The following is a 273,604-nucleotide window of genomic DNA, read 5'->3' on the forward strand; positions in this document are numbered from 1 at the left end:
TTCACTAGTTTTTGGAGCCCGGCTCCTTCACCTGAGGAAGGAGCAGTGCTCCAGAACTAGTGATTTGAAACAAACTTGTTGGACTTTAACCTGGCCCTCTTATGGGCTGACCTCATTAACACTACACCCCTGTATGCTTCACCCGATGCCGGTGTTATATAGATACATTGTGTACCTTGTGTTGCCCTATTATGTATTTTCTTTAATTTCCTTTTCTTTTCACGTACTTAATGATCTGCTGAACAGAAAAATACTTTTCACTGTACCTCGGTACACGTGACATGAAATAAAATCCAATCCAATGTTCAGGGTAAGGAGGGCTCTGTTACAGTGGAAGAGACAGAAAGAGGGGGTTGGCAAACCTGCTGCACTATTACTGGGCGGCGAATGTGGAGACGTTGAGGTGATGGTGGGGGAGATGGCGGAGGGGGTGGACTGGGGCAGGATGGAGGAGGAGTCCTGTAGGGATCCAGACTGAGGGCTCGGGTGACGGCTCCACTGCCACTCGTTCCATGGAAGAATACGGAGAGCCTGGTGGTACAGTCGATGGTCAGGGTGTGGAATCAGCTGAGGAGACACTTTAAATTGGAGGGGATGTCAGTGTTGACGCCACTGTGCAGAAACCACAGGTTTAAGGGGGGGAGATGGATGGGATGGATGGGAAGTGGAAGGAGGCAGGACTGGGGAGGGTGAGGGATTTGTATCTGGAAGGGCAGTTTGTGTGTCTGGATGAGCTGCAGGAGAGGTTTGAATTGCCGAGGGGCAGTGAAGTAAGGTACATGTAGGTGAGGGACTTTGTAAGAAAAGGGTGGGGGACGTTTCCCAGGTTGCCGGGGTATACCCTACTGGAGAAACTGCTGCTCCTGGACGATGCGGGAGGGGGTAGGATTAGGGATATATATGGGTGGTTGGAAAGCGGGGGCAGGGGGCACATTTGGTGAGGATCAAGAACAAATGGGGGGAGGAGTTGGTGGTTAAAAAGGCTGGACTCTGTGGTGTGAGGTGATGCGTAGGGTAAACCCAACCTCCTCCTGTGCGAGGATGAGCTTGATTCAGTTCAAGGTAGTGCACAAGGTATATATGACCCGGGCGAGGATGAATAGGTTCTTTCAAGGGATGGCCGATGATTGCGAGAAGTGTAGGTGAGGGCCAGAACGTGTTCTGGGGTTTCTGAGATGTTGGAGAGTTACTAGGAAGCTGTGTTTGGGACGTTGTGGGACTGGAGGTCAGGCTGGACCCAATGGTGCTGATCTTTGGGGTATCGGATAGGCCAGAGCTGCTGGAGGGGAAGGTGGTCAATGTCGTGGCCTTCACCTCTCTAATTTCCCGGCAACGGATCTTGCTGAATTGGAGGTTGGATATGCCGCCAGGGTGCTGTACTGGCTGGGGGACCTGTCTGACTTTCTCTGGATGGAAAAGATGAAGATTTAGTTGAGGGGGTCAGCGGACAGCTTTGAGCTGCGGTGGAGGTTATTCGTGACGATGTTTGAGAAACTGATCGTCGCCAGAGGGGAGGGGGAAGGGGGAATTGGTAAAAAGGGGCAAAATTGTACAAACTGTGTCATGGGAATGTCCCTTTAAGGAATGTTTTTGTCTTATCACATGGCTTCAGTGATGTCATTGTCTGGGTGGAGCTGGGCTGTGGCTCTTTGAGTTTTACTTTTGCTTTGAGTTTTGGAGCTGGTTTGAACTGCACAGGTTGAAAGACGTGTTTTTCTCTATCTTCATTTTAAAAGCTGTCCCAGACAACTTGGTAACTTAAAAGGGATAACTGCTTTCTGGAAGGAATTCAAATCTGGGGCGAAATTCTCCCCTACCCGGCGGGGTTGGGGGTCCCGGCGTAGCAGAGTGGCGCCAACCACTCCGGCGTCGGGCTTCCCCAAGGGTGCGGAATTCTCTGCACCTTTAGGGGTTAGGCCCGAGCCGGAGTGACTCACGCTCCGCCGATGGCGCCAAAACTGGCGCCAACAGCCTTTGGCGCCCCACCGCCCGCGTCGGGGCTGGTTGAAAGGCCTTCGCCAGTCCGCGCATGCGCCGGAGCGTCAGCAGCCACTGACGTCACCACCGGCGCATGCACGGTGGAGTGGGTCTCTTCCGCCTCCGCCATGGTGGAGGCTGTGGCAGCGGTGGAAGAAAAAGAGTGCCTCAACGGCACTGGCCCGCCCGCCGATCGGTGGGCCTTGATCGCGGGCCAGGCCACTGTGGGGGCACCCCCTGGGGTCCAATCACCCCGCGCCCCCTCCAGGACCCCGGGGGCCCACTCGCGCCGCCAATCCCGCCGGCACAGAGGTGGTTTAAACCACATCGGCGGGATTGGCCTGTCAGCGGCGGGACTCCGGCCCATCGCGGGCCGGAGAATCGCCGCAGGGGGCACGCCGATCGGTGGGGCGTGATCCCCGCTCCCGCCGATTCCCGGGTGGTGGAGAATTCCGGCCACGGCGGGGGCGAGATTTACGCCGGCCCCGGGCGATTCCCCGACCCTGCGGGGGGTCGGAGAATTCTGTCCCTGCTGTTTGAAAAGGGGAACAGAGTATCAATAACAAGTCTTATACCAGTGCGAATGTTGTGTGCTGGGCCATGCCTTTGAAAAGGGGTTTCTGGTTTTACTTGGATTTTGTTATTGTATTGGAACAGTTAAGGGGGAATTCATTAAGGGTTATACATAGATTACTGTAGCTGTGTGGGGTCTTTATGTTTGTAGTTGATAAAAATTCTTGCTGTGTGTGTTTACACAAATAAGAACTAAGTTCTTAGAATAAAGCTTGGTTTTTTGACTGAAAGCACCTGAAAAGTCTGTGGAATAACACCTTAAAGGCAGCCTCTTCTGCTCATCCTAATATACTTTGGAGTTTTCTAGGGGCAGCAGGGTAGCATGGTGGTTAGCATAAATGCTTCACAGCTCCAGGGTCCCAGGTTCGATTCCCGGCTGGGTCACTGTCTGTGTGGAGTCTGCACATCCTCCCCCTGTGTGCGTGGGTTTCCTCCGGGTGCTCCGGTTTCCTCCCACAGTCCAAAGATGTGCGGGTTAGGTGGATTGGCCATGATAAATTGCCCGTAGTGTCCTAATAAAAGTAAGGTTAAGGGGGGGGTTGTTGGGTTACGGGTATAGGGTGGATACGTGGGTTTGAGTAGGGTGATCATGGCTCGGCACAACATTGAGGGCAGAAGGGCCTGTTCTGTGCTGTACTGTTCTATGTTCTATGTTCTAAACACTGGCCCATATCACTTGCGAGTATGTGGAGTGTGTTTTTTTTATTTGTTGCTGTCTTTTACACACGTTTGGAATAACGTACATTTTTTAAAAAAGATTCATGACCAAGGGTCTACACCTAATGATCCTAATCCCAGATGTTGATAAACTCCGTTATGTAAATCAAAAAACTTGAAGGTTTCCAGCATTTATAATGTTGCTTTCGGTACAAACTGGACATGATTGACCCAATAGCAGATGATTGTAAAAAAACAACGGCAACCTAAAGTTACTGTCACCCAATACAGAGAATTCTGATCTTTTTCAAATTGTTAATGGAACGATTCATGAGGGATCCAAATTTCTAAATAAATTGCTCTCATAGACAGCAAAGGCTGTGAATACTGATAATATTCCTGCAATAGTACTTGTGCTCTAGGAGTGGCTGGTCCTCGTGCCAAGCTGTTCCAGGTGTGTCTGTACACAAAAAGCAGGACAAACCTAATGCAGCCAATTACTGCACCGTCAGCCCCATCTCGATCATCAGTAAAGTGATGAAAGGCGGTCATCAACAGTGCAATAAGCTACATTTGCTCAGCAATAACCTGCTCACTGATGCCCAGTATGGGTTCTGCAATGGCCACTCAGCTCCTGACCTCATTACAATCTTGGTTCAAACGTGAACAAAATAGTTGAATGCCAGAGATGAGGTGAGAGTCACTGCCCTTGACATCAAGGCAGCATTTGACCGAATACGGCATCAAGGAGCCCGGTAAAACTGGAGTCAATGGGAATTAGCAGGAAAACTCTCCCCAGGTTGAAGGCAGAGCTGGCAAAAAGGGAAATGGTTGCATTTGTGGGAGGTCAGTCATCTCAGCTCCAGGACATCACTGCAGGAGTTCCTCAGGATAGTGTCCCAGGCCCAGCCATCTTCAGCTGCTTCATCAATGATCTTCGTTCCATCAGGAGTGGGGTGTTCACTAAATATTGCACAATGTTTAGCGTCATTCGCAACTCCTCAGGTACTGAAGCAGTCCATGTCCAAATGCAGCAAGGCCCTGGAAATATCAAGGCTTGGTCTAATAAGTGGCAAATAACATTCACATCACACAAGTGGCATGCAATGACCGTCTCCAACAAGAGATGGGCAGCATGGTAGCACAGGGACTCAGGTTCAATTCCAGCCTTGTATGACAGTCTGTGTGCAGTTTGTACATTCTCCCCGTGTCTGCATGGGTTTCCTCTGCATGCTCCGGTTTCCTCCCACAGTGCAAAGATATATGATTGAGGCAGATTGGCCATGCTAAACTGCCCTTAGTGTCCAAAGGTGTGTCGGTTCGGTTATTGGATGGACAGGGAATGGACAGGGTAGACTGCTCTTTCAAAGAGTCGGTGCAGACTTGATGGGCCTCCTTCTGTACTGTAGCGATTCTATGATTCAAAGAGATAACCTAACCATCACCACTTGACATTCAATGGTATTACCAATGCCAAAACCCCCACAATAAACATCCCGGGGCTAGTATTGGTCGAAAACTGAACTGGACTAGCCATATAAATACTGTAACTACATGAGCAGATCAAAGGCTAGGAAACCTGTAGCGAGTAACTCACCCCCAGACTCTCCATAGCCTGTACACCATCTACAAGGCGCAAGTCAGGAATGTGATGGAATACTCTCCACTTGCCTGGATAAGTGCAGCTCCAACAACACTCAAGAACCTTGATATCCTCCAGGACAAAGTAGCCTACTTTATTGGCAGCCCACATTCAACATTCACTCCCTCCATCACTGACGCACACCGACAGCAGTGTGTACCATTTACATGATGCTCTGCAGGAACTCACCAAGGTTCCTTATGCAGCACCTTCCAAGCCCAGGAACATTAGCAGCTAGAGGGACAAGGGCAGTAGATGCATGAAAACACAATCAGATCAAAGTTCTCCTCCAAGTCACTCACCATCCTAATTTGGAACTATATTGCGTTTCTTCACTGGAAGTTCCTCCCTAATAGCATTGTGGGTGGACCTACATCACGTGGACTGCAGCATTCAAGAAAGCAGCTAATCATCACATTTGCAAGGGTGATTATGAATATGCGTAATGCATGTTGGACAGGCCAGCGGAGCCCACATCCCTTGAATTAAAAATAATAGACGAAAACCAGAAAGTAAAATAGAAGAGTTTTTTTGTTCCAGCAAGCAATCCAATTCTCAGAAATCAAAATCAGACTGATTTCAAACAGGGGATAACACCCAGATCAGAGTCTAACACACAGACCAGTGTGTAACGCACAAACCAGTGTGTAACGCACAGACCAGTGTGTAATGCACAGACCAGTGTGTAATGCACAGACCAGTGTGTAAATCACAGACCATAGTGTAACACACAGACCAGTGTGTAACACACAGACCAGTGTGTAACACACAGACCAGTGTGTAACACACAGACCAGTGTGTAACGCACAAACCAGTGTGTAACGCACACACCAGTGTGTAATGCACAGACCAGTGTGTAATGCACAGACCAGTGTGTAAATCACAGACCATAGTATAACACACAGACCTGTGTGTAACACACAGACCAGTGTGTAACACACAGACCAGTGTGTAACACACAGACCAGTGTGTAATGCACAAACCAGTGTGTAACGCACACACCAGTGTGTAATGCACAGACCAGTGTGTAACGCACAGACCAGTGTGTAACGCACAGACCAGTGTGTAACGCACAAACCAGTGTGTAACGCACAGACCAGTGTGTAACGCACAGACCAGTGTGTAACGCACAAACCAGTGTGTAACGCACAGACCAGTGTGTAACGCACAAACCAGTGTGTAACGCACAGACCAGTGTGTAACGCACAGACCAGTGTGTAATTCACAGACCAGTGTGTAAATCACAGACCATAGTGTAACGCACAGACCAGTGTGTAACACACAGACCAGTGTGTAACGCACAAACCAGTGTGTAACGCACAGACCAGTGTGTAACGCATAGACCAGTGTGTAACGCACAGACCAGTGTGTAACGCACAGACCAGTGTGTAACGCACAGACCAGTGTGTAACGCACAGACCAGTGTGTAAATCACAGACCATAGTGTAATGCACAGACCAGTGTGTAAATCACAGACCATAGTGTAACGCACAGACCAGTGTGTAACGCACAGACCAGTGTATAACATACAGACCATAGTGTAACATACAGATCATAGTGTAGTACACAGCCATAGTGTAACATACAGACCAGAGTATAACACACAGACCAAAGTGTAATGCACAGACAAGAGTGTAACATACAGACCAGAGTGTAACATACAGACCAGAGTGTAACGCACAGACAAGAGTGTAACACACAGACCATAGTGTAATGCACAGACCAGTGTGTAACACACAGACCAGTGTATAACATACAGACCATAGTGTAACATACAGACCATAGTGTAACATACAGATCATAGTGTAACACACAGATCATAGTGTAGCATACAGACCAGAGTATAACACACAGACCAGAGTGTAACACACAGACCAGAGTGTAACACACAGACCAGAGAGTAACACACAGACCAGAGTGTAACACACAGACCAGAGTGTAACACACAGACCAGAGAGTAACACACAGACCAGAGTGTAACACACAGACCAGAGTGTAACACACAGACCAGAGAGTAACACACAGACCAGAGTGTAACACACAGACCAGAGTGTAACACACAGACCAGAGTATAACGCACAGACCAGAGTGTAACACACAGACCAGAGTGTAACACACAGACCAGAGTGTAACACACAGACCAGAGTGTAACAGACAGACCAGAGTGTAACACAGGGCTGGATTCTCCCCTACCCGGCGGGGCGGGGGATCCCGGCGTGTCGGAGTGTCGTGAACCACTCCGGCGCGGGCCGCCCCAAAGGTGCGGATTTCTCCACACCTTTAGGGGCCAAGCCCTCACCTTGAGGGGCTAGGCCCACGCCGGAGTGGTTCCCGTCCCGCCGGCTGGCGTGGAAGGCCTTTGGCGCCACGCCAGCCGGGGCCGAAGGGACTTCGCCGGCCGGCGGATGTCTGCGCATGTGCCGGAGCGTCAGCGGCTGCTGACATCATCCCTGCGCATGCGCTGGAGAAGGTGTCACTTCCGCGTCGGCCATCGCGGAAGGAAAACAGTGCCCCCACGGCACAGGCCCGCCCGCCGATCGGTGGGCTCCAATCGCGGGCCAGGCCACCGTGGGGCCACCCCCTAGGGCCAGATCGGCCCGTGCCCCCCCCAGGACCCTGGAGCCTGCCCGCGCCGCCTGGTCCCGCCGGTAAGGGAGGTGGTTTGATTCACGCCGGCGGGACAGGCATTAGAGCAGCGGGACTTCGGCCCATCACGGGCCGGAGAATCCCCAGGGGGGGGGTCCGCCAACTGGCGCGGCGCGATTCCCGCCCCCGCCGAATCTCCGGTAGAATTCGGCAACCAGCGGGGGCGGGATTCACGCCGCCACCTGGCGATTCTCCGACCCAGCGGGGGATTGGAGAATCCAGCGCACACAGACTATAGTGTAACATACAGACTAGAGTGTAACATACAGACTATAGTGTAACATACAGACTAGAGTGTAACATACAGACTATAGTGTAACATACAGACTAGAGTGTAACATACAGACTAGAGTGTAACATACAGACTATAGTGTAACATACAGACTAGAGTGTAACATACAGACTATAGTGTAACATACAGACTAGAGTGTAACATACAGACTATAGTGTAACACACATATCAGAGTGTAACACACAGATCAGAGTGTAACACACAGATCATAGTGTAACATACAGATCATAGTGTAACATACAGATCATAGTGTAACACACAGATCAGAGTGTAACACACAGATCAGAGTGTAACACACAGATCATAGTGTAACATACAGATCATAGTGTAACATACAGATCATAGTGTAACACACAGATCAGAGTGTAACACACAGATCATAGTGTAACATACAGATCATAGTGTAACATACAGACCATAGTGTAACACACAGATCAGAGTGTAACACACAGATCATAGTGTAACATACAGATCATAGTGTAACGCACAGATCAGAGTGTAACATACAGATCATAGTGTAACATACAGACCATAGTGTAACACACAGATCAGAGTGTAACACACAGATCATAGTGTAACATACAGATCATAGTGTAACATACAGACCAGAGTGTAACACACAGACCAGAGTGTAACACACAGACCAGAGTGTAACAGACAGACCAGAGTGTAACACAGGGCTGGATTCTCCCCTACCCGGCGGGGCGGGGGATCCCGGCGTGTCGGAGTGTCGTGAACCACTCCGGCGCGGGCCGCCCCAAAGGTGCGGATTTCTCCACACCTTTAGGGGCCAAGCCCTCACCTTGAGGGGCTAGGCCCACGCCGGAGTGGTTCCCGTCCCGCCGGCTGGCGTGGAAGGCCTTTGGCGCCACGCCAGCCGGGGCCGAAGGGACTTCGCCGGCCGGCGGATGTCTGCGCATGTGCCGGAGCGTCAGCGGCTGCTGACATCATCCCTGCGCATGCGCTGGAGAAGGTGTCACTTCCGCGTCGGCCATCGCGGAAGGAAAACAGTGCCCCCACGGCACAGGCCCGCCCGCCGATCGGTGGGCTCCAATCGCGGGCCAGGCCACCGTGGGGCCACCCCCTAGGGCCAGATCGGCCCGTGCCCCCCCCAGGACCCTGGAGCCTGCCCGCGCCGCCTGGTCCCGCCGGTAAGGGAGGTGGTTTGATTCACGCCGGCGGGACAGGCATTAGAGCAGCGGGACTTCGGCCCATCACGGGCCGGAGAATCCCCAGGGGGGGGTCCGCCAACTGGCGCGGCGCGATTCCCGCCCCCGCCGAATCTCCGGTAGAATTCGGCGGCCAGCGGGGGCGGGATTCACGCCGCCACCTGGCGATTCTCCGACCCAGCGGGGGATTGGAGAATCCAGCGCACACAGACTATAGTGTAACATACAGACTAGAGTGTAACATACAGACTATAGTGTAACATACAGACTAGAGTGTAACATACAGACTATAGTGTAACATACAGACTAGAGTGTAACATACAGACTAGAGTGTAACATACAGACTATAGTGTAACATACAGACTAGAGTGTAACATACAGACTATAGTGTAACATACAGACTAGAGTGTAACATACAGACTATAGTGTAACACACATATCAGAGTGTAACACACAGATCAGAGTGTAACACACAGATCATAGTGTAACATACAGATCATAGTGTAACATACAGATCATAGTGTAACACACAGATCAGAGTGTAACACACAGATCAGAGTGTAACACACAGATCATAGTGTAACATACAGATCATAGTGTAACATACAGATCATAGTGTAACACACAGATCATAGTGTAACATACAGATCATAGTGTAACATACAGACCATAGTGTAACACACAGATCAGAGTGTAACACACAGATCATAGTGTAACATACAGATCATAGTGTAACATACAGATCATAGTGTAACGCACAGATCAGAGTGTAACATACAGATCATAGTGTAACATACAGACCATAGTGTAACACACAGATCAGAGTGTAACACACAGATCATAGTGTAACATACAGATCATAGTGTAACATACAGACCAGAGTGTAACACACAGACCAGAGTGTAACACACAGACCAGAGTGTAACAGACAGACCAGAGTGTAACACAGGGCTGGATTCTCCCCTACCCGGCGGGGCGGGGGATCCCGGCGTGTCGGAGTGTCGTGAACCACTCCGGCGCGGGCCGCCCCAAAGGTGCGGATTTCTCCACACCTTTAGGGGCCAAGCCCTCACCTTGAGGGGCTAGGCCCACGCCGGAGTGGTTCCCGTCCCGCCGGCTGGCGTGGAAGGCCTTTGGCGCCACGCCAGCCGGGGCCGAAGGGACTTCGCCGGCCGGCGGATGTCTGCGCATGTGCCGGAGCGTCAGCGGCTGCTGACATCATCCCTGCGCATGCGCTGGAGAAGGTGTCACTTCCGCGTCGGCCATCGCGGAAGGAAAACAGTGCCCCCACGGCACAGGCCCGCCCGCCGATCGGTGGGCTCCAATCGCGGGCCAGGCCACCGTGGGGCCACCCCCTAGGGCCAGATCGGCCCGTGCCCCCCCCAGGACCCTGGAGCCTGCCCGCGCCGCCTGGTCCCGCCGGTAAGGGAGGTGGTTTGATTCACGCCGGCGGGACAGGCATTAGAGCAGCGGGACTTCGGCCCATCACGGGCCGGAGAATCCCCAGGGGGGGGTCCGCCAACTGGCGCGGCGCGATTCCCGCCCCCGCCGAATCTCCGGTAGAATTCGGCGGCCAGCGGGGGCGGGATTCACGCCGCCACCTGGCGATTCTCCGACCCAGCGGGGGATTGGAGAATCCAGCGCACACAGACTATAGTGTAACATACAGACTAGAGTGTAACATACAGACTATAGTGTAACATACAGACTAGAGTGTAACATACAGACTATAGTGTAACATACAGACTAGAGTGTAACATACAGACTAGAGTGTAACATACAGACTATAGTGTAACATACAGACTAGAGTGTAACATACAGACTATAGTGTAACATACAGACTAGAGTGTAACATACAGACTATAGTGTAACACACAGATCATAGTGTAACATACAGATCATAGTGTAACATACAGATCATAGTGTAACACACAGATCAGAGTGTAACACACAGATCAGAGTGTAACACACAGATCATAGTGTAACATACAGATCATAGTGTAACATACAGATCATAGTGTAACACACAGATCAGAGTGTAACACACAGATCATAGTGTAACATACAGATCATAGTGTAACATACAGACCATAGTGTAACACACAGATCAGAGTGTAACACACAGATCATAGTGTAACATACAGATCATAGTGTAACATACAGATCATAGTGTAACGCACAGATCAGAGTGTAACATACAGATCATAGTGTAACATACAGACCATAGTGTAACACACAGATCAGAGTGTAACACACAGATCATAGTGTAACATACAGATCATAGTGTAACATACAGACCAGAGTGTAACACACAGACCATAGTGTAACATACAGACCAGAGTGTAACATACAGACTAGAGTGTAACATACAGACCAGAGTGTAACATACAGACCAGAGTGTAACATACAGATCATAGTGTAACACACAGATCATAGTGTAACATACAGACCATAGTGTAACATACAGACCAGAGTGTAACATACAGATCATAGTGTAACACACAGATCATAGTGTAACATACAGACCATAGTGTAACATACAGACCAGAGTGTAACATACAGATCATAGTGTAACATACAGACTAGAGTGTAACATACAGACCAGAGTGTAACATACAGACCAGAGTGTAACATACAGACCAGAGTGTAACACACAGATCATAGTGTAACATACAGACCAGAGTGTAACACACAGATCATAGTGTAACATACAGACCAGAGTGTAACATACAGATCAGAGTGTAACACACAGATCATAGTGTAACATACAGACCATAGTGTAACATACAGACAATAGTGTAACATACAGACCAGAGTGTAACATACAGATCAGAGTGTAACATACAGATCAGAGTGTAACGCACAGACCAGAGTGTAACACACAGATCATAGTGTAACATACAGACCAGAGTGTAACACACAGATCATAGTGTAACATACAGACCAGAGTGTAACATACAGATCAGAGTGTAACACACAGATCATAGTGTAACATACAGACCATAGTGTAACATACAGACCAGAGTGTAACACACAGATCATAGTGTAACATACAGACCATAGTGTAACACACAGATCATAGTGTAACATACAGACCAGAGTGTAACACACAGATCATAGTTCAACATACAGACTAGAGTGTAACATACAGATCAGAGTGTAACGCACAGACCAGAGTGTAACATACAGATCATAGTGTAACATACAGACCATAGTGTAACATACAGACCAGAGTGTAACACACAGATCATAGTGTAACACACAGATCATAGTGTAACATACAGACCAGAGTGTAACATACAGATCAGAGTGTAACATACAGACCAGAGTGTAACATACAGATCAGAGTGTAACACACAGATTATAGTGTAATATACAGACCAGAGTGTAACACACAGATCATAATGTAACACACAGATCATAGTGTAACATACAGACCATAGTGTAACATACAGACTAGAGTGTAACATACAGACCAGAGTGTAACACACAGATCATAGTGTAACATACAGACTAGAGTGTAACATACAGATCAGAGTGTAACACACAGACCAGAGTGTAACATACAGACTAGAGTGTAACGTACAGATCAGAGTGTAATGCACAGACCAGAGTGTAACATACAGATCATAGTGTAACATACAGACCATAGTGTAACATACAGACCAGAGTGTAACATACAGATTAGAGTGTAACATACAGATCAGAGTGTAACGCACAGACCAGAGTGTAACATACAGATCATAGTGTAACATACAGACCATAGTGTAACATACAGACCAGAGTGTAACATACAGATCAGAGTGTAACATACAGATCAGAGTGTAATGCAGAGACCAGAGTGTAACATACAGACCATAGTGTAACACACAGATCATAGTGTAACATACAGACTAGAGTGTAACATACAGATCAGAGTGTAACGCACAGACCAGAGTGTAACATACAGATCATAGTGTAACATACAGACCATAGTGTAACATACAGACCAGAGTGTAACATACAGATCAGAGTGCAACATACAGATCAGAGTGTAACGCACAGACCAGAGTGTAACACACAGATCATAGTGTAACATACAGACCAGAGTGTAACATACAGACCAGAGTGTAACATACAGATCATAGTGTAACATACAGACCAGAGTGTAACATACAGATCAGAGTGTAACATACAGACCAGAGTGTAACACACAGACCATAGTGTAACACCCAGACCTGAGTGTAACACACAGACCAGAGTGTAACACACAGACCAGAGTGTAACACCCCGACCAGAGTGTAACACACAGACCAGAGTGTAACACACAGACCAGAGTGTAACACACAGGGGATAAGACCCAGACCTGAGTGCAACACACAGACCAGAGTGTATCACACAGACCAGAGTGTAACATACAGACCATAGCGTAACACACAGATCATAGTGTAACATACAGACTAGAGTGTAACATACAGATCAGAGTGTAACGCACAGACCAGAGTGTAACATACAGATCATAGTGTAACATACAGACCATAGTGTAACATACAGACCAGAGTGTAACATACAGATCAGAGTGTAACATACAGATCAGAGTGTAACGCACAGACCAGAGTGTAACACACAGATCATAGTGTAACATACAGACCAGAGTGTAACATACAGACCAGAGTGTAACATACAGATCATAGTGCAACATACAGACCAGAGTGTAACATACAGATCAGAGTGTAACATACAGACCAGAGTGTAACATACAGATCAGAGTGTAACACACAGACCATAGTGTAACACCCAGACCTGAGTGTAACACACAGACCAGAGTGTAACACACAGACCAGAGTGTAACACACAGACCAGAGTGTAACACACAGGGGATAACACCCCGACCAGAGTGTAACACACAGACTAGAGTGTAACACACAGACCAGAGTGTAACACACAGACCAGAGTGTAACACACAGGGGATAAGACCCAGACCTGAGTGTAACACACAGACCAGAGTGTAACACACAGACCAGAGTGTAACACACAGACCAGAGTGTAACACACAGGGGATAACACCCCGACCAGAGTGTAACACACAGACCAGAGTGTAACACACAGGGGATAAGACCCAGACCTGAGTGTAACACACAGACCAGAGAGTAACACTCAGACCAGATTGTAATAAACAGACCAAAGTCTAACACACAGGGCACAACACACAGACCAGACCAGAGTGTAACATACAGGAGATAATACACACAGACAAGATTATAACTCACAGGGGATAACACACAAATTAGCGTGTAACAGATTACAGATAAAACACAGACCAGGATAGTCAAGGGGCACCATGCAGTACTGGAGCCTGCCGCAGAGGTCAAGGGGCACCCTGCAGTACTGGAGCCTGCCCCAGAGGTCAAGGGGCACCCTGCAGCACTGGAGCCTGCCCCCAGAGGTCAAGGGGCACCCTACAGTAGTGGAGACTGCCCCAGAGGTCAAGGAGCACCCTGCATTAGTGGAGCCTGCCCCAGAGAAACAGGAGGCAGCTAGTGAGGATGATGGGGCGGCCATCCAACAGGCCAAAGGGGAGGTGGGAAGGAGGCACCGCATTGGGCCGGCCCGGGAATGCCGTCAAAGACTCTGGTTGAGCAGGGGGACTGTGCGACATATCTGCCAGATCATGGAGCACCTGGCACCGCATGGGTATGGGGGAGGACACCCGCTCCCGGTGGCCATCAAGATGATGATTGTTGTTCTTGCGGTTTTGGCACCCGATCATGCAGTCCCTGGCTCTGTGACTACATCTCCACTATCAATGGGAACCTGTCTGGGTGGCAGCTAGTCCCTGGAGTCGGGCCGCCCGAATGCCCCTCCCTCAGGGGTTCCTACCTCCATCTGATGTACTGCAGCACATGTGTAGTGCCCCAGGAGCCTCTTCACTAACATGCCCAACCAAGGTGAGTGTCTCTAGGATGGTGGTGGGTGTTGGAGACATATGGTGGTTCGGTCGCCCCCCCCCCCCCCCGGGTGGTTATGGGTGTGTGGGACAGGGGTTGGTGCCAGAGGCACAGTGCTGTCCACTCACCCTGGCTGCCCTGAGGAGGTCGTGTATTGTTTTTGCAGCATTGCTGGCCAGTCCTGGTGGCGCTAACAGCATCTGCCACCTGCGCCCAGGAGTGGTGTACAGCAGCGGCTGGCAACCTCCTTCCCACCCCGGGGTACAGGGTGGCCTCAGGCAGGGTCTCCAGCTCCACGTCGGCAAACCACTCTCCGTGCTGGCTGGTTGGCTGGGATCAGTGAGGGATATAGAGTGCTAGTATGTGACTGCAGCTTGTCAGCCTGATGAGTGTCAATCCTGACTCCGGCGCATCCAACACCGTTTCCCATTGGAATCGCTCGTGTTCCATGTGGTGAAAGTGCTAGCCTATTAACGGTTTTGGAATTGCTCTGGAAGTGGCACCGATTTTGCTGTCGTAGAAATCTGTGGTGATCTTTATGAGGGGTGTCCAGGATGGAAGGCGTAGCGATAACAAAGATACACAAAGCTTTTTTGAAGAACTAGTGCAATTTATAGTACTGTCCCTTAGCTCCCTCTAGTGGCTAGGCTTAACATAACATTAACTCTTCACTGCTGTACATTTGTATAATGTCACATCCCCCTTTGTTTAAGAAAAATGTTGGCTATACATTTTCTTGTTTACAGTATTATACAGCATGTCAACAATGATAGAACTAATGTTGGATGTACAGATTTAAACAATTTGGAGGTTTCCTACGCCTTGTAGACCTTCTTAATGTTACAACAGTGTTATTTTAATTATCTGGTACATTTGATAATCTAGCTTTTGGAAAGTAATTTGTAAGAAATATGAGTTGTTGACTCACTTTAGCTGATTCTGTGAATGTAACAGGTTGTTTAAGTTTCAAGAGGTCTCTTCTGTTTCCACGAAAAATCTTTCCAGAGTCTGTTCTACTGACTTATGATCTTGGTGTGAGTTCAGTGAGTACTTTTGCAATGTCCATCCATCCACCATTACGATGCGTACAATATCACCTTATTTGAGTGTAGATAGTATTCTTCATCCCATCAATAGTGGGCTGTAAGTTACATGTGTTAAGTTATAGCCATTGGCAAATTGTAACCACTCCAGGCTGCTAAAACACGGTCCATTGTCTGTCACAACAGTAACTGGTATGCCATGTCTGGCAAATCCATTTTCATTGCCCTGACAACTGAATGCGTTGTTGAGTCAGATAATTTGATAACCTCCGGAAAATTTGAGTAATAGTAAATGATTATCAAATAATCACAGCCTTGAAAGTAAAATATGTCCATGGTGACTTTTGTCCAGGGTTGAGTAAGTAGTTCGCTTCCCACCGAGGTCTGCTTACATTGTGCCAGTTTGTGCATTTGGCTTATCCGACACTATTGACTGTAATTGTCTATATCCTTGTTGATTCCCGGCCAGTACTCCGACGGCCGTGCTCTTCTGCTACATTTCTCAATGCCTTGATGTTCTTTGTGGATTTCTGCGAGAATGTCTTGTCTAAGACATGATGGAATTACAATGCGGTCCCCCTTTCAATAGAAAGTCATCTATTGTTGTCAGGTCTCTGATTTGCAAAAATTTGCACATTTCCTTTCAGTATGTAGATATTGTATCATTTGCACATTTCCAGTCAGTACGTAGATATTGTATCATTTGCTGAAGTGTCGTATCTCGTAGCGTTTCTGCCTTGATTATTTGTAATTTAGCATCTGTGACAGGTAGCATTGCTGTGATGAAGGGGCTGGTTTAGCTCACCAGGCTAAATCGCTGGCTTTTCAAGCAGGCCAGCAGCACGGTTCAATTCCCGTACCAGCCTCCCCGGACAGGCGCCGGAATGTGGCGACTAGGGGCTTTTCACAGTAACTTCATTGAAGCCTACTTGTGACAATAAGCGATTTTCATTTCATTTTCATTTTCATGAAGTTGGCTTGTGGTTCAATACTGGTACGACGCCAACAACAATCCTCGTGCATTGCCGCTCTGGATAACGTATCCACAAGTACTAAATCTTTTGAACCAGGGAAAGATGTGGCAGTGTGAATCATCTGCATCAGGTTTAGCTGGATACATGCATCCTCTCCAATAAGTGAGGATATTGTGTCATCCACAATTTCAAAATCAAGTGGAATTTTAATGTCACCACTTTGAACTATCAGGTAGAAAGAACCTTTTGTTGCTATTTAATTTCCATTGTAGTCTGTTAATCTACAATGTGTCTTTTTATATTTTGGACGGGTTGCTACTTTGCCCAAATCTGATTCTGTTATCAGATTAACGTGTGCGCCTGTGTCCAATTTGAATTGTACCTCTGACCCATTTATGATCAATGTTTCTGTCCAATCTTTCTTTCTATCGGATAGTTGCCTGATTGGTTTACCAGCAGTATTATTTCCATTTGTTTAGTGATTGCTTCTATTATGAAGTTGTCCAGTGAAGTAGGCACAGTGAGATCAATCTTTGATTTTAAATTGTTTTTCTTGTTCTTCCTTGTTTTTTATAGTGTATCCTGCACATGCGCAGAATGTCAAAAATCAGTTTCGCGTTTTTTTCTTACCCGTGTCTGTGCAAAACGGTTACCTGCTGCAGCGCGATTTGTTTTAAACTGCGCCACAGAAGCAATGGCGCTGACCACGTTGCTGAAATTTGCGCCTTTTTCACGGGATCTGAAAGCGTGGGGTTAGAGAGGACAAAGGTGTTGTTGGTGAACCTGGTCCAATGGCCTTTTCTTGTTGTAAACTTGTTTTATTAGAAAGTTTGGATCGTGTCAATCTGAAAGCAGGGATCTAAATTTTACATTTTTTTGAAGTTTATGGCAATTGAGTAGATTCTTTTTTTTAAGTATGGGCCACAAATCCGTGAGTTCCTGTCCCATAACCAAACGCCTCATCCAGAGGCCGGGTCGGAACCACACGGCCCAGTCAGCCAGGGAGAAAGAGGAACAGTGAAGCAAGGTTTCAGCTTTGGTGTGAGGTGCTCCAGCAGAGCAGCTCTCATGGCCGCCCTCTCATTTTCAGCTGCACTGTATCGCCAACAACCTCTTTCTCACTCTCTGAATTTCACAGCAATTCCATCCTTCAACCATCTGCTGGGGTGTGAAATTCAGGTCTGAGAGCTTTCTAGCTCCACCCCTCCCTCTCTCCGGTCCTGACTGATCACCACCCCCCCCCCCCCCCCCACCCCCCGCCACATTCCCATCCATACTCGCTGGGTCAGGGAGCAGTTGAGACATGTTTGCAGCAGAACCTACCCTGGTGCACAGCCCCAGACAGCAGGGGCTATGGCACAATATCCACCGATAACTGGGAGTCCTTTTTCACCATTCTCTTAAGGTTAACGTGCAGATTCAGTCGGCAGTTAAGAAGGAAAATGCAATGTTAGCATTCATGTCGAGACGGCTAGAATACAAGACCATGGATGTGCTTCTGAGGCTATATAGAGCTCTGGTCAGACCCCATTGTGAATATTGTGAGCAGCTTTGGTCCCCGTATCTAAGGAAGGATGTGATGGCCTTGGAAAGGGTACAGAAGAGGTTCATAAGAATGATCCCTGGAATTAAGAACTTGTCATAAGAACATAAGAACTAGGAGCAGGAGTAGGCCATCTGGCCCCTCGAGCCTGCTCCACCATTCAATGAGATCATGGCTGATCTTTTGTGGACTCAGCTCCACTTTCCAGTCCGAACACCATAACCCTTAATCCCTTTATTCTTCAAAAAACTATCTATCTTTATTTTAAAAACATTTAATGAAGGAGCCTCAACTGCTTCACTGGGCAAGGAATTCCATAAATTCACAACCCTTTGGGTGAATAAGTTCCTCCTAAACTCAGTCCTAAATCTACTTCTCCTTATTTTGAGCCTATGCCCCCTAGCTCTGCTTTCACCCACCAGTGGAAACAACCTGCCCGCATCTATCCTATCTATTCCCTTCATAATTTTATATGTTTCTATAAGATCCCCCCTCATCCTTCTAAATTCCGAGTACAGTCCCAGTCTACTCAACCTCTCCTCATAATCCAACCCCTTCAGCTCTGGGATTAACCTAGTGAATCTCCTCTGCACACCCTCCAGTGCCAGTACATCCTTTCTCAAGTAAGGAGATCAAAACTGAACACAATACTTCAGATGTGGCCTCACTAACACCTTATACAATTGCAGCATAACCTCCCTCATCTTAAACTCTATCCCTCTAACAATGAAGGACAAAATTCCATTTGCCTTCTTAATCACCTGTTGCACCTGTAAACCAACTTTCTGTGACTCATGCACTAGCACATCCAGGTCTCCCTGCACAGCAGCATGCTTTAATATTTTATCATTTAAATAATAATCCCGTTTACTGTTATTCCTACCAAAATGGATAACCTCACATTTGTCAACATTGTATTCCATCTGCCAGACCCTAGCCCATTCACTTAACCTATCAAAATCCCTCTGCAGACTTCCAGTATCCTCTGCACTTTTCACTTTACCACTCATCTTAGTGTCATCTGCAAACTTGGACACATTGCCCTTGGTCCCCAACTCCAAATCATCTATTTAAATTGTAAACAATAGTGGGCCCAACACGGATCCCTGAGGGACACCACTAGCTACTGATTGCCAACCAGAGAAACACCCATTAATCCCCACTCTTTGCTTTCTATTAATTAAACAATCCTCTATCCATGCTATGACTTTACCCTTAATGCCATGCATCTTTATCTTATGCAGCAACCTTTTGTGTGGCACCTTGTCAAAGGCTTTCTGGAAATCCAGATATACAACATCCATTGGCTCCCAATTATCTACTGCACTGGTAATGTTCTCAAAAAATTCCACTAAATTAGTTAGACACGACCTGCCCTTTATGAACCCATGCTGCGTCTGCCCAATGGGACAATTTCTATCCAGATGCCTTGCTATTTCTTCCTTGATGATAGATTCCAGCATCTTCCCTACTACCGAAGTTAAGCTCACTGGCCTATAATTTCCCACTCTCTGCCTACCTCCTTTTTTAAACAGTGGTGTCATGTTTGCTAATTTCCAATCCACCGGGACCACCCCAGAACATAGAACATAGAACAGTACAGCACAGAACAGGCCCTTCGGCCCTCAATGTTGTGCCGAGCCATGATCACCCTACTCAAACCCACGTATCCACCTGTAACCCAACAACCCCCCCCTTAACCTTACTTTTATTAGGACACTATGGGCAATTTAGCATGGCCAATCCACCTAACCCGCACATCTTTGGACTGTGGGAGGAAACCGGAGCACCCGGAGGAAACCCACGCACACAGGAGGAGGACGTGCAGACTCCACACAGACAGTGACCCAGCCGGGAATTGAACCTGGGACCCTGGAGCTGTGAAGCATTTATGCTAACCACCATGCTACCCTGCTGCCCCTAAAGTCTAGTGAATTTTGGTAAATCATCACTAGTGCATCTGCAATTTCCCTGGCCATCTCTTTCAGCACTCTGGGATGCATTCCATCAGGGCCAGGAGACTTGTCTACCTTTAGCCCCATTAGCTTGCCCATCACTACCTCCTTAGTGATAACAATCCTCTCAAGGTCCTCACCTGTCATAGCCTCATTTCTATCAGTCACTGGCATGTTATTTGTGTCTTCCACTGTGAAGACCGACCCAAAAAACCTGTTCAGTTCCTCAGCCATTTCCTCATCTCCCATTATTAAAACTCCCTTCTCATCCTCTAAAGGACCAATATTTACCTTAGCCACCCTTTTTTGTTTTATATATTTGTAAAAACTTTTACTGTCTGTTTTTATATTCTGAGCAAGTTTACTCTCATACTCTATCTTACTCTTCTTTATCGCTTTTTTAGTAGCTTTCTGTTGCCCCCTAAAGATTTCCCATTCCTCTAGTCTCCCACAAATCTTTGTCGTATGAGTAACGGTTGAGGACTCTGGGTCTGTGATCGTTGGAGTTTAGAAGGATGAGGCGGGATCTTATTGAAAAATACAGGATACTGCGAGGCCTGGATAGAGTGGACGTGGAGAGGATGTTTCCACTAGTAGGAAAAACTAGAAGCAGAGGACACCATCTCAGACTAAAGTGACGATCTTTTAAAACAGAGATGAGGAGGAATTTCTTCAGCCAGAGGGTGGTGAATCTGTGGAAGTCATTGCCGTAGAAGGCTGTGGAGGCCAAATCACTGAGTGTCTTTAAGACAGCGATAGATAGGTTCGTGATTAATAAGGGGACCAGGGAAGGCAGGAGAATGGGGATGAGAAAATATTAGCCATGATTAAATGGCGGAGCAGACTCGATGGGCCGAGTGGCCTAATTCTGCTCCTATGTCTTATGGTCTTATGGTCTTAACTATTTGACCACCCAGCGGGGTCTTATGGCAGTTTGAGACCAACTCCTCCAACTTATTACAGTGCAACATGTTAATTTAGTAAATCAACTTAACATCGCAGTCAGTTATTAATTGAGCAGATGAATAGTGATTGGCTCTCTGGAGGGAAATAATGGTAAGTCACTTACACTGCTTGGAGTCATGTGATACTTCGGAATCAGAAACAAAGAAAGACAATGAACTTCTTGTAGTCGGTAAATTACAACTGGGAATCCTTCGAAACCTTTAATTAGCCCGGCTCTTTTCTAACATTGATTAAATTGCAGCACATGAATTATTAAGTATAAGAGTTTTTTCTCTCTAGTTGCTGAGATGGGTTAAAAAGCACACTTAATACTGTGACAACAAACAGCTTGCACTAAATGATTTGAATGGATCGTAATTTCCTGAGAAAAACACTAATTAGCAAAGCCATAATAATTCCTGTAATTGCTCTAAATTGCCCTTCTAACACTGAGTGCAATGACATTGAAACACAGACATTAACTGGAGCAACAACCGGTTCAGACGTCCCTTCTTTGCTGTCACCTAGTGGAAGACAGTTTTTTAAAAATCACACTTTCATTCCAGGAAGGAGCAACAATGTCGTGGAAGAAAATAAAAAGGCATTATCTTTTTTCCACTCCCTCTGTTCGGCTTTCCTGTTCTTTACTCATTATGGTGTCTGTGACTATGTTTTTTAAATTGCTTCTAATAATCCCCGTCTCTGTGTAATTCATCCTTATATGTTTCACTTTTCAGACAGTGTAAAACACAAAGTCATGTCTGACTACTTGTGACAATAAGCGATTTTCATTTAATATCATTTCATTTCCTCCAAAGGGAACAGAAGAGATCATGGAAATATTTAAAAGCAGTGCGGAGGAATTTTGCCCAGTGCTCTAGAGGGCCAATATGTATCCATTGACAAACATCACGAGAACAAGATTATCTGCTCATTAGCTCATTGCTTCTTGTGTGTGCATGGTGTTCCTACAGGCCAACTGTGACGGCACTTCAAAGCACTTCGAGATGTCAGGTCTATAATGGTGCTATGGAAATGCAACTTCTTCTGACTCTTGTTCCTTTACTGGTGTGGTCAATTTGTCCTTGTTAAAAGCACAGAGCGTGAAGGAAGGTGCCTGTCAGCAAGCATAGGCCAGACTGAGCCATGTGTAGCCAGCTTTCCTAAGACTGTGGCACAGTCAGGGAATTACAGAAAAATTGCGGGGAATAAAAATACACAGAAAATATAGGAGCAGGAGAAGTCCAATAGGCCCATAGGGCCTGCTCCACCATTCAATACAATCATTCACCTGAGGAAGGAGCAGTGTTCTGAAAGTTAGTGTTTGAAACAAACCTGTTGGACTTTAACCTGGTGTTGTAAGACTTCTTACTGTGCTCACCCCAGTCCAACGCCGGCATCTCCACATCATCAATACAATCATGGCAGATCTTCGACATCAACTGGGAACCCACACTAGTATCAAAAGGGAAGTAAAGGGTCAGGCATTGGTGTTGGGAAGGTGAGTATGGGGGGGTTAGGGCATTCACATTGACATGGGCAAGAATGGAATGGGAGAAGTGAAGGACTTGTTATTGGGAGAGCCAGTGTGGTAGAAATCCATACTGACTAAGATGTTTACCAGAATTAATGATGTGGAGATGCCAGCGTTGGCCTCAACCGGGATCTTGGATTCATGTCGCATTACATCCACCCCCCACCATCTGGCCTGGACTTGCAAAATCCTACCAACTGTCCTGGCTTGAGACAATTCACACCTCTTTAACCTGGGATCACCCCCTATCTCTGGATCTGTAATGATTTGATTACCTGCAAATGCTCGCATTCCAAGCATTGTCCAGCATCTCTGACTTTGTCTATATAAAAGTTTCTGGAACATACCTCTTCATTCACCTGAGGAAGGAGCAGTGCTCCGAAAGCTCGTGTTTGAAACAAACCTGTTGGACTTTAATCTGGTGTTGTAAGACTTCTTACTGTACCAGAATTAAGAGGCAGGTAAACCAGTTCAGGGCCACATTGCAGGGAGATTGCATGAAGTCCAGACGTTAAGGTTTATTTTACAGTGGAGATTAAGATTTGGGCAACAGGTGTGAATTTAGGTCAAACCTTCTTTAGCCCCTGGAAATATTGACCAAAATATTCAGGCTACTGTAAAATCACACTGTGTTGTATACTCCAGGGTATCATTTTATTTTGCTGTATCATTCGATTTTTGGAAACATGCTATTTACATTTCTTTTTTTTTAATAAACAATTTTATTGAGGTAGTTTTTGGCTTTATAAACAGTTACAGACATCATCAGAAAGGAAGCAAAAAAGGCAAAAATGTGCAAACATCCACGTACTTTCAATACTTCCACCGTAACATATTGCACAAGCCCGCTCCCCTCCCACCGGTACTACCCGCCATATTTTCCCTCCTACTCTACTCTACCCCCCCCCCCCCCCCCCCCCCCCCCCCCCCCGCTGACGCTCACTCTCCCGCAAAGAAGTCAATAAATGGTTGCCACCTCCGGGTGAACCCCTGCACAGAACCCCTCAAGGCAAACTTAATTTTTTCCATCCCCAGGAAACTCGACATGTCCGCAAGCCACCACTCAGTCTTCGGGGGCTTTGAGTCCCTCCACGCCAATAATATTCGTCGCCGGGCTATCAGGGAAGCAAAGGCCAACACATCGGCCTCTTTCTCCCCCTGGACGCCCGGGTCTTCCGAAACCCCAAAAATTGCCACCCCTGGGCTCATCACCACCCTTGTTTTTAGCACCTGGGACATGACCCCCGCAAATCCCTCCCAGTACCCCCTCAGCTCAGGGCATGCCCAGAACATGTGAACATGGTTCGCTGGTCCTCCCGCGCACCTAGCGCATTTGTCCTCTATCCCGAAAAATTTGCTCATCCGAGCCACCGTCATATGGGCCCGGTGAACGACCTTAAATTGGATCAGCCCGAGCCTAGCACATGTCGCGGTCGAGTTTACCCTACTCAGGGCCTCTGCCCACAGCCCATCCTCCATTTCCCCCCCTATCTCCTCCTCCCATTTAAGTTTCAGTTCCTCTGTCTGGGACCCTTCCTCCCTCATGAGCACCTTATAAATACCCGAGACTCTACCCTCCCCTTCATCCCTCCCAGAGACTATTCTGTCTAGGATCCCCATTGGCGGGAGGCGCGGGAAAGATGGGACCTGTCTACGAACAAAGTCCCGCAACTGTAGGTATCTAAAATCATTTCCCCTTACCAACCCAAATTTCTCCTCCAAGCTCCTCAAACTCGCGAAGCTCCCTTCCAGGAACATATCACCCACCCTTCCCGCCCCTGCTCGCCGCCATACTCGGAACCCCCCATCCATTCTGCCGGGGGCAAACCGATGGTTGTCGCAGATTGGCGCCCAGACAGACGCCCCCATCTCCCCCACATGCCTCCTCCACTGGCCCCATATCCGCAGGGTCGCCACCACTACCGGGCTGGTGGTGTACTTGGCCGGCGGCAGCGGTAGAGGAGCCGTGACCAGGGCTTCCAAACTGGAGCCCCTGCACGAAGCCACCTCCACCCGCTCCCAAATAGACCCCGTACCCACCATCCACTTCCTTATCATAGCGATGTTGGCCGCCCAGTAATAATTGACCACACTCGGCAAAGCCAGCCCTCCCTCGCTGCGGTTCCTCTCCAACATCGCCTTCTTCACCCGCGGAGACTTTCCCGCCCAGACAAGGCTCATGATCAGCCCGTTAACTCTTTTGAAGAAGGACTGTGGGATAAAGATCGGGAGGCACTGAAAAATAAACAAAAATCGAGGGAGGATTGTCATCTTTACAGTCTGCACCCTCCCTGCCAGCGACAGTGCGTCCCATCTCCGAAACTCTCCCTTCATTTGCTCCACCACCCTGGCCAAATTTAACTTATGCAGCCTGCCCCAGTCTCGTGCCACCTGGATTCCCAAATACCGCTATTTACATTTCTGATGTCCAGCGAGACCATTCTCTCCACACATTTTCTCATCAACGTGTTAATGGGTGAATTTCAAACTGCCACCACCCTTTACAGAAAAAGTGCTTCTTGACACACCCCTGAATGGCCAAGCTATAATCTTACAGTTTTGCTCCCTTTTTCTGGACTCTGGGGAGGCAGTGGCATAATGGTATCGTCGCTAGCCAGAGACAAAGACAGAGTCATGCTCTGGGGACCTGGGTTCGAATCCCACCATGGCAGATGGCAATATTTAAATTCAATAAAAATCTGTAATTAAAAGTCTAATTATGATTGTGAAACCATTGTCGATTGTCATTAAAAAATCCGGTAGCAGGGTATCACAGTGGTTAGCACAGTTGTTTCACAGCTCCAGGGTCCCAGGTTCGATTCCTGGCTTGGGTCACTGTCTGTGCAGAGTCTGCACATTTTCCCCGTGTCTGCGTGGGTTTCTTCCGGGTGCTCCAGTTTCCTCCCACAGTCCAAAGATATGTAGGTTAGGTGGATTGGCCATGCTAAATTGCCCTTAGGTTTAGCGGGGTTACTGGGTTACGGGGATAGGGTGGAGGTGTGGGCCTAAGTAGGGTGTTCAAGGGCAGCACGGTGGCACAGTGGGTTAGACGTGCTGCCTCACGGCGCCGAGGTCCCAGGTTTGATCCCGGATCTGGATTACTGTCCGTGTGGAGTTTGCACATTCGCCCCGTGTTTGCATGAGTTTCGCCCCAACAACCCAAAGATGTGCAGGCTAGGTGGAATGGCCATGCTAAATTGCCCCTTAATTGGAAAAAATGAATTGGGTACTCCAAATTTATTAAAAAGAAAGTAGGGCGTTCTTTCCGAGATCAGGTGCAGACTCGATGGGCCAAATGGCCTCCTTCTGCACTGCAAATTCTATGATTCTATGATCGTGTTCACTAATGCCCTTTAGGGAAGGAAAGCTGTCGTCCTTACCTGGCCTGGCCTACATGTGACTTCAGATCTACAGCAATGTGGTTGACTCTTAAATGCCTTCAGGGATGGGTAATAAATGCTGGTCCAGCCAGCGACGCCCACCTCCCATGAATGATTTTTAAAAATTGATCCACCCAGCTGCCTCTCGGACTCTCAGCCCTGGCCTCTGAAAATCTGAGATCTGAGCACAGATCCCTGAGGGAACACCATAAGTCACATTCTGCCAAATGTGCACATACCCATTATCCCTATTCTGTGTCACTTACCTCCTAACAAATTCCCTATCTCTGGCAATTGCCTATCTATGGCAATTCCCTATCTATGTCAATTCCCTATCTATGTCAATTCCCTATCTATGTCAATTCCCTATCTATGTCAATTCTCTATCTATGTCAATTCCCTATCTATGTCAATTCCCTATCTATGTCAATTCTCTATCTATGTCAATTCCCTATCTATGTCAATTCTCTATCTATGGCAATTCTCTATCTATATCGATTATTTATCTATGTCAATTCCCTATCTATGTCAATTCCCTATCTATGGCAATTCCCTATCTATGGCAATTCCCTATCTATGGCAATTCCCTATCTATGGCAATTCCCTATCTATGTCAATCATAGAATTTACGGTGCAGAAGGAGGCCGTTCAGCCCATTGAGTCTGCACCGGCCCTTGGAAAGAGCACCCTACCCAAGGTCAACACCTCCACCCTATCCCAATAACTAATAACCCCACCCAACACTAAGGGCAATTTTGGACTCTAAGGGCAATTTATCATGGCCAATCCACCTAACCTGCACATCTTTGGACTGTGGGAGGAAACCGGAGCACCCGTAGGAAACCCACGCACACACGGGGAGGATGTGCAGACTCCGCACAGACAGTGACCCAAGCCGGAATCGAATCTGGGACCCTGGAGCTGTGAAGCAATTATGCTAACCACTGTGCTACCGTGCTGCCCCTAATGTCAATTCCCTATCTATGTCAATTCTCTGTCTATGTCAATTCCCTATCTATGGCAATTCCCTATCTATGGCAATTCCCTATCTATGTCAATTCCCTATCTATGTCAATTCTCTATCTATGGCAATTCTCTATCTATGTCAATTCCCTATCTATGGCAATTCCAGATCTATGGCAATTCCCTATCTATGTCAATTCCCTATCTATGGCAATTCCCTATCTATGTCAATTCCCTATCTATGGCAATTCCCTATCTATGTCAATTCCCTATCTATGTCAATTCCCTATCTATGTCAATTCTCTATCTATGGCAATTCCAGATCTATGTCAATTCCAGATCTATGTCAATTCCCTATCTATGGCAATTCCAGATCTATGTCAATTCCCTATGTATGGCAATTCCCTATCTATGTCAATTCCCTATCTATGGCAATTCCCTATCTATGTCAATTCCCTATCTATGTCAATTCTCTATCTATGTCAATAGCTTGCCCCAATTCCATGCACTTTCATTATTCCAACAGTTGCTTTTGTAGGATCTTATTGAATACCTTCTGAAAGTTCATTTAAATATAATCTATAGATACTCCCTTGTCTACCATGTTAGTGACATCATCAAGACATTCAACTAGGTGGGTTTAACATGACTTATTGGTTCCAAATTCTGGCTGACTCCTTCTAATTGGTTAATATTGATCCAAGTTTAGTCAATCTGTCTCTAAGAGATTGTAATAATAAACATTAGACTACTGGTTTTAGGATTTCCTGTTTCCTCTCTCCCACCCCTCTTAAATGATGGAGTGATGTTGGGAATTTCTCAATCCAAGGGCAGATAAGAATAGTGGAGCGCTGGAAAGGATAACCAGGATGCCAGAGTCAGAAGATTGAGGACATAGGCTGGGACAATAAGAGTAACACAGAGGTAGAGTATGACCATGTTGTCAATGGCATTTATAAATGGAACAGGATAGTGAAGTCCAGGCTGATGGGCAGGTACATTTGTTCCTTTGTCGAGAAGTGAGGGCAAAATCCATAAATCTAGAGAGGAGTTAGGTTCAATCGAGGCATTCAAAGGAAATGAGACTACTATCTGAAAAGGAAGAATATGAAGGGTTACAAGAGGAAGGCAGGAGAATGGCACAAAGTAAATTGTTCATTCAAAGAGCCGCTAGAGACATGATGGATCAAATGGCCTCCTTCTGCACTGTAACAATTTTGTGATTCTGTGATTCATTGGCTCAGTCCATTTTTGACTTTTTACCCTCCCATGGAACAATTTGGGAAAGTTTACTACATCAGAAACATGATGTTGGGCTGGTTACAGAAGATGTGTTGGCCAAGACTCATACCCGTTCATCACCATTCATTTTCAAATATTACCATATGACCTACAATATGATCTTTAATGCCGACCTAAAAGGAAGATTAGCCTCTCATCTGATGCAGTGAACCTCTCACAATGCGTCTCCTCTATAAATCGCTGGCCGGATTTTCATGAAGGAGACGGGAAACGGGAGCAGGCAAGTGTCCGGTTCAGCAAACCAGTCTTCATTAAGGAGGCACGTTTGCATCATGCTTTCATTCTGTGGAGGTTGGGGTGGTAAGGACACCACTTGGCAACTGTATCAACCAAAATAGGTTGAAATGATAACCTTATTAGGAATGCCCACGTCAGCTCCAGGAATGGCTAATGCCCTTAGTTCTGTCAGCAATGTTTATAGAACTGCTGAGGGGAGGGAAAGCTTTGTTTCATTAATATCTTTATTACCTTCTAATAACCTGCTGTTTCTTTGAAGACCTTTCTTCACTGCCTGTGTGTTTATTTACACAAGATTAAGCAGTCTGAAGTGGATTTAAGCTTCTGACATTGACACAATGAATGGCCGTGATTGACTGACAGCTTTCTTTATAAGGGAAGAGGGTCAATGTATTTTAAAAGCTGTTTTTCTTTGTGTGGGTGGGGGTTAAGGACTCAAGATTCAATTTCCTCCATGGATCTAACTCCTCTGACAGGCCATGAACCACATCTACTTACCGAAGGAGCGTGTCTCGACCAGAATGGGGATTGTGAACTCTGGAAAATGAGTCAGCAATGGTGGGAATGTTGCTTGTGGGTTTATAACCCATACCTTTACCCTGCACCATCACAAATTACCAGAAGGTTATGGACGGAGGCAAAGGTTCCACGAGAGGTCAGGCTGACAGGTACAACTCTCTTTACTCTACACTTGTCACAACAATCGCTCCTCTCCACTCCCTGCAGGATTGCCTTCCCCAAACCGCTTCCAGGTTGGGGTTTGTATCCCGTGGGAAGCTGCTCCAATTAGGAGGAAGCTTCACCCCCTAGTCACCTGAGCAGCTCATACTCTGAGGTGTAGGAGGGGAATCAGATGCTGCACAAGTTTCGTCCCTGTAGAGGGTCGTAATACAGAAAAAGGAATCCCAGAACCAGGTCTCGTTCATCATTTTTAAATGGCTCCTAAGTCAGCCCGATTTAACAAAAATCCAGGCCCACATCTTGGAATACGAAAGTATGGCATGAATCCATAACCTCATTCGCATGTGAACAGAAGGGTGTCAGGGGTTATGGGGTGAAGGCAGGAGAATGGGGATGAGAAAATATCAGACATGATTGAATGGCGGAGCAGACTCGATGGAACGAGTGGCCTAATTCTGCTCCTTTGTCTTATGGTCTAACATGATCTAAGTGGGACAAGTCGACTGATGGGAAGATCCGTGTAACTGAAATTGGGATAATATATAACAAGATTGTTCCTAATTATTCTATTGCTGAGTCATTGAGGCAGAACATGAAACACTGCTTCCCGTTGCCATATCGACCCAGTGACAGAGTGAGGCCAGACAATCCCATGAAGTGGCCATCCCAGAGTGGGCGGCACACTGCGTTTCCCCTGCTCATTCTCCTTAAAGGGCAACGTCCAGTAAAGTGGAGCTGAATTTTCCTTCCTGAAAATTGTTGCTTTTGTAGCTGCTCATGTCAACTGGAACACATTCTCCAAACTAATTAAATTCAGGTGTAGTCCTGTCATCAGGTTACACGGTTTCACCTTTGCCAAAGGGCACTGGAACATAACGCAACTGTATCCAACAACCGACACTGCACAAAAGTGGGGAAATTCAATCAAGGAACCCACAAAAGCCTATTGTCTACTCCCTGGGTCAATTATAGTTTAACAATCAGTCTATAGTTGGCAGCAAGCAGCTGGAGCCTTCATATGCACACACAATAAATTGAAACCAAATTACTTGCATATGTTATTTGAGCCATTTAAATCTCCTCCTTTCTCTTTCCCCCTTTCCATCTTTTTTCCCTCTCATTTAAGGCAATGCCTTTCTCCCACTACTTCTCATCCCAGCCTATGTTAAGGAGAATGGGACTTCCTTCCAGGCATTCAGCAACCAACCTATTCAAAATGTTTGAGTTTAGCCCGGCTAACTGTACCTCCATCCAGGTCCTCCATTCCCCTTTACAACTTCATCACTGGATTCGCATAGAAAGGTTCCTCAAGCTTCTGCTCAGTTTCATGCAGTTTTACAGCAATTCTTTGGATTACTTCCCTTTCAGTGCCTCCGCCCCTCATTTTGCACTGATCTTGGTCCTGGTGTTTGCTCTTCGCTGGTTAATCAGATCCACACTTGTGCACTGGTAGCACTTGAGGACATTATGCAATGTGCTGGACCTCAGGACTGACCTGCGCTGGACCTCAAGACGGACCTGCGCTGGACCTCAAGACGGACCTGCACATGACCTCAAGACGGACCTGCTCTGGACCTCAGGACGGACCTGCTCTGGACCTCAAGACGGACCTGCGCTGGACCTCAGGACTGACCTGCTCTGGATCTCAGGACTGACCTGCGCTGGACCTCAGGACTGACCTGTGCTGGACCTCAAGACTGACCTGTGCTGGACCTCATAACTGACCTGCGCTGGATCTCGGGACTGACCTGTGCTGCACCTCGGGTCTGACCTGCACTGGACCTCAGGACTCATCTGCGCTGGACCTCTAGACTGACCTGCGCTGGACCTCAGGACAGACCTGCGCTGGACCTCAGGACAGACCTGCGCTGGACCTCAGGACTGACCTGCGCTGGACCTCAGGACTGACCTGTGCTGGGCCTCAGGACTGACCTGTGCTGGACCTCAAGACTGACCTGCGCTGGACCTCAAGACTGACCTGCGCTGGACCTCAGGACTGACCTGCCCTGGAGTTCAGGACTGGCCTGCCCTGGACCTCAGGACTGACCTGCGCTGGACCTCAGGACTGACCTGCGCTGGACCTCAGGACTGACCTGTGCTGGACCTCAGGACTGACCTGCGCTGGGCCTCAGGACTGACCTGCCCTGGACCTCAGGACTGACCTGCCCTGGACCTCAGGACTGACCTGTGCTGGACCTCAGGACTCATGTGCGCTGGACCTCAGGACTGACCTGCGCTGGACCTCAGGACTGACCTGCGCTGGACCTCAGGACTGACCTGCGCTGGACCTCAGGACTGACCTGTGCTGGATCTCAGGACTGACCTGCGCTGGACCTCAGGACTGACCTGCGCTGGACCTCAGGACTGACCTGCGCTGGACCTCAGGACTGACATGCGCTGGACCTCAGGACTGACCTGCTCTGGACCTCAGGACTCACGTGCGCTGGACCTCAAGACTGACCTGCACTGGGCCACAGGACTGACCTGCGCTGGACCTCAGGACTGACTTGCGCTGGACCTCAGGACAGACCTGCGCTGGACCTCAGGACTGACCTGCGCTGGACCTCAGGACTGAACTGCCCTGGACCTCAGGACTGACCTGCTCTGGACCTCAGGACTGAACTGCCCTGGACCTCAGGACTGACCTGTGCTGGACCTCAGGACTGACCTGCGCTGGACCTCAGGACTGACCTGCGCTGGACCTCAGGACTGACCTGCGCTGGACCTCAGGACTGACCTGCGCTGGACCTCAGGACTGACCTGTGCTGCACCTCAGGACTGACCTGCGCTGGACCTCAGGACTGACCTGCGCTGGACCTCAGGACTGACATGCGCTGGACCTCAGGACTGACCTGCTCTGGACCTCAGGACTCACGTGCGCTGGACCTCAAGACTGACCTGCACTGGGCCACAGGACTGACTTGCGCTGGACCTCAGGACTGACTTGCGCTGGACCTCAGGACAGACCTGCGTTGGACCTCAGGACTGACCTGCGCTGGACCTCAGGACTGACCTGCGCTGGACCTCAGGACTGACCTGCGCTGGACCTCAGGACTGACCTGCGCTGGACCTCAGGACTGACCTGTGCTGGACCTCAGGACTGACCTGCGCTGGACCTCAGGACTGACCTGTGCTGGACCTCAGGACTGACCTGCGCTGGACCTCAGGACTGACCTGCGTTGGACCTCAGGACTGACCTGTGCTGGACCTCAGGACTGACCTGCGCTGGGCCTCAGGACTGACCTGTGCTGGACCTCAGGACTGACCTGCGCTGGACCTCAAGACTGACCTGCCCTGGACCTCAGGACTGACCTGCGCTGGACCTCAGGACTGACCTGTGCTGGACCTCAGGACTGACCTGCGCTGGACCTCAGGACTGACCTGTGCTGGACCTCAGGACTGACCTGTGCTGGACTTCAGGACTGACCTGCGCTGGGCCTCAGGACTGACCTGCGCTGGACCTCAGGACTGACCTGCGCTGAACCTCAGGACTGACCTGCGCTGGACCTCAGGACTGACCTGTGCTGGCTCCTGGTTGACTCTCCATTTTATCCGAGCTGCCTGAATCAGTGAGATAATCGCTGCTGTTACTATACTCTGCCTTTTAAAAAATGAAACAGTAAATGCCGGAAATATTCCATAAGTCAGACAGTGTCTGTAAAAGGAATGTACAAGTTAATGTTTCCTCAGGTCTGAACAATTCATCAGATCTCATTTTGGGAAAGGATCACCACCTGAAATGTTACTGCATCTATTCTCTGTACAGATACTCCCTGACCAATCTGCTGAGTGTTTCCAGTATTTTCACATGAGAATTTTAAATTCCAGGCTTGAGGCTAAACAGAATTCCAATGTTATTAAAGTCTGATTCAGACTGAGATCTTGGCCAGTAATGGAATTGGTGGCAAGTTTATGACAGGAACTAAAGACAACGACTTCAATATTGAGAGGAAATTGCAGCTGAGCAAGCAGCCCCGCACCATGTGGAGAGTTTTCCATCACGTCCCTGACCTGTGCTACGTAAATGTAGGAAAGGCTTTGGGGAGTCGAGAGGTGAGTCACATCACAGAACTCAGCCCCTGACCTACCTTTGTAGCCACAGTATTTATATGGCTAGCCCAATTCAGTTTCTGTCTAATAGTAACACTAGCCCCCCCCCCCCCCCCCCCCCACCCTCATCCCACCAACCAGAAAGTTGACCCAACGCAGGATGTTGATCGTGGAGGATTCACCAATGGTAATGCTGTCGAACATCGAGGAGGGATCCTTAGATTCTCTCTTGTCGTAAATGGTCATTGCCCAGCACTTCTGTCAGGCAAATGTTACTTGCCACTTTATAAGTCCAAGCCTGAATGTTGTCCAGGTTTTCCTGCCTATGGACATGGACTACTTCAATACCGAGGAGTCACAAATAGTATTGAGCACCGTGCAATCATCGGTGAACATTCCCACTTCTGATCACGTGATGGAGAGAAAGTCATTGATGAAGCAGTATCCAGTGTCTTCAGCCGTTTCTCGATATCACGCGGAGTGAATCGTATTGGCTGAAGACTGACATCTGTGATGCTGGGGACCTCCGGAGGAAACCGAGATGGATCATCCACTCGGCACTTCTGGCTGAAGGTTTTTGCGAATACTTCAGCCTTGTTTTTTGCACAGATGTGCTGGGCACCCCCATGATTAAGGATGGGAATATTTATGGAGCCTTTTCCTAGGATAGTTGTTTAATTGCCCATCCTCATTCACAAGCAGCTGTAGCAGGACTATAGAGCTTTGATCTGCTATGCTGCGTGTGGCATTACCATGCTCTGTCCATTGTTTGTCCTGTGCTGTAGCTTCACCAAGCTGACACCTCATTTTTAAGTGTGCCCCGGTGCTGCGCCTGGTATGCTCTCCTTAACGTCTCATTGAACAGGGTCGATGCCCTGATTTGATGGTAATGGTCAAGGGAGGGGTATGCCAGGCCATGAAGTTATAGCTAATAAAAATTGACAAGGAAGGCAAAGTGTTTATTCCAAAACCACCAGCGTGCATTTTAATCCAATAATAATGAATAATGTTCAGCCTCTTCTGTTGACCATTTTGCACCTTGAAGGGAAATAAATTAAAAATAATAGAAAATTGTTGAAATATTCAGCAGACCAGGCAGCATCTGTGGAGACAAAAATAGAGTTAACATTTCAGGTCAGTGACTTTTCATCAGAAGCACTACATTGATCCAAAATGATATGTTGGCAAGCATGTAAAATGAAGAGGGTGTATTGGTGTCACCCTACTTTCTCGGTTCCAGACACTGGGGGGTGGAAAGTTGTGTTGGTGTCATGTCACCATGAAATTGGGTGGGAGTGTAACATTTTGGGGGAGGTTGTGGTTTGAGAGGACATTTTATATCTTGTTTAAAGTCATTGAAGAATCAACAGTAGCAGAACAAGCAAAACATCCACATGTTGCTCTGCTGCCACCTGGTGTCCAGGCAGATGCTGACAGTCAGCGTACTCTGAAGATAGATGAAATATTGATGATGACACTATGAAATAGTACAGTGTATGTGCCATAGTACAGTGTATATGCCATTATACATTCAAAGGCTTTATTGTGAACCCCCCTTCCATCAAGCCCATCTCTCAGGTTTATGTTGAATTAGCTGAACTCAAAGGTTGTTTTTCACTGTATCTGTTTTAGTGATGTGGGTAACGCCACATTTATTCCACCCATTGTTAGTTGCCGATAAGGAAATAAGAGTTAACCATGTGGTGTCAGGAAGGAGTAACCTGGCCAGGCCAGGAAAGGGTGTCCTGAAGGACATTAGTGAATCAGTTGTGTGTTTACAATAATTTTCATTGTTATTTTTTCTTATAAATTGTCTGATTTGACTGAGTTCAATTTTTCAAGCTTGTCACGGTAGGATTTGAAATGCAACCTATTGATTGCTAGTACTGTAGCATAACCACAAAGTTACAATATCAATAAATGACAGTGCCCAGCAAGTGGGGGAAAGGGGAAAAGACAAGGGGCTAGATTCTCTGTCAGCTCAGGAACTCCGCTACCAGTGGCTGGTGACGGAGAATCCAGTGTCAGGCAGAAAATGGGATGAGCATTGGGTTTTGAAGTAGTCAGCTGTGAAACTAACCGCAATGTTTATAAACATCAAGTTTTGATTCAGAGCTCCGAGACTACATCAAAGAGAGTTAAATGCTTTCTGTTAGTTTCACAGTTGACTACTTCAAAGTCACTCTGGCATGAAGGGAGATGAATGGAACAATGCAGACAGCTGGATGTGTGTGAAAGCTGTCAAAGAGAGCCTCTTAAAATCAATGCCACTGAGAAACAAATCAATAGCTTACAGGGACCCTGAGAGGGTTTAAACCCAGCTGACTGGTTTTCTCTTTCCAGGAATTGACAAGTGCTGCTTCCTATGTCTGCCCAGGTGAGTGATAAAGCAATAATGTTTTTCACTGCTCTCTAGCTTCCCGACAGGGATCCGACACTACCACCAAGAAAGCACAACAGCGCCTATATTCCTCAGGAAATTAAGGAAATTCGGCATGTCCACACTGACTCTTACCAACTTTTACAGATGTACCATAGAAAGCATCCTATCGGGCTGCATTACACTTTGGCATGGCAACTGCTCAGCCCAAGGCCGCAAGAAACTTCAGAGAGTTGTGAATACCGCCCAGTCCATCACACAAACCTGCCTCCCATCCATTGACTCGATCTACACCTCCCGCTGCCTGGGGAAAGCGGGCAGCATAATCAAAGACCCCTCCCACCCGGCTTACTCATTCTTCCAACTTCTTCCATTGGGCAGGAGATACAAACATCTGAGAACACGCACGAACAGACTCAAAAACAGCTTCTTCCCCACTGTTACCAGACTCCTAAACGACCCTCTTATGGACTGAACTGATTAATACTACACCCCTGTATGCTTCACTTGATGCTGGTGTCTTTGTGTACCGTGTGTTGCTCTATTATGTATTTTCTTTTTATTTTATTTTCTTTACATGTACAAATGATCTGTTTGAGCGGCTCGCAGAAATAATAATTTTCGAGGTACACGTGACAATAATCAAACCCAATCCAATTCAATCTCTTCTGGGGAGCTTCCTGACAGGGATATCTCTTCGATGGGGGGGTGGGGTCCCTGTAAGTAGGGGATCTCTGGGGGTCTCTCTGGGGGATCTCTGGGGGGTGGGGGGGAGCTGTGGTGGGGGGGGGGGGGGAGGGAAGGTTGGGTCACCCCCATACTAGGTGGGGGGGGGTGACCCAGAGAATTCAGTGGGGGGGAGGCGGCGGGCTGAATTGAGTTGTGGCGGGTGGGGCCCCCACCTTACTATCGGGCCGCCTGCTCAAAATAGCAGCCCATAAGACCATAAGACCATAAGACCATAAGACATAGGAGCGGAAGTAAGGCCATTCGGCCCATCGAGTCCACTCCACCATTCAGTCATGGTTGATTTCAACTCCATTTACCCGCTCTCTCCCCATAGCCCTTAATTCCTCGAGAAATCAAGAATTTATCAATTTCTGTCTTAAAGACACTCAACGTCCCGGCCTCCACCGCCCTCTGTGGCAATGAATTCCACAGACCTACCACTCTCTGGCTGAAGAAATTTCTCCTCATCTCTGTTCTAAAGTGACTCCCTTTTATTCTAAGGCTGTGCCCCCGCGTCCTAGTCTCCCCTGCTAATGGAAACAACTTCCCTACGTCCATCCTATCCAAGCCATTCATTATCTTGTAAGTTTCTATTAGATCTCCCCTCAACCTCCTAAACTCCAATGAATATAATCCCATGATCCTCAGACGTTCATCGTATGTTAGGCCTACCATTCCTGGGATCATCCGTGTGAATCTCCGCTGGACCCGCTCCAGTGCCAGTATGTCCTTCCTGAGGTGTGGGGCCCAAAATTGCTCACAGTATTCTAAATGGGGCCTAACTAGTGCTTTATAAAGCCTCAGAAGTACATCCCTGCTTTTATATTCCAAGCCTCTTGAGATAAATGACAACATTACATTTGCTTTCTTAATTACGGACTCAACCTGCAAGTTTACCTTTAGAGAATCCTGGACTAGGACTCCCAAGTCCCTTTGCACTTTAGCATTATGAATTTTGTCACCGTTTAGAAAATAGTCCATGCCTCTATTCTTTTTTCCAAAGTGCAAGACCTCGCACTTGCCCACGTTGAATTTCATCAGCCACATTCTCCTAAACTGTCTAAATCTTTCTGCAGCCTCCCCACCTCCTCAATACTACCTGCCCCTCCACCTATCTTTGTATCATCGGCAAACTTGGCCAGAATGCTCCCAGTCCCGTCATCTAGATCGTTAATATATAAAGAGAACAGCTGTGGCCCCAACACTGAACCCTGCGGGACACCACTTGTCACCGGTTGCCATTCCGAAAAAGAACCTTTTATCCCAACTCTCTGCCTTCTGTCTGACAGCCAATCGTCAATCAATGTTAGTACCTTGCCTCGAATACCATGGGCCCTTATTTTTCTCAGCAGTCTCCCGTGAGGCACCTTGTCAAAGGCCTTTTGGAAGTCAAGATAGATAACATCCATTGGCTCTCCTTGGTCTAACCTATTTGTTATCTCTTCAAAGAACTCTAACAGGTTTGTCAGGCACGACCTCCCCTTACTAAATCCATGCTGACTTGTCCTAATCCGACCCTGCACTTCCAAGAATTTAGAAATCTCATCCTTAACGATGGATTCTAGAATTTTGCCAACAACCGAGGTTAGGCTAATTGGCCTATAATTTTCCATCTTTTTTCTTGTTCCCTTCTTGAACAGGGGGGTTACAACAGCGATTTTCCAATCCTCTGGGACTTTCCCTGATTCCAGTGACTTTTGAAAGATCATAACTAACGCCTCCACTATTTCTTCAGCTATCTCCTTTAGAACTCTAGGATGTAGCCCATCTGGGCCCGGAGGTTTATCAATTTTCAGACCTTTTAGTTTCTCTAGCAATTTCTCCTTTGTGATGGCAACCATATTCAACTCTGCCCCCTGACTTTCCTGAATTGTTGGGATATTACTCATGTCTTCTACTGTGAAGACTGACGCAAAGTACTTATTAAGTTCCTCAGCTATTTCCTTGTCTCCCATCACTAGATTACCAGCGTCATTTTGGAGCGGCCCAATGTCTACTTTTGCCTCCCGTTTGTTTTTAATGTATTTAAAGAAACTTTTACTATCATTCCTAATGTTACTGGCTAGCCTACCTTCATATTTGATCCTCTCCTTCCTTATTTCTCTCTTTGTTATCCTCTGTTTGTTTTTGTAGCCTTCCCAATCTTCTGACTTCCCACTACTCTTTGCCACATTATAGACTCTCTCTTTTGCCTTGATGCATTCCCTGACTTCCTTTGTCAGCCATGGCTGCCTAATCCTCCCTCTGATAACCTTTCTTTTCTTTGGGATGAACCTCTGCACTGTGTCCTCAATTACTCCCAGAAACTCCTGCCATTGCTGTTCTACTGTCTTTCCCACTAGGCTCTGCTTCCAGTCGATTTTCGTCAGTTCCTCCCTCATGCGCCTGTAATTACCTTTATTTAACTGTAAAACCTTTACATCTGATTCTACCTTCCTTCTTTCAAATTGCAGACTGAATTCTACCATATTATGATCACTGCTTCCTAAGTGTTCCCTTACTTTAAGATCTTTTATCAATTCTGGCTCATTACATAACACTAAGTCCAGAATAGCCTGTTCCCTCGTGGGCTCCATCACAAGCTGTTCCAAAAAGCCATCCTGTAAACATTCAATGAATTCCCTTTCTTTGGGTCCACTGGCAACATTATTTACCCAGTCCACCTGCATATTGAAGTCCCCCATGATCACTGTGACTTTGCCTTTCTGACATGCCCTTTCTATTTCGTGGTGCATTTTGTGCCCCTGGTCCTGACCACTGTCAGGAGGCCTGTACATAACTCCCATTATGGTTTTTTTGCCTTTGTGGTTCCTCAACTCTACCCACACAGACTCCACATCGTCTGACTCTATGTCGTTTAGTGCTATTGATTTAATTTCATTTCTAATTAACAAGGCAACCCCGCCCCCTCTACCCACCTCTCTGTCTTTTCGATAGGTTGTAAATCCCTGGATGTTTAACTGCCAGTCCTGCACCCCCTGCAACCACGTCTCTGTGATGCCTACCACATCATACCTGCCAGTCACAATCTGGGCCACAAGCTCATCTACCTTGTTCCGTACACTGCGGGCATTTAAATATAGCACCTTTAATTCCCTATTGACTGTCCCTTTTTGTTTTCTTAGTGTGGTGGACCTTGGTTTACTGAGCCTTTCCATACACTGTGTCATATTTTGTGAGATGGGGACTATCGTAACCTCTCCTGAGCTCTGTCTTTTCGTGATTTTTTGTAATCCTAAGCAGCTACGCTTCCCACTGATTCCTTCACCTCTTGGTTCCCTGACTTTCCCTTCCCCCCCAATCTCTAGTTTAAAGTCCTATTGACCACCCTATTTACTCTTTTCGCCAGAACACTGGTCCCAGCTCAGTTCAGGTGGAGACCATCCCAACGGTATAGTCCCAAAACTGTCCCAAAACTGATGCCAGTGTCCCATGAAAAGGAACCCCTCTTTCCCACACCACTCTTTCAGCCACGTGTTAACTTCCCTTATTCTTGCCTCCCTATGCCAATTTGCACGTGGCTCGGGCAGTAATCCGGAGATTATGACCCTTGAGGACCTGTTTTTTAATTTGAATCCTAGCTCTTTATAATCTCTAAACGGGTCCTCTTTCCTAGACTTGCCTATGTTGTTGGTACCGACATGGACCACAACAACTGGATCCTCCCCCTCCCTCTCCAATATCCTTTCAAGCCGGTCAGAGATGTCCCGCACCCTAGCACCGGGCAGGCAACATACCATGCGGGACCCTCTATCCTGCTCACAAAGGATACTATCTATCCCTCTGATAATAGAATCCCCTACAACTACAACTTGCCTATTTACTTCCTCCCCTTGAATGGCCTGCTGAACCATGGTGCCTTGGTCAGCTGACTCATCCTTCCTGCAGCCCTGTTCGCCATCCACACAGGGAGCAAGTGCCTCGTACCTGTTGGACAGGGTCAAGGGCTGAGGCTCCTGAGTTCCTGACTGCTGGTTCCCTTTACCTGCCTGACTTGCAGTCACACCCTGCTGTCCCTGGCCACTGGCAGGATTTAAACTATTTACTCTGACAGGTGTGACTGCCTCCTGAAACAAAGTGTCCAGGTAAACCTCCCCCTCCCGGATGTGCCTCAGTGTGTGAAGCTCAGACTCCAGCTCATCAACTCTGAGCCGGAGTTCTTCGAGCAGCCAACACTTACTGCAGATGTGGTCGCTGCAGCTCGCAACGGGATCTGCCAGCTCCCACATCAAGCAGCTTAAGCACATCACCTGACCAGCCATCTCTAATTAATTAATTTGTTTAATTTAAGTTTACGAGTTTTAAATTTGGGGCAGATTGGTTATCAACCAATCAGATCACAGCTCCCCTCTGACGTCACTTTTGAAAAAAAAGTGGAAAACAGGAAGTTACCGTTAGGTCTGTGTACTCACCCAGACACTGCTCCTCCTCCTCTGAACGGCTCCCGAAACTAGGCCTCGATCCCCGGGTTAAAGTGAGTTTTTATACTCACTCAGAGACTGCTCCTCCTCCTCTGAACGGCTCCCGAAACTAGGCCTCGATCCCCGGGTTAAAGTGAGTTTTTATACTCACCCAGAGACTGCTCCTCCTCCTCGGAATGGCTCCCGAAACTAGGCCTCGATCCCCGGGTTAAAGTGAGTTTTGATACTCACCCAGAGACTGCTCCTCCTCCTCTGAACGGCTCCCGAAACTAGGCCTCGATCCCCGGGTTAAAGTGAGTTTTTATACTCACCCAGAGACTGCTCCTCCTCCTCTGAACGGCTCCCGAAACTAGCCCGATAGCAGGATTCCCGACAGAACCTCTCGCAATCCTCGCCATGCAAATATTTGCATGGCTAAAGATTGGGAATCGCTTCCTGATTTGTGCTCCCGGTGTGAGTGCAAATCAGGCACAATTCAGCTCCGGCGGGAGAACATATTCTCCCAAACGGTGAATCCTGCCCAAGGTTTCTCTTGACAGTTATCCATTGATCTATCAGGAAAGACATGTGAGAATGTTTCCAGGGTTAACAATCGGACAAATATCACATCCCACACACTTGTCTGAATAAGTTGCTCACACTGACCAGAGATTCCCATGTGAGGAGGAGAAGAGTGACGAGAATAAATGTGAACTAGCTGTAGTTTTGGAGAGAGTTACTCTTAGTCATTGGGAACAGTCGACTTGAAAAACAGAAACTATGACCAGGAGGAGGCCATTCGGCCCTTCGAGCCTGCGCCACCATTCAACATGATGATGGCTGATCCACTATCTCAGTGCCATACGCCTGCGCTCTCCCATACCCCCTGACACCTTTCTTAAATACATTCAGCGACTTGGCCTCCACGGCCTTCTGCAGTCGAGAATTCCACAGGTTCATCACCATTTTGAGAGACGAGGTTTCTCCTCACCTCAGTCCTAAATGGCTTAACCAGTATGAGACTGTGACCCCTTGTTCTAGAGCCCCATCCAGAGGAAACAACATAGAACATAGGACAGTACAGCACAGTACAGGCCCTCCGGCCCATGATGTTATGCCGACCATTTATCCTAATCTAAGATCAACTTAATCTACACCCCTTCAATTTACTGCTGTCCACGTGCCTGTCCAAGAGGCGCTTAAATGTCCCTGATGACTCTGACTCCACCACCTCTGCTGGCAGTGCATTCCACACACCCACCACTCACTGTGTAAAAAACCGACCTCTGACATCTCCCCTATACCTTCCTCCATTCACCTTAAAATTATGGCCCCTCGTGACAGCCATTTCCACCCTGGGAAAAAGTCTCTGCCTAACAACTCTATCCATGCCTCTCATCACCTTGTACACCTCTATCAAGTCACCTCCCTTCCTTCTTCCCTCCAATGAGAAAAGCCTTAGCTCCCGCATCCTTTCTTCATAAGACATGCCCTCCAGTCCAGGCAGCATCCTGGTAAATCTCCTCTTCACCCTCTCCAAAGCATCCACATCCTTCCTATAATGAGGCTACCAGAACTGGACACAATATTCCAAGTGTGGCCTAACCAGGGTTTTATAAAGCTGCAGCAAAACCTCGTGGCTCTTAAACTCAATCCCTCTGTTAATGAAAGCCAACACACCATACGCCTTCTTAAGAACCCTATCAACCTGGGTGGCAACTTTGAGGGATCTATTTATATGGACCCCAAGATCCCTCTCTTCCTCCACACTTCCAAGAATCCTCCTTTTAACCATGTATTCAGCATTAAAATTCAACCTTCCAAAATGAATCACTTCACACTTATCTAGAACTCCATCTGCCACTTCTCAGCCCAGCTCTGCATCCTGCCAATGTCTTGTCGTAACCTGCAAAAGCCCTCAACACTATCTACAACTCCACCAACCTACGTGTCATCAGCAAACGTACTAACCCACCCTTCCACTTCCTCATCCAAGTCATTTATAAAAACCACAAAGAGCAGAGGTCCCAGAACAGATCCTTGCGGGATACCACTGGTCACCGACCTCCAGGCGGAATACTTTCCATCCACTACCACTCGCTGTCTTCTTTCGGCCAGCCAATTCTGTATCCAAATTACCCTGTATCTCATGCCTCCTAAATTTCTGATGATGTGGAGATGCCGGCGTTGGACTGGGGTGAGCACAGTAAGAAGTCTTACAACACCAGGTTAAAGTCCAACAGGTTTGTTTCAAACACTAGCTCTCGGAGCGCAGCTCCTTCTTTAGGTGAATGGAGAGGTATGTTCCAGAAAATATATAGACAAAGTCAAAGATGCCAGACAATGCTTAGAGTGCAAGCATTTGCAGGTAATCATGTCTTTACAGATTCAGAGATAGGGGTAACCCCAGGTTAAAGAGGTGTGAAGTGTCTCAAACCAGGGCAGTTGGTAGGATTTCGCAAGCCCAGGCCAGATGGTGGGGGATGAATGTAATGCGACATGAATCCCAGGTCCCGGTTGAGGCCACACTCATGTGTGCGGAACTTGGCGATAGGTTTCTGCTTGACGATTCTGCGTTGTCGCGCTTCCTGAAGGCCGCCTTGGAGAACGCTTACCCGGAGATCAGAGGCTGAATGCCCTTGACTGCTGAAGTGTTCCCCGACTGGAAGGGAACATTCCTGCCTGGCGATTGTCACACGATGTCCGTTCATTCGTTGTTGCATCGTCTGCATGGTCTCGCCAATGTACCACGTTTCGGGACATACTTTCCTGCAGCATATGAGGTAGACAAGGTTGGCTGAGTCCCCACGAGTATGTACCACAGTCCTCAGGCAAGGTGGGGATTAGTGCCGTTATTCCCTACCTGGGTGACCTAAACGAGCGGAAAGAATTTGTAACACATGTGAGATCCAACAATTGTTCCTCTAACGGCCATTAGTCAGTAAATGGCGTCGGAAGAGTAACTATGACTGTATCAAGAAATTGGGTGTCAGGCCAACATTAATTAAAACCATGTAACAAGAAGAAAGAAAGAAGGAAAATAAAAAAGGCAGGCAGGCTCCATCAGAAAGTAGGACACCGTAATTCTTATGCGGCATCTTTTTCTCATCATCTCGACACCTCAGGGTTCTGTACCAAACAGCGTTATAAAAGGATTACAGAAACGAGAGTCAGTATCTGAATCTTCACCATCTCCCAGTTGCCAGACTCGTGTCTGTCGTTTCTGTGCTATGGCCGTGTGGGCCGTCGTAGAATCCGAATCGTCATGTATTACCAGTCTACAAGAGTTGTCGCGGTGCCAAAGAGGGGTTAGTTTGTCGTGAGGCGTAGGGGCGGTCGGAGTGGAGGGCAAGTTACTGTTGCTGAATTCTCCGCGCCAGGGTTTTGGCAGGGACGGGAATCGCTCTGCGCCGGGCGGCGGCCGTTGGCAGCTGAATCAAACAAGGTCCGTACCGACGGGACCTGGCTCTACGGGCGGCCTGCAGAGACCTCGTTGAGGGGGATCATGGGGGGATCTAGCCCCAGGGTGTGTCCCCACGGTGGCCTGGCACGCGATCGGGGCCCACCGGGGCCTGTGTCATGGGGGCACTCTTTCCCTTCACACCACCTGCTGTCAACCTCCGCCATGGCCGGCACAGAGAAGAACCCCCCTGTGCATGCGCTGGGATGACGCCACACACACTGGCGCTCCCGCGCATGTGCCAACCCCGCCGGTGCCAGCCTAGCCCCTGAAGGTGCGGAGGAGTCCACACCTTCCGGACGGCCCGACGCCGGAGTGGTTCACGCCACTCCTCGGCCCCGGCACGGCCCACCCCGCCAGGTAGGGGAGAATCCCACCCAATATCTCTTTTCCTACCGTTAATCTCTATTTCCTATTGTTAATTTGGGACAGGAGGATAAGGCAGTGATTTGAACTGTGGGTATGGCCTCAGCTATTTTCCGGTTCACAATTCCCTCGATAGTGTTGACACAATCTAACGAGTTTACCTTATATCCCTGTTAGTACACATGCAGGTTAGTACACACTTCTGAAATCTGGTGATTTGGTCAATATGGGGCTTGCACTTGTGGTTCTTTCTCTTTCACGCAATTGGATTAAAAGTTTGTGAGTTCTCTTGGAGTGACAAAGTCACTTTTTAATTCAAATCTCGTCAGATGTCGTCAATAATGTTGCCAATTGCCACCAGAGTGACCAATAATGTTGCCAATTAATAATGATGCTCTTTATAGTCGGCAGGTATAAAATGATACCACCACAAGGCTTTACCGGATATCGATCAAAGGACCACACAACCAGTTAGTTAATTCAAGTTCAAAGATGGTTTATTTACACACCAGGATTACTTCGACATGCAACACAAAACACTACAAGTTAAACTACACCTAACAACTACAATAAACTGTACTTAACTTCAGGGTAACCGGTTCTATGCAGATGGCAAGGCCTTTGTCCGGATCCTGCGTGGCTGGGTGGAAGATGTGGCTCTGTTTCTGCTGGGCACTTCCGTCTGGTAGCGATCGTTGGTCTTGAACTTGTCTGTCTGGTCGTTATGCTGCACTTGGGTTGGCATAGGCCGGATCCAAGGGAGACCGAGCACATGGCTGTGTCTTTTGTTATCCCTCTGGGATTTTGCGCTCTTTGGGGCGGTACTTAACTTGGACCCAATAATTCGACAGGCTTCGATCACTGCCTTCGACTTTGGCCAATAAAGGGGTGGGTGCCTTGATGACTGGGCGTGTCCTTAGCGGTCCTTCAGCTTGGCTGTCTGGGCTCCCTAAGTAAAGGGAGTGGCGCCGATTAGTCTGTATCTGTATCGGTTACCTGAGCACAGTTCTTTTGGGGAAATGGGCCATTAGAATGCAAACGAGTGGAGGTTTCGATCGCATCTAGCTATCTGGGTTGCAAATACACACACAAGCTCTGAGTCTGTCTGAGTCCTGGGTTGACCATAATTCCCTTGGTCCTTTGCAGGTGGCCATCTGAGATGGCTACACCTTATGTAAGCTTCCTTCTTCCCCTTGACTAGAAGCTCCACTTCTCTCGTCATCCAAGGCACCTACACCTTACCATTCCTTCCTTGTCTCAGTGGGACAAAACTATCCAGTACTCACAGCAAGTGCTCCTTAAACAACTCCCACATTACTGTTGTGCATTTCCCTGAGAACATCTGTTCCCAATTAATGCTCCTCAGCTCCAGTCTAACAGCAGTGATGCACTATCAATTACGACAAGACCAGAGTAGAGAGTAATCGAGGCTTTATTACGCAGAGATGTGGAGCCTCCCGCAGCTGCTGCTGAAATGGCTGCACTCGGAGAGCCCACACATTTATACTCCACCTACTGGGCGGAGCCAGCAGGCAGGGATCTACCCCCGTACCTGTAGTACAGGAGCCTTACCGTATTACATCTCATATGTGATATATATACAACAGTGGTGACTATTCACATTCACCCCCTGTTAAAAAGGAGTCCAGCGGGGTGGTGGAAAGACTATTTACATGCATTGGATAACATTTTAGGGAAAGTTCACAAATTCAGCCGATCGGGTGCCTTGATCCTCCGTTGTGAGCGCTGCAGTCCCGGTGGCGACGCAGGCATCGGCTTGGCCACCGGTGACGCTGGGAGCATGTAGACCTCATCTTCATCCCCGGGTGGGACCAAGGGGAGGACGGATTGTCCTGGAGCGGGGGCTGAGGTGGGGTGTGCTGGGGGAGGGAGGGTGGCGCCGGGGCGGGGGGGAGGGGGGAAACCAGCTGGTGCCAGGTCCCGGAGGGAGACTGTGTCTTGGCGGCCGTCGGGGTCGGGTTTGCATGGAGTAGCTGTACCCTCTCGACCAACGGGTCCACCTTGTGGAGCCGCACGTGCTTGCGGAGGAGAACGGGTTCTGGAGTTGCCAGCCACGTTGGGAGTGAAACCCCGGAGGTGGACGTCCTGGGGAAGGCAAGGAGACGTTCATGGGGGGTTGCGTTAGTCGCAGTGCAAAGTAGCGACCGAATGGAGTGAAGGGCGTCGGGGAGGACCTCCTGCCAGCGGGAGACCAGGAGATTTTTAGACCGCAGGGCCAGCTGGACGGCCTTCCAGACCGTCCCATTCTCCCGCTCCACCTGGCCGTTTCCCTGGGGGTTGTAGCTGGTCGTCCTGCTCGAGGCGATGCCCCTGCTGAGCAGGTACTGGCGCAGCTTATCGCTCATAAATGAGGATCCCCGGTCGCTGTAGACGTAAGCGGGGAAACAAACAGAACGAAGATGGTGTTGAGGGCTTTGATGACGGTGGCAGACGTGATATCGGGGCATGGGACGGAATCTGGAGTATTCATCGACCACGTTAAGGAAATACGTGTTTCGGTCGGTGGAGGGGAGGGGCCCTTTGAAGTCCATGCTGAGGTGTTCAAAGGGGCGGGAGGCCTTCACCAGGTGCACTCTATCTGGCCGGTAGAAGTGTGGTTTACACTCCGGGCAGACCTGGCAGTCTCTGGTGATAGCCCTGACCTCTTCAATGGAGTAGGGCAGATTGCGGGCCTTTATGAAGTGAAAGAACCAGGTGACCCCTGGGTGACAGAGAGCGTTGTGTAGGGTTCGGAGTCAGTCCACTTGTGCGCTGGCACATGTACCTCGGGATAGGGCATCGGGGGGCTCGTTGAGCTTACCGGGGCGCTACAAAATCTCGTAATTGTAGGTGGAGAGCTCCACCTCAAGATTTTATCATTTTTGATCTTGCCCCGCTGTGTGTTGTTGAACATGAAGGCAACCGACCATTGGTCAGTGAGGAAAGTGAATCTCCTGGCGGCCAGGTAATGCCCCCAATGTCGCACAGCTTCTACGGGCCTCCTTTTTGATGGAGGAGTGCCGAATTTCAGAGGCATGGAGGGTGCGTGAAAAGAATGCCACGGGCCTGCCTGCCTGGTTGAGGGTGGCGGCCAGAGCGACGTCTGATGCATCGACCTGGAAGGGGAGCGTCTTGTCGACCGCGTGCATTGCGGCCTTGGCGATGTCAGCCTTGATACGGTTGAAGGCCTGGTGAGCCTCGGCCGTCAGTGGGAAAACAATGGAGTGAATGAGTGGGTGGGCCTTGTCCAATAGTTAGGGACCCACTGGGCGTAGTACGATAAGAACCCCAGGCATCGTTTGAGGGCCTTGGGACAGTGGGGAAGGGGGAGTTCCATGAGGGGGCGCATACGATCGGGGTTGGGCCCTAAAACTCCATTTTGCCGAGGATGGCTAATCAGTTCGTGCTGAACATGCATTTCTCCTTGTTGTACGTTAGGTTGAGGAGTTTGGCGGTGTGGAGGAATTTGGAAAGGTTAGCGTCGTGGTCCTGCTGGTCGTGGTCGCAGATGGTGACGTTATCCAGGTACGGGAAGGTGGCCCGCAGTCCGTACTGGTCAACCATTCAGTCCATCTCCTATTGGAAGACCGAGACCCCATTAGTGATGCCTAAGGAAGTGGTAAAGGCGGCCGTCCGCTTCAAACACGGTGTACGTGCGGTCCGCCTTGTGAATGGGGAGCTGGTGGTAGGCAGATGTCAGGTCCACTGTCGAGAAGACCCGGTACTGTGCAATCTGATTGACCATATCAGATATGCGTGGGAGGGGGTATGCGTCGAGCTGTGTGTACCAATTGATGGTCTGACTGTAGTCAACGACCATCCTGTTTTTCTCCCCAGTTTTCATAACTACCACTTGGGCTCTCCAGGGGCTGTTGCTGGCCTCGATAATACCTTCCCGTAGCAGCAGCTGGACCTCAGACCTGATGAAGGTCCTGTCCTGGGCACTGTACCGTCTGCTCCTGGTGGCGACGGGTTTGCAATCCGGGGTGAGGTTTGCAAACAGAGAAGGCGGGTCGACCTTCAGGGTCGTGAGACCGCAGACAGTAAGAGGTGGTAGGGACCCGCCGAATTTCAGGGTTAGGCTCTGGAGATTGCACTGGAAGTCCAGGCTGAGTAGCAAGGCAGTGCAGAGGTTGGGGAGGAGGTAGAGCCGGAAGTCGCTGAACTCTACGTCCTGGATGGTGAGGCTGGCGGTGCAGTAGCCCTGGATCGCCACAGAGTGGGATCCGGAGGCCAGGGGGATTCTCTGGTTAATGGGGTGTACCGTGAGGGAGCAGCACCTTACCGTATCGGGGTGGATGAAGCTCTCAGTGCTCCCGGGGTCAAGAAGGCATGATGTCTCGTGCCCATCGACCTTTACTGTCATTGACGCGGTCGCGAGGTTGTGCGGTCGGGACTGGTCGATCGTGATGGAGACGAGGCGTGGCTGGTGTTGGAAGGCCCCTGGCTGGTCGGCGGCGGTTGCAGGCGATGAGCGGCCCGATGAGGTGCCTGTCGAGCAGGGGTCCTGAGGCGGGGAAGATGGTGGCGCACGTGGCGGGCGGTGTTAAAGATGGTGGTGCCCACGGGCCGCATGTGTCCTGAGGCAAGCAAGATGGTGGCGCCCATGGGCCACACGTGGTCTGAGGCGAGGAAGATGGCGGCGCACACGGGCCGCATGTGGATTGCGGGGGCAAAAATGGCGGCGCCCACGGGTCGCACGTGGGGGGTGTAGGAACAATGGGCCTGGTTACAGCGGTGATTGAGCGGGCCTGGCACACAGCAGCGAAATGTCCTTTCTTCCCGCAGGCCTTGCAGAGCGCGCTCTGAGCCGGGCAACGCTGCCGGGGGTGCTTTGTCTGTCCGCAGAAGTAGCACTTGGGTCCCCTGCGGTTGGTTGGCTGCCACGCGGCGCAGGCTTGGGGTTGGCTGGGGGCGGTCGCTGGAGGGGTCCATGATGGGGTGTTAGCTGGTGGGGTCCATGATGTCCAGGAGGGTGTGCCGTGCAGTCGGGGGCATACGCTTGTACATTACTGGAGGCCAGTAAGAAGTCTTACAACACCAGGTTAAAGTCCAACAGGTTTGTTTCAAACACGAGCTTTCGGAGCACTGCTCCTTCCTCAGGCCCATTCACCTGAGGAAGGAGCTGCGCTCTGAAAGCTCGTGTTTGAAACAAACCTGTTGGACTTTAAGCTGATGTTGTATGACCTCCTACTGTGCTCACCCCAGTCCAACGCCGGCATCTCCACATCATTACTGGAGGCGACCGTTAGTGAGATTGCGAGTTTCTTGGTCACCACGAGGTCGAAGGTAGCCCCTTGTAAGCGGTGTGGGCAGATGTACGCCGACCCAATGCCCGTAACGAACGCGTCTCTAATTAGGAGTTCAGAATGTTCGCCGGCCGAAACGGCCTGGCAATCGCAGTCCCTCGCCAGGGCGTGCAGGGCAAGTAGGTATTCTTAGTGGCGTGGGTATGTGGTGAGACAATCCCACCACAAGTCAATGCTCCGGGTCATGGGTTAGTTAAGAAATTGTTAGACTCAGCAAAAGATAGCAGGTACGTTTTGAACCTTTTGTCAAGGCTGGCTGTGACCTTGCTGACAATGAGTCTCAGAAATTACCAGATAAGGTACTGTTGAACTGTTACTGGTGCAATGGTTCAAAATTGGAGTTGATTGTTGAGCAGTTTATTCCTCAGCCGATCAAAAACCCTACCAACTGATAGAAAACATTTACAGTAATTTGCTTCAACAAATATTCCATCTCATGTTCCAACAATTGTAAGGTTGCACAGCTCTTTTACTTCATTCCTACCTTGATCATATCCACGTGTCCTGAAAATTAAAACTAACCCCTTGATTTTTTTTTAATACTAAGCATACAATTTGGAACGTTACCATACAGGTGGCACAATTAATTTTCTAAAAGAGCACCTTTCACCCAATTACCAATTGGGGTGTATTTCTGCACAGGGTGTGGGAGGATGTATTTCTGTTGAATCATAATTGATGCTCCCTCAATCAGCTAGCAAGGTTACATGGAGACTTGGGAATGCATCTCTTCGATTAATTTTTCATATAGTTTTCAGCCTTCTGAAATATTGCATTTTTATATACTGGATAGGACAGAGCAATAATTTGTCCTTTCACTTTCACAAATACTGTATTTGAACCATCGACAGACAAATTAGCCACTTCAGAAAACCTCCATTCAGCCATTTTTATGGAGTACATTTTAGAAGTGGGTGAGATTTGTGTCTGCATTTCCACTACTTACCACAAAGGGGCACTATTGTTCAAACATCTCAACAGTACAACTCACCAGGACATTCATCAACCAATCTTATTGCATAAACCCTCCGATATAGTCGCAATGCTAAGTCCGCCACAAATACAGTTTCAGTTGTTTCCTGTTGATTGTCAAAATTCCATCACATTTGTGACTGTCTGTGTGGAGTTTGCACGTTCTTCCCGTGTCTGCGTGAGTTTCCTTCCACAGTCCAAAGATGTGAAGGTTAGATGGACTGGCCATGCCAAATTTCCCCTTAGAGTCCAAAAGGTTAGGTGGGGTTACAAGGATAGGGTGGAGTCTTGGACCTAGGTGGGATGCTGTTCAGAGGGCTGGTGCAGACTTGATGGGCCAAATGGCCTCCTTCTGCACTGTAGGGATTATTTTATTTTATTTACAGGACATGGGCGTCGCTGGTTAGGCCAGCATTTATTGCCCATCCCTAGTTACCCTTCAGAAGGTGGTGGTGAGTTGTCTTCTTAAACCTCTGCAGTCCTTGGGGTGTAGGTACACCCGCTGTGCTATTAGGGAGGGAGTTCCAGGATGTTGTCCCAGCGACAGTGAAGGAGCGGCGATATGTTTCCAAGTCAGAGTGGTGAGTGACTTGGAGGGGAATCTCCAGGTGGTGGGATTCCCATGTATCTGCTGCTCTTGTCCTTCTAGATGGTAGTGGTCATTGTTTTGTTATGCTCTTGACTTAGCATAAAATGCTTCCTTGCTGTGCACTCTGACAAAGTAAGGTTCAGACTTGGAGAAAGCTTTAACACATTTATTAAACTGTTAATGATTCTCCTACTTGGATTCGACTCTCCTGTTGATCCTGCTATAGCTACTCAGACTGACGAACCAGTCTGCTACAATCCAGGTGGTGGTTTGATGTTTTTCAAATCAACCGTGTGTACTCACTAAGAGTCTCCGCTGGAAAGAGGAAGATCATGTGTGCTGTGTCCTTTTTATATGGGTTGGTGTAATGCCCCTCCTGTGGTGGTGTCACCTCTGTGTGTATCGTGAATGCCCATTGGTCGTGTCCTATCTGACTGACCTATTGGTTGAATGTCTGTGTGTCATGTCTCTGGTGCTCCCTCTAGTGTCTATCTAGTCTACGTGTATTTACATTAACACCTTGTGTATTTACAGTGATGTATATCACCACAGTCGTGGCTTGGAAGATGCTGTCTAAGGAACCTTGGTGAGTTCCTGCAGTGCATCTTGTAGATGGTACACACTGCTGCTACTGTCCGTCAGTGGTGGAGGGTTTGAATGTTTGTGGAAGGAGAACCAATCAAGCGAGCTTCTTTGCCCTGGATGGTGTCGAGCTTCTTGAGTGTTGTTGGAGCTGCACTCATCCAGGCAAGTGGAGAGTATTCCATTACACTCCTGACTTGTGCCTTGTAAATGGCGGACAGGTTTTGGGGGGTTAGGAGAGTGAGTTACTCACCGTAGGATTCTTGCCTTTGACCTGCCCTGGTAGCCACAGTATTAATATGGCTAGTCCAGTTCAGTTTCTGATCAATGGTAACTCCCAGGATGTTGATTGTGGGGGATTTAGCAATGGTAATGCCATTGAATGTCAAAGGGCAATGGTTAGATCTTCTCTTGTAGGAGATGGTCATTGCCTGGCACTTGTGTGGCGCGAATGTAACTTCTATGTATATATCAAGCAAATACATAATCAATGTTGTCCATATCGCCTGTTCATCTTTTTAAAAATCCTTAGCCACTGAAAATATAGGAATATGCTAGTCACAGGGATATAAAGGCAAAATAAAAAGGAACAGAAAATACTTGGAAAGATTCAGCAGGTCAGGCAGTAACTGTAGAGAGAGAAACAGAATTAACGTTTCAGGTCAATAACTTTCAATCAAAATTGATTCATCCATGAGTTTCCAAAAAGCAGATGGATTAACACAATGCAGGAAAAATATTCTGGGTTATAGAGATATGGATAGATTGGTCTGATTTCTCAGGGTTAGGAAGATAACATGGAGTTAGAAAGAGAACAAGGATGTCTGTGATTGTAACACTTCTGGCTGTGGTTGGGAGGAATGGCCTGACTGGGCCCACCAGCCTTTACTACCTCTGACTTTATGCTCCACTTGGAATGTTAAGAGAGTATTCAGCCCATGAATTCTGCCTGGAAAACGGATTTCCAAACGGTTCCTTTTTAGTTTGCGGCCCTTGAGACGAATATTATTTAAAGTATTTCTGCAGATCCTTTGGTTGCTGCCTCGTGCCCCATGCCCGACATGTGGAATTCCTCTGACCCAGCTCTCCTTCCCGAGTGGAGACATGCACCCTGTCAGGAAGAACAGGAACGGTGACCTTTCACCTGGTCAAATGGTCATATAACATGCGGTATAAAAAACAGATTCTTTTTCCAATGATCCTGAATCTGGAAATTCAGTTTACTGATCCAGTTTGCTGTTGATGGAAAGTTTCTCGCTACGTACGCCCACAAATCCGCTGTACATTTGGAAAATACCATCTCTGCTCTCAAGTGAAGAATTCCAGCGTCTCTCATTTCTAATCAAAAGGTCTTTGTTTTTGAACACGATGGCCAGATGTATTAAGCCGAGGATGTGACTTTTCAACACACTCTGCAGCCTGTCCTGCCACCTTCAAAGACTTAGAATTATAGAATCACTACAGTGAAGAAGGCCGTCATTCGGCCCATCGAGTCTGCTGTATGTGAAATCCAGGTCTGTCTGCTCCTACATCCCCTTTAAATTTATACCACTTAATTTATATTGTCGTACCTCATTCTTCTTTTCAAAATATATCACTTCACTTTTCTTGGTGTGAAGTTTCTTCCAACATAAGTCTGCCCATTTCTCCAGCAGGTCAATGTTTTTTCCTGGGATACAAATGTCACTGGCCAGCATTCATTGCCCATCCCTAATTGCCCTTGAAAACCATAAAATTCCTACCGTACAGAAGGAGGCCAATTGGCCCATCGAGCCTGCACAGACCCTCCGAAAGAGCACTCTACCCAGGCCCACTCCTCCACACTATCCCCATAACCTCGCACATTGATCATGGCCAATCTACCTAACCTGCACATATTTGGACTGTGGGAGGACCCGGGGGAAACCCACACAGACACGGGGAGAATGTGCAAACTCCGCACAGTCACCCAAAGCCAGAATCGAACGCAGGTCCCTGGCCGTGGGAGTCAGTGGTACCTTGTAGATGGTGGACAGACTTTGAGAGTCAGGAAGTGAGTTATTGTCCATTAAATTCCCAGTCATTGACCTGCTCTTGTAGCCAAAGTATTTGTATAGCTAGCCCAGATCGGCTTCTGGTCAATGGTAACCTCAAGATGTCAATAATAGCGATGCTCATGCCATTGAATGTCAAAGGGAGATGATTAAATCAGCTCTTGTAGGAGTTGGTCATTGCCTGCCACATGTGTGGCATGAATGTAACTTGCCACATGTCAGCACAAGCCTGGATATCGCCCAGGTCTTGGTGCATTTGGATATGGACTGCTTCATTATCTGAGGAGTCGCGAATGGTACTGAACATTGTGCAGTCATCCACAAACATCCCCATTTCTGACCTTATGATGGAGGGAAGGTCATTGATGAAACAGCTGAAGATGGTTGGGCCTAGGACACTACCCTGAGGAATTCCTGAAGTGATGTCTCAGGACTGAGATGATTGGCCTCCAACAACCACAACCATTTTCCTTTATGCCAGGTATGACTCCAACCAGCGGAGAGTTTTCCCTCTGATTTGCATTGACTCCAGTTTAGCTAATGCTCGTTGATGCCATACTCAGTCAAATGCTGCCTTGATGTCAAGGGCAGTCACTCTCACCTCACCTCTGGCATTCAGCACTTTTGTCCATGTTTGAACCAAGGCTCTAATATCAGGAGTTGATGGCCTGATCAAACCCACTGTAAGTCAGTGAGCTGGTTATTGCTGAGTAAGTGCCGCTTGATAGCACTGTCGATGACACCTTCCATCACTTTGCTGATGAGTGAGAGTAGACTGATGTGATATTAATTTACTGGCTTGGATTTTTCCCGTTTTTTGTATATGGGACACACCTGGACAAGTTTCCACGTTGCTGGGTAGATACCAGTGTTGTAGCTGTACTGGAACAGATTGGCTAGGGGTGTGGCTAATCCTGGAGCACAAGTCTTTCGTACTATTGTCGAATTGTCGTCATGGCCCATATCCTTTGCAGTATCCAGTGCCTTCAGCAGTTTCTTGATATCATGTGGAGTGAATCATATTGGCTGAAGACTGACATCTGTAATGCTGGGACCTCAGGAGGAGATTGAGATGGATCATCTACTCGGCACTTCAGGCTGAAGATTGTTGCGAATGCCTCAGCCTTGTCTTTTGCACCGATGTGCTGGGCTCCTCCATCATCAGTGAGGATGGGGATATTTGTGGAGCCTCCTCCTCCAGTGAGTTGTTTAATTGTCCACCACCATTCATGGCTGGATGTGACAAGGCTGCAGAGTTTAGATTTGATCCATCGTTTGAGGGATCGCTTAGCTCTGTTTATCACTTGTTGCTTCCACTGTTTGTGGTATAACTTCGCCAGGTTGATACCTCATTTTTCGGTATGTATGGGGCTGTTTTGGTGTGCCCTCCTGCACTCTTCATTGAACCAGGGTTGATCCTCTGACATGTTCTATGTGGGATCTGGTCGAAAACCTTCTGCAAGGACTTGTTCCCCCAATCTATTCTGCTAGTAACATCCTCAAAGAATTCCAACGGATTTGTCAAACAAGATTTCCCTTTCATAAATCCATGTTTTAATGTACAATAGAATCCAAACAGTGCCGGAAGAGGGCATTCAGCCCATCAGGTCTGCATCAACCCTCTAAATGAAAGAGCACCTAGGCCCTATTTCCCACCATATCCCAGAAACCTAAGCTAACCTACACTGGTTTAGCTCACTTGGCTAAATCGCTGCCTTTTAAAGCAGACCAAGCAGGCCAGCAGCACGGTTCGATTCCCGTACCAGCCTCCCCAGACAGGCGCTGGAATGTGGCGACTAGGGGCTTTTCACAGTAACTTCATTGAAGCCTACTCGTGACAATAAGCAATTTTCATTTCATTTCATATTTGGACATAAGGGGCAAATTTTGTATGGTCAATCCACCTAACCTGCACATCTTTGAATTGTGGGAGGAAACCGGAGCACCCGGAGGAAACCCACGCAGACACAGGGAGATAGTGCAAGCTCCAAGTTGGAATCGAACCCAGGTCCCCGGCACTGTTAGGTAGCAGTGCTGACCACAGTGCCACCGTGCCACCCATGTTGACTCTCGCCAGTTAGATTGTTATTCTATAAGTGTCCAGTTATCACATCCTTTATAATAGATACTCGCACTCTCCCTAGTACTGGTGTAAGGTCAACAGGTCTGTAATTCCCCGTTTTCTCTCTCCTTCCCTTCTTAAATAGTGGGGTTACATCTGAAACCTTTCAATCTGCAGCCAACATTCCAGAATCTATAGTATTTTGAAAGATGAGCAACAATGCATTGATTACCTCTCTAACCTCCTCTTTCAACACTCTAGGATGTCAATGATCGGTCCTGGGGATGTATTAAATTCCACTCCCATTTATTTCTCCAGTACTACTATTAATTCATTTTATAAAAAATGTTTTAAAATAAATTTATAGTACCCAATTCATTTTTCCCAATTAAGGGGCAATTTAGCATGGCCAATCCACCTATCCTGCACATCTTTGGGTTGTGGGGACAAAACCCACGCAAACACGGGGAGAACGTGCAAACTCCACACGGACAGTGTCCCAGAGCCGGGATTGTACCTGGGACCTCGGCGCCATGAGGCAGCAGTGCTAACCACTGCGCCACCCTACTGCCCTTCTACTATTTACTAATACTAATATCCTTCAGTTCCCCATTTTCCCTCGTCCGTTGGTTCACGATTATCCATCTTCCTCTACAATGACAAACACAAAAGGCTGGATTCTCTGTGCCACCGCACCCATTTTCTGGCATGGCTCACCCCCCCCCCCCCACCGCTGGCGGTGAGACCCTCCGTCTCGGCAGCTGGCCAATGGGGTTTCCCACTTTGGCCGCCCCCACGGGAAATCCACTGCCGACAAAGTGGAGGATCCCGCCGATTGAGAATCCAGCCCAAAGTATTTATTTACCTTTTCTGCCATTTTCCTGTTCTCCATAATAAGTTCTCCTGTTATCTGCCAGTAATGGACCCACATTTGCTCTTGCTAGTGTTTTCCTTTTTACATGTTCCACAGAAGCTTTTACAGTCCATGTTTGTTTCCCACTAGTTTACATCCATGTTCTATTCTTGCCTTCTTTATCACTTTCTTGGTTCTCTATTGTTGAATTCTAAAATTCCCAATCCTCAGGGTACTACTTTTTGGCAACTTATAAGCCTCTTCTTCTGTTTTAATACAATTTTTTTACTTCCTTTGTTGGCCACAAATTTCCGGTTGGGTCCTTGTGCCTCAAAGGAATGTTTATTTGTTGCAAACCATGTATTAGTTCTTTAAATACTAGCCATTGCCTGACTCCTGCCATACTTTTAATAAGTTTACCCAATCCACCAAATCTAATTTGCTTCTAGAACATAGAACAGTACAGCACAGAACAGGCCCTTCGGCCCTCGATGTTGTGCCGAGCAATGATCACCCTACTCAAACCCGCTTCTCATATATTCAAAGTTTCCTTCGTTTAGATTTATGACCCTAGTTTCAGATTGAACCACATTGCTTTCAAACATTAAAAAATACTCGACCATATTATGTTCATTCTTCCCCAAGGGTGCTTTTTCAGCAGGATTATTAAGTAAACCTCTCTCATTGCGTAATATTAGATCTAGAATAACCTGTTTCATTGTTGGTTCCTCAACATACAGCTCCAGAAAACCATCTCATACACATTTCAGGAATTCAACATCCACAGCATTTGCACTCATTAGATTTACCCTGTCTATATGTAGGTTGAAGTCTCCCAAAGATGGACATCGGACTTGCAATGTCCTCATAGTCAATAGACTAGCCCTCAGGTAAAGAGAGTTCAGAAGTAGTATTTCAAGGGGCTGATGGTGCCCGTGGAATTACATCTGACCATAAAATGGAGGAAGATAGCAAAAGTTAAATTTGTTGAAAATGGAGCTTAGGTGATGCACATGAAAGAAACAGATAGCTTCAAGAGGGGTATGAACCAATTATTGAGAGTCAAGATTAGGCAGATTTTAATACAAATAAATGAACGTGATAGATGGAGGAGCAAGAAACATCAGCAAATGATAAATGAGATGTCCATTAGCAAAATTGAGACTGGATTTCAGAATGATTGTAGACTAGTCACTTGAAATATCAAGTAAATGTAAAATTAACAATAAAATATCAAGATGAATCTTAGATAGAGGATTACATGTCAAATTTCAATTCTGTATTTCGAAGCTTTGGCATTTGCCCTTAAGGACAGTATTGTATTGGAGAGGATTCAGACAGTAGCAACAAGCATTGTTGCAGGATTTACTTCCCTTTGATACGACGGCTGTAAAAATTGAACTAATTATCATTACTGAAGATTAAGGTGGAACTAATCCAAATCTTTAAAACATTGAAATAGCCGGATGATGTAGATGTAAGCACACTACTTAATTTGGACTTTGAGCACAGAACTAGAGGATCGGAGTACAAAATTAATCTCAGCGGATTTGTCAGCAAAGAAAAGTAGTTAATCAAGTCCTAATTCCCTTCAGGAAAGGATGGATGAATACTATTTAGAAACACCACATTGCAACCTTGAGTTCTCAGAACATGGTCACTCTTCTTCTGTTTTTTTGGTGAAGGCTGGTTAATGCTAGGTCACGTTTACATAAGTAAATCAAGCATGATTCCAGTCGGCTTTTTCTCCCCTCCTGGATGAAGCCTACGTTAAACATGACAATGAAGACGGCCTGCAGAACCAGGAAGCTCGATGGGCTGTTTACGCTCAATTACCTGAATATTATCAAATATCCATGGGCCTAGATAAACAAATTATTTTCCTGCACCTGATACAAGGACCTGAATATTGCTGAAAAGAGAGAGATGCTGTTGAAACTTTTCATCTTGGGCTCCTCCTGAGAACTGTGCAATATAATGGCTCTTGTCATAGGTACAGGAATTAACAAGATAGAACAAGCCTTCCCTGAAGAGCCCAGTTACAAAGGAATACATTAATTTATACAAAATAATGGTTTGGCATCTAGAACTTGAGTATTATTGGAAAAAAAGTACATTTTCTGTTAAAGTTTTCTGTCTTGCACTCATCAGATACTACTGGTACAAATAGCATCAACTGGTACATTCTCCATGGCAACACCTCAACCAATCAGAGTCCACTTGCCAACCAATTATTACTCTCTTCTCATGCAATATGAATATTGTTTCCACTGAAATTGGTATTCTTAAACAGTGTCCAAATGCATGTAAAATGAAAAGCTTTGTTGCAAGATTTACTTCCCTATGTTATGACGGCTGTAAAAATTGAACTAATTATCATTACTGAAGATTAAGATGGAACTAATCCAAATCTTTAAAACACGGAGATAGCCAGAGGCTGGTTTAGCACAGTGGGCTGAACAGCTGGCTTGTAATACAGAACAAGGCCAGCAGCGCGGGTTCAATTCCCGAACAGGCGCTGGACGAGGGGCTTTTCACAGTAACTTCATTGAAGTCTACTTGTGACAATAAATGATTATCATTATTATTACATAAGCACACTACTTAATTTGGACTTTGGACTTTTTGCTAGGATGGGTATGGAGAGATATGGCACAAGGAAGTGCTGAGGGTGTTGGCCAAGGTTGGTATCATGACTGATACCGGCTTGGAAGGTCGAAGGGCCTGTTCCTGTGCTGTGTTGTTCTTTGTAAAAAATAAGTCTCTTTGTACAAAATAGTAAAAGTTGATAAATCATGCAAGATGGAGTAAACCCTACATTATGGTGCTTCTCTAAGCTTTTTTCATAGTATCTGCAAAAAGGCCTACTTTTAAAAAAAGTAATATCCCAATGTTTTTCTGATGGAAATGTTAATAATAATGATTGACAAATGAACAGAACATTTTGACGAACAGTTAATTCTAACATAGCTCTAATTTGATTTCCTCCCGGATAACAGGTTGAAGTTTGAATCTCAAAACTTAATGGGATGCCTGTCTAGTAGCAAATGATAAAGTTACAGACTGTTTCACTGCGACTGACACGGTATCTGTGCCAATGAGTAAGTACTCCCCCTAGTGTTGTAGCACAAGTAAAAGCAACATTTGTTTTTAAACAGTGACTGAAAGTGGGTCATTGTGTTGCGTAGCATTAAGTTCTAGGGCTCCATCTGCTCACTGCATATGTCAGTGACTTGAAAATTGCTCTAGAGAGAATAGTGTTGAAATGAATTTATGAAACCTCAAGAAGTGTTTTAATTAATTCATGAGTGGTGCAAAGGAAGATGAAAAAAGGATATTTATAAGATGGAGAAATAGGCTAAAAGCAGCAGGTGAAATTCAGTGCTGATATATTTTGGTTTTAAAAACAACAGTAGTTATTGGAGAAGGGTGTGTAGATAGCCTGGGTCACATTAAGATCCAAAAAGAAGAGGTGTTGGGCGTCTTGAAAAATATTAAGGTAGTTAAGTCCCCAGGGCCTGATGGGATCTACCCCAGAATATTGAAGGAAGCTAGAGAGGAAATTGCTGAGGCCTTGACGGAAATCTTTGGATCCTCACTGTCTTCAGGTGATGTCCCGGAGGACTGGAGAATAGCCAATGTTGTTCCTTTATTTAAGAAGGGTAGCAAAGATAATCCACGGAACAACAGGCCAGTGAGCCTTACGTCAGTGATAGGGAAATTACTGGAGAGAATTCTTCGAGACAGGATCTACTCCCATTTGGAAGCAAATGGACGTATTAGCGAGAGGCAGCATGGTTTTGTGAAGGGGAGGTTGTGTCTCACTAACTTGATAGAGTTTTTCGAAGAGGTCACAAAGATGATTGATGCAGGTAGGGCAGTGAATGTTATCTATACATATGGACTTCAGTAAGGCCTTTGATAAGGTCCCTCATGGTAGACTGGTACAAAAGGTGAAGTCACACAGGATCAGAGGTGAGCTGGCAAGATGGATACAGAAATGGCTAGGTCATAGAAGACAGAGAGTAGCAATGGAACGGTGCTTTTCTGATTGGAGGGCTGTGACTAGTAGTGTTCCGCAGGGATCAGTGCTGGGACCTTTGCTGTTCATAGTATATATAAATGATTTGGAGGAAAATGTAACTGGTCTGATTAGTAAGTTTGCAGACGACACAAAGGTTGGTGGAATTGCAGATAGCGATGAAGACTGTCAGAGGATACAGCAGGATTTATATCATTTGGAGACTTGGGCAGAGAGATGGCAGATGGAGTTTAATCTGGACAAGTGTGAGGTAATGCATTTTGGAAGGTCTAATGCAGGCAGGAAATATACAGTGAATGGTAGAACCCTCAAGAGTATTGAAAGTCAGAGAGATCTAGGTGCACAGGTCCACAGGTCACTGAAAGGGGCAACACAGGTGGAGAAGGTAGTCAAGAAAGCATATGGCATGCTTGCCTTCATTGGTTGGGGCATTGAGTATAAGAATTGGCAAGTCATGTTGCAGCTGTATAGAACCTTAGTTAGGTCACACTTGGAGTATAGTGTTCAATTCTGGTCGCCGCACTATCAGAAGGATGTGGAGGCTTTAGAGAGGGTGCAGAAGAGATTTACCAGGATGTTGCGTGGTATGGAGGGCATTAGCTATGAGGAGCGGTTGAATAAACTCGGTTTGTTCTCATTGGAACGACGGAGGTTGAGGGGCGACCTGATAGAGGTCTACAAAATTATGAGGGGCATTGACAGAGTGGATAGTCAGAGGCTTTTTCCCAGGGTAGAGGGGTCAATTACTAGGGGGCATAGGTTAAAGGTGCGAGGGGCAAGGTTTAGAAGAGATGTATGAGGCAGGTTTTTTACACAGAGGGTAGTGGGTGCCTTGAACTCGCTGCTGGAGGAGGTGGTGGAAGCAGGGACGATAGTGACATTTAAGGGGCATCTTGACAAATACATGAATAGGATGGGAATAGAGGGATACGGAACCCAGAAGTGTAGAAGATTTTAGTTTAGACCGGCAGTATGATCAGCACAGGCTTAGGGGGCCGAAGGGCCTGTTCCTGTGCTGTACTTTTCTTTGTTCTTTGTTTATTGGAATGAAAGTAGGTTCTGTACTGTGGAAAAGCAGAGGGATTTTAGGGCACAGATTTAGAGCACTTTAAAGGCAGCACGTCAGGTTGATCAGGCTGTGAAAAAAAATAATTAATGATATTCTGAATTTTATGTTGAGGTATGAAATATAAGAGGTAATGGCAGCCTGTATAAAACCTGAAAGAAGCTCCAGTAAGGGCAAAATTCAAAGTATTGGGCTTTAATTTATAGAAGGATCAATGAGGCCTTTGGGGGTAAAACTGGGGAGGATGGTAGGAGACCACAAAGGGAAAAATACAGGTTGAGTGAGTGGGCAAGAATTTGGCAGATGGAACAGAAAGTGTAAAGTTCTCCACTTCAGTATGGAAAAATAGAAAATCTAAATATCTGATAAATGGTGAGAGACTGGGAAATGTTGGTATTCAGAGAAGCACCGGTACATCCTTGTACATAGTCTACAGGAAATGAACATACAGGTGCAGCAAGCAATTAGGAAAATAAATGCCTTTATTTCATAGGGATTGGATTATAATGGTAAAAAGTTATTAGAGTTATATACGGCCATAGGGCCTTGTTGAGACCATACTGGAGTGGTGTACAGTTTTAGCCTCCTCTAGGATCCTTTTGGCAAGAGTGATCATAACATGATGAATTTCATATTCAGTTTGAAGACGAGAAATGTGGGTCTAAAATCTAGTATCTTAAACTTAAACAAAGGCAATTACAATAGTATGAATATAGACAGAGAAAATAGAATAAAATGTAGCACAGTAGGGATGCAGTAACAGACATTTAAGGAGATAATGGGTAACTCTCAGCAAAGATATGTTCAATGAGAAAGAAAGATTCTGGGAGGAATGTGCCATCTGCAGCTATCTCAGTAAGTTATGGACAGTACCAAATTGAAAGAAAAGACTTACAATGTCACAAAGATTAGTGGTAGGCCAGAAGATTCGGACAGTTTTAGAAACTATAAAAAAGACTAAACAAAGGAAAAACATAGAGTATGAGTAAAAACTAGAAAAAAATATAACAACAGATATTAAAAGATTCATTAATTATGCAAGCAGGAAAGAACTAGCTAAGTCAGTGTCACTACCTTAGAGGAATTTGTAACTAGAAACAAAGAAATGGCAGTGACATTGAACTCGTGTTTTGTATCAATCTTCACAATAGAAGATAAAAATAGCATCCAGAGAATGGTAGGAAATAAACAGGCAAAAGAAGGGAGGAACTTAAATCAATAAAAATAACTACTGAAAAAGTACAAGGAAAACTAATGGGACTGAAGGTTGATAAGACCTCTGGATCCAATGACCTGCATCCTAGGATCTTAAAATAATTGGTGGCAGGGACAGTGGATGTTGCAGTGCTGGTACTCTCCCACAGAAATACAATCGGATCAAGGATCAAATTTTACCTCAAGGTTATTCAAAGAAGTTATGGATAGCTTAGGAATAAAACAATCTAAATCAACTGCGTACCATCCAGAATCGCAGGGAGTGTCAGAAAGGTGGCATCAGACATTAAAGACAATGTTGAGGGCTTATTGTAAAGATTATCCAGAGGATTGGGATAAAGGAATTCCATTCGCACTGTTTGCAATTAGGGATGCACCGAATGAGTCAACTAAGTTCAGTCCTTTTGAGCTAATTTTTGGTTATGAGGTAAGAGGACCACTTAAATTGATTAAGGAAAAATTGGTGAGTGAGAAATCGGAAATTACATTATTGGATTATGTGTCAAATTTTAGGAAACGATTAAATAGAGCCGGTGAATTGGCTGGACAACATTTAAAAGTTGCACAAAATGTGATGAAATGGGTAGCGGACAAGAAATCCAAAGTTCGTAGTTTTGCCAGTGGAGATAAAGTTTTAGTATTGTTACCAGTGGTAGGAGAACCTTTTAAAAGCAAGGTTTTGTGGGCCTTATCAGATTGAAAGGAAATTAAGTGAGATGAATTATGTGGTAAAAACACCAGAGAGAAGGAAGACTCACCGAGTGTGTCATGTGAATATGCTGATAAGGTACTTTCAAAGGGAAGGAGAGAAAAAGAAGGAGGTTTTAATGATTCCATCACAAAGTGACGAACCAAATCCAGATGACTGTGAATTTGACACACCTCAAATTCAATTGGAAAATGAGGATGTTCTTAAAAATTGGGATAAATTGTTGAGTTACCTTCCAGAGGAAAAACGAACTGACCTGAAAGAGTTATTGATATCACATGGGCAAGTTTGTGGAGATAAATTGGGAAGTACTAAAATGGCTATACATGAAATGAAATGAAATGAAAATCGCTTATTGTCACGAGTTGGCTTCAAATGAAGTTACTGTGAAAAGCCCCTAGTCACCACATTCCGGCGCCTGTTCGGGGAGGCTGTTACGGGAATCGAACCGTGCTGCTGGCTTGCTTTGGTCTGCTTTCAAAGCCAGCGATTAGCCCTGTGAGCTAAACAGCCCCTCTACATGATGTAGATGTGGGAAATGCTGTTCCAATCAAACAACATCCATACAGACTTAACCCTTTAAAATTGGTACAGGTTCTGGATTAGCCAGGTCTTCCACTCGGACTTGGACTCGAAGTCCAGAGGGGTGGCAATCATGATCAACAAGCGCATGCAATTTGAGGCAGAGGGCATATCCGCAGACAGGGGGGGCAGATACCTGATGGTACGGGGCAGACTGGAGGGGAGAAGAGTGGTGCTGGTGAATATATATGCCCCGAACTGGGATGACGTGGACTTCATTAAAAGAGTGCTGGGGAAGATCCCGGACTTGGATTCTCGCAGGCTAATAATGGGAGGGGACTTTAACATGGTCCTTGCCCCGACTTTGGATCGGTCGTGTCCCAGAACGGGTAGACTCTCAGCAATGGCAAGGGAGCTGAAAGGGTTTATGGAGCAAATGGGGGCAGTGGACCCCTGGAGAGAGGGACAGCCAACAGGAAGGGGCTACTCGTTTTACTCGCACGTCCATAAAGTATATTCCAGGATAGATTTCTTTGTACTAAGCAGGGACTGTATGGGGGAGGTAAAGAACACGGAATACTCAGCAATTACCATTTCAGACCATGCCCCGCATTGGGTGGACCTGCAGTTTGGGGGAGCGAGCTATCAACGCCCGCAATGGAGGCTAGATGTGGGACTGCTGTCGGAGGAGAGGATCTGCGAGAGGCTTCGGAAATGTATAAAACATTACCTGCAGGTGAATGACACTGGGGAGGTCTCAGCGGTGACCGTGTGGGAGGCGCTAAAGGCAGTAGTGCGGGGGGAGCTGATTTCAATTGGGGCCCACAGAGCCAAGGCAGACCGGGCAGAGATGGATAGATTGGTCAGGGAAATGGGTCGGATAGATGAAGAGCACGTGGAGTCCCCGGGGGATGTTTTACTCAGGGAGAGGCAGAGACTACAGGCGGAACTGGGGGCACTATCCACGAGCAGGGCCGTGGAACAGCTTAGGAAGGCGAGGGGAGTGGTGTATGAGCATGGGGAAAAGGCTAGCAGACTGTTAGCGCAGCAACTCAGGAGGAGGGAGACGGCCAGGGAAATAGGTAGAGTGAGGGACGAGGGGGGCGCAAAGTGGAGGATCCGGCAGAATTGAATAGGGTATTCCGGGGCTTCTATCGTAAGCTGTACACTTCGGAGCTGCCGGAAGAACCGGAGGGGATGAAAAGGTTTCTGGACGGGTTAACATTCCCAACAGTTGGGGGGGGCGAGTGGAAGAGCTGGGGGCCCCGATTAGAGTAGAGGAGGTATTGGGGGACCTAAAGGCCATGCAGTCGGGGAAGTCCCCGGGGCCGGATGGATACCCAGTAGAGTTTTATAGGAAGTTCTCTGAGCTGGTGGGCCCGGTTTTTGCGAGGGTTTTCAATGAGGTAAGGGACAGAGGGACCCTGCCGCCGACAATGTCACAAGCCACCATATCTCTGATATTGAAGCGGGGTAAAGACCCGGAGGTGTGCGGGTCCTACAGGCCAATCTCCCTGATTAATGTAGACGCCAAGCTCCTGGCAAAGGTACTGGCGGGTAGAATGGAGGACTGTGTACCGGAGGTGATTGGGGAGGATCAAACGGGGTTCGTGAAAGGTAGGCAGCTGGCGGCCAATCTGAGGAGATTGCTCAATGTGATAATGATGCCCCCGGCGGGTAGAGAGGTGGAGGTAGTGGTGGCAATGGACGCCGAGAAGGCCTTTGACCGAGTAGGACTATCTATGGGAGGTGCTCGGACGGTTCGGGTTCGGGGAGGGACTGGTGGATTGGATCAAATTATTATATCAGGCCCGAGGGCCAGCGTCAGGACCAACAGAGAAGTGTCGGAGTACTTTAGGTTGTACCGAGGGACCAGACAGGGCTGCCCGCTCTCCCCGCTGCTGTTTGCGCTGGCCATAGAGCCGCTGGCGATTGCGCTGAGAGCCGCAGAGGGTTGGAAGGGGATGGTGAGGGGCGGGGTTGAACACAGGGTTTCTCTTTATGCAGACGACCTGCTCCTGTACGTGTCGGACCCAGTGGCCGGGATGGGAACTATACTGGGAATGCTGAGGGAGTTCGGCCAGTTCTCAGGATACAAATTAAATACGGTCAAGAGTGAAATATTTGTGGTCCAGGCAAGGGGCCAGGAGAACAGATTGAGAGGGCTACCGTTTAGGCTAGTTGAGGAAAATTTCCGGTATTTGGGAATCCAGGTGGCACAAGACTGGGGCAGGCTGCATAAGTTAAATTTGGCCAGGGTGGTGGAGCAAATGAAGGGAGTTTCGGAGATGGGATGCACTCCCGCTGTCGCTGGCAGGGAGGGTGCAGACTGTAAAGATGACAATCCTCCCTCGATTTTTGTTTATTTTTCAGTGCCTCCCGATCTTTATCCCACAGTCCTTCTTCAAAAGAGTTAACGGGCTGATCATGAGCTTTGTCTGGGCGGGAAAGTCTCCGCGGGTGAAGAAGGCGATGTTGGAGAGGAACCGCAGCGAGGGAGGGCTGGCTTTGCAGAGTCTGGTCAATTATTACTGGGCGGCCAACATCGCTATGTAAGGAAGTGGATGGTGGGTATGGGGTCTATTTGGGAGCGGGTGGAGGCGGCTTCGTGCAGGGGCTCCAGTTTGGAAGCCCTGGTCACGGCTCCTCTACCGCTGCCGCCGGCCAAGTACACCACCATCCCGGTAGTGGTGGCGACCCTGCGGATATGGGGCCAGTGGAGGAGGCATGTGGGGGAGATGGGGGCGTCTGTCTGGACGCCAATCTGCGACAACCATCGGTTTGCCCCCGGCAGTATGGATGGGGGGTTCCGAGTATGGCGGCGAGCAGGGGCGGGAAGGGTGGGTGATATGTTCCTGGAAGGGAGCTTCGCGAGTTTGAGGAGCTTGGAGGAGAAATTTGGGTTGGTAAGGGGAAATGATTTTAGATACCTACAGTTGCGGGACTTTGTTCGTAGACAGGTCCCATCTTTCCCGCGCCTCACGCCAATGGGGATACTCGACAGAATAGTCTCTAGGAGGGAAGAAGGGGAGGGCAGAGTCTCGGGTATATATAAGGTGCTCATGAGGGAGGAAGGGTCCCAGACAGAGGAACTGAAACTTAAATGGGAGGAGGAGATTGGCGGGGAAATGGAGGATGGGCTGTGGGCAGAGGCCCTGAGTAGGGTAAACTCGACCGCAACATGTGCTAGGCTCGGGCTGATCCAATTTAAGGTTGTTCACCGGGCCCATATGACGGTGGCTCGGATGAGCAAATTTTTCGGGATAGAGGACAAATGCGCTAGGTGCGCGGGAGGACCAGCGAACCATGTTCACATGTTTTGGGCATGCCCTGAGCTGAGGGGGTACTGGGAGGGATTTGCGGGGGTCATGTCCCAGGTGCTAAAAACAAGGGTGGTGATGAGTCCAGGGGTGGCAATTTTTGGGGTTTCGGAAGACCCGGGCGTCCAGGGGGAGAAAGAGGCCGATGTGTTGGCCTTTGCTTCCCTGATAGCCCGGCGACGAATATTATTGGCGTGGAGAGACTCAAAGCCCCCGAAGACTGAGTGGTGGCTTGCGGACATGTCGAGTTTCCTGGGGATGGAAAAAATTAAGTTTGCCTTGAGGGGATCTGTGCAGGGGTTCACCCGGAGGTGGCAACCATTTATTGACTTCTTTGCGGGAGAGTGAGCGTCAGCAGGGGGGTGGGTGGAGGGGGTGAGGGGGGGGGGGGGGGGGGTAGAGTAGAATAGGAGGGAAAATAGGGCGGGTAGTACCGGTGGGAGGGGAGCGGGCTTGTGCAATATGTTACGATGGAAGTATTGAAAGTACGTGGATGTTTGCACATTTTTGCCTTTTTTGCTTCCTTTCTGATGATGTCTGTAACTGTTTATAAAGCCAAAAACTACCTCAATAAAATTGTTTATTAAAAAAAAAAATTGGTACAGGTTAACAAAGAGATTGGGAGTATGCTTAAAAATGGCATAATTGAAGTGGGTTCAACCAATGGAGCTCACGCATAGTGATGGTACCTAAACCAGATGGTACCTAACGGTTGTGTGTGGACTATAGAAAGGTTAATGCAGTTACAAGAACGGACTCTTATCCTATCCCACGTTTGGAGGATTGCATTGAGAAAGTGGGCCAATCAGTTTTTATTTCCAAACTTGATTTACTTAAAGGTTACTGGCAGGTACATTTATCCAAAAGGGCGAAGGAGATTTCAGCTTTTGTGACTCCAGATGGTACTTTCCAATTCAAAGTTATGCCATTTGGCATGAAAAACGCCCCAGCCACATTTCAATGGTTAACTAAGAAAATAGTTTCAGGATTACCCAATTGGGCGGTATACATCGACGATCTGGTAATTTTCAGCAAGAAATAGAAAGAACATTTAAAACATCTGATGGAGTTATTCGATCAACTTCAGGAGGCGGGTTTGGTGATAAACCTAGCCAAAAGTGAATTTGGAAAAGTCCAAGTCACTTTCCTTGGCCATACAATCGGACAGGGTCGAATGGTCCCACGGGATGTGAAAACAAAAGTTATTGAGGAGTTGTTGATACCCTCAAGACAAAGGAAAATAATGCGATTTCTTGGTATGAGTGGATTTCATCGAACATTTTGTGAAATATTTTTGTAGCACGGTTGCTCCACTGATAGACTTGCTGAAGAAATGTCATATTTCAGTGGACAGGGGACTTTCAGGCATTTGATTGTCTGAAAGTTGTGATAACCAATGCTCCTATGTTGGAGAATTACAAGGGACTCTATCAGATTGAACTAAAGTATCTGACTTTAAAGAGAAATGCCTAGGCGAAGAGAAATGGATGGATTGTGCAGAGACCTTGTTCAAAGAGACTGTCAATCGAGAAGGATTTCAGTTGGAGGAAGAAAAAAAAAATGGACTGTATTATTATACCTGTTTGCGTGTGTTGTATTTTTTAAACGAAAAAGAATATTTACTGTGTGCATTTCTTAAAGGATAGTGAAAATGTGAAAAATGAAACCATCTTGAAGTTGATGTTTTTTTTTAAATGGGGGAGGTGTCATGTGAGAGTACCTTTAAGAAATGAGTGTGTATATAAATATCTGTAGTGAGTGCCTTTCAGAAATGGGTGTTTATTACTGCAGTAATGTCAGAGTGGGTGGAGCTGGGCTGTCTGTCAGCTTTTTACTTTTGCTTTAGGCGTTTTGCTGCAGAGTGGGTTTGGTTTCATTTTAGTTGTGGAGAAGCTGCAATCACAGCAGGATGTGTGTGAATCTCTGCAAGCTTATAAATGTTTATTTGCTGATTTCAACGTGGTAACTGTTCTCCGTAGTGAATTTAAACCTGAGGTGCTTCTGTTAAAGGGTATTTTAAAATCTTATGGCTGTTAAAAGGAAAGTAAGAATTACTTAGTATTGTATTCTTTGGGGGGTTGTATTTGAATTGATGATTGCTAAGATGTTCACTATATGTTGTAAAAAGATTAAGTTGAGTTCATAGAATAAATATTGTTTTGCTTTAAAAAATACTTTTCCAGGGCAGCACGGTGGCGCAGTGGGTTAGCTCTGCTGCCTCACGGCGCCGAAGTCACAGGTTCGATCCTGGCTCTGGGTCACTGTTTGAGTGAAGTTTGCACATTCGCCCCATGTTTGCGTGGGTTTTGCCCCCGCAACCCAAAAGGTGTGCAGGCTAGGTGGATTGGCCACGCTAAATTGTCCCTTAATTGGAAAAAATGAATTGGGTACTGTAAATTTTTTAAATTTTTTTTTTACTTTTCCATTTCTGCTGTACCACACCTACAGAGTGCTCCCCGTACCACAATCTATTAAAGGTTGTGGGTCAAGTGAACTCCATGATACACTTTGGGGTTCTCTAAACCCTGGCCCATAACATGTGCACATGTTCTGGGGGTGTGAGAAGCTGGCATGGTACAGGGAAGCGGTGTTTGGGACATTATCCAAAATTATAGGGGTAGAGATCAGGCCTGTCCCAATGGTGGCAGTCCTTGGGGTCTCGGAGGTGCCGGAGCTGAATTTTGCTTCTCTAATTGTCTGGTGGAGAATTTTGTTAAATTGGAAGGTGGACATACCACCAGGAGTGGCAACCTGGCTGGGGGACTTGTGTGACTTTCTGTGTTTGGAAAAGATCAAATTTGAGTTGAAGGGGTCAGCGGATGAATTCGAGGCACGGTGGGGATTGTTCATGACAACTTTTGAAGGACTGTTTATCGTGGGGGAGGGGAGGGAGGGTAAGGGATAAAGTGGGATTAACTGTGCAAACTGTAGGTTGTTCATTGTGTTGCTGTATTTGTTACTGTTCTTGTTTAAACATTTTTGGAATAAAATACATTTCAAAAAATCAATAAATAATTTCAGTGTATTCTCTCTACATTTTTCAGTCTCTGATGCAACATATTTTAGTGATTACGTTTTTAAAAAATCAGTTTTTTATTTTCTCACTTCAGCATGGATAGAAAATTGGTTAACGAACATGAAGCAGAGTCAGGATAAACGGGTCATTTTCAGATTGGCAAGCTCTAACTAGAAACGCCACAAGGGTAAGTGCTGGGGTCTCAACTGTTTACAATCTATCAATGATTTGAATGAGGAGACAGAATGTGCGATGGCTAAATTTGCTGATGACACCAGAATTGGGAGGAAAGTAAGTTGTCAAGAGGAGGTAGGAGTTGTGTTCTGTTGGCTTGTCCTTGCAATGGGTCTTGGTGAAGGCCCCAGAGGTGGATTGTGCCCAGCGGTCACTGAGTTAGAGGCCTCGAGCTGGAGAGCTGCCTCGGGCAGTGATTATGCGTGTGCACAAGTTCCAGGATAAGGAGAATATGCTCAGATAGGAAAAGGCAATTTGAGACTGAAGCCGGGAGGGGAATCAGACCCAGATTTATCAGGACATTGGTGCCGTTCTGGCCAAATGATGGGCAGGGTTTAATAAGGCCAATGTGGCGCTCTTTCAGAGCAAGGTTTGGTTTAGGGTGTTGAACCTGGCCAAACTTTGGGTGATTTTTAAGGACAGGGAACATTACTTTACAATGCCAGAGGAGGCTTTGTCGAGGAACATGGGTTGAGGGAGGACTAATGTTGGGAATTTTTCTGTTTTATGACTTATGTACATCACAGAAAAATACAGTGCAGAAAAAGCCCTTCAGCCCATCGAGTCTGCACGGCTGCATGACAGGCACCTGATCTGCCAATCCTATGCTGGCTCACGGTAAACCTTTTGGGCAGCACGGTAACACTTGCTTCACAGCGCCAGCGTCCCAGGTTTGATTCCCGCTTTGGGTCACTGTCTGTGTGGCGTCTGCCCGTTCTCCCAGTGTCTGCGTGGGTTTCCTCTTGCGGTTTCCTCCCACAAGTCCCAAAAGACGTGCTGTTAGGTAATTGGGACATTTTGAATTCCCCCTCTGTGTACCCAAACAGGCGCCGGAGTGTGGTGACTGGGGGATTTTCACAGTAACTTCATTGCAGTGTTAATGGAAGCCTACTTGTGACAAGAATAAAGATTATTATTATTATTATCCCATTTACCAGCACTTGGCCCATATCCTCGAATGTTATGGCGTGCCAAGTTCTCATCCAGGTATTTTTTAAAGGATTTGAAGCAACCCGCCTCTACCACCCTCCCAGGTAGTGCATTCCAGACTGTCACCACCCTCTGGGTGAAAAAGGTTTTCCTCAAATCCCCCCTGAATCTCCCGCCCCTCACGTTGAACCTGTGTGCCCTCGTACCCTTCAACTAAGGGGAACAGCTGTTCCCTATCCACCCTGTCCATGCCCCTCATAAGCTTGTACACCTCTGTCAGGTCGCCCCCTCAGTCATTCTCCTCCGGCGAAAACAACCCAAGCCTATCCAACCTCTCTTTATAACTAAAATCCTTGGCACATCCTGGTGAAACGCCTCTGCACCCACTCCGGTGCAATCACATCCTTCCGATAATGTGGCGACCAGAACTGCACACAGTACTCCAGCTGTGGCCTCACCGAAGTTCTATATAACTCCAACATGACTTCCTTGCTTTTGTAATTTATGCCACGATTGATAAAAGCAAGTGCTAGTTTTGTAATTGCTATATTGCTGTTTCTTGCACTTTGATGCGCGATCAATGAACACAGAAACAAAGGAGTAGTCCGAATAGAAAGCTATAATCTACAAGAAGTGTGCCCAGCAGCAGGAGTACAGAAATAACGGTGGCTGCTGGGAAACACGGGTTCTTATACTCCACTTCATAGGCGGAGCTACCTTCCTCTCGACCAATGAGAAGACAACACTTGGGCCAATGGGCAGCGAGTCTTCTACACCAATAGCAGCTCACACTCCCAGGTACCGTGGTACCTCTAGTCATACTACCACACACTTGTTGGGTTTTGGATTAATATGTGGATGCAATATATTTGGTTGTTCTTTGCACATGTTGGTTTTGTGTTGGATTGGGTCGATGAGGGGATGGTACGGCGTTTGGGGCTGTGTGCTCCTGTTGGAGCAAGGAGGGTAGGGGGCTCTGTTAGGTGAGGGGCCTGGGGAAGGACATGTTGAAAGAATGAGGCAGTGGAAGCAGAGTGGGCTGGGGTAGTTTGGGTGATGCCCTTTGTCTGGATCTAGGTGGGGATGGCAGACCTTAGTAGAGGGGGGGGGGTCAGAAATCCCCGGTGAGTATAGTAACATGGAACGTGCAAGGTTTAAATGGTCCGGTTAAACAGTAGCCAGGTGTTCGTGCAACTAAACGGTGTGAGGACTGATATGGTTTTCCTTCATGAGATACATCTCCTGGCAGACATTCCATTCGGGTTTTGACTCAAAGACGAGCAGGAGTTGCAATCCTGTTCAGTAAAGAAGTGGCATTTGTGGTGGCTAGGAAGGTGCGGGCTCCGACGGGGTGGGGGGTTGGGGGGAAGTGCGTTTATGATGGTGAGTGGGGCTCTGGCGGGGATGTCAGTCATTTTAGTTAAATTATATGCCCCAGTTGGGACAAGGCGAACTTTGTTAAGAAGCTGTTAGTGTCCATCCTGGACTTCGATTCCCATCAGTTGATTGTGGGGGGGCGATTTAAATTGTGAGTTGGACCCTCGGTGGATAGGTCTAGCTCCAAGTCAATGATCAGAATGTGGATGGCAGAATGGGGGTCATACAGACCCATCTCACTGCTGAACGCAGATGCCAAAATCCTAGCCAAGAGGTGGTCGCAGAGGACCAGACGGGCTTTGTCAAAGGTAGACAGCTTACCTTGAACATCAGGTGCCTGCTGAACGTGGTAATGACCCCCTCCGGGGAGAGAACACAAGAGGTGATCGTCTCCCTGGACGCAGAAAAGGCCTTCGACAGAGTCGAATGGAAATACCTCAGAGGTACTGGAGCGGTTCGGGCTTGGAACAGGGTTCACCTCCTGGGTGAAGCTCCTATACAACGATCCCATGGCGAGCGTACGGACCAACAACACCGACTTCCGATACTTCTAGCTGCACAGGGGCACCAGACAAGGATGACCACTGTCCCCGCTACTGTTCGCTCTAGCGATCGAACCGCTAGCTGTCCGACCTCTCGGAATTTCTCCAAATGGAGAAAATCAAATTCACCAACCGAACGTGGGAGCCATTCACCCAATTGTTCCGGGACCTGCTTGTGGCCAACAAACAAGCAGAAGAACAGCCAGGTAGCCAAGAATCGGAAAAGTAGCCAAAGCATGAGAGGGAGAGATAGACCCGGGGTGGGGGGGTGGGACAGATAAACCTCAGAGGAAAGAAAGGCGAACCACGGGGGGGGGAGGGGGGGGGGGGGTAAGGGGAGAGGGAAGGGACAGGAAACAAGTGAGGAGAACCAGGAAGGTTGGGGGGGGGGGGGGGGGGAGCAGGGAAGGGACAGGAAACAAGTGAGGAGTACCAGGAAGGTTGGGGGGGAGGGGGGGGGGGGGTGGGGGGGGGAGCAGGGAAGGGACAGGAAACAAGTGAGGAGAACCAGGAAGGTTGGGGGGGGGGGGGGAGCAGGGAAGGGACAGGAAACAAGTGAGGAGTACCAGGAAGGTTGGGGGGGGGGGGGGGGGGGGAGCAGGGAAGGGACAGGAAACAAGTGAGGAGTACCAGGAAGGTTGGGGGGGGGGGGGGGGGGAGCAGGGAAGGGACAGGAAACAAGTGAGGAGTACCAGGAAGGTTGGGGGGGGGGGGGGGGGGAGCAGGGAAGGGACAGGAAACAAGTGAGGAGTACCAGGAAGGTTGGGGGGGGGGGGGGGGGGAGCAGGGAAGGGACAGGAAACAAGTGAGGAGTACCAGGAAGGTTGGGGGGGGGGGGGGGAGCAGGGAAGGGACAGGAAACAAGTGAGGAGAACCAGGAAGGTTGGGGGGGGGGGGGGGGGGGAGCAGGGAAGGGACAGGAAACAAGCGAGGAGTACCAGGAAGGTTGGGGGGGGGGGGGGGGGGGGGGGAGGGAGCAGGGAAGGGACAGGAAACAAGTGAGGAGAACCAGGAAGGTTGGGGGGGGGGGGGGGGGGGGGGGGGAGCAGGGAAGGGACAGGAAACAAGTGAGGAGAACCAGGAAGGTTGGGGGGGGGGGGGGGGAAGCAGGGAAGGGACAGGAAACAAGTGAGGAGTACCAGGAAGGTTGGGGGGGGGGGGGGGAGCAGGGAAGGGACAGGAAACAAGTGAGGAGTACCAGGAAGGTTGGGGGGGGGGGGGGAGCAGGGAAGGGACAGGAAACAAGTGAGGAGTACCAGGAAGGTTGGGGGGGGGGGGGGGGGGGAGCAGGGAAGGGACAGGAAACAAGTGAGGAGTACCAGGAAGGTTGGGGGGGGGGGGGGGGGGAGCAGGGAAGGGACAGGAAACAAGTGAGGAGAACCAGGAAGGTTGGGGGGGGGGGGGGGGGGGAGCAGGGAAGGGACAGGAAACAAGTGAGGAGTACCAGGAAGGTTGGGGGGGGGGGGGGGGGGGGGAGGGAGCAGGGAAGGGACAGGAAACAAGTGAGGAGAACCAGGAAGGTTGGGGGGGGGGGGGTGGGGGGGGAGCAGGGAAGGGACAGGAAACAAGTGAGGAGAACCAGGAAGGTTGGGGGGGGGGGGGGGAAGCAGGGAAGGGACAGGAAACAAGTGAGGAGTACCAGGAAGGTTGGGGGGGGGGGGGGGGGGGGAGCAGGGAAGGGACAGGAAACAAGTGAGGAGAACCAGGAAGGTTGGGGGGGGGGGGGGCAGGGAAGGGACAGGAAACAAGTGAGGAGTACCAGGAAGGTTGGGGGGGGGGGGGGGGGGGGAGCAGGGAAGGGACAGGAAACAAGTGAGGAGAACCAGGAAGGTGGCGGTGAGCAGGGAAATGAAACGAAAATCGCTTATTGTCACGAGTAGGCTTCAAATGAAGTTACTGTGAAAAGCCCCTAGTCGCCACATTCCGGCGCCTGTTCGGGGAGGCTGATACGGGAATTGAACTGTGCTGCTGGCCTGCCTTGGTCTGCTTTCAAAGCCAGCGATATAGCCCTGTGCTAAACAGCCCCTGGGTATGAGGACACACATATGGACGAGGTTTGAAATGGGACGCAGAGACCAGGGTGGAGTTTGACTCAGCGCTGGTTTCACTCGGTTCCGCAAAAAGGTGGCATTGGCGGTAAAGAACTACGTGGAGGTTAATCAAAACAGGAAGGTTTCCGCCTCCACATCTGGGAGGCATTCAAAGCGGATGTCCGGGGGGAGGTTATTTCTTATAAGGCCCATAGGAATAAAGTTGAGAGGGAGGAGAAGCACAGGCTGGTGGAGGTTATTGTAGAGATGGATTGGAGTACTCGGTGGCCTCGACTAAGGAGCTGTTGGTGGAAAGGAAGCTGCAGGGGCAGTTTGACCTATTGACAATAGGGAAGGCAGTGGGTCAGCTTCACCATTCCAGGGAGGTCCAGTATGAGTACGGAGAGAAGGCGAGTTGACTGCTAGCCCACCAGTTGAGGTGGTAGACGGCTGCACGGGAAATTACACAGGTGTGGGATGTTGGAGGGGGGTTGGTGTCGATGCCAGTGGATATGGGGATTTTTTTGGATGGGTTGGTGCTTCCAGAGGTGGAGAATGGGAAGAGACAGGGATTGGAGGTGCCACTGGGGTTGCAGGAGATAATGTAGTTTGTGGGATTGATATAATCGGGGCAAGAACCAGGGCCAGATGGCTTTCTGGAAGAATTTTATAAATCGTTTTTGGCAGAGTTGATGCCCCATATCCTGGGTATATATAATGAATCACAGGCAAGGGGGAAGTTGCCGGCCACACTTGCGTAAGCTTCTGTTACGTTAATTCCAAAGAAGGATGTGTCCTACAGGCCCATCTGAATCCGGCTAAGGTGTTGGTGAAGCGTGCGTGCCGGAGGTGGTCTCGGAGGACCAGACAGGATTGATGGGGTGGCAGTTGTCGAGCAACATCAAGAGGGTGTTGAATGTGGTGATGGCCCCGTCGTGGGGTAGATGCCAGAGGTTATCGTATCAATGGATGCAGAGTAGACCTTTGACTGGGTGGAATGGCAATACTTGTTCGAGGTCCTGAGGTTTGGATTTGGACCGACTTTTGTTTCATGGTTGCGGTTGTTGTATACATCCCCCACGGTGAGTGAGAGGACGAATGTGATGCATTTGGGATATTTTAGGTTGCACAGGGGAACAAGGTTTAAGGGGGGGGGGGGTTGTTGGGTTACGGGTATAGGGTGAATACGTGGGTTTGAGTAGGGTGATCATTGCTCGGCACAACATCGAGGGCCGAAGGGCCTGTTCTGTGCTGTACTGTTCTATGTTCTATGTAAGGCAGGGATGCCCACTGTCCCCATTGTTGCTTGTGTTGATTATTGAGCATTTGACGATTGTGCTGTGGGCTTCAAGAGAGTGCAAGGGCATTGTGAGGGTAGGTAGGGAGCATAGGGTGTCATTGTATGCGGATGATTTATTGTTATACGTTTCAAACCAGGAGTACATGAGGCCAAATGGACCTGCTGGGAAAATTTGGTGCATTTTCTGGGGTATAAACTGAATGTGGTGAAAAGTGAGGTATTTCTGGTGAATGCCCAGGGGAGAAGTGTAATTTTAGGAGCTCCGCCATTCAAGGTGCCAGGGTAAGGTTTTGATATCTGGGTATTCAGGTGGCCATGACTGGGCTACAATGCATAAATGGAACCTGGCCCGTCTGGTAGAGGGGGTCAAAGGGGATTTGAAGAGGTGGGATGCCCTGCCACTATCTCTGGCATGGAGGGAACAAACCATGAAAATTAATGTTTTGACGAGGTTTTTGTTTGTTTTTTCAGTCCCTTCCGATATTCCTTCTGAAGGTGATTTTCCGGAGGGTGAATAAATTGAAATGAAATGAAAATGGCTTATTGTCACAAGTAGGCTTCAAAGGAAGTTACTGTGAAAAGCTCCTAGTCGCCACATTCCAGCACCTGTTGTGTGGGCAGGCAAGATGCCTAGGATTCGGAGGACCTTTTTGCAGAGAGGGCAGCAGGTGGAGAGGTTGGTACGACCAAACCTATTGTACCACTAATAGGCAAATGTGGAGAAGGTGAGACAAAGATGGGGAGCGGGGGGTCTGAATGGGTGCAGGCGGAGTAGTCCTCATGAGTGGGGACAAGCTTGAGGGCCCTGGCGATGGCCCCCCTCCCATTTTCTCCAGGTAGGCACACTAGTTCCCGTCATATTTGAAAGATGTGTATGGGAGGGGGCCAGTGAACCACGCGCATATGTTCTGGGGGTGCACAATGTTGGGGCATTTCTAAGCAGGCTTTGAGACTCTGTCAGAGATAGTGGGGGTGAGGATGTCGCCGTGCCCTTTGGTGGAGATTTTTGAGGTTTCAGATTTGCAGGAGTTGCTGGAGGGGGAGGGGGGCCAATGTCATGGCCTTCACTTCTCTGATTGTGCAGTGGTGAGTCTCACTGAGTTGGAGGTCTCACTGAGCTGCCGGGGGTCTCTATGTGGTGGGGGATTTGCATGAATTTTTGTGACTGGAGAAGATCAAGTTCGCTCTTGGGGTGGGGGGGGGGGGGGGGGGGGGGCGGCAGAAGAGGGGTTTTATGTAGGGCGGAGGCCTTTTCTGTCCTTATTTGAAGATCTATTTATCTATTTATCGGCAGCAGGTTAGCGGGGTTGAGGTGCTGGGGTAACCCTAAAAAGGGAAAAATTGACTAACTGAATGATATTTACATTGGACTGCTGTAATGTGTATGTTACTGATGGTGTTTGGAATATAATATATATTTTTCAAAAAATTAGTTAATTGAGTAGGCAAAAATTCGGCAGTTGGAGTATAATGTAGAAAATGTGAACTTGTCTACTTTTGACAAGTAGGAAGATTGGAAAAGCAGTAAGTGTTCAAATGGAGAGAGATTGCAGAACTTTGAGGTACAGGGAGATCTGGGTGTCCTGATCGAGGTTAGGGTGCAGTTACATCAAGTGATTCGGAAGACAAATGGAATTTGATTATTTATTTGAAGGGGAATGGAATATAAAATAGGAAAGCTTTTTATAACAATTGTACAGGGCATTAGTGAGACCACATCATGAATATGGTGTAGTTTTGGTCTACTTATTTGAAAAAAGATATAATTGTATTAGATGGAGGAGATTAATTCAAATTAGAGCCTGAGATAAAGGGCTCGTCTTATGAAGGTTGGGCCTGTATCAATTGGAGTTAAGAATTATAGATGATCTTATTGAAGTATACAAGGGTCCGAGGAGATTCAATTGGTGGATGTTTTCTCTTGTGGGAGAAACTAGAAATGGGGAACACCCTTTAAAGATGGAGATGAGGAAATATATTTTCTGAGGGCTGTTAGTCTGTGGAATTGTCTTCCCCAGAAATCAGTGGAGGCTTGTTATTTGAATTTATTCAATGCTTGGTCAGATAGATGTTTGGTAGAAAAGGGAGTCAATGGTTTTGGGGGGTTGACAGGAAAGTGGAGTTGAGACCACAACTAGATCAACCATAATCTTATCAGATGGTGGAGCAGGCTCAAAGGGTTGAATGTTTGACTCTTGCACACAAGTCCAATGTTCCTAAAACAAGATAAATTATTTCAATTTATGTTAGGAATCGCTTATTGAAAATCAGATTACAGGTTCGCTTCAGCTGAGGTTACTAGTTTGTCTCTGCTGCAGTTGCAATTTAGAATCCAAGCAGAGGTTTTGCCATTTTTAGTGCAATGGAGCCAGAATCCAAAGGCAGAGCCTGACCTAATATGAGAAATGAGGCTCGGTTCACTTCAGCACCCTGTTTACCACACACAGCATATTAATCCAAAACTGCTTCACACCAGATAAGTTTGTAGTGTGTGCACTATAAATTGGCCACTTAATACACCTTCTGGTCCACAAATCAATGGCAGGAGTGCAGTAAATTACTTAATTTTTAGGTGATTCTAACAGTCAGTGAGTTAACACCATATTGGTCAATTCAATTCAATCTCTATACAAAAATTGCCAGGGTAAATTGAAGGATGGCAATAGTCAAGTTCTGCCTTTCGAAAACTTACAAAGGTGGTTCACAAGCTCAAAACTGACTGCTACAAGAAAATTGATTGGAAGAAACATTGGGCGCGATTCTCCGCTCCCACGCCGGGTGGGAGAATCGCAGGAGGGCCGCTCTGGCACCCCCCCCCCCCCCTCAATTCTCCCACCCCCCCCAAAATGGCGTGTCGCGTCTTGCGACACGCCGCTCGGAGAATCACGGACCGCCGTTTTTCACAGCGACCCGCGATTCTCCGACCGGGATGGGCCGAGTGGCATGCCATTCCCGACCAGTTCATGCCGGCGGCAACAACACCTGGTCGCTGCCGGCGTGAACAGCGCGCCAAAGGTGAGTATGGGGCTTGTGGGGGGTGGAGAGGGGAGTGAGCACCACGACCATGCTCGGGAGGGGACTGGCCCGCGATCGGTGCCCACCGATAGTCTGGCCGGCGTCTCAAAGGGACGCACTCTTTCCCCTCCGCAAGATCAAGCCGCCATGTCTTGCGGGGCAGCGGAGGGGAAGACGTCAACCGCGCATGCGCAGGTTTGAGCCGTCAGCCATCGTGACGTTGGAGCCGGCCAACCTGCGCATGCGCGGCTGACGTCATTAGGCGCGCCTGCCGCATCATTCTCGCCGCGCCGGTCCTTGACGCCAGCGACAAGGCCCCGCGGCCGAGATTTACGGCACGGCCCTCCTAGCCCCCGGGGGGAAATAGGGGGCAAGGAGCGGCCTTGCGGAGAATTCCACCCATTTTATTTATTGCTTCAGCATAGGCCAAGTGAAACACCTGTAAAGCATAAGGCCATGCATGGAGGATAAATTGTGATGAACATAGGACGTTTTAATATATTTTGTATTTCATGGCACCGAGGTCCCAGGTTCAATCCTGGCCCTGGGTCACTATCCGTGTGGAGTTTGCACATTCTCCCCATGTTTGCATGGGTTTCGCCCCCACAACCCAAAGATGTGCAGGCTAGGTGAATTGGCCTCGCTCAATTGCCCCTTAATTGGAAAAAATTAATTTGGTACTCTAAATTTATAAAACTATATATATTGTATTGTGACAGTTTAGTCATGTTATTAAAATAACTTGGGTTAAAGTATCCAGATTATATGTCTGCTAAATGTGTTAATGGAGTTAATAGCCAGGCAGCCTGTCATGTCACTCAGGGGAGGGGTTGGGTCTGTTTTGGTTTTTCAGCCCTGCCCGGTGTTATTTTTAGTTTCATTTTGGAGCTCTGGGGCAGGATTCTCCATTGGCCGCGCTGAAGTCAGGAAAGGCGATTGGGCAGAGAATCGGTTCTGACACCAAATCGCAATTCTCCAGAACCTCGACAGCGGCGTCAATGTGTTCCGGAACATACGTACAGTGTACACTGTTTGTATATCATTAGCGGGTCCGACCTGGTATTCTCCGGGGACCTCCGTGGTTCACCTTCTGATGGGCTAAGTTCCCCACGGCGCGGTTTGGTGACAGTTATGCCGCTGGCCAGCGGGCGTCTGCCAGTGCTGGGGTAGCAAGGGGTGGCCAGGAGGTCGGCTATGGGGCCGGGGTGCACGGGCACAGAACACCATTACTGTAGCTGGCACTGACAGTCCACTGTGGACTTGGGGCCATGGGTCATACAGGTGTTCCACCAGGCTGCCCTCCTGGCCCCAGCTGACCTATCAGCTGTATGGGCACAAAAAAAGAGTGGCTAAGGTAAGTATTGGTCCTTTAGAGGATGAGAAGGGAGATTTAATAATGGGAAATGAGGAAATGGCTGAGGAACTGAACAGATTTTTTGGGTCGGTCTTCACAGTGACAGGTGAGGACCTTGAGAGGATTGTTATCACTAAGGAGGGAGTGATGGGCAAGCTAATGGGGCTAAAGGTAGACAAGTCTCCTGGCCCTGATGGAATGCATCCCAGAGTGCTAAAAGAGATGGCTAGGGAAATTGCAAATGCACTAGTGATAATTTACCAAAATGCGCTTGACTCTGGGGTGGTCCTGGCGGATTGGAAATTAGCAAACGTGACACCACTGTTTAAAAAAGGAGGTAGGTAGAAAGCGGATAATTATAGGCCAGTGAGCTTATCTTCGGTAGTAGGGAAGATGCTGGAATCTATAATCAAAGAAGAAATATCGAGGCAACTGGATGGAAATTGTCTCATTGGGCAGACGCAGCATGGATCCATAAAGGGCAGGTCATGCCTAACTAATTTAGTGGAATTGTTTGAGGACATTACCAGAGCGGTAGATTATGGGGAGCCAATGGATGTGGTATATCTGGATTTCCAGAAAGCCTTTGACAAGGTGCCACACAAAAGGTTGCTGCATAAGATAAAGATGCATGGCATTAAGGGTAAAGTAGTAGCATGGATACAGAATTGGTTAATTAATAGAAAGCAAAGAATGGGGATTAATGGGTGTTTCTCTGGTTGGCAATCAGTAGCTAGTGTCCCTCAGGGATCAGTGTTGGGCCCACAATTGTTCACAATTTACATAGATGATTTGGATTTGGGGACCAAGGGCAATGTGTCCATGTTTGCAGACGACACTAAGATGAGTGGTAAAGCAAAAAGTGCAGAGGATACCGGAAGTCTGCAGAGGGATTTGGATAGGTTAAGTGAATGGGCTAGGGTCTGGCAGATGGAATACAATGTTGACAAATGTGAGGTTATCCATTTTGGTAGGAATAACAGCAAAAGGGATTATTATTTAAATGATAAAATATTAAAACATGCTTCTGTGCAGAGACCTGGATGTGCTTGGCATGAGTCGCAAAAAAGTTGGTTTACAGGTGATTAAGAAAGCGAATGGAATTTTGTCTTTCACTGCTAGAGGGATGGAGTTTAAGATGAGGGAGGTTATGCTGCAATTGTATAAGGTGTTAGTGAGGCCACACCTGGAGTATTGTGTTCAGTTTTGATCTCCTTACCTGAGAAAGGACGGACTGGTGCTGGAGGGTGTGCAGAGGAGATTCACTAGGTTAATCCCAGAGTTGAAGGGGTTGGATTACGAGGAGAGGTTGAGTAGACTGGGACTGTACTCGTTGGAATTTAGAAGGACGAGGGGGGGGGGGATCTTATAGAAACATATAAAATTATGAAGGGAATAGATAGGATAGATGCGGGCAGGTTGTTTCCACTGGCTGATGAAAGCCAAACTAGGGGGCATAGCCTCAAAATAAGGGGAAATAGATTTAGGACTGAGTTTAGGAGGAACTTCTTCACCCAAAGGGTTGTGAATCTATGGAATGCCTTGCCAAGTGAAGCAGTTGAGGCTCCTTCATTAAATATTTTTAAGATAAGGAGTTAGTTTTTTGAAGAATAAAGGGATTAAGGGTTGTGGTGTTCGGGCCGGAAAGTGGAGCTGAATCCACAAAAGATCAGCCATTATCTCATTGAATGGCGGAGCAGGCTCGAGGGGCCATATGGCCTACTCCTGCTCCTAGTTCTTATTCCAGTCCAACCTCTGCTGTTTGCTGGGATGAGTGTATGTGGAGATTGTGATGTGTATGTGCCGCTGCAGCTTGTCAGCCTCCCAAGTATCAATGCTTTTCCATGCTTAACATCCCAGGCCCAAAACACTCATTCGAGGTTAAGCAGCGTTTCACTTGCATCTCTTCCACTTTGGTCTACTGCATTCGCTGCTCCCAATGTGGTCTCCTCTATATCGGAGAGACCAACTGCAGACTCGGTGATCGCTTTGCTGAGCATCTTTGGTCTGTGTGCATTCAGGACCCTGACCTTCCTGTTGCTTGCCACTTTCACAAAAGACCCTGCTCCCATGCCTGTCCTTAGCCTGCTGCAATGTTCCAGTGAAGCTCAACGCAAACTGGAGGAACAACATCTCATCTTCCGTTTAGGCACGCTACAGCCTTCCGGCTTGAACATTAAATTCAACAACTTCAGATAATCAGCTCGACCCATTTGTTTTCATCCCATTTCATTTTAACTGTCTTTTACCATTTCTTTCTTTCTTAGTATATATTTAATTCCCCCCCAATCTTATTCACCTTTCCTTCACCTTTTTCCTCTACTTCCCCTTCCCCCACATCGTCAGTTCATCCTCTGATGTTAGTTTCCCTGCTGTTTGACCGTTTACATCTTTTGTTCTCTCTGGGGACTGCCATTAGCACTCTTTCTCCTTGGTTTCTGTGGCCATAAGCACCCGGTTTCCCTAGGTTCTGTGGCTATGACTCAACTTTCATTCTCACTCCACAGTATAAATATTTCCCACTTTCTGTCTGTTAGCTTTGACAAAACGTTAACTCTTTTCTCTCCCTACAGATGCTGCCAGACCGGCTGAGATTTTCCAACATTTTCTCTTTCATTTCAGATTCCAGCACCCGCAGTAATTTGCTTTTATCCCAAGTGTCAATCACAGACCTGGCAAATCACAAACCATTTTTCACCGTAATCAACTGTATTCCAGGCGGCACCAGTAGCAGAATCGGTCCAGGTTCACCACCAGTTTTTCTGTCGTGAAAGTCCATGAATTCTGCGTTGGTATCAATACTTAATCTCGGAAATTGAGAATCCCACCCCTGGTTTCTGAGGAAAGCTTCTCTCTCAAGGAATTTGTGCACAAATATGTAATCCACTGTGTAAACTGTATTAATAAATGTAATTTGACCAGTGTGTGTGGATTTTGCTCAATTGAAAGTTTAGAAGTAGATGGGAAAGTAAGCTCATAATACCTTTTGTTTTTGAAAAAAAAAGAATTGTTTGTTAATTGGAAATCTATTTTTTCCTTGCATGATAATGGATTTGGATTTTGTTATTGTCATGTGTACGGAGGTACAGTGATTAGTATTTTTCTGCAAACAGCAACAGATTATTAAGTATATGATAAGATGATACATAATAGGGCAACACAAGGTACACAATGTAACTACAGAACACCGGCATCGGGTGAAGCATACAGGGGTGTAGTGTTAATCAGTTCAGTCCATAAGAGAGTCGTTCAGGAGTCTGGTAACAGCAGGGAAGAAGCTGTTTTCGAGTCTGTTCAGGTGTGTTCTCAGACTTTTGCATCTCCTGCCCAATGGAAGTTGGAAGAGTAAGCCGGGTGGGAGGGGTCTTTGATTATGCTGCAGGAGTCAACAGATGGGAGGCAGGTTCGTGATGGACTGGGCTGTGCTCACGACTCTCTGAAGTTTTTTGCGGTTTTGGGCCGAGCAGTTGCCATACCAGGCCGTGATGGAGCCAGATAGGATGCTTTCTAGTATGCATCGGTAAAAGTTGGTACTGCCGAATTTCCTTCGTTTCCGGAGGAAGTATAGGCGGTTGCACTTTCTTGGTGGTAGCGTCAACGTGGGTGGACCAGGACAGATTTTTGGAGATGTGTACCCCTCAGAATTTGAAGCTGCTAATCATCTCCACGTCAGCCCCGTTGATGCTGACAGGGGTGTGTACAGTACTTTGCTTCCTGAAGTCAATGACCAGTTCTTTAGTTTTACTGGCATTTAGGGAGATTGTTGTTGCTGCACCACTCCACTAGGTTCTCTATCTCCTTCCTGTATTCTGACTCATTATTCGAGATCTAGCCAACTATAGTCACATCATCAGCAAACTTGTAGATGCAAACTTGTAATGGAGTTATGATTCTAAAAGTTCCCTATTTGTCAGTGGAATCACTCCTGGGGCAAAGACACAGGACCAGTAGTTAGTTCTAACACCAAGAAAAAAAGATTTATTAAAGCAGAAAAAATTAATGATAGAATATGGCTTTACTTCTTCCCCGCCGCCCCTTTAACCTTAACAATTACATACTGGTTTTAGGATTAACACAATTTATGAAGTACATCTTAATCTATAACAGTCCCATTAATCCAAAGTCCCTTTTAAGCACACAAGATGGCTGTGGGCAAATACACTGTCTGTTCTGAACCCCAAGTGAATGATTGTGGACCTCTTCAGAATCCCCCCAGATGAATAACACATGAGTTTCCAAACATCACATCCAAAAGCAAGCTTTAAAATCTGCCCTCTGTGGTTTATGTTCCAAAATCAAGAACACGTTTTCCAAATTACACTTACAAAGCTTCCGCTCCACTTTTAACAGCGAATCCAGTTCAGGATTTTACATCATCCCCTTTTAGGCTTCCTTTGTCTTGACTGCTTTTCGACAAACTCCGAGATCTAAACACCGATATCCATAGTATTTCAACTCGCGTACAACAGGCCGTCATAAAACCTCTGAAATCATTTCAGATATCTTTCTGGAATCTCAGCTGTCTTTACTGAACAGTATTCTGTTATAATACCTTTAATCTAAGACTTCTTGGAAAAATCTCTTCATTTCTATAGTTTCTTTAGCTGCCCTTCAGATCTCTGCACTTGTTTTCTTAATCATTAAGGAATTAGATATAGGGACCAAAACTGTTTGCGGTATTCCATGTGTGGTCTAACTAGTGCCTTGTATAGTTTTAGCACAGCTTCCATACTTTACACTCCATTCCCTTTGAAATAAAGGCCAACATTCCATTTGCCTTCCTAATTACCTGAACTTGCATACTAGCTTTTTGTGATTTATGCACAAGGACCCCGAAATTCCCGTGTTGCAGCTTTCTGCAGTCTTTCTCCATTCAAATATTCAGCTCCTTTATTCTTCCTACTAAAGTGTAGAATTTCATTTTCCTACATTTAATTTCATCTGCCAAGTTTTTGCCTACTCACTTAACCAGTCTATATCCCGGTTAGCATTTTTGCCATCCTCACCACTTGCTTTCCTGTCTATGGTGGAGGGGCTTGAGCATTCTGTTGATCCTAAGAGTGATGCCTTCGGGAGTCTTAAAACTCCTAGCAGGGTCACCCTTGACAGTAAGGGTGGAAGGGAGGAAGCAGACAAACCGCAATCCAAAACAAGTCCTCAATGGCAGAAGATACTTGTCTGAAATGGAGGATGAAGGCTGCAGCAGTAGAGAGATATCGTTTCCTTGCCACTGGAACTGGACATGCCCTCTGTCAAGGACCGTGTGTCTGCTGCTGTGCAACATCATTTGCATGTTAAAAGATGTCCCACACGTCTACCTTCCGGAAACCAGACACCCCCCCCCACCCCCACCATTAAGCCCTGCGACTAATCGGGACAGGATGGTGCAATTTGGATATCCTGAGCTTCAGACTGGCATGTAGGCAGTGGAGTTTGATTCAGTAGTTGCGCTCTTGGGATAGGAACAGGAAAGTATTTTGGCTGCTTTCTTCATGACTGAGCATCCCTCTTCCCACTCAGCTCAGCCTGCATGGGAAAGGGCTAAAACTAGTCTATTCCATCTCCAACCTGGCTGGAAAACCACATCCACCAGGCTCATCTACTTGCAGTCAGAAAATCAAAGTTACATCTATTGCAGAAAATGGAATGTACAAACCCTCGTAGATAACGAGCAAAACAATCAACCAGAATGTAGAACAGCCCTTGTTGCCTGTGAATTCAGCGACTTGAACAGTGACGTTGCTGCTCTGCAAGAGACGCAAAGGGCAGCACGGTAGCACAGAGGTTTCACAGCTCCGGGGTCCCAGGTTCAATTGCTGGCTAGGTCGCTGTCTGTGTAAAGGCTGCGCGTTCACCCAGTGTCTGCGTGGGTGTCTTCCGGGTGCTGCAGTTTCCTCCCATAAATCCTGAAAGACGTACTGTTAGGCAATTTGGACAATCTGAATTCTCCCTCTGTGTACCCAAATAGGTGCGGGATTGTGGCGACTAGGGGCTTGTCACAGTAACTTCATTACAATGTAAGCCTACTTGTAGCAATAAAGATTATAATTATAAAAGAACAGAATGTTACAACACTCTGGGCTAATGTGCAGTCAATTCCTCCTCACTTGACCCAGAGTGGGAACAGACACACAAGAATCCTGTGCATACTGAAGCATATTTGTGCAGGTGCTGCTCGAGTAATGTACACAAAACCATTTTAAATATATACAAGCTTTATGCAGATGCAGAGATCAAACCAGTAATAAGGTTCAGGAAACCAGGAGAAAAGGACCAAGATTTACATCTTCAAAGGGAGATGAGAGAATCAATTTTCCTATGGCCCTCTTATGTCTGGGCATCAAGAATATGGAGCACAACTTCTGTGGACTCTGCCTGAACCCACCTATCTTCCCAGTCCACGTCCTTTAAACTGCTCACTAATTCAGCACAGGTAATCTCTTGGTAGGGCCTCACAAATCAACGGAGGAAGGAAAACCAGCAATTGCTACACCCGTAAGGAGCCAATAAGCAAGATTGGCTCATGGTGTCAAAAGTTTTCTGCCCTCCCCCCCCCCCCCCCAAAAAAAAGGCTTGAATTTCTCTTCCCCACCCCCCACAATGTCCTCTGGCAAACAAAAAAGTCCAAAGATGTGTGGGTTAGGTGGATTGGCCATGCTAAATTGCCCGGTGTCCTAATAAAAGTAAGGTTAAGGGGGGGTTGTTGGGTTACGGGTATAGGGTGGATACGTAGGTTTGAGTAGGGTGATTATGGCTCGGCACAACATTGAGGGCCGAAGGGCCTGTTCTGTGCTGTACTGTTCTATGTTCTAAAATCAAGGTGTTGGGAGGGTCAATATTGCAGGTTTTCATTCTTTTCCATATACTTTGCATCAAAGTGTTACCTGGGCACAAAGAAAAATTGTCCATTTCTCTTCTTGCCCCTCAGCAGTAGGGCAGCAGGGTAGCATGGTGGTTAGCATAAATGCTTCACAGCTCCAGGGTCCCAGGTTCGATTCCCGGCTGGGTCACTGTCTGTGTGGAGTCTGCACGTCCTCCCCCTGTGTGCGTGGGTTTCCTCCGGGTGCTCCGGTTTCCTCCCACAGTCCAAAGATGTGCGGGTTAGGTGGATTGGCCATGCTAAATTGCCCGTAGTGTCCTAATAAAAGTAAGGTTAAGGGGGGGGTTGTTGGGTTACGGGTATAGGGTGGATACGTGGGTTTGAGTAGGGTGATCATGGCTCGGCACAACATTGAGGGCCGAAGGGCCTGTTCTGTGCTGTACTGTTCTATGTTCTAATTCCTCAATTTCTAACACCTTCTGGAGGGGGGGAAAACCCTTCCTTTTGAAGAATGCCTTTTTACTGTTTCACATTAAGTGTAGGTGGTTGGATATACGGATAGCTCATTTATAATGTCAGTTTCCTTTTCTAGTTGTATAAACCTGTGACCCACTTTGGCTTTTTGCTGTGTCTCACAGCTGGCAGAGTTAAACAAATCCTACAATTAACCACCAACTCCAAATTGCCTGAACTAGGAACGTTATTTACCTTGTTTAAAAAAAAAGACAAGTTGGCTTTAAAAATAGTGCAGCATTACTTATTTAATTATACATAGGTCTCTTCTTCATTATAGTCTCTAAGCGTAGCTCCTACAGAACCAATGACTACTCTGGATTGACCTCACAGGAAACAGAGAAAGTAGCTAACATATCATGAGATATCTGAAGAGAGCAACACCTCGGCTATGAATTCTATCAGGCTGAAGGAAGAACTGGATTCAAAAGCAGAAAAGTAGACTTGAGTATGCAGAATGCAGGGGTGCAGTTTAAAATATTAGTTCCATTGATATAACTAGATACCAGTAAACCCATCAACTTTACAAATGACTGGAGATTTAGAAAGTTAAAATTGAGCAGTGATTTAACCAAAATTCCATCGATCTGTACCTAGCTGTGAAAAAAATACACATATGTTGATCATTTCCTTTCAGTACCACATTCTTTCCCACCTTTTTAAATCCACTCAAACTACACAAAGCTTCTCCCATCATTCAGCATTTGGAATGCTTAACTGAAGCAGTACCTTAAAAGAGAACTATAAATAACTCAAAAGCAAAAACAAATGTCAAAAGCAAAAACAAATGTCAAAGAGAAAAATGAAAGTCAATTATTTCTGGGGATGGGATCAAATAGATGCAATGACATTCTGTACAATAAGAAGTCTTACAACACCAGGTTAAAGTCCAACAGGTTTGTTTCAAACACGAGCTTTCGGAGCACGGCTCCTTCTTCAGGTGAATGATTCTGTACAATGTTCAGGCATGGAATTCAGCACTATTGTTCCAGTTATCAGTGAATTAAAGCTCACAGCACGATACTTCCCCACGTTGTACACAAGAAAAAAAATCCAGAACATCAGAGTTAAAACTTTATTAGTGTATTCACTTAGTCTGCATATGCAACAAGCCGGAAGCTTTTATTCCTCTCAAATTCACAAGTTCTACCAATACAGAATTCTACTGGTAAAACGAGCTCACAAAGAACGTTAAATGCTCTGCTAGCTTTTCTTTAAAAAGTCTGGCCATTTTCTATTATTTGATGCTGCTTCCTTTCATTCCCAAGTCTCTAAGGTAAACAAAACCGTCCCCGATGGCCTACAAGCAGCCACAGCTTTCATCATTTTGAAGCATTAACACTCACCACCTTGTTCTCAAAAATAAGCTATCACTAGCTGCACTTACAAAGTACAGCACTAGTGTAATGTAGAGGAATTAACAATGTAAAAGAAATTTAAAAAGCAATCCTGCTACTGCCACTAAAGGGAAATATGACAGAGCTCGATCACAGAATTATTAGTAAGTTGTACATTTGTGTTCTATTTTACAAGTTACATAGTCACTCAAAAAATCCCACCAGTAGCCACCCTCCCAAACAGAACACATTAAAATATGTATTCTCGAAGCTTTTTGGGGGTGCATGAATTTGGAGTGTTTGAGGAACATTAAGAACATGTACAGCTATTATCCAGACATTATATTGAAATTGCAAGGCAGATTTTGTAGCAGCAAATGCAGAGATTGTGCCTTTTTGTAGATATATCTCAAATGCAGTTCAGAAGAAGTCAAATTACTACTTCAGAGAAGCAGTCTTTAAATAGAAGTTGCAACTTTCAAATGATTAAGACACTTCATAATTAAATTGAATTCAGAATGTTCAACAGCTCTGGAGAGGAAGGGAGAAATTTAAAAATTGACTCCTATATGATCAATTTCTAGCTCAGTAAACCATAAGAAAATATTTTACCTAATTGGATACTCTGCATGTATTTGAAGTCCAATTTAAGACACAATTTAACTCAGTAATAAAATATATTTACAGGATGCAGCTAACATTCCTTACTTTTAACATGATACTGTACTGCCATAATGACTAAATGCAATGATGACTAAAAACACAGAAGCTGCAATTCCCTCTATTTTTCATCAAGCTTATAATTCACCTAAATAAAGGCTTTAAAATGTGGTGAACATAGGCTTTTTCCCTCTTTAAACAATGACCCAAAATTAGACCTCAACTAAAATGGAAATGGCACAAACCTCATGATTTTGTACGGATGATCTTTTTGAACCAGAGGTAGCAACTAGTTGTGAAGAGCAGTGATTGGCACCATCTATAAATAAAAAAACCCAAATATTTCCAACGCCATTGAGTAGACGTTACTGATAAAAGTATAAAAAGTATAAACATATGGGGCATTTGAAAACAAAGCCCCAGTTATCAATACTGTTAACTCCAGAAACAAATTGCTCAACAACTTGTTGAAATGATCCTTTTGCTGGACCTATTACTATCCAGTTTCACAAATTCTCAGTGCTGGGAAAACACAATTAGCAGCCAGAGCCAAGCATAGTATTGGACAGTATCTCTGTTACATGCAAAGGGTTTACCATTAAAATGCTGTCAATTTAAACATTCTTGGAAACCTTGCCAAATGTGATCCTCCTTTGTCCTACTTTCCCAAAATGGTGCCATATACGAACAAAAAAAATCACAAGCAAGTAGTTTAGTGAGAGTTCAAATTGCTGCAACAGTATGCACAAGAACAGTTACAACCTCTGCTTAATGCTGGGTATAGTGTGAACAGCACTCATCTGTACCATTATAGTTCTACATGCATTCTAAAACAAATTGAATGAAATAACTCAAGACTAAAATACCATACATTATTTTGAAACACTTGATTTAAAGTAAAGGTTGAACAGATAACAAAAGTTAAATAAACTGCACTAACTTATTTAATCTAAAGTCCAGCTATTTAATAATGATAAAATACTGTAGGAATTTCCATGTTTTCATGCCAATGTTCACTTAGTATTTCAGGTGAGCTACATGGAGAATTATATGCTGATTTGGCACTCCATCTAAACTAATAACATGCCAGATCTGACCACATTCCTGCTCATTTCCTTTTGCAGATCCATCTCTGAAATTTACCCATCTTTTAGTGGCGAGTATAAATTCTCCCAATATTGCACTCTCACAACTCAGCTTTTCTCCAGCAGAAACAACTTTATCAAGTAATTTTTGAAATAAAACCTTCTTAACCCCCAAAAAATCTCAACTCAAATGCCATGATATTTTGCTGCTAACGGCAAATGTGGTAATTATGATCCAATACCTTGAGGGAATTTAAATTTATGCTATGCCTCCCAATACCAACTACTTTAAATTCATTATTAATCAGAAGTTTCTCGTATGTCAATGTATTTTGGGGGGGGGGGGGTGAGGAAAGAAAAGGCAAGGATAGAGGCTTCATTTAACAATGAAGAATGTCATTCTAAAGCAAAGCAAGTGTGTGGAATCACATACTGAATTACTGTACATGTTATTGATGGACCTCAGGCACTCTGTACATGATGTGCATTAACACATAATACAAAGTCATTTTACACAGCTTTCCCTTCACCCTCAGTCATAAGCTATATTCATGTGCTTAATACACTAATACTAATACATTTATGTCATAATCTGGGTGTGGGATAATAAAACTCAACAAGGTGCTTAAGTTGATGAGATCAAGTGCCATTCTTTTTGATTTTGTTTTGTATTAACAAACAGTCTCTGGGATAACACACAAGTACGACAACAGAAAAGTTGTTTACGTCTGTTGATTGGACTTCATCTTATGTTTAATCCAGTCTTGATACTGAAATAGGTGTATAGTCATTTAGGACATGCTTGAACAGCGGACAGAAGGGGAGCCCATTTGGGTTAAAACTTTGTCAAGCCACTGCAAGGGTCCATTCAGGTGAAGTTCAATCCAACAAGGAGTGCTCGTCACAGTCTGCCGTCTATAAAGACAAAGAAAAGTTGAAATAATTAATGCAAAATAATGTGCGTAGTACTGAGGGAGTGCTACATTGTTAGAGATGTCCATTTTTGGATAAAGTATTAAATCCAGGACATTTCTACATGTTCAGATCGGCACAGGTCCCCATGTACTATTCAAGAACAGCAAGGGGCTTTCCTGTACATTGGCCTCCATTCATTCCTTAACCATCACCACTGACGCAGGTTTTCTGATCATTTTTCCAATTATATTTTCCTGAGACCTTGCAGCATGCTAACTGATTGCCACAAAATGACTGCACTCCTGTAATTAGTGCTTTGGCTGTGAAGTGCTCTTGGATATTTCGCAGATTTTATTATAATATATATTTTTTAATTCGTTCATGAGATTTGGGCATCACTGACTTGGCCAACATTTATTTCCCATTCCTCACTGCCCTCGAGACAGTTGTGGTGAGCTGTCTTTTTGAACAGCTGCAGTCCAAGTGGTGTAGGCACACACAAGGTGCCATTAGGAAAGGAGTGCCAGGATTCTGACCTAGTGACAACGAAGAACACCAATCTATTTCCAAATTAGGATGAGTGGCTTAGCAGGTAACTTCCAGGTGGTGGTGTTCCCAGGCTTCTGCTGCCCTTGTCCTTTTGGTTGTAGTGATGGTGGGTTTGGAAGGTGCTGGATAAGGAACCCTGGTGTGTTCCTGCAGTGCATCTTTGGAGTTTGTGAATTTGCCAAGTAAAAAAAACAGTTCAACAGCACCCATGTAACCATAAATTCTACGAGTCTATGAGCATTGTCCAAGCTGTTTAAGGATTGTGAAGTCACATTAATGAAAAGGCATAAATATGCAAGACTTCTGATTAATTTTACCATAAAGAGTAGAATATGACTATTTATAACAATAGTCAAGTAGGAGCAACACTGTTCGGTATTATTGGTCAGAAAGAATGTAGATCCTCTGTCACATTTAGAAAGCAGAAAACAAAAACTACAGAATTACTAATTGCTCACCTGTATTCAGCACCCCAGCCTTTCACAAAACTCATCCTAATTGTGCACATCCTGGTTAATTGGTAAACAGCTTCAAAGCCTTGGTTTACAGACTGAGCCAGAAGTGCTGCAAACTCCTGGTTGTTGAATATTTTCAGATTACAACCTAAGAAACAAAATTATAAAGCAGCAAATCTTATATTGGCATGCAGAATAAATTTAAACAAGAGCAAGTGCCATTTGCAAAATATCTTAAGTACCTCTCAGTATTGATTTACTTGGACCATCAGATCTAAAATGGCACATCTATTTTTCCATTTGTGAGCAGTCTGAAAACTAGTTCAAAACAAGCTCCAGAAATATTCAAAATTAACATAAAAGTCAGGCAATGTAAAATCAATATAGTCTGCTTCAGCTGGTCTGCAGCCCCCCTGAGAAATATAACTTAAAGACCACAAATTATCAACAATGAAACTCCAAGATTCTGTAGTGAAATTAGTCTTTATACGATATTTCTCCATTTTGGTAAGAGAACAACTGCTAATGAATGATACACCCTCTGGTAATCTGGCTCCGGTGTGCCAAGCTTCTCGATCATGGCCTGTGGACCAAATTTTCAAAATACCAGTAAGTGGAGTGGAAAATTCTGCAAGGCAAGGCACATACCTAGTGAGCCTATCAGCTGCAAAGTGGGAGAAAAACTGTTTCTGATACGATGAGCAATGGGCTACATTTATCCCAAGGCCTGAATACTAGTGGCAACATTAGGCCTGCTGTGTTGGAGGGAGAGAAACAGAGGAGACTGGCTGCTGGACAAGGTGAGGTGGGGCAAGGAGGAGACTGGCTGCTGGACAAGGTGAGGTGGGGCAAGGAGGAGACTGGCTGCTGGACAAGGTGAGGTGGGGCAAGGAGGAGACTGGCTGCTGGACAAGGTGAGGTGGGGCAAGGAGGAGACTGGCTGCTGGACAAGGTGAGGTGGGGCAAGGAGGAGACTGGCTGCTGGACAAGGTGAGGTGGGGCAAGGAGGAGACTGGCTGCTGGACAAGGTGAGGTGGGGCAAGGAGGAGACTGGCTGCTGGACAAGGTGAGGTGGGGCAAGGAGGAGACTGGCTGCTGGACAAGGTGAGGTGGGGCAAGGAGGAGACTGGCTGCTGGACAAGGTGAGGTGGGGCAAGGAGGAGACTGGCTGCTGGACAAGGTGAGGTGGGGCAAGGAGGAGACTGGCTGCTGGACAAGGTGAGGTGGGGCAAGGAGGAGACTGGCTGCTGGACAAGGTGAGGTGGGGCAAGGAGGAGACTGGCTGCTGGACAAAGTAGGGTGGGGCAGGGAGGAGACTGGCTGCTGGGGGAGGGAGCGGGTATACGAGGAGAAGACTGGCTGCTGGGGGAGGGAGGGGTATACGAGGAGACGACTGGCTGGTGGTGGAGGGAGGGGGTATACAATGAGGAGACTGGCTGCTGGATAAGTGGAGAGATGGAGGAAGAGAAGTAGGAGAATGGCTGTTGGGAAGTGGGGGTGGGTGATGGAAAGAGAAAACAATAGGATACTGGGTGTTCGACAATGGGTGGTGGGTGGAAAGAGAAGGAGACTGGCTGCTGGGCAATGGTCAAGGGTGGGTGTGGGGAAAAGAGGTGAAGGTGACTGGCTGCTCGACAAATGGTATGGGGGGATGGGGGAGACGAGGGGAGAGGAGAGGAGAAAGAGAAAGAGAATGGATGCTGTTATATTACTTGGAGTAATACATGTTACTCATTTGCTTTTGCCGAGATGTTCTTAACATGATGATGCATATTCAAAGTTATCCAATGAAAACAAATATGAGTAACTAACCAATTAACTTGTGAGTTTGATTCTTTAATACTTTTACTAGCTATTAAATTAAACAAGATAGAACTAGATTAAACCATGAATATTTATACTTGCACTCCGAGCTAACTCACTACACCTCTGGTCTCTAGTCACTGTACACACAAAGAGGTGGGAACTCGGATAAAGTTTGTCTTTTAAACTCCTTGTTAGTGCTGGCATCTAATGATCACTTAGCTGTTATGACTATACATTAACCCCTTATGTATATAGATACGCAGATCACTACAGGTGCTGGGCTAGGCAGGGGGTGGAAAGAGAGGAGGAGACAGGCTGCTGAGCAATTGTGGAGATTGGCAGGCAGGGGAAGGAGGAGGAGATTGGCTGTTGTGCGTGCAAGAGCACATGCATCTCACTCCTAGTCTCAGGGTTCTCCCTCAAGCCTCACACATCAACAGCTGTTTACATGCACTCAGTGGGTGAAAATGAGTGAGTAAGCATCCTAAACCCAAGAGTGAACCAGGCAGACATACATGCACACAATCTAATAATCATATTTATTAATTATTCAGTTTTTATGACATGCTTATCTTCATACCTAAACTTAAATTCACTTAATGTTATGCCAAACTGCATCTTTCTGAAGTTTGCTCATTGGCCCTTTGAGTGACTGAAAAAATTAAATTTGGCCCTTCGCAAGAAAATGCTGGACAAGTGTGTGTAACAGTTTACTATTTCAAAGATGCTTCATTTGAATTTTAAAATTATTTATTTGTTAATTGGTGTGGACATTGCTTGCAAGATCAGCTTCCCCAATAGCCCTTAAAAAGTTATGATGTGGAGATGCCGGCGTTGGACTGGGGTGAGCACAGTAAGAAGTCTTACAACACCAGGTTAAAGTCCAACAGGTTTGTTTCAAACACGAGCTTTCGGAGCACGGCTCCTTCTTCAGGTGAATGGAAAGGCTTGTTCCAGAAATGTTTATATAGACACAGTCAGAGATGCCCCGGAATGCGAGCACCTGCAGGCAATCAAATCATCAAAGATGCAGAGAGAGAGGTAACTCCAGGTTAAAGAGGTGTGAATTGTCCCAAGCCTTAAAAAGTTGGTGGTGAACCACCTTCTTCAGGCACTACAGACAGTTAGTGTAAATACAGTGCTGATAGGGAGGGACCGTACATATATGTATAGAAATGCTTCCTTCTCAATAGGATAAATTCTCTTCTCACTATCCAATTCCCCCCCCCTGCTCCAAAGAAACCTCTAACTGCTGCAATGGGACTCCACATGCTGCTGCGCCAGGTTCAACATGCACGTACAGGCAGGTGCACAGAATACAACATGTACTTGCTTTCTCCAATATCTGCACAGAACAAGGCATTAATCAAGTCAAGTGAGGCAATGTTGTTAAATGCATCTCATGCATACCAAGCTAAATATAGCATCACCAAAGTGTCAATTTAGAAGGAAGTTGACATTTTGAAGTAGCTTTCCTCAAAATGACATCGAGTGCTCAGCTAAATTCTTACAGGGACTGATTTAACTCAGTTGGCTAAACAGCTGGTTCAAGATGCAGAGCAAGGCCAGCTAGGTTCAATTCCCGTGCCAGCTGAGGTTATTCATGAAGGCCCATCTTCTCAACCTTGCCCCTCGCCTGTGGTGTGGTGATCTTGTGGTTAAATCACCACAGGTCAGCTCTCCCCCTCAAAAGGGGAATGCTGCCTATGATCATCTGGGGCTATGGTGACTTGACCTTTTACAACCTATAGAATACACAGACAGTAAGAATGTAGTTTTAGAAAGAGAGGAGCTTTTGGTTGCCCAAAAGCATCACATCTTTTCTGAAAGTTTGCTTCCTTTTTAAATTCAGTGCTACATTGAGCGAATTTTGGCTTTGTCTTATTCCCCTAGACTGGTCCCATTCTGTTATATTCAAGTATCCTCTCGCCCCTTTCTGCTTATCCTCCCATCCTTCCTTCAAAGCACATTCTTTAACTTGTTAACCATATTCAACTATTACGCTTTTGCAATCCACACCCTCCCAAGTCCCTGAATGCACCATTTCCACAATTACATGTTCACTGTCCCACGATTTCATCGGGTCTTTTTTATCCAGTTTCCAACTGCTCTGTTCAAAGCATACAACCTGGATTTCTTCCTGGACCTCTATGGATGGAATTTAATGGAAACATTTCGAAGTTCACTTGTGGCAGGTTTTGCAGGGAGATTCCCTCTCGGCTCTGACAGCGAGTTCCCCACCACTATCAACCAACACTTAGTCACTTTTGTGGGCACTGTGGAGTTTCTCGCCTGTTTAGCCCACAGTTAGAATTTCTTTAAGCACTGGGGAACTGAATTCCAAGAGCAGACTGCCATTTTGAAAAGGTGCCCCAATTTCCAAGTGAGCTTGTGGGACCCCAACACCCCCCACCCATGGAAAATGCCACCCCCATAGAAATGGGCATTAATCCACACCCCCTCAAGTGAGGACACCCCACTATGGGACCCCACCCCCCTCTTCAGGCTCCTCCAGGCCCCCAATTCTCACCCTCCCAACTTCCCAGAGGCCCTACTTCCCTGCCCCCCCTCCCCCAATTCATGCAGCACTATCATGACACCCTTGCATTGCCACCCTGACAGTTCTTCTGCCAGCTTGGCAGCCCCACTAAAGCACCTTGGCAGTACCAGAGTGGCAGTGTCAAGGTCCCACATTCCAGGGGCACCCTGCTCTATCCCTGACCACCCAAGGGCCTCCAATGACCTGGGAGACCCCTCCGGGTGACGTTCCATCTAGTCCACGTCCGTGTGGACCAGTAGTGAATGGTGCCCGGCTGCAACTTCACTGGGGAGGCCGGTATAACTCGGCTAAGCTCGCTTACATATGATTAAACCCTACTTAGGCGCGCGCTGTTTGGCCATGACCCTTTTGGGTGGGATTTCAATTCTGATGACTCGCGGGACTGTCAGGAAGCCCTCTCCCGAGAGCTACCAACCGTTCTGCGCTCTCGCTAGAGTGCATAATTGGCCGCTAGATTGCGCCCTATATCTTATTGAATGATCACCTCAGTGGCCTTCCTGCTTCCAACATGGAAAACATCAACTAATCTAATTCTCCAACCAGAGTCCTCTTCCACATGCTAACCTGCTCCATATCAGCTCCAATGGCACCTTGAAAATCAACTTTAAACTCATTACTTTCAAATCCTATAACGACAATTTCTACATTACTTTGGAAGTCTTCAATCATAACATCTATGCCGGAGGTCTCCATTCCTATGACAAACTTACTGCTTGTCCTCTGCCCGAATACCAAAAGCCAATCCTTATGCTTGAACCATTGTCCTGCCACCTTGTCTCCTTCACTTTCCATGTAAGCTCAGTTAAATGCTCAGAGACAACCCTCAGATGTTTTACAGAAGAGCTACAGATGAAAGTTGACAATCAGTCCTAGCAAGCAGAGAATGAGAATTGGGTCAGTTTCTTTTGTTCACCACTGGATTTGCACTGAGTTTAACTGTCGCCTGGCTAGTCCATTGACAGAGCAAACATCTCGGCATTGTTACTTGATGAGTGAATTTAAGAATTGAGCTCCTTAACAAAGTATTCAAAAGCGGAACTTGAGGTACATTACACAAAGGTTAAAAAAGGGTTCAGTATCTAAAATTTATTAAACTTTTCTTACCAGGTGGAATTTTGCACACTGTTGCAGGATGCCAGCTGTATCTTTGATTACAATTTGGACTCTGAACAAAGATGGCACTGTCACTCAGACACTCCGCAAAAACTTCCCCACCAATGTAATACAACCTCACTCCTCTCCCTAAAGGAAAAAAGTACAGGCAAATTTAGTAATAATTCTCCATTATCAAATCAGGATTGAAAAAAAAAATTACAAAACACAAGTCCGTACAGTAGATTTTTTTTTCAAAAATATGAATTACAAGTTCATAAGATACAAGAGCAGATTTAGACCATTTGGCACAGAGTCTGCTCCACCATTCAATCACAGCTGATCTCATCCTGGCCTCAACTCCACCCTTCTGTTCCTTCTCCATAACCCTTCAACCCATTACAATTAAAAATCTGTCTAACTCCTCATTAAATTTAGTCACTTGTCAGTGAGACTTCCACTGGCGGCATGCAGGAGAAAGTCACACATTGGGTAGCTCCTGCTGGAGGCTCGATTTTTTGGAACTTAATGCCCAGTCCCAGGGGCAATTTTTAAGCTCGTTGGGATTTTATGCAATGGCCCCAGTGAAGGTGGTAGTGTCAAAGTCATCGGCCAAGGTGCGGAAATAGGATGAGAAGCTGCAGGGGATGATGGAGGCCAACAAAAGACCAAGAGTGAAGGTGGAGGACCTGGAAAATAGATCTAGTTGGCAGAACGTTAGAACTGTGGGTCTGCCCGAATGGGTGGAAGGCCCGAGGCCGACTGAGTACTCCTCCCGGCACGAACTGGATTGGGCTCATCGGTCGTTGAGGCCTAAACCAAAGACGAATGAGCCGCCAAGGGCGGTAATAATTTATTTCCAAGTTACCATGTGAAGGGGAGATCTGACTGAAACTTACAGGATACTGCGAGGCCTGGATAGAGTGGATGTGGAGAGGATGTTTCCCCCTAGAACCAGAGGACAAAATCTCAGACTAAAGGGACGATCCTTTAAAACAGAGCCGAGGAGGAATTTCTTCAGCCAGTGGGTGGTGAATCTGTGGAATGCTTTGCCACAGAAGGGTGTGGAAGCCAAATCATGTGTCTTTAAGACAGTGGTAGATAGATTCTTGATTAATAAGCGGATATGGGGTTATGGGGAGAAGGCAGGAGAATGGGGTGAGAAAAATATCAACCATGATTGAATGGCAGAGCGGACTCGATGGGCCGAGTGGCCTAATTCTGCTCCTATGTCTTATGGTCTAAGAAGGTCCTGAGTTGGTCAAAGCAGAAGTGGGAGGTGCAGTGGGCTGGAGTTGGTATACGCATTTGAAAGTAATGGTATTAACCACGAAGCTGCCGAGAAGGCCTTTGGTCAAGTGAAGGCGGCACTGCATACCAGCGGCATGTGGTTTGGCGTGATGTATCCAGTGAAGTTGAGGGTGACCTACAACTCAAAAGACTTTTACTTCGAGATGGTGGAGGTAGCAGAGGCTTTTGTGAAGGGAGGAGGACTGGGGCAGAAATTAGAAATGGGACTGAGGTTTGGTCTTGGACCGAGGGTAGGGGGAGGTGGAAGGTTGTATATAGTTGTATTTTCTATTTCATGTTCTTATTTGTGATTAAAGGGTGTGAAGTTGTCTGCTCGGGTATGGTGGGAGTTGGGATTTTTTGCGACGGAGGTTTTCTGGGGTTTGTTTGATGGGAATTGTTGTTCTTTGGGACTGGGCAGGGTGGAGAGGATGGACCGGGGAGGGGAGAAAGAGGTTAGTGTGTTGGTGGGTAAGAGGGTGAGGTTCCAGATGGAGGTAGTAGTTGCGGACCGGGGGTTAGATATGTAATGGTAACAGGGGCATTGGAGGCACTGGCAAGTGTGTATGGCCCTAACTGGGGTGATGCAGGGTTCGAGAGAAAGGTGCTAGGACCATCCTGGACTTGGACTCACACGAGGTAATAGTGGGAGGGGATTGGAATATGGTGCAAGAACCGAGGATAGCCAGTCAGGTCGCTAGTCCTGTGTGTGTGTGTATGTATGTGTGTGTGTGTCTCGGTGTGTGTGCGTGTGTGTGTGTGTCTCGGTGTGTGTGTGCGTGTGTGTGTGTCTCGGTGTGTGTGTGTTTGTGTGTGTGTCTCGGTGTGTGTGTGTTTGTGTGTGTGTCTCGGTGTGTGTGTGTTTGTGTGGGTGCCTCGGTGTGTGTCTCGGTGTGTGTGTGTGTGTCTCGGTGTGTGTGTGTGTGTCTCGGTGTGTGTGTGTGTGTCTCGGTGTGTGTGTGTGTGTGTCTCGGTGTGTGTGTGTGTGTGTGTGTGTGTCTCGGTGTGTGTGTGTGTGTGTGTGTGTGTGTGTGTGTCTCGGTGTGTGTGTCTCGGTGTGTGTGTCTCGGTGTGTGTGTGTGTGTGTCTCGGTGTGTGTGTGTGTGTGTCTCGGTGTGTGTGTGTGTCTCGGTGTGTGTGTGTGTGTGTCTCGGTGTGTGTGTGTGTGTGTGTCTCGGTGTGTGTGTGTGTCTCGGTGTGTGTGTGTGTCTCGGTGTGTGTGTGTGTCTCGGTGTGTGTGTGTGTCTCGGTGTGTGTGTGTGTCTCGGTGTGTGTGTGTGTGTGTGTCTCGGTGTGTGTGTGTCTCGGTGTGTGTGTGTGTGTGTGCGTGTGTGTGTCTCGGTGTGTGCGTGTCTCGGTGTGTGCGTGTGCGCGTCTCGGTGTGTGCGTGTGCGCGTCTCGGTGTGTGCGTGTGCGCGTCTCGGTGTGTGCGTGTGCGTGTCTCGGTGTGTGTGTGTGTGTGTGTGTGTGTGTGTGTCTCGGTGTGTGTGTGTGTGTGTGTGTGTGTCTCGGTGTGTGTGTGTGTGTGTGTGTGTGTGTGTGTGTGCGCGCGTGTGTGCGTCTCGGTGTGTGCGTGTGCGCGTCTCGGTGTGTGCGTGTGCGCGTCTCGGTGTGTGCGTGTGCGCGTCTCGGTGTGTGCGTGTGCGCGTGTGTGCGTCTCGGTGTGTGCGTGTGTGCGTCTCGGTGTGTGCGTGTGTGCGTCTCGGTGTGTGCGTGTGTGCGTCTCGGTGTGTGCGTGTGTGCGTCTCGGTGTGTGCGTGTGTGCGTCTCGGTGTGTGCGTGTGTGCGTCTCGGTGTGTCTCGGTGTGTGCGTGTGTGCGTCTCGGTGTGTGCGTGTGTGCGTCTCGGTGTGTGCGTGTGTGCGTCTCGGTGTGTGCGTGTGTGCGTCTCGGTGTGTGCGTGTGTGCGTCTCGGTGTGTGCGTGTGTGCGTCTCGGTGTGTGCGTCTCGGCGTCTCGGTGTGTGCGTGTGTGCGTCTCGGTGTGTGCGTCTCGGTGTGTGCGTCTCGGTGTGTGCGTGTGTGCGTCTCGGTGTGTGCGTGTGTGCGTCTCGGTGTGTGCGTGTGTGCGTCTCGGTGTGTGCGTGTGTGCGTCTCGGTGTGTGCGTGTGCGCGTCTCGGTGTGTGCGTGTGCGCGTCTCGGTGTGTGCGTGTGCGCGTCTCGGTGTGCCTCGCGGTGTGTCTCGGTGTGTGCCTCGGTGTGTGTGTCTCGGTGTGTGCCTCGGTGTGTGTGTCTCGGTGTGTGCCTCGGTGTGTGTGTCTCGGTGTGTGCCTCGGTGTGTGTGTCTCGGTGTGTGTGCCTCGGTGTGTGTGCCTCGGTGTGTGTGCCTCGGTGTGTGTGCCTCGGTGTGTGTGCCTCGGTGTGTGTGCCTCGGTGTGTGTGCCTCGGTGTGTGTGTCTCGGTGTGTGTGCCTCGGTGTGTGTGCCTCGGTGTGTGTGTCTCGGTGTGTGTGCCTCGGTGTGTGTGTCTCGGTGTGTGTGTCTCGGTGTGTGTGTCTCGGTGTGTGTGTCTCGGTGTGTGTGTCTCGGTGTGTGTGTCTCGGTGTGTGTGTGTCTCGGTGTGTGTGTGTCTCGGTGTGTGTGTCTCGTTGTGTGTGTGTCTCGGTGTGTGTGTCTCGGTGTGTGTGTCTCGGTGTGTGTGTCTCGGTGTGTGTGTCTCGGTGTGTGTGTCTCGGTGTGTGTGTCTCGGTGTGTGTGGTCTCGGTGTGTGTGTCTCGGGGTGTGTGTCTCGGTGTGTGCCTCGGTGTGTGTGTGTGTCTCGGTGTGTGCCTCGGTGTGTGTGCCTCGGTGTGTGCCTCGGTGTGTGTGTCTCGGTGTGTGCCTCGTGTGTGTGTCTCGGTGTGTGCCTCGGTGTGTGTGTCTCGGTGTGTGTGCCTCGGTGTGTGTGTCTCGGTGTGTGTGCCTCGGTGTGTGTGTCTCGGTGTGTGTGTCTCGGTGTGTGCCTCGGTGTGTGTGTCTCGGTGTGTGTGCCTCGGTGTGTGTGTCTCGGTGTGTGCCTCGGGGTGTGTGGTCCTCGGTGTGTGTGTCTCGGTGTGTGTGTCTCGGTGTGTGTGTCTCGGTGTGTGTGTCTCGGTGTGTGTGTCTCGGTGTGGTGTGTCTCGGTGTGTGTGTCTCGGTGTGTGTGTCTCGGTGTGTGTGTCTCGGTGTGTGCCTCGGTGTGTGCGTCTCGGTGTGTGCCTCGGTGTGTGCCTCGGTGTGTGTGCCTCGGTGAGTGTGTCTCGGTGTGTGCCTCGGTGAGTGTGTCTCGGTGTGTGCCTCGGTGTGTGTGTGTGTGTGCCTCGGTGTGTGTGTGTGTGTGTCTCGGTGTGTGCCTCGGTGTGTGTGTCTCGGTGTGTGCCTCGGTGTGTGTGTCTCGGTGTGTGCCTCGGTGTGTGTGTCTCGGTGTGTGCCTCGGTGTGTGCCTCGGTGTGTGTGTCTCGGTGTGTGCCTCGGTGTGTGCCTCGGTGTGTGCCTCGGTGTGTGTGTGTGTCTCGGTGAGTGTGTCTCGGTGTGTGCCTCGGTGAGTGTGTCTCGGTGTGTGCCTCGGTGTGTGTGTGTGTGTGCCTCGGTGTGTGTGTGTGTGTGCCTCGGTGTGTGTGTCTCGGTGTGTGCCTCGGTGTGTGTGTCTCGGTGTGTGCCTCGGTGTGTGTGTCTCGGTGTGTGCCTCGGTGTGTGTGTGTGTCTCGGTGTGTGCCTCGGTGTGTGTGTGTGTCTCGGTGTGTGCCTCGGTGTGTGTGTGTGTCTCGGTGTGTGCCTCGGTGTGTGCCTCGGTGTGTGTGCCTCGGTGTGTGTGTCTCGGTGTGTGCCTCGGTGTGTGTGTGTGTCTCGGTGAGTGTGTCTCGGTGTGTGCCTCGGTGAGTGTGTCTCGGTGTGTGTGTCTCGGTGTGTGCCTCGGTGTGTGTGTCTCGGTGTGTGCCTCGGTGTGTGTGTGTGCCTCGGTGTGTGTGTCTCGGTGTGTGCCTCGGTGTGTGTGTCTCGGTGTGTGTGTCTCGGTGTGTGTGTCTCGGTGTGTGTGTCTCGGTGTGTGCCTCGGTGTGTGTGTCTCGGTGTGTGCCTCGGTGTGTGTGCCTCGGTGTGTGTGCGTGTGTGTGTGTGTGTGTGTGCGTGTGTGTGTGTGCGCGTGTGTGTGTGTGCGCGTGTGTGTGTCTCTCGGTGTGTGTGTGTGTCTCTCGGTGTGTGTGTGTGTCTCTCGGTGTGTGTGTGTGTCTCTCGGGTGTGTGTGTGTGTCTCTCGGTGTGTGTGTGTGTCTCTCGGTGTGTGTGTGTGTCTCTCGGTGTGTGTGTGTGTGTCTCGGTGTGTGTGTGTGTCTCGGTGTGTGTGTGTGTCTCTCGGTGTGTGTGTGTGTCTCTCGGTGTGTGTGTGTGTCTCTCGGTGTGTGTGTGTGTCTCTCGGTGTGTGTGTGTGTCTCTCGGTGTGTGTGTGTGTCTCTCGGTGTGTGTGTGTGTCTCTCGGTGTGTGTGTGTGTCTCTCGGTGTGTGTGTGTGTCTCTCGGTGTGTGTGTGTGTCTCTCGGTGTGTGTGTGTGTCTCTCGGTGTGTGTGTGTGTCTCTCGGTGTGTGTGTGTGTCTCTCGGTGTGTGTGTCTCTCGGTGTGTGTGTCTCGGTGTGTGTGTCTCGGTGTGTGCCTCGGTGAGTGTGTCTCGGTGTGTGTGTGTGTGTGCCTCGGTGTGTGTGTGTGTGTGTCTCGGTGTGTGCCTCGGTGTGTGTGTGTGTGCCTCGGTGTGTGTGTGTGTCTCTCGGTGTGTGTGTGTGTCTCTCGGTGTGTGTGTGTGTCTCTCGGTGTGTGTGTCTCGGTGTGTGTGTCTCGGTGTGTGTGTCTCGGTGTGTGTGTCTCGGTGTGTGTGTCTCGGTGTGTGCCTCGGTGAGTGTGTCTCGGTGTGTGCCTCGGTGTGTGTGTGTGTGTGCCTCGGTGTGTGTGTGTGTGTGTCTCGGTGTGCGCCTCGGTGTGTGTGTGTGTCTCTCGGTGTGTGTGTGTGTCTCTCGGTGTGTGTGTGTGTCTCTCGGTGTGTGTGTCTCGGTGTGTGTGTCTCGGTGTGTGTGTCTCGGTGTGTGTGTCTCGGTGTGTGTGTCTCGGTGTGTGCCTCGGTGAGTGTGTCTCGGTGTGTGCCTCGGTGTGTGTGTGTGTGTGCCTCGGTGTGTGTGTGTGTGTGTCTCGGTGTGTGCCTCGGTGTGTGTGTCTCGGTGTGTGCCTCGGTGTGTGTGCCTCGGTGTGTGTGTCTCGGTGTGTGCCTCGGTGTGTGTGTCTCGGTGTGTGCCTCGGTGTGTGTGTCTCGGTGTGTGTGTCTCGGTGTGTGCCTCGGTGTGTGCCTCGGTGTGTGCCTCGGTGTGTGTGTGTGTCTCGGTGAGTGTGTCTCGGTGTGTGCCTCGGTGAGTGTGTCTCGGTGTGTGCCTCGGTGTGTGTGTGTGCCTCGGTGTGTGTGTGTGTGTGTGTGTGTGTGTGCCTCGGTGTGTGTGTCTCGGTGTGTGCCTCGGTGTGTGTGTCTCGGTGTGTGCGTGTGTCTCGGTGTGTGCCTCGGTGTGTGTGTCTCGGTGTGTGCCTCGGTGTGTGTGTCTCGGTGTGTGTGTCTCGGTGTGTGCCTCGGTGTGTGTCTCGGTGAGTGTGTCTCGGTGTGTGCCTCGGTGAGTGTGTCTCGGTGTGTGTGTCTCGGTGTGTGCCTCGGTGTGTGTGTCTCGGTGTGTGCCTCGGTGTGTGTGTGTGCCTCGGTGTGTGTGTCTCGGTGTGTGTGTCTCGGTGTGTGTGTCTCGGTGTGTGTGTCTCGGTGTGTGTGTCTCGGTGTGTGTGTCTCGGTGTGTGCCTCGGTGTGTGTGTCTCGGTGTGTGTGTCTCGGTGTGTGTGTCTCGGTGTGTGTGTGTGTCTCGGTGTGTGTGCCTCGGTGTGTGTGCCTCGGTGTGTGTGCCTCGGTGTGTGTGCCTCGGTGTGTGTGCGTGTGTGTGTGTGTGCGTGTGTGTGTGTGTGCGTGTGTGTGTGTGTGCGTGTGTGTGTGTGTGCGCGTGTGCGTGTCTGTCTCTCGGTGTGTGTGTGTGTCTCTCGGTGTGTGTGTGTGTCTCTCGGTGTGTGTGTGTCTCTCGGTGTGTGTGTGTGTCTCGGTGTGTGTGTGTGTCTCTCGGGTGTGTGTGTGTGTCTCTCGGTGTGGTGTGTGTGTCTCTCGGTGTGTGTGTGTGTCTCTCGGTGTGTGTGTGTGTCTCTCGGTGTGTGTGTGTGTCTCTCGGTGTGTGTGTGTGTCTCGGTGTGTGTGTGTCTCTCGGTGTGTGTGTGTGTCTCTCGGTGTGTGTGTGTGTCTCTCGGTGTGTGTGTGTGTCTCTCGGTGTGTGTGTGTGTCTCTCGGTGTGTGTGTGTCTCTCGGTGTGTGTGTGTGTCTCTCGGTGTGTGTGTGTGTCTCTCGTGTGTGTGTGTGTCTCTCGGTGTGTGTGTGTGTCTCTCGGTGTGTGTGTGTGTCTCTCGGTGTGTGTGTGTCTCTCGGTGTGTGTGTGTCTCTCGGTGTGTGTGTGTCTCTCGGTGTGTGTGTGTCTCTCGGTGTGTGTGTGTCTCTCGGTGTGTGTGTGTCGCTCGGTGTGTGTGTGTCGCTCGGTGTGTGTGTGTCGCTCGGTGTGTGTGTGTGTCGCTCGGTGTGTGTGTGTCGCTCGGTGTGTGTGTGTCTCTCGGTGTGTGTGTGTCTCTCGGTGTGTGTGTGTCTCTCGGTGTGTGTGTGTCTCTCGGTGTGTGTGTGTCTCTCGGTGTGTGTGTGTCTCTCGGTGTGTGTGTGTGTCTCTCGGTGTGTGTGTGACTCTCGGTGTGTGTGTGTCTCTCGGTGTGTGTGTGTCTCTCGGTGTGTGTGTGTCTCTCGGTGTGTGTGTGTCTCTCGGTGTGTGTGTGTCTCTCGGTGTGTGTGTGTCTCTCGGGGTGTGTGTGTCTCTCGGGGTGTGTGTGTGTGTGTCTGTGTGTGTGTGTGTCTGTGTGTGTGTGTGTCTGTGTGTGTGTGTGTCTGTGTGTGTGTGTGTCTCTGTGTGTGTGAGAAACAGCACAAAGATGCCGACCGGCCTCATGAGGGAGATGGGAGGGGTGGACTCGTCGAGGTTCATGCACCCGAGAGAGTGAGAGTACTTGTTCTTCGCCCCGGTTCACAAAGTATATTTGAGGATAGACATTTTCGTGGAAGGGAAGCGTTGGTGGCTGGGATTAGGGAATCAAAAGTGCTCAGCGATAGGAATTTCAGACCATGTACCCCACGCACTGGGTGGACGTGGGCCTGGAGGGGTGGGTAGCTCAGAGGCCGGGGTTGTTGGGGGACCAAAGCTTCTGTGAAAAGATCGGGAAAGTGATTGAGGGGTATGTAAGATTTAACTGTACTGGGGAAGTATCACAGGCAATGTAATGGGAGGCCCTGAAGGTGGTACTGAGGGGGGAGGTGATATCATTCATGGCCAAGGTGAATAAAGAGGAGAGAGAAGAGCATCAAAAGCTGAAAGAGATATAGGAGGTAGACAGGAGATACACGGGGACGCAGATCTGGCCCTTTTGGATACAAGGGGGAGGCTTCAGGCTAGAGTTGAGTGGAGTTAGGGCAGAAGATCATCAAAAACTCTATTAAGTTTACGGTGTGTAGGAAATGGGAGGCTGGCCAGGGGCAATGTGTTATAGCCAAATAAAGAGGTAGCAAAAGCACCGAAAACGTTTCAGCAGCAGGTGAGCTGTGGCATGGATGGTCAGGCAACATTAAGGGAAATGGAAATTGGTGGTCTTGGGTGAAGATACCCAAGTGTGGAAGCACGTGTGGAAGATCATCTCATGTCAAAAATAGCATGCAGATCACAGCAGTCGAGTTCTACCTCAACAGTTTTTAAAAAAAAATTTGTTCAGGGGAAGTGGGTGGCGCAGGCAGGGCCAGCATTTATTGCCTATCTCCAATTGTCCTGGAACAGAGTGGCTTGCTAGGCCATTTAAAGGAGTGATGAAGTGATGGGAGAGGGATAAACTCCCAATCGAGATAGAATTCCTACAAGAGGCCGCCATTCAGTCTATCAAGTCTGCACACACCCTCTGAAAGAGATCCTACCCAGGCCCAATACCCCATAACCTCCTAACCCCACCCAACCTGCACATCTTTGGACTGTGGGAAGAAAACTGGAGCACCTGGAGAAAACCCAAGCAGACACAGGGAGAAGGGCAAACTCCACACAGACTGTTATCCAAGGCCAGAATTGAACCTGGGTCCCTGGCGCTGTGAGACAGCAGTGGTAACAACTGTACCATCATGCTGCACCAAAGGCAAATAGGTTTGGTGAACTGCAACACAGATAAGATATACAGAAATATGATGCCGTGGCGATAACAGAGACCTGACTCAAAAGAGGGCAGGATTAGGTACTAAATATTCCTCGATAGAAAGATGGCTGTGGCGATCAAGGAGAACAATGCAGTTCTGGAGGGAGAAAGGTCAAGGACAGAATCTATTTCACTAGAGCTCAGAAATCAAAGAAGTACCATTACATTGTTTAGTGTATTCTGTAGGCAATCAGTGTGTGCAAGAATTACAAGTGATCAGCGTATGCAAGAACTAGAGTAGTTACAATACGGAATTTTAATTATCCCAGATATTGGGATAGTAGTAATAAGGGAAATGAAGGGCAAGAGTTCCAAGTGTGCTCAGAACAATTTTCTACATCCATTTGTTTCCAGTTCAATGAGAGCAGAGGCACTCCTGGCCCTATTCTTGGGAATGAGATGTCAATAGAGGAACATTTGTATACCACAAGGTTTAGGTTGGATATAGAAAAGGATAAGGAGCAATCTCGAATCAGAATAATGAAATGGGGAAGGGCAAACTTGAATGGAATGAGAATGGATCTGGTCTAGATAAATCAGAATCTCAAGATTCACAGGCAAAACTGTAACTGAACAATGGGCTGCCTTTAAAGAGGAGATAATTCGAGTAGGGTTAAGGTGCAGTCCCACGTTCAGGAAAGGGTAGGGTTCAAAAATCCTGAGCTCTTCGTATGGCAGAGATAATGAGTAAGAAACAAAAGGATGCATATGACAGGTGTCAATACAATTGAGAATCAGTTCATTATAGAAGGTTTAGAGCAGAATTGATAAAGCAAATAGAGAAGCAAAGCGAGCATGACAAGAGATTAGTAACTAACATAAAAGGGAATCCAAAAGTCTTCGATAGACATAAATAGTAAAAGGGTGGCAAAAGGAAGAGTAGGTTTGAAAGGGAATTTATACATGGAAACAAGTTGACATGGCGGAGATATGCAATTAGTACTTTGCACATCCATTTACATCGGCCTCCCAAGTCACGATGACCAGGAGGTAGTCGAAACAGTTGGGGCAGGATTTTCCATCTCAGAGGCTAAGTATCGATGCTGAGACTGAATCAGTGGACTTGTACAACAGCAAAACTGGCACCGCTTCTGGACCAATTCATCAACCGGCAATGGACTTACACCAGCGCCATGTGCAACACGATCGATTCCAATGAAAAACGGTGTCCGATTTGTCAGACTCGAGACTGATACGAGAGAGGCTGAGAAGCTGCAGCCGCATACAAGCACTCCACTCCCCACACACACTCACCCAGCCAACAGGATGGCAACAAGGAGAGCAGTACTCCATTTCAATGACGCTAAACTTGACACCCTACTGGACGCCATGGAGGAGAGTCTGGTCACCCTATACCCGGGTTTGGACAGAGGTTGCCACTTGCCACCGTGCACTGGGCCTGGACGTAGATGGCAGAGGTCATGAGCGGTGTGGGCAATATCGCCAGGACTGGCCAGCAGTGCAGAAAAAACATGCACTACCACCTCAGGATGTCCAGGTGAGTAGGCAGCATTGTGCCCCTGGCACTAACCTCCATCCCAAACACCTGCAACCCAGTCCCCTCACCTGGAGGGTGACAGAACCCCCACCCTGCACGTAGCATGGGCAGACAAGAGGCAGATGAAATTTAATGCAGGGAAGTGTGCAGCTTGATAAATTTTGGTGGGAAGAATGGGGAGGGGGAATTTAAAATAAACAGCGCAAACTTAAGGGGCTGCAGCATAAGAACCTGGGGATTTGTGTGCACAAATCATTGAAGGCAAGTTGGGATCCTGAGCTTTATCAACAGGAGCATAGAGTACAAACTTTTTATAAATTGCTGGTTCGGCCTCAACTGGAGAAAGCAACAGGAAGTATAGGCTCCTCCAAACTCTCAGGGTAATTCAATAAAGACACACAGCTTGAAAATATTCCTTCTGTCTGCAGAGAACAGGCCTTATGTTATGTTGCTTCCAGCAAGCGTGAATAAGCCATGTTGCTTATCAAAACCAGCCCATCATCTGGGATAATGAATTTGTCGGCGTAAATATGTCGAAACCTATGAACAATGTTGGTGTCAAGGACATTGCAGGGGTAATCCTTCAATGGAGCTACAAAGTCTGCGAAGCTCAGCAGGAGAGAAGGTGGCAGACCCGGCCTTGGGTGTAGCTGCTCATATCACGGTGGAAACGCTGACTGAGGAGATGGTGCAGGGGTTTGAAAAACAGATTGTGAAGCATTTTGTTGAGCAGAGTACGGTGATGATGGAAACCAATGACCGGTCAACTGAGGAGGCACTTAGACTGATTTGGGAGACCCCGGAGGCGGTGGAGGAGCATGGTGGTGAAGGGTGTGAAGGCGGCCTTGTCACAGTCTGGTGATCGAATCACCTCGTTGGACGTTGAGATGCTGCTGGTGGAGGAGAGGAACAAGACTCGAGGGCAACGGTGGATGGCATGGAGAACAGGTCGAGGAGACAGAACTTCAGAATCATGGGGTTGCTGGAAGAGGAGCAGGGCCCCAAAGCCAACTGATTATTTTTCCCAGATGTTTGCTAAGCTGCAGATTTCATGAGGAACAGGGTTCTGCAATGGGCCGAAGTGCATCAGGACTCGACATGGCAAGGAAGCATGATCCACAATATCAGAATGGAGTTGGCAAAGCAGTGTGCGGCTTTTAATAAGGCAAAGTCAACACTGTTCAGCAGTGGAGTCCGGTTTGGAGTGGTGTAACTTGGCGAAGCCGAGAGAGACTTTTCAGTTGCAGGATTATTTTTTTCAACATGGAGGCGGAGGCTTTTGTCAAGGAACATGGACTTGATTAAATTGATTAGATTGTAATGGGGACGGTTGGGAGGAGTTCGTTAGAAAGGTGTTGCAGTTGGTATCTTTTTTATGTTTGGCCTGAGAGGGCTACGGTTATTGAGCGTTAGTGGTCAGGAAACAGTATGGGGAATATATAGCCCCTTGAGGGAGTTTAAGTATTGCAACGGTATTAAACTCCCCCAGGGGGCTATATATTCCCATAGGTTTTGGTTACTCTTTGGATGGGCTGGGGAGTATCCTTCTTCTTGACCTTGACTCTGGGTGGGAGGTTACTGTTGCAGCTTGTTGGATCTATTTGGACAAGGTTCAGAGAACCTAGCTTGTTTGTTTGTTTGGGGTGGAGCGGGAATCTGAAGGGAATAAGGGATTTCCTTTCTTTTGTTTCTTATTAGGGGTGGGGATGGTGACCTTTATCTTTGGTCTTTAGGAATTATTATAATCTTTATAATTATAATCTTTATTGTCACAAGTAGCCTTACATTAACACTGCAATATTGTGAACTATGAATTGGCCACAGTCCATGATTCTGGGGTTAAGGGGGGCTTGTGTTTTTTTTTTCAAATGTTAGGGTTTGTAAATGGTATTTTGCTTGCACAGTTTGTTTTAACTGTTTTATAAAATAAAAACATTAATACAAATTTTTATTTTTGAAAAATGGTTGTTAGTACAGTATAGCTATCAGCACACTTGGGATTGTTCAAAAAATACAGCCCAATTGTGGAATCACATCAACTAGAAGTTTTGTTTTGGGTTTGGCATGGTTAAGGGTGCCATTTCACATTGTGGTATTTTCCACTAACAGGATGCTGCCATCAGTCTAAAAAGACAACACAATTAAGAAAAAACATTTGTGAATTTCAGTGCCGGTGCAATACCAGGCTGTACATCGCAACAATTGGTTGACTGAATCAAACAGCACTTTCCCATCCTCTCCCCTTATCCCTTGATCCTGAGACACCAAAACATCTGTATATCCCAGCCTTCAATGTATTCAACAACAGAACACCCACAACCCTCAGGAACAGAGAACCCCAAAGATTCACCATCCTTTGAGTGAAGTAATTTCTCCTAACCTCTGTGCTAAATGATCAACCCCTATCCTGAGACTGTGCACCCATGTTTTAAATTCCCCAAACTCAGTGTCAAGCCCTTCAGGATTTTCTGCTTCAATGAGAAGCATTGGAGAATATATTCCCAATTTACTCTAAACGCCTTACAATAAAGGCCAACATGCAATTTGCTTTCCTTGGTGTTTGCTGTACTTGAATGCTCCGACAAGATAAATTTAGAGAGCACATCAGGGGAGAAAAGGAGAGGCTATACAAAGGTGCGAAGTAAAAACTGGAAACTCTGAAAATACTCAGCAGGTCATGCAGTATCTGTGGAAAGAAGCAACGTTAACCTTTTAGGTAGAGATAACCGTCTGTTACTTCATTTTGTTTTTATTTCAGATTTCCAGCCTCCAAAGTATCCTACTCCTGTATTTGAGAAAAAGGCAAGTCCAAGGATAAGGATGAAGACTCCGAAGGAAATGTCAGGCATCTGGTTCAGCTTTATGTAGGCTCGGGAAAGGAAAAGTGGCAGAAACAGCTGATCAAATTATCTCAATCTTAGTGACAAAGGAGCCTATATGTTCCTCACCTTCAACCCCCAACGAGTTTGAGGGACACAGGGGAGGGGGGCTCAAGAAGTCTGTAGTCAAGAAAATAGTCATGGTTTATCTTTGTATTGCAAGATAATCCTGGAGTAACGAGCAGTTTTGGCAATGGAAACAAGACATGACAATGTTTTATGTGGTCCAACCAGATGTGTCTGTGAATAGCTAAATCAGTGTTCACCATATTCTTTCAAGTCTCCATCCCCTTGTACTTGATGCAGAGATGAGAGCTGCATCAAGGGGAACAACCAAGTAACAGTTTTAACATGGATTGGTGCATCAAAAGTGGAAGTGATGATGCGTTGATCACATTGGTGGCTGCGGAAACAGGGCCAAATGCCCGATTGGGATTTTGAAAACACAACTGTCAATGAATTAAGAGTTTTTCCAGATATGGGCAAAGAGGAAATAGGATTCCGGGGTGTGTGTGTGTGGGGGGGGGGGGGGGGGGGTTCAAAATGGTTTTCAGGAATTTTCCTGACATTATGCCACGTCTGGTATAAAAAGTTTAACATTGGTAATGGTGTCCATGAAATCACTGGACTGTCATTAAAAACCCTTCTAGTTGATTAATATCCTTGAGGGGAAATAAATCTATTATCCTTACCTGGCCCATGTTGCTCCTGATCCACAGCAATTGAATAGTAACCATCTTCTGAAATAGCCTATCAAGCCACTTAGTTGTTATTTTCTCAACAAAAATTAGGGTCCATATGCTGACAGCAAATGCATTAAAGTACATACAGACTTACCAATGTGTCGTCTTGTCATCTCAACTGTTGCATTTCTGTTGACATTGGACAGCAAACCCAAACAGAATCTTTCAGAATTTGATGGGTCTGTAAATCCATCCACAGTTAATGAAGGCTGAGATGCATGAAAGGTTTCACCAACTCTCTGGTTTAACTCATAGTATGCTATTGAACACCAGAACGCTGGCTCAGAATAGGTTACAGGTTGTAGATCTGAAACAGACGAGGCAAATAATTTTTTTGTCAATATATTCAGAATCACAGCTTGGCACTTCAAGGATGAGGTGTCATGTAAAATCAACCACGGACCTCTTTTTAGTCCATTATTTCCATGGATAAACAACACTGAAGCAAGTTTCCTAATCTAACAGGTAGAATACAAACAACTAAGGATTCAGTATCAAGTAGATAGCTAACACTGTAAAGAGATTGGTAGGATACGGTTTATATTTATGACAAACCTCATCTCTCAAATGCCCCAAAGCATTTCAAAGTTGAGTCGCCATTATGTAAGCAAATGGGACTATGACTGCACTCGGTACACTCAGCCTTTTCTTATTTCACAGAGTTGTGGACGTTGCTGGTTAGACCAGCATTTGCTGCCCATCCCTAATTGCCCTAGAGGTGGCCGTGGTGAGCCATTTTCTCGCAGTCCACGTTGTGTAGATACACTGACCAGCAACAGTGAAGGAACACCAATAGTTCAAAGTCAGGATGACATGTAGCTTGGAGGGGAATTTGCAGATGGTGGTTTTCCTATGCATCTACTACCCTTGTCCTTCTAGATCAGGCATTGTCAAAGTCAGGGGGCGACCCGCGGATGGAGGTCGCGGAGTCGTCTGTCGCAGCGCTCCCGATCACGCAACACCCAGCTTTTAATAACACCGGCGGCAAGAGGCCTTCAAAATGGCCACGAAGATATTTTTAAAATGTGCTCGCACTGCACATGAGTGCCTGCTCATCGGTGCGTGTGCACAGAGTTTTGCGCATGCGCATCGATGAGCGGGCACGCATGTGCAGTGGGGCTGCATTTTTAAAAATCTGGTCACAGATCTTTTGAAGGCCGTTCGCAGCCGGCATTGCTAAAAGCCGGATGCAAAAGGTTTGGGGAGAATGAGGTGATTGGTTGCTTTCTGAACTTTGATGCTGATGAAGCGGAAGTCTCTTACTCCAAGAATGTCGAGTGATCCAACAATGGTTTCACTGCAGCTGTTACTTCAACCAAGAGAAGTTAACTTTTTAAATCTTGATTTTTAAGCATTCCAAAACAAAGTGCCTGCAGGTCATATTTGGAAGCTTCATCAATTAATTGATTTTTAAGTGTCTTTTATTTTTTTTACATTTTTAATTGTAATGTTTAGGTGAAATGTGGTGAACCTCCAATTTCTAGGGGATGAAAACATTTTCAGTTTCTGGATTTTTTTCCTGTAAAATTTTATCAAATAAAAACCTCCACTGAACTTGGAAAAAAAAAGCTGGCATCTGCGGCTGTTGCCTGCGAATTTCCACAATCGGAGACGCAGAAAGTTCTTTAAAAATTTTATTTAATCTTCATGACGGAAGGGAGGCAGAGAGCATGTCACGGCCCCCGAACATTGACATAGTGTGCTTTGGGCACGATTGCGATTCCTCCATTTTATCAGCAGCAAACAAGGTAAGAGAAAATGGTAGGTCGCGAAGTTCGGCTGGTTGGTAAAAATGGGTCCCTGGAAAAAGTTTGAAAAACACTGTTCTAGGTGGTAGAAGTCGTGGGTTTAGAAGGTGTCATCAAAGTAGACTTGGTGAGTTGGTACAGTCCATCTATTAGATGTTACACAATGCTCCCACTACATGTCCGTGATGGAAGAAATGAATGCTGAAGCTAGTGAATGGAGTGCCAAATGGTGTCACACTGCAAGTATTGGCGGGGCTGCACTCATCCAGGCAGGCAGAGAGCATTCCATCATACCCCTGTTGGTGGGGTGGGGGAAGAGAAGGAGAGAGAAGGGGGAGGAAGAGAGATTCCCCTCGCCACAATATTTACAGGCCGGGGGGGTTAGTAATTTCTAGTCAGTGGAAACCCAGGATTTTGATAGTGGGGGATTCAGTGATCCTCCCCCCCCCCCCCCCCCAGTTCATTCTTGGGATGTGGGCGTCGCTGGCTAGGCCAGCATTTGTTGCCCATCCCTAATTGCCCTTGAACCGAGGGGGGGGTGGGGGGGAGATAGAAGAAGAAACCAAGATAAAGTCAACCGCATCACTGTGTGGATCTGGAGTCACATGAAGACCAGACGCGGTAAGGACAGACTTCCTTCCTGGAAGGACATTAGTGAACCAGATGGGTTTTTACAACGATCTGGAAATGATTTAATGGTCATGTATTAGACTTTAATGGCCATCATTAGACTTTTAATTCCAGATTTCTTTTTAGTGAATTCAAATTTCACCATCTGCCACGGTGTGATTTGAATCCAAGACTCCAGAGCATTACCCTGGATTACTAGTCCACATCACAGAATACCTACAGTGCAAGAGGCCATTAAGCCCATTGATGGGCACCGACCCTTAAAAAGAGTACCCATCCTATCCCGTAACCCAGTAGCCCCACCTAACCATTTTTTAGACTACGGGAAAATTTAGAATGGCCAATTCACCTAACCTGCGCATCTTTGGACTGTGGGAGGAAACTGGAGCACCTGGAGGAAACCCATTCAGACACAGGAAGAGAGTACAAACTCCAGACAGTCACCCAAAGCCAGAATTGAACTCGGATTCCTGGCGTTATGAGGCAACAAACCACTATGCCACCGTGCCATTGACCGTCATGGAGACATGGATAGATTCCCTTTTGTTGGAGATGGTCAAAGCGTCAAGTAATATTTATGCCATACAGCATCCCTAGCCTGAATGTTGCCATGGGCTTGCAGTGGACGGACACAGACTACTTCAGTACATAAGGAGCTACAAATGGGGCTGAACATACCAGCATGCATCCCCAGTTCTGACCTTCTGATGGAGGGAAGGCAATTGATAAAAAATTGAGTATAAATGGGACCTTGAATCTACTGGTTGTCCTCTGAGGAAAGGCTAGGAAGTCTACGCTCGTTTCTGCTGACTTGGTGGCACCCAGCTCAGGAGGCCAGAGCCATAACATGACAAGGACAGCACTTGACAGTTAAAACCATGCTCTGTGCCCTCCAAATATGGCAAGTCGCCAGCTTATTGGATCTTCCTGCTCCTGCCCGATGCCAACATTGGACACAGGCCACAGATTTTTTTGAAAAGGGCGTGAGGAGGGGGATAACCTGGAGCCCCAGCTCACTGTGTTTTGTACCTTCTTTAAATAGCATCTCCAGAGAGCACCATTAACTGGCAGCCAAGCATTTCCAGCTCCTTCTGTCTCGTGGCAAGGACCATCAGACTGACCAGACCCAGAAGACCAGCCCGATGAGACGAACCAAAGAGCAGAACCAGCCCGAGGCAAGAGGGAAAACCCAAATCGATGACTGCTGATCCTGCAACTTCGGCAACCCTCGAAGACCAAGAAACAGCCTGTCCCAGCCTTATTGACGGGTATTCCGGTCTTTTCAGACAAACAGTTCAAATACAATGATAGAACCTGTGGATAGGATGCGATGAATCTTCAGAAGTGCGTGCCAGAGATGTAGATAGCTAGTGTAGATTTGAGACCGTTTACTGAAGAGCTTGATCAGAGTTTAATTAATGTACAATAGTAGTGTGGAGTTTGCACATTCTCCCCATGTCTGCGTGGGTTTCACCCCCACAACCCAAAGATGTGCAGGTTAGTTGGATTGGCCACGCTAAATTGCCTCCTAATTGGAAAATATATATAATTGGGTACACTAATTTTTTTTATATAAAAAGCACAATAGTAGAGTCTAATAAATATTGTTTTGACGATTTGGAGGGATGGAGCATCATGACCCAGTGTCAAACTGGCGCCTGTCGCAATTTTGGCATTGGGAGCTATTCTTTGCCCGATTGCCGCTCCCGATTTCTGGCAATGGGGAATCCCGCCCAAGGTTTTTTGAGCCAGGATTCCATTCTGGGATCTTCCCGGCTGGTTATGTCAGCTGAGATCATAACAAAAAAAAGTCTGAAATGGGGGAACTATTTTTACACTTGCCCCATTTGCCTATCTGTTAATATATTCCCAATTACATTTTAGGCAAGATTTTGCCTAAAATCCACATTCAATGTGGATTATTTTCCTTAAACCATCTACAACTTTCAATCTTCTACAGCCAGATGACACCGCCACAGTTGGCATGACTACAGAATGGTACAGGAGCAAGAGTTTACTAGGAGTTCAAAGACATTATACAGCAATATATTGAATTTATTTTTAAACCAAAATCTCTGTTGCAAGTGGACATTTAGAGATCTTACATTTATTGAAAATAAATTTGTTTTAATTTTGGATGACCTTTCATGCCAAAGAATATTTTGTGGCATTTAAGTCTGATCAATCTCTCATTTTCACTGGTCATTCACTTTCATGATAGAAAGATTACAACCCAAGTGTTTACAAGATGTACATCGTTTTTAACCTTTGGTGAAGAGAGTGACCACTCTTGATAACAAGTTAGCATTTGACCAATGTGGCATCAAAAAGCCTAGCAAAATGAATTTCAATAGGAACAACAAGAAGTTTGACACCATCCAGGACAAAGCAGCCCGCTTGATTGCTCCCCCTTCCACAAACATTCAAACCCTCCACCACCGATGAACAGTGGCAGCCTTGTGTACCATCTTCAAGATGCACTGCAGTAACTCACCAAGGTTCCTTAGACAGCACTTTTAAAACCCACTACCATCTAGACGGACAAGAGCAACAGATACCCGAGAACACCACCACCTAGAGGTTCCTCTCCAAGTCACTCACCACTCCGACTTGGAAATATATCGCCGTTCCTTCACCGTCACTGGTGCAAAATCCTGGAACTCCCTCCCTAACAGCATAGTGGGTGTACCTACACCTAATGGACTGCAGTGATTTAAGGCAACTCATCACCACCTTCTGAAGGGTAATTAGGGAGGGGCAATAAATGCTGCCCTTACCAGCGATGCCCACATCCCATTAATGAATTTTTGAAAAATTGCAGTCAGAGGGAAATTCTCCACTGGTTGGAATCATACGCAGCACAAAAGAATGATGGTTGTAATTGTTGGAGCCAATCATCTAAGCCGCAGGAGATTGCTGCAGGAGTTCCTCAGTAGTTTCCTGGGCCCAACAGCTGTATCAAATGACTTTCCCTCCATCATTAGGTCAGAAGTGGGATGTATACTGATGACTGCACAGTATTCAATACCATTTGCTACTTCTCAGATACTGAAAGAAGGTGTGTCCACATGCAGTAAGATCGGGGCAACATTCAGGCATGGATTGATACATAGCAATTAACATCTGTACCACATAATTGCGGGGCAATGACCAGCGCCAATAAGAGAATCAAAAGCATCTCCTCTTGACATTCATAGAACATAGAACAGTACAGCACAGAACAGGCCCTTCGGCCCTCGATGTTGTACCGAGCAATGATCACCCTACTCAAACCCACGTATCCACCCTATACCCGTAACCCAACAACCCCCCCCCCCCCCCCCCCCCCCCAACCTTACTTTTTAGGACACTACGGGCAATTTAGCATGGCCAATCCACCTAACCCGCACATCTTTGGACTGTGGGAGGAAACCGGAGCACCCGGAGGAAACCCACGCACACACAGGGAGGACGTGCAGACTCCGCACAGACAGTGACCCAGCCGGGAATCGAACCTGGGACCCTGGAGCTGTGAAGCATTAATGCTAACCACCATGCTACCGTGCTGCCCTACAACAGCATTATCATCACAGAAGCCCCATTATCAACATCCGGAGGGTTACCGTTGACAAGAAACTGAACAAGATCAGCCATGTAAATCTGTGTCTGAAAAAACAAAAGAGTAAAGCTGGGAATTTCTACAGCAAGTAAATCAACTCCTGATTCATCAAAGACTGTCAACCATCTACAAGTCAAGAGTGAGATGGAACACTCTCCACTTAGCTGGACTAGTGCAACTTCAACAATTCGAGAAGCTCAACACCATTCAAGAAAAAGCAGATGGTCAATTTGCACCACCTTAAACATTCACTCCTCTACCATCAATGCACACACAGCAACAGCAGTGCATCATCTACAAGATGCAGTACAACTCACCAAGGCTCTTTCGACCACACCTTCCATACACAACTTCTACCAGCCAGAGAAATCACAGACAGCAGATCCATGGGAACACCACCATCTTGACTTGGAACTTCAGCACAGTGGGCTAAACAGCTGGCTTGCAATGCAGAACAAGGCCAGCAGCGTGGATTCAATTCCCGTACCGGCCTCCCCGAACAGACACCCGAATATGACGATGAGGGTCTTTCCACAACTTCATTGAAGCCTACTTGTGACAATAAGCGATTATTATAACTTACATCACTATTATTCCTTTAGTGTCACTCGGTCAATATCCTCAAACTCCCTCCCTTAACAGCACTGTGGGTGTACTTACACCACGTGTGTGGTAATCTTTGTGAGGGATCTCCAGGATGGCAGGCGTAGTGATCACAAAGATACACAAAGCTCTTTTGAAGAGCTAAATTTGAGTTCTACACTTCTTCTGAAAAGCAAACATACATGCAGGAATTAAACTACACTCACTAACACTAACTCTATCTACTAATTACAATTATATCTTAACTAACTCTGCAATACACTATGAATTTTATCTTCGTCAGCTCCAGTCTAAACTCCTCCCCTTAGCTTAAGAGCCAGTGCAATTTATAGTACTATTCCTTAGCTCCCTCTAGTGGCTAGGCTTCACATAACATTAACTTCACATGCTGTACATTTGCATAATGTCACAACACAGGCAACAGAGGTTCCACCTCCAAGGACAATTAGAAATGGGCAATAAGTGCTCATCTTGACAGCAATGTTCCTTCCCAAGAATGAGTAAAAAGACCACGAAAAGCCATTAACCCTTTTAATATAATATATAATCTTTTTCGTCACAAGTAGGCTTACATTAACACTGCAATGAAATTACTGTGAAAATTCCCTAGTTGCCACATTCCGGCACCTGTTCGGGTGCGCGGAGGGAGAATTTAGAATGTCCAATTCACCTAACAAGCATGTCTTTCTGGACTTCTGGGAGGAAACCAGAGCACACGGAGGAAACCCATGCAAACACAGGGAAGAATGTGCAGACTCCGCACAGACAGTGACTCAAGCTGGGAATCGAACTGGGACCCTGGCGCTGTGTATCAACAATGCCAAACCCTGTGCTATTGTGCCACCCCAACAAATGTTTTTAATACAAAGTTTTATTAAATAATATCTACTTACCCAAGCTATGATTAACTGGCGACAAGGTACTTGGTGACATTTCAGCAGGAGACCCTAAAAGTGAACGAAATAAGTGACTTTGTCATAAAATGAAACACAAGTTAAAGACTTACTTCATCATTCATTAGATTGCATTTATGGATTTTCAGCTAAATTGTCCTCAGCCTGTACCATAAACTTTTCTTTTCCATTCATTCTGAAGTTAGCCAAAAAAAATTCTCACTCTAACATGTAATAAATTACATTTAGTCAAAGATTGAAGTTCCTTCACTTTCCAGTAGTATAATTTCTCACATCCATTTTTGAGTTAGCAAACATCAACATCATTTTATGGCGCAGGTAACTAATCTTGCTTTCAAAGCACAAGTTATTGAAGTGGTAAAACATTTTCTGATGTCCTTTTTAAATTAACCAACAGTAAATTATAATCTCCAGCTCCCCGTCAAGTGCTAAAACCGTGTTCAGGTGCAAATGGATTAGATGTTCTAAAGATCAACGTAAATTCACCAATATACCACATGCCCTTTTCAGAAAAATAGCTCACCTGTATCCATATTTTGGTTCATTTGTTGATCACTCGTCTCCCCATCTTCACTGATGTAGCCAGGTGGTGGTGTCTCTATTAAAATGAGATAGATGTCATCCTAGCCATAAAGTTATTGCTGAAGTGATCAAATGCCACCTCAAATTGTATTCAGTAATAGGGTCAATTTACAACTGTAAATTTACACCAGTACTTCTCATGTCTTGCCAATTTATTTTGTATATTAACTGGACTAAAATGGAAGCGGCTCAAATAAAAAGAGGCAGCGACTGGGTACTAAATATCAGGGCAGGGTTCAGTAGAGATGGAGGAGGGTGACAGTATTAGGGAAATATTGTAGTGCAAGAAAAGTTATCCTGCCGATGCCCCTGGCAAAATCTTAAGAATAGAGATGTCATTACCCTGCTGGATGCATTCTATCGGCCAGCAATGTCAGGAGGAAGAGAAAGTTTGCACTGAAATTGCAGAGACATGCAAGAACTAGTGATGGCGCAAGCGGCAAGCCCCCCCCCCCCCCCCCCCCCCCAAAGGGCATGTAAATTGTAATTGGGTAGTATTGAGAGTTAAGCCTGATTAGGTCCCACAAAAAAGGGACGGGCAGAGTTAACAATGAGTTCTCAATGAACAAAGAACAACAAAGAACAACGAAAATTACAGCACAGGATCAGACCCTTCGGCCCTCCCAGCCTGCGCCGCTCCAGATCCTTTATCTAAACCAGTCGCATATTTTCCAAGGATCTATTTCCCGCTGTTCCCCGCCCGTTCATATATCTGTCTAGATGCATCTTAAATTATGCTATCATGCCCGCCTCTACTACCTACGCTGGCAAAGCGTCCCAGGCACCCACCACCCTCTGCGTTAAAAACTTTCCACGCACATCTCCCTTAAATTTTCCCCTCTCACCTTGAAATCGTGGCCCCTTGTAATTGACACCCCCACTCTTGGAAAAAGCTAGTTGCTATCCACCCTGTCCATACCTCTCAATTTTGTAGACCTCAATCAGGTCCCCCCTCAACCTCTTGTCTTTCCAACGAAAACAATCCTAATCTACTCAACCTTTCTTCATAGCTAGCACCCTCCATACCAGGCGACATCCTGGTGAACCTCCTCTGCACCCTCTCTAAAGCATCCACATCCTTCTGGTAATGTGGCGACCAGAACTGCACACAGTATTCCAAATGTGGCCTAACCAAAGTCCTATACAACTGGAACATGACCTGCCGACTCTTGTGCTCAATACCCCGTCCGATGAAGGCAAGCATGCTGTATGCCTTCTTGACCACTCTATCGAACTGCTTTGCCACCTTCAGGGTACAATGGACCTGAACTCCCAGATCTCCCTGTACATCAATTTTCCCCAGGACTCTTCCATTGACCATATAGTCCGCTCTTGAATTAGATCTTACAAAATGCATCACCTCGCATTTGCCTGGATTGAACTCCATCTGCCATTTCTCTGCCCAACTCTGCCTGGATTGAACTCCATCTGCCATTTCTCTGCCCAACTCTCCAATCTATCTATATTTTGCTGTATTCTCGGACAGTCCTCCTCGCTATCTGCAACTCCACCAATCTTAGTATCATCTGCAAACTTGCTAATCAGACCACCTATACCTTCGTCCAAATCATTTATGTACATCACAAACAACAGTGGTCCGAGCACAGATCCATGTGGAACACCACTAGTCACCGTTCTCCATTTTGAGACACTTCCTTCCACCACTACTCTCTGTCCCGTTGCTCAGCCAGTTCTTTATCCATCTAGCCAGTACACCCTGAACCCCATACGACTTCACTTTTTCTATCAACCTGCCATGGGAAACTTTATCAAACGCCTTACTGAAGTCCATGTATATGACATCTACAGACCTTCCCTCATCAACTAACTTTGTCACTTCCTCAAAGAATTCTATTAGGTTTGTAAGACATGACCTTCCCTGCACAAAACTATCACTGATAAGTCTATTTTCTTCCAAATGTGAATGATCCTATCCCTCAGTATCTTCTCCAAATGTTTGTCTACCACTGACATCAAGCTCACAGGTCTAGAATTCCCTGGATTATCCCTGCTACCCTTCTTAAACAAAGGGACAAAATTAGCAATTCTCCAGTTTTCCGGGACCTCACCCGTGCTCAAGGATGCTGCAAAGATATCTGTTAAGGCCCCAGCGATTTTGTCCCTTGCTTCCCTCAGTAACCTGGGATAGATCCCATCCAGTCCTGGGGATATGTCCACCTTCATGCCTTTTAGAATACCCAAAACATCCCCCTTCCTTATGCCTCTTGCTCCTTATATACGAATAAAAGGCTTTGAGATTTTCCTTAACCCTGTTAGCCAAAGATAGTTCATGACCCCTTTTAGCCCTCTTTATTGCATGTTTGAGATTTGTCCTACTTTCCCGATATTCCTCCAAAGCTTCCTCAGTTTTAAGTCGCCTCGATCTTATGTATGCTTCCTTTTTCATCTTAGCTAGTCTCACAATTCCACCCGTCATCCATGGTTCCCTAATCTTGCCATTTGCATCCCTCACTTTCACAGGGACATGTCTGTCCTGCACTCTAATCAACCTTTCCTTAAAAGATTCCCACATTTCAAATGTGGATTTACCTTTAAACAGCTGCTCCCAATCCACATTCCCTAGCTCCTGCCGAATTTTGTTATACTTGGCCTTTCCCCAATTTAGCACTCTTCCTTTAGGACCACTCTCGTCTTTGACCATGAGTATACTAAAACTTACGGAATTGGGATTGCTTTTCCCAAAGTAATCACCGACTGAAACTTCAACCACCTGGCCGGGATAATTCCCCAATACCAGGTCCAGTGTGGCCCCTTCCATAGTTGGACTATTTACATACTGCTCTAAAAAAATCTCTCCTGGATGCTCCTTACAAATTCTGCTCCATCTACACCTCCAACACTATACGAGTCCCATTCAATGTTGGGGAAGTTAAAATCTCCCATCACAACCACCCTATTGCTCCTACATTTTTCTATAGTCTGTCTACATATTTGTACCTCTACTTTACACTCGCTTTTGGGAGGCCTGTAGTAAAGTCCCAACAATGTTACTGCACCCTTCCTATTTCTTAGCTCTACCCATATTGCCTCAGTGCTCGAATCCTCCATCGTGTCCTCCTTAATCACAGCTGTGATATCATCTCTGACCAGTAATGCAACTCCTCAGTTCTCAGTATTTGTTTTGTGAAAATTCTGAGTTTCATAGACTATTTTGGGACTGTAGCTTTAAATTTAGGGTAAAAGGTGGTCATGTGATTTGTCCTGTAGTCAGTTGAGCTCAGGTGATTTGATTGTTCGAGATCAAAGGATAGGTTTAGATTGTTTTATTGCGGAGGCGGCAGCAATTGTTTGAAGACAATGGCAGCAGTTTTAAGTGGACCCAGTGTCTCCTAAAGCCGCAGAAAGGTGTTGTAGTTATGGTTGTAAACAGCTCTATTATAAATTATCCAATTACTCCCAAGATAAAAAGAGTGGCGGTCAAGGATAGTCAATTAGTATTTCTGCCTAGATACATGGTTAAAGTGTTTCATATTGCCATGGGAAAGAGGACAAGAGGAAGCCATTCCATGAGAAGATTTGTTCTTGTATGGCCAGGGAGAAGATGGCTCATGAGAACAGACTTTACTGCTGTGGTGGATTGAAGAAACTCTCCAAAAATTGCGAAAAGCACCTGAAGTCGGCCACTTAAGTTACTACTTGGCAAAACAGGGATACAGGAACCTGTTGAAAGCTGGGAATTAAGTGTAAACTGTTTGCTAAATTTCCCCTAGTATCATGGTTTGGTAGGGTGCTCTTTCAGAGGGCTGATGCAGACTCGATGGGCCAGCTGGCCTTTTTCTGCACTGTGGGGGTTCTATGAAAATTGTCACTTGGAAAAAATCTGATTTAATTAAGGAAAGCCAACACTGATTTGTTAAAGACATTTAACAAACTTGCATGAGGTTTTAAAACTTGATAGTACTGAGAACAGTGGAGAGTGGAGTGAAAGCTTTTACAACAGGCAGGATTGTAAAATGGGATGGATACACATGGAAGTTATGAAGAACATTTATAAAATAGTGGTTCAGCATCAATCGGAATATCTTGTTCAATTCAGGGCACTGCAATTCAGGCTAGAAGAGGAGCCTTTCGAGAGGCTGCAGAAAAAAAACTCATGAGAATGGTTTCACGGATGAAGGACATCAATTAGGTGGATAGATTAGAGAAACTGGAGTTGTTATCCTCAAGAGATGGTGGAGAAGAGATTTGATTGTGGTATTCAAAATCATGAGACGACTAAACAGAAGTAAGCTGCTCCAAATAGCAGAAGGGGTAAGAACCAGGGTGATTTAAGGTCATTTTTTTTAAAATGGCGACACAAGGAATTTTATTTTAATGCAGTGACCGATTATAATCAGAAATGCACTGCCCGAATGTTGTGTAAGTAAATATGATCTTGGTTTTCAAAAAAGTATTAGATGAGCAACTGAAGAGACAAAAAAAATTGGAAATTGGGAAAAGTCTAGTGAGCGGAAATAGCTGAGCTGTTCTTGCATGGCTCAAATCGCTTCCGCCTGTGCTATAACCATTGTGTGATTCTTTGCATGCTCGTTGATTGAAAATGATTCTCCAAATTTTTCAAGTCATGTACAGCACTGCACACAAGCCCCGGGGAATCAATTAGGGGACAACCCCAGTCTCAACAGTTTCTCACCCAAATCTTCCCATTTTCTCCATCACTTCAACAGAATTCCATCTGTTCAGTACAAAATCCAATTTCCTAATAAATCATCTTGCACTTCTTTCCATTCACATCTAGATAGCTTCTTCAGGTTTAATATTTACTATCTTGCATCCAGTACAGGCAATCACATCATTTGTCAAATATCAAAGTTTATACCATTATTCATATCCAAAGCCATAATATTCACGGACCATGAACAGAAGAATAAAAATACAACCCTGTTAAACTCATGTTTTCTATTGTTTAAAATAAATTTGTATCCATCTAACTACTTTACCAGTAACATCATTCACTTTTGAGGCAAGGCCTGTTCCTTCTAAAACCATAACAGCATCCGCTAACCCAGCGGTTTTTGCCGGAACCTGAGATAATCAGGTCGCTGGACACAGAAAGAGCTTTTGATAGGGTTGAGTGGAGGTACCGCTTTGCGATCTTGGAGAAGTTTTGGTTGGGCCCTCGGCTTGTGTCATGGATGTGGTTGTTGAACGCGGCTCCTTCTAGCAGCTTGCTCAACACCATGAGTTTGGGATTGTTTCGTCTGTATAGGGGGACGTGACAGGGATGTCCTATGTCTCCCCTCTTGTTCATGCTGGCAATTTCCCCGAAAGGCCACAAATAAGTGGAACGGAATTCCCGTACTGGCCGAGGTTATTCATGAAGGCCTGCTTTCTCAACTTTGCTCCTCGCCGGAGGTGTGGTGATCCTCAGGTTAAATCACCACCAGTCAGCTCTCCCCCTCAAAAGAGGAAGACAGTTTATGGTCATTTGGGGCTATGGTGACTTTCCCTTTATTGAGTAAGTTGGGTTCCTTCTCTGGATACATGTTAAATTTAGAGAAGTGTGAGCACTTTGTGGTCGGCATGTTGGATAGGGGTCTGGGGGCTACCTTTCTGCAAGGCTTGGACTGGTTTTCGGTATTTGAGGATCTTGGCGGCATGGGATTGGGAACGTCTACATAAGTTAAATTTTACCAGCCTAGCAGGTAGGGTTAAGACTGACCTGCAAAGGTGGGATAGCCTCCCATTGTCCTTGGCGGGCCGGGTTCAATCCAACAAGATCAACATCTTAGAGGCTCCTGTTCTTATTTCAGTGCCATCCAGTATTTTTATCCGTCTTCTTTATCGGGTTTTGTATGGTGGGAAACAGAGGATTCGCAGGGGGATCTTACAGAGGATAGACAGTCGGGGGTTGCCAACATGGAGAAGATGTTGGGGAGGTGTGGATACCAGATGTCTACCTGGGTGCGGATGGAGGCTGGGTCATGCAGAGGGTCCAGTTTGCGGGGCTGGTGACGGCGATGGCGTCACTGTCTTTTGCTCTGGCAAAGTACTCTTCAAACTTGGTGGTTGTCTCCACTTCAAAAATATGGAGGTACCGCCATCGGCACTTCAAGCTGGGGTCAAGGTAGGCCCTATTTGAATGAACCACTTGTTTGAACTGGCAAAATTGGATGCCACATTTGTGGGGTACAAGGGGAAACGGCTGGAGAGAGTGACTGACTTTTTTTCCCCAGAGGGACGGCTTGCCAGTCTGGAGGAGTTGAAAGAGAAAGTCGGGCTCGAGCTCAGATGCATTTAGGTAACATAGAACATAGAACAGTACAGCACAGAACAGGCCCTTCGGCCCTCAATGTTGTGCCGAACAATGATCACCCTACTCAAACCCACGTGTCCACCCTATACCCGTAACCCAACAACCCCCCCGCCCCCTAACCTTTACTTTTTAGGACACTATGGGCAATTTAGCACAGCCAATCCACCTAACCCGCACATCTTTGGACTGTGGGAGGAAACCGGAGCACCCGGAGGAAACCCACGCACACACGGGGAGGACGTGCAGACTCCGCACAGACAGTGACCCAGCCGGGAATCGAACCTGGGACCCTGGAGCTGTGAAGCATTTATGCTAACCACCATGCTACCATGTTGCCCCGTAACGCCAGGTTCAAACTTGGCTTTCACCTCTTCAGTTGCTCGGAGGCAAATCCTTCTCAAATTGGAGACTGGTAACACCACCTAGTTGCCTCAACATGGCTAGGTGATTTGGTGGAAGTTTTACACCTCGAGAAGGTCAAATATAGCGAGTGGGTCAATTGCAGGGTTCTACCGTAGATGGCAACATTCATATTTTATTTTAAAGAATTGGTCAGTGTTAGCTGTTAAGAGGGGGAGGCAGGAAGAATGGGGGGATGGAGGAGCTGAGTTTACTAGGTTACTGTTCTTATTATTGGTTTACTGTTGTTTGTAATTTTTGGTAGAAAATGGTAAACGTTAAAACTTTTTTTAAAATCCTCTAATGATTAATACACTATGGAGATGTTTCAGTGTAATTTTATTAAACTGGCCAGGATTTTCTGGTCTATCGTGGCAGGACTACTGCAGGAAAGGTTCATTGACTTTCAACAGGACCAGACCATTCCAGCAGCAGGTAGGGCCCTAAAAATCCTGCCCAGAAATACAAATATCAATAATTGGATTTCACCAAGACAATACTTTGACTAGCTTTCACTTCTCCCCCCCACCCAGTTATGTTGAAGCAAGATTGCTAAAAAGATAAACCAATTAATTATACCACGAGTTATAGGTATTTGTTACCTGGGATGTAGTTGCTCTGTGGCTCTATTCCAGCGGGAAAATTAGTGTTTTCAGGAATGGAATGAGTGTAGTCATCAAGTGGGGGCAACTCTGCTGGAATTTCTGTGTGTCGTGGCACCAGTACAGGAGGCAAAACTGAAACAAAGCACACCATTAATTATCCTGAAACAGACTGTTGAGGTGTAAACATTTTTCCCAATTGTGCATCGAAACACAGTAACAGCATGATTTAGTGTACAGATATAATATATCCTTCACATTTATACCATGAAATAATTCACCACAAACTCGGGATTAACTGGGTGTTTCACTATTCCTATGAAAATCTTTGAATTGGCCTTAGAAATATCTACCAGTTCTAACTGGCTCAAAGCATCCATTGAAGGCTTGGAAGAGGCTCATCTTCAAGATGTAAAAGGGTATAATCAAATGGATTTCATACTGCACTGGATCTTCAAAAATACATAACAATGAATTCTACTGTTCACCAGCAAACCAAAACCCCAAACCAACCGAACTGTTCATTCAAATATTTATAAATAACATTTCATTTACAGTGGGCCACCTCTCTGAATATTTTCTTGCTCTCTTTAAGACACCAAGATTTTGAGAAGCGAATAAATATCATGAGTCCTGTGATTGTAGACCTGTAGACTCTAGTCTAAATGGTGTGTAACTTAGGTGTCATTAGTTTGTTGGATGTCAATAGTACCAGAACATCACAAGCCTTCTTTGACAGATTCTTGTGGCTTATATACTATGAAGCTTATCTGGCAACATTGTTGACTTCAGTTGGCAGGTGGCGATAAACTGCAAGAGGCCAAGCGTATGCTAATACTCCAGAGTGAACATTGGAGGCAATTCACATGCCTGCACAGTGAACTCTTTGTACAGACATTGCAGTATTTAAATTGGTTTCTTGGGTCTATTGAAAGCTCGTAGAAAAACACAAATACAAAAGTTTTGATAATGCAAACGTTTGATTTGCAGCTATATCTGATGGTGTACTTTTTGGTGGAATGCACAAACAAATGATGCAGGGATATACAATGAAAGATCTTCAGCATTGCAGTACATTCTCCATTATCAAGCAGAAGTGCATAGAAAATGTCAAAGTAGTCAAAACATTTTGATTACATGCCAATGTATGCACTTTTCGACAATGAACTTAATTTTGAATTTCAAGGAGTGTTCCACATAAAAAGTAGCATCCTTGGTGTTCACATTTTAACAAACTAGTTTAAAAATCCCTCATTTAACAGTTACATTTGCTCATGTGGGCATCATGGTCAACGTAAACTACTTTGCTGCATAGAGAAGCAGTCCATATCTATATGCAACAAGACACCAGGGTAACACCCTCGGTCCAAACATCTACAGCTGCTTCAATGGCCTTTCTTTCATCATTAGGACTTAATGGAGATATTCATGAATGATTTCACAATGTTCGACCCCATTTGCAATTCCTCAGATACTAAAGCAGTCAGTGTCCATATGCAGCAAGACCTAAACAAGTCAGACTTGGGTTGATAAGTGACCAATAACATTTGCGCTATACAAATGCCAGGCAATGACCATCACCAACGAGAGAATCTATCCATTTCCCTTTGGCAATCAACAGCATGACCATTGCTGAATCACCCACTATCATTCTATCACCACTGACTGGAAACTGAACTGGGACAGCAATGTAAAAACTGCATTATCAAAGCAGGTCAGAGTGGGAATTGAGGTGACTAACTCACCTCCTGATTCCCCAAAGCCAGTCCACCATCTATAACGCACAAGTCAGGTGTGATTGAATATTCGCCACTTGCCCAGATAAGTGCAGCTCCATCAACACAAGAAACTCAACACCGAGGATAAAAGCAGCTGTTTGATCAGCACCTCACACATCAAATTAAACAGTTATTCCCTCCACCACTGATATACAGTGGCAACAGTGTGAACTACACACAAGTTGCACCGCAACAACTCACCAAGCCTCCTTCAACAAAACCTGTGACCTCTACAACCTGGAAGGACAAGGACAGAAGATAAGTGGGAACACCAGCAACTCCAAATGCTGCTCCTAGGCACACACCAACTTGACTTGGAACTATTTCTTCACTGCCACTGGATCAAAATCCTAGAACTAGCTTCCTAACAGTACTACGATGTACTGCATGAGCTTCTACTACGAGCAGAAGCACGGCAATGGATCAAGGGCAATTAGGGATGAGCAACAAATGCTAAACTTGACAGCACGCACACATCCCACAAAATAATTTTCAAAAAGGGCTCTAAAAGAATGCGATTAAATTAAAATTTTCGAAATTAATTTGTATAACCTAGGATTAGCTTGCACCCACCTGGTGTCTCCACCCTCTGATAGTGGTATGGATTAACACATACTTCATCCTTTTTAAGATTGAAAGCATATTCACAAGTTTCAATGGCTCGAAGCTCATGGTGACTGTGAAGATCAGGCCATCGCCACAAGCGACAGTAAATAACATGAGGCAAACCTTTGCGATGTGAAACCTGCAGTCGGCCATCAAGTGATCTGCACAGAAAGAAGAATATAAGATCATGTGGAATGCTTGGGATATCAACTGTAATGCTATTACTGAGAAGTTATTAATATTAAATCACATTTCACATATTATTGACAGAAAGTTAAGTAACTAACCACTCATCATCATCATCATCAAGTTATGAGTGTAGTGCAAGAATCAAGGGAAGGGGCAATTAAATATCTCACAATATACAGTACTCTATTGCAATCACAGAACATTCGCAAAACAACATGTGCTGGAGATATCAAATCATAGCTGAATATTCTCGGGGCTAAAATTAACCTGGAAGTCATTATAGTAGGGCAGGCAGACTGCTTTTCTTCAAAAACAGAGCACCGGTTAAATTCCAATCTCATCTTTTGCTCTATTCCTTGCAAATTTCTTCTTCATATTTCATGTTTCCCAAAAGCTTTATCCACAATTTGTAACTGTATTTGTTAGGCTAGCTATAACAATATCGACCTTACCAACGAGAATATAGCTAGTTGGCCTTGTGAGAGCTTGCTGAGTCAGTACTGCTATCCATCTCAAATCACAAGTTTATAAATTCAAGTTCCACACCAGGACTTCAACACAATCAAGATTGATACAACGGTCCTGTAATGAGACTGTGCTGCACTGTTGCAGGAAATCAGCCTTTCGATATGATGTTAAAAAAAGACGGTTTGAAAGGTTCAAGTGATGTCCTGTTATATGGGTCAGCACGGTGGCACAGTGATTAGCACTGCTGCCTCACAGCGCCAGGGACCCAGGTTCAATTCCGACCTCGGGTGACTGTGTAAAGTTAGCACATTCGCCTCGTGTTTGCGTGGGTTTCCTCCGGGTGCTCTGATTTTCTCCCACAGTCCAAAGATGTGTCGGTTAGGTGGTTAGGTCATGCTAAATTGCCCCTTCGGGCAATAGGATGGGGGATTGGACCTAGGTGCAGTGGTCTTTCAAAGGGCTGGTGCAGCTTCAATGGGCAGAATGGCCTCCTTCTGCACTACAGGGATTCTATGTCACTACTTCTTCATCAACCAAGATGATCAAAAAGTGAGTCATTGCTGTTTGCAGATTCCAATGCCCAGATTGCCATGTTGGTCAATGCTGTTCAATGTAAAAAGATCAGCAAGGCATACAAACCACTTTGAGTTTTGGTTAGAGATGAATTTTTGGATCTTAGCAAGAGCAGCTGTTGGGATACTGATTTAGACCAAAGGTGGGCATGGGAGAAAAGAAAGCTATTGAAGGTTCTCTCTCATGATCACTGGGGAATACTCATGTGGGCATCAATGAGGGCCAAATGAAGATTAGGTCCAACTGTCCTCCACGGTCAAAAATCTCCCAACAAAATATCAATCATACATGTAGACTGGCAACTTCAGGGAGGTATGAGGGAGTGACCAGCACATTTAAAATCATTAACAGGAAGAGTTGGCGTTGAGAGAGAAAGAGAGGAGAGAGAGAAATGGGGATGGGAAGGCTCAAAAATTAAAAAAATTAGGCTCGAGTTCAGTTACGTTCATATGTATAAACAGTACCAAAAATCTACGCCTTACTCCAATCAGCTACATAAATTAATCTATTTTTAACCTAGCACTAGACAAAACCTCAGATTCAGAAAGGCATAAACTATTTTCAAATTCCGAGTTGTAAAGTATTCTTATATTTCTTTCTCCCTGGTTATAATAGTTCATCTTGAATACAAAAACAGTGGAGGGCAAAGATATCCTACTTCTTTGTGATGGCTAAATGAAGTATCATAGAAAGGAAGTTGTTTTGTCTTGCTGGAGAGGGTTAAAGATAAAACAGCATAAGCCATTACTACAGTTAAATGTAAAGGTCACGGTGGATGTTGGAAATCTGAAATATAATCAGGAAATATTGGAAATACTCAGGTCAGTCAGTATGCGTGGAAAGAGAAATAGTTAACATTTCATGTTAGCAATCTTTCATCACAGATAATGTTCTACTCTATGAAAAAAATGTTATGCATGTCATCAAGTTCTAAGCAAGAACAGAGACAGGCAGAGGCAGTTGAGGCCAGGGAAGCAGAAGAATAACGGATGGGGGGCATAGTGGTTAGTACTGCTGCTTCACTCTATGTCACTGAGTGACTTTAAGACAGAGATAGATAGGTTCATGATTAATAAGGGGATCAGGGGTTATGGGGAGAAGGCAGGAGAATGGGGTTGAGAAAATATCAGCCATGATTGAATGGCGGAGCAGACTCAATGGGCCGAGTGGCCTAATTCTGCTCCTATGTCTTATGGTCTTAACAGCACCAGGCACCCAGGTTCAATTCTGACCTCAGGTGACTGTGTGGAGTTTGCACTTTTTCCCCATGTCTGCGTGCATTTCCTCCAGGTGCTCCGGTTTCCTCCGGTTTCCTCCAAAGATGAGCACGTTAGGTGATTGGCCATGCTAAATTGCCCCTTTGTGTTCAAAGGTTGGGTGGGGCTTCAGGAATGGGGAGGGGGATTGGCCCAGGTAGGGTGGTCTTTCGAAGGGTTGGACCAAATGGCCTCTTTCCGCACTGTAGGGCTTCTACGTATTTATGGATAGGTCTATGATAGGATGGAAGGCAGGAGTGATTAAATGAGAAGTGATAATGGTGCAAGACAAAAGGGGGTGTTAATGGAACATAATAAAAAATGGAGAGAGAAACTATAAATGGCAACAGCAGAACCATTACTAGGATTTGCTGTCCAAAAAGAATGTGAACAATGATAATCTGAAATTGTTGAATACTAGGTTGACTGGGCAAGATTGTAACGTGCTCAGTCGCATTACCGTCGCATCCAGTGAAAACAAATCAACTTTGCTTCAAATCTCCATTCCAATCTCACCTTGTTCTATTTCCAACTTTTCCTTTCCTATCCTCAACACAATGCAACTTTCCATATCAATGCTTCAGATTAATATTCATTTTCCTCAAAGGAATTCCTTTCATTGTGGTTGACATACAGTCGGATGTCAATCACATTTTTCATACTTGCTCTCAAAGGTGACATTTCCACTTGTCCTTACTTTCCAATACCCCAGCCTTCATATTTAATGGATCATCCTACACCATTTCCACCACCTCGCATAATCCACTAACATCTTCCGCTCCTTTTTCAGCATTCCTAAGAGACTGCTCCCCATCTTCCATCATTTCCAACAGCTACTCCACTTCCCAGCACATTTGTGAGCCCAGGAGATACATCACCTGTCTATGTTTATCTCCTTCCTTCACACTTTCCAGAAACCCAAACTTTACATCCAAGTGAAACAGTGATTTACTGCTACTTCTTTCAAGTTAGTGCATTATATTAATTGCTCACAAAGCAGTCTCTGCTACACTGGGAAAACCAAAGCAAATGGTCAGATCTCTTTGTAGAACATCTTTCATAGAATTTACAGTGCAGAAGGGGGCCATTCGGCGCATCGAGTCTGCATCGGCCCTTGAAAAGAGTACCCTACCTAAGCCCACACCTCCACCCTATCCCCACGCCTCCACCCTATCCCCGTAACCCCACCTAACCTTTTTTGGACACAAAAGGCAATTTAGCAGAGCCAATTCACCTAACCCGCACATCTTTGAACTGTGGGAGAAAACCCACGCAGACACGGGGATAACGTGCAGTCTCCACACAGTGACCCAAGCCGGAATCGAACCTGGGACCCTGGAGCTGTGAAGCTACTGTGCTAACCACTGTGCTACCGTGCTGACCTGTTCATCTTGCAAGTGTGGCGTGGAACTTCCACCGATTGCCAGTTTAATTCTCTACCTACTGCCACTTCTCTGTCCCTACGCAGTTCTAATGAAGCTCGACGAAAGTTCCTGGAACAGCAACTCATCCCTCAATTAAGCACTTTACAGCCTCCTGGACTTTCAACAATTTCTGTTCAGAAACAGCATTTCCATTTTTCCCAGGCAGCAGCAGGGTGCTGGGAATGATTCTGTCGTTATTTATAACTGTGGATCAATCTAGTTCTTTACTTGCTGCATTACTGTCCTTTTTGTCAATGATTCACAACTGTATTTTACCCTTTTGTTCTTGCCTCCCTCACCCATCTGTGTTCCTTAAAACGTACATTACACCTGCAACATATTCCAGTTCTTACAAGAGTTACTGTCCTGAAATGTTAAAAATTTGCTTCTCGTTCTACAGATGCTCTTAAACTGCCGAGCATAAATGGCGCCAAGCTCCCAGGTTCAATCCCGGCTCAAGGTCACTGTCCGTGTGGAGTTTGCACATTCTCCCCGTGTTTGCGTGTGTTTCGCCCCCACAACCCAAAGATGTTCATGGTCGGTGGATTGAACACGCTAAATTGCCCCTTAATTGGAAAAAATGAATTAGGCACTCTAAATTAGCCACTCTAAAGGGGCTGGTTTAGCTCACTCGGCTAAATCGCTGGCTTTGAAAGCAGACCAAGCAGGCCAGTAGCACGGTTCGATAACCGTACCAGCCTCCCCGGACAGGCGCCGGAATGTGGCGACTAGGGGCTTTTCACAATAACTTCATTGAAGCCTACTCGTGACAATAAGCAATTTTCATTTTCAAATTTAAAAAAACAATCTACTGAGCATATCCTGCATTTTCTCTTTAATGCCAAATAGGTTTTCTCTGAAATTGCTGATTACAACTAGTATATAGAACACAAAAGGCTCTTCACAGGAGCGCCATAAAGCATTATAGACATTGAGCCACATAAGGAGACTTTGGGCAGATGGCAAAAAGTTTGGCCAAAGTAGTAGGTTTTGATGAGTAACTTGAAATATGAAAGAGTGGTTGAGAGACAGAGATTTGGGAGGGAATCCAGAACTTGGGATTGGGATGGGGGAGCGAGCACGTGAGAGAAAGCACAAGAGAGAGAGAGGGGGAGGGAGAGAGAGAGAAAGCATGAGAGAAAGCACGAGAGAGAGAACGAAAACGAGAGAGAACAAAAACGAGAGAGAACGAGAGAGAGAGAGAGAACGCCAACGATGAGAATTTTCAAATTCAGGTGTGGCTTGACCAGGTCAAGAAGCAGAGATTTTTTCAAATGAATTTACACGTATTTTATTTCCTCAATTTAGAGTGGCCAATTCACCTACACCGCACATCTTTGGGTTGTGGGGGTGAGACCCACGGAGACATGGGGAGAATGTGAAATCTCTACATGGACAGTGCTCCAGGTCAAGATGGAACCCGGTTCCTCGGCATGGTGAAGCACAGTGCTAACCACTGAGCCACCGGGTCACCCCTGGAAGCACAGAGATAAAAGAGGAATGGGATTTAGCAAAAGCAGAGATAGCAGAGTTTTGGATGACCCAAGTGCAGAGCCTAGAACAAGAGAGGCCAGCTAGTAGTACATTGGAATAGTCAAATATGGAGGTGACAAAGGCATTAATGAGGATCTTAACAGCAAATGAGCAGAGGAAGGGCAAACTCAGGCAATGGTATAGAGGCGGACAAAAGATGTTTGTGTGATGGCAGAGATGTGGTCACAGGGCTCACTGTTTTTCCCCCCCTGTTGAACACTTTACAAATACCATTCAACACCAGGTCACCATATAACACTGCACCAAAACAATGTTTACACGTGATGCTAATTTCCAAGTTAAAAATCTCTAATACTGCAATGTTATTTCATTTGCAATGTGTTCCCACAAGTTGTTCGATTTAAATGCTTTTCTAACATTACAGTGGAGTTTATTTCCAATGATGCAAAATTCTCTTCACTTGTACGACAGAGTCCTGTGCGGCAGCATAAAAGAATAGCCAATCCGTAACCGTGATCATAGAATGACAGAGCATATGAGAAGTCATTCGGCCCATCTCACCTGCGCACACTCTTTAGACCATAAGACAAAGGAGCAGAATTAGGATATTCCACCCATCAGGTTTTCTCCACCACTCAATCGTGGCTGATATATTTCTCATCCCCATTCCTGCCTCCCTCCCCCACCCCCATAACCCCTGATCCCCTTATCAAGAGGGAGGTCAGGCCTAACAAATTTGATTGACTTTTTGAGCATGTGACTGTTCAGTTGAGGGTAGTGCAGTGTCGATGTAGTTCACTAAATAAGGGCTCTTATTTAGTGGCCTCCTGTACGGCATCTTGTCAAAGGCCTTCTGGAAATACAAATATACCATGCCCACTGGTTCCCCTCGATCTAATTTCCTCATTACCTCCTCAACGAATTATAATAGATTTGTCAGGCATGACCTCCTCTTGACGAATCAGTGTTGACTCAGCCCTATTTTACCACGCACTTTTAAGTACTCCGTAATCCCATCCTTAATAATAGACTAAAATCTTAACAACTGAAGTCAGGGAGGGCACCTATAATTTCCTGTCTTCTGCCACCCTCCCTTCTTAAACAGGGGTGTTACATTAGCCATTTTCCAATCCTTTAAGAGTTATCAAGTTATTGCCACACTTCTGCACTTTTCCCATAACCCTGCAATTTTTTCCACATATAGTTATCTTGAAAGAGATCATTAAACCTCCTTCCACTACCCTTTCAACTAGCGTATTCCAGATTTCAACAACTCTTTTGCTAATTACCTTAAATCTGCATTCTCTGGTTGCCAACCATTCTGCTGCTGGAATCATCTCCCTCTTCTCCCCCCCTCTCCCTCCCCCCATTTATGTGTTAAATCCCTTCACGATTTTAAACTTCTCTATTAGATCGCTCCTCGGTCTTCCTAGCTTTGAGAACAATCCCAACTTCGCTGGTCTTTCCATGTAACTGCAGTCCTGCATCCCAGATACCATTCTAGCAAATTGGTCCTTCGCCCATTCCAAAATCTTGAATTAAAAAGGGTATAAGAGGAGCAAAGAGAAAGCATGAGAATATATTAACATCCAACATAGAAATGAGCACGCAAGTCTTTAATAAACAAAGTGAAATGGTATGCAAGGGAAGGGTAAAGCCAAATAGGGACCAAAAAGGCCTGTGGAAGCAGAGGGCATGGTTGAGGTTACGAAATAAGTAGGGGCTGATGCCAAAAGACTAGCAGATTACAAATACTGTATGCATTTTTTAAGAAAAGAGATGGGTGGTTATAAACCTGGTAACTATAGCCTAACATCCATGGTGAAGGAACTTGTAGGCAATAATCCAGCCAAAATGAACTAGCATTTAGAAAAGTATGGATTAATAAATGCAAGTCATAGTGGATTGTTGATGGCAAATAGTGTTTGATGAAGTTCTTTGATGAAGTAACAGTGCTGCAGTTAGCGTGGCTGCCTGCTCATTTCTCTATGTATGTCAATAGGCTGCCTCTAGTTCTATGCACTCTAATTTTTGCTGTGGTATCTCCTCATCAAATCCCCCATTTAATCCATCTTGTCTTTTCAAATTATCATCCCAAGGGGGAGGTGGGGACCTCGATGGGGTCCCCGATACAGGGGAACCACTGGTTTGTCCCGGGGAGAATTGACGACGGGTTCCTGAGTTGGCACAGGGCAGGTGTTAGGGGGTTGAGGGACTCGTTTGTAGACGGGAAGTTTTCAAGCCTGGGTGAGCTGGAAGGGAAGTTCGGACTTCCCCCCGGGAAACACCTTTAGGTACATGCAGGTAAGGGCGTTTGTCAGGCGGTAGGTGGCGGAGTTCCCTCTGTTGCCGCCGCGTGGGGTCCAGGACAGGGTGCTCTCGGGGATGTAGGTTGGAGAGGGGAGGATCTCGGCAACGTACCAAATGATGCAGGAGGTAGACGAGGCCTCGGTGGAGGAGCTGAAGGGTAAATGGGAGGAGGAGCTGAAGGGTAAATGGGAGGAGGAGCTGGGTGAGGAGATTGAGGAGGGGACGTGGACGGACGCCCTAGGAAGGGTGAACTCCTCTTCTTGTGCAAGGCTTAGCCGCATACAGTTTAAGGTGCTACATAGAGCTCACATGACCGGGACAAGGATGAGCCGGTTCTTTGGGAGCAAGGACAGGTGTATTAGGTGCTCAGGGAGCCCAGCAAATCATACCCATATGTCCTGGGCATGCCCAGCGGTGGGGGAATTTTGGAAGGGCGTAGCAAGGACGGTGTTGAGGGTGGTAGGATCCAGGGTCAAACCGGGCTGAGGGCTCGCAATATTTGGGGTTGCAGAGGAGCCGGGAGTGCAGGAGGCGAAAGAGGCCGGCATTCTGGCCTTTGCGTCCCTAGTAGCCCGGCGGAGGATTCTTCTTCAGTGGAAGGATGCAAGGCCCCCGAGGGTTGAGGACTGGATCAACGATATGGCGGGGTTGATTAAATTGGAGAGGGTGGAATTTTCCCCAAGGGGATCAGGGCAGGGGTTCTTCAGGAGGTGGCAACCATTCCTAGATTTCCTGGCAGAACGGTAAAAAAAAAGGCCAGCAGCAGCCCGGGACGGGGTCGTCTCTTTGTTTTGGGCTGAAGGGACGTGTATATTTGTTCTTTGCTAATGACGGGCGTTAATTTATTTCTTCTTCTTTGTGTACATGGGGGGGGGGGGGGTTGTTCTTTCTTTTCTTAGTATTTTTTGTTATTGATATTTTGTGAAAATTTGAATAAAAACATTTTTTTTTAAAAAATTATCATCCCATCTCCAAATGCTTCTACAAAGTTATTGGATATGCTGCTCTCCCACCGTGACACAAATCTGTGCCGATCTAAAATGCAACTGCATATTTGAATTAGTCTAATTATGTTTCTTTCTTTGCCATCACATTGGGCTTACTCAGTTCCAATATTCCATTAGAAGGCACGATCTTTTGAATAATTTCAGTGCAAAGAAGATTCAGCTCGACTTTTCCCTAACAGGAAGATATGTTCTCCTTGGAACTCAAAGAAACACAGGAATGTATTACTGATGATCAGAACAAATAATGCTAGCACGATCAATAAACACAACTCTTATTATATCAGTTGAATTTTAAGTGCAGTCTAAATGTTATACTGCTTTCCAAAAGTATGGTTGAATAAAGTTGAGTCTGTTGACAGACGCTTGCCAGACGGTGTGAACTGTCTGAGCAAAAAGCATTATTAACCACTGAAGTGTTCAATTAGGATTGATCATGTGCATGACCAAACAACCAATGTGGTCATGCATAATTCACACATACTGGTGTATGCAAGCCCCAGCATCAAATTTCTAACCAGATCTCAATCGAGCATGGTAGGTATGCCATCAAAAGATTTAATCAACATTTAGAAATCAATTTATAAATTGGAGCTGTTGAAGAATGAAGGTCACAAAATCTGGATCAGATTTGGAATTCATCAACTGAAAACTGCACAGGTGGGCAAAGCATACAAAGAAGCTTTCAGCAGTATTGTTATGATTCACCAGAAACATAAGTATCCATTACAAGCCTTCAGAATGATAAGTGTAAAAACTGGTTGAACCAATTATGATCCTCAAGAACCTTTCTACCCTATTGATAGCTAGATAGTTAACCTGATGATTAATTCTTTAGGAGACATATCCCTTCAATATCAGAACAGAATGATGCGCGACATGGGCAATACTAAAATTCCTTGCCTCTGCTCACGTATTTGATCTGAGCAAGAGAAAGCACCAGAAAAATTAAGGATTACCATAAATAGCTTTGCTAATCAGGACATGGGCATATTTGTGAAAATGAAGAGGTTACACTAGTTCCACAAATGATAATTCATCATGGGTGTTTGGGTGGAAGAATGGAATAAGCTTTTGATACAAGGTTCAGAACTCGCAGCAACATACTGGTCCAATATGTCAAAGAGAATTTTCATTTACAAAGACCTATTTTCCTTCCTCACATTGAAGATAATTTTTCAAACTGCAATGGTTTCCAGATGGGTTAATGCTAATGTACATTAGGACCAAGACTACATACAGTAATTCACTTATGTATTCAGAGGTCATAGGGTACAAATGAGCCATGTGAAGTAACTACATGCTGCTTTAGTTTATGATTTAACCAGCTGTAGAAGCAGAAACCGTCTTTCAACCTTGCCCAGAATTTTTAATAAAATGTGACATTTGAGCAAAAGGGATCAAATGTTAAACCAAAACCTAACGTGAAAGCAAAATTAAGCAGATGCTGGAAATCTGTAATAAAAACAGAAAATACTGGAAATATTCAGCAGGTCTGGCAGCATCTGTGGAGAGAGAAACAGAGTTAACGTTTCAGGTCAATAACATTTCATTAGAACTGCAACATGAAGTCTGTTTCTCTCTCCACAGATGCTGACTTAATCAAAGCTTTCTTGAAGTCAGAATTCTGAAAATAGCACTGATGTCAAAGTTGTAATTTACAGTTTGAATATAAATAACACAAGAAAGCGTATGCTCATGTCAAAAATCATCTATTGTCAGACTTACCCAATGTAAAAGATTTAAAAACATGCAATAATTTTAAAAACATGTCCAATATCGTAGCTATCTAGATATCACCTTTTCAAATTCCATTCCCATTATGATACTAGTTAAATGAACCTAGTAAACATGATTTTGTTTGAACAGTTATCCTGTCATTAGCAGAAAGTTATGTAGAAGCAGCTACTGGAATCACCCCTTTTAAATACAAAGACATGTCTTTTTTTTGGCTTAAAATTATACAAGATTTGTCACAATCAGATTTAGAACAAAATACTGGAAGTACACATCAGGCACATCTGCATCTGTAAAAGAAAAAGATAGGTTAACAATTAGGGCGTGAACCCTCTTTTCGATGTTGATGTGCCTCGTAATTCCATCTCTCTTTTTATTTGCCTTTTTTTTTAAATGCACAAAAAGAGACAACTAAAAATACCAAGTGTGAATTCAAACATTGACAATCTCAAATGCTCACAAATTAATCCCAACATCTCACTGCGTGGAAGAACAGAGCTTTTAGTGACTGCATATTCACCTGGTTTGCTCAGGAAAGCTGTAAAGGCCTGTTGTATCCCACTGATCTACTGTACCAGGTGTACTCAGTCCCCAAATTTCAGAGCATGTGCTGTGCATAAAATTAGAAAAAAAAAAGGGTAAACATGGGGCATGGTGTAGTGAAAAGCTGATGGAGGATCATACATGTAGACAAACATAAAAATAAGTCTCTTTAAAATAAGAAATGTCAAGGTTCCACTCAAACAATAAGTTTCTTGGGGGAAAAGGAGAATATGCATTTGATCAACTTACCATGGAAGCTTATTGCATTGTGGTTGGCATTCCACAATGCATGCCAGAAACAAGAGACATTTTTCACAAAAGCATGCTTCAAAATATTGTTCTGTGATGAACAAGCACTCAACACTTCATTTTCCCTTTACCCTAAATCTACAAAATATTGAACATAATCAATGTAAAGAAGGCATTAAAGGTAATATTCATTGAAAATGGCCATTAAATTTTGTTCAAATGAAAACCTTTAAAACAAAACAAGGAAAGTTATGAATGTCTACTGTAACCACAATATGAAATATTAAGATAAAACTGTAAAAGTGCTCCACAACTTATCCTTTAGTTCATAGTCTCCACACGTATACACGTAGTACCAGATGCAAATGACAGAAGCTATTTCTTTGAGCCCTGTTATGAATCCTACTTGGATATCAAACTGTGTACTAGGGTAGATGATAGGTTTGTCTACTTTCTGTATTATATTCTGTGCAGAATAGGAATCAAAGATTTGAGCTTCAAAAAAGCAACACATATACAGATTCAAAAAAGCAACGCATATACAGATTCCAAGACAAAACAGTTCATGACAACAAGGGCAACTACCAGTCGCTAATAAAATGCACTTCGAAATAGTATACTGTATGCACGAAGTATGTCAATGGTGACCTTTCCGCCTCTCCAGCTAATGCTTTTTCAGGTCCCCTGCCAAAACTCTCAGTTGCCTCCTTTCCACTTTTATCCCATCCAGGTGGCACTTGCTAGTTCTTGGATAAACATTTTTTTTTTCCTTTTCAAGCTGCAATCTCAACATTTTAACTAAACTATGCCTTGTTCCGTTCTGCTAAACGACTATGACGAATACGAAGTGTTATTTCAGACAGGCTAATTAGGGTTGCACAAAGAGCTCTGATGCTGATAGTATTCCTACTCTGTCCCCAGTGATAATATACCTCCAAACCATGCCACACCTTCCGATTTAGACATATTCTTCACTTTGGAAATGCTCATTGCAAATGTTCAAAATGCTTATTCTTTAAAATTACAATCCATCATCCTTAAATCAAGGATTTAAGTTAAACAAATTTTAATTCCTAATTTACATTGCCATTAGTCATATATTTTAGGAACTCTGCTTATAATATTTTGATGCATCATCAATCATTGCTTTGAATGAAATCTTTATAACAGCTTTATACCCTAGCTCAGTCTTTATATTGCAACACAAATTGCTGTTTTCCATGCTCTACAGTAAGATAATGAAAATCATGCTTCACCTACCCAATTCTTGTTTTAAAATCTTTTTATTGGTATTTTCAAGAATTATAAACAATTATCTACATTGCTGGTCGTGTTCATTCACTGTACAATACAGAAAGGTTTGTCTTTTCCTTCCCTGGATTTTTCCTATATAAAGTCTGCTTGGCTTGCAGTTCCTCCCGCCCCCCCCCCCCCCCCCCCCGCCTCCCTTGTGCCCCCCCCCCCTCCCCTCCACCCTCTTTTTCTTCCCCCGTCAGCTTCAGCCGTGTTTCTCCTGTGGCTGGGAGAGTTGCCCCCCTCCTCCCCCATTGTCTCCTTTTATGCCTCTCCAGCCCTTTCTCCTCACCTCCGGGTTGCATGTTCCTTTGGTTCCCCCTTGTCTTTCTTTTCTTTTTCCTTCTCTTCTTTTCTTTCTAAGTTCCCCGTTTCCCTATCTGTTCATTGTTGTTGGCCTCAAACAGGTTCTGGAACAGGCCGACAAACTGCCCCCATGTATTTAGGAAGCCTTCTGCCAACAGCATATTGAATCTTCTCAAGGTGGAGAAATTCCGAGAGGTCAGCAAGCCAGCCCACAGCTGTGGGTGGTGATGCTGATCGCCAGCCAAGCAGGATTCTACAGCGTGCGATTAGGGAAGCGAAAGCTTCCCCATGTGTAGCTCTGGCTACACATACCCCAAAGATTACCACGCTTGGGCATGGCATCACCCTCACCCCCACAACCTTGGACATTGCCCCAGAGAAGGCTGTCCAGAACCCAGCCAGTTTGGGACTAGCCCAGAACATGTGGGTGTGGTTGGCCGCCCCCCTCTGGCACTGTTCACATTTATCCCCCATCTCCGGGAAGCACCTGCTCATTCGGGTTCTGGTCAGGTGTGCTCTGTGCACCACTTTGAACTGCATGCGGCTGAGCCTTGCGCAGGAGGAGGTGGAATTGGCCCTGCTCAGTGCTCACCTACCCAATTCTAACACACTAACCCTAACTCTAATCCCACTTATTAACATTACAATACTGAAGGGAAAAAACATTTTAAATAAAAGCATCCCACCCCCTTTTGGCAGTGATCTCTCAATAGGACCAACTTAGTATCGCCGCATCGAAAAGAGCTGGACCAACAGGTGCCCTCTCCCCCGGGGCCAGGGGGGAGCGGGAACTGGAAGGTAGACTTTACCGAGGTGCTGAGGGAGCAGCTGCAGGTACTCAAGGCAGAGGTGAAGGCAGAAATAGAGGCCGCAGTGCAGGCAGCAGTGGCCAGGGTCATGTCAGAGGTGCAGAAGGCCCTGACCAGGCTAGAGGAGAAATTGGATACCCAAGGGGAGAAACTGGAAGCCCAGGAGGCGACCATTAAAGGAGCTGGAGAAAGCAGCGACTGACACGAGTGACCGGGTCACGGCCCTGGAGAAGGAGGTGGCGAGACTGGGCGCAACACAGGGGAGCCTGAAGGGCAGAGTAGACGACCAGGAAAACCGCTCAAGGAAGCAAAATGTCAGGATAGTGGGCCTGCCAGAGGGGAGCGAGGGTAGAAACCCCACAGCATACGTGGCTGAGATGCTGGGCAACTTAGTGGGGAGGAAAACTTTCCCCAACCCACTGGAAATGGACAGAGCACATCGGTCGCTGCGCCCGAAGCCCAAGGCAGGGTAACAACCGAGAGCAGTCATAGCTAAACTGCACCGGTACTGGGATAAGGAGACAATCCTGCGCTGGGCCAAGGAAAATAGAGCTTGCAAATGGGAAGGGCACGCCATTCGAATCTATGAGGATCTTGGGGCAGATATAACTAGGAGACGGGCTGAGTTCAACAGAGCGAAAGCAGCTCTCCACAGGAGCAGAGTGCGTTTTGGTATGCTGTACCCAGCGAAAGTCTGGGTCACATACCAAAACAGGGAATACTTCTTTACAGCACCCGCTGAGGCGAATAGGTTCGTCGAGGAGCACGAGGAGGACAGTAGCATTGTAGGGCAGCACGGTAGCATTGTGGATAGCACAATCGCTTCACAGCTCCAGGGTCCCAGGTTCGATTCCGGCTTGGGTCACTGTCTGCGCGGAGTCTGCACATCGTCCCCTGTGTGCGTGGGTTTCCTCCGGGTACTCCGGTTTCCTCCCACAGTCCAAAGATGTGCAGGTTAGGTGGATTGGCCATGCTAAATTGCCCTTAAGTGTCCAAAATTGCCCTTCGTGTTGGGTGGGGTTACTGGGTTATGGGGATAGGGTGGAGGTGTTGACCTTGGGTAGGATGCTCTTTCCAAGAGCCGGTGCAGACTCGATGGGCCGAATGGCCTCATTCTGCACTATAAATTCTATGTAAAAAAAAAAAAACAATCAGCGGGTGTAGGGACGAGGGGCCTCTGGCAAGGGGCAATGACATGCCGACGGGGGGGTGGGGAGGGGTGGGGCAACGACATGCCGACGGGGGGTGGGGAGGGATGAGGCAATGCCAGCCCCCCCCCCCCCCCCCAACACTGGCAGGAGCACCCAGAACAAAGAACAAACCACTGCCCGAGGGACCACTCCAGGTGGGAGGCCAGACCCCAGCACAAGGGAACGAGAGTAATGGAGAAGGGAGAGCAGGCGAGAGGGGTGCAGGGTAGGATGGGGGAAGAGCGGGCAGAAAACCTTAGAGGCCAGGCAGGGGAGAAGCGAGACAATAACCCCCGAGAGGGGAGCCACCGTACTAGCAGGAAAGCTAGCGCCAGGGGCACGCAACAAAGCAGGGCCGCAGAGCACCCGTCAAAGTCGGGAGAGCAAACGGGGACAGGAATAGGGGAGAGAGGGGTATACGGGGGTGGAGGGAAAAGGGAGAGACGGGGGGGGGGGGGGGGGGGGGGGGGGGGGGGGCACACACGGAGCGAGAGACCGGGGAGGGGAGATGCAGGGACGGAGGGACAAAAGAGGCCAGAAAAGGAACAGGGCTACAAAGTGCCACAACCAAGGGCTCGAAACAAGGAACCGCTGCAAGCACCCACCCAGTACGGTCTGTGGGCGAAGGGAGCCCCCAGAGTGCAGGGGACTACCCGTGTGGCGGACACACGGTGGACGGCCATGGCGGGTGCCCCCGGGACAAGGGGAAACCCCGGAGCGCAGAGACACGACCGCATGGGGAGAGCAGTGACAGCGGCCATCCTGGACGGCCCCCTAACAAAGGGAAACCCCGGAGGGCAGAGGCGCGTCCACCAGATAAGTATGGTTAATCCCATAGGAGCGAGGGGGCAGAAGCCCCCCACCAGGATAATCACCTGGAACGTAAGGGGACTTAACAGCCCAGTGAAGAGATCCAGAGTCCTCACCCACCTCAGAAATATGAGGGCCGACATAGTCTTCCTCCAAGAGACGCACCTGAGGGAGCAGGACCAACTGCGGGTAAGAAAGGGTTGGGTGGGACAAACCTACCATTCCCACTGTGGGACAAGGGCCAGGGGGGGGTGGCGATCCTGATCGGCAAGAGGACTATGTTTAGGGCAACAAAGACGGTTACAGACCCAGGGGGGCGGTATGTCACGGTCAGCGGGGCCCTGGATGGGGCACCGGTAGTTCTAGTCAACGTGTACACGCCCAACTGGGACGACACAAGTTTCAACAAAAAGACCATGGCAGAAATCCAGGACATAGCGACGCATCGACTAATCATTGGGGGGGGGGGGGGGGGGGGGGGGGGGGGGGGGGGGGGCTTCAACTGTGTACAGGATCCAAAGGCGGACAGATCAAACCCCAAAACAGGGAAAACCTCAAGCATGGCAAGGGAACTCAGTCACTTTATGGAGCAGATGGGATCAGTGGACCCCTGGAAGGTTCACCCACCCGGGGGAGAAAGAATTCTCCTTCTTCTCCCCAGTACACAACGTATACACCAGAATTGACTTCTTTGTGGTGGGGAAAACGGTGCTTCCAGGGATTGACAAAATGGAATACTCCGCAATTGTGATATCAGACCACGCTCTACACGACATGGACGTGCGGCTAGAGACGGGAAGTGCCCAGCGCTCCACATGGAGGTTGGACAGTGCCTTACTAGCTGACAAGGCCTTCAGCGAAAGGATAGTGCGGGCCATAGCAGAGTACAAGGAGAACAACCAAAACGGGGAGGTCTCACCCTCCACATTCTGGGAAGCGCTTAAGGCCGTACTAAGAGGGGAAATAATTGTCTTCAACGCGCAAAGAGATAGGGAGGAAAGGGTGGCTGGGCAGAAGCTGGTCGACTCCATACTGGAGGTAGACCATAAATACTCCAAGGCCCCGACCGTAGAGCTCCTGGCGGAGAGGAAAGAACTACAAAGGAACTTTGAGCTGCTTTCCACCAGGAAAGCAGTGCACCAACTCCGCCAGGCACGCGGGGCCCTGTACGAACATGGAGACAAAGCCAGCCGCCTGTTGGCACACAGCTGAGAAAGCAGGCAGCCACCAGAGAAATTGCGCAAATCAGGGGTACCGGAGGCACATTGAAAACAGAACCAGAGAGGATTAACAAAACCTTCAAAGCCTTCTACCAAGAGCTGCACACCTCAGAGCCCCCAACGGGGAAGGCTGGGGTGAACCGGTTCCTTGATGGACTGGACATACCAGTCGTGGGAGAGGGCAGAAAACGGGACCTGGAAGCACCACTAGCACTGGGAGAGATCATGGACAGCATTAGCTCCATGCAGACGGGGAAGGCGCCAGGACCGGACGGATTCCCGGCGGACTTCTACAAAAAATTCGCAACAGCGCTAGCCCCGCACCTGCGGGAGATGTTCACAAACTCGCTAGCTAGGGGCACACTGCCACCGACGATAGCACAGGCCTCAATCTCGCTGATACCCAAGAAAGACAAAGACCCAACGGAATGTGGGTCATACAGACCCATCTCACTGCTGAACGCAGACGCCAAAATACTGGCCAAAATCCTAGCAAAAAGGCAAGAAGACTGTGTACCTGAAGTGGTTGCAGAGGACCAGACGGGCTTCGTCAAAGGTAGACAGCTTACCTCGAACATCAGGCACCCGCTGAACGCGATAATGACCCCCTCCGGGGAGAGAACACAAGAGGTGATTATCTCCCTGGACGCAGAAAAGGCCTTCGACAGAGTTGAATGGAAATACCTCAGAGGTACTGGAGCGGTTCGGGCTTGGAACAGGGTTCACCGCTTGGGTAAAGCTCCTATACAATGCTCCCATGGCTAGCGTACGGACCAACAATACCAACTCCCAATACTTCCAGCTGCACAGGGGCACCATACAAGGATGCCCACTGTCGCCTCTGCTGTTCGCACTAGCAATCGAACCGCTAGCAATCGCGCTCAGGGCAGCAAAAAAATTGGAGGGGGATCCGAAGGAGAGGCAGAGGGTACAGAGTCTCACTCTATGCAGATGACCTGCTCCTCTACATAACGGACCCACAGAGCAGCATGGACAGAATCATTGCGCTCCTGAAAGAGTTTGGAGCCTTCTCGGGCTACAAACTCAACATGAGCAAAAGCGAGATCTTCCCAGTACACCCGGGGGGGGGGGGGGGGGGGGGGGGGGGGGGGGGGGGGGGGGGGGCACTAAAGGGGCTGCCGTTCAAACGAGCCCAACACAAATTCCGCTACCTGGGGATCCAAATAGCCCACGACTGGAAAGGGATCCACAAACGGAACCTCACCAGTCTGACGGAGGAAGTAAAAAAAGGACCTGCAAAGATGGAACACACTCCCACTCTCCCTCGCGGGGAGAGTCCAGACGATCAAAATTAACGTACCAATCATGGCGTTCGTATTGGGGGGGGGGGGGGGGGGGGGGGGGGGGGGGGGGGGGGGGGGTTAAAAATGCTGGGATCCCAAAGAAGATCCTACAAAAAACAAAATCCAGGCAGGGGCTAACCCTCCCAAACCTACTATTCTACCACTGGGCGGCAACAGCCGAGCGAGTAAGGGGATGGATCCAGGAGCCAGAGGCCCGAATGGGTGCGTGCAGAGGAGGCCTCCTGCATGGGGACCTCCGGAGGCCGTTGCCACGGCAGCACTCCCATCCCCACCCAAAAAACACTCCAGCAGCCCAGTGGCGACAGCCACCCTTCAATCCTGGAACCAACTGCGGCAGCAATTTGGCCTGACCAAAATGTCGGACAAGGCTCCCATCTGCAACAGCCATAGGTTCACACCAGCTTCACGCCACCTTCAAAAGGTGGAGGCAGGACGGAGGGACACTGACAGTCAGGGACCTATACACGGACGGCAGGATCGCAACACTGGACGAACTGACAGAGAAATTTCGGCTAGCCGGGGGAACGAGCTGTGGTATCTGCAGCCCAAAAACATCTTACGGAAGGAGACAAGGACGTACCCACAACCGCCACGACAGACACTACTGGAAGACCTACTGGACGCAAGTATCCTAGATAAAGGGAACTGTAGCAACATGTATGACCGACTGGTAGAAAGGGCCGACACCGTACTGAACGCAACAAGAAATGAGAGGATGACCTGGGGATTGAGATAGGGTGGGGACTCTGAAGCAAAGCACTGCATAGGGTCAACTCCACCGCCACGTGCGCAAGGCTCAGCCTGACGCAACTAAAAGTGGTACATAGAGCCCACTTAACAAGAAACCGTATGAGTAGGTTCTTCCCGGAGGTGGAGGACAGATGTGAACGGTGCCAAAGAGGCCCGGCCAACCACGCCCACATGTTCTGGTCTTGCCCCAGACTTGTGGAGTACTGGGCAGCCTTCTTCGAGGCTATGTCCAAAGTGGTGGGGGTGAGGGTGGAGCCATGCCCGATGTTGGCGGTCTTCGGGGTTTCAGACCAGCCAGGTCTATTCCTGGGGAGGAGGGCGGACTCCCTTGCCTTTGCCTCCCTGATCGCCCGCCGTAGAATCCTGTTTGGCTGGTGGTCAGCAGCACCACCCAGAGCTGCAGACTGGTTGTCCGACCTCTCGGAATCTCTCCAAATGGAAAAAATCAAATTCGCCATCCGAGGGTCAGACGACGGCTTCCACAGAACGTGGGAGCCATTCATGCAACTGTTCCGGGACCTGTTTGTGGCCAACGAACAAGAGGAAGAATAGCCGGGTGGCCAAGAATCAGGGGAAAATGGACGGGAATTGGGGGAAGGTAGCCGGGGGGGGGGGGCTACGGGTTTGTTATGGGGGTTTGTTCTCATGGTTTTATGCTTATTTCTGTTTCTTGTTAATTTATTGTTTTTGTATTAGAGGGGGGAGGGGTTACTGTTTTTCTCTGTTGTGATCAAATTTGTTGTTGAAAACTTGAATAAAAATTATTTGAAAAAAATATTTTTTTTAAAAAGATACAGCTAGGCACCGTGGGGGGGGGGGGGGGGGGGGGGTGTAGGGGGTGAGTGCTTCATTGGGATGGTGTGGGAAGACTGGGTCGCGTGGGGTAATGTCGATTTAATTGTTATTCTATATTCTCTTTTTACACTATGTTAATATTCACTCTAGTTAGTTTTGTTATTATTGTTCTTACTGTTCTTTTATGAAAAATTCTGAATAAAACCGGAATAAAAATACTTTTTAAAAAAAATAGGACCAACTATGCTTTCCCAAAAAGGTTGGTGTCTCTAAAAATCCCTCAAAAGAATTTTTTTCAAAAAAGTTTCTTCCTCTCCCAGTCTAATGTCTCACCAAAACCTGAAATAGAAGGTATCCTGACCACTACAATTTATGTTATTTGCACACTTGTAAAATAAAAAGTCCTAATTTTCTGAAACATGCAGAACAACTTTCCCCATGTGACCAGTTAATAACTAAATTACTTCCCTTTCAAATATTCTACAAATTCAGAATCATGAGCTGCAATGCAAACATTTTTTTAGCTGAGGTATGCAAAAGAACTAAGTGGTGAAGACTAAAGGACAAGTACAGCATTTTGCAAATATTTCTCTACAACAATGCAACTTTATTAACCCCTTTTGGCGTGTGGAGCACCTGGACCAAAGACAACTTTTAAAATAGATTTTGCTAAAAGAGTGAAAGATTCTCAAATTAACAGCAGAACAAAATTATTCACAATTAGAGGTAATAAGAGTTAAACTTGCAGAGACAATTTTGAATGGGCAAGCATAAAGTACCAAAGAAATTATTCCCTCTTGTCATGAAGATGCAGAAATTTGAGATTGCTAAAAGTTTCATTAATCACACACATTATGTTGAATAGAAATTATATACTGAATAAAAGATGCAATTTCTTAATGCAGCAAAGGCAGCACTAAAAATGATAACCAGATATGATGGAAAAAATAAGCAACAAGTTATATATTTTCCACAAGGCTACAATCGCAGAATTTCACAGAACAGAATGAGGCCATCCAACCCATCATTAAAAGCTCTCAATTAGCTTTATTCTCTCACTCTCAAAATATTGCCTTTTCAAATATATATTCAATTCTCCATTTAAAAGTATACCATCCACCACCTTTACAGGCAGTGTAGTCCAGATCATAACAAATTCAACACAACACTGTCTATACTTTATGGACATTAAACTTCTTAAAATTTTCAATTTTAAAACTCTACAGCTTGCTAAAATATTAACTGCAATAATTTTTTATGCCCTCGTTCTTTTAAAATCTGCATTATCCACCCATTGCGCTACTCCCATCAACCCAAAAGTAGTGATTACTGCAAGGATATAGTTCGACCAACTGCTTTCTGGTAAATTACTCGTTTCGCCATTCTTCAAAGGCTAGGCTTAGGCATTAATGTCATGGAGTTACGTAATAATATAAAGCTTTGGCTTCAAGCTTAATTCTGCCCTTGTACAACAAACTTACACACTTCCAACAGGGATCACTAGATGATGATCTGCAGCCAAAGACCCGGGTTTGATTTTTCCTCGTAGTCCAGGATGGCTAAGCTAATCGCAGCATACGAGTGTAGATAATTCAGCACTGATCCAGGATTAAATTTTAGGACCTTTGTATTCGGCTATGCAGACCACACTACAGGACCCCTATATTTTTCTTGTAATCGAGGGAAAAACCCATAATTTCTTCCTAAGTTTTAATTTTCAGAGAAGTGTAAAAGTAATAGAGTCGTGAGAGAGTGGGGGAAGCTTCCCCAACATGTGTCCTGGTGAACTTTTAAAGCCAGTACATAGAGGGTACTACAAGAGAGGGCGCGGTCTCAGATTTAATTTCAGGTAACAAAGCCGGGCAAGAGGTTGAACTCAGTAAGGGAGCATTTTGCAGACAGCGATCAAGATTGTGATGGAAAAGGGCAAGGATGGGCCTGAAATCAAAGTTCTAAATTAAACTGGGGGGGGGGGGGGGGAAAGAGAACAGTGGAACAATAGGGAGAGTACAGGGCCAACATATCCCAGTCAAGAAAAAGGACCATCAAATCCAGTGAAACTTGGATATCAAGGGGTGTACAGCTTTGGATAAAGGGAAAAGGAGAGAATTTGACATATCAAGGGCGCAAAACAGCACAAGCGCATAGAACGTGCAAACGGGAACTTAAAAAGGAAATCAGGAGAACAAAAGGGGTACATGAAAGGATGCCAGCAGGAAAGAAAGGAAAATCCTAAATTGTTTTACAAATACATTAGGGTAAAGGGATAATGAGGGAAAGTGTGGGGCCCATTAAGGACCACAGTGATAATGTGTGTGTGGAGCCGGATGACGTACGTAGGATTCAAAATGAATACTTTGTGTCACTCGTGAGAAGTGCAATATGGGTACAGAAATGAAGGAGATGGACCGCGATAAAATGAAAGAAATTAACAGACAGAGACGAGGTTCTGAGTGGTTTGGCAGGATTAAAAGTAGATACGTTTCCAGGGCCAGGATAGTTCAGTGAGGCAAGTAAAGAAATTGATGCATTCTATGCTCGGTTCGAGCAGGTAACCAACAATCTGCTGCCGAGTGCCCCAGCTGCCCATAACTCGCCCATACCCACCATCACGGCTTCCAAAATCAGGTTGCCTACCTGAAAGTGAACCCTCGGAAGGCGACGGGCCCAGGCGGGATCCCTGGTTGTGCACTCAAGAGCTTGCGCGGACCAGCTGGCAGAGGTGTTCGCGGACATTTTTAACCTGTCCCTACTCCACTCCGAGGTCCCCACCTGCTTCAAGACGACCACCTCATAAGAACATAAGAACTAGGAGCAGGAGTAGGCCATGTAGCCCCTCGAGCCTGCTCCGCCATTCAATGAGATCATGGCTGATCTTTTGTGGACTCAGCTCCACTTTCCGGCCTGAACACCATAACCCTTAATCCCTTTATTCTTCAAAAAACTATCTTTGTCTTAAAAACATTTAATGAAGGAGCCTCAATCAACTGCTTCACTTGGCAAGGAATTCCATAGATTCACAACCCTTTGGGTGAAGAGGTTCCTCCTAAACTCAGTCCTTAATCTACTTCCCCTTATTTTGTAGCTATTCCCCCTAGTTCTGCTTTCACCCGCCAGTGGAAACAACCTGCCCGCATCTATCCTATCTATTTCTTTCATAATTTTATATGTTTCGAGAAGATCCCCCCGCATCCTTCTAAATTCCAACGAGTACGGTCCCAGTCTACTCAACCTGTCCTCGCAATCCAACCCCTTCAGCTCTGGGATTAACCTCGTGAATCTCCACTGCACACCCTCCAGCGCCAGTACGTCCTTTCTCAGGTAAGGAGACCAAAACTGAACACAATACTCCAGTTGTGGCCTCACTAACACCGTAGACAATTGCAGCTTAACCTCCCTAGTCTTAAACTCTATCCGTCTAGCAATGAAGGACAAAACTCCATTTGCCTTCTTAATCACCTGTTGCACCTGTAAACCAACTTTTTGCGACTCATGTGCCAGCACATCCAGGTCTCTGCACAGAAGCATGTTTTAATATTTTATCATTTAACTAATAATCCATTTTGCTGTTATTCCTACCAAAATGGATAACCTCACATTTGTCAACATTCTCTTCCATCTGCCAGACCCTAGACCATTCACTTAACCTACCCAAATGCCTCTGCAGACTTCCGGTAACCTCTGCACTTTTTGCTTTACCACTCATCTTCGTGTCGTCTGCAAACATGGACACGTTGCACTTGGTCCCCAACTCCAAATCATCTATGTAAATTGTGAACAATTGTGGGCCCAACATTGATCCCTGAGGGACACCACTAGCTACTGATTGCCAACCAAAGAAACACCCATTAATCCCCACTATTTGCTTTCTATTAATTAACCAATCTTCTATCCATGCTACTACTTTACCCTTAATGCCATGCATCTTTATTTTATACATCAACCTTTTGTGTGGCACCTTGTCAAAAGCTTTGGGGAAATCCAGATATACCACATCCATTGGCTCCCCGTTATCTACCGCACTGATAATATCCTCTAAAAATTCCACTAAATTAGTTAGGCACGACCTGCCCTTTATGAATTGAAATGAAAATCACTTGTCACGAGTAGGCTTCAATGAAGTTACTGTGAAAAGCCCCTAGTCGCCACATTCCGGCGTCTGTCCGGGGAGGCTGGTACGGGAATTGAACTATGCTGCTAGCCTGCCTTGGTCTGCTTTCAAAGCCAGTGATTTAGCCCAGTGTGCTAAACCAGCCCCTTTATGAGCCCATGCTGCGTCTGCCCAATGGAACAATTTCTATCCAGATGCCTCACTATTTCTTCCTTGATGATAAATTCCAGCATCTTCTCTACTACCGAAGCTAAGCTAACTGGCCGATAATTACCCGCTTTCTGCCTACCTCCTTTTTTAAACAGTGGTGTCACGTTTGCCAATTTCCAAGCCGCCGGGACCACCCCAGAGTCTAGTGAATTTTGGTAAATTATCACTAGTGCATTTGCAATTTCCCTCGCAGTCTCTTTTAGCACTCTGGGATGCATTCCATCAGGGCCAGGAGACTTGTCTACCTTTAGCCCCATTAGCTTGCCCATCACTACCTCCTTAGTGATAACAATCATTTCAAGGTCCTCAACTGTCTTACCTCATTTCCATCAGTCACTGCTATGTTATTTGTGTCTTCCACTGTGAAGACCAACCCAAAACATCTCCTCAGTTCCTCAGCCATTTCCTCATCTCCCATTATTAAATCTCCCTTCTTATCCTCTAAAGGACCAATATTTACCTTGTTTTCCCTCTTTCTACTGTCCTTCCTTTTTGTTGGTATAAACCTTTGCTGAGCAAAGTGAAAAATCTCTTGGAAGGTTCTCCACTGTTCCTCAACTGTTTCACCATAAAGTCGTTGCTTCCAGGCTACCTTAGCTAGCTCTTCTCTCGTCCCATTGTAATCCCCTTTATTTAAGCACAAAACACTACTGTTTGATTTTACCTGCTCACCCTCCATCTATATTTTAAATTCCACCATATTGTGATTGCTCCTTCCGAGAGGATTCCTCACTACGAGATCATTAATCAATCCTGTCTCATTACACAGGACCAGATCTAGGACCACTTGTTTCCTCGTAGGTTCCATTACATACTGTTCTCGGATACATTTATTAAACTTCTCCTCAAAACGGCCTTAACCGACCTGGTTAAACCAATCGACATGTAGATTAAAATCCCCCATGATAACTGCTGTACCTTTCTACATGCATCCGTTATTTCTTTGTTTATTGCCTGCCCCACCATAATGTTACTATTTAGTGGCCTATAGACTACTCGTATCAGTGACTTTTTCGCCTTACTATTCCTGATTTCCACCCAAATGGATTCAACTTTATCCTCCATAGCACCAATGTCATCCCTTACTATTGCCCGGATGTCATCCTTAAATAACAGAGCTACACCACCTCCCTTACCCTCTACTCTGTCCCTCCGTATAGTTTGATATCCTTGGATATTTAACTCCCGGTGCCAAAGAAGAACCAGGCAACGTGCCTCAATGACTACCGTCCGGTGGCCCTGACTGCAGTCATAATGAAGTGCTTCGAGAGGTTGACCATGAAGCGCATCACCTCCATACTCCGAGAACACCTTGATCCACTGCAATTCGCATACCGTCGCAACCGGTCCACAGCAGACGCCATTTCCCTGACCCTACACTCATCCTTAGAGCATCTCGACAAGGACTCCTGCATCAGACTCCTATTTATTGACTACAGCTCTGCCTTCAACACCATATTCCCAGACAAGCTCATATCAAAGCTCCAAAACCTAGGACTTGGCTCCCCACTCTATAACTGAATCCTCGCTTTCTGACCAACAGACCACAATCAGCAAGAATGAACAACAATACCTCCTCCACAATAGTCCTGAATACCGGTGCCCCGCAAGGCTGCGTACTTAGCCCCCTACTCTACTCCGTGTACACACATGACTGCGTGGCAAAATTTGATTCCAACTCCATCAACAAGTTTGCTGACGATACGACCATAGTGGGCCGGATCTCAAATAACAAGTCAGAATACAGGGGGGAGATAGAGAACCTAGTGGAGTGGTGTAGCGACAACAATCTCTCCCTCAATGCCAGCAAAACTAAACAGCTGGTCATTGACTTGAGGAAGCAAAGTACTGTACACACCCCTGTCAGCATCAACGGGGCTGACGTGGAGATGGTTAGCAGTTTCAAATTCCTCGGGGTGCACATCTCCAAAAATCTGTCCTGGTCCATCCACGTTGACGCTACCACCAAGAAAGCACAACAGCGCCTATGCTTCCTCAGAAAACTAAGGAAATTCAGCATGTCCACATTAACCCTGACCAACTTTTACAGATGCACCATAGAAAGCATCCCATCTGGCTGCATCACAGCCTAGTATGGCAAATGCTCAGCCCAAAATCGCAAGAAACGTCAGAGTCGTGAACACCGCCCAGTCCATCACACAAACCTGCCTCCCATCCACACGTCCCGCTGCCTGGGGAAAGCGGGCAGTATAATCAAAGACCCCTCCCACCCGGCTTACTCACTCTTCCAACTTCTTCCATCGGGCAGGAAATACAGAAGTCTGAGAACACGAACAAACAGACTCAAAAACAGCTTCTTTCCCACGGTTACCAGACTCCTAAATTACCCTCTTATGGGCTGACCTCATTAATACTACTTATGTATGCTTCATCCAATGCCGGTGCTTCTGTAGTTACATTGTATACCTTGTGTTGCCCTATTATGTATTTTCTTTTATTCCCTTTTCTTCCGATGTACTTAATGATCTGTTGAGCTGCTCACAGAAAAATACTTTTCACTGGACCTTGGTACATGTGACAATAAACAAATCCAATCCAAAGAAGGGGCACTGGCAATAATTTTCAATTCCTCTCTGGCCACAGGAGAGGTGTCAGAGGGCTGGAGGATAGCTAATATGGTACCATTATTCAAAAAGGGAGGAAAGGATAAACCAGGAAACCACTGACCAGTCAGTCTAACCTCAGTTGTGGGGAAACTGTTGGAAGCAATTCTGAGAGACAGAATTAACTTGCATTCGGAGAGGCAGGGATTAATCAGTCAGCATGGTTAAGGAGAGGTGATGTCTGACGATCATGATTGAATTCTTCAAGAGGTGACCAGATGTGTAGATGAGGGCACTGCATTTGACATAGTCTACGCTACGCAAGGTCCCACCTGGGAGACTGATAGCAAAGATAAGACGACATAGGATTCAAGGAAATTTGGCAAATTGGATCCAGAATTGGCTAAAAGGCAGGAATCAGAGGGCGATAGTCAAGGGGTATTTTTCGGACTGGAAGTGGTGACCAGTGGAGTCCTACAGGGATCAGTATTGCTGTTTGTAGTTTATATAAATGATTTGGACATGAATATAGGCGAGGTGATCGGCAAGTTTGCGGGTGATACAAAAATTAGTGAGGTGGTCGATAGTGAGGAGGATAGCCTTAGACTACAGGAAGATAAAGGAGCTGATCAGTGGTAAATGGAATTCAATCTGGTAAGTCTGAGGTAATGCCCTTGGGCAGGACAAACAATGCAAGGGTATTGATGAACAACAGGACCCTGGGCAGCACCAAGGATCAGAGGGATATTAGTGTGCATTTACATTGGATCTTTAAGGTAGGAGGTGGATAGTGGTTAAGAAGGCATATGGTACACTTGAAACCCAAGAGAAAATGCTGGAAAATCTCAGCAGGTCTGGCAGCATCTGTAGGGAGAGAAAAGAGCTAACGTTTTGAGTCCAGGTGACCCTTTGTCAAAGCTTTGAACACTCATTTGCATTAAATATTTTCCAAGTGAATAAGGCAAGCACCTCATTCAACAAGATCCACTTGTGATCTTTGGCAATTTGAAACAACTTTTACATTTAGGATTATAGAACTCAACAGTTCTCAAAATATGGAACTGAAATCTCATTAAGATTCATACAATTAAAACACTAGACAGAAAATATAATTTGCTATTCCTGAATTATACTTGACTGATTAACCTGAATGCAAAGCTCTCAAATCCTATAAAAATGTAGAATACATGTGGACAACTTTATTGCGAAGGCAAATAAAACCTTAAGTTTAAGTTTAGCACACAAGAGTATCTAATTTTCCATTGTTCTACTCAGGTTTCCATTAAATAAGATTTTCCAAATAAAAAGCAAGCAAAGAAAAAAAAAGTTAAATCACATGCCTGGTCAAAAATCAAGTCAGGGAAGTGGTAGAGTTGTGGTATTGTTGTTAGACTAGAAACCCAGTAAAGCTCTGGGAGCCCAGGTTTGAATCCTACCACAGCAGATGGTGAAATTTGAATTGAATAAAATAAATCTGGAATGGAAAGATCTAATGATGACCACAAAATCACTTGTTGTAAAAACCCATCTGGTTTAGGGAAGGAAATCTGTCATCCTTACCTGGTGTGGTCTACATGAGACTCCACAGCAATATGGTGACTCTTAAATGCCCTCTGAAATGGCCCAGGGAGCCTCTCAGTTAAAGGGCAATTAAGGATCGGCAATAAATGCTGGTCCAGCCAGTAATGCCCACATCCAATGAATAAATTAAGTCATCTAGTGCAGCAGTAGAAACATTTTTAACCCCAGAATATCCTGCCCCAAGTAATTCTGGGATTAATAGGCTATTTAGCCCCTCCAGACTGTTTTGCCATTCAATTAGATTATGGATGATCTACAGCCTAACAATGTACATCCATTTCTGCCCCAGGTCTCTGAATGGCTGAGAAAAATTGATTCACCTCATTTTTAAATTTATATCATTTATCATTTGTGGATGAGTTCCTAATTTCTATCACATTTTGTGGTGTTTCCTAATTTCACTCATAGAAAAGCAAAATATTCCAGATACTGGAAACTTGAAATAAGAGAACATGGTGGAAATCCACGGCAGGTTTGGCATCATCCATGGAGAGAAACAGATCATGTTATGCTTTTATTTCCTCATTTCCCTCCTGAAAGATCTGGCTTTATTATTTTACCTTATTTGCCCCCTTTAATCTTGGATGCTTCAATCAAATAACCCTGGAACATTATAATTTCCATGGAATATAACCATAGTTTGTTTAAGCTCTCTGTAGCTCAGCCATAGAGTCCAGGTATTGTTCTATTAAATTCATGCTACAAGCTCTCCAAGGCCAATATATCCTTCCTAAGTTGCAGTGCCCTGAACACCTCTCAATACTCTAGTGTGGTCTAACTAGGGCTTGGTATAGCTGAAGCATGACTTCTATCACTTTGTATTCTATCCACTAGATACAAAGGGTGGCATTCCATGAGCCTTTTAGATTATTTTCTACCTGTTCATAACATTTTAACGATCTATGTATCTGGACCCTAAGTATCTAGCACCTCCACTATTTCCAGCTTTTCACCATTTAGAAAATACAGTGTTCATGTTCGGTCCCATCCTTTTTAGGATCAAAGTGGATGATCTGACATTTACCACCATGTGGCAAATGGATTTCAATCTCATTTAATACATCAATATTTCTTTATAATTTTTGTTTTGATCTATACTGCTCACAACATTACAGTGCCTCCAGCAAATGTTACCATGTGTTTTTTTAATCCCATCATCCAAGTCATTAATGAATACAGCAAATAGCTGATGCGCCAACATAGATCCTTGCAGGTCACCACTAGTCACATCCTGCCAATTTGTACACTAGCCTGTTAAATTCAACTCTCAATCTCCTTCCACTTGAGCAATTTCCTAAACTGTTCACCCTTATGTCTTCAATTCAATAAGCTTGAACTTTAGCTACATTTGAGGAACCTTCTCAAATGGTAGTCCATATAACTAGCAGCCCTGTCCACTACTTTAGAGACTAAAATTCAATCAGATTCAGACATTACCTATAATTTACAAATCCTCTCTGATGAGCTGAGCATTTAAATCACCAGATACTTAATTATAGACTCTAGCATTTCCCAACAGAGGAGCTAACTGTTCTATAATTTCCTGGCTTCCCTGTCATCTTTCTTAACCATAATCTGTTTAAGGGATCCACATTGCTTCCGAATACTCCCTTTTTCCTAATCTATAAAAAGTTGTATTGATTTTCTTAGCATCTTTTCTATTCACACTCTTTTTATGCATCTTACTATATGCTTTGTCAGCTCTTAATATTAATTTGATTTTTCCCATTCCACTGCTCAAAACCTGTGATTTGTTTGCTGATATATGCCTATTCATTCAACTTTATGCTGTCTCTTGCCTCTTATTTGGTAAACTGAGCTCTTGCTTTTTAGAAGTATTGTACAACTAAATCACCAATTGTTAAAAATAATCCAAGAAAAAAAAAGCTTTTTGTACAAATATCATTGTAAACATCTGTGACAGTATCAAAGTTGGTGTCACTCAGAAAAGGGTGGCATGCAACACATTATGGCTACGCCAGCTCTTTGAAAGTGCAAATTAATTACTCTCACTGAGAAAAAGGGTGCTAGCTGATTGGCATATGGTCTGATTGGTCAAAGGGTTTCCATGGGGAATGCACCAGGGAACAGTTTTTCCCCCAAGTTGTTGTTTAAATTCAAAAAAGGCAAGTTGACTCTGATTGGCAACGGTGTTGTCTTGGGGATTGCGTGAGGAACTCTGTCCTCCCACCATGCTTTTGTTTAATTGAAAAAGGGACCGTGTCAATTTGCAGAGAACATGGCCCTGCAAATGAATATATGCAGCTTCTAGCAGGCCCACATTGCAAGGCAACTAAACCTTAAACTGATTAACCATCCCGCACTGCTGAAACTTATCTTTGAAATAGAGCAGTCTAACGAGCTCCCTTTCCTAAAGGTTTCACATCATAGGTTACTAGAGGACCATGGACAAACTCTTCACTGGCTGGAGTCACACCTAGATGCCCTGGATGAGCAATAAATGTTGGCCTAGCTAGAAAAGTAAATTACTCTTCAAAAAATTGTGTTCGCTGTTGCAGGCCAATCGTCTCTGCTCCAGAATCCTCAAGTTGCTGCACATTTTGATGAGATTTTAGTAAGTGGCAAGTGAAAGCAGGCAAAGTAAACTGATGGGTGGTCAATGGTTCCTTTGGTCCACCCAAGTGGTGTCCATGGCTGAAAATATTTGTGAACCAGGGGTAGGTTTAGGTATGGAAGTCTGCAGCTTCAGGAAATTGTGAAGCTTTATCAAATCAAAGATGTGCAGCTGCAACTGAATGTCAGCTTCACAATAGGAAAGTCCAATAAGAGATGTGGTGGAATGGAAGGTTCAGAAAAACTTACAGCAGCTTTATGTGAAAAAATGTTTCAAGGTTCTTCAGTGAATGTCAAGCAAACAAAAATGATATTAAGATGATTCAAATATTTGATCAGAGGTGGGTTTTTAAAAGTATTTTAAAAGGAGAATGGCATACATTAGAGGGGTTTAAACAAGTCCAGCGCATTGACCGAGGCTGTTGAAGGCATGGCTGCAAATGCTGTAGAGAAGGGAAGGTTGATGGCTGCAAAGAGGAAACCATGAGTTTGAGACGGCTTGTAGACCTGGAAAATGTTACAGATTTGGGGAGGGAAATATCCTTGTAGGGATTCAAAGTTGAACATTTTAAATTGCAGACACTGAAAGTACAGGTGAACGTGTAGGTTAATGGGGGAAAAGATTGTTGGGTGAGCAGAAAAAAACTCGGGATGGCAGAATTTTAGATGAGCTGATGTCATGTCTGAGTACCTTTAAGAAATGGGTGTTTATAAAATAGCTGTAGTGGATGTACCTCAAGAAATTGGTGTTTATCAAATAGCTGTAGTGTATGTACCGTTAAGAAATGGGTGTTTATCAAATAGCTGCAGTGATGTCAGAGTGTGGGTGGAGCTGGGCTGTCTGTTTTACTTTCGCTTTGAGCTAGCAGCTACAGGGCATGCTTAGTTTCGTTTTGCAGATTGGGAGCTGCATCCAGCAAAACCAGGTGCCATTCTGATTTCTTTCTGCATGAAAGGAATATCTTCAAATCACTTGAAAATTTAAAAGTGATAACTGTTCTCAGTAGAGAATTTAAACCTGATGTATGTGATGAAGAGGGTATTTGTCTTATGGATCTTGCAAGTAAAGATTAAGGGTTACTTATTGTATTCTTTGGGGGAGTATGCGAGTTGATAGTTGCTAAGATATTTAGTCAGTGTGTTTAAAAATGTTAACTGGATTCATAGAATAAACATTGTTTTTTGTTTTAAAATACTTAGTTGCATCACACCTGTAAAGTAGGCCCTTGTGCTCCCCATAACCACAATCTATTCAACAAAGTTATGGGTCAGGTGAACTCCATGATACTTTTTGGGGTTCTCTAAACCCTGGCCTGTAATACTGATGTTAGATCCATGGGAGATCCAGAGCTACCAGCTCAGACAGAAAGAAAAGCCTTACCCCCACCTCTTAGAACACTCATACCGTTACCATTTCTTAAACTTTCCCCTTTGGCCACAAGTAAATCTTCAGACACGCACTTTGTAATATGTTTGGAACCACAGCACTTCCCATGACAATCATAGATTATATGCGGAAGCAAACAGTAGGAACATGGGATACTTAACCCAAATTTTATTCCACGCAGTTCCAATGGATATGCTCAACCAAAATTTTTTTTCCTTTCTTATTCCAAGGCCAGCATTCATTGCCCATCCTTAATTGCCACTGAACGGCTCGCTAGGTCATGGAAGGGGCAATTTAGAGTTAGCCACATTATAGTTCTGCAGCAATGACAGCCTATAAACTTGCCAAAAGGTTCACTTGGTCCATTCAATCAATATGCCCCAATTTTGAATTATATAAAAATAAAATTTTTAACATTTCTTTAGGTTAACTCATGGTTTTACTAAGGGAGGAGAGTTCCAATGCCTCCAAGCTCTCTATATACCTCAGCCCTGTAACCATTCTTGCAATACTCTTCCGCAATCTCTCCAATGCATTCACATCCTTCCTTTAGTGTGATGCCCAGAACTGTGCACAATATTCCAGTGGAGGTCAAACTAGTGTCTTGTATAAATTCAGCACAACCTCGTTGCTCTTGTACTCTAGGTTATCATTAATAATGCCCAGAATATGATATGCTTTATTAACTGCTATTTCCACTTGTCTGTCACCTTTAATGATATTGGGTTATGACCAATGGCCCTGCAATTTTCACACTCGCGTCTTTCAATATCCTCGATTTAACACCTCAGCCTCCATGTGTAATTCCCTTATTGGTCCCAATGACGTATACCCATGTGCATCTGTTCCTGCGCCCCTTAAGAATTTTGACCTTTATTATATGTTGCTTCTCCTTTTCCCCCAGACAAAAATGAATCACCTCACACTTCTCCACATTGAAATTCATGTGCCACCTAACTGCCCGTTCCACCAACTTGTCTATGTGCTTTTGAAGTTCTCCATCATCTTCAGTTTACAATGCTTCCAAGTTTTGTATCATCTACAAACCTTGAAATTGTTCCTTGCACACCTAGGTCATTAACAAAGATCCAGAAAAACAAAGATCCCAATATCGACCCCTGGGAAACCCTACAACAAACCTTCCTCCAGCCAGAGAAATATCTGTTAACCATTACATCTGATTACATAGAACATAGAACAGTACAGCACAGAACAGGCCCTTCGGCCCTCGATGTTGTGCCGAGCAATGATCACCCTACTCAAACCCACATATCCACCCTATACCCGTAACCCAACAACTCCCCCCCTTAACCTTACTATTAGGACACTACGGGCAATTTAGCATGGCCAATCCACCTAACCCGCACATCTTTGGACTGTGGGAGGAAACCGGAGCACCCGGAGGAAACCCACGCACACACGGGGAGGACGTGCAGACTCAGCACAGACAGTGACCCAGCCGGGAATCGAACCTGGGACCCTGGAACTGTGAAGCATTTATGCTAACCACCATGTTACCGTGCTGCCCGAAATTACAAAGCCAATTTTGTATCCATGTTGTTACTGTCCCTTTTATTCCATGAGCTATAACTTTTCTCAAATCTGTTGTAAGGTGTAGCCACCTGGGGTGGCCACTGTGCAAATGCCCAACACAAAATGGAAGATCACAAGGAATGCAGGGAAAATGGACACGTTGCAAAAGCAAGCAGCTTGCAAAAGCTCTTGTGTATTCTGACTGCTGCAGAAACCAGACAGCACTGTGAAAGAAAACAAGTTAGCATACTAATGAGGCGATACCGGGCGATTCCCAGGTACAATGGAAACAAGTTAACGCTAATCGATACATTTAATAGAAGGCCAGACTTCTCAGCGCCAAAAGAATCCAAAACAATAAGTCCCAAGAACCGCCCAGTGATCGAGGAACTGCCCCGTTATTGGGGAATTAAAATCAATCGATTGGTAAGAGACCCAATCGATTGCGAGTGTATAGAGGGTCCGCCCAGGTGGGCGCGAGACCCTGAGAGAGGTATAAGACAGAGACCCCGACCCCAGCTCTCTCTCTGCCAGCCTCTTCTTGACCAGCCAGCCCTCCCAGCAGAACACCGTTGCAGCAGAAGAACCTTGTGGAGGAGAGGTCTGGACAGTAGCCGCCATCACGTAAGTGTCATACAACGCATGCTACGAGAGTAGACACTCCTGACCCCCTTTAGTCCATAACTACTGGAAGCCTGCGGACCCAGGACAAAGCTAGAGGCCGTTGTTCCCTGATCCGGCAGTCCCCTTATCCAGATAAGTATTTGGCCTATTGGTGGTAGGATTAGCCTAGTCTTACAGTTTTATATGCATGATTAGTAGATTACTGTAGTATAATAAACGTGTCTTGTTTGAACTTACTAACTGGTGTGTGGAGTTATTGATTTCAACTTGAACTTGAAACTTTTGACAGTATCTTAACGATACCTGGCGACTCTAAAGCTAAGGAACGAAACAGAGCCAAATTGAGTGTTAAGCACACTCACCCAGAACGAGCAACAGAGGCATGGTATTGAATGCCTTTTGGAAGTACATGTGCACCACATCAACTGCATTACCCTTATCGACCCTTTCTGATATTTGTTCAAAAAACTCCAGCAAGTTAATTAAACACGATTCCCCCTTTAGAAACCCATGCTGGTTCTTATTAATCATCACAGTTTTCCATGTGACTGTTAATTCTATCCCGAAAACTGTTTCCAGAACGTTCCCCACCGCTGAAGTTAAACTGACTGGTCTCCAATTGCCTTGCAACCTTTTTTTGAACAAGGGCGTATGGTTTTCAATTCGTCCTCTGGCACCTCCAATGAAAAGACTGAAAGAATATGGCTTTACAATTTCCACTCACTTCATTCAATATCCTTGGATGGACCTCATCAGGTTCCTGTGCCTCATCAACTTTAAGCACCAACTTTGTCCAATACCACCACCTGATTAATTTTGAACCCTTCCAGTGACAAAGTTTCCTCCTCTGTCACCATGGCCTGGGTAGCATCTGCTCCCTCGGTAAAGAAAGAGGCAAAGAACTCATAACACTTCAGCTTTTGTGTGTAAATCCCTTTTGGTCCCCAGTCGCCCCTACTGCTTTTTAACACCCCCCCCCCCCCCCCCCCCCCCCCCCATTACTATTTATATCCCGATGGACGATTTTGGGGTTCCTTCTTCTGTAGGCTGCCAGTCTTTTCTCTTTGCATCTCTTATTTACCTTTTCACCTCCCCTCTGAACCTTCTGTATTCAGCTTGGTTCTCAATTATATTTTCTGCCTGACACTTGGGTGACACAGAAGCAGTGGTTAGCACTGTTGCTTCACAGCGCCAGGGGCCCAGGTTTGATTCCTGGCTTCCTGTCTCTGCAGAGTTCTCCCCATGTCTGCGTGGGTTTCCTCTGGGCGCTCCAGTTCCTTCCACAAGTCCTGAAAGACGTGCCTGTTAAGGTGAATTGGACATTCTGAATTCCCCCTCTGTCGAACAGGCGAGGGAGTGTGGCGATTAAGAGATTTTCACAGTAACTTCATTGCAGTGTTAATGTAAGCCTACTCGTGACACTAAGATTATTATAAGCACACTTTTTCGTTATCGTAATTACTATCTCCTTTTACATCCAGGGAGCTTTGGATTTGTTTGCCTTTCCCTTTTGAGGGAACATACCTCAGCTGTGCCTGAACCATTTATTTTCAGGCAGCCCATTGTTCTTGGTTTTTATTGCCAATCTCTGGTTCCAATCTATCCAGCTGCATAAAGTGGCATTGTCACTAGTAATCCACAGACTCACCATAATGTTCTTTGAATCTGGGTATATACCTTTCATCTGCAAAAAGAACAAGAACTCCTTTTCTCCCGGGTGCAGGAACCTCCATGGGTCCACCGCCTCCATCTGTTCCATCAAGGCCCCAGCTCCCTAGCCATGCCAGACATTTTCCCGGTTCTGGGGTTTGATTGGTCAGTCAGTGGGTCCAGCACGCAGTTAAAGTCACCCTCCATAATCAGTCGGTGTGTGTCAAGGTCAGGGATTTGTGCCATGGTCTTCTTTATGAATTCTGAGTCGCCCCAGTTGGGAGTGTACACATTTACCAGTACGACCGTGTCCCTTCCAGGACGCCACTGACCATGACGTACCTTCCCTCTGAGTCCATAACTGTCTTGGTTCCCGTAAACCACATCCTTTTGCTAATTTATGTAGCTACCCCCTAGCCCTCGTCCTGTAGCATGAGTGGTACGTCTGTCCCACCCAGCCTTCCTTACCTGCAGTCGGTCCTTCCCCCTCAGGTGCGTCTCTTGTCGGTAGATTAGGTCTCCTATTAGGCTTCTTAGGTGGGCAAACACGGTGGATCTTTTCACTGGGCCTTTGAGTCCCCTCACATTCCAGGTAACAATCCTGGTGGGGGCTTTGACACCCTGGTCCTGTGGGATCATCCATACTTGCCTGGTGGACATGCCACTGCACTCCGGGGTTTCCCTTTGCTAGGGGGCCGTCCAAAATGGGCAGGGTCACCGCTCTCACCATGAGGTCGGGCCCCAGCGCTCAGGGGTTTCCCTTTTCCCAGGGGGCACCCAATGTGGCCACCAGCTGTGTACGCCATACAGGTGCACCCCAGGGTCTCCCTCCACCCTGACGCCCTCTCGAGTAGCTGTTTGCGGCGCCCTCTTGGTTCCTCGCCCTGCTCCATGCCCGCCGAGGACTGTGACTGTACTCCTTCACTATCTCACCCTTCTCTTTGCTTCTCTTTTGTTCTGCATTCTCCCCCAGACTCCTCTCCCCAAACCCCCAGGCCCTGTCCCTTTGTCCCCTCCCTGTGTTCTCCCCCCCCCCCCCCCCCCCCCCCCATCCTCCCCTCCTTGTGCCAGGCGCACCCCCTCCCGAGGGGGGCGCCATGGCCCTCCTTCCTTCCTGCCCTCCCGTGCTGGCCCTCCTGGCTAGTACGATGGCCCTCCTCCCAGTTTTGCCCAGCTCTGGCCCTGTGTAACCTTTCTCCTACTGGCCCTTGTCTCGCCCTCCTGTTTGCTTTTCCCGCCCTCATTTCCCTTGCTTAACTACCCCCCTCATTGCATCGAGAGAGGAGACAAGCTCTGAAACAAGACAGCACAATCCCACGCAAAGTGTAACACATGTGCACAGTTCAGCAGTCCATTGTCCTTGTTTGCGATCTGTCCTCCACTTTTTGTTCTGGTTTTCCCTTCCTTTTGCATCCCCATGTCTTTCATTTTGGTTGCGTGTGCTCCTTCCTCAGCTTGTTCGCTCTAACGAACTCATCAGCCACTGCTGGGGTGTTAAAATACAGCTCTTTCCCCTCAAATGTTACCCAGAGTTTGACCGGGAATAACATCCAAAATTTTACATTGCTTTTATGCAGTGCTGATTTCACCTTGTTGAATTCAGCCCTTTTTTTGGCTAGGTGCGCCCAATGTCCTGATACACCCTTATGGTCTTCCCTTTCCACGTGCTCTGTTTCGTTTGCCGGACCCACTTTAGGATTCTCTCCCAGTCTTGGAACTGGTGCAACTTCGCAATAATTGCTCTGGGCTGGTCCCCAGCTTTGGGCTTGGGTCGGAGCGACCTGTGCGCCCTGTCTATTTCCGGTGGGTTTGGGAATACCTCCTTTCCCACCAGCTTGCCCATCATTTGGGTGATGCAGCATGTTGGGTCTCTGCCCTCTATCTCCACTGGCAGACCCACTATTTTAATGTTCTGCCATCTGGACCTATTTTCCTGGTCCTCCACTTTCCCTCTTAGGCTCCCCTGGGCCGTTACTCACCTTGTGACCTCAGCTTCTAGGGTTATCACCCTGTCACTCTGATCAGAGGCGGCCCTCGCCAACTCCAGAATCGTTTTTTTCTGCGCCTTCACTTCCCAGGCCTTCGATGGTCTGCTGCATTTTGTGCTTCGTCTCCTTCATCATTGCTTGGAGCTCCGACCAGAGCGCCTCCTTTATGCCGTCACTGCGTCCTGCTCACGCTTCACTGCTTGGTCCACCATCGTTTTCCCTTTCAGGGTCGCCTCAGTCTCGTCTTGTGGGGCCGCCTGCCTGCGCGTCCAGTGCTCATGCGCCTTACCCTCGCTGCTGCTGCTTGCGTCTCGCTGTCCCTTCACCTTGGTGTTTTGCTTTCCTCCAGTCATCTGTCTGTCTCTCTTTCTTTCCCCGCTGCTGTTCCTCACCCTGGGGTTGCTCTCACTTCCCCCACTCCTCTGCTCTCGCTGGATCTGCCTCGGGCTTTGGGTTTCCTTTTTTTTTGTTGGGGGGGCGGTGTTGTGGTTGGTTACCTTTCTCCCTTCCTCTCTCTTTTTCCGGGTCTTCTTTTATTTTTCCTTCTTCTCTTTTTTTTTTCCGCTTCCTTCTCACTGGGTCAGGAAGGTTTGGAAGAGACTTTTCCTGGTACAGACCGGAGTCCCTCTTTGTCTCGTCCTATATCCTCTTTCTGCAGTACTGCAAAGCCTTCCTTAACCAATATCGCCGCTCCGCTCGTTCATTTAGACTTCATTACTTTCTCCTTTACCCTGACTCCTCCTTAATATTCTGTAGTGCTATCTCTCTTCTCGCCTCACAACCCCCCCCCCCCCCCCCAACCTCTTCCCCCCACTATGTTCTCTTGGTTCCCACACCCCTGAATTTAAAACCCTCCCAACAGCACTACCAAAACACCCCAAAAGGAATTGAACCCCCGCTCTGTTCAAGTGCAACCCATCCAGATTGTACAAGTGCCAACTCTCCCCCTCCCCCCCCCCCCGAGCCAGTCCAAGTGTCCCAGGAATCTAAAGCCCTCCCCTCCTGCACCATCATTACAGCAACACTTTCATCTGCCTTATCCTCCCATTTCTGCAAGCAGTGCACATGGCACTGGGATTAATCTGGAGATAACTACCAGAGGTCCTCAATCATTTTTTACCTTGCTCCCTAAATCCTGACTGCAGGACCACATCCACTTCCTAGTTATTGGTATAACAAGAACCAAGAACTCTGGCTGTTGACGCCCCCCACCCCATCCAGGACAATGTCCTACAGCTGCTCAGCAACATCTTTGACACTGGCACCAATAGTAATACAACAGATTTGGAAGAGCCCTCTCTGAAGCACTGTCTTCCAAATCCTCGCTACCTTACCTTATCAGACAAAAGTCAAAATCAAACATTCCAACCCATAAAAACATCTTTGACAGAAACATTGGAATAAGAATAAAAACCATGGCAAGATATTAATCTTTACTACCTGCACCCGACTGCCAATGGTAAGGGGAGGCTGTCCCATCTCAATTAATCTGCCTTGACCCTATCCACCAGGCTTGTAAAATTCAACAGGCCCAAAGTCGAGCCACTTCCACCCCAAGTACCTTAAGTGAGTAGTTGTCACATGAAACTTCAATTCCCGCACCCCCACCGCCCCCCCCCCCCCCCCCCCCAAAGCCAATTCCAGCCCTTAGAAAAGAAACCAAAAGGCACTTGCTCTTTTCCAAATTCAGTTTCTATCCCGAAAAAGCCCCAAAACTCCTGAACAGCCCCATTATGTGCCTGACTGTGGGACCAGGGTCCGAAATATACAAGTCATTGGCATAAAGGGACACCTTATGATCTCTTCTTCTCCTCCTCCCCTCCCCCACTTATCCAAGCATCTCAATGTAATGACCAAGGACTCTATCGCTAGCGCAAACAAAAGCGGGGACTTGGGACATCCCTGCCTCGGTCCCTATGCAGCTGAAAATATCGCGAGTTGACCGCATTCATACACTCAACCTTCAGTTCCTTGTATAACAATTTGACCCCTGCCACAAACTTAGGCCCAATTCCAAACCGCTGCAACATTACAAACAAATAATTCCGCTCTACGTGGTCAAACATCTTCTCCGCATCCAGCACCACCTGCGGTTCTCTTCCCCGCGCCCCCTTCTGATGGGTAGAGCGCCATGTTTAACCAACGCCACACATTCGAGGACAACTACCTGCCCTTTACAAATGATGTCTGGTCCTTCCCAATCACCTGCGGAAGGCTTCTTCCCAACCTAAGGACCAACATCTTGGCAAGAATCTTGGCATCCACATTGGCCGATATGACCCACACTCCACCAGGTCCTTATCCATTTTTAAGGACAGTGAAATAGATGCCTGTGCCATCATCTCTGGGAGCAACCCCTGAGCCACCGCGTACTCAAACACCTCCACCAACTTATCCAAAAACCTCTTTGAATTCCACCGCGAATACATCTGGCCCCAGTGCCTTACCTGTTTGCATCTTTCTTATCGCTGTCCAAACATCCCACTGGCTCTTCCAACCCTGCCCTCTCCTCCCCTCCTACTTTCAAACACTCCAGCACTGCACCCCCCCCACCCCCCCATCAAGAAAGCCCTCATAGCGACGTCCTCCATGGACTCCGACCTACACCACCTTTTATAAAACCCCTCAAATGCCCAATTCACTCTCTCCGGCGTCACTATCAACCCCCTTGCCCCACCCCAGAAGACCAGATGATCTCGCACGAGGCCAAGTTGCTGGCCTTCTTTCCGTATTTGTATACTACCCTCTACGCCTGCCTCAACTGATGTAACCCTTTCCCTGTACACAAAAAGGTCAAACCGCGCCTGTAGTTCCTTTTTACGGACCAAAAGCTGGTGAGTAGAACACTTCCCATCAACTTCCAAGATTTCATCAACCAGCCACTGCCACTCTTCTCTTGCCTCCCTATCCATCTGCGCCTTATACAAGACGATCTCACCCCTTACTACCACATTCAGCGCCTCCCAAACCACCAACGGCGAAATCCTCCATTCTTATTGAACCCACAATCATCAACCACCGTTCCCATCGCTGTGCAACTTTGTATTTAAATCCTGTCAGGTGGATGTACCTTTAAGAAATGGGTGTTTCGCAAATAGCTGCAGTGGTGTCAGTGAGTGGGTGGGGCTGGGCTGTCTGTCTGTCTTTTACTTTTGTTTGTGAGCTGGCAGCTGCAGTGGGTTTTTGGTTTTGCACACTGGTTTAGCACACTGGGCTAAATCACTGGCTTTTAAAGCAGACCCAGGCAGGCCAGCAGCATGGTTCAATTCCCATACCAGCCTCCCCGAACAGGCGCCGGAATGTGGCGACTAGGGACTTTTCACAGTAACTTCATTGAAGCCTACTTGTGATAAATAGCGATTTTCATTTCAGATATTATGATCTCTCTCTCTGCAATGTGAAGATCACTTGATGATCTCAAAGTAATACCTGTTTCTGTAGAGAATTTAAACCTGCTGTCTTTTAACATTTGGATGTTGTTTGGAAAGTTATCAAGGGTTATCTATAGAGTATTGTATCTTTTGGGGGGTGATCAGGATTGGTAGCTGATAAACTGTTTACTGTGTGTTTATAAAATGTTAGCTCTATTCATTGAATAAACATAGTTTTGTTTTAAACATACTTTAGCTCTCTGTCGCACCACACCTGTAAAGTGGACCCTTGTGCAGCCCATAACCAAAATCTATTTAAAGTTGTGGTTCATGTGAAACCCATGATATACTTAAATTAAAATTAACTAAAGCATGTTGAGACTTGATATGGCAACCAACATCCTCTTCATAAACCCTACATCCCAATTCAGGGCATACACATTAACCAACATGGACAACCTTTCTTCAAACATACCCATTAATATAATGTATCTGTGAGAGTTTGGCTCAAGTTAGAATCAGAGCTTAATGGGAAATGGAATGAGAGTTTGGTCAAGTTAAAAATCAGAGCTTGATGGGAAACGGAATGTCAAGTTTGTGAAAAATGTGTACGTGCATTTTAAAATGAATCGCTTCTGTGAGAAGGCGTTATCACGGCTTTGGCTGTCTGGAAAGCCTGTCAACTATCCGTGGGAGTCTAACTGTTTGAGAGAATTTCACTCCTCAGGACTTTCAATAAAGAATAGCTATACTATGAAACTTGTGAACTAACTGTATTACTAATGATGGGAAGAAATGATTACATAAAGGAGGGGTTTAATGAGCTAATTGTATGACTAATGATTGTGAGGCTTGAGGGGTTTTGAAATAATATATTGTCAACTGTAACTAAGAAAAAATTGCTTTTTCACTTGTTGTAACTCAGTTACACTTGTGCAGCTGCCCCGCGGTAAATAAAAGGTTCTTTGGCGTTATCTGGTGTTCGACTGATAATTACCTCCGGACTGAAAATTTAGAATTTACATCTGCCCCCCTGATCCTCCACAAGCGTCTATATCTGAAACCTCACTCTCTTACTCACTAGTACTGCTACCCCCGCTCACCCACCCCCCCCCCCCTTGCTTTCAAAGCCCGAGAGAAAGACCTGACTCACCAAACTCTTCCGAAGCCTAACCTGGTCCTTCAATCTCAGGAGGGTCTCCTGCAACAGAACCAAGTCGGCTCTCAAACTCTTCAACTGCAAGAAAACTCTTGCCCGCTTCGCCGGTCCACCCAACCCCCGCATACACCATGTTACCAGTCAGACTGGGAGGGTATCACCCCTCCCCCTTCTAACTGTGAAGACCACAGCCAAGAGCTCCGCTAACTTCCCCCCTTCCAGAAATCCCAAAACGACTTCCTCTCGCAACCACTTCTCTCTGTATACTCCATATCTGCCCTCCACTGGCACCTCCCAGGCCCATCGAAACCTGGCTGCCCTCCAGCCCATGACCCGCAGATTCTGCCGATGCAACCTCTTCTCTGGGTCCTCCACTTTGGATCTCAGCCCTTTATTACTCTCCACCTTCTGCAGCTCCTTGCACATTGAGGCAAGCTGGTCGCTATACCGTGGCAATGCCTCCTCCACCACCTTCATCACCTCTCCTTGCTCACTGCCGTCTACATCTTTCTCACTGCAGTCTACATCTTTCCAAGAGCCTCCTCTATTGGGGTCAACATAATGCCCATCAACTGAGCGCTCTCATCATCTATAGTTTGGAGGAATCAAATTGGCATGGAGGCAGAGTTCACTGAATGCATTAGAGATTGTTTCTTGGAACAGGATGTTGGGGAACCAACCAGGGAGCAGGCCACTCTGGATTTGGTATTGCATAGTGAGGAGGGATTAATTAATGACTTTGTCATTAAGGATCCCCTGGGAGTTGTGACTATAGTTTGGTAGAATCCAACATTCAGTTTGGCGGGTGAGAAAGTGAAGCCCCACACTTCCGGAATTAAATAATGAAAATTACATAGGCACGAGGATATATTTGGCCTGAGTAGAGTAGATCGGAAGGCTAAAGGGTAGGAGAGCGGATGAGCAGTGGCAATTGTTTAAGGATAGTCAATTCCTCACAACTAAAATATATTATAGGGAGGAAGAAAGATGGGAAGAGTGGTAAAAAATATCCATGGGAGGGGTAAAAAACATAAACAGGGAGGTCAAGGACAATATAAAGACAAAAACTAAGGTATATCATATTGCTGGAAGGTTGGGAAACTTTCAAACATAAACACAAGTGATACTAAAAAGTAATAAAAAGAGCCACGGTAAATTGCGAAAGAAAACTAGCGCAAAATATCAAAAACGAGCAAAAGCTTCTAGAAGTTCATAAAAGGGAGGAGAGTTGCTAATGTGAATGCTGGTCCTTTGGAAGATGAAACCACAGAGTTAATAATTGGGAACACAAATGGCAAATATGCTAAATCAATACTTTGCCTCAGTTTTCATGGTGGAGGACACTAGCACCATTCCTATAGGAGCAGGTAATTCAGGGGTAATAGAAAGGGAGAACTTAGAATATGGAAAATTACAATCCAGTTAGTTTAACTGTTGTTGGAAAATTGTTAGAATCAATGATCAAGGAAATAACATTTGAAAAGTCAAAACACTATCCATCAGAATCAGCATGGTTTTCTGAGGTGCAAATAATATGACTAATTTGTTAGAATTCTTCGAAGACGTAACAAGTAAAGTGAATAATGGGGATCCTGTAGATGTAGTATATCTGGATTTCCAGAAGTCATTTGATAAGGTGCTGCATAAGGGTAATTCACACTGTTAGATCACATGAAATTAGGGGTGATTTATTAGCTTCGATAGAAGATTGGCTGACTGACAGAAGACAGAGTTTCTGGATGAATGGGTATTTCTCTGGATGGCAAGGTGCAACTAGTGGGGTGCCACAGGGTTTGGTCCATGGGCCCCAGCTATTTACAATATATATATCTTGGACTAAGAGATAGAAGATTCTATAGCCAAATTCGCAGATGACACAAGACTAGGTGGGATGGTAAGTCGCAATTAGGAAATAAGAGCCTAACAAATGGATATAGATAGGTTAGGAGGGCAGCACGGTGGCGCACTGTTAGCACTGCTGCCTCACGGCACTGAGGACCCGATGAGGAGTTTGCACATTCTCCCCATGTCTGCATGGGTCTCACCCCCGCATCCAAAAAGATGTGCAGGGAAGGTGAATTGGCCACGCTAAATTACCCCTTAATTAATTTTTTTAACATTTTTTTTAGGGAAGTGGGCCAAAATGTGGCAGACAGTTTAACGTGGATAAGTATGAGGTCAAGCATTCTGGTTGAAAAAACGGAAAGGCCACTTATTATCTAAATGGGGAGACTTCGGGGTGCTCCGATGCAGGGGGATCTGGGTGACCTCGTGCAGGAGTCACAGAAAACTAGCAAACAGGTGCAGCAGACAATGAAGAAAGCAAATGGAATGTTAGCATTTATAGCAAAAGGAATAGAGTATAAAAGGTAAGGAAGTGTTGTAACTATACAAGGCATTGATGAGACCACACCTGGAGTATTGTGCTCAGTTTTGGCCCCATTGTTTGAGGAAAGATGTAGTGGCATTGGAGGTTCACTAGATTGATTCCACAGTTGGGGTGTTTGTTATACGAGGAGAGATTGAGCAGTTTAGGCCTATACTCTCTATATGTGGGAAGATCAATTTCAGGTATCCAAGATGCTAGACGGTATGGTGAAGTAGACGTTGAACAGATGCTTCCACTTGTGGGGCATTCTAAAACAAGCGATCACAATCTTAGAATAAGAGGTAGCAAATTTAAAAACAGATGAGGAGAAACTCCTCCTCCCAAAGAGTTGTGAATCTGTGAAATTCGCTATCCCAGGGTGCAGTGGATGCAGGGACACCAAGTAAATTTGAGTTAGACAGGTTTTTTTGTATTGGTAATGGATTGAAGGGTTATGGAGAATGGCCAAGACAATGGAGTTGAGGCAATGATGGGATCAGCCATGATCACATTGAAGGTGTTTAGGCTCAGGAGGCTAACTTGCCTATTCCTGCTCCTAGGTCATGTGTTCCAGGGAGGAGATGCTCTGGCTGATTTTGCAGCCCAGCTCTTGGACTGCAGCATTGTAAGTAACAGATGAGGAACATATCAGCCATGACAGATTCGCAGAGCAGGCCCGATAGGCCGAATAGCCTAATTTTGCTCCACTGTCTCATGAACAATGTCCACATCCCATGAGTGAACGAAAAATGGAATTAAAAAATGATTTGTCAAGTATTTAAAGAAGTCTCAAGATTCAAATATAGTTGGGAGGCATGATGGTGCAGTGGTTAGCACTGCTGCCTCAGCACCAAGGACCCGGGTTCGATTCTGGCCCCAGGTTACTATCCATGAGGAGTTTGCACACTCTCCCCGGATCTGCCTGGGTCTCACCCACACAACACAAAAGATGTGCAGGATCGGTAGATCGGCCACGCTAAACTTCCCCTTAATTGGAGAAAGAGAATTAGGTACTCTATAGTTTTAAATTGCTATACCTAGTTCCCAAAGGAGCTGAAATAAGTTTGATTCAAGCATTAAATCCGGGCTCACTGCTGGCAATATTCCAGTTTTTTTTAAACCAATTTCAGCTGAGAGTACATGGCTGCTGACAAATGATTATTCTCCATAAGCAAGAATACCCAAAAGTGATTTATAGAAGATTATTCATGCAGAAGACGATAGAGGAAGTTGTATTTATATAGTGCCTTTGACATACTAACAACATCCTAAGATACTTCAGTGATCTATAGCAAAATGTGACACGAGCTACAGAGTATTAGGAAAGGTAACCAAATTCTTAAATAGTTAAGTTTTCATAAGCAAGTTAGAGGAGGAGAACACTAAGTAGAGAAGTGGAGGGATTTTGGGAGGAAATTCCATCGTTAATCTATGCAGCTGAAAGGACAGCTCATGGAGGGATGAAAAGTGGGGATGTGGAAGAGACAAGAATTGAAGGATGACGATGATGCTCATAGTGCCAAAAACAGTAAAGTGGGAAGTGGGGCAAAGCAGTCACTGGCAAATTTAGTTGTCACCATTTAATTTTAACACACCTAGTGCGGATTTTTTCAAACCTTTTTCCGGGGACCCATTTTTAACAACTGGCCAACCTTCGGGACCCATGCCGCCCAACCTTCACGACCCATGCTGGCTGACTTTCACAACCCACACTGCCCGAACTTCGTGACCCACCATTTTTGCTTACCTTTCATGTGATAGGCGAGTCTACTTGGTCCTCACGATCTCATTTGCTTTGCCATTCAATGTTACATTTCTGTATGGGTTGTTCATCAGAAGCCCTGGAGCTCATAATTGCACTGCTCTGTCCTGCTGTGGATTCTCCTGCGCCACTCTGTCCAGCAGGTTTAGTTGAGAGATCCTGGCCTGTTTGCATCTCTGGCCCTCTCTTCCTTATTACAATACGATCCATTTGAAATTTCACAGTCCCGTTACTTGTTTGCTGCTGGCAAAATGGAGGAATCGCAATCGCGCTCAGAGCACATGACGTCAGTGTACGGGGGCGCGTGATCTGCTCTCTGCCGTTGCTTCAGGCAGGAAGACTGCATTGAATTTAAAGAAAAACTTTCTCCAGGATCAGCACGCTGACGCTAGGAGGAGGCAGTGTTAATCGCTGGGCTCTGGGCATGCGCACTGATGAGTGGGCCCACATGTGCAGCACGCCCGCATTCTGAAAGCCGGTCGTGGCCGACATTTTTAAACCCGGTCGCAGCCAGCATTTTTAAAGTCTGCGGCCGTTGCACATAAATGCCACTGTTCGGGAAAACTGCAATGGGTGGCTCCGTAACCCTCTTGCGACCCAGACTTTGAAAATGACTGGCTTAGTGCATACTGAAAAATTACAATTTTAACTAGATTTTAGCAATAGAACATAGAACATAGAACGATACAGCGCAGTACAGGCCCTTCGGCCCTCGATGTTGCACCGACATGGAAAAAAAAAACTAAAGGCCATCTAACCTACACTATGCCCTTATCATCCATATGCTTATCCAATAAATTTTTAAATGCCCTCAATGTTGGCGAGTTCACTACTGTTGCAGGTAGGGCATTCCACGGCCTCACCACTCTTTGCGTAAAAAACCCACCTCTGACCTCTGTCCTATATCTATTACCCCTCAATTTAAGGCTATGTCCCCTCGTGCTAGCCACCTCCATCCGCGGGAGAAGGCTCTCGCTGTCCACCCTATCTAACCCTCTGATCATTTTGTATGCCTCTATTAAGTCACCTCTTAACCTTCTTCTCTCTAACGAAAACAACCTCAAGTCCATCAGCCTTTCCTCATAAGATTTTCCCTCCATACCAGGCAACATCCTGGTAAATCTCCTCTGCACCCGTTCCAAAGCTTCCACGTCCTTCCTATAATGAGGCGACCAGAACTGTACGCAATACTCCAAATGCGGCCGTACCAGAGTTTGGTACAGCTGCATCATGACCTCATGGCTCCGGAACTCAATCCCTCTACCAATAAAGGCCAACACACCATAGGCCTTCTTCACAACCCTATCAACCTGGGTGGCAACTTTCAGGGATCTATGTACATGGACACCGAGATCCCTCTGCTCATCCACACTACCAAGAATTTTACCATTAGCCAAATATTCCGCATTCCTGTTATTCTTTCCAAAGTGAATCACCTCACACTTCTCCACATTAAACTCCATTTGCCACCTCTCAGCTCAGCTCTGCAGCTTATCTATGTCCCTCTGTAACCTGCAACATCCTTCCGCACTGTCTACAACTCCACCGACTTTAGTGTCGTCTGCAAATTTACTCACCCATCCTTCTGCGCCCTCCTCTAGGTCATTTATAAAAATGACAAACAGCAACGGCCCCAGAACAGATCCTTGTGGTACGCCACTCGTAACTGAACTCCATTCTGAACATTTCCCATCAACTACCACTCTCTGTCTTCTTTCAACTAGCCAATTTCTGATCCACATCTCTAAATCACCCTCAATCCCCAGCCTCCGTATTTTCTGCAATAGCCGACCGTGGGGAACCTTATCAAACGCTTTACTGAAATCCATATACACCACATCAACTGCTCTACCCTCGTCTACCTGTTCAGTCACCTTCTCAAAGAACTCGATAAGGTTTGTGAGGCATGACCTACCCTTCACAAACCATGCTGACTATCCCTAATCATATTATTCCTATCTAGATGATTATAAATCGTATCTTTTATAATCCTCTCCAAGACTTTACCCACCACAGACGTTAGGCTCACCGGCCTATAGTTACCGGGGTTATCTCTACTCCCCTTCTTGAACAAAGGGACCACATTTGCTATCCTCCAGTCCTCTGGCACTATTCCTGTAGCCAATGATGACCTAAAAATCAAAGCCAAAGGCTCAGCAATCTCTTCCCTGGCTTCCCAGAGAATCCTAGGATAAATCCCATCCGGCCCCGGGGACTTATCTATTTTCACCTTGTCCAGAATTGCCAACACTTCTTCCCTACGCACCTCAATGCCATCTATTCTAATAGCCTGGGTCTCAGCATTCTCCTCCACAATATTATCTTTTTCTTGAGTGAATACTGACGAAAAGTATTCATTTAGTATCTCGCTTATCTCCTCAGCCTCCACACACAACTTCCCACCACTGTCCTTGACTGGCCCTACTCTTACCCTAGTCATTCTTTTATTCCTGACATACCTATAGAAAGCTTTTGGGTTTTCCTTGATCCTACCTGCCAAAGACTTCTCATGTCCCCTCCTTGCTCGTCTCAGCTCTCTCTTTAGATCCTTCCTCGCTTCCTTGTAACTATCAAGCGCCCCAACTGAAACTTCACGCCTCATCTTCACATAGGCCTCCTTCTTCCTCTTAACAAGAGATTCCACTTCTTTGGTAAACCACGGTTCCCTCGCTCGACCCCTTCCTCCCTGCCTGACTGGTACGTACTTATCAAGAACATGCAATAGCTGTTCCTTGAACAAGCTCCACATATCCAGTGTGCCCAACCCTTGCAGCCTACTTCTCCAACCAACACATCCTAAGTCATGTCTAATGGCATCATAATTGCCCTTCCCCCAGCTATAACTCTTGCTCTGCGGGGTATACTTATCCCTTTCCATCACTAACGTAAAGGTCACCGAATTGTGGTCACTGTCTCCAAAGTGTTCACCTACCTCCAGATCTAACACCTGGCCTGGTTCATTACCCAAAACCAAATCTAAAGTGGCCTCACCTCTTGTTGGCCTGTCAACATATTGTGTCAGAAAACCCTCCTGCACACATTGTACAAAGAACGACCCATCCAATGTACTCGAACTATATCTTTTCCAGTCAATATTAGGAAAGTTAAAGTCTCCCATAACAACTACCCTGTTACTTTCGCTCTTTTCCAGAATCATCTTCGCCATCCTTTCCTCTACATCTCTAGAACTATTAGGTGGCCTATAGAAAACTCCCAACAGGGTGACCTCTCCTTTCCTGTTTCTAACCTCAGCCCATACTACCTCGGAAGAAGAGTCCCCATCTTGCATCCTTTCTACCACCGTAATACTGTCCTTGACTAGCAGCGCCACACCTCCCCCTCTTTTGCCCCCTTCTCTGACCTTACTAAAGCACCTAAACCCCGGAACCTGCAACAACCATTCCTGTCCCTGCTCTATCCATGTCTCTGAAATGGCCACAACATCGAAGTCCCAGGTACCAACCCATGCTGCCAGTTCCCCTACCTTTTTTCGTATACTCCTGGCATTGAAATAGACACACTTCAAACCACAGACCTGAACACTGCCGCCCTCCTGCGAAGTCAAAACTGTGCTCCTGACCTCTCTACTCTCAATCTCTCGCACCCCAAAACTACAATCCAGGTTCCCATGCCCCTGCTGAATTAGTTTAAACCCCCCCAAAGAGTACTAACAAATCTCCCCCCCAGGATATTGGTGCCCCTCAGGTTCAGATGTAGACCATCCTGTCTATAGAGGTCCCACCTTCCCCAGAAAGAGCCCCAGTTATCCAGAAATCTGAATCCCTCCCGCCTGCACCATCCCTGTAGCCACGTGTTTAATTGCTCTCTCTCCCTATTCCTCATCTCACTATCACGTGGCACGGGCAACAACCCAGAGATAACAACTCTGTTTGTTCTCGCTCTGAGCTTCCATCCTAGCTCCCTAAAGGCCTGCCTGACATCCTTGTCCCCTTTCCTACCTATGTCGTTAGTGCCAATGTGGACTACGACTTGGGGCTGCTCCCCCTCCCCCTTAAGGACCCGGAAAACACGATCCGAGACATCACGTACCCTTGCACCTGGGAGGCAACATACCAAACGTGAGTCTCTCTCGCTCCCACAAAATCTCCTATCTGTGCCCCTGACTATTGAGTCCCCAATTACTAATGTTCTACTCCTTTCCCCCCTTCCCTTCTGAGCAACAGGGACAGACTCCGTGCCAGAGGCCCGTACCCCATGGCTTACCCCTGGTAAGTCGTCCCCCCCAATATATAGCATTTTTTTTAAACCACGCCCTACTGACTTACAAAAGTTATAGCTCATGAATAAAAGGGACATTAGAAATGGTTACAGGATTGGCCAAGTATAGGAAACAACAAATTGGTTAATGGTTATTTTTTAGGTTGGGGAAAGGTTTGGAATGGAGTTCCCCAGGGGTCAGGATTGGGACCCTTGCCTTCCCTGATGTACACGATAATGACCTAGATTTTGGTGCGCAGGGGACAATTTAAAAGTTTGCAGATAATACAAAGCGGCGAGGAGGCCAGCGTAAACAGCAAGGAGATATTGGTAGGAAGAACATGGAGACAATATAAAATTCTAAAGGAAGAGCGGGAGCAGAGTGACTCGGGTGTATATGTGCATAATAAGTCATTAAATGTGGCAAGACAGGTGGAGAGAGCAGTTAATAAGGCAAAATATATCTTAGGCTTCATTAAGTGAGGAGAACAGAACAAGGATGTTATGCTGAACTTGTCCGACACATTAGCTAGACCTCAGCTGGAGTAGTGTCCACAGTTCTGGGTGCCACACTAGAAGATGGATGTGAATACATTGCAGAGTGCAGAAGAGGTATACAAGAAGAGATTACAAGGATGACAAAACTTATTGGAACTGTTCTCCTTGGAGGTGGTTAAGTTGTGTTCAAAATCATGAGAGGTCTGAATAAAGTAGAGAGTGAGAAATTGTACATGTAAAAGGATCAAGAACAAGAGGCAAAGATTAAAAGTGATTTGCAACAGAAGCAAATGGGAGGAGAATAAAAACTTTTCCACAAAGCAACTTGTTTTGGTCAAGGATGCACTGCCTGGAACCTGGAAATGTGGTAGAGGCAGCATCAATCAAAGCATGCAAGGGGGCATGAGATTATTTTAATAGAAATAACATGCAGGGTTACAGGAAACAGCAGAAGAATGGCACAAAGTCATAATGCTCATTTGGAGAGTTGGTGCTGAAATGATGGGCTGAATGGCATTCTTCTGCACCATAACAATTCTGTGAACTATGTCAGAATAAAGCTAACAGAAGGAAAAATTTAGTTGAATTTTGTCAAGAATTTTGTCAGAAATTCATTATACACAATGTCATTGTTTGTGCTGAGCTTTACTCGTACCAGCACCATATACAACTAATGACTCATTGCATTACAAAACCCACCTCACCTGACATACAATCAAAGATTTGAATGCATATGAATCACCCAGACTCTGTTCAAAGCCACATGCACCACAGTCAGACATAAACCGAACCAAAAAACACAAGTCACTTAAGGTAATTGCCAAAACAGATCTCACTACAGTAACAGTACAATCCCTTGCCTTTCAACATATTTTAAGCAATGACCAACGTGCAGTTATAAGTTCTGAATAACATTTGAAATATAATTATCTGAATACAATAGCCAAGACCAGAATAAACCTGAGCATCAGCATAACGATGCAAATTTAGGTAATTACTCCAGGTAAATTGAGAAATCTCATGTATTTAGACCACAATCATGGCATGTAAACATTTAAAAACATTAACCTTAGCATTAAACGGGCAAGATATTCTATCAAAGTACTCAAGATGACTATTCCTTTCTGAAATTACTATTCTGTTTCGTAGCCTTCCAAAACCTTGGCCAGTTTTTTTTTTTAAGTAATTTCTTTTTAAATGGTGCTAACAATGAAACATTATTGTAAAAAAGGCTTTAGAAAAACTTCTACTCTGTAGAACATCTCAGCACATTAAAACTTCTCTAAACATTGCATGTAGTCTTTTGCAAGCAGTGTCAAAGGAAGGCCATTCTGCAGAAACACAATTTGTTCAAATGGTATAAAGTATAGAAATCAGCAGTGGAATTTAAAATATGAGCAGAGTTGTGCTATTCAATTACTATAGTGAATGATCAAATGAAGAAAATACCATAGTACTTCGCAAATCCATGCAAACTGATGCAGGTGATTACTTTACAGACAAGTTCAAGAATATTCTGCAATTTAGCCTAAGCAACCACTTCGCACTGGACCAAACCAGCATATGGTGATACCTCTGCAAGTCTCAGCCTCCTGACCTGGACCACTCTTCCTTTATCACCACTGGCACAAACTCCTAACCCAGCAGTAAGCATTATGGGCCAGCTTCACCATAGCCAGAAATATTTCTAATAGGTAGTGCACTATCACCTTCTCAATGACAACCAAATAAAGGCTAGTCAGCAATGACCACATCCAGCGAATAAAATTTGAAAAATGAATCTATGTTGAGCCCATTTGCCCAAATTTAAGTTGTAATTTTCACTCAAGTAATTTTACGTCATAGTCTTCCTGATGTAATCACAGTCACTTTTTATCGTGTGCACACGCTTCATTGCTAATCTTCATTGGCACATGTTATCGTCACCTGTTGTCATCACACGTCAGCTCCCTTCATGTAACGTCAGGTCCTCTGTCCAAATTAGCATCATTGTTAAGAAGGCTATTTATATTGTATCCGAGGGAACATCATTTTTTTTAAAAAACACCTAGAGGCATCAAAATCCAGAGTTTCTTTTCGTAAGTAAAACATATAATTTACATTTTGAAGTTTCAGGAGTGCCTGCTGTGGGTGAGACTTCTAAATTACTTTGAAACATGAACCAGGAGTTCCCGCAGAACAAGCAAGAAAAACCATCAGCCTAGCAGTGAAATTGGAGAATTGATTAAATGGGTAATTATATGTGTATGCTGTACTACGTAGCAGTGAAATTGGAGAATTGATTAAATGGGTAATGTATGTGTATGCTGTACTACGTGGTTCACTTAGTGACCCTTCAAAGCCTCCCCCATCAGCAACAAGGCTCAAATCAGGAGTGTAACATAATACTCATCACTTGCCTGGAGTGATGGAATCCCAACATTTTAAATTGAACATTTTTATGGACAAGCAGTTCGCTTGATCTGAACCCACCAGTGGATTCAACCACTTATTGCACCTGTGGAGCATTGACCCAAATTCTGTGATAGCAATGATGTCGAAACTGAGCATTCAGTGCCTGCTTCCCCGAAACAGACAAACATTTCTGAAGTCTGCTCTTGCACAGAATTACATGAAAATCCAAAAACTATCATCTGTGATTCCATGCTTTGCTAGAGGGTGCACTATTGAGGCATCCCCGAGCTGCAATGAATTGTCACAAATTTCTACTCTTATGCTGTTAGTTTTACCAAACAAACTTTGGATAAAAGGGTTACACCATGTTGAATGAATGAGAATGATTTCAGTACAGGAGGCCATTTGGTTCATCATGTCTGAGACGTAACTGGGGCTTTTAAAAAACGTATACCTCCTAGATGCTCACACTGACTCATAAAGCTAACTTTATGTTTGCCAAATGTCAAATTTTCCTAATGTCAAAAAAAATCCATCCATTTAAAGTGTTTTCAGTTTTGCTTTTCTTTTATGTTACAATGTGAACATTTTAATTAGAAGGTTAGACGGTGAAAGTATTAAATGTTTTAACTTCCTGGTTTGTTGAGTGTGAATACATCATTGGTTGTTTACTGATTCCAGACATCATTGCTACTGCAATTTTGCACCAAGTTTGAAAAACCATTGGGAAAGGGGAAAACCACACGGAGATCACCAGACCTTTGTGGACAACTTGCTTAGAGGCCAGTAGCAAGCACTCCAGCTTAGTCAACAAATATAAAATCCAGGTCATTGTAACTCCAGATCATTGTAACTCACAGCATCCATTTCCACCACTATCTCTCATTAATAGCAAAGCATCAATGTTTGGAGATACACCCTCACCTCCAGGCCAAAAAATATTTTGATTTGAAAATGCGATGCCATTTTACCATGAGGTTAATATCCTAAATTCTTTACCCAATACCACTTAATATTGCTGCAGAAACTGCATAAAGTTGAAGGAGAAAGGCCACCAATACCTTCTGAAGATAATTGGGACCGATAATAATTGTGACTTTGCCAGCACAACCCACATCCAAGAAGAATTCCCGAATTTAACCCCATTCCCTTCCACAGTTTTGCTGCCTGACCGTCGATCCCGGCTCTGGGTCACTGTCCGTGTGGAGTTTGCACATTCTGCCAGTTTACGTGGGTTTCGCGCCCCCCCCCCCCCCAAAGCCAAAGATGTGCAGGATCAGTAGGGAGCACGGTAGTTAGCATAAATGCTTCACAGCTCCAGGGTCCCAGGTTCGATTCCCGGCTGGGTCACTGTCTGTGCGGAGTCTGCACGTCCTCCCCGTGTGTGCGTGGGTTTCCTCCGGGTGCTCCGGTTTCCTCCCACAGTCCAAAGATGTGCGGGTTAGGTGGATTGGCCATGCTAAATTGCCCGTAGTGTCCTAAAAAATGTAAGGTTAGGGGGGGGGGGGGTTGTGTTACGGGTATAGGGTGGATACGTGGGTTTGAGTAGGGTGATCATGGCTCGGCACAATATCGAGGGCCGAAGGGCCTGTTCTGTGCTGTACTGTTCTATGTTCTATGGATTGGCCACGCTAAATTTCCCCTCAATTGGAATAAAATGAATTGGGAACTCTTAAATTTAAAAAAAAAATTGTTACAGTGCCCCTAAACATGTTGAACAGATAGTAAAACCAGGAACACCACACAAATAATTTTGTCTGGAATATTTTTAGCACTGAGACAAGGTCAGAGAGTACTGTTGCTGGTGAGCATTTTTTAAAAACTTAATTTTGCGAGATGTGGGCTTCGCTGGCTGGGCCAGCAGTTATTGCCCATCCCAAGTTGTCCTTCACGAGGTGCGAGCGGGCTGCATTCTTTAAACACTGCAGTACGAGGTGTAGGTACACCTGCAGTGCTGTTAGGGACATAATTCCACGATATTGACTCAGCAACAGTGAAGGAACGCTGATATATTTCCACATCAAGAGTAACTCGGAGGGGAACCTCCAGATGGTGTTAAGTATCTGCTGCCCTTGTACTTTTAGATGGGAGTAAGAAAAAAAGATTGGTGAAGATAAATGCAGGTCCCTTACAATCAGAAATAAAGGAAATTTTAATGGGGAACAAAGAAATGGTTGGCCCAATACATACATAGGCTCTGTCTTCACAAAGGAGGACACAAATAATATGCCAGAATATCAAGGAACACAGGCTTTGTGCGAGAGAGGAACTGAAAGAAATAACTATTAATAGGGAAACAGTGTCAGTTAAATTGATGGGATTGAAGGCCGATAAATCCCCAGAACCTGATAATCTACATCCCAGAGTACTTAAGAAAGTGGCTCTAGAAATACATTGGTGGGCATCTTGCAAGATTATATAGACTCTGGCACATTTGATACATATTGGAGGGTAGCTTAAGAAACCCCACTATTTAAAAAACAAAAGAGGTAGACGGAATTATAGACCAGTCAGCCGGACATCGGTAGTGGAGAAAATGCTAGAGTCCATTATTAAAGATACGACCATAGTGGGTCGGAAGTCAAACAACGACGAGTCAGAATACAGGAGGGAGATAGAGTACCGAGTGAGTGGTGTAATGACAACAATCTCTACCTCAATGCCAGCAAAACTAAAGAGCTCATCATTGACTTCAGGAAGCACACCCCTGTCTGCATTAACAGGGCCGAGGTGGAGATGGTTGACAGTTTCAAATTCCTAAGTGTGCACATCACCAAAAATTTGTCCTGGTCCACCCATATCAACGCTACCACCAAGAGAGCACAACAGCGCCTTTATTTCCTCAGGAAACTAAGAAAATTCAGCATGTCCACACTGTCTCACCAACCTTTACAGGTGCACTATAGAAAGCATCCTATCTGGCTGCATCACAACCTGGTATGGCAAATGCTCAGCCCAAGACCGCAAGAAATTTCAGAGAGTCGTGAACACCGCCAAGTCCATCACACGAACCTGCCTCCCATCCATTGGCTCTATCTGCACCTCCCATTGCCTTGGGAAAACGGGCAGCTTAATCAAAGACCTCTCCCACCCAGCTTACTCACTCTTGCAACTTCTTCCATCGGGCAGGAACTACAGAAGTCTGAGAACACACATGAACAGATTCAAAAACTGCCTCTTTCCTGTTACCCGACTCCTAAACGACCCTCTTATGGACTGATCCCCTAAACGACCCTCTTATGCATTAATATTACACACCTGTATACTTCACCTGATGCCGGTGTCTATGTATTTACATTGTGTATCTTGTGTTGCCCGATTAAGTATTTTCCTTTCCTGTATGAAATTATCTATTTGAGCTGCACTCGGTACGTGTGACAATAAACAAATCCAAATACAATCCAGAAGGCTTTCTATAAAGTCCCACATAAGAGATTAGTGTAAAATTAAAGCACATGGGATTGGGGTAGTGTATTGAGATGGATAGAAAACTGCTTGGCAGGCAGGAAACAGATTCAGAATAAGCAGATATTTTTCCAAGTGGCAAGCTGTGACTCATGGGGTACCACAGGGATCAATGTTAGGTCCCAGCTATTCGCAATGTATATTAATGATTTAGATGAGGGAGCTAAACATAATATCTTCAAATTTGAAGATGACACAAAGCTGGGTGGGAGGATGAGCTGTGAGGAGGATGCAGAGATGTGTTGGTGTGATTTGGACAAGTTGAGTGAGTGGGCAAATGCAGTATATTATGGATAAATGTAAGGTTATCCATTTTGATAGCAAAAACAGGAAGGCAGATTATCTGAATGGCTATAGATTGAGAGAGTTAATGTGCAACAAGGTCTGGGTGTCCTTGTAAACCAATAAACCTATGCAATTCTAACAGGAATGTAGAGGCTAGATGTAGGAAGGAGGAATGGACAAGGTTGATTCAGGAAGGGTGTTCCCGATGGTGGGGGGAGACCGGAACCAGGGGTCACAGCCTAAGGATATGGGGTAAACCATTTAGGACTGAGATTTTTTTTTTTAGGTAAAGCTATCACAAGATATGGAGCAAGTCAGGTAACAGATAGAGATATAGATCCACCATAATCTAACTGAACTACAAAACAGGCTTGACTGGCTGAGTGGCCTACTGCTGTTCACACAGACACCCTAAATTTAAAGGGACACACTCAACATGGGGGAGATCTAGCTGACATATTTTCAAGAATTTCTAACATTAGCTCTAAAGAGATTTGTCCTGTCAGAAGAAACCCTCTGGCAATTGCTGGGATTGTTTCCTGGCAAACAGTGCTAAACTTAACAGGTAGTAACAACAACGGTTCTGGTTCAATACAATAGCAAGAAGAATTGCCTGCTGCTTCGCCACAGGAGCTGTTCTCAAGAAGCAATAACAGGTCTGATCTCTAATTATGGCCGAAATGAAAGGTGTGCTCTGGTGCGCACACTGTGGTCCTGATTGTTTTTCTGAGCTCCGCTGCTCACTGAGTTAAAAATGTCTTTCATATCTGCAAAATAGAAAATGATTAGGTCATCTGTTTTGCCATCAATATTGGGGAGGACATGGAGAATTACTGCTCATGCTCGAATATTGCCATAGGATCTTTTATCTCTTGGTAACTAGGTTATGAAAGACAGCAGCTAAAAGAATGCACCACTTCCTCAGTGCTGGACAAGATTATGCAGTTAAGTCCTAGAATTAGACCCAAATTCACAATCTTCTGACACAATTCTGAAATGCAAGATGGCACCGGTGCTTGACGGCTCTGCGAGCTCTCACAGATCCTCTTCTTACATCTCCTACAACCATACTAATTTCTTAAAACTTAATTCTAACACTAACACGATCACTTCATGTACAGAATGATCTGTCTGAGTTGCACACACAACAATACTTTTCAATGTACCTCAGTACACATGACAATAAACAAATCTAATCCAAGAGGGAAAAGCCACGTTAATAATGTTGTCTTGCTAATGCTCATCATTTTCACAAGAGTTGATAATTTTCAAATTATAAGAACAGAATTTTGGATGTAATCTTATTAATGCAGCAGCTTCAAAGGCCTTCAATCCCAAAACCTGCTGCAAGCTATTGGAACTTCACTCTTGAAGAAATAAACAGTCTGATCCTCATCATTTTACCTCAAAGTGTGGAGGGTGATTTGCTGATTAGACATCCTGCATCACTAACTTATTAACAAACACAGCAGGATATATTATAACAAGCAGGATACACTTTATCTAAAAACAGACATAAAATTAGTCCGATGATGCCACTTTCCAAAACGGTGCTTCAAGAATGTGTTCCTTCTTCCTCAACCGTGATTTCCCACCTACAATTGTTGACAGGGCTCTCAACAGTGCGCGGTCCAACTCTCGCACCACTATCCTCGCCCGCTCCTCTCCCTCCCAGAACAAGGATGGAGTCCCCCTCGTTCTCACGTTTCATCCCACCAGCCTCCGTATGCAAAGCATCATCCTCCGCCATTTTCGCCAACTCCATCGAGCGTGATGCCACCACCAAACACATCTTCTCTTCACTCCCTCTGTCAGCATTCCGCAGACCGTTCCCTCCCAAGATAATAGAGTCCACTCCTCCACCATACCCAGTACCTCTCCCATCTCCCCTCCGATCACCCATGGCACCTTCCCATGCAATCGCAGAAGGTGTAACACCTGCCCCTTTACTTCTTTCATGCTTAACATCACAGGCCCAAAACACTCATTCCAGGTTAAGCAGCGTTTCACTTGCATCTCTTCCAATTTGGGCTATTGCATTCGCTGCTCCCAATGTGGTCTCCTCTATATCGGAGACACCAGACACAGATTGGGTGATCGCTTTGCTGAGCATCTCCGGTCTGTGCACATTCAGGATCCTGACCTTCCTGTTGCTTGCCATTTTAACAGACGACCCTGCTCCCATGCCCACATGTCTGTTCTTGGCCTGCTGCAATGTTCCAGTGAAGCACAACGCAAACTGGAGGAACAACATCTCATCTTCCAGTTAGGCATGCTACAGCCTTCCGGTCTCAACATTGAATTCAACAACTTCAGATGATTAACTCCACCCCACCTTGGCCCATTTGTTTTCATCCCATTTCATTTTCACTGTCTTTTACCATTTCTTTCTTTCCTAATATATATGAACCACCCCCCCCCCCCCACACCACCATCTTATCCACCTTCCCTTACCCTTTCTCCACTTTGCTTCCCCCTTCCCCTCCCCCATGTGTCAGAGTTTACCCTCTGATGTCAGTTTCTCTGTTGTTTGGCCTTTCACATCTTTTGTTCTCTCCGAGGACTGCCATTAGCACTCTTTTCCCTTGCTTTCTGTGGCCATTAGCACCCAGTTTCCCTGGGTTTCTGTGGCTATGACTCATCTTTCATTCTCACTCCACAGTATCAATATTTCCCACTTTCTCTGTCTGTTCGTTTTGACAAAGTCATTGGATTCAAAACGTTAGCTCTTTTCTCTCCCTACAGATGCTGCCAGACCCGCTGAGATTTTCCAGCATTCTCTTTTTGGTTTCAGATTCCAGCATCCGCAGTAATTTGCTTTTATAAAATTAGTTAATCCTTTTTACAGACCTAATAAAGTGACCATCATAATATTGGTTTGCTGACTTCCGGTGGCAGCTTTAAGGCGAATAAGTGCACACAAGTAGGCACCCACGTGTAGAGTTGGTGTTTGGCCCTTTTTACCAGCTAAACGGGCGTAGTTGTGGGGGAAAACTGAGGTTCGCTGGTTTCTCCTCTGGTGTAGGATGCCCCTAGGATGTAAAAGAGACTGAAGTCATGCAAAGACTCCACACCAAATTCAGAAGATCCTCGCGGCGGAGTGGAAGAGAACATGGTGGGCTCCTCCGTGGAGTTGACGCCCTCCCAATGGCGGAGTAGTTGGTGGAGTTCTTTGTGGGGGAATTTCAGAAGCAAAGGGCTGAGGAGAGCTAGGAGGAGGCATGAGAAGTCCTTGGTGGGTCGGATCAAGGAAAACCCCAAGGCTTTTTACTCTTGTGAGAAATAAAAGAATGACCAGGGTGAGGTTCAGTCTGGTCAAGGACCGTAGTGGGAACTTGTGCATGGAGTCAGAAGAGATAGGAGACGCGTTGAATTAATATTATTCTTCAGTGCTCACCAAGGAGAGAGGCCATGTCTTTGAGGATGAGTGTGTGATACAGGCGGGTAGCCTGGAAGAGGTAGATGTTCTGAGGAAGGATGTATTAGCAATTTTGAAAAACCTTAGGGTCGACAAGTCCCCTGGGCCAGATGGTATATATCCTAGGATTCTTTGGGAGGCAAGGGATGAGATTGCAGAACCTTTGGCTTTGATCTTTGGGTCCTCACTGTCCACGGCGATAGTGCCAGAAGACTGGAGAGTGGCGAATGTTGTTCTTCTCTTCAAGAAAGGGAATAGGAATGACCCAGGTAATTATAGGCCGGTTAGTCTTACTTCAGTGGTCGCTAAGTTAATGGAAAAGGTCCTGAAGGACAGGATTTATCACCATTTGGAAAGATGCAGCTCAATCCGGGATAGTCAACACGGATTTGTGAAGGGTAAATTTTGCCTCACAAATTTAATTGAATTCTTTGAGGAGGTAACTAAGTGTGTAGATGAAGGTAGAGCAGTTGATGTTGAATACATGGATTTTAGTAAGGCGTTTGATAAGGTTCCCCATGGTTGGCTCACGAAGAAAGTAAGGAGGTGTGGGATAGAGGGAAATTTGGCCAATTGGATACGTAACTGGCTATCACATAGAAGACAGAGGGTGGTGGTGGATGGAAAATTCTCAGACTGGAGACCAGTTACCAGAGGTGCACCACAGGATCAGTGCTGGGTCCTCTGCTATTTGTGATTTTTATCAATGACTTGGGAGGAGGGGGCTGAAGGGTGGATCAGTAAATTTGCTGATGACGCCAAGATTGGTGGAGTAGTGTTGTAGGCTGCAAAGAGACATTGATAGGATGCAGAGCTGGCCGAAAAATGGCAGATGGAGTGTAACCCTGTAAGTGCGAGCTGATTCATTTTGGTAGGAAAAATTTGAATGCAGATTACAGGGTCAACGGCAGGGTTCTGAGGAATGTGGAGGAACAGAGAGATCTTGGGGTTCAAGTCCACAGATCTCTGAAGGTTGCCACTCAAGTGCACAGAGCCATGAAGAAGGCCTATAGTGTGTTCGCGTTTATTAACGGGGGCTTGAGCTTAAGAGCTGTGGGGTTATGCTGCAACTGTACATGACCCTGGTGAGACCACATTTGGAGTATTGTGTGCAGTTTTGGTCACCTCATTATAGGAAGGATGTGGAAGCATTGGAAAGGGTGCAAAGGAGATTTACCAGGCTGCTGCCTGGTTTGGAGGATAGGTCTTATGAGGAAAGGTTGAGGGAGCGAGGGTTTTTCTCTTTGGAGCAGAGGAGGATGAGAGCCGACTTAATAGAGGTTTAAAAGACGATGAGGGGGTAGATAGAGTGGACGTTCAGAGACTGTTTTCTCAGGTGGATGGAGCTGTTACAAGGGGGGCATAACTAGAAGGTTCAGGGTGGGAGATATAGAAGGGATGTCCAAGGTAGGTTCTTTACTCAGAGAGTGGGTAGGGTGCGGAATGGACTGCCTGCTGTGATAGTGGAGTTGGATACTTTAGGAACTTTCAAGCGGTTATTGGATAGGCACATGGAGCACACCAGAATGACAGAGAGTGGTATAGGTTGATTTTGGTTTCGGACAAGGCTTGGAACAACATTGAGGGCCAAAGGGCCTGTTCTGTGCTGTACTATTTATGCTCTAAAGATGGAGGATCTGTCCAAGGCGATTGAGGTGGCAGTGGCTCTCCTTCGTGTTGCTTCAGAAAGGATGAAGCCGTGGTGGGAATCGGAGGGGATTCGCAAAGTGGAGAGGGCAGTCTCGGACCATAGCGACCCATCATCTCTTTAGAGGCTGATGTAACGATGTTGGCGGAGGCCCAAAAAGTCTTGGAAGCCAAGGTGGATGACCAGGAGAACAGGTTCAGGTGTTAGTACTCGAGAACAGTCGGGCTACCGGAGAGCATGGAAGGTATGAGCGTTACTGAGTACATGGCGAAGATACAGTGGGTGAAGGTTACGCGAGAGTGCAACGGGGAGGGACAGTACATTCAAATCTCCTGGGATATTGGGGCAAAACCGGCTAAGCGTCAAGCTGGGTTCAGCAAGGCCAAGGCAGCGCTCAAAAGCAGCAGGTGAACGGGGCATTTAGAGCCTTCTACGAGGAGTTATACAAGTCCAAACCACTAAGGGATGAGAGGGGTATGGTGGAATTTCTGGGGGAGTTGAATTTCCCCAAGGTGGGGGAGGAGCTGCAGGAGGAACTAGACCCCCACTGGAGTTGGAGATCACCAAGGAGGCTGATGTTGATGCAGTCGGGGAATGCACCGGGGCCTGATGGGTTCCCGGGGGGAATTTGATAAAAAATTTGTAGATGTTTTTTTTATTTTGTTCTTGGGATGTGGGTGTCACTGCCTGGGCCAGCATTTGTTGCGTATCCCTAATTGCCCTTGAACTGAGTGGCTTACTAGGCCATTTCAGAGGGAGGGTAGTTAAGAGTCAACCACATCGCTGTGTTGGTCTGGAGTCACATGTGGGCCAGGCCGGGTCAGGACAGCAGATTTCTTTCCCTGAAGGATTTTTACGACAATCAACAATGCTCTTTCATGGTCATCATTAGACCTAATTTCAGATTTTTTTTTAATTGAAAAGACCACAACCTGGATCTCTGGATTACTAGTCCAGTGACAATACCACCACACCACCGCCTCGCATTAGAGCTGGGCCCTCTGTTGTTGGGGATGTTCAGGGTTCTCCTCGAGAGAGAGGTGTCTTACCACAATTATTAGGGCAGGCACGAGTTCTCTGCTCCTGAAAGACAAAGGCACCACAGACTGGTCATATCATCCCATCTCCCGGTTAAACGTGGACACGAGGCTCCTAGCTAAGGTGTTGGCGTTAAGACTGGAGCGTTGTCTTCTTTGTTCTTTCTTTTGTTTCCCGGAAGTGGTGGGAAAAGACCAAACAGATTTGTAAAGAGGCAGAGGCTGACAGCAAATGAGAGACATTTGTTGAACGTGGTTCTTACCCCTGGGGAGGGTCTGATTCCAGAGATCATTGTTTCACTTGATGCGGAGAAGGCGTTCGACTGGGTAGAATGGGACTCTCTGTTCGCGATACCAGAGATATTTGGGTTTGGACCGGGATTCATGGCATGGGTGCAGCTATTGCATGCAGCCCCATTTGCCATTGTATGCACTAACAAAGTGGCGTCTGAGCCCTGTCAACTATACCAGGGTACTAAGCAGAGTGCATTGGCAATAGAGCCATTAGCCATGGCGCTGAGGGCTTCGAAAGCTTGGAACGGAATATTTAGAGGAGGGGTGGAGCATATGGTCTCGTTATAAAAGCGCAAAAATTATGTTCCAGTTATTATAGAGAATGTTGGTTAGGAAACATTTGGAATACTGTGTCCAATTCTGGTCACTACACTACCAGAAGGACGTGGAGACTTTGGAGAGTACAGAAAAGGTTTACCAGGATTTTGCCTGGTATGGAGGATATTAGCTATGAGGAGAGATTGAATAGACTTGGATTGTTCTCCCTAGAGGCTACGACGGCTGAGGGAGCGGCCAGATAGAAGTTTATAAACTTATTAGGGTATAGATAGGGTGAAGAGTTAGAGGCTTTTACCCAGGGCGATAATGATAATTACAAAAGGGGCATAACTTCAAGATGAAGGGGGAAAGGTTCAGTGGAGATGTGTGGGGAAGTTTTTTTTTTAAACAAAGAGGGTGGTGATGGCCTGGAATGCACTGTCAAGTGAGGTGGTTGAGGCAGATACGTTAGCGACCTTGAAGACTTATCTGGATAGGCACATGAACAGAAGGAGTATATAAAGGCGGTTGGTCTAGATAGGTCATGTGATCGGCGCAGACTTGGAGGGCCGAAGGGCCTGTTCCTGTGCTGTATTATTCTTTTCTCTTTGATATGTGCCGACGATTTGCTGTTATATATTAGGGATCAGAAGCGTCAGTAGAAAATATTATGGAAGTCTTGCAGCGTTTTGGAGTCTTTTCTGGCTATAAGCTAAATCTAGGACAGAATGAGTACTTTGTAGTTGGGGCACAGGGGGTGGTTTAGAGGATACCGTTCCAGTTCGCAGGAAGTAGTTTTCAGCATCTGGGAGTCCTGATAGCAAGGGACTGGGGGAAACTGGGAGCTTTAACTACACAAATCTGATGGGGAAGGTCAAGGCGAATCTGCAAAAAAATAGGGCAGTTTCCCACTATCCCTGGCAGGCCGAGTAGAATCAATTACGGTGAATATCTTGCCAAGATTTTTATTCCTAATCCAGTTCCTCCCGGTGTTCCTGCCCAAGGCATTTTTCTCAGATGACCGGTTTGTGACTGGGCTTATTTGAGCGTGTAAGGGCCCGAGGGTCAGGAGGGTGAAGCTATAGAAGCTGAACAAGCAGGGGCCTTGGCCTTGCCAATCTTTCAATATTATTGTTTGGCGGCTAGTGCCGAAAAGATGCTGCAGTGGTGCGGGGACTCAGAGGAGTTGTGGCTCTGGGAGGAGACAGAATCTGTGAGGGGGGCAAGCCTGGAGTTGTTGGTAACAGCTCAGCTCCTGTTAGCACCGAAGAAACATTCAACTAACCCAGTGGTAGTAGCCACGTTAAAAATTGGGAGGCAGCTGTGTCAACATTTCAATTTGAAGGCTGCCTCAAGGCTAGCTCCCACCTGTGCAAACCAGTTATTCGAGCCTGCTAGGCTGAATGCGATGTTTAAGGAGTGGAAGGAAAAGGGGTTGGAGAAGATAGGAGGTTATTTATGGAAGGTCGGTTTGCTAGCCTTATGAGAGCTGAAGGAGAAATAGGGGCTTACACACACTGGCGGGTTCAGGGATCTCTAGGTGGGTCAAAAAATACTTTCCTGTCTTCCCATGAAGCAGCCTTCTACCTTGCTCGAACGGAATTTTGTCCTGCTCGGAGTCGAAGGTCGACAGTATATCAAGCATGTACCAGCGGATAGTGGGGGAGGTGACGGGCTCAGTTGAGGAAGTGAAGGCAAAGTGGGATGAAGAGCTAGGGCTAATTATGGTGGAGGATGTATGGAGCGAGGAATGGAGGAGGATGAACGTAACCTCGGCCTGTGTGAGGCCAAGTCTCATTCATTTATAAGTAGTGTTTTTAGCACACCTCACAAAGGTGAGAATAAGACGATTTTTCGATGGGGTGGAGGATAAATGCCGTTGGTCTTCAGGCGGGGGGGGGGGGGGGGGGGGGGGCAGTGACACACCAAATGAACATGGTTGGCTTCTAGAGGTCCCTTTTTGCTACCAAGACGGCAATCCCGAACATGGGGTTGGAAGCATGCCCCCTGGTTGCATTCTTTGGGGTCTCAGGTGTACTGGAGCTCCGGTCAGGAGCATACACTCTGGCCTTTGCCTCACTTTTGGCAAGGAGGCGGATCCTCTTAGGCTGGAGGTTGACTACACCACCTAGCACCTTGGTGTGGCTGGCTGACCTAATGGGTTTTTGCACCTCGAGGTCAAGTTCACAGAGAGAGGGTCGGCGGGCAGGTTTTATCGTAGATAGCTCAATTCTGGAGGTAGGCCAGCGATCCGTGCAGCAGAGTTGTTAGCAGAGAGTACGAGGTTACAAATGCAGTGAGATCTTATATCATCGGGGAAGGCGGTGAACCAGCTTCGCCACTCACAAGGGGTGTTTTATAAACATGATAAGGCCAGCCACCTGCTGGCCTGCCAAGCAGCCATACGGGAGATAGCCCAGGTTAAGGACGAGGGAGGACTGGTTACTGGTCCGGTCAAGATTAATGGAGCTTTTAAAGTTTTCTACTAGGTGCTATATAAATCTGAGCCTCCGAAAGATGCCTCAGGGGAGAGGGCTGTTTTTGACTGGGCTGGACTTCCAAGTGGAGAGGGTGAAGGGGCAGAGGTTGGAAGAGGTTATGGAGTGTATTAGTTCCATGCATTCGGGAAGGCACCGGGGCCGGATGGTTTTCCAACGGAACTTTAAAACAATTTTGTGGCCGTATTGGCGCTACATTTATTTGTTTAATGACTGTCAGGGGGAGTGCTGCTTGTCACGTTGGGGCAGGCATCAATCTCCCTGATCCCAAAAAAAGACAAGTATTCTTGGACTATGAGGGAGGCGGGGGCACAGTGGTATTGTCACACGATTAGTAACCCAGAGTAATGCTCTGGGGACCCGGGTTTGTAACCTGCCACTGCAGGTGGTGCAATTTGAATTCAATAAAAATCTGGAATTAAAAGTCTAATGATGACCATGAAACCATAGCCGATTGTTGTAAAAACCCATCTGGTTCACTGATGTTCTTTAGAAAAGGAAATCTACCAACCTTGCTTTGTCTGACCTACATGTGACCAGACCCCCAGCAATGTGGTTGACTCTTAACTGGCCTCTCAAGGGCAATTGGGTATGGGCAATAAATGCTGGCCCAGCCAGCAACGGCTATGTCCCATGAACAAAGAACAAAATGAGTCTTACAGACTTATTTCACTATTGGATGCTGTTGCAAAGGTACTTGTGAAGCAACTGGCAGAGGAAGGGCCAAGGGGGTGCCTACGGTAATGATCCCCATGGATACAGAGAAGGCTTTTGATTGGATGGAGTGAAGGTACCTCGACGTTCTTGGAATGATTTGGGCCAACATTTCTCTCTTGGGAGAAGGTTGTTGTATTGTGCCCCCACAGCAACTGCTGCTCAAGGTATTTCCGATTGTATAGGAGCAAAAGGCAGGGATGCCCATTGTCCCCGGTTGTTTGCACTGGCAATTGAGCCTTTGGCAATCGCATGCAAGTCATCGGGTATCCCTGCATGCGGATGATCTGTTGTTGTATGTTTCTGATCCTCTACCAATGTGGGAAGGATAATGGAACTGCTGAGAAAGTTTGGATCCTTCTCAGGGTACAAATTGAATGTTAGCAAGAGCGAGTGAATACCCTGGGGAGGGGGGCAGAATTGGAGAGGCTGCTGCTCAAGCTGGCCAAGACGAAGTTTAGATATTTAGGGGATCAGGTATCTCATGACTGGGCCTTGTTGCATAAATTACATGTAGTCAGTTTGGTAGAGATTGGAAAAGATCAAGCAAGGTTGGGGAAGAATTCTACTCAAGGTGGAAGCATTTCATTGCCTACAAGGGTTTGTTCGTGGCCAGAAAACTTGGGGGTGGGAGGCGGCAGGTAGTTACTTCCTCAAAACAAAACTGATAAATTGTTTGTGTTATATTTAAATGTTTTTGTATGAGTGTTTTTGGCAATATTTAGAATAAAAATGTATTAAAAAATATTGCTTTGCTTCCTATAAAAGCTTGGTACAACATAGTACTGGGGATCCACATTGCGCAAATATTTTACCTTGTCCTTTATTTTGCCAAATGACTCAGTCTTTTAGGAATGTGCATTATATACAGCACAACCCTGTTGTATACCCAGGAGCATCCCAATGTGGAGACAGTAACTAAATTGTTCAAAGTTTACATTCTGGTGCTAGCTACTAATGCCACAAATAGAGGTTTCCATGCATGCTGACATGTTGCAAGCTGACATTCAAGGCGAATAAAATAGCTAACAAGGATCTGCAATTTTTATCTGCCTTCTTGTTGAAAAATGGGCTTACCAAAAATCAGATTGTCATTTTTACTAATTATTGTACCAGCAAGATTGCTTGCAAATTTCCTGTCTAAAAATCTAAATAAAATTGTTACAGGCAGCCAATATTCCACCTATAAGATATAACAAATGCTAATGTGTAAACCTACAGCCAAATGATGAAGGTTTTCAAGAAGTATATGCCTAGTGAAATATTTGCCTTTTATGAGCATGTACACGTATAGTAAAACAACCATGGCGAACAAATGAAGCAAAAAGGGGACCACAGAAATACAACTAAAGTGGAAATTCAGCACAGCATAAAAATAAAAGTAATACAAAGAAAGCACCGAAATGCAAAAAACAAGTGATAGATAACAAAAGGGTTGCAGAAATATATTAAGAGAAAGGCAATAAGGAGTATGGGCCCATTAGGGACTGATGCAGGCTAGTCAATATTGGACAGTAAGGAAATGGAAGATATATTCAATGAGTAGTGTGTATTTGCTTTCAGAGGAGTGAAAGAATAAAATACTGGTGGTGCAAGGAATCTAAAGTATTTAAATAAAATTGAAGCAAAAGCAATGAAGGAATAAGAAAGGTCTCCAGGATCTTATGGTTTCCACTCTAGTATATTAAACAATGTAGGTGAGGGAATTACAATGTAGTGAAAAGTTATCCAAATTTGTCGAAGTTCAATAATCCAGAGACTTGCAATACTGAGGGTAAGTGGCAGTGTCTTACAGGTGTTAGTCAAAGACCCTCACTGCCCTCTCGGGTAAAAGATTCCAACAGCTTGGCTTTCAATCCAAGGTTGGGAATCCAATACCCCAGATCACATCTAATTTGTAACGACACGCCACTGATACAATGCTAAAGTTAAATGAAGATTCCCCAGTTGGGCAGGAGAGTTTGGCACCTATTTAGGCACCAAGCACTGCCAGGAGTCTGAACCAACTTCAGGCTACAATTCTTAAAGACAGACAGCAGCCACGACCGTCTTGCGCAAGAGATCAAAGGGCCAGTGCCACAATGCACAGTCATGAAACCAAATGGTCAAGCCTGATATGAAGCCTGCTGTTAGAATAACCCCCTTTGGTTTTTAATTCTTCAGCAGAAACATTTAAAGGTTTTCCATGTTGCACCTGACAGCTGTGTGCCAGCATGCACCAGACCAGATCGTTCGGTTTTGCCAATCTGACTTTTGAAAAGTCCACCTTTCGGGCCATTAATAAACTCCTCGAGGAGTTTGAAATGAAAACAAATATTTCTGGAATTACTCAAGACTCAGAAAATCAGGCAACATCTGACAACCCTTCATCAGAGCAAGAGTAGACAGTGAAAAATTTGCTGACTTCAAACTACAACATCTACCCTCTTGAAAATAATGCATTCTGGAGGTGTCAGAATATGCCAACAGAGCAGTAATTCCAAAACACAACCACACCTATCTTTGCCCCCATGGGCTACTGAAAATCAAGCCCCAAGACTCTATTTCAACGGGAAAATGTGTTTCCCGCATGCTGGCCAGTTTTTAATCCCTGAACCAATATCACAAATGACTATGGCATCATTGTTACTTGCAGGCAGCATGGTGGTTTAGTGATTCGCAATTATGCATCACGGCGCCAGAACCCGGCTTCCATCCCGGCTCCGGGTCATTGTCTGTCCCCGTGTCTTTGTGGGTTTCCTCCAGGTGCTCAGGTTTCCTCCCACAGTCCAAAAATGTGCAGGTTAGGTGGATTGGTCATGCTAAATTGCCCCTTAAGTAGAGATGGGAGATATTATATGCTGAGATGAAAACAGTGGCAGAGATATTCAAGGAGTGTTTGCCTTCAAAGCAAAAGACAAAGAACATAATGTAAGCTTTAGACTAAGCCTAATGATAAGTGAGGAATTTAAAATAATAATAGAGTAAGAAAAAGTACTTGAGAAATCGAAGGGACTAAAAGCTGACAAATCCCCTGGTGCTGTAGACCTACATCTATAAAAGAGGTAACTGCATAGTATGTTTGGTTATGATCTTCCAGAATTCCAGAAGATTCAGGAAAAATCCCATGTATTTGAAGGTATCAATTGTTATCCTGCTGCTCAAGAAAAGGGAGAGAGAAAAGTGAACTATTGGCCAGTTAGTCTCACATCAGTAGTAGAGAAAATGCTTTAAAATGTATTCTTTCAGTGTTTGGGTGTCACTGGCTCGGCCAGCATTCGTCAATCCCTAATTGCCTTGAAGATGGCACTGAGTTGCCTTCCTGAACTGCTGCAGTCCATGAGGTGTAGATACAACCACAGTGCTGTTAAAAGAGAGTGCTAGGTATTCGATCCAGCAACAGTGAAGGAACAGCGATATAGTTCCAAGTCAGGATGGCGTATGGATTGGAGGGAAACAAGGTAGTGTTCCCATACATCTGCTGACTTTGCCCTGGTAGAGATCACAAGTTTGAAAGGCGATGTCAAAGGAGCTCTGGCGAGTTGCAGCAATGCATTTTGTATAATACTGTACACTGTTGGCACTGTGCAGTAGTGGTGGAAGGAGTGAATACTGAAAGTAGTGTATGGGGCGCCAATAAAGCAGACTGCTTTGTCCAGGATGGTGTCAAGCTTCTGGAGTGTTGGAACCACACACACATCCAGGCCAGTAGTGAGTATTCACACCCAACTTGTATATTGTGGGTGGTGGACAGGCCTTCAGAGTCAAGAGATTAGCTACTCACCACAAAATCCGCAGTGTCTGACCTGCTTTTGTAGCCACAACATTTATATGACAAGTCCAACTATGTTTCTGGTCAACAGGAGATTCAGCAATAGTAATGCTGTTGAATATCATGGGGAGATGGTCAGATTCACTCTTGTTCAAAACAGTCATTGCCCACCACTTGTGTGGCACAATCAAGTGCCACTTATCAGCCCGAGTTTGGGCTTTTTATTATTTTATGGAATGTGACACGGTTACTGGCAAAGCCAGCATGTATTGCTTATCCCCAATTTCCCGTAGGGTAAGTGAGCCACCACCTTGCATCACTGCAGTCCCTCTGGGGCATGTACAGCCACAGTAACTGGACCAGCCAAATAAATCCTGTGACCACAAGAGCACGTGAGATGCTTGTGTTATGATCCCAGCTGATGTTACTGCTGGACAACTCAGATCCCATTTTTATTTTTTGTTTAGAAATGTGGAGGACAGCTGCTGGACAAACTCACAGGAGTTAAAACATTTATTAAACAATATGAACTATGTTCCCTTCACCGATATCCAGATTCACAAGGATAGCACAGGTTATAAATTCTATCTTGTACTCGAATATTCATAATAAATATACAGTCCATGGCAAACTATGTTAGACACACCACACTCTGAAACCAAGTGACAGACATCACCCAAAACAAGTAGTTATGGATCCCTCATCAACACCCCTCCAAATGCTTGTCACACCATGAGCCAACCTGTCGGAGGGTTTCCCATCTCCACTCGAAGAACTGACCTTTAACTTTACTCCCAAATGACACTTTCTCCCAGACGTCTTAAACAAGGATCCACCGCCAAGGTTTTGATCTCTCTATCCGATGTTCGTCTCCCTGGATTGACACGGGCATTCAAGCTGGCCTTCCACACACACACGCACGCACACACACACACGATACTCAGTCGTGACAACAGAACACAACTGCTTCACAGGCCTGTAGAAGTCACCAACCTTTGGCTGTCTCATTTTATCTACTGGCTCTTTGCAAGTCTATTTTGCTTTACATCTGCTTCCTGCAGCTCTCTCTCCTTGATTCGATGTCTCTCATTTGCTTCCTACTCAAGCTCACCGAACAGGCCCCATTTCTGATCCCTGTCCTTTCCCTTTGACTTGACTGTCTTCTGGGGATCACTTTCTGACCCACTCCCTGGTTTTGGGACCCGTCTTCAACCTCTGATATCCGCATACCAACTGAACTAAAACTGCTTCCGGTTTCTTGGAATCTAGGTAACAGTACAACTTTTTCTACCTTAAGCTACCAGCCCTTATAGTATTGTAAAACCTCAATTACAAAATGCCTCATACAAACAGGGCTTAGACTCTTCTTGGCACCATTTCACAGAACCTCCAAAATGAAACAAAACCCAGGATTCACCTTCTCAAAACGAATTTTTAAAAAATCTTAAAAGCTAGATTTTATGCACGTCGCTTGGTATTTTGCAAAAAGTGACACCGTTCTACCATCTCAACAAGGCAAAATCAGGAGCATGATGTAATATTTCACAAGTGTTAACAGGAGGACATTTAGGATAGCAATCATTGTATTATAAAGTTTAGGCTGGAAAAGAACAATCCAGAGCAAAAATAATTAACTGGGGGAAAGCCAATGGGGTGAGAAAGGATCTGGGCAGAATAAATTGGAATCAGAGGTTCGCAGGAGAAATGGTAGCTGAACATTCGGGTATTTTAAAATAAAAAGAGATAGTTCAGGCAAAGTTGAAGTAGATTTCCTCGAAAGAGAAAGGTAGCACAAACAAATCTAGTACTCCCTGGATGACAACAAACAGAAATTAAGATAAGGAAGAAAAATCTGCTTACATAGAATCACTACAGTAGTGCAGAAGAGGCCAGTCGACCCATCTGCACCCACCCAGGCCCAGAACTCACCCTATGCCTGTAAGCACTGCAGCACAGTGGATAGCACAGTTGCCTCACACCTCCAGGGTCCCAGGTTCGATTCCCCGCTGGGTCACTGTTTGTGCAGAGACTGCACGTTCTCCCAGTGTCTGCGTGGGTTTCCTCCAGGTGCTCCGGTTTCCTCCCACAGTCCAAAGATGTGCGGGTTAGGTGGATTGGCCTTGCTAAATTGCCCTTGTGCCCAAATGGGGGTTACGGGGAAAGGGCAAATACGTGGGCTCGAGTAGGGGGCTCTTTGTCAGGGCCAGTGCAGACTTGATGGGCCGAATGGCCTCCTTCTGCATTGTAAATTCTGTGATTCTAACCCAATAACCCCACCTATTTATCACAATCAATCTACCTAACCTGCACATCTTTGGGCTGTGGGAGGAAACCGGAGCGTCCGGAGGAAACCCACGCAGACACAGGGAAGACGTACAAACTCCACACAGTAACTCAAAGCGGGAACTGAACCCAGGTGCCTGGCATGGTGAGACAACAGTGCTAACCACTGTGCCATCATGTCACCCTACGACAGATGTCAGGTTTAAAATAGAATTGAAAACCAAGCTGGATATAGACGGATCAGAGCAGTGGTGATAAAGAGAATAAGAAACGCAAAAAGAGACTTGCATCTACCGTAAAACTGAATCCCAAAGTATTTTATAGGCATATAAATATAGAAAGGGTGGCAAGAGGAGTGGAGTGTCTTTCTTTGTTCTTGGGCTGATTTGGGAACAAAAAGGGAATTTAAGCATGAGGACAGAGCATATAGCAGAGGTATTAAATAAGTACTTTTCACCTGTCTTTATCAAGGAACATAGGAACAGAACACTATTCAGCCCCTCAAGCCTGCCCCACTATTCAACTAGTTCATGGCTGACCTTCTACCTCAACCCCATCTTCCCATAATAACCACTTAACCCCTTGATGTCATTTGTTTCTGAAAAATCAATCAACCTCGGCTTTGAACATACTCAAATGACTGAATTTCCACAGCCTTCTGGGTAGAGAATTCCCAAGATTCACACCCTGAAGGAATTCCTCCTCATCTCGGGTCATAAATGACCTACTTCTTATTCTGAGATTGTGTCCCTGGATTCCAGACCCAGGAGATACATCCTTCTGCATCTACCCTGCCAAACCCTGTTAGAACTTTGTACACTTCAATGAGGTCACCTCTCATTCTTCCGAACTCTTACGAATATAGGCCCAGTCTCCTCAATCTTTCCATAGAATATACCATCCCAGCGATTATTCTGGTGAACATTTGTTGCACTCCCTCTATGTCAACTATATCCCCCCCCTTAGGAAAGGAGACCAAAACTGCCCACATTACTTCAGTTATGGTCTCACCAAGGTTATATGTAACTGCAGCAAGACCTCCTTACTAAAATCCTCTTGCAATTAAGGCTACCATAAGGGATCAGAAAGGTTTGAGGTGCTCACAACCATGTGGGTGAAAGTGAGATCTGCCACATGGATGGGCAGACAGGCCATAGCACCATAATAATAATAATCTTTATTTTCACAAGTAGGCTTGCATTAACTGGGGCTGCATTAGGGGCAGCAGGGTAGCATGGTGGTTAGCATAAATGCTTCACAGCTCCAGGGTCCCAGGTTCGATTCCGGGCTGGGTCACTGTGTGTGGAGTCTGCACGTCCTCCCCGTGTGCGTGGGTTTCCTCCGGGTGCTCCGGTTTCCTCCCACAGTCCAAAGATGTGCGGGTTAGGTGGATTGGCCATGCTAAATTGCCCGTAGTGTCCGAATAAAAGTAAGGTTAAGGGGGGGTTGTTGGGTTACGGGTGTAGGGTGGATACGTGGGTTTGAGTAGGGTGATCATGGCTCGGCACAACATTGAGGGCCGAAGGGCCTGTTCTGTGCTGTACTGTTCTATGTTCTATGTTCTAACACGGCAATTAAGTTACTGTGAAAAGCCCCTCGAGGCCACATTCTGGCGCCTGTTCGGGTACACAGGGAGAATTTAGTATGACCAAATTACCTAACAGCACATTTTTCGGGACTTGTAGGAGGAAACCGGAGCACCCGGAAGAAACCCACGCAGACACAGGGAGAACGTGCAGACTCCGCACAGACACTGGCCCAAGCCGGGAATCGAACCTGGGATCATGGTGCTGTGAAGCAACAGTGCTACCCACTGTGCTACCATGCTGCCCATACATGGTACAGATTATATTTCTGTACCATTGTACAGAAAACCCTTCAAGCAGGTGGAGCAAACAGGAATGTAGTGATAATAGAGGACAGTAAAGTGAGGCGGATAGACACTGTTCTCTGCTGCAAAGAATAAGAGTCCAGAACGCTGTGTTGCCTGCCCAGTGCCAGGGTTTGGAACATCTGATCAGGGCTGGAGAGGAACGTGCAATAGGAGGGAGGGAATCAAATTGTTGTGGTCCATATAGGTACTAGCAACGTGGGCAGGACAAGGAAAGAGGTCCTGCATAGTCAGTATGAGGAGCTAGGCACCAAAATAAGCAGAACCTCAAAAGGTAATAATCTCTGAATTATAACCTGAGCCACATGCAAATTGACAAGAGGACGAATAAGACTGGAGAGATGAAAATGAAATGAAATGAAAATCGCTTATTGTCACGAGTAGGCTTCAATGAAGTTACTGTGAAAAGCCCCTAGTCGCCACATTCCAGCGCCTGTCCGGGGAGGCTGGTACGGGAATCGAACCGTGCTGCTGGCCTGCTTGGTCTACTTTAAAAGCCAGCGATTTAGCTCAATGAGCTAAACCAGTCCCTAAACGTGCATGGCTCAAAGACTGGTTAGTGAGAAGTGGGTTCCATTTCATGGGCACTGACACCTGTATTAGGGAAAGTGAAGGTTGGATCACTGGGATGGTCTGCACCTGGATCATGCTAGAATCAGTGTTTTGAAAATCGCATAACTAGAGTAGAGGGCTTTAAACTAAATGAGGAAAAGGGGGGGAAATGGAATCAAACTTAAATAGATGTAGCAAGTCAACAGGTAGATTCAAGGCAGGAGAACACAATAATAACAACAGCATGGGAAACAAGGGTCAAAGAATAGCAGCAAGGCACAGAGAGATAAAACCCAAGAATATACCAAGTCAACACCAGATGTTATAAAGATAACAAAAAGCCAAACTAAAAGGCATTGTATTTGAATGTGCGTAGTATTCAAAACAAAGTAAACTGACAGTGCAGTGAAGTAAAAAATATAATTTGATGACTATTATGGATACATGGCTGCAGAACGACATGGATTAGATCCTGAATATTACAGGACATATGACATTCAAGGAAGAATTGGAAGCTAGGTAAAGGTGTAGGGATAGAACTATTGATCGAGGTACAATAGTTAAAGATAACCTTGGTTCAGGAGAACAGAATGTCGAAGCGGTTTGGGCGAAGATGAGGAAGAGTAGGGGAAAGAAGTGGTATTACACTATATACTGTACCGAAATCCGTAAAGTAATCACAAAGTAGGAGAGAATATACAAAAATATTGGGTGCTTCTGATAAAGTGATGGCAATAATCAGAGGTAATTTAAATCTACATACAAAGTGGAAAAATCAGATTGGCAGTGATAGTCTGGATGAAGGGTTCATAGAATGTTTGCGAGGTAGTTTTTAAGGCAGCATGTTCTGGAACCAAAGAGCAGGTTATATTTGACTTAGTGTGTGTAATGTGACAGGATTAATTAATAACCTCAAAGTGAAGGCACCCCTGGATAGCAGTGACCATAATACGATTGAATATTACCTATAGTTTAAAAAGGGAGAAGAGTAGGTTTATGACTAGTATTTTGAACTTAAATAAGGGCAACTATGTGGGTACGAGAGTTGAGTTAGCTGTAAAGAACTGGGACACGAGAGAAGACATCAATAGGGAAGTAGCATCCATTTATGGGGATATTTCAGAATACATATATCATGTATAAAATTCCAAGGGGAGGACCCATCATCCATTAACTAAATTAATGGATAGTTAAGGAAAGCATCAAACTTAAGGAAAAAGTATACAACGGTGCAAAGATTAGTGGCAAGTCAGAATATAAAGAACGTCAGACAATGACTAAAAGGTTAATCAAAGAGAATGAGGGGAAGCTGGCTCGATACCCCAAATTTTGGCCACCAGCAGAACTGGATGTAAATCCACATGGAGTATCTCTGACACGGTACAAAAGGAGGAAGCCAGAAGCCTACGAGTTTGGGCCTGGACCACAAAATATGCGTTTGGCTAGCTGGACCAAAAGAACAGTGATCACACCTATCTCTACATTTGGGAAAAACCCACATCCTTACCTTAGTCAAGTGCATCCGGTGTAACACCTTCAACTGAATTAGGCTCAACCAAGCACATGAGGACGTGGCGTTGATCCTGTGAAGGGTCTCACTCCAAGCATCACTAGTAAGAATAGGGCCCAATTCACATTCCCATTTCGCCCTCGCATTGCTTAGCGGAGTGGAATCCGATGAAAGAATATGGCCATATCGGTCTGAAATAGACCCCAAGCCAGGGACAGAATCCTGGTCATCGAAGGAGGTTGCGCCAAAAGGAAGGAAAAGCTGTACACGACAAGCCACGCACTTGAAAATAATGAAAAAGGCAGGAGTTGGGTCGCTGGAATCGATCAGCAAACTCCCTAAAACTGGCAAACCTCCCCTCCACGAAACGCTCCAAAACGCTCGAGACCCTTCAGTTCCCAAGATTTAAATGTGGTGTCCAAACGGGAAGGTAGGAAAAGGTGATTTTTGCAAATAAGGGCTAATGAAGACAGGGAAAGGAGTTTAAAATGCTATCTAAACTGTTTCCAAATTCTAAGAGAGGAAAATCCAACAGGAGAAAAGGGTGGTGATGCAGTGACTATGGCGAGAAGACTACTAGTGCAGGAGCAAGCCTCTATTTAAAAAACAATATGTTTTTAATGATTTTCATCTTTTTATGGTACAGTCACTGAAAGATAAATGCTTTAAAATTTACAGTTCCGTCGGAGAGGCGAGCAGAGACACACAAAAAGAAAGAGAAAATATACATATTAGAACAAGGAATGTTATGATTTTACATGTCTCCCCCTCCTCCCCAGTGGCTGCGGGCCCTTTCTGGCCATTCTGCCCTGATTGGGCTCCCGATACAGTATTGGCCCTGGCGTGTATCGCTCAGCATGCTGGTGTTGTCCCTGTTTCTCCCACTTGATCTCGGGCCAGTCTTCTGCGGCTATGCCGCCTGTATCCAATGGTTCCTCGTATTTTTTTAAATTAAAAACACCACCCCTCCCCTTCATGTTTTGTACGAGCCTCCATTTGTCCCCAAATCGAATAGAGGTCACTCATTGTTGACAAAAAATGTTTATGAACTTTAGAGGCCCAGTAATAAAACAATAAAGTCGGGAGGGCCAAGGACCCAGAGTCGCAACATTCCGGCACCTGTTCGGAGAAGCCGGTACAGGAATTGAACCCGCGCTGCTGGCCTTGTTCTGCATTACAAGTCAGCTGTTTAGCCCACTGTGATAAACCAGCCCCTACTGGGAGGCAAGACTCCAACTGGAGCAGCAACACCGTAGCAAATAGGCTGACATCTGCAATCAAAATAGACATAGGACGGCATGAACCACAGTCTTGTTGGGTCTTTGTCCCTCTTAAGAGGAAAGGAGATAGAGGCTTGAGTGAGGGTCACAGGGAACAACCCCAGGATAGGGAGTCATTGAACATGTCCAATAATAAAAAGGTACGAGCTGCTCCGAAAGCTTCTTGTAAAATTCAATCGGAAAGTCATCCGGCAGACCAGGGGCCTTGCCAGGTTGCATCAGCCAAATACATTTTAAAATCTCACCAAGACCTATCAGGGATTCCAACTCACTGCTCTTATCCATCTCGACCGTTAATGGGTAGACTGTCCAGAAAGTTGGACATAACCGATTTATCTGTAAGGGCTCTGATCTATAAAGATAGTGGTAAAAGGAATTAAAGGCAGTACTGAACCAGGGGAGGGGCGGACATGATTTGCCGCCTGACCTTGGAATTGGTGAAGCAGAACTGGCCTTCCCCCCCCTGTACTCATAAAAAGTGCCCCTGGAGCACTGCAATAGTACTGCCTTAATAGTAGACAATAGCTCGAATTCTGCCTCTATTTATTTTCCTACTTATCAATAGCTCTAGGATCAAGAGAGTGCTGATGATCCGCCTCTAGAATGGAATCCACCAGCATCTGCTGTTCCAACTTCATTGTCTTCAATGTATATGTTCTGTAAGAGTTAGCTTCCCCGAGGGCTGCCTAAAGAGCCTCCCACGGCATGGAAGGGGTGATTGAATCGGACCGGTTAGATTTTATAGCCGCCTATTGAATAATAATAAATCGCATATTGTCACAAGTAGGCTTCAATGAGGTTACTGTGAAAAGCCGGAGTCGCAAATCCCGGCGCCTATTCAGGGAGGCCGGTATGGGAAATGAACCCGCGTGGCTGACTAGTTCTGCCTTACAAGCCAGCTGTTTAGCCCACTCTGCTAAACATGCTCAACATTTTAAAAAATCAGCCAGCAACGTAGTATCTAATCTCCAGGGAGTATGCTGGGTAGGGCCAGACTCTAGCATCAAATCAACATCGTTCTGGGAATGGTCTGAAATAATTGGCTGACAAGTTACATTCATGTCACACAAGTGCCATGGAATGGCCATCTCCTACAAGAGAGGATCTGACCATCGCCCCTTGACATTCAATGGCATTACCATCACTGAATCCCCACAATCAACATCCATGGGGTTACCATTGATCAGAAACTGAACTGGACTAGCCATATTAATATGGTGGCTACCAGAGCAGGTCAAAGGCTAGGAATCCGATGGCAAGTAACTCACCTCCTGACCCCCCAAAGCCTGTCCACCATCTACAAGGCACAAGTGAGGAGTGTAATGGAACATTTGAAAAAATGAATGAAAATCGCTTATTGTCACGAGTAGGCTTCAATGAAGTTACTGTGAAAAGCCCCTAGTCGCCACATTCCAGCCCCTGTGCGGGGAGGCTGGTACGGGAAGTGGATTGCCTGGATGAGTGCAGCTTCAACAACACACAGGAAGCTCAACACCATCCAGGACAAAACAGCCCGCTTGATTCCTCCCCTTCTACAAACATTCAATCCCTCCACCACCAAACAGTGGCAGCCGTGTGTACCATCTACAAGATGCACTGTAGTAACTTGCGAAGGTTCCTTGGAACCTTCCAAACCCAGAACTATCGAGAAGGACAACAGCAGCAGATACTGAAGAACCCCACCACCTGGAAGTTTCCCTCCAAGTCACTCACCATCATGACTGTCGCTGGGGCAATATCCTGGAAGTCCCTCCCTAACAGGACAGTGGGTATACCTACACCTCAGGAACTGCAGCAGTTCAAGGCAGCAGCTCACCACCACCTTCTTGAAGGCAATCAGGGATGGGGAATAAATGTTGCATCCCGCAAATGAATTTTTAAAAATTGCTGAGTACTCAGCCGCCACCACTGAAGGGAGGAGCACCCTATCCAAAACCCAAAAAAAATCAATACGGGAATATGCATGGTGGATATGTGAAAAAAAACAGCAAGTCCCGATCATTCGAGTGCAAAAGGCTCCATGGATCCACCCCACACATTCCAAGTCTAAAAGATAAAGCCCTGATATCCCAGATGGAAGAGATTTAGATTTGGAATGATCCAATTTAGGGACCAAAACATAGTTCAGGTCCCCACCTAAAATAAGATGATGTGAATAAAGGTTCGGGAGGGAGGCCAGCAGGGAATTAATTAAATTCATATCATTCCTGTTGGGGGCATAACTGTTGAGCATGACTAACAGGATGCTCAACAGGGAATCATAAACCATAACGTAGTGGCTAATCTAGATCAATAATAATTTTTGTCACAGTAGGCATACATTAACACTGCAATGAAGTTACTGTGAAAATTCCCGAGTCGCCACATTCCACCCGCCCGTTCGGGTACATGGAGGGAGAATTCAGAATGTCCAAATTACCTAACAAGCACGTATTTCGGGACTCGTGGGAGGAAACCTGAGCACCCAGAGGAAACCCACGCTTAGACAGGGAGAACATGCAGTGACCCAAGCCGGGAATCGAACCTAGGACCCTGGCGCTGTGAAGCAACAGTGCTATCTAATGTGCTGCCCACTGAAGGAGATGCAGGAGTAGAGGGACATGGTGTGTATTTATACAGAATTAAAGGTCGCAGGGCAGGTTGAGAGCACGGTTTGCAGGGATTCAAGGAGGTGGATTACCACCACTTTCTCTAGGGCAATTGGGAATCTCACCTTACTTTTTAAGAAATGGGCATTGCTGGCTGGGCCATCATTTATTTCCGATCCCTAATTGCCTTTGAGAAAGTGTGGACATTTAAGAGTCAACAACATTGTTGTGGACCTGGAGTCACATGCAGGCCAGACACGGCAAGGATGGCAGATTTGCTTCCCTGAGGGATATTAGTGAAACAGGTGGCTTTTTACGGCAATGGTTTCATTATCATTAGACTTTTAATTCCAGATTTTTATTAAATTCAAATTTCACCATCTGCCATGGTTTAATTCGAACCTGGGTCCCTGAATAAGAGAACCAGCTAATGAACACAAAAAACAGAATTAAATGAGTGACTGCATAAAAAGGATTCTTAAGCTTCAAGTGTAAAAATGTTAGACATTACTGCATCTGTGCAATAATTAAAGTACATATGATTAAAAAAACACCCCATTTATTCCAGCAAAATGTGCTCAGAGTGTCAGCATAGCTCAGTTAATGGTACTCACACTCCAGTCAAAAGGCTGTAGGCTCAAGTGCCTTACTGTTGGATACAGATCTCAGAGCATTGAAGATCAATGGGCGTGAAAGGCTAGATATGTCATCCATGATTGTCACCAAAATAGCCGACCATGAGACTGCCAGTGGTTTCAGAAAGGTCAGCCTAGTGATGGAAGTTTATTTTTTATTTTTTTAAAATATCATTCCTGGGATGTGGACATTGTTGGTTCAACTAGCAATTATTGTCCATACCCACAGATAGTGGTGGGGAGCTGCCTTCTTGAACCACTGCAGTTCTGAAGTGTAGGCACACCCACAGTGCTGTTGGAGAGGAAGCTCCTGGATTTCAACCCAAGAACAGTGGTGATATATTTCCAAGTCAGGAGGAGAGTGAGTGGATTGGAGGGAAACCACCAGGTGTTCCCATGTGTCTGCTGCCCTTGCCTTCTAGATACATATGGTAGCAGTCATGGGTTTGGAGGGTGCTGTTGGAGAGGCCTTGCTGAGTTCCTGCAGTACATCTTCTATTTGGTTAACACTGCAGTCACTGCGTGCCGCTGGAGGGAAGAAGTGTGTGGGGTAGGGGTGCCAATCAAGCAGGTTGCTTTGTTCTGGATGGTGTAGAGCTTCTTCAGTGTTGTTGGAGCTGCACTCAGTCAGGCAAGTGGAGTGTATTCCATTAAACTCCTGACTTGAGCCTGGTGGACAGGATTTGGAAGTCAGGAGGAGAGTTATTCGCCGCAGGACTCCTAGCCTCGGATCTGCTCTTGTAGCCACAGTATTTATATGGCCAGTCCAGTTCAGTTTCTAGTCAATGGTAACACCCCCAGGATGTTGAAAGCGGGTGATTCAACAATGGTAATGTCAAGGGGCAATGGTTAGATTCTCTCTTGTTGTAGGATCATTGCCTGGAACTTGTTACGCTAATGTTACTTGCCAGCCAGAGTATAAAGAATGTCCAGGTCTTACTACATTGTAAGACGTCTTGCAACACCAGGTTAAAGTCCAACAGGTTTGTTTCAAACACGAGCTTTCGGAGCCGCAAGACTTCTTACTGTGCTCACCCCAGTCCAACGCCGGCATCTCCACATCATTACTACATTGTGAAAATGGACTGCTTCAATATTATGGAGTCGCGAATGGTGAACATTTATAATCATCGACAAACATCCCCAATTCTGACCTTATGATGGAAGGAAGGTCACTGATGAAGCAGCTGAAGGTGGTTGGGCCGACAACACTAACCTCAGGAACTTCGGAGTGGTGGCCTGAAAGTGAAATGACCAACTTCAAAAAACCACAACCATTATGACTTCAACCAGGGATGGGGTTTTTCCTACCTTGCCTACCCCAATTTTCAGTTTTGTTTGGGCTCCTTGATGCCACTCGGTCAAATGCTGCCTTTATATCAAGGACAGTCACTCTCACCTCACCTCTGGCATTCAACTCTTTTGTCTTTGTTTGAGCCATGGCTGTAAATAAACCAAGAGCTGAATGACCTGGGCGAAACGCAAACTGAGTGTCAGTAAACAGGTTATTGCCAAGTGCCGCTTGATATCACTTGCTGTTGACCCCTTTCATCACTTTACTAATTAATTATTAAGAGTAGATTGCTGAACAAGAACAAATAAAATTACAGCACAGGAACAGGCCATTCAGCCCTCCCAGCCTGCGCCGATCCAGATCCTTTATCTAAACCTGTCGCCTATTTTCCAAGGATCTACTTCCCTCCTGGGGCAGGAATTGGCCGGGTTGGCTTTGTCTGGTTTGTGATGCACAGGACACACATGGGCAATTTTCCACATTGTTAGGTAGATGCCAGTAGGGCAGCAAGGTGGTGTAGTGGTTAGCACTGCTGCCTCACAGCATCGAGGACTCGAGTTTGATCCCGGTCACTGTCCATGTGGAGTTTGCACATCTTCCCGCGTCATGGGTCTCACCCTCACAACCCAAAAGACGTGCAGGGTAGTTGGATTGACCATATCTATATAAAAAGGCCGAACAGTACAAATATTAATTTTGTGTTGGAGAAACAGGGTACCCTTCCCTCAGTACCAATGTACGGGGAGTGGGGGGGACGGAAGGGGTGGAACTCTGATTATCAAAACATTTCACAACATATTTCTACAAAAAACAAATGGTAGAAGAACTAAACTTTGCACTGGAGAGACCAGATACCTTGCCACCTCTGTACCAACAGAAGGGAAAGGAGAGATGGGGAGGGAGAGATGGGAAAGGAGGGTGGTGGTGAGGGAGGGAGTGGAGTGTTGATGGAGGCCAAATAGGGCACTGCCTAAACTATCTACAGAAGCAGAAAAACAAAAGAACCTTCAATTATGATGTGCCAGATTCCGAGAGTCCCTCAGAGGGGGTGAAGTGGATTGACCATGCTTAATTGCCCCTTAATTGGAAAAAAGGTAACGGCAATGTTAAATGAACCATCAACAATAGCTAAACAATGCAGATATATAGTCTATCAGTAATCTCATGATTATTGGCAAGCAGGTGTGGTGCACAAATGGAACATGCATAGAGTTCTAGAATTTTCTTCCCCCCAGTTTAGTCCCAGATAACAAATATACTTATGAGTACTACAATCTTTGCTGGGCAAAGATCAAAAAAGCTTAGTATGCTGTTCAAGGCATCTAGTTAATCCCCAGCAACTCTCCTTGTGCAGAGTTGAAACCTTGCTTTGCAAAGCTGTACTCAAATTCTACGGTTATGAGCAACTGGAATGATCTTGAAGGGAGAAAATATGCATTGTGCGAAGAGAAACTCTATTATTACTTTAATAATTCAACTTGGGAGAAACTTAAACAGAGTGATGATATTCAATGGGCTTAAAATTTCTGGCTAACAAAAATAAAGGCTTTTTTTAAATACATTTAGGGTCAGATGTTAACATCTTTAACAACTTATATTTACATAGCACATTTTAATGAATGCCTCTAGGCCCTTCATGGGGGGCTTTAAAGTATGACACCAAGCCACATAAGGAGAATATTAGGGGTCAAAGAGGTAGGGTTTAAGGAACGTCTTTTAGGTGGAAAGCAACAAAGAGAGGGTATTTCAAAGGTTGGAGCCTAGGTAACTGAAGGCACAGCCACCACTGGTGGTGCAATTAACATTAGGGATATACAAGAGGGCAGAATCTGAAGAACGTAGAAAGATGATCGTGGGGCTGGAGGAGATTTTAGCGAACAGTGTCGAGGACATGCAGATGAACTAAGACAGGAAAGTCATTACAGGCACAAATAAAATACTTGCTTGAAAGTTAGGCTGGAAAAGACATCACAGCATCAAGGTTGTATAAGCAAATGTGTTTCTCTCACAAGCTACTTCGAAATGCAACAGTTAGTACACTCAAATGGCAAATACCATCTATACGTTTCACCGGAGTTGTAATTTTCCTATAATAGTGGACTCATAACTGACAGATTTTCAGTGTTAGAAGTCCAAGCAGCTGACAAGGTCTTAATTAAATTCAAAATACACCTGAATATGCTCAGACATTTAGCAAATCATATAAATTTCCACTGCTTAGCCAACAGCCAAGAATAGATCAAGAGCAAACACAAGTCTGCAGTATTCCCTCTTTCTCCTGAAGAGCAATTAGATTTAGTATCTTTAAAGGGACAGGGTTTTACATGACTAAAAGAATATAATACATACCATGATGTAATACCTGCCCTTGCAGTGAGCTATCTGACCTGCATGCTATGGAAACACTGTCAAAATGCAAGACTTGTAGAAGAATGTATGCAAAGTGTATATGTAAAATAAAAACGCTTCACTTAATTTAAGTTCCCTTCATCCACTGATTTCGCACAACACACATGCAACAGTAATATGCAAGAGACAGGCATGAAACTCAACTCAAAAGAACAGATTTTATTATCTCATATCTAATTTCATGATGACAATACAACTCATTTGTAATCAAATACAATTAAATATAGTTGATCAGCAAATTGTCCCCACAGTAACAGCCCCATAATCAACTGTTGTTTGAAAGTTCTGAGCGATAGCGATTTCAGTAAAATCAGAGTATTAATGACATGAAGTACACTAGCATAAATTATAATAAATGGAAACTATTTCAAGGCTGCGATCTCTCATCGAGATGACAATTTCACTGCCTATACACCCAGATATCATCTGAACAAGACTACAGCATTTCCAGCCTTCTAGATATTAGGGGGAAAATGCTGGAAAAACTCAGCAAGTCTGGCAGCATTTGTAGGGAGAGAAAAGAGCTAACATTTCAAGTCCAGAGCTTTGACAAAGAGCCATCGGACTCAAAACGTTAGCTCCTTTCTCTCCCTACAGATGCTGCCAGACTTGCTGAGATTTTCCAGCATTTTCCCTTTCGTTTCAGATTCCAGCATCCGCAGTAATTTGCTTTTATTCTTCTAGATATTAGTGTCACTTCTATCCACACAGTAGCATAAAACTACAAAAATGCCATACAACTCTCACAGCCTACTTCAAGTTGTTGGAGTCACTCCGTTTGAATTAATTAATTCAAATTCTGCCTAAACGGAGTACTATACCACTGTTCACAGGTGACACAAAAATTGTGGTGGCAAATAGTGAAGAGGAAGGCCTTAGATTCCAGGACGATATAGACAGACTGGTTAGATGCAAATGGAATTTAACCATGAAAAGTGAGAGGTAATGCATTTTGGGAGGGCTAACAAAACAAGGGACTATACAATGAATGGTCAGATCCTAGGAAATACAGAGGATCAAAGGTATCTTGGTGTGCATGTTTACAGATCTCTGAAGACAGCAGGGCAGGTAGATAAAGGTGGTTAAGAAGGCCTATGGGATTCATGCCTTTATTAACTGGAGGCATCGAATACAAGAGCAGGGAAATTATGCTGGAGCTGTATATAACACTTGTTCGGCCCCAGTTGGAGTAGTGTACAGTTCTGGTCACCACACTGTAGAAGGGAAGGGATTGCATTGGAGAGAGTGCAGAGGAGATTCACCAGGACATTGCCTGAGCTGGATCGTTTCAGCTATCAAGCGAGACTGGATAGGCTGGGGTGGCTTTACCTAGAGCAGAGAAGACTAAAGGGGGGACCAGAGGTGAAATGTATAAAATTATGAAGGACATAGATAGGGTAGACAGGAAGGTACTTTTCCCCTTAGTAGAGGGGTCAATAACCAGGGGGCATAGAGTTTAAAATTCCAATTAAGGAGCAATTTAGAATGGCCACTCCATCTACCGTGCACATGTTTGAGTGTGGGGGTGAGACCCACAGAAGACACAGGGAGAATGTGCAAACCCCACATGGACAGTGACACAGTGACCCAAGACCGGGATCGAAACCGGGTCCTCGGTGCTGTGAGGCAACAGTGCTAACCACTGTACCACCGTGCCGCTCCAGGCATACATTTAAAATAATGGGCAGACGATTTAAAGGTGTGAGTAAACCCATCTAAGACAGTGGTTGGAATCTGGAACTCACTGCCTGAAGGGGTGGAGAGGGAGAAACCCTCAACTTTTAAGTATTTAGATCAGCACTCGAAATGCCATTGCATACAAGACCAAGTGCTGGAAAATTGGATTAGAATAGTTGGTGCTTGATAGTCAGCAGGGCGCAATGGGCTGAAGGACCTCTTTCTGCACTGTAAACTCTATGACTATGACGTATAGTGTGAATATTACATGCCACATAAAGTGCGAGACAATGACCAACTCCCAAAAAGACAGTCTAACCACTTCCCCATTACATTCAGTGGCATTACCATTATCAAATACAGAAATATAAATGCCCCACGGTACACCATTGACCAAAAACTTAAACTCGGCATAAATATCATGGCTACTGCAACATGTCAAGAGACTGGGTATTTTGCGGCAGTTGGCCTACAATCCTTCTTCCCAAAATCTTTCCATCGTATAAAAGGCAGAAGTCAACCTTTCCATCACATAAAAGGCAGAAGTCAAATCTGCACTGGATTGCTTTCCTAACTTTTTGGATAGATGCAACTGCAACAATAAAGAAGCTTAACACCATCCAGGACAAAGATATCTTGATTGGGATCCCATCCACCACCTTAAACATTTACACTCTCTACCACTATTGCATAGCATATCACTGAATCCTGAAAGGGCAAAAGGAGGCCATTCGGCCCACTGAGTCTGCACTGACCCTTGGAATGAGCACCTTACCTAGACCCTATACCCATAACCCTACCTAACCATTTCTTTGGACACTAAAGGGGCAATTTAACACAGCAAATCCACCTAACCTGCACATCTTTGGACTGTAGGAGGAAACTGGATTCTCTGCAGATATGGGGAAAAAGTGCAAACTTCGCAGTCATCCAAGGCCGCAATTGAACCAGGGGCCCTGGCTCTGTGGTGCAACAGTGCTAACCACTGTGCACTATCTACAAGATGCACTGCAGCAACTCATCAAGGATGCATCCAAACAAGAGGGCCGGTTTAGCTCACTGGCTAGACAGCTGGTTCATGATGCAAAGCAAGGCCAGCAGCGCAGGTTCAATTCCCGTACCAGTTGATGTTATTCATGAAGGCCCGCCTTCTCAGCCTTGCCTCTCATCTGAGGTGTGGTGATCCTCAGTTTTTAAAAAAAAAAAGAGATTTCAAATGTTTTATTTGCATATCAAAAGCAACGTCAGTTATTGTGCACACCAAAAGCTCCACCAAAATGGCACTCTACAAAAGTTGATTTTGTCCTTGGCATCTTCTTTCCATACAGAGACATTTGGTGATTAAGGTTCCTGCAGTCTTTCCTGGGCTCCTCATGGATATGCAAGCTCTTTAGTGCCATCAACAGTACAAAGCCAAAATGGTCAGTAGTTTTTCACCCCCCTTCAAAAAAAAAGGGGACAAGTGGAAGGGAAGGAGACCGACTGGGTAGGAGCCAGCCAGTTCTCTCAATATCCATTTTTTTAAGAGATACATAGGGAGAAGGCAATGCTTGCGGAATGTCCAGCGCAAATCAGAATAAAATTACTCATTGCGCTGCTGCGTCTTCTTTTGCCACTTTCTTTTCTGCTTCAATTGTTGCTGCGTCCAGCAATACGTTCTTCACTTGTGCCGTCGTTTCCTTAAGATTATCCTTTTTGAAGTCAGCGATTTCCTGCTGCAGCTCTCCCTTAATTACTGGCGGTTTGGGTTCCTGGCCAGCCATTTTCAAAACCCCAGATATCGTCTACGCTTTCCAATGAGATTGCTCAACTCAAGCAAAGCACACCCAAGACTCGTGATCCTCAGGTTAAATCACCATCTGTCAGCTCTCTCCCTCAAAGGGGAAAGCAGCTTATGGTCATCTGGGGCTGTGGCAACTTTACCTTACAAACAAGGACCGGGGTTCGCTATTCAGCCCCTCGAGCCTACTTTGCCATTCAAAGCTGCATCCCACCTACCCCCAATACCCCCTTGCTTACCAATAACCTATCCACCTCAGCCTTAAACATATTCAAAGGCTCTGCTTCTACTACTTTTCAAGAAGAGTTCCAAAAGCTCACTGCCCTCAAAAAAATTGCCTCATCTCAGGTTTTAAATGGACAACCCCTTATTTTTAAAACAGTAAGAAGTCTTACAACACCGGGTTAAAGTCTAACAGGTTTGTTTGGAATCACTGGCTTTCAAAGCGTAGGTCCTTCATCGGGCGAGTTTAACTTTTCTCCCACAAAGGAAACAACTTATCCACATCAACCCTGTCAAGACCGCTCAGGATTTTCTATTTTTCAATCAAGTCACCTCTTACTCTTCTGAACTCCAGTGGATACAAGTCTAGCCTAACTAACCTTCCCTCAGAAGATAACCCACCCATTAGGTATTAATCTGGTAAATCCTCCCTAAACTGCTTCCAACGCATTTATATCTTTCCTTAAATAAGGTGATTCTTCAACAGCAACTTCCAAATGTGAGATTTCCATCATCTGGAAGGGCAAGGACTCCATCAAATAACACACCATAATACTTTGAAAGACATAACTGTTCTTTATGCATCTAAATTGTGGAACTCCCAAACTAACAGTACAAGAGACTATCTGTACCAGGCCTGTTCAACATTTTCATGCAAGGAGCTACATTTCCATTTTTTTCGCACTCGGGGGGGCCAATGACCAAATTTCAGAAAGATGTTTGGCACAACTTGTCAAAAAAGTATTAAGAAACAATTGTGGAACAAAAATTGGAGGCAGTAGAGTTGAGGTTTACTAAATTGGCTGCTGGGATTGTCCTATAATGAGAGGTTGAGTAAATTTAACGTTCATTCTCTGTAGTTAAGAATGAGAGGCAATGCCATTGAAACCTACAAAATTCTAAGGGGGCTTGACAGGGTGAACACATTGTTTCCATTGGTCAGGGAATCTAAAACATGGGGGCACAGTCTCAGGATACTGGGGTGATCATTCAGGACTGAGATGTGGAGTAATTTCAGGCATGGGAATCTTTGGAATTCTCCATCCCAGAGATTGTGAATGCTCCATCATTAAATACATTCAAGGCTGGGATACACAGATTATTTGTCTCAGAGTGGCAGGAAAATGGAGGCGAAACCCAAGATCAGCCACTGAATGCAGAGTAAGATCAATGGACCTTGGTCACTCCTTCATGTTCAATTTCAATTACTGAGAAAATGGCATCCAGAATCAGAGTCCTAGAATATCTAAAGATATACGGATTAATATCAGAGAAAGAGATATGATAAAGTATCAATAAATGTGATAACAAAATGAGAGCTCATGGTGTAATAACAAAATGAGATCTGACGGAAGTGAAGGGTGCATTGTCTGCATGGTTAAAAACTTGGCTAAGAAACAAAAGACAGAAAGTAGTAAAATAAAATAAAAATTCTGGCAACATCCAGCAGTTCAGTCATCATCTATGGAGAGAGAAACAATTAACGTTTCAGGCTGATAATCTTGCATCAGACCTGATCATTTACCTGGAATTATGAATGGTTTCTCTATCCTCAAATTCTTTCTTACCTAATTTCCAATACTGTTTTTATTTCAGATTTCCAGCATCCACAGTGTTTTGATTGTGTTGGAGTAAGAGTGAATGGGCGGTTCCCAGACCATAGTAAGTGTACACGTGTCTTCCTTAGGGGTCAATAGGTCTTAAGTATAGGAGGGCATCATTTCAAATAAAAACAGAAAATGCTGGAAAATCTCAACAAGCATCGGTGGAGACAGAAACAGAGTTAATGCTTTAAGTCCAGATGAATCCACCAGAGTAGAAATGTGATACAATTTACACTGAAGTGCAAAATAGATGGTATGGGATAGGTAGGAGCACAGGAGAGATTTGGCAAAGATCTCATGAACACCAGATAAAGGGACTGTTAGTACTGAAGACTAAAGAACGTACTAAAAATGGCATAAAAGCAAGATTGAAGAGTGTGTTAATAGCAGAACAAGGGTCAGCGATCTGTGAAAGCGAAGCAAAAACAGGTTACAGATGGTGGGGTAGGAGCAAAAAAAATAAGGTTTTTCTTAAAGTTTGAAATGGAGGAGTGTTTATGGTCTGAAGTTGTTGAATGCAATGTTAAGTCCAGAAGGCTGCAAGTGCCTAATCAGATGCGGTTTCTCCAGTTTGCATCAGGTTGCACAAGTTACAGATGACAAAATTTAGAAACATAGCAAGAAGTGAGGAGAATAACAGACTTCAGAAGGGCAGAGAATGCACAAGAGACAAATAACAGATGAAATTTGACACAAGTGTGAAGCGACTCATTTTGGCAAGGATGAAAAAAGGCAATACAAAAAGGGAAGCAGGAATAGAGACTGTTCCGACGGCTGTACGTACAAAGTTTTTTGAAGGCTGCTAAAAGGCATACAGGATCCTTGGCTTTATTAATGGCAGCGTAGAATACAAAAGCAAGGATGTTATGCTGAGACTACAAAACACTGCTTAGGTCCCAGTTGAACCATTGTGGCATATTCTGAGCACCACATTTCAAGAAGGATATTCAGCCATTAGAGAGGTGCAGCCTGCTTCCCTGCTGCAGGCCACACTCAGCTGGCCCTAGAGAGTATACAGTGTTTACCAGTACACTGGAGGCTTTCGATGACCACTGAGAATTAGAAAGACTGGAGCACTATTGTTAAATAATATTGTTCAATATTTCTACGAAGATTTTGCATGTCCTCTTTTTGAAATGGGGGACATTAGGGGGTGTAAAGGAGATTTATTAAAATGTGAATAATAGTGAAATATTTCAATTATGTGGAGAGAATAGAGAAAGTGGGTTCTATTCCTTAGAGCACAGATGGTTATAGGAAGATTTGGTGGAAGTATTCAAAGCATTGAAGGGTTTTGAGAAAAATTAGGAGAAACTGTTTCCAGTGACATACAGGTTCAGTAGTCAGAGGACAGATTTAAAGGTAATTAGTGAGTTATGATAAGCATATGGGAGGCAGTGGCATACTGATAATCCAGAGACTTTGGCTAATGTTTGGAGGATGGAGAGTTCAAATCCCACTACAGGAGCCGGTGGAATTTAAATTCATCGAACTGAAAGCTCGTCTCAGAAATGATGACCATGAAACTATCAGCGATTGTAGTAAAAACTCATAAAAGGACTAATGTCCTTTAGGAATGGAAATGATGTTGAGGCTTATCATAGTATTGATCTGTAAATATTACTACATGCAGCTCAGTAATATTGTTGACTCTGCTGCCTCACAGTTAGGGATGGACAACAAATGCTGGCCTTACCAGTGAGACACTCACATCCAGTGAAAGAATAAAGTATAAAAGGATGTTGGAAGCAAAATTCAATAACTTTCAAAAAGAAATGTAATAAATAATAAAAGGAAAATATGCTTGGTTAAAAGGGAAAGATCAGTGGGAGGGACTAATTAGATAGCTATCACAGATTCTGCACAGGTAAGAGCCAAATGGCTTATGATGAATCATTCCATGATTCTAGAAAAAGCAAAATATTCACAATGTATAGAAGTAAAATGAAAAATGATCCGATTCAGAATTGCTGTCATTGAACCATCTGTTGATAGAATTATTCAACAACTTAAAACCCAATACCAAGACTCCACAGTAATATGGTCCAAAATATAGGATAAATAAATTGCTTCCATTTTCCAGGCAGATCAAAATGGCGTAGTATTTACAGATCAATACTATGATAAGCCTCGACATCAACACCAAACTAGATTGCGCATTCTAGCTACATATTAAACCATGTTGCTACTTAATGCTTACCCCAGGCTGGGGGGCACAGTCAACAATAAATAAATTACACGTATGGTTGAAAGGAATAAGAATTTAGTACTAATAGAGAATTCACTTTCTTTTCGTTTTGCTTTAATTGGGGGGGGGGGGGAAAGAGAGAAAGGGGACAGCATGCTGGAAATACATAAACGGTTTAATCAGTATCTGAATAAGCACAGACTAAAAATTTTGGGCATAATCTTTTTTGCTCAAGGTCTCCATTTGCTTCTGATGTGTATTTTCAGCATACATTACATATATCCAGTATGTTTTGTTTATAGAACAAACAGTTTTGGAATCAATTCATGAAATCCAACAGCTTGACAAATAAATACAAAGCTATAGCATAATCTCCAAAAGGTTTACAAAAAAGTCTTGCATTGTTTCTTCAAGCATGTAGGTTGAATTAGTTATCAATGACACTGGAAATGTTCCACAATAAATAATAGCAAAATAGGGTGAATTTCAATTAACTGTAATTTAATTGTCATTCCCTCATAATATATTAGCTGTACCACTAGGCAGAGATGACTCTGAATCAAATTAAAGTGAGGGGTTTCATTTATAATATATCCATTATGCCTTTTTAGCCCCTTTCTTGGGTGCTGGAAGAAAAGAGACAGTACTTTGAGATAAAGACAACAACTCTCCCATTTTGGCTCAAAGAGAATTAAACATGTTCTTATTTTCCCCTCGGGGAACAAATACCAACATAAAAATAACTTTTTTCTCCCTTGCATCTTTAACATAGGAAAATGCCCTATAGGTGTTTTTTCATGCTTGGAAAACTTGCAGGAATAAAAATAAACTGAATTTCAGAAACTTAATCTGAAAGTTTCTTCAAGTAACTATACTATAAAACAAAAAATGATCAGATTAAATCATCCCAATGACAGTTTTCATTCTGTACAATCCTGTCCATAATAATTAAAAACAGAATTAACCACACTCCTGTAACTAGTATAACCAAAAAGGATAAAAGCAATTTCCCACCTACAGTTACTAACAGGGCCCTCAACAGCGTGCGGTCCATCTCCCGCACCACTACCCTCGCCCCCTCCACTCCCTTCCAGAACAAGGATAGAGTCCCCCTCGTTCTCACATTCCATCCCACCAGCCTCCGTATGCAAAGCATCATCATCCACCATTTTCACCAACTCCAGTGTGATGCCACCACCAAACACATCTTCCCTTCACTCCCTCTGTCAGCATTCCGCAGAGACCGTTCCCTCCGAGACAATCTAGTCCACTCCTCCACCATACCCAGTACCTCTTCTATCACCCATGGCACCTTCCCATGCAATCGCAGAAGGTGTAACACCTGCCCCTTTACTTCTTTCATGCTTAACATCCCAGGCCCAAAACACTCATTCCAGGTTAAGCAGAGTTTCACTTGCATCGCTTCCAATTTGGTCTACTGCATTCGCTGCTCCCAATGTGTCTCCTCTATATCAGAGAGACCAAACGCAGACTGGATGATCGTTTTGCTGAGCATCGGTCTGTGCACATTCAGGATCCTGACCTTCCTGTTGCTTGCCATTTAACAGATGACCCTGCTCCCATGCCAACATGTCTGTCCTTAGCCTGCTGAAGCACAACGCAAACTGGAGGAACAACATCTCATCTTCCGGTTAGGCACGCGGTGATTACCGAGCTATTATCCACTTTCGGCCTGAACATTGAATGGTATTCAACAACTTCAGATGATCGGCTCTACCCCACCTCGACCCAATTGTTTTAATTTCATTTTAACTGTCTTTTACCATTTCTTTCTTTCTTAATATACACCCTCCCCCCCCCAATCTTATCCACCTTTCCTTCACCTTTCTCCTCTTTGCTTCCCCCTTCCTCTCCCCCACATCTACAATTCATCCGATGTCTGCTGTTTGACCTTTCACATATTTTGTCCTCTCTAGGGACTGCCATTAGCACTCTTTTCCCTTGGTTTCTGTGGCCACAATCACCCAGTTTCCCTGGGTTTCTGTGGCTATGACTCATCTTTCATTCTCACTCCACAGTATAAATATTTCCCACTTTCTCTGTCTGTTAGCTTTGACAAAGTCATCGGATCGAAACCTTAGCTCTTTTCTCTCCCTACAGATGCTGCCAGACTTGCTGAGATCTTCCAGCATTTTCTCTTTCGGCATGGGAACATCAATCACCTCCAAGTAACACCAATTGCAACAGGCTTATACCCCTGTTCCTTTACCATACTGAATCAAGACCCTGGAGTTCCCTATCAAACGCCAATGAGACTACCACTATATGACCACCACCACTCAAGAGACAGAGAAAAATGGACCCCCCCAGTAAAGGACAGCATCGCTGTCTTCTGCTCAGATCCACTGTCGGTGCAGACTGTCCCAGCGCCTGTGACCAGTTTGAACTGGCCTCGGGTGCCAAGATAAATCGTGGCAAGAGTGTTCTTGCCTCGATTCATGCTCTTTGGAAACTGGGCTGATTACTCCCTTGTCCCCTTCACCAGCAGGTCAAATGGTCTGAAAGTACTGCGGATATGGTTCAGAGGGACCAGGGCATGCATTAGAAACTGGAAGGAGTAGGTATAATGAACAAAAAACTGGGCATGTGGGAGCGATGCTCCCTCTCCATTGAAGCACAATCCCGTTGCTGCATGTGATGCAGGCCTGGCCTATGCTTCACTCCCACTCTGCGGCGATTACCGAGCTATTATCCACTTCATCTGGGGGTCCAAAATGGAATGAATTCGAAGGGACGCAGTGTATAAATGTCCAGATAAAGGGGGTAGTAAAAATGCCCAGCCTCACCCTAATCCTGATGACCATCTTCCTGTGCAGCTGCATCAAGCTGTGAAGAGATCTTCAGTACGTAAATACCGTGTCACTACGTGTTGAGATTCTACCTGCTCCCTAGTGTTGCGAAGGATGGGTCTGACCTTGCTGCCGAGGAATGCTCCAAGTAGTTGGACCGTATCGTACCACCTGCCCCTCGTGGAAAAGCCAATGATCTGCACATAATGTCCTAGCAGCCCTTCGGAAAAAGATGGTGGATTCTATCAGATGGTTCCCTGAACAGACTGTCATGATCATTTGGCAGAAGGCCTCATCACCAGAGCTTTCAAACAAGCACCAAAACCTGGCTTGGCTAGTGGTGATAAAGGCCCTCCCCATCAGATCCTTCCTACACACCCAGAGTTTCACCCCATCCGCATGTTGTCCTAAGGACTGCGGTGTGGAAGAGCACGTGATCCACCTCCTGTGAAAGGTCCGGGGAGAAACGAGGTGTTTTTTTTTGTCAATGTTCGTTCCGAGCAGTTCCATGACGCAAGACTCTGTGCTCCACAGGCTGTTTCCAGGGCTGCACACCAAAACAAACATCGGCTGTTGCTGGAGGATCGAACCCAGTGACAGATGCTCTTTGGTCTGTCCAAATCCAGCACAAAGAGTTGTCCCCGATCTAATGTTGCAGACTGGTACATTCCAAAGCCCAGGGCTACATGCTATGGGGTGCACTAAAGAAGGCACGGTGGCACAGTGGTGAGCACTGCTGCCTCGCCAGGTACAATTGTGGCCTTGGGTCACCTGTCTGTGTGGAGTTTGTACGTTCTCCCGTCTGCATGGAATTCATCCAGGCGCTCCGGTTTCCTCCCAGACCAAAGATGTGCAGGTAAGGCGGACTGACCATGATAAATTGCCCCTCAAGTGTCATGGGATGTGCAGGCTAGGTTATAGGATTACAGGGATAGGGCGGGAAGGACAGGGCAGTGGACATGGGTACAGTCCTCTTTTGAAGGGTTGGTACAGACTCAATGTGCTGAATGGCCTCCTTCTGAACTGTAGGGAATCTATGAAAGCTTAGGGCAGCCACCACAGAGGCGCAATGCGGGGGGGGGGGAGCACGGTCTAAGGTCTTTTAACCACAGTGAACTGAGGGGCTGGGAATTGTATAGAACCCTCTCAGGCTATATAACTGAAATTGAATGTGTACAGTGAATATTACATGTATCACAATTGTACTGAAGCACCTTAAGAGTGCAAATTGATCTATTTGGACAACGTAAATGCCTTTGCACCATTTGTAACAACCATTTTGAAATATATGTAATGTTTCTTTGACTACATTGAAGCACCTCAAAGAGTGCAACTTGATGTATGGGGACAACGTAAATATTATTACATTTTGTGTAATGGCCATTTTGAAATGTTCTTTCAGGTATTTTACAAATAAAGTACATTTGTGCCCCAAAAAATGGAGAAATGAACTCATGCCAATTCTGCCACATTTCAAAACATTCCATCAGTCAAATCGTCAAAAAATTATATTTAAGGTCGCATGTGGTGAGTTAGCCCAGGGTTTGAGAGTCCTTATCCAAGTAGTTATAAACAACACTCTCCTTCAAAAGAGAAAGGAAATGTATCTCGGCCCTAGTTGAGTTACATAAGATACAACGACAGAAAGAAACAAAATTGCATATTGGTCCACGTCTATGTTGCGATAAAGATATAACCATCCCACTTTATAAACAAAATTACGATATTCCTTAAAAAGAGAAAAAAAACTATATTCATTAATGTATAAACGTCCCTTACCTATGCGTTAGATATAAAGAATTGCTTTCCAGAAGCCAACAGCCATCACCTCTTGCACCAGCATCACAAAGTAGCAATGTTTATAATCGGCAGAGACCAGGCTCGGCCATGGGGCTCTTTTAAATACCAATACTCATCAAATCAGACACAATTGCAAATAAACTTTCCTTGGACTACCAAAGGGAGTGATGACACAAACGAGTGTTGGCCTCGGGACGTACATGTGCTCCCGCCGGCCAAGTTAATGACTGCGAGTGGGTGCCAGTAAAATGCAACTGGTCTGGGGCCGGCAGTTTGAGGAAGGTCCGGGCGAGCTCCTTACCTGGGGATGGTCACACACTTGGTGTTGCAGCTCTGGGTGGTGATGGCCTTCTCCAGCTCGTCCAGCTGCCCTGTCTTCTTGAGCTTCTTCACCAGGCTCTTGACGGCTTTCTCGCACCATTTGTCGTCCTGCCCGTTGTTCTGCTGCTGTTGCTGGGACGGGGACTGGGGGGAGGGAGACTGCGACTCGCCGCCTTTCTTCCAGCCCAGCAATCGCTTGACGATGGGCGGCGTGAAGGGCAAGATCGACATGGTTGTAGCCGGGAAGAGAGAGAGAGAAAGGGGAGATGGGAAGGGGGTAAGGGAGGTGGAAGGAAGGAGGGGATTTTACAAGGAGGCCGCCGGCGTTAAAAAAAACGGCAACCACGATTCAAAAATTCAAACAATCGTGCCTCGCGCTGTTCACCAACCGCCGCTCATCAATCGAAACGATTTAAAACAAAATCAAGTTTCCCTTCAAAAACAAAACAATGTCGTTGTCCTTCTGCGTTAATTTGTGATTAATTCTCGCATCCTCCTCTGAGAAGATCTGATTTTTGTTTTCTTCCTTTCCCCAGCCCCCCTCGCTCCCTGTTTTTTTTTGATTGACGGCGAGAACCGATTATCAACCTCCCCGCGACCGCTCAACCCAACCCAACCTCCCCGCTCCACCTGGAAATCCCGCCCACCCCTCGCCAGCGCTCTCCGCCCTGATTGGTGCGGCCGGCCGCCCGCCGCCGGGCCGATGGGGCGAACCCCAGCGACAGCCGACAGTCATTGGCTGGCGTCCACGTCAGTCATTTTCTGGCGTGCGCGAGGAACGTCCGGTCAACAGGTTTGGTTGATGCCTCAGCAAAACTTTTTTTTCCCTCCTTTCTTTGGGGAGGGGGAAGGCAAAGCGGTCAAGGATTATGTCCCTCCTCTTAAAAAATAGTTCCAGGGACTATAAGTAAATTGAGCATCTCGTTGAATGAGAAAAGGCCTCGATATGGGGGACAGGAAATCTATTTCTGCCAGCGTCAAATTTACACGTTGGTAAATTGGGCAATGACTTGAAGTTCCCAATTGCTGGGGCTTATTATTTAATATGCCTTCTGGTGTATTCCTCCGCCAGCCTGCTCCTGGCAGCTGGATTCTCAATGGAAATAGGGACAGTTTAAATTTTCACCCATCAGCTCTTTACTTTGCGGCTTGTATGGGGTACTTAACGATATCAGAGACACAAATTCATGCTTTTTCCAATCTGGTGATGAATTAGCGGCTAATTTTAATGTAACGTAAACCAAATGCAGTCTGAAAACTTTGTTCTTAAACTGATGTTGTGTGGTTTCCAGGTCTCTTTGTGTAGTGAAATCCTGACACCAATCAAATGGTACTTCAACTTAAATCAAATAATTCTTAAAACCTTGCTCTAGCCTTCCCTGTACTAATATCAAAAGCAAACTCTGATCCATAATAACTCTCAACTTTATAAATAACAGTAAGAAGTCTTCCAACACCAGGTTAAAGTCCCAACAGCTTTGTTTAGAATCACTAGCTTTCGGAGCACAGCTCCATCAGAAAAGGCATATTGAATAGTAACAACAGACTTAAAAATGTCGCACTTTTGTTGTGATCTGAATTATGACAATAAAGCAGCTCATGCTTTACTCTGAATTGATCTGTATCCTTCATGTGTCACTGATCTGTTACATTTTTAGATCTATTACTTTGTATATATGCCGTAGTGACATTTGTTTTCTCATGCTGCCATCACATCATTTTCATACTTCATTAATGCAGTTAGCCAGTGCCAAATCAAACTTAGAAAGTAGGGAATGAGCAAATCAGAAGGAAGAAAAGCAGTTACCCATATGAAACTATTACAAAAATAAGTAACGTTTTATAACCAGTTGGAAGAGTGTAAATTACAAATAACTTAATCTTACATCAAACATTAAGGTTTGGGACACAAAAACGTTTTTAAAAATTCCCAACAACATGGTGAAATTTAACGAAATAGTCACCCTGTGTGTTTTAATGTTTGCTGAAGAGGCCTCGGCTTTCTTTCTAAAGCTTGGGATTGAAGAAAACCCTCCTAATGCGAGCAACATATAAGCCTGTTAGAATCTGCCCCAAGTACAACTGAATCTATTCCACAAAATGCTTACTTAAGGATCTCTGAATTTATGAAATACCCTATACCTCTGCCAGTGTTCCAAACCTTGGTCCACTTCCACAGTGCTATCACGACCGTGGCCCCTCATCCTTAACACTGAAATGGCTCAGTGGTTAACATTGCTGTCTCGATTCTGACCTTGGTGATTGCGAAGATTGCTCTCCCCATTACTGTGGGTTTTCTCCGGGTGCTCTGGTTGTGGTTCCACAGTCCAAAGATGTGCACGTTAGGTTGGTTGGCCACGCTAAATTGCGCCTTAATGTCCAAAGATGTACAGGTTACAGGATAGAACGTGGTAGTGGACCTAAGTAGGGTGACCCGCCAGAGGGTTGGTGCAGATTCGGTGGGCCAAATGTCCTCCTTCTGCATTATCGAGATTCTATGAAAAGGAATTCTATGAAAATTCCTGTACCTATCTCCAGTTCTGGCATCCTGGGATTCCCTTCCTCCATAACACTGAATCCGAAACCCTCCTCCACGTGCTCCTAACCTCTTCCAATACTCAATAATCCAACAGTATTGACAGGGCCTAGCCCTTTCACCAATAGCTCCGAATTCCATTCCTCGTTTCTTCCAGAATTAGGTGCTTGCTCTGCTTTGCTCACAGATTCTGATAACTTCAATTGGTACTGTTAGTTCAGTCTTTAGAATAACTCAACAGCTTCAGTGAAGGTCACCTGTTAGATTGTTGCACTCATGACCTGAAGATTCCAGGACAATGTTGGAGGATTGACAAGCCCTGCTGAACAAAACAATTCCCTTTTCAACTACAAAATCCAACAGATTTACATCCAATCTGTTACATGGTTCTTGCCGCCTTCATGTATATTGAGCCTTTGAAAAGGTAATTTCTGAAAATTCATTTAAATTAAAGGAACATTGGGGGGCACGGTGGCGCAGTGGTTAGCACTGCTGCCTACGTCGCTGAGGACCCGGGTTCGATCCCGGCCCTGGGTCACTGTCTGTATGGAATTTGCACATTCTCCCCATGTCTGCGTGGGTTTCACCCCCACAACCCAAAGATGTGCAGGTTAGGTGGATTAGCCACGCTAAATTGCCCCTTAATTGGAAAAACTAATTCAGTACTCTAAATTTATGGTGTTTACAGAATCGCAGAATCTTGGGGTAGGATTTTACATCCATGGTTGGGAAAACAACGTTGGGGACCTTTTCCAGATCTTGACCCTGCCTGGCATGGGTATCGCAGAGGGAGCAGTCTTGGTTCGTGGTTTTCTGGAGGTGGGCTGCTAATTGGTAGGAAGGCAATTTAAGTGGAACCAAAGAAGTGCAGGCCTCATTTCAATTCATCATGGCAGCCATTACTGTGGCCGCCTTTTCCCGGAGAAAATGAGAACGCCAGGAATCGAGGAAGAGGGAGATGGCTGGGACCTGGTGCTGGGCTGCTCGCACTTCTACTCAAGCTGGGGGTCATTTTGGGGGTGGTGAGGGAGAAGAGGGAGGTCCTCTATCCAGATCATGGCAGGAGAAGGTAGCATGGTTGTTGGTTACTGAGACAACAACAGAAGTGTGATCAGAGGTAACTGGGTCCAGTGATTCAATTACTTTCTTTGCTCTGACGAGGTGAGTGCAATGTTGGATCCTCTGTGTATCCAGCCTCTTGCAGACACATTGCTGAACAGCCTAAAGGTACCTGCTGCTCTTGCCCATGGGAGAATTGTATGCCCAGGTCATTTACTGAACCCTCAGCAAGGCTCAGAGCCCTTGCCCTGTTGAGAACCTGCCAGCACTGATACACGCAGCATCTTATGTCAATGAGCTAGTGGCATCACTCAGAGAGTCCAGTTGTGTCTTATCTCTCTTTTGGCCTTACTGGACAGAAGGGCTCATAATACCCAAGAAAGGGTTCTGACAGGAGGAGGAGTGCCTGTCTCCACATAGTGAGCACCGTATTGTGGAGTACATAGAGCTCAACAAGACACAAGGAGGCCCTGGTCACCCACTGCATCCAAATCTATCTCCAGCTGTCCAGATTTTTCTTGCCACTGGACCAAAATATTCAGGAGACCTCAGAGCATATCCTGGACACTGGCAGCAGTCATCATTGTCAACTGTCAGGAGCCTGTAAGTTATACTTGTAAGGGGTGGTGTTGCTCGTTATGCTTTCCCTTAATTTGCTCTGTTTTAATTATCTTTGCTCAAGAGTCGCCAGGTATCTTTCTGATACCACCACAGGGTTTAAAGCCGAATACTGATCAATGAATCGATACACCAGTTAGTAAGTTTGAAATCAATACACATTTATTTACACACACAATCAATTATTACTCATGCATAAACTCTACTCGCTAAACTACAACTACTACTAAAAGCCTATACTTAGCTTTGAGTGGCCCACTCAGTCAGAGGAACAATGGCCGTTGTCCGGTTCTGATACTACTGGCTTCGAACTGGTATAGAATAGTAGCTAGGAGCGTCTATCTCGTAGTGTGCGTTGACCTTAGACTTACTTGGTTGGTGCTTGGCGGCCTCTCATCGCTGAGAGCCAAAAGCCAAGGTGAAGATGAAGAGATCTTCCACGAGCTTCCAAGAGTTTTCAGGAGCTTTCAAGAGAGCGAACTGAACTTGGGGACTCTGTTTTATAGTCCCCAGGGGTTTGCGCCCTTCTGGGCGGACGCCGGACTTGGTCCCAATTAATTGGACCATGTCCCAATCGTTCCTATTGATTTTCTTCAATACCAGAGTTGTTCCCTGATCATTGGGCGGGCCCTATGTAACCGTTTGCCTGCCTTTGTTTTAGCTCCCACTGGCGCCGGGGAGTCTGTCCTGGTCTCGATTGTTTCAATGTTTCTCTTTGTCCCCGGAGATAGCTCATTAATATGCTAATGGCTATTGGTTTCAGTTCTGTCTGGGTTCTGCAAATCTTAATACACAGGAAACCTTGCACCTGCTTGTTTTCTCTAGTGTTATCCATTTTTCCCTGCACTCTGCGAGTGTCCATTTTGGAATCGGGACGTGGCCACCCCAGGTTGCTACAGTGGGTTACAATGCTTTTAGAGCAGCAATGGGAGGTTCTGCCAGGACACCCCAACCCCAAGGTTGGGGGACTCAACAAACATGCCCCCAAGTCAGCCCCCACTAGTCCCAAAACACCAGACATGCACCCCCAGCAAGCCTGATTAGTGTAAAAAGTTTTCTTACATCCTTGCTCCCCCTCGCAGGACATGGCACCTGGCCCCCACCTGTAAAAAATTGCACCAAATCATCTGCGTGACTCCTGGCTATGAGGGGTGGAGCATGGGGGGGGGGGGGGGTGCGAAGTGCCTGGGTGTAGAGAATCGGTCTTTCAGCCCATTAATCACATTGAAATTTATGCGAATCGCCGGTATGCATTTTCCCACTGGCGCAGGTAGCATGCTACGGCCAGCGGAGGAGGAGCGTAGAATGGGAACGGGTCTACCGCCTGGTTCCCATCTCGTTTTTTTGCTGACGCTCCATTCTCCGCCTAATTGGGATTCCCGATCACAGCAGTGAGGAGCGAAATGTTCCGGCCCAAATTCAAACACAACTATACAAAGGCCACCTGCAATAAGCCAGGCCTGTTCCAGCAGAGCTTAACCATCTGCTCAGACAAATTACCCCACAACCTTCCTTTCAAGTCTTAATGGTTGAAACACTTAATAATAATAATCTTTATCAGTATCATAAGTAGGCTTACATTAACACTGCAATGAAGTTACTGTGAAAAGCCCCTAGTCACCACATTCCAGCGCCTGTTCGGGTACACAGAGGGAGAATTCAGAATGTCCAATACACTTAACAGCACGTCTTTCGGGACTTGTGGGAGGAAACTGAAGCACCCGGAGGAAACCCACACAAACACGGGGGAATGTACCTCCCATGCCATCTAGAGTATCCGGATGGAGGTTACACGCCCTTTGTCAAAGACAGAGGCAGGTATTTTCCACTGTCACCCTCAGCGGGCATCATGGCAGGTGGGCACCATGGCAGGTGGCATCATGGCAGGTAGGCACCATGGCAGGTGGGCCCCATGGCAGGCGGGCATCATGACAGATAGGCACCATGGCAGGCGGGCATCATGGCAGGTGGGCATCATGGCAGGTGGGCACCATGGCAGGTGGGCATCATGGCAGGCGGGCATCATGGCAGGTGGGCATCATGGCAGGCGGACATCATGGCAGATGGGCACCATGGCAGGCGGGCATCATGGCAGGCGGGCATCATGGCAGACAGGCATCACAGCAGGCGGGCATCATGGCAGGTGGGCACCATGGCAGACGGGCATCATGGCAGACAGGCATCATGGCAGGTGGGCACCATGGCAGGCGGGCATCATGGCAGGCGGGCACCATGGCAGGCGGGCATCATGGCAGGTGGGCACCATGGCAGGCGGGCATCATGGCAGGTGGGCACCATGGCAGGCGGGCATCATGGCAGACAGGCATCATGGCAGGTGGGCACCATGGCAGGCGGGCAGCATGGCAGGTGGGCAGCATGGCAGGCGGGCATCATGGCAGGTGGGCACCATGGCAGGTGGGCATCATGGCAGGTGGGCACCATGGCAGGCGGGCAGCATGGCAGGTGGGCACCATGGCAGGCGGGCAGCATGGCAGGTGGGCACCATGGCAGGTGGGCATCATGGCAGCTGGGCCCCATGGCAGCTGGGCCCCATGGCAGACAGGCATCATGGCAGATGGGCATCATGGCAGGTGGGCACCATGGCAGGTGGGCATCATGGCAGGTGGGCCCCATGGCAGACAGGCATCATGGCAGATGGGCATCATGGCAGGTGAGCCCCATGGCAGGTGGGCACCACGGCAGGCAGGCATCATGGCAGGCGGGCATCATGGCAGGCGGGCATCATGGCAGGTGGGCACCATGGCAGACAGGTGCAGAAAATATTGTGAGATTGAAAATATCAGTGTAGCACCACTGTAAAAGTCAATGGCAAGCTGCATTTCCCATTGGGGTACGGCATGAACATCAGGTTAATACATTTGCATCTCATTATATGGTCTGCTGGCTGGAATCATGCTCCTCACACTGGATCAAGAAGGCCCCCCCCATGTTTAATTAAACCAACGTGCTTCACAATATTATACAGGATACGCAGCGATGTGCAGCTGGCGACCCTGCATTTTGCTGGTGAGTCTGAGGTTTGCACTACACAGTGCTCACGGCAACTCTGACTTAGCGCTGTACCATTTTCAGCGGTGTGTCACAGCCAAGTCTACGAGACCAGTGGTAAGGTGGAGGTGGGCTTTTAATATTCTGTAGGGCAAGGCCTCCATTGTCGGAGGAAGAGTGGGGAGGGTTGCACTCAGATACATGACTGGGATGGGGGGCAGTAGGAAAGCATCCTCGGTGCCAGGTTGGGGAGAGTGTCAACGACAGAATGACAAGTAATTCTGGGCCAGAATGGGAGAATCACTGAATGAAGAAAGGCTTCAGTGTTAGAACATGGAACATGAAATTTGTAAAGTGCAGAAGGAGGCCCTTTGGCCCATCGTGCTTGTACTGATCCTGTGAAAGAACAACTTACTTAGGCTCACTCTCCTGCCCTACACCCCCTCCGTAACCCCACCTAACCTCCACAGCTTTGGACACTAAGGGGTAATTTAACATGGCCAATTCACCGAAGCTGCATAGCTTTGGAATGTGGGGGGGAACTGCAGCACCCAGAGGAAGCCCACCCTGACGCGGGGAGAACGTGCAAATGCCACACAAAGGAATTCCGGTGGTGGCCATGGAGTGAGTGGCCACACATCTGGTGGCTCCCGCTCAAGGTGGAATTGCTTGGTCTTTATTCACCCGACTTAAGGGGTGTGAGGTGCACCAGCACTGAGAAATAGAAGTTTTGCATCGGTGGGGCCCGTTTACGGCTTACCAGACAAGGAGTGTAACAGGTAAGAGGCAGCAGCCTGGCCGAGAGCTTATTCGAGGTACAGCAGAGGAAAAGATGGCGGGGGGGATTCTGGGGTGGCTTTGCCCGCCCAGTGGTCTACTGAGGAACTGGTGGATTCTTGAAGCCTAAGTTCCAACAACAGAGGCAGGAGGCCTCAGAGGACCTGGCTAAGGTGGTTGAGCCGCATAGGGCAGCTATTGAGAGAGTGGAGCAGAGGCTGGAGGTGCAGAGACCAGCACTCCAGAAGGTGGAGGAGTCGGTGGGAGTGCATGAGGACTAGTTGGCCTCAGAAGCAGAGATGATGCTCGTGGCAGACAGCTAGAAGAGGTTGAGGGAGAAGGTGGAGTACCTGGAGAATCGTTCCAAGATCTCGGGATCATAGGGATGCCTGAAGGGATTGAGGGGACGCAGGCCACAAAGTACGTGGCAAATATGTTTGAGAAGTTGATGGCAAAGGAGCTGTTGGAGTTTATGGAACATATTGGAAAGGGTGGGGGGTGCAGGTCTGTAGCAGTTTGAACAGCCAAGGGTGAAGGAATTTTCGTATTTCTCGCACATGCACTGGGTGTAATCCTGAGTTGATTTCTTTGTTTTTGATAGGGCGCTGTTGGCGGGACTGGTTGGATCGGAGTATTCAGCAATTTTCATTGGCTGGACTCTCGGGTGGTTAAAGAGGAGGCTCAGCGGCCACAGTGGAGTTTGGATGTGGGGGTATTGGTGAATAAGGGAGTTTGCGAGATGGTGAGAGTGACCATCCGGAATTTTGTGCAGCGTAAATGAAACGGAGGGGGGGGGGGGGAGGAGGGTGTTTCCCCCAGTGTGGATCGTGCCGCCCAATCTCGCTGTTGAATGGAGATGCAAAGTTGTTGGCAAAGGTGTTGGTGAGGCGGATAGAGGATTGTGTGCCAGGGTGATGGATGAGGACCTGATGGGGTTTGTGAAGGGCGGCAATTGTCGGTGAATGTACGGAGTTAGTGTTATTTTTTTTTTTAATTTTAGAGTACACTATTCATTTTTTTTCCAATTAAGGAGCAATTTAGCGTGGCCAATCCACCTACCCTGCAGGTTGTGGGGGGGTGAAACCCACACAAACACGGGAAGAATGTGCAAACGCCACACGGACAGTGACCCAGAGCCGGGATCGAACCTGGGACCTCGGCACCATGAGGCAGCAGTGCTAACCATTGTGCCACCATGTTGCCCAGAGGCCTAGTGTTAAAACAATGCCCTTGGAGAGACAGGAAGTGGAAGTGATTGTGGCAATAAACTCAGAGAAAGCATTTGACCAGGTTGTATTTGTTCAAGGTGTTGGGGCGGTGCGGGTTTGGGCAGGGGTTTATGGATTGGGTTCAGCTGCTGTAAAAGGCGCTTAAGGCGAGTGTTTGGACAAACAAGGTTAGTTTGGATTATTTTGGGTTACACCAGGGGCAAGGCAGGTGTGCCTGTTCTCTCCGCTGCTCTTTACCCTGGTGATTGAGCCGCTGGCAATGGCGCTTAGGGTTTGAGGGGGTGGAGGGGTATTGAGTGGGGCGGGGCCGAATGCCAAGTTCCTTTTACATAAATTATCTCCTGCTGTTTATTTTGGACCCAGTTGGGAGCTTTGACAGGATTATGGGGATTTTGGGGGCATTTGCTCGCTTTTCGGGGTACAAGCATTTTTAAAATTCCTTTATCAGAGTTACAAAGCCAGAGCTCAGAGTGTGGACAGGGGCAAACACCTAATCCAGCTCCTTGCCTGCTCCAAAAAACAATTCAAATTGAATCCAATTCATAGTCCCCACAAGAGATCCAGGCATTACACCTGACCTCACGCTCATCTTAGCCAAAAGGCCGAGAAGCGATAGGGTGCAAGCTTAATATGAGGAAAAGCAAGGTAATCCAAACAAATGCACTGGGACAGGAGAGGAGGTTGGGGGAACTGCCACTTTGGTTGGTGGGGCAAGTTTTCATTACCTTGGGATACAGGTGGCACGGAATTGTGCCCAGGTGTATAAGTTGAACTTGGCACAATTGGTAGAGGGAATGAACATAGACAAACATAGAACATACAGTGCAGAAGGAGGCCATTCGGCCAATCGAGTCTGCACCGACCCACTTTAAACCCTCACTTCCACCCTATCCCTGTGACCCAGTAATTCCAGCGAACCTTTTTGGACACTAAGGGCAATTTATCATGGCCAATCCACCTACTCTGCACGTCTTTGGACTGTGGGAGGAAATCAGAGCACCCGGAGGAAACCCACGCAGACACGGGGAGAACGTGCAGACTCCGCACAGACAGTGACTCAGCGGGGAATCGAACCTGGGACCCTGCCGCTGTGAAGCCACAGTGCTATCCACTTGTGCTACCGTGCTGCCCTCGGACTTTAAGAGGTGGGATGTGCTGTCATTGTCGCTAGTGCGTCGGATCCAGATGGTAATGGTGACAGTGCTCTGGTTAGTGTTCCAGAACCTTCCGATTTTTGTGCCCAAGTCTTTTTGGAAGAATAACTGGATGATTTTGATGTTTGTGTGGGTGGGGAAGGCTCCGTGGGTTGTGAAGGTGTTCTTGGAGAGGGACCAATGGAGGAGGGGGGGGGGGGGGTGTGTAGCGTTGCCAAGCTTGTTGAACTACTATGGGCAGCAAGTATTGCAATAGTTAGGAATTGGGCAGCGGAGGAGCGGTCCTTTTGGGGACAGATGGATGCAGCCTCGCGAAAGGGGGCCAGCTTGAGGGCACATTTGTTGGTGCCCTTTCCATTCTCGCCGGTCAGGTACTCCACGGGGCCGGTGGTGCACTGAGGGTTTGGAACAGCACTTTGGAAGGTGCCATTTTGCGATAATCATAGGTTTGCACTGGTGGGGTTGCATGCCTAGGTCCGGGGGTGGAGGCAGGGATTTATTTGTTGGAGGGAAATTTGCAGACTTGGAGGAGCTGGGGGGGGGGGGGGGGGGGGGGCTACCAGTTGTCAAAGGGGAGTGGGTTCAGGTATCTACAGGTGAGGGACTTTATGAGGATTTGCCATTGTTTCCGATGCTGCTGCCCCCTGTGCTGCAAGATAAACCCTTGTCCAAGGATCAGATAGGGGAGGGGTAATGTTGTGGACATGTTTGGGGAGTTGATGAAGAGGGAGAGTGTTCCTATGGAGAAGGTTAGGTGTAAGTGGGAGGAGGTGTTGGGGTGGAGTGTTGGAGGCCGGAGTGTGGAGGGAAGCTCTGTGGAGGGTGAATGCGCCCTCGTTGTGTGCAAGACGAAGTTTCATCCAGTTCAAAGTGGTTCACAGAGCCCACATGACGGTGTCCAGGATTAGTCGGCTCTTTCCGGGGTTGGAGGATAGGTGTGAGTGGTGTACGCATGCGCATATGTTTTGAGCATCTCCGAGGTTGAGGGGATTTTCGGCCACAACGTCGGAGATTTTGGGGGTGGTGGTAGAGGTAGCCCCGAGTATGAAGGTGGGAATATTTGGAGTGTCGGAGGATCCGGGAGTTCAGGTGGGGGGAGAGGCCGATTGGAGGGAAGGGTTCGTTTTCCTGTTACCGTGGTCGGTTTTTGTATTTCTTGGTTATGTATGTATTGAAAATGCCTTCAATAAAATATATTATTTAAAAAGTCCTCACAGACAGTCACCCAAGGTCGGAATTGAACACGGGTCCCTGGCGATGTGAGGCAGCAGTGCTAACCACTATGTCACCAATGCTGCCCACTGAGTCACCAATGGGTGAGACCAGACGCGACCAACGCCGTCGGGAATTCAGCCGGTTGATGTCGGAGCATCGGGGGGTGGGCCTCAGGCAATGTCCTCAGGCCGTCGATACGTGGTGCGGCGTGCTTGAGGACAAGGTGGACTTTGGAGGGGGCGGAGCATCGCGAAAGCGGTACCGTCCCCGATTTGGTCGGGAACTCGGATTCTCCGGCCAGTCGCTGAACACGATTTCGGCAACTGGAGAATCCAGCCCCATAAGTTTGTGGAGAAAGAGAAGATTCTGCAGTGGGCCAGGGAGAAGTGCAACTCTGAATGGGAGGGGAACAAGGTCTGAATATACCAGAACATTTGAGCTGAGCTGGCAAAATGGCGTCCAGCATTCAACAAAGCCAAGGCAGTGCTATATCGATGGCAAATCAGGTTTGGGGTGCTCTACCGGCCAGTCCCTGCACAGAATGCCCCAGGCCTTGGACGTGCTGATCAATACCAAAACCTTCGCCCCAATGCCTCCATCGTGGATGACAACCCTGCGTTGTTGGCCTGGGTGGCACGTAAAGTCGGCACCACATCCTACTCCTACACATGGTTGGAGTCCTCCAACTGCACCTGCAGGTAATGGATGCTCGCCGACAACCCCTCATGTAGTCCCTGGCTCTGTGACTACATCTCCATGATCGATGGGACTGTCCCTTCCAGAAGAGCTAGTTCCTGGGGTCAGCCTGTCCTCCCACCATCCGTCCCCTCGGGTGTTCCTACCTCCACCTGATGTGCTGGACCAGCTGGGGGTGAGAGGGTATTTGGGGGTGGGTTGACACACATGTCATGGGGAAATTCAACTCAGCGGGGACTCACTTCCTCGCCCGTGGCCTCCAGTCTCCTCCCCTCCCAGCGGTTATGGGCGGCCTTCTCCTGGGGGACGGGGATAGAAAATGACCGTGCAACGCATGCAGCCCAGGGAGTGGGTATCTGGTGACTTCAGTGGCCAGGGCACCCGACCATGGCGGCCGGAATGGGTGCCAGCATATGGTGCAGGGTGAGGGTTCAGCCACCCTCGCTGGGGTGGCGGGGGGGGGGGGGGGGGTCACGGTGTGGGGGGAGCTGGTACCAGAGTGTTGCCTACTCACCCTGGCCACCCTGAGGAGATTGTGCAGTTTCTTCTTGCACTGCTGGCCGGTCCGGATAGTGTTGCCCATGGAGCCTGCCACCTGCGCCCAGGCATGGCAAATGGCTCTAGCTGGTAGTCTCCTTCTGGAACCAGAGTATTGGGTCACCCGCCTCTCCTCCACACCGTCCAGGAGGGTCTCCAGCTCGGCATCTGTAAATTGTGGAGCTGCTCTTGTTGCTGCCATCTTGTTGGCTGGGATGCTATGTGTAGGGAGGGAAGTGTGTATATGCGGCTGCAGCTTGTCAGCCTCCTGAGTGTCAACTGTGAAACTGGTGAATCCGACACCGTTTCTCATTGGAATCAATTGTGTTCCACGTGGCGCCGGTGCTAACACCGGTGCTGAATCGGTCCGGGTGCGGCGCCAGTTTTGCTGCCATGGATGTCCACGAATCCAGCCCCGGGATGAATAATTCAGCCCAATGAATGTTATGGGCAGGTGCAGTGGCGGACTGGGTCTAATAATATTGGTTGCCAGGAGACAAAGGGGGCCCACCCACAACTACAATGCTATCATTTAATTTTTATAACGAATAAATAAAATTTTCAAAAAATACATATGGGAAAAAGGGTACAATTAAAATTTTTGTGGAAAAAATGTGTATTTCTTAGTAATTACAGTGTACATGTACTGTACATATTACTGGCAGTAGATACCAAATGTAAATACAGAATGTTATAATTGAATTTTTTATTTTTTATTTTATTTTAAGTAATTGGTTGATATTTTTAAATAGTTTACTGCACAATTTACACATTAACAGATAGTTCAAAAGCACAATAGAGCATTGCATGCAGTCCACTATATTAAGAGCAATCGTTTGTGTTCGCTAGATGATTGTGCGAATCGGCCAATAATTGCTTCTGCATCCAATTCATCTAACAATTCTTTTTCAATGGATAGCAACATGTATGATTCCAAATTCTCCTCAGGCAGCGAATTTCTTAACCTTGTCTTTATGATCTTTAGCTTTGAAAATGTCCTCTCACATTGGACTTGAGTAACTGATAGTGTGCAGATGACTTTATAAAGTTCATAAAGGTTATCATATGCCTTGTCATGAAGTCTGTTGGATGCCAGAATTTTTAGTACACACGATGGGCAAGTGCTGCAAATTTTCAATTGTTGCAACTGGAATCCATATTCTCACCATCATTAAGCAATAGCTTTAATACATCAAAGTTTGAAGCAAAAGAAAACAATTCCAATATTACTTGATCTTTGCTGATTTTTGGAAACAACTTAATAATACCTTCCAATGCTTCATCTTCAAGGCCCTTCTCTGCAATAGTTTTAAACTTTGCTGGGTCCAAGCAGGACAAATCTTTATACAACTGTTTGTGTTGTACAAAGCGTGATTCTAGTGACTGGACAATGCGATCCATTATTAGGTTACTCGAAAATCAGCTAGAGAATCTGAGGAATTTCTTTCATCATCAATAAGCTCATCTGCCATTCTTTTCTTCTTCCTCTGCCTCTTAACTGGCAATGCTGTTTCCAACGCATCAATTTCCAATGTTTGATTTTCATCCATATTCATCTGTGAAATCCTGTCATTACATTTATTTACAAATTCCAAAGCCTTGCTGTGAACGTTATCAAATGTTCTTGTCTGTTCCTTCAACTTTGTTGTAGCTGAATCTACCAAACTCCATGCAGTAAACATATCTAAACCACTTGTCTGTAGATAACTTGATAACGGGGTTGTAGTTTCAAATATATACAAGTGAGTAAATGCTGTCAATATGGTTTCAAACTTTAGAAGACTTTGAAATAAAACATTTGCTTCATGTTTTGTTTTTGCATCAAACTTTTCTGAATCTTGTATCATTGATAAGCATGTCAATAGATTTATGAAAGTACTGGCATCATCAAAACGTCCAAATATAGTTGTTGCTGCATTGGATTTTCCTGACCATCTGGTCTCACCAATTAGCTTTAATCGTTTCATTTTTTCTTGTCCTAGATGTTTTCCAACAACTTCTATCCATACAGCCATTCTCTTGTATGATGCTTTCACAAAAGTTGCTATATTCTGGAGCAAATTGAAAAAAGAAACTGCAGGCACACAACATTTTGTTGTTTCAGTTATCACCAAATTCAAGACATGGGCATAGCACCATATATGAACATGTTGATCAGCCACATCAGCAATTTTACTTTGTAAACCATTATACTGGCCATGGTAGCTTGCAGCGCCATCTGTGCTATCAGATAAACATTTTTGGGGGTCAATTTTAAGATGCTGTAATGTTTCAATCAATAGATCAAAAAGTCCCTGTCCTGCACCATCATTACTTGGCACAACTGAAAGTAGTCGCTCACAGATAATACCTTTAAGCACATACCGAATATTAATGCTAAACTGATCGATGGATGAATTATCTTGTGTTGAATCAACCTGAATAGAATAAAATTTTGCTTGAGAAACTTCATGACTAATTCTTTCTTGTATCATATTCTTCATAATTTTGATTAACATGTTTATAGTTGTTTTACTCAGGTATGTAACAAGTCCATCACGGCCTTTACTTTGAGCCTTTCCTTGTTGCTCTAATCATTTGATTCTTTGTTTAGACTTGTTTTGCACTGCAGAAATGCGAGCTGCCATAATGGGGTCATATTTTGCCATCAACTGCACTGTAGCTAAAAAATTGCCATGATTCAGAACCTCATTATCTAGAGTGTAGGCCGATTCATTTCTGTGACCTCGAAAAGGAAGTGCTTGCTTGCCTAACATCTTTATGATGTCTATAATCCTCATGACAATACTTCTCTGCTTCAATACTTCTTCTTTCCTTTTAATTAGTGATGCTGCAAAAAATTTATCTACGGTGCCATCATTAACCACACTGATATATTGCTGAGCATTTCTGACATGTGTTGTTGTCGATTCATGTAAAGTCAAGCTCTGGCTAATACGCCTGTAGTCACTAAAGCCACGTACAAAGGGCGATGGATTACAAGTGTTGGGAAACTCAAAGGCTAAGCAGTATGAACAATATAAGCATCTATTTTCTTTGTTATATGTTAGCCATTTTCTTGGGACTGAGTCATTCATAATTTTCCTCTCATACAAACGAGCATCAAATGGCAGATCATCAAGTGGCTGAAGTGGATGTTCAGCAAAAAGCTGTTTTAGCTTTGCTCGTGATGGATATTGGAAGATTCCAGTAATTGATCTTTCATTTTCTTGCGTAGGTTCATTTACAGGATATGCTTCAGAAACCAAGTCATTTATGCTTGAAGGAATATCTGATTCCCTGTCACTAGTTGAAGCTATGTGTTCAGATGTTCCAACTACAGGCAGTACAGATACCGGAACAAGGAAGCCAGAAGAAATATTGGGCCTGGGTTGATTAGTAAAGGATGCACTTGTATTTGTCTCTACATTCAAAGTAGCTCTTCTCTGTTCTTGTAACTCACATGTCATTGCATCATCACCATGAGCATTGTTTCTTGCTTCTTAATTATTTGTTGCAGAACTGGATATTGATGTGGATTGTGCTTGTGGTATTATAAACTCTGTAATAGGCCTGCATCGCTTGGCTGATTCCTTCCTTTCTGCTTCTTTTTGTTCTTTGCGTTTTAGTGACCCAGATTTCTGCTTTTTCTTTCCCATGCTGGTAGGGGTAATATTCCTGAAATAGAAATTTAATTAAAAATAGCCCACATTGGGAAAAATGAATATTGATGATTGCAAGAATAACTTGAAGGAACGCCAGATAAACCCCTACTTGATAAAAAATATAAAATAACTTACTTACACTTCAATAGGCTATGTTCATTAGTCAATACTACTGTGGCCTATGCAGCTTCAGAAGAGGAGACAATCCACTGTCCAGTGTTCGCACCAGCAAGCAACTGAGACAACTGTTGAAACTTAGAAGTTTGGTCCGACTATAGTAAGACATTAAGAATGGTCCCACGACCATAGTTAACATGTCCAGTTTGATACCAGTGTAGTGTTACAAGTCGCAACCCTTTGAGTTTACCGATTACGGCTTATCACTTCAATATCTTTGACCTCATGATTCACCGCTTCTCCTTTTCGGTGATCTCACGACCCTATGTACTGCTTGATATCCTTTCAAGTTGCCAACCATCTCAAATCACAAACTGTAACTTTATCTTTAAATACACACACTCTTGCTGAAAACTATGTCTGACCCGAGTGAACCAGCACCACCCCCCCCCCCCCACTCCACTCCTTTTCACATCCGTTTAACGCTGCTTCGTTCCTTCATACACTGAGTGATTATTTGTTTGTTTCTTTATTGCATTTTTATTTGGTATTGCTCTTTTTAAAAACAATTATATTTTATTAAGTTAGAATACAAATCTCAGGAAAGAAGTTGGAGATTTATTTATCTAATTAATTATAATTTTTAAGGGCCCTTCAGAGATTCACGGGCCCCTTCTTGGCTCTCGGGGCCCCCAACCGATGTACCGGCTGAACCAAGACGACTGCTTGATATCCTTTGAAGTTGCCGACCATCTCAAATCACGAATTGTAACTTTATCTTTAAATTCACACATTCTTGCTGAAAACATGGAATTTCCTTAATTATGCCCGACCCGGGCCCCCCTATTCCACATCCTTCCACTACCTCCCCTGCTTCGTTCCTTTTCATGCACTTCTTATTTGTGTCCTGTTCTCTTTTTTTTCTTATTCATTTTTATTACTAAAACAGTTGTCTGTTTTAAGAGAACATAAGAACATAAGAACTAGGAGCAGGAGTAGGCCATCTGGCCCCTCGAGCCTGCTCCGCCATTCAATTAGATCATGGCTGATCTTTTGTGGACTCAGCTCCACTTTCCGGCCCGAACACCATAACCCTTAATCCCTTTATTCTTCAAAAAACTATCTATCTTTACCTTAAAAACATGTAATGAAGGAGCCTCAACTGCTTCACTGGGCAAGGAATTCCATAGATTCACAACCCTTTGGGTGAAGAAGTTCCTCCTAAACTCAATCCTAAATCTACTTCCCCTTATTTTGAGGCTATGCCCCCTAGTTCTGCTGTCACCCGCCAGTGGAAACAACCTGCCCGCATCTATCCTATCTATTCCCTTCATAATTTTAAATGTTTCTATAAGATCCCCCCTCATCCTTCTAAATTCCAACGAGTACAGTCCCAGTCTACTCAACCTCTCCTCATAATCCAACCCCTTCAGCTCTGGGATTAACCTAGTGAATCTCCTCTGCACACCCTCCAGCGCCAGTACGTCCTTTCTCAAGTAAGGAGACCAAAACTGAACACAATACTCCAGGTGTGGCCGCACTAACACCTTATACAATTGCAACATAACCTCCCTAGTCTTAAACTCCATCTCTCTAGCAATGAAGGACAAAATTCCATTTGCCTTCTTAATCACCTGTTGCACTTGTAAACCAACCTTCTGTGACTCATGCACTAGCACACCCAAGTCTCTCTGAACAGCGGCATGCTTTAATATTTTATCGTTTAAATAATAATCCCGTTTGCTGTTATTCCTGCCAAAATGGATAACCTCACATTTGTCAACATTGTATTCCATCTGCCAGACCCGAGCCCATTCACTTACCCTATCCAAATCCCTCTGCAGACTTCCAGTATCCTCTGCACTTTTCGCTTTACCACTCATCTTAGTGTCATCTGCAAACTTGGACACATTGCCCTTGGTCCCCAACTCCAAATCATCAATGTAAATTGTGAACAATTGTGGGCCCAACACGGATCCCTGAGGGACACCACTAGCTACTGATTGCCAACCAGAGAAACACCCATTTATCCCAACTCTTTGCTTTCTATTAATTAACCAATCCTCTATCCATGCTACTACTTTACCCTTAATGCCATGCATCTTTATCTTATGCAGCAACCTTTTGTGTGGCACCTTGTCAAAGGCTTTCTGGAAATCCAGATATACCACATCCATCGGCTCCCCATTATCTACTGCACTGGTAATGTCCTCAAATAATTCCACTAAATTAGTTAGGCATGACCTGCCTTTAACGAACCCATGCTGCGTCTGCCCAATGGGACAATTTCTATCCAGATGCCTCGCAATTTCTTCCTTGATGATAGATTCCAGCATCTTCCCTATTACCGAAGTTAAACTCACTGGCCTATAATTTCCTGCTTTCTGCCTACCTCCTTTTTTAAACAGTGGCGTCACGTTTGCTAATTTCCAATCCACCGGGACCACCCCAGAGTCTAGTGAATTTCGGTAAATTATCACTAGTGCATCTGTAATTTCCCTAGCCATCTCTTTTAGCACTCTGGGATGCATTCCATCAGGGCCAGGAGACTTGTCTACCTTTAGCCCCATTAGCTTGCCCATCACTCCCTCCTTCGTGATAACAATCCTCTCAAGGTCCTCACCTGTCATAGCCTCATTTCTATCAGTCGCTGGCATGTTATTTGTGTCTTCCACTGTGAAGACCGACCCAAAAAACCTGTTCAGTTCCTCAGCCATTTCCTCATTTCCCATTATTAAAACTCCCTTCTCATCCTCTAAAGGACCAATATTTACCTTAGCCACTCTTTTTTGTCTTATATATTTGTAAAAACTTTTACTGTCTGTTTTTATATTCTGAGCAAGTTTACTCTCATACTATCTTACTCTTCTTTATATCTTTTTTAGTAGCTTTCTGTTGCCCCCTAAAGATTTCCCAGTCCTCTAATCTCCCAGCAATCTTTGCCACTTTATATGCTTTTTCCTTCAATTTGATACTCTCCCTTATTTCCTTAGATATCCACGGTCGATTTTCCCTCTTTCTTCCGTCCTTCCTTTTTGTTGGTATAAACCTTTGCTGAGCACTGTGAAAAATCGCTTGGAAGGTTCTCCACTGTTCCTCAACTGTTCTACCATAAAGTCTTAGCTCCCAGTCTACCTTAGCTAGTTCTTCTCTCATCCCCTTGTAATCTCCTTTGTTTAAATACAAATCACTAGTATTTGATTTTACTTTCTCACCCTCCATCTGTATTTTAAATTCCACCATATTGTGATCGCTCCTTCCGAGAGGATCCCTAACTATGAGATCATGAATCAATCCTGACTCATTACACAGGACAAGATCTAGGACCGCTTGTTCCCTCGTAGGTTCCATTACATACTGTTCTAGGAAACTATCGCGGATACATTCTATAAACTCCTCCTCACGGTTGCCTTGACCGACCTGGTTAAACCAATCGACATGTAGATTAAAATCCCCCATGATAACTGCTGTACCATTTCTACATGCATCAGTTATTTCTTTGTTTATTGCCTGCCCCACCATAACGTTACTATTTGGTGGCCGATAGGCTACTCCTATCAGTGACTTTTTCGCCTTACTATTCCTGATTTCCACCCAAATGGATTCAACCTTATCCTCCATAGCACCGATGTCATCCCTTACTATTGCCCGGATGTCATCCTTAAATAACAGAGCAACACCACCTCCCTTACCATCCACTCTGTCCTTCCGAATAGTTTGATACCCTCGGATATTTAACTCCCAGTCGTGACCATCCTTTAACCATGTTTCAGTAATGGCCACTAAATCATAGTCATTTACGATGATTTGTGCCACCAACTCATTTACTTTATTCCGAATACTACGAGCATTCAGGTTTTGTTTCTTTATTGCATTTTTATTTGATATAGGGGGCCCACTTCATCAGGGGCCCACTTGCCATCGGGCAAGCTGACACCCTGGCCAGTCTGCCACTGGGCAGGTGGAGAGTTAATTTAAACAGCACTGATTCTCCACTCACCGTCCTTCCTTTAACAGAAAGGGATCTTCATTTGCTTCCCATTTATAAGCAGTGGCGTGTTTCCCAACCCCTCAGTTTTGGTGTGATCCATTTTCCTATTAATAACTCCACACCAAACTCGAGAAAGGATGTACACAGTGGGTTACTTTATTTGCGCTCACTCTAGGGTGTGAAGGGATCGTTGTGCAGCCCCCTGCGCGCTCATACAGTAAGCGAGGGATAGAGAAAGAAAGAATTACAAGAATTACAGAATTTGTCCAGAGTCCAGAATCAAAGTCCAATGGTGCAGTCCTCCATAGGGATCGGCAGGCTGTAATGGTGCAGTCCTCCATAGGGCTTGGCAGGCTGTAATGGTACAGTCCTCCATAGGGATGGGCAGGCTGTAATGGTACAGTCCTCCATAGGGATGGACAGGCTGTAATGGTACAGTCCTCCATAGGGATGGGCAGGCTGTAATGGTACAGTCCTCCATAGGGATGGGCAGGCTGTAATGGTGCAGTCCTCCATAGGGATCGGCAGGCTGTAATGGTGCAGTCCTCCATAGGGATCGGCAGGCTGTAATGGTGCAGTCCTCCATAGGGATGGGCAGGCTGTAATGGTGCAGTCCTCCATAGGGATGGGCAGGCTATAATGGTGCAGTCCTCCATAGGGATGGGCAGGCTGTAATGGTGCAGTCCTCCATAGGGATGGGCAGGCTGTAATGGTGCAGTCCTCCATAGGGATGGGCAGGCTGTAATGGTGCAGTTCTCCATAGGGATTGGCAGGCTGTAATGGTGCAGTCCTCCATAGGGATGGGCAGGCTGTAATGGTGCAGTCCTCCATAGGGATGGGCAGGCTGTAATGGTGCAGTCCTCCATAGGGATGGGCAGGCTGTAATGGTGCAGTCCTCCATAGGGATGGGCAGGCTATAATGGTGCAGTCCTCCATAGGGATGGGCAGGCTGTAATGGTGCAGTCCTCCATAGGGATGGGCAGGCTATAATGGTGCAGTCCTCCATAGGGATGGGCAGGCTGTAATGGTGCAGTCCTCCATAGGGATCGACAGGCTGTAATGGTGCAGTCCTCCATAGGGATCGGCAGGCTGTAATGGTGCAGTCCTCCATAGGGATCGGCAGGCTGTAATGGTGCAGTCCTCCATAGGGATCGGCAGGCTGTAATGGTGCAGTCGTCCATAGGGATCGGCAGGCTGTAATGGTGCAGTCCTCCATAGGGATGGGCAGGCTGTAATGGTGCAGTCCTCCATAGGGATGGGCAGGCTGTAATGGTGCAGTCGTCCATAGGGATCGGCAGGCTGTAATGTGATTCATTCACACTTCCAGTACAGCTGACTTACATGATGAAATAGGCACACAGAGACAAGATAATCTTGGAGACAATGGCATAGAGGTTCTAGTAAAAAACAGTGTAGATGGGGTCAGGCATTCAAACTTGGACAGAGCCCTTTTTCCTTGCTGCTGCTTGGTAGATGGAAAATGGCAGACTGATTTGCAATATACCAGTACAGGGTTCTCCTGCTGCGGGTGGTGGGGAGGGGGTGCCATGCCGTCTCATCTCTCCACTTTGGCTTTTACCACTGATGTACATATCTTTGTCCAGGTTCCTGAGATTGTTCATGTTCCAGCCATTTTGAATTTGAAAGGAGGTTTCAGGGTCCTTCTTCTGGCAGACTAGTAAACTCCAGTGGCCAGGCCTGACTTGTGAAATGTAGGTGGCCTTTGTATAATTCACTTTAAATTCAGTCTCTGCAGTTCGCAGGATCATTAGAGCTTCTCTGATACTGCTAGAAAGTTCCAGAGAGGATGGTTCCAGAACACCTGCGCAAGGTGGACTTTGGCCGTAGCTGTTGCCCTCTACCTACCTGCACTAGCAGTGAGAGAGTGTCATGAATTATTCCGGAGCACAGGCCATCCGGCCTACTGTTGGGAGGCTGACTCTTTTCATAGACTGTTTTTCGGCCACCTTGGCAGGCCTGCCTACTGACAGGAAAATTCCAGTTGGCATGGCAGAGAGACTTTCACTCACTGTTTTCAAAGAGGTGACAATTCTACCTCACACCCAGTCTCTTTGATAAGAGCCTGGGTGTGGAAACATACCAACAAGTTTGCGGATGACACAAAAAGTAGGTGGCAAGGCAAGTGGTGAGGTTGACGGAGTCTACAGAGGGATATAGGCAGATGGAATATAATGTTGGAAAATATGAAGTTCCACTTTGGTAGGAAGAATAAAGGAGCGGAATATTATTTAAATTGATAAATACTGCAGAAACCTGCTGCACAGAGGGATTTGGTGACCTCATGCATAAATCATAAAAAGTTAACATGCAGGTTCAGCAGCTAATAATAATAATCTTTATTATTATCACAAGTCGGCTTACATTAACACTACAATAAAGTTACTGTGAAAAACCCCTAGTCGCCACATTCCGGCGCCTGTTCGGGTACACAAAGGGAGAATTCAGAATGTCCACTTCACCTGGGCTTCTGATCCAGTTATATTACCACTACTCTATTGCCTCTTTTACTCCAGCTGAAGCCTGACAAGAGATATGTAAAGGTTTAGCATGACTTTATTGGTTTACAAAGCCAAAAATATCCTGCATTTTCTTAACTTCATCATCAACTTGCCTTGCTACCTTCAAAGGTATGTGAATGTGCTCCACCACACCCTCAAAATGGTACCATTTAGAATATAATTCATTTCCATGTTGTTTTTCTTAAAGTGCATCGTTTCGCACAGTGTCGCATTTAGTTTTATCTGCGACTTGTCAATTTCACTATTTTATGCCCTCCTGAGGTTTGCATCTATCCTGCCCACTAGTTACAATGGTGTCACATTTTACATCATCTGAAAACTCTGAAATCCTGCTCCCTCTACCCAAGGCCTGATCATTCATAAAGAACAAAAAAGCAGTGATTCTTGGGTATTATTATTATTATTTGATTCCTGGATGAACCCCACTGCATACTCTCCAGTCAGACAAACATGTATTTTTCATTACTCCTACCCCCTCTGTTCCATTCCCGGCTTGGGTCACTGTCTGTGCGGAGTCTGCACGTTCTCCCCGTGTGTGTGTGGGTTTCCTCCGGGTGCTCCGGTTTCCTCCCACAGTCCAAAGATGTGCGGGTTAGGTGGATTGGCCATGATAAATTGCCCTTAGTGTCCAAAATTGCCCTTAGTGTTGGGTGGGGTTACTGGGTTATGGGGATGGGGTGGAGGTGTGGGATTGGGTGGGGTGCTCTTTCCAAGAGCCGGTGCAGACTTGATGGACTGAATGGTCTCGTTCTGTACTGTAAATTTTATCATAGAATTTACAGTGCAGAAGGAGGCCATTTGGCCGATCGAGTCTGCACCGGCTCTTGGAAAGAGCACCCTACCCAAGGTCAACACCTCCACCCTATCCCCATAACCTAGTAACCCCACCCAACACTAAGGGCAATTTTGGACACTAAGGGCAATTTATCATGGCCAATCCACCTAACCTGCACATCTTTGGACTGCGGGAGGAAACCGGAACACCCGGAGGAAACCCACGCAGACACGGGGAGGACGTGCAGACTTCGCACAGTGACTCAAGTCGGAATCGAACATGGGACGCTGGAGTTGTGAAGCAATTGTGCTAACCACAATGCTACCGTGCTGCTCATAATATGATTCTATGATTCCCTTCAATACCACGCCTTTTTCCGAATTAAGTTTGCTATGAGGTACTTTATCAAATGCCTTTTGAAAATCCATTTGCACGATATCTACTGCTTCATCAACCCTCCCTGTTATTTAATTAACGAACTTACTCAGGATAATTTGGCAGAAATTGCCTTAGACACATTTGTGCTGGCTGTCTGTTATCAAACCATGCTCCGCCAAGTGAGAATTTATTTTGTCCATGACTATGGCCAGATATCTATCAGGCCAATTAAAGCAAATCACTGCGGATGCTGGAATCTGAAACAGAAACAGAAAATACTGGACAATTGGCAATGACTTACAGTTCTCAAATTATGATCAGTATGTGCGGCTGTCTTGTAAAGACTGGCAGAACATGAAAGATTCCCCACAGAAAAAGTTCAAAATAAAAAGAATACCTGGGGCTAAATTACATATCCTCAGAAATCTTGTGTGATTAAACCACACCCAGTGTTTGAAATGTAGGGAGCTGATCATTAACTGGCAAAAAATGCTGAAAACTCTCGGGAGGTCGGGCAGTGCTAGCTGGATGGATAAAGAACTGGCTTGGCAACAGGAGACAGAGAGTAACAGTGGAAGGGAGTTTTTTTTCAGAATGGAGATCTGTAACTAGTGGTGTTCCACAGGGATCAATGCTGGGACCAATGATGTTTGTAATATATATGTAAATGATCTGGAGGAAAATGTAGATGGGCTGATTACCAAGTTTGCAGATGACAGTATGATAGGTGGAATTGCAGATAGTGAAGGGGACTGTCAGAGAATACAACAGAATATAGACAGATAGGAGAGTTGGGCAGAGAAATGGCAGATGGAGTTCATTCCAGACAAATGCGAGGTGATGCATTTTTGAAGATCAAATTCAGGTGTGAATTATACAGTAATGGCAGAACCCATGGGAACATTGACATAAAGAGGGATCTGGGCGTTCAGGTCCATAGTTCCATGAAAGTGGCAATGCTGGTGGACAAGGTGGTCAAGAATGCATACGGCATGCTTGCCTTCATCATTCGGGACATTGAGTACAAGAGTTGGCCAGTCATGTTACAGTTGTATAAAACTTTATTTTTAGCCCACGTTTGGAATATTGCATGCAGTTCTGGTCGTCACACTACCAGAAGGACATAGATGCTTTGGAGAGAGTGCAAAGAAGGTTTACCAGAATGTTGCCTGGTCTGGACGGTGTTAGTTATGAAAAGAGGTTGAATGAACTCGGATTGTTTTTGTTGGAAAGATGGAGGCTGAGGGGAGACCTGATTGAGGTCTACAAAATTATGAGACATAGAGACAGGGTGAATAGTCAGAAGCTTTTCCCAGGGTGGAAGACTCAATTACAAGGGGGCACAGGTTGAAGGTGAGAGGGGGAATGTTTAGGGGTGATGTGCGGGGAAAGTTTTCCACACAGAGGGTGGTGGGAATGCGTTGCCAGATGAGATTGTAGAGGCAGGCATGATAGCAACATTTAAGATGCATCTTGATAGACACGTGAACGGGAGGGGAATGAAGGGATACAGATCGTTTGGGCAATAAGTAGTAGGTCTAAATAAGGAATCTGGATTGGTACAGGCTTGGTGGGCCAAAGGGCCTGTTCCTGTGCTGGAATGTTCTTTGTTCTTTGAGACAAATAGAGTTAACGTTTCAGGATGATGATCAGGAGGCAGTGTAGGTGAGGATGGAGTCAGGCTCATGTAAGGGGGTGAGGCTAGGCGGGGGCGATGGCCCCACTGTCGTTCTCTCCAGGGATGTATTCAGGTAATCCAGTGGATGTTATGAGGTTGAAAATCTGGGGCGGGATTCTCCGACCCCCTGCCGGGTCGGAGCATCGCCGAGGGTTGGCATGAATCCTGCCCCCGCCGTCCTCCGAATTCTCTGGCCCTCCAAAAGTCGCGAAGTGTGAATCGCGCCGCCCACCTCGGAGAATGGCGGGGACCGGCACGACTCAATGGGCTCCGGGGCTGCCCGAATTCTCCGGCCCATTCTCCGGCCCGCGATGGGCCGAAGTCCCACTGGTTTTTTGCCGGTCCCGCCGGCATGGATCAGACTAGGTCCCTTACCAGCGGGAGCTGGCGGCGTGGGCGGGCTCCGGGGTCCTGGGGGGGGGGGGGTGGGGGCGCAGGGTGATCTGGCCCCGGGGGGGTGCCCCACGGTGGCCTGGCCCGCAATCGGGGCCCATTGATCGGCGGGCGGGCCTGTGCTGTGGGGTCACTCTTTTCCTATGCGTCGGCCGTGTCAGCCTCCGCGATGGCCGACGTGTAGGTGAACACCCCCCCCCCCCCCCGCGCATGCGCGGGACAGCAGCCACTGACGCTCCCGCGCATGTGGGGACTCTCGCCGGCCGGCGGAGTCCCTTTGGCCCCGGCTGGCATGGCGCCAAAGGCCTTCCACGCCAGCCAGCGGGGCGCAAACCACTCCGGCGCCTGCCTAGCCCCTGAAGGTGCGGAGGATTCCACACCTTTGGGGTGGGCCGACGCCGGAGTGGTTCACGCCACTCCGTCCCGCCGGGGCCCCCCACCCCGCCGGGTAGGGGAGAATCCCGCCCCTGGTCTTACCCAGCTGGACATTGAGGGAGGCAGGTCCCTTCCGTTTCTGCTACTGGGTAGAGTTGACATGCAGCACCCTCAATCTGAATAGCAATCCTGGTTCAATGAGGAGGTTAGCAGAGCTCACCAAAGGCAGCACCCAGTATATTGAGAAATGTGGTGTATAACCTGCTAATGCTTCAACACAGAACTGCACCAAGCATGTTAAACACCAGAAGCATCTGCTCAATCTGCACCAAACAGATCAAAGCTCTGCACTCCTGTCACATGAATCATAGTGGGCACTGAAAGAATAGGTGGAGGAGGATTGTTAGCATTCCCCATCCTCAATAATAGCAAAGCTCAGTACCGGTGGACAAAAGACAATATTAAAGTGTTCACAACGTCAAACAGCGTCACTGAACTAAAATGACCTGGTTATTATCCCATTACTGTTCACACATTGGCTGCTGTTTCCCACATTACAACAGTGAGAACACTTGGCTGGCTGTGCAGCATTTTGGGACATCCTGAGTTGCTATATAAATTCAAATTCTTTCTTAATGGGTGCTGCATCAAGCAGGCTGCTGACTCCCTGTGAAGGTGTTTTTTCACCAGCGTCACCACCACTGCACCTGGCCAGAATGTACCCAATGCTGATTGATGTAAGGAAGAGACAAATGGAGCTTTTGTTATCCAAGATTGGCATCTCTCATCTGACTGAGCATTGCCCTCATACTTTCAAGATTGGTTTGCAGTAGTTATTTTAAAAGGATGACATGACTCCATTATTAAGGTTACAAAATACATGTAAAACCCCAAAAAGTCATAGGTCCATCATCAGGGCGGCTGAGGGCTGCATGTGGAAGTCACCTGAGGAAGGAGCAGCGCTCCGAAAGCTAGTGATTCAAAACAAACCTGTTGGACTTTAACCTGGTTTGTAAGACTTCTTACTGTGGAAATGAAGTTCAACTATTGAAAAATGACCAATGTCTCCACCTGCTGGTGAGTTGAAGCGATCTCTGCCCAGCGATGATTTAACAAACAATTGTGGATTAAAATACACACAGGAAAGCTGTTTCTCTGTATTCCCCATGGATCTTTTGTTGAAGTTATAATGAATAGACAGGAAAACTCTTGGAGAGATTCAAACCCTGTAAGTCCGATGGCTTCACAATGCTTTATTTAAGCGTGCAGGTTAATTGGGGACTGACTTTCTTGACCGACTCTGCTCAATCATGTTGTGAACCATTTATGATAACTTATTGGAATGCATTGTGAGTCTAGGCCATGCGTTGGCCAGATCGAGTGGGGTACAGAAACAACTGTATCTGTCCAAGAATGTATGACCATGCTGACTGGGAAATATATCGCTGGTCCTTCACTGTCGCTGTGACAAAATCTTGGAATTCCCTTCCTAACAGCACAGTGGGTTTACCTACACTCCAGGGACTGCAGCGGTTCAAGAAGGCCACTCACCACCACCTTCTGAAGGGATGGGCAATAAATGCTGATCTAGCCAGCGACGCCCACATCCCGTAAATGAATTTACAAACTCATGGAGGACAGCATGGAGCAGATGGTGGTTCCGTGATATTTCTGCTCTTATATTTCTCAGTGGCGGTCACAGAGGAGGGATGTGTTTCCATTGTAACTTTGACAACTTACTACAGTGTTTCTTGTAGATTTCACATATTGTAGCCACATAAAACACTCGAATGATATTGAGTCCAGTGCTTGGTAGCAGTTGTGGATGGTTGGTGGTTGTTGCTCTCTCTTTGGTGTCAAATGTCTTGAATGTTGTTCCAATCTGTACCAATCTGGGTAAATGTCAATAATTGCATCATGATCCTGGATCGAGCCAAGTAAACGGTAGACATTTGAGGGGAGTACCCAGCCTTTAACCTTGCTTTTGTAGCCACATTATTGGTAAGGCTGCTGAAGACTAAACTTTTACTAGATAAGAGAATCTATTTTGGGGAGGATTAATTAGTTCACTCGAAGGACACATTTAGTTCACGTATTGTAGCCACTATTTCCTTTAGTTCGGGGCACCTCCGATTTGCTAGCTGTGCATTGCTCTACCTGTTGGCAGGCAATGTGGAGATACCACTGTTGAAGCACCTTTGCAAGTAAGGTGTACCTGTTCCAGCTGTGCAAATAATCCCATCCCTCAAATCTGGGAGAATGTCCTCAACTTGGAGTAGAGCAGATGGGAGTTTCACCCTTTTGTCCAGTGGAGCAGATAGCTAAAAAGTTCAGGTATAATTTTTAATTACAAATTTGTGCAGACGTTCTGAATGCTAAAAATAGCAACATGGAACGACAAATACGAAGAGGCACACCTTATATTCACTGTGCTTATTGAAGATCAACAAAGGTTATTGAAACACAGTGGGTGATGACATAATAATAATAATCTTTATTAGTGTCACAAGTAGGCTGGCATTAACACTGCAATGAAGTTACTGTGAAAATCCCCTAGTCGCCACATTCCGGCGCCTGTTCGGGTACACAGAGGGAGAATTCAGAAAGTCCAATTCACCTAACAAGCACCGGAGCACCCGAAGGAAACCCACGCAGACACGGGGAGAACGTGCAGACTCCGCACAGACGGTGACCTAAGCCGGGAATCAAACCTGGACCCTGGCACTGTGAAGCAACAGTGCTAACCACTGTGCAACTGTGCCGCCCATGGTGGAGCACATTACTGTTCAATTTCTTACCCCACATCTCCTCCCCCAGGTCAGCTGTGTAGGTTGGTGGGAGGAGGGTAGAAGTTCCTAGTCCATGTATTGAATTAAATGATCTCAGCTGGGATTTCACTTCGGCCTGACTGTACCGGGGCTAGAAGGGAACTTTTGCAGGGAAGTTACTTGGAGCTCAATGCTAGAGCAGCCCTATGCCACCCAGACAATCCACTCCCCGCCTGCACGACACAGTTTAATCTGCTGCTAACATTCACTCATCTCACAAATACAGAATTGCTATTTGGACAAGGAAGTGGTGGATGCATGTCACCCATAGAACCATCCCCAGTAAATGTTAATGTCTTTGGGAGAGGAACAAGGAAGAAAGGTGATAAAGAATTATAATTTGTATTAAATAATCAAGAATTTTCACATTGCCAACTCTTTGTGAGGAAGAAACTGGCCAGCAGGTTGACAGTCGCCGTCGGAGCGCTGTATAGGAGCTTCACTCACGCGGTGAACCTTGCCCGGAACCCAAACCGTTCAAGCACCTCCATGAGGTACCTCCATTCTACTCAATCGAAGATTTTCTCAGCGTCCAGGGAGGCGATCACCTCCGGTGTCTTCTCCCCGGATGGGGTCATTATTACATTTAGCAGGTGCCTGTTGTTCGCTGTTAGCTGTCTGTCCTTGCCAAACCTGGTCTGATCTTCCGCAATCGCTTCTAGCAGGCAGCTCTCCAGACGCCTCACCAGAGCTTTCACCAGGACCTTTCTATCAGTATTTAGGAGGGATATGGGTCTGTATGATCCATCCTCTGTCGGGTCTTTGTCCTTTTTGGGGATCAATGAGATTGAGGCCTGGGCCAGCGTGGGAGGGAGAGCCCCCTTTGACAGTGCGATGCCCACACCCCGTAAATGAATTAAAAAAAAGACAGCACAATACAAAAGACGAGAGATTGTGACTTGGGGCGCGATTTAATGGTCAAGTTTCTAAGTGTGTTAGTGGGCGGGAAATGCCGTGAGCTCCCCGACGCTCGGTCCAGCGAGGCTGTCACCAGTATAAAATGTTAATTGGCCCATTTAACAAGGCCCCACGGGATTCATGCCGCAACTCATGGTTTGCCAGCTGATACGCCTGGGACCGCGCTCGCCAGCTCCCGTGACAGCAGCACTTAAACCGCTCCTGCGTGGCAAACCGCACTCTGCTCTCAGCCCTGCCGTCACGGAGACCAGCCCCACACTTTGGTGACACCGATTTGGCACGACTGTTGAACGAGGTGTAGGGCTGCTAACGCCACCTTGGAGGAAGTGGTAGTGGCCGTCAGCTCGGGGAGCGTGAGCAGGAGGAGCGGCACCCAGTGCCACAAGGAGGTCAACGACCTCCACCGGGCCACACGGGTGAGATCACATGGACCCCCGACTCCCACCTCCCCACACACTCTCCCCCCTTCCCATACTCCCCCCCCATTATCCCCATCCTTCCCCCCCCATAGAGCCCATCCCTCCAGGCCCCCTCCCACAGTCCCCAAGCCCCCGCCTGTGAGGAACCACGTGTGTGGCTAACAGTGCTCCCTTTGTGTCCCCACAGGAGAAGTGGGCCCACAACCAACGCGAGAGGGCCCAGATGGGCGACAGGGTTCCGGACATCAGAGTCATCATCCCCTATGAGGAACGGGCCCTGGAGGTTACTGGGGCGGCTCAGGGCAGATTGGTCACCAACGCAGAGGTCAGAAAAGTTGGCCGCGGTGAAGACCCACCGGCCACCACCCAGGTGGCCTGCCATACGTTAATTGTTAATGCCGTACAGACTGACCCATCACTCCCACTGACCACATGTCCATTCTCCAACAGGACCTCCAGCCGACGGCACCCACCCATCACCCCACCCATACCGCCTCCCATAGAACACATCTGAGGAGAGCTCTGAGGTTGCCACCACAGATGTACAGTTGTCATCCCCACCCTCCACCAGCGCAGAGAAACACACCTCGGTGGGCGACAGTGGTGGTCAGGCTTCTGGGGTACAATCTGATGAGCACCACACAGTTGCGGATGTACATCAGGTGGAAGCAGGAACGCCCAGCCGAGACAGCAGTCAGAGGTGCTGGATCCCAGGACCCAGCTGGATCCCAGTCAGAAGTGGAGTCTCTGGACCAGATTTACCCGGAGCTGATGCAGACAATAGGATGCAACTGTGATATTCAGAGGGGGAATGTCAGTGACCCTCTAGAAGTTACATAACCAACTGGAAGAAACGCAGATGCTACGGGTGCAGGAGATGGCGCTGGCAATGCGTGGTACCGAGGCCAACACTCTGCTCTCAGCCCTGCCGTCACGGAGACCAGCACTGAGCGTTGGCCTCCGTGACGGTCTACTGCATGGCGACCGCAGTAGAGAGCCTGGTTCATGACATCAGCAGCATGGGTGGAGTATCCAAGGCGTGGCTCATCGGTGACGACCAGGGCTGCGGGCCTAGGCAGACTACTCAACTTTCTGGAGGGCCTCCAGTCCCTTCATAGCTCTCCATCATTGATCAGATGTTGGACACTGTGTCCATGGTATTGCAGTGACCAGACACAGTGTTCAGGCATCATGATCTGATTGGGATGCTAAGCAATAACCTCCTCATGCTACACGGCATGCCTACCCACGGGAATCCACTTGGGAAATGTGCGGTGCTCACTTAACTACGTGTGCTAATTGCTAACTAGCAATAGCCTTCAGCCGTTCAGCCAGAGTCCTCCATGGTCAGTGGATGTTATGGTGGTCGGTGGGGCAGGCAGGCAGGGTTGCCCCGGATGGGTACACACGATCTAGGGGTTGGCATGGAGGACCCGAGTGGGATTAGACCCCCCACCACCTGAGACCATGGGCAGCCACCCGTCCCCCCCCACTCCGAGACCCCCACCCCCCATGGTGGCTCACCCCAACCGAGGCTGGCTTCTCTGTTGCTCCCCCACCCGCACCCCCACAAGCAGCAGGGCAGCAACCCCAGTGTCCCGGACTCTTTGTGAGCGAAGGTGGCTACTCACCTCCTCAGGTCTCCACAGCAGCCCCTCTGCCAGTTTCACATTTTTAAAAAGGAGTACTTCAAAAAAAAAAATTCAGAAAACCCAATTATCTTTTTCCAATTAAGGGGCAATTTAGCGTGGCCAATCCACCCTAACCTGCACATCTTTGGGTTGTGGGGGTGAGAGCCATGCAGACACGGGGAAAATGTGCAAACTCTACACGGACAGTGACCCTGAGCCAGGATCGAACCCGGGTCCTCAGTGCCGTGAGGCAGCAGTGCTAACCACTGCGTCACCGTGCTGCCCCTTTATAAAGGAGTACTAATCTGTGCCCGCATGACCACTTGCTGGGGAGGCCGTTAGATCACAGGGGGCCGTTAGATAGAGGGTCGCTCACGTTTCTTGTATGGACATTGGGTTTAAGTGGTGATTGTTAGTTTCTTGGCACAGTACGGCGAGATTCAGATTTCACCAAGGAGGGCGGCCCAGTTAGATCGCAAACAGGTCAGCGCCAGGCGCGGTTCTCGTTTTTGGCCTCTCCGGCTATTTAACAGCCTTGTCGTGCTCTCGCTTAAGCGGTTTGTGGCCATTAAATTGTGCCCATTTTCTTCATTAACACTGCTGCAGATAATACATTTCTCAACCAAAGTTGTCAAAGTTATGGAAACCAAGTTGCCAGTGACTAAGAAAAGTCAGCATTTTGAGAGACACACAAAAAGCTGTCTTTGCTTCCAGGCTGAAAACCTCGAACATCTGTGTGACAGATTCAATCACAGTGTCCTTGAAGTTTGAATGTATAATTTTCAGCAACAGCCTGATTAAAAACACCACAATGAACTGCTGCAGAAGGAAAGTGGGTGAATTATCCCTCAGCAAGCCAGCAGCCGTGGCAAGTTATCTGCTACTGTTTAACCTTGGCGCAGGAAGCAATCTCTAAAAGCTGCAAGAAGGACCAGATTACAAGGCACTGGCTCAAAAACAAAGAGAAATGAACTCAACAATGATAAACATATCCTGATCTTTTGCTGGGGAGGTGAGGTTAGCAAACGGCTTCTTTCACTCGCATGTTGTCAATCCTCTGGGTACAACACAGTTTACAGTTTGAATACAATAGATGATGATGTTTACACATTGCTAATTTTTCACTCAAGTAAAGCCTAATAAAACATTGTCTGGCTTTATTACCTTGCCTAATTTGCACTCACAATGGTTTAGTTTTCACAGCAAAAAAATGACAGAAGCAAAATCTGTGGAGATTAGGTCCAGTCGCAAATACACAATATCCAATATCCGAGCTGTTCATTTGCTGCCCCTTTCAATCTAGGTCTGTCTGACTGCTTCATTTCTGCTGCCTATAAACAAGAAGCAACATGTCTCCTATGGGTCAGTGTCCTTCGAAAATACCAGGACTGTTTGTATGGAGGAAGTGCATTCCTGCAGTGTACTGCTCCCAGGCCCAGCTCATTTGCAGTACTTTACAAGCATAAAATGAACGATAATTGATTGTCAATATGGACCACAAAAAAAACATGAGTTTTATTTGAGCCATGTTAGAGATTTCTTGAATGGCACAACATTCCTTTTTGGTTATGTCGCTCTCTTATCATAAACAGATGCCATATTAAATTCAATGTAAAAGCATTGTTTCCACTCTAATTCACTGGCTTGAAAATCAGCGCCTAGTTACAGTCATTTTTCTTAAAAATAAGAGTATATTTTATGTAATAGATATGTACCTTATATATACAAAATGCACACAGGATGTAGGAGCTATTTGTTTGCAAACTCAACTAGGTGCCGAAAATAAACAATGAATCCATTGCCATCCTTTGCGATTGTTCTAAGGGCCAATCATTTTCCATATACTTATTGTGATTGTCTCTTTCAGGGCAACACAGCAGAGTAAGAATCATGTGGCCTGTGAGACCAATCAGGACTCAGAGTGGGATTCACCCCATGGTGAGAGAGTTCTCCAAAGCAGAGACATTTTGGGAGTTAGCTACAGCCATGAGGCTGTTGTTTTCTTATTAATAAATACCGTTTGTATTTCTGATGAAGGTCTGTGAAAGTGCACCTTCATCTTATACATAGCTCCCTGAAATGCAGGGTGGAGATGTGGGCCTCAATAGACGTTGGTGAGATTACCAAAAGGTATTTCAGCAAAATAGGTCTTAAAAAGTGATTAAAGTCACTTTAACAATTGTAAGATTCCTTCCTATGTATTTCCTTTGTTCCCATTTCTTTTATTTTATTAGTTTGGTTCATGGGCGTATAATTGGGGTGTGCCTTTAAGCAGAAGAGTCAAAGGAGACAGCCTGCTTACCAGGATATTGTGTTCCTAGGTTTTGAATGTTGGAGAGGAGAAATCAGACTCCTCGGCACCAAGTGGACCTTAGGAACCAGCTTTGAAGTGACTTGGTTTGATTGGTTAACTGGCAACTGGTGGGATGGCCAGGGATAGTGTTCTGCCTGACAACAGTCAGTGATTGGTTCCTGTAAGATGCTTTCTGAGAAGACAGCAGAAATGTTTAAACCTTGGAAGTGAAAGGAACTCTCTCTCTCTCTCCTGCTTGCTCTATTGTTCTGAAAGCAGTGAGTGGGCCCTGGACACTTTCACTCATACTGCTGACATCGTGCTCCAAACTCTCCACTGCGGCCGACACCCTAGCAGTATTGGACTTGGTGCCATGCATTGCCAGCACCATCTCCTGCACCCATAGCCTTTGGGACTCTTCCAATCGACTATGGACCCACTGGAGTGTTGCTGACATCCCCTCTGAATCTCACGGCCTGATATCCACATCAGCTCTGGGATAACCTGGTCCAGAGGCTTGACATCTGATTGGGACACGGTTGGGTCCTGAGGGTCCGGCGAGAACACCGCTGCTGGTGATGGGTGGGATGTGCTGGATGCCTGGATGTGCTGGATGCCCGGATGTGCTGGATGCCCGGATGTGCTGGATGCCCGGATGTGCTGGATGCCCGGATGTGCTGGATGCCCGGATGTGCTGGATGCCCGGATGTGCTGGATGCCCGGATGTGCTGGATGCCCGGATGTGCTGGATGCCCGGATGTGCTGGATGCCCGGATGTGCTGGATGCCCGGATGTGCTGGGGCACAGGCGCGGTATTGTGCTGTGTGGTGTGGGTTATGGTGCCAACTGCAGGGTCTTTGGGGGGGGGGGCAGCTGGTGGTGGCACGCGAGGCTGAGCCAGGGGTCCAATGTCAGCCTAACCATGTGGCATAGTGGAGGCCGTTTAGTTTCTTGCAGCACTGGGTGGCAGTCCCCTTGGTGACACTCCCCATGCTGACGACCACTGCTACTGCCTCCCAGGGGGCAGTGGCTGCCCTGTGGCAGACACTCCGACACCTTTGGGGGAACAGGGTATCCTGTCTGGAATCCACTGCGTCCAACAGTCTGGCTAGGTTGGCGTCTCCGAATTGCAGCGCTGCCCTACGTGGTGGCATGGCTGCCTGCTGTCTGGAGTTTGCTCTGTGGGATTGGTTTCAGTGCTGCTCCCCTCTTAGCGGGGAGCTGCCAGGCACGGTTCTTACTGACGTGAAGCCCATGGTCATCATTACCAGCCCGAATTGCCGTTAGATGCTGGTAGAGTCTAGCTGGGTCAGTAATCGAGAAGCATCTGGCAATTTCCGCTCGCCACCACACTTAGAAACCTTCCCGTTAGATTGCACCCTGAGGGTTGATGCTGGGACTGAATTGCACATGGTTCACATTCCCGTTGGGGGTGCTATTGAGTAAGAGAGTCAGGACATGAGCCTGCACTCTGCTGAAGGACCGCTGAAGGCAATTTAGGACTATACAGGGTAGAAACAGGAAGGGTGTTCCCGATGGTGGGGGTGTCCAGAACCAGGGGTCACAGTCTAAGAACACGGGGTGGACCATTTTTTAGGCAGCATGGTAGCATTGTGGATAGCACAATGACTTCACAGCTCCAGGGTCCCAAGTTCGATTCCGGCTTGGGTCACTGTCTGTGCGGAGTCTGCACATCCTCCCAGTGTGTGCGTGGGCTTCCTCCGGGTGCTCCGGTTTCCTCCCATAGTCCAAAGATGTGCAGGTTAGATAGATTGGCCATGATAAATTGCCCATAGTGTCCAAAATTGCCCTTAGTGTTGGGTGAGGTTACTGGGTTATGGGGATAAGGTGGAGGTGTTGACCTTGGGTAGGGTGCTCTTTCCAAGAGCCGGTGCGGACTCAATGGGCCGAATGGCCTCCTTCTGCACTGTAAATTCTATAACCGCTGGGGCCAGAGTTAGCGCTAAAGAGCCTGGCAGCTCGAGCTGTTTTTAAGCGCTCTACTTACCACACTCACTACACCCCCATCCTGTCCCTGGCACCTCCAATGGGCAGCGGGCAGAACAGCCTGGCACCATGCCACTTGGGACATCTGAGAGACTGCTGGGCCCGTCCAGGCCTGGTCACTCCGGAGGACAGTCGCCAAAGGGGTCCCAGGTCACAGGGCGGGAATCACAGCAGCTTCCACCCCTGAGGACTGCCTGGAGAGCCGCCAAGACTTAGCATTAGAGCCCGTAAGGCCAGGAAGTTAGACACCAATCAAGTTGACATGGATGCAGCATGTAGAACAGGGATAGAGGTAGGGCACAGACTTGTACAAAAGTGTTCACCATTTCACAATAAACACCTGTGCACAAACATTTTAGTCTACTTTAGTACTCTGTCAGGAGGGTGTAAGGGCTGGGCTGGGCTGGGCTAAGCTGGGCTGGGCTGGGCTGGGCTGGCCTGGCCTGGGCTGGGCTGGGCTGGGCTGGGCTGGGCTGGGCTGAGCTGGGCTGAGCTGGTCTGAGCTGGGCTGGGCTGGGCTGGTCTGGGCTATGCTGAGCTGGGCTGGGCTGGTCTGGGCTGGGCTGGTCTGGGCTATGCTGAGCTGGGCTGAGCTGGCCTGGCCTGGGCTGGGCTGGGCTGGTCTGGGCTATGCTGAGCTGGGCTGGGCTGGGCTGGTCTGGGCTGGGCTGAGGTGGGCTGGGCTGGTCTGGTCTGGGCTGGGCTGGTCTGGGCTATGCTGAGCTGGGCTGGGCTGGGCTGAGGTGGGCTGGGCTAGGCTGGTCTGGGCTGGGCTGAGGTGGGCTGGGCTGGGCTGAGCTGGTCTGGGCTGGACTGAGCTGGGCTGGGCTGGTCTGGGCTGGACTGGACTGAGCTGGTCTGGGCTGGACTGAGCTGGGCTGGGCTGGGCTGGTCTGGGCTGGGCTGGGCAGGGCTGAGGTGGGCTGGGCTGGGCTAGGCTGGTCTGGGCTGGGCTGAGGTGGGCTGGGCTGGGCTGGGCTGGTCTGGGCTGGACTGAGCTGGGCTGGGCTGGTCTGGGCTATGCTGAGCTGGGCTGGGCTGGGCTGGTCTGGGCTGGACTGAGCTGGGCTGAACTTGGCAGGGCTGGTCTGGTCGGGCTGGACTGAGTTGGGCTGGGCTGGGCTGGGCTAGGCTAGGCTGGGCTGGCTGCAGAGGGGGCAGTGATGTGGGGGAGAGTGGGGGGAGGGGAGATGGGCAGCCGTTGGAAGCGGTCACTGTCCAGGGCCACCTTTTCAGCCATCACTCACTGTCCCTATACCCAGCCACATCTCTCTCTACCCCAACACCAGACCCCTCACACCCTCTTTTACTCCCGACCCAGGGCTGATATTGGCTGATACGACCCCCACTTCACCAGGTCCTTAACCTTTTTTATCAACAATGAGACGAATGCCTGTCCCATCGTCTCTGGGAGCGCCCCCTTAGCCACTGCTTCTTTGAACATTTCCACCAATAGCGGCGCCAGACTTTTCAAAAACATTTAATAAAACCCCACCAGGAACCCATCTGGCAACAGCGCTTTACCCGTTTGCATCTTCCCTACCGCTAGCTGAACCTCTTCCATCCCCATTGGCTCCTCAACCCTGCCCTCTCTTCCTCTCCTGCCCTCGGACACTCCAATTCCCCCTGCCTCCCCCCCTCCAAAAATCCCTAATATCCGACTTGTCCCCTGTGTGAAACTTTTTATAAAACTCCTCAAATGCCTTAGTCACTTGTCCGGTGCCAACACCAATGACCTTGTCCATCCTGGACCTGCACTCGTCTCTCGTGCAGCCGTCTGCCCCGTGGAGCTGGCCCGCCAGCAAGCGACTGGCCTTCTCCCCATATTCATACACTACTCCCTTTGCCCGCCTGAACTGCCAAACTCCCTTCCCTTGGACGGAAGGTCAAACCGTACCTGCAATTCCTTCCTCCACACCAGGAGTTCTGGAGTAGGATCCTCTGCATATTTCCCATCCGCCTCCACAATTTCCTCTGCCAGCCACTGCTGCTCCTCTCTTACCTCCCTGTCCACCTGAGCCTTAAACAAGATGATCTCGCCCCTTACCACCGCCTTCAGCACCTCCCAAACCACTGACAGCGAAACCTCCCTGTTCCTATTGAACTCCGCATAATCTTCAATCACCTTTCCCACATTTTCACAAAGGTTCTGGTCCATCAGCAGCCCCACATCCAACCTCCATGTCGGCCTCTGTGTCGGCACTTTCTCCAGGACCTCATCCACCAAATGCAGAGTGTGGCCCGAGATAACAAGCGCCGAGTATTCCACTTCCCTCTCTCCCGACAACAACAGCTTTCACATAATGAAGAAGTTGATCCTTGAGTACACATTATGCATTGGTGAAAAGAAAGAATACTCCCTTCCCCGTGGGTGCAAAAACCTCCATGCCTCTGTTCGGCCCATCTCCTTCATAAAGGCAGCCAATACCTTTGTCCCCCACCCCTTCCGATGGTGTCGGCGAGCGCGGCTTGGATCCACCTTCGGATTTAGCACTGTATTCAAGCACCCCACCCGCTCGGAAACCACTCCTTCCTGCATCGTTCCCAACACCCCACCATTCACACCTCCCAGACCCATCGAAACCTATCCATACAGATTCCAGCAGCCGCGACACCTCCCCCCACCTCACTCCTGTTCACTAACCAACCTGCGTTTGCTATCGAGGCGGCCCCTGCCAGAGCCCCCTCCCCCCCACCGGCCCAATACCAAAAACACCAACATAAAGACCTCCCACAACCAGTCCCTCCAAATATCCCCACAAAATAGAGCCCTAAACAAAGGGAAACAATCCCAACATATTACCCCAATGTCCCAAAACCACAACATGAAGAAAAGCAAAGTTCAAACTCAGTTCAGTCCCAGTCCTTCAGCCTTCACAAATGCTTCTGCCTCCTCCACCGTCTCAAAGTAATAGTCTTGGAGTTGTGTGTAATTCTTAACTTGACCGGTAGAGCACCGCAAACCGCAGATTGCTCTTGTACAATGCTGCCTTCACCCTACCAAAGACCGCGCACCGTCTCGTCAGCTCCGCCATAAGATTCTGGTATATGCACCACTGCCGTCCCACCTTACCTCTCGCTTCTGCTTTGCCCATCTCAGCATTTTCCCCTTCACCTGGTAGCTGTGGAAACAGACTGTCACAGCTCTAGGTGGTTCATTTGTCTTTGGCTTCGGCCTGAGTGACCGGTTAGCCATATCCAGCTCAAAGAGGGTGGGATCCTCCTCCTCCCCCAACAACTTGCCGAACATCTTTGCAAAATACTCTGTCGGCTACAGGCCCTGCAGTCTCTCGGGCAATCCCACGATGCACAAATTCTGCCCTCATGACCTGTTCTCCTGAGCCTTCGCTGTGACTCTCAGCCCTTTGTTACTCTCCTGCACCTTCCATAGCTCCTCACCCATCAAGGTGAACTGGTCGCTGTGCCGCAACAATACCTCCTCCACCCCCTTTAACACCTCCACTTGCTCCCGCACCACCGTCAGCATCTTTCTCAAAGCCTCCTTTATCGGGGCCAGGGTATAATCCCCCAACTCCTTGAGTGATACCATAAGAGAATAAGACCATAAGACACCGGAGCAAAATTAGGCCACTTGGCCCATCGAGTCTGCTCCGCCATTTGATCATGGCTGATATCTTTCTCATCCCCATTCTCCTGCATTCTCCCCATAACCCCTGATCCCCTTATTAAGCAAGGACCTATCAATAATAATAATCATCTTTATTGTCACAAGTAGGCTTACATTAACACTGCAATGAAGTTACTGTGAAAAGCCCCTACTGGCACCTGATCGGGTACACTGACGGGAATTCAGAATATCCAAATTAACACGTCTTTCGAAGCTAGTGGGAGGAAACCGGAACACCCAGAGGAAACCCAAACAGACACGGGAAAAATGTGCAGACTCCACACAGACAGTCGGGATTCGAACCTGGGATCCTGCCACCGTGAAGCCACAGTGCTAACCACTGTGCTACCGTGCTGCCCACTATCTCTGTCTTTTTTTTTGTTTAGAAACATTTTAATTGTCAGCGATAAAAAAAAATGCACTCAACAAACCTTTAAAAAAAGCGTAAATATCTTACATTGTTTAACTAACCAGAACACAGCACAGGCGAAAGTTTCACCGAGATTAAGCTAGTTACAAGTTCGGAAAAGTTGACAGTTTGTTGATATCCAAATTGTGGAGGTGCCAACTCTTGTGATCGTTACGTACAGTCGGAGAATATGCAGCAATTTGTGTTCTGAAGAAGGTGCAGTGCCAATTCCACCCCTCTGTGCACAAAGTTGGAGGTTTGGGAGCACAGAGAAGCTGCATTGGTGTTTGTTTATCCCCTTCTGTTTGCATTTTTTAGGTTTTCTTTCTGACCTTTTGTCAGTTTCAATGAGTGTTTTGATCAAAGGGAATTCTCAGAGCTACTACAACACAGATTAATGAGACAGAGATGTATAATGATTTAATCCTACTGTTGACAGCTGCCGATTGGAAACCAAAAACATGCCGGTGATTGAAGATAAAGAAATCACCTGGGCCGACAGGAAATTGCTGTCATTTGGCATGCAATGGTTGTTTTCTTTTTTTTATGTAAAAATAAGTTAAGGAAAGAGAATTATATGGATCCCAGTTAACATTCCAGAGCCAACTCGGCCAGAACCATAAATACAGATCTGCAGGGAGACAGACATGGAGCACAAAGATTAAGAGCCATGCACTGAGGAGATGGGCCACAAAGTTCTGGGCTCTTGTGGGGGCATGAGCAACATCTAATGGTTCCTTAGATAGTCCATTCAGATGATTAATGGGTCAGATTTTTCCGTGACGTGTACCGTAGCCCACTTTCAATACTGCACTCTGAGAGAATAGTTCCCAGAAACACCTGTTGAGCCCACCTCACTTCTTCTCGAACCCTGTCATGATGTTGATTGGCACTGGGAAGAGGATGGTGGAGTTCCGCTCTGAGGCAACCTTGGTAAAGTGTCTGGAGGTAACGGAGCTGCAGGGCGGTCGGACTCATCGCCATCACCGTAGCCGCCTCTTTGAGGGCGCGAGAGGCATTCATCTCGCCTTCCGCAGCAATAACCTTGGCTTTAGCATCCCTCACAGCTTTAGCTTCTGCAGCCATCGCTCTTTGCAAAGCCACTGGTAGTCTCACCTCTTTGATTTCCACTCATTTAACCTTGATTCCCCAATCCTTCGATGCATCAAACAAGTGTTTCTCCATCTCCTGTGCCATGTGTTGCCATTCGCTAAGGATGCTCGTTAAGCTCTTGGTGTCCAGCATGTTCCGCAGTGATGTCTGAGCCAGCAGGTGAGTAACATTGGCCACATCGATCACACTGATGACAGACATCACAGGATTGAAGATATGGTAGTAGACAATTGCATCCACCATAATTGTGACAGAGTCTTTCATTAACACCTCTTGTGGTGGTACTGAGAATGAGACCGTCCGCAAACCGACAAGGCTAAATGTATCAGTACAAGGTATAATCCAGAAAATACCTGGACGTTTGGCTCCACCTTGAACAATACGACCTAATCGAAATATCACCGCTCTTTCATATTCTTTAACAACCTTTATACAAAACCAGATTGAGAAGGGGAAAGTTGCAACAATGAAGACAAACGAGAGGATGATGAGAATCCATCCAAAATACCCAGCCCCTCCAGCATGGTGCTCCGTTTGTCAGGCCTCCCTGGCTCTCACTGCACTCACTCTCCGTTTGCCTAATTCCATAGTGAAGCTCCCTCCCAATGCCGCCTATTTGACACTCAAATCCTGGTAACGCCCTCGGCCCCGCTATTATTCCGCTGGCTCCTCTGGGCACGGCCGCTCTTCCCATCAAGGGGACTTCAGCCGGCTTATCCCACCTGCAGGCCTGCTCCACGCTGGCACCGTGCTGAGTCCTCCGACGGCAGCGCCCCCAATGGCTGGGAGTTCCCTACACGGCTGCATCCTGGTCCTCCGGCGGCAGCGCCCCCTGCGGCTGGGAGTCCACACACCCCGCTGTGAGCTGGTCCTCCGGCGGCAGCGCCCCCTGCGGTGGGAGTCCACACACCCCGCTGTGAGCTGGTCCTCCGGCAGCAACGCCCCTGTGGCTGGGAGTCCACACACCCCGCTGTGAGCTGGTCCTCCGGCGGCAGCGCCCCCTGAGGTGGGAGTCCACACACCCCGCTGATTGTGACCTGGTCCTCCGGCGGCAACGCCCCCTGAGACTGGGAGTTTACCACCCCGCTGTGAGCTGGTCCTCCGGGTGCAATGCCCCCTGTGACTGGGAGTTCCCTACACGGCTGTATCCTGGTCCTCCGGCGGCAGCGCCCCCTGTGACTGGGAGTTCCCCATCCCCCACTATCTCTGTCTTAAAAACACTCAGTGATTTGGCCTCCAAAGAATTCTTTTTTTTCCAATTAAGGGGCAATTTAGAATGGCCAATCCACCCTAACCTGCACATCTTTGTGTTCTGGGGTTGAATCCCACGCAGACACGGGGAGAATGTGCAAACTCCACACAGACAGTGACCCAGAGCCGGGATTCGAATCCAGATCCTCAGCGCTGCAATCCCAGTGCTAACCACTGCGCCACATGCCACCCTCTCCACAGCTTTCTGCTGCAAAGACTTCCACAGATTCACCACCCTCTGGCTGAAGAAACTCCTCCTCATCTCTGTTTTAAAGGATCGTCCCTTTAGTCTTTGATTTTGCCCCCTGGTTCTAGTTTTCCTACA

The 273,604-nt window shown here is 46.4% G+C and overlaps 1 protein-coding gene and 1 pseudogene across 2 annotated transcripts; both read right to left on the bottom strand.

The window, feature by feature from the left end:
- Positions 1-90,291: 90,291 nt before the first annotated feature.
- Positions 90,292-230,677, bottom strand: smad2 (SMAD family member 2). 2 transcript variants are annotated; one of them, XM_038790486.1, is made up of 10 exons: positions 230,042-230,677; positions 143,088-143,177; positions 132,080-132,273; positions 129,729-129,863; positions 122,392-122,466; positions 121,848-121,901; positions 114,470-114,682; positions 99,702-99,839; positions 94,235-94,379; positions 90,292-93,227 (listed from the first exon to the last, which is right to left on the bottom strand). In XM_038790486.1, the coding sequence occupies exons 1-10, from the start codon at positions 230,290-230,292 to the stop codon at positions 93,104-93,106; spliced, it is 1,419 nt and encodes a 472-aa protein (XP_038646414.1). In that variant the 5' UTR covers positions 230,293-230,677; the 3' UTR covers positions 90,292-93,103. The 2 variants fall into 2 exon arrangements, with proteins under 2 accessions (XP_038646414.1, XP_038646415.1); XM_038790487.1 differs by lacking the exon at positions 143,088-143,177.
- Positions 230,678-271,239: 40,562 nt separating this feature from the next.
- Positions 271,240-272,565, bottom strand: LOC119963616 (annotated as a pseudogene).
- Between the last annotated feature and the right edge of the window lie 1,039 nt (positions 272,566-273,604).

The sequence above is a fragment of the Scyliorhinus canicula genome, chromosome 3, assembly GCF_902713615.1.
Source record: "Scyliorhinus canicula chromosome 3, sScyCan1.1, whole genome shotgun sequence".
Lineage (NCBI taxonomy): Eukaryota > Metazoa > Chordata > Chondrichthyes > Carcharhiniformes > Scyliorhinidae > Scyliorhinus > Scyliorhinus canicula.

Bases quoted from the DNA above. Each gene is read 5' to 3' on its own strand.
- smad2 (XM_038790486.1), bottom strand. From the start codon at position 230,292: ATGTCGATCTTGCCCTTCACGCCGCCCATCGTCAAGCGATTGCTGGGC. The intron at 121,902-122,391 runs GTGAGCTATTTT...GTTCACTTTTAG, and splicing joins GAACCAAAATATGGATACAG to GGTCTCCTGCTGAAATGTCA. The intron at 99,840-114,469 runs GTAAGTCTGTAT...TTTTTCCTTTAG, and splicing joins GATGACAAGACGACACATTG to GGAGAGGAGTGAGGTTGTAT.